General features: G+C 39.8%; 2 protein-coding genes and 1 pseudogene across 3 annotated transcripts; 2 read left to right on the forward strand and 1 right to left on the reverse strand.

Moving 5' to 3' along the window:
• Positions 1-25,728: 25,728 nt before the first annotated feature.
• Positions 25,729-29,158, forward strand: USP27X (ubiquitin specific peptidase 27 X-linked). The gene has a single exon (XM_019718725.3). It carries the CDS (start codon positions 26,957-26,959, stop codon positions 28,271-28,273), a length of 1,317 nt encoding a protein of 438 aa, XP_019574284.2. The 5' UTR covers positions 25,729-26,956; the 3' UTR covers positions 28,274-29,158.
• A 41,698-nt stretch (positions 29,159-70,856) lies between these two features.
• On the forward strand, positions 70,857-241,245 carry CLCN5 (Cl-/H+ antiporter 5). 2 transcript variants are annotated; one of them, XM_019718727.3, is made up of 15 exons: positions 70,857-71,123; positions 71,728-71,844; positions 73,253-73,410; positions 199,824-199,970; positions 214,738-214,889; positions 217,482-217,581; positions 220,638-220,825; positions 224,195-224,317; positions 225,219-225,425; positions 228,431-228,511; positions 228,734-229,276; positions 231,151-231,337; positions 232,303-232,701; positions 232,853-233,069; positions 234,287-241,245. In XM_019718727.3, the coding sequence occupies exons 3-15, from the start codon at positions 73,395-73,397 to the stop codon at positions 234,375-234,377; spliced, it is 2,451 nt and encodes an 816-aa protein (XP_019574286.1). In that variant the 5' UTR covers positions 70,857-71,123; positions 71,728-71,844; positions 73,253-73,394; the 3' UTR covers positions 234,378-241,245. The 2 variants fall into 2 exon arrangements, with proteins under 2 accessions (XP_019574286.1, XP_019574288.1); XM_019718729.3 differs by lacking the exons at positions 70,857-71,123; positions 71,728-71,844; positions 73,253-73,410; positions 199,824-199,970 and adding an exon at positions 212,407-212,593.
• A 25,370-nt stretch (positions 241,246-266,615) lies between these two features.
• Positions 266,616-270,236, reverse strand: LOC109438709 (small ribosomal subunit protein eS8 pseudogene; annotated as a pseudogene).
• Positions 270,237-281,614: the final 11,378 nt, after the last annotated feature.

Consider the following 281,614-nt stretch of genomic DNA (forward strand, 5'->3'; position numbering starts at 1 on the left):
TTTGGAGATCTAATGCACAGTATAGTGATTATAGATAAAGATACTGGATTATAAACACCAAACTTGCTAAGAGACTAGATTTTATTCCCACCACAAAAAAGCAATGATGATTATGTGATGTGATGGAAGTGTCAACTAACTCTACAATGGCAATCATATTGCAATATATAAACCTATCAAATCAACATGTACACCTTTAACTTACACAATGTTATATGTCAATTATATCTCAATTTAAAAACACAAACAAAAATAAAAAATAAAAATTAAAAGAAGTCACTCTCAAAATCCTGAAATACATGCAAATCTATAATTGTTAAAAAGCTTAGAAAATGCCACACAAGGTTTAAAAATTATTCAAATGTCCAAACGGAAAGCCTAGGAATGTTCACATCCTTAATTCTGATAGAACAAATATGGTATCAAAATAATATTAGCGCCTGATAAAAATTGTAGAAATGAAAAGCTTATTGAACATGAAAGCAAAATCCTTGAGACATTTTAAATAAATGTTTAAGATATTAACAAACTGAAAAAGTGGCTAGAACAGTAACCTAAAATAGTTTATAAATGAACACAGTCAATAGTTACAAAAGTATAAGCTGCTGTTGGGAGATACTTGTTTTCAGCCAATTTCGAAACTCAAGAAGTTTATGAAAACTTCAAAAAGCCGGACAGAATAAAATTACTCACCTGAAAATGGAATTGAAATAAAAACAAAAACATCAAAAGAACCGCAAAAAGGAAACAATTCCACAAAAACTTAAAACACATCTACTTGACTCATAAAAATCATTGAAAAGCGAACCCAAAGACATTCAAGTTGACTGGAAGATCCTGGTTGTTGATTAGAAACATTTCCTTTTAAGCCAATTTAAAGGTTGTAATTTTGCACAAATTGTACACTGCCACACCCTAAAATTTCTTCTTTCCCAAGTTCCCCTGTATCCTATTCAAACTAAGGCCCCTGCACAATTAGGCAGCTGCTGAGCAGGCCAGGGGGCATCCCTGTGGCATTTACAAATTGAAACAGATCGCACAAAGATTAGGACTCTCACTTCTGCCTTTCACACGTGCAACAACTTTGCCAAACCAAAAGTTTTAGGTCGGCTCTTCTCATCATCAAATAGACTTCGCCCACAGCAAGGACCGAGAAAGACCCCCAACAGTTCCCAAGCACAACTACTCCCCCGCCCCAGTAGCATTCTCTCTCCTTGAATGGAACCAGAAGCTTCTTCCAGGACTTGTGGCAGTGCCAGATCAAACTGATGTGATGGGAGGAAAACCCTACCTGCTTACCCTCCCAAATGGCTGCAGTTGTGTGACGATGGTCAACATTGACCTTTTTCCTGGCTACTGGAGGTGACTCAGAGATTCCTTTGTTTGTCCTGAATGTCTTCCACGTACAGGCCAAAAGCTGGAGTAATTGGGTGGGGTGTTGATGGGAAAAGGTGAGGTCCCTGGTCTGTTGGTTGGAGCAGGTAGAAGAGGACAAGTGCCTTATGTTGTGGGGAGCAGAAGTCAGGGCTCTTGTCTGGAATGGAGCTACATCCTGGTGAGGTGAAAGTTGTCTGGGGTGAGCTGCCTCATTTCAGAAGTGGCTGATATGTGGGTCCTGATGTAGGCAGGATCGTCCTCAAGATGTAAAGAACAGAGGTGAATGCATGGTCAGAGCTGGGCTGTCGGGGGCAAAGCTATTCACCCAGGTCTGGCTGGGGGCTATTCCCAGATACTGTATTTCATTAAATCTAAGATGCCATCGAATGTAAAATGTACCATTATTTTATGTATAACTACACTAAGTAAAAAAGCCTGCCAAAGAAGCCATGCCATAATGTTTTCTTTGCACTTACAATTTTTAATTTTCACTTAATTGAGAGTTATTTCAGTCTTATATAGACATAGTACTTTTCATATATCACTCTTATGAGTACATAAAAATATAAGCAATATAAGTTGCTTAAAGTATTTCTAAAATTTCTTCACATCTATAACTTGACTATTCTGAATCACTTCAGCTCTGAGTTGGAATTCATGTTTTTTCCACATGATATTATCCTCTATGCCATTAAGATTGTAGGTGATGCAGCATTTCTTAGAGGAGTGACTGACTACTGTCCAGGGTATTTTCTTCCAAGTTGCTTCCAAGCTACAAGTTTTGACATGTGCTTCCTTGGCTTCTGTAAAGCAATCCTGATGAAGTAGCCTCTTATCTCAATAACAAAACCTAACAGAGTTTCAGCTATTTGTAGTATCTTCCTTCCTTTGGGCTCAAAACACACTTGGCTATTGCTCTGCATAAAACATGTGGAATTGCAACAATTTCTCCATATTTCAGGTATCTATTGCCTCATAACAAACCATAGCTCCACAGATCACCATTTCCAGCCTGAGGCATGCCATTACTCTGTATGCCAATATGCTTCTGAGCATTGACCTTTGCTCCAAAGCTCTCTTTATAACTTTGGAAATAATTATAGACTCACAAGGACTTGCAAAAATAGTAGAGAGGTCCCACGTGCTCATCACCCAGCTTCTCCCAACGGGGACATCTTACATAACTTATAGTGCATGTCAAAGCCAGGAACTCGATTGGCAGAATACAATTTAACTAGACTACAGACCTTGACTCAGATTTTACCCATTTTCACATGCACTTGTTTATTTTGTATGTTTGTGGATCATTCAGTGACATTTTATCACATGTATATATTTGTATAACCAGCACCACGATCAAGATACAAAAGTGTTCTGTCACCACAAATATCTCCCTCATGCTACCCCTTTATAGTTACAGTTTTTATTGGGGCAACTGGCTTCAGCTTCCTCCTCAATTCTTGTTGTTCTTGTTTTCTCTGGTTGTAGATGCTAAACAGAACCTTGGTTGGCTGCCCATCTATTTTGCCTCCTAAGCATGCCACAGCGCCCTACACAGCAAGCCCCCTTGGTCCTCCTCTGACTGAAAGCATTGCCAATCATTACGGTGACTACAACCTCTTGGCTTCTGGCAGTAAATTGCTGCCACCTGGCCTCTGTTACTTAATGGCTCCATGATCCCTGTGGGCATTAATAAGCCCAACTCTGTGACCACCTCTCCTACCCTTAGCCCTAGCCAGCAGGTGAGAGCCACCATTGAATTTCTTAGTGATGCTGGTGCGCCTCTCACCAGTACACTCCTGATGGCTTTGGTGAATAATGAGTTTCCTTGGCCCCCATGGAACATAATCTAGTAGTATTTTTGACCTCACATGATACATCTATTCCAACATGTCCAATTCCTTCAGCTTCTTTATTCCTTCCTCTACCATCCTCGAGGCAATGCAGGCATTTCTACTTCACTCAGCATGAACCTATGCCTACTCCAGGCTTCTAAGAGCCATCCTAACAGTGAGTTTGCTCAATTCCTGGGGTGCTTGACAGGATGTTAAATCCACTTCCCGAGAAAGTATCCTCAGATTGGTAAATTCTTGCTTCTTCAATGTGATGTTCTAGCTGCCTTGAACAAGTACCTCAGAATCCAATCCCAGGGATAATCCCCTGGCCCATGGCACTAAGCGTTAGCTAATTCTTGTAGCTCCTTCAGTATGTAATTTATTTCCTTCCTTATCAGGCCCAGCATATCTCTAGTTTGGTTATGCTAGGATTTAACTGAGGTGATTAGCCTGGCAGCCAGGAAAGAAGATGAGGGCAGCTCTTGAAAGGGAAACCATTTGTTTTGTGGCGTGAAGCCTCACTGGCATCTTCCAGTATGAGAGAAGTGGTAGCTCTCACTAGGGAAGGGTGGGCTACCTCTGCAGATTCTGTGAGTCCAGGGGAATCTACAAAGCCAACATCTTAGGGGTATCCATCCAAATGTCGCCATTTTATTTTTCAGGTCCCAGGTCTTTCCAACCAGGGCTCTGACTTGAGCATGACAGACATGTCTGGGATGAGCGTTTAATCATCTTGAGGCTCTTACTATTCAATCCTGAGTCTGCTTTTCTGATGTGAAGAAAAAAAAGGGCATCTTTATAAGCTATATATCAACAAGATCCTCTGGCTCTTATTGTATTATAATTGTTTGTTAACAGCCTTCAATCTCATTATCCCTTAGTAGGGCATAAATACAAGTTAGTAACAACCACCCAACTTTTATGCCCTATCTTTCAAATGCCAGAATCATCATACCTGCAAGGGTATTCCCGTCTATTGGACATTTTCCCAGGTCACTAATGGTGAAATCTTCAGCATTTGGGTCACCACCTTGGAATATCAGATCCCATCTACAACTCAGGATGGCATCCTCTTTGCCCAACAGGTGGAGAGTTATACAGCTCCCAAACTCCATCTGATCATCTGCTTTCTTGGATCCCACGAACAGTCCAATTTATATCTATTCAAAACCTCCAAAAAGCAGATGCCAAGATAGGATTAGACGTGCAAGAAATTTATTGGGAGACATGCCTGTGGATTATAAACAGGAAGAAGCAGAAGTAGGCAAGGAGAGCCTTCAGATTACAATCCAGGTCTAACACCTGTGAAAGGAGAAGGGGAAGGGAGGAAGATTGGCTAAGAAGAGTCCTAGTCTGTAGCATAGTTCAAAGAAAGTTTGAGCCAGGGAGATGGGTTGGAGGAATCTTGTGTCCCACAGGATGGGTCAGCACTAGTACTTGCACCATGCTCAGTGGCTATTGGTAGCCCAGGGGAAACATGGTCTTGGCATAAACATGGCAGTGGACCAAGTCAGGTAGAAGCTGCAGCTATTAGCCAACTATGCTTCCTGCAGCAGGAGGTCTCAGTGGTACATTTTTATGGGCACTAGAGGTGCGATTCTAGGAGTAAGCCTTACATCTGTCTCTGTTTTTGACCCCCTGGGGAAAGGGTTGAGGACTTCTGCCCATGCCTTTTTTTTTTAATTTATTTTTAAAATTTATTGGGGTGACAATTTTTAGTAAAATTACACAGATTTCAGGTGTACAATTCTGTATTACATCATCTATAAATCCCATTGTGTGTTCACCACCCAGAGTCAGTTCTCCTTCCATCACCATATATTTGATCCCCCTTACCCTCATCTCCCACCCCCCACCCCCCTTACCCTCTGGTAACCACTAAACTATTGTCTGTGTCTATGAGTTTCTGTTTTAAGTGCAATGCATGGACACACCAGGGCTGATTGATCCTCTTACCCTACTTATATACACCCAGTGTGAGCCTGCACATTATCAAGAAAGGATCCCTCATCCTCCATCCCTCACTCAAGTTTTGGAACAGGAATGGAAACTGACAATGTGCCATGACCAATTCGCAATCAATTCTCAGGATTTCTCTTTGGCTGGAGTAGAGTCCTGGTCTGGACCTCAGACTCTATCATATAGCTGATTGATTTAAAATTTTAAACCCTAAACTAACTGTTGTAATTCTTTGCCAAACTGTGTTTCGCCTCTGACTCCTACTCTTGGACCCCCAATGTATTAAGACCTCCACACAAAATTGTCACTCAGCCTTAATATGTATGGTTTTTGCGTCCTCATACTTGTCAACCTAAAGGGAAGGGCTTTAGCCCAATTAGACCCTATGGCATTGCAGCCCTTAGACAGCTCAACCCTAGACTTGATTCATTCTCGCTACAATGTCTACAGGGTGTTAAATACATGTGACTTCCCATTCATATCTGTGAGGTTTGCTATTTTCCACATCATTTCTTAGTTGGAAGTACCCCCACCCTAGCCTTAGCAGCAAAATCTCTTATTTGGATGGTTTCCAGTGGTGGATCATCCTCCTTGATAGTTGGAATGGCCTCAATTCAACAAGAGTAGCTGTGAACTACCACTGAGAAGAGTCAACCTTGAGCAGTGCTTTGCAATATTTGCCTAAAGTTATGCCCCCAACTAGTGGTCTCCTGAAAAAATTCTTAGAGTGGCTGGTTTAGGACCATTGCGTGGAGCATTCTAGGCAAGTAGAAAACCAGTCCTCCTTTGCATTATTTACTTCTTTCCACCACCCAATGTGTGTGACAGCATCATGGTTTCAGGTATACTAAAATGTTTATTGTCTTAGATCCTGTTGCGGGTTTAATTCTGTCACCAAAAATATGTTGAAGGATTAATCCCCAGTATCTGTGAATGTGACCTTATTTGGAAATAAGATCTTTGCAGATGGAATCCAATTAAGATGAGGTCATTAGGGTGGGCTCTTAATCCAATATGACTGCTCTCCTTATAAGAGGAGAAGAGATGGAGACACATAGGGAAAAAGCTATGTGACAACAGAGGCAGAGATTGGAGTGATGTGTCTACAATCCCAGGAATTCCAAGGATTGCCGGCAACGCCAGAAGCTAAGAGAAAGGCATGGAACAGATTCTTCCCTAGGGCCCTCAGAGAGAGGGCATGGCACTGCTGACATCTTTTTTTTTTTTTTTTTAATTTTATTTTATTAAATTTATTGGGGTGACAATTGTTAGTAAAATTACATAGATTTCAGGTGTACAATTCTATATTACATCATCTATAAATCTTGATTTTAAACGTCTAGCCTTCAGAGCTAAGAGAGAATAAATCTCTGTTGTTTACAACCACCCAGTTTGTGGTACATTATTATGACAGTCCTAGGATGTTAATGCAGATCCCTATACTGACTTTGGTTAGTTATGGCAGGAGTTTCCAGAAATGTAAAAGGAAACTTGGGACCTCCCCATCAGAGAGGGGTGTGTGCAGTACTTTGCTGTTCCTGGCCCTCCTCCAAGTTGTATTTGCCAGGAACAAAAATGTAGAGAAGAGGACCCAGCTCCGGTCTCTGGTTCTGAAGTCTTAATAATTAAGAGTCTTGCTGCACACTTTGGCCAAGGCATTCAATGTTCCCAGTTCTTATTTCTCCACTCAGTTTTATATTTTGGGCTCCTAGAAATGAAAATAGTAATACTAACGGAAAATACTTAGAAGAGCTATTGCTTGTTCTGAGTGTTTTTTACATTTTTGAAGTCACCACTCACAACAATGCTAAAATGGAGTCATTGTTATTACTATAACCATGTTTACAGATGAAGAAATTTAAACACAGAGACGTTAAATAATATGCCAAAGTTCTCATAGTTAGGAACTGGCAGAGATAGGATTTGAACACTGGCAATAATAGCTCCAGAGTCTGTGCATTTAACGGTTATGCCAGACTGCCTTCTTCTCTAACAGGAGGAATAGTGGAAGTGGTGCCAAATACAGTTCACCAAATACTGGATATACCACTAGTCCAACAACCTACTGACTGTCAGAAATAAATAGCCTGACTTTATCACCAAGGTGTCTGCACATTCTCAAAATGGATTGCTCTTTGGGATGCTAAAAGGCCACAATTTCAGCCTCCTAGATCCAATGCCACATTCCAAGGTAGCTTATTTAGATCCCAGATCCCTGGTCTCCCAGTCCAGTTTTTCCTTTTGTAAAGGAGCCATCCTCAAAGTATTATTTGCTTTCTTCTACAGTTAGTATTTCTCTCCCAAGATTATTTACTTAGAGGATAATAATAAATAAGTTAGAGATAAATAGACATCAATTGATAGTGGTATAGCTAATTCCCACAGAGAAGCTGGAAGCTTCTCCAAGAATTTCTCTGCTCAGTTAAAGGCATAGCCTACTATAGTGCCTATGGACAAATCAAAACCTCCATAATACAGTTTAGTTGTTCCCCAAGTTCCATTTGATGTCCAAATCAGACAGGAATGTTTATGGATGTACATTGGCAATAGGTCTACTTTCAAGCCAACAATTTTTGGACTATTGTCCTCATTTCTTCTATGACATCAACAGCATTGGGGTATGTTTCTGCTGGAACTTTTGGTAATCATAGTCTTTATGCCAACTCGAGCTCAAGTGGAAATGTGTGACTCTTTTGATGGACTCTACCATCCAGCTGACTCCTCCATCAAAATTAGTTGTATTGTGGCAGCTGTTTCTTTCTACATACCATATTACAAAACTTGATGACTCTATTAGGTAAAAAAAAAAAAAAAAAAAAAAAGAATAAGGAGTAGAATAAGAAAAGAAGGCCTTCAGGTTTCTAAGACATGCCCACTTTAAGCCAATTTAATCTTGGGTGCTGCTTGTGGGATTTCAGGTACTTCTGCAAATTTTCTAATCCCATAAACATTGCCTACAGTCGAGGAATTTTTAATAAATTAGTTCTGTGCCCAGAATTCAGTGGAAAAGTCCATATATCTATTCCTTTCTGTATTCTGTCCAACAAGCCCATTATGGCCTTGGGAAGTAATTACGTGCTGGGAACCCACCACTCCTGTTTGCTTTTTTTAAAAAATTGAAGTTGATAGGGGTGACAATTGTTAGTGAAGTTACTACTCCGGTTTTCTTAGTTTGAAATTTGTGAAGGTAGAATGGTGAGATGTTTCTGAATATTTTTGGCTCAGAACCAAAACCACTTCTTCCATTTCTCCTTGGATGCAGAGTCCCATATGTAAAGTGAAGCACCAGGCAGGCAATAGTTATTGCTTATCTGTGTGCCTCAGTACATGCCCGTTCTCCCTAAAGAGTAGACACTGGTCGCTTCCTGGAGATGATAGGTGAGTTCATGTATGTATTTTTGGTTTGGAGTCCTGTCCTTGATCTGAATGAAACCAGGTCCAAACAGGAACCAACCATATCGCCCTATTTTCTCCAATGTAGCCTCTTTGGATAATCAGATTAAAAAGTTAAAGTCAGGTTTATTAAAATATAATTTACATACGGTAAGCTTCACCCTTTTTAGAAGTACAGTTACATGAGTTTTGATAAGTGTATACAATTGTGTAATCACCACCACAATCGAGATACAGAAAATTTCCATATCACAAAAAGTTCACTTGTGCCCCTTGGAGGTCAACCTCTCCACTTGCCCTCAGCTGCTGGCAAACACTAATATGTTTTCTGTCCCCTTAGTTTTGCATTTTCTAGCATATAAATAGAATTATACAGTATGTATCCTTCTGATGCTGGTTTCTTTTACTCAGCATAATGCATTTGAGATTCATCCATGTCATTGTGTGTATCAATAGTTCATTCCCTTTTATTGCTGACGATTATTATCCTTTTGTTGGACATGTCCTTTGGTATGGACATACCAAAGTCTGTTTACCCATTCACCCATCAAGGACATTGGGGTTGTTTCCAGTTTGGGGTTTCTACAAACGTTCACATATAGATTTTTGTGTGAACAGAAATGTTTATTTCTCTAGGGTAATACCTAGAAGTGGAATTGCAGGGTCATGTGGTAAATGTATATATGACTTTAAAAGAAACTTAATACCCTCTTACTCTTCTCCAGTCTCTGCCCATTTCTCTCTGAAAAGGTAAATGTTATTGGTTTGTAGCAGAGATTCACCATCCCCAAGCTTTTAGTTCACCATCAAAAGTTTGTTTTCTAGAAAGTAATCAGCGTCAACCATGTTATTTTGACTTTCTAGTTCTTTCGGTTATAATAATTGGAAAATCATATAATCTTTCCATATTTCACATTATTGGGGCCAGGTGCCGAATTTTAAAGTTGTTTTGTTGTTGTGTTTTGTTTTGTTTTGGGTTTTGTGTTGTTGTTTTTTTGAGTGTCTATTGCCATTCCTGTGACTGGGAAGCCCAGGGGTTCCATACTAATTGAATGGGATGGCTGTCCAGCATCTAGCCTTTGTAATGACCAGCAAAAAAACTTCATGATTTTCATGAGGTTGTCTCTCTCTCTCAATTCACTCCTCAAATACCTCATCACATCAAATTCACTCCTCAAATACCTCATTACCAATGCCTTCTAATGGACCCAATCCCTAAATACTCCCTGTATGTTCTCTGACCACCTTCTATATCTCTCCATATCTACTGTCTGAGCAAAGGCCCCTACAACTTCCTCTTGTCTCCACTGTTTGGTGGCCCCATACATTAGCTCACTTCCATCAGCTACTTGGTAAATTTTTCAGTTCTTAACATTATGTTTTCCCTGGCCTCGAAAACATTCTTGGACTCATTGGACTTCAAGATTTTCAACGATAGCTGCCCATCCCACTTCGGGGTGGGTGGATGGCAGAGCAGAGTAGGTTTTTTCGGGTTGCCCCAGGCTGTTCTGTCTCAGCTCCCTCCTGCAGGTTTATTGTCTGCCTTGCAAATCATCTTCCTTGTTTGAGTCATCTTGACAGCCTCATGTGCAGACTTGCCCTCCTAATGAAGCTCAACAGGCGGTGGGTGCACCATAATGACAGGGGTTTGTCCCTTGCCTTGGCACTCCTCAAATACCTCATCACTTTCAGACAGATTCTTTCCATTTACTTCTTAGGGCAGAGTCCCTAGTGAATCACTAAGACTATCTTTCCATCTTTTCACAATTTTCCATTTCTTAGAGCTCTTGCCCTTTGACCTTTAGAACTGAAACTGACTGGCCTGCCACTTTCATCTGTCCACAAAAAATAGGCCAGTACTGTACTACACTTTTTTTTCAGTTTGTTCCTGCTCCTTCTTTCCATCTCATGGAAAGGGAACACTCTGTCACAAATTCTGGTAATGTTATCCCCTTCTCTCTGTATTTAACCTTCCTGGATTCCTGCCACTCCACTAGGGATAACATTGTCTTTACCCAAGAGAATATAGTTCCAGAATCTTCTGCTCATCCCTCCTCAATCTTTCCTAATCTCATTCTTAAGTAAAGTGAGCTCGTCCTAGGAATAAATCTTCCTTACGAAACGCCATCCCAGTTGATCACTCCACTCTTAGTAAAACACTCTCTGAAATTCCCATGGGATGGTGGATTCCTTCCATGTCACATATCTTGGCAGCAGATTTATCTGGCATACTTAGGGCTCCCCAAACGTGTACTGACAATATGAAGATGTTAGATGTCTTTGCAATTCTGTGGGAGGTCTTCCCGATATGTCTGCTGACTCGAGGCTTGCCTAATTCTGATCCACTGACACTGTTGTTTCCACTCAAAAGTAATTATAATTTAAAAAAATTATAACTGAGGAAATGAAATTCTGATTTGTTTGTTTGTTTTTTAGATAAAAGTCACAGAAGCCTATATGATGGTAGAAAGTGAAGCACCTGAATCTTCTGCTGTTTTTAACCCAGATTGTGAGATCCAGGTTAAATACCTTGCGTGATCATCTACAGTGTAAGTACATAAAACCAGTTCCCTATTTCATCCCTCCCAGCACAATGGCTCATAGTGACCAAGGACATTGTCCAGTCAGGCTCATTGTCCCAGCAGGACAATACATGGTGACCAAGAAATAGCAGAGTGGCAGCCAGAATAGCAGACATGGGGGTTATTTTTAATTTATACAAATCACTTTTTGAGAATGAGGGAGCATGTTCATATGAAAATATCTAGTATTCACCAGCCATTGGTTAGGCTGGATTGGAGGCTATTTAACTCTGATTTAGTTGGGGGCCTGTGGTCTAGAGAAGAAAAGAAGAGAGCCACGTCACTCTGCTATGTTTCCTTATTGTGGAGACATGTCTAGTGAGAGCCCACAAGGTCCTGGGGACTCCGCCCACAGCTGTGGTCCTGGATGAAGTCCTGGACTTCCATTATTCCACCAGTGTTGCCCAGAGGAGCAGCAAAGGGCATTTTGTCACATAGACCCCTGTGAGGTCAGTTTTATTAGAGCCTCTAGAGACACTTGGGAACCTCTGCATCAAGGCACAAAAACCTGACATTTCTCGTTAAAAACAATATGATAGAAAATATTGCTGAGAATTCAATTTCCTCTTGTTTTTATTTGAAATTCCTTTCCCAAGAGATTGTTCTGTGTAAACTTCAACCAGTTTCTCCCAATACTTACATCTTGTGTAATATAAATAAGTATTGGAAAAATGTGTGTGCATAGTTCTATGTCATTTCATCTCATGCAGATTGGTGTAACTGCCACCACAATCAAGATACAGAACTATTCTATCTCTGTGAAGATCTTCCTGCTACCCCTTATAGTCATACTCATTCCCCTCCCACCCCCCGTCCCAATTCCCTGGTGATGACTAATCTGTTCTTCATCTCTTAATTTTGTAACTTGAAGAATGCTATGTTGGGGCGGCCAGATAACTTAGTTGGTTAGAGCACATACTCTTAACAACAAAGTTGCCGGTTCAATTCCTGTGTGGATGGTGGACTACACCCCCGGCAACTAGATTGAAAACGTTGACTGGACTTGGAGTGGAGCTGCGCCCTCCACAACTAGACTGCAGGACCACAACTTGACTTGGAGCTATGAGTCCTGGAAAAAACACACTGTTACCCAATAAAAATTAAAAAAAAAATAATGCTATGTAAATAGAATCATTCAGTTTGTGACCTTTTGAGATCGTTTTTTTTTTTTTTCACTCAGCATAATGCCCTTGAGATCCATTTAAATTATTGTGTGCATACTTTGTCCTGTTTATTGCTTAATAGTAGTCCATGGTATGGGTATACCACAATGTGTTTAACCATTCACCTATTAAACAACATTTTGGTTTTCAAATCTAGCTATTACAAATAAAGCTGCTAAGGACATTCAAATACACATTTTTGTGTAGACATACATTTTCATTTCTGTGGGCTAAATGCCTAGGAGTTCAATTACTGGGTCATGAGGTAGTTTAGTTGTTTAAGAAACTACTAAATTATTTTCTAGAGTGACTGTGCATTCCCACCAGCAATGTATGAGAGATCTAGTTTCTCTGAATCTTTGCCAGCATTGGTATTGTCACTATTTGTTAATTTATCTGTTCTGATAGGTGTGTGGTAATATCTCATTGTGGTCTTAATTTGCATTTCCCTAATGGCTAATGATATTGAACATCTTTTCATGTGCTTATTTGTCCTCTGTTTGTCCTCTTCAGTGAAATATCTCTTCAAGTATTTTGTCCATTTTCTAACTGGATTTGTTTTTTACTGTTGAGTTTTCAGACTTCTTTACATATTCTAGTTATGAGTCTCTTGTTAGATAGTGGTTTGCAAATTTTTCCCACAGTCTATAACTTATATTTTCATTTTCCTAAGAGTCTTATACAAAGTTTTTTATTTTGATGAAGTACAGTTTATCAACTTTTTATTTCATGTATCATGGTTTTGGTGTTACGTCTAAGAATTCTTTACCAAGCCCCTAGGGCCTGAAGATTTTCTCCTGTTATTTTTCTAAGAGCTTCATAGTTATAGTTTTACATTTAAATCTGTGGTTCATTTTGCATTAATTTTTGTATAAGATTTAAAGTCTAGGTCTAGGTAGAGGTTGTTTTTACTTTTTTTTTTGACTTATGAATATCCAATTGCTCCAACACCATTTGTTGAAAAGACTGTCCTTCCTTCATTGAATTGCTTTTGCACCTTTGTCAAAGATCAGTTGGCCAATCTTCTGTGGGTCTATTTCTGAGTTCTCAATATGTCTCTCTGCCAATACCACACTTTTTTTTTTTAAGAAAAAGAAGGATTTTATTAGGGAGGCCTAATTGGCAAATGCAATTCAACCAAGATATTACAAGAAATGATAATGACAAGTCAATTTTCTTCATGAATACTGATGCAAAAGTCCTAAGCAAAATAAGAGGATAACAAAACTATCAAATTTAATATATCATTATTCTGTAAGGTTGATAACAGGAACACAAGGTAGCTTTATATGACCAAATCAATCAGAAAAAAAAATTTCTACATAAGATTTCCTCTTCTGCTTTCCAGTAACGATTTCCTCATTTCCTTTTGAACTCTCACTAGCAGTATTCTCCATATACAGATTTCTGCCAGCAGTCTGTTCAAGGCAATTTAGCTCTTCTCTATCAAGCTCAGCAACATGCACCAGCCTCCACCCTATGTGTGATTCCAAAGCCATTTCTACACATTTTTTTATTACTATAGCTATACAGGAAAACTTAAAATTGAGCAGTGTGAGTCCTCCAACTTTTTCATCTACTTCAATATTGTTTTAGTTATTCTAGTTCCTTTGCCTTTTTATATAAGTTTTAGAATAATCTTGCCTACATCTGTAAAAAAATCTTTCTGGGATTTTCATAGGAATGGCATTAAAGCTGTATATAAATTTTGGGAAAATTGACATCTTTATATATTGAGTCTTCCAACCCATGAACACAGAATGTCTCTCCATATATTTAGATCTTTGATTTCTTTTTTCAGAACTTTGAAATTTTCAATATACATATCCTGTATGTGTTTTGTTAGATGTATGCCTCAAAATTTTGTTTTGGAGCAATTATAAATGGTATTGTGTTTTTAATTTTGGTTTCCATATTTTTGTTGATATATATATATATATATATATATATATATATATATATATATATATATATACATATGTATATATATATATGTATATGATTCACATTTTTGTATTGATCTTGTATCCTTCAAAATTGCTGAACTCATTTATTAGTTCTAGGGGCTTTTTTTTGTAGATTCCTTGGGATTTTCTATCTAGATAATCATGTCATCTGAAAATACACAGTTTTATCTATTTTTTCTGATTTCTATTCCTTTTATTTTTGTTTCTTGCTTTATTGCACTGGCTAGAACTTCCAGTATTATATTGAATAGCAGTGGTAAGAACAAACATCCTTGCCTTGGTCCCAATCTTGGGGGGAGGGACATTCAGTCTTTCACCATTAAATATGTTACCAATAGTTTTTTTGTTTTTTGTTTTTTTGTGTTCTTTACAAAGATGTTCTTTACAAAGTTTCCTCTGTATTTCTAATTTTGTGAGAATTTTTATTGTGAATGGGCTTTGAATTTTGTCAGATACTTTCCCCCAGGCTATTTTCTTTCTGTTGTTCACACTGGATAATTTCTATTATTTTATCTCCAATTTCACTTATTCTTTCCTCTGTCTCTTCCACTCTGATATTGAGCCCATCTATTTGTTTCTACACATTTTTCATTTGTTTCTATTATATAATCTCTACTGACACTGTGTTTGAGGGGGCTTGTTACTGCCCAGTAGAAATGAAAGTTCTGGGTCCCAACTTGCCCTTCTCCGACACCATCCTGGCAAGGGGTTTGACTCCTTACAGCTGCCCAGGGAGGATGTCTAAGTTCCCCACTGGGCGTTTGTTGGCATAGGTGGTGCTGCAGTTTTTTTTCCGTGGTGTTTAGTTAGAGTAGTTATTATCTGAAACTTTTCTGTCTTGCAAAGTTTCTCCTTTCCTAATCCTTTGCCTAAAGAGACCAAGGTTTGCTTGAGGCTTTTTTTTTTTCTTTTTGGCCTATGCCCATTGATGTTTTCAGGTTTTCAGCTTCTCTAGCACCTAGTCTAGGATATCTGAGGCAAAACAAACTCCAGGGACTTCACTGCTGTGTCATTACTTGCGTTCTAAGGTCTATAGCCAGTCTGCTTTCTTCTGTCTACTTTTCAGCGTCTTCTTATGTTTGTTTTATATACAATGTCCAGGTTTTGAAACTAGGCTTAGCTGGAGGAATAGGGAGAAGTAGAACTAGTACATCTTATTTTATTTTATTTATTGGGGTGACATTTGTTAGTAAAATTACATAGATTTCAGGTGTACAATTCTGTATTACATCATCTATAAATCCCATTGTGTGTTCACCACCCAGAGTCAGTTCTCCTTCCATCACCATATATTTGATCCCCCTTACCCTCACCTCCCACCCCCCACCCCCTTACCCTCTGGTAATACATCTTTTCACTTGCTTTGTTTTAAAATTTCATTTTATTATTTAAAAAATTTAAACATACATAAAAATAGAAAGGTTAGTAGAACGAATCCCCTTTACTCAGCTTCAACAATTTTCAACATTTTGCCAATCTTGTTTCATTTATTCTCCCTACTCCAAGGTTTGTTGGAGTCTTAACTCACATCCGAGACAGAATATGATCTCACTCAATGTGAGTGCGCATCTCCAACAGAAAAAAAGTGTTTTTCATAACCACAGTGCCATTATCACAATTTGCTGATTAACAATAATCCCTTAATGAAATTAAATACTAATTTATATTCAAATTTCCCTGATTGTTTCAAGAAGTGTTTTTAAAATTGATTTGTTAAAAATAGTATCCAAACCAAATGTAACACTGCATTTGGTTGTCAACTCTCTTTTAAAAATCTATACTTATATCAAAACATCATGCTGTACACCTTAAATATATACAATTTTTATTTGTCAATTATAGCTCAATAAAGCTAGAAAAAAATCTGTAAGTTTCCCATCTTCTTTTTTCTCATCTTTTTAAAAATTTTTTCTTTTCCTTGATATTTTCTGCCAAGATGTCTTTCTAGTAAACTTTGAGATCATTGTGGACCTCCTCATCCTTTTTTAAATGTCATTTATCATTGAAGAAAACAGATCACTTTTCTTATAAAATATTCCACATTCTGGATTTGGTTGAATGTTACTTTCTTAGTGGTGATATTGAACTTGCTCTTCTGTCCCCTATATTCACCATAAACTGAGAGTTAGAGCTATAGCTTGATTAGACTTAAGTTCAATTTTTATTTTTGGCACCAATATATCATAGGTGATGCTGTATGCTTCCTACTGCATCACATCAGGAGGCACATATGGAGCTGTCCTATTCTTAGTGATGCAAAACTTGATCAGTAGGTTCAGGTGGTGTCAACCTGATCCCTCCATTGTAAAGTTCCCCATCATCATTTTGCCTAATCTCTTTTTATCCATTCATGATCATTGCCCTAGATTAGTGATTCTCAACCAGAGATGACTTTGTTCCCTAGAGGACATATGACAATGTCTGAAGACATTTTTCATTTTCATGACTGTGGTAGTGGGGTGTGCTAATGGCATCTAGTGAGTAGGGGCCAGAGATGCTGCTAGAAATCCTACAATGCATAGGACAGCCCCCAAATAAAGAATTGTCTGGCCCCAAACGTCAATAGTGCTGGGGTTGAGTAAATACGGCCTAGATTTATTATTTCATTAGGGATTGTAAATGGTGATATACTAATCTACCATTCCTTCTGCATTTGCTCTCTGGAATTGTTGCATAAAAAAAGAATATCATAACTATTTGGTTACCCTAAAATATAGTTCCTATAGGAAAGGTGGGATAAGTTCTTGATTTTTTTCCTTTTATTTATTTTTGCAATACTAATTTGATGCTCTAGCATCACCCAGGGGTGACCAGCATTTTTTAATGTCATTATGAACTCATGTATTTTGTACATTTGATGCTTGGTTAATTGCTGATTTTTTGATGCTCTGATTGTCTCAATATAGACAATTATGGGAACTTCCCTTCATCTTGGATCCTGTGTTCTTTTGACATGATTACATTTGTCTTTGATATCCTTTGCTTTTTGGCAAAACAAGATGTCCCAGGCTCATTTTGTACATTTCCTGTTACAGACCTGTGATTTCTCCAAGGTAGATTGGCTCCTTTTGGCAGGAAATTATTTTAGAGACCACAGTATGGGCATTAGATATACTCATGGCTACTAGATTACCATTGCTGTTAGGTCTTTTCGGTGGACAAAGCTAGGACATACTTATATTTTAGAAAGAGAAAAATAAATAGATCATAAGTTCATAATGTTTCTGTAAATACTGTATTTCCCTAATTTTCTTACACAGAAGGTAGCATACTATATACAATGTTCTATACTTTGCTTTTTCCATTTAACAATATATCCCAGATATTAGTCTTAATCATAATATAGAAATCTATCTCATTCCATAGTATTTATTTTATTTTTAAAAATATTTTTTCCAGCTTTCCATTTTTTGGCTCCAGTATAATTTATTCAACAGGTCCCCTGGTGGTGGACATTTGTTGTTTTTTTCCCCAGTCTTTTGTTATTACACACAATGTTACAGTGAATGGCCTTGTGCATATGTCATTTTGTGCTTTTGCTGGTGTATCTTTGGGTTGGATTCCTAGAAGTGAGATTACTGAGTCAAATAGTGAACACACATGTGATTTTGCTAGAAATTGCTAAATTTCCCTCTGTTGAGGTTATGTAATTTTGTCTGTACTGTTTTTTGTGATTTTAAAAGGAATAAAATTTACTTGCAACTAGTAGTAAATAAGCCCTAGAGATCTAATGGACAGTATAGTGAATATAGAAAAAATATTGTGTTATAATCATCAAACTTATTAAGAGACTAGATTTTAATTATTTCAGCCACAAAAAGAAATGATAATTATGTGAAGTTCCAGTGGCTACAGTAGCAATCATATTACAACATGTATCAAATTAACATGTTGTACGCCTTAAACTTACACAATGTTATATGTTAAATAAATATTAATAAACATAAATAAGTAAAAATTAAAAAAAATAAATTAAAAAGGAGCAATATTTTGAAAAAATCAGAAGTGTGATTAGAAATTATAAGTACCAGTTTCAGTACAATATAACAACATGTACCCTACCCATCCTTCAGAATTGAAAGAGACACTTAGGACAAATGCAGATGTCAAATTCCACACTTTGATGAGTAAAACTGGAGAAAGTAAAACTTCACTGTGCCTCTAAGCTCAGTCCTGGGGCCATGCTATATTCCACAAGGCCAACCTCCAGCACTAGACACCAATTTGAGGATTCCGGGGTTTTCCTAAAAGACTGGGGTAAGATGGGTGGCTGGTCAGATGCTGTGGCAGCATGAGGGAAGCTGATCAGAACTCACGTTATAAAGCAAAAGTGTAAGTCAAACGGGGCAGCAGTATGAAGGGGTACAGTCAGGGGTGCTGAAGACGGAGGGAAGCTAAGAAACAGACTACGGGAGGCGAGTTTTGGTAAAAACTGGAGAAATGGCTGGTTAGGGTATGATGCAGTGTAACCCACATCTTTGCTGTCATCCCTCACGAGCATAACTTTACTCTCTCTGTGAGCCTTTCCTTTCTTTCAGCCAGAGAAACGCCCAGGCCATTGGAATCACAAGGGTGCCTTGACAGACTCCATTTTCCCTTCCACATCTCTAGGCCTGCTGCTTTCCTCTGTAGGGCTGGCATCTCCTGGAAGCCTGTTGTGGACCCCAGTAAGCCCAGTCCTTAGTTCCCTGGCTGCTGATATGCTGTGGGAGTGCAGGGCGCAAGGCCTTGTCGTGCTGCAGTGGTAAGCAGGGGCTGCTAGGCTGCCTATCTCGGTCATCATGAACAGGCCAGTAGGCTGGCTATTCCTGTGTTTACAGCAGTTTGGCGTGGTCCAAATAGGGTGGCACTTGACCAGTTTCCAGACCTAAGGTCCCTGGTGCTGAGTGAATTTGCCATTTGCCCGTTAGCCCAATGAAGACTCTCAGAGCACTAGTAGGATGTCAGGGGCCTAGGTAAAGTAGGTGTCAGACACCTCATTGTTGATAGTAGGTATATTCTGAATGGACACAGGTATAGAAGCAGAGAGTAAGCATAAGCAAATTTGAGGTACTTAATGTTTTTGTGCCTCAGTTTCCTCATTTGTATAGTGAGAATAATATCAGTACCTAACTTTTCAGGGTGTTATGAGGTTTAATAATGCAGTAAAGTACTTATAAAATATTGCCTGGCATATCATAAGCAATCAAGAAATGTTAGTTACTATTATTGCTATTAGGTTATAATTATTGTATGTAAATCATAAATCATATCATGTCACCCCCTTGCTAACTCCCCTAAGTGATCCCCATCAAAATTGGGATAATATTGAAATCTTATATAGTAGTCCCTGCCTGCATAGCTATCCGCAACCACATCTTGCACCACGCTCCTTCTTCTTGGTAACCAATTCAAGCTCTTCTGGCTTTATTTTCATTTTTTAAAACCATCAAGTTATTTTTTTTGTTGTTGCACTTGCTCTACTTTTGTATAATCAGAAAACAAACAAAAAACCCGACACTAACATCCAGGATCCATAAAGAAAAGTTTGCGAATCTTGATTACATAGTAAATGGAAATATATATCTATATCTATATATCTATATCTATCTACATATCTATCTATCATCTATCTATCTATCTATCTATCTATCTATCTATCTATCTATCTATCTATCTATATAAAGAGAGAGAGAGAGAGAGCCAAAAAATGTGTACACATTTTAAGAAAGGAAAACTGTATTAAAATTGTAATAATATATACTGATAACAAAAGATGAATACAAGTCACGTTTGACTTCTGCAATTACAAGAGGTGCTCAAAGTGGTTACCTTCAGCGTCCAGACACTTCTGATTACAGTGAACTACTGTTTAAGCAACGTTGACCAAAGTGTTCACTTGTATACACTTTTTTGGTACTCCCAGTATATTAGAATATAACAGACAAAGGGCTAATAGCTTAGTAGTTAAGAGTTCAAACTCTAGATTCTGACTGCTGGGTTTGAATCCCAGATCCATCATTTATTAACTGTGTGACCTTGGATATCTCTTGTTCCCTCTGTGCCTCGGTTTCCTCACCTGTAAAATGGGGATGATGATAGCACCTACTTCTATAAATTGTAGTGAAGATGAAACCTGTTTAATAAAGCAACTGTTGGCACACTTCAAGTACCATGTAAGTGTTACTTATTATTTTTAATAAGGAGCCAAAAGAAAAATAGGCAGAGAATATGAATAGGCAGTTCACAAAAAAAGAGCAATACAAAGTGGCCAGTAAACATATGAAAATATGATCGACTTCACTCAAAATGAAAAGCATGCATTTGTTTATTTCACAAATATTTAAATATGTATGAAGTGCCGAAGAGGCATTGGGAATAGAATAGTGAACATCTTAACGCTCATGGAATTTACATTATAGTAATTTTTATATGGGTGTGTGTTGTAACATTTAATATATCACATGGTGATAGTGTTTTGAAGAAAAATGAAAGAGGAATGGGATGTTATATAGAGGTCAAGGAAGGACTCTGAGATAAGGTGACATTTAAGCAGCAATCTGAAGAAGCGACAGAGACAGCCATGAAGATTTCTAGGGGAAGGGTTTTCCAAGCAGAGGTAACAATAAGGACATAGGCTTGGAAGCAGGAGCCAGCTTAGCTTATTCAAGGAAGAGCAGTAAATTTACTTTGAGGCAAGGCTGAGTTAATAAGAAGAGAGGTCTAAGAGACCAAGGCCAGATTCTGTAGGGCTTTAAAGACCAGGACAAGGACTTCAGACTTCACTAGAAGTGAAATAGAAAACCATCTGTCACTTAGGAATTGTATTCAGCTACACATAACCGGGATCCAGACAACAAAGGCTCAAATTGGATGATGTTTCGAGTGTTGTATTGATTCTAAGACACTATCAACTGTAAGGCACACCGTTGTTTATGTACCACCAAGAAAGAAAAAAAGGTTGCCAAATATAATCATTAAACTGTCATTCAAAGATTTCAGAGATGTTGAAACATGACAAGATGTCCCTCTTAGAATTGGTAAAATATGGCATTTTTTTCCTTATGTAAGAATAAGTCCAGAGGTAATCAGTTTTTTGGTTGTAAAATGGTTACTCAGCTATAGTCACTAAATCCTCATTTTGGGGAGGAAGAAGGAGAAACAGGAAGGGGGGGGGAATGCCTTTTATCCTTCCACATTAACTTGTAAAATTCTCCCTCCAAAAACTCACTGGAATTTTTATTGGCATTGCACTGGATATGTACGTCAACTTGGGGAGAACTGCCAAATGTCCAAGTGCTAAATTGTAGATCAATATGTATATTAGTCTCATTTCTAGTTCATAAATAGATGTAAAAAAACATGCTTGTATTTGCACAGAAAATTTCCCAAAGGATACATGAAAGACTGTTAACAAGTGGTTATTTGGGGGAATATAACTGAGTGTGATTGGCAGGGGAGAGAGGGTCTTTAACTTCATTTTATGCCCTCTTTACCTTTTTTAAAACCACAAATATTTTATATATTACTTTTATAATAATAAATATAAATCAGCAACCTTAAAAGTGGAGCGTGATTACCATGTGGGTACAGGAAGACTTTCCACAGGGTAAATAAAGTACTTAGGGCTTTAAGGGGATCAATTCTACAACCTCAAATTTCATATTTCCTAAAATTGATCTACCAGAGAACAAACTTGCAGTGGAGGAATAAAGCTTGTTCTCTTTTTTCCATGTCCCTTTTCATAACAGTCCTTTTTGCACTTTACAATAGAAAAGCCTATCTTTTACCTATCCTGATTCTTACCTGGGTGCACTGCCCTGTGGTGTAAAATCCTCAGGGCACCAGAGAGACAGTTCCAAACACTGCTTTCAATGATGAAGAAACAAATTGCTCTACCAAATGAATGGGGATCAAATGCTTTTGCAACTTAGATTGCTTCCAATAAAATTGAAGGAGAACCCAATGGAGCTGTCAGCTGATAAATCATGAAAAATAATTTTGAAGGTAAATCATTGTGTAATTAATTACTCCCCATATATCTCCAAAGGAATTCAAAGACTTGAGTGACATTTCAAACACCAAATGTTCATTCCCATTGACTTATTTATATAAACAAAAGTTTCTGTGTGCTAACGTTTAACCAAGCAAAAAATAGGAAGAGAATTGATGCTGAATCCTGTCTAATTCTAGCAATAGGCAATATGTATCCCTGGATACACCCACTAAGTTAAAAGAAGATCTATCTCTAATACATTTTTGTTCTTATTTTTAATAATTACCTTTCAATATTTGTAATATATTTACAACGTTTTACAAATCTAATGTTTCGATCCATTATATTCTAATACTAATTGACAATACACAAGCAAGAATAAATTTTTAAACAACATTTAGAGCTTTAGGATCACAGGAACATTTAAAAAGCATTTATTTTTTTTTAAATTAAAGTTTATTGGGGTGACAATTGTTAGTAAAGTTACATAGATTTCAGGTGTACAGTTTGGTATTACATCATCTATAAATCCCATTGTGTGTTCATCACCCAGAGTCAGTTCTCCTTCCATCAACATATATTTGATCCTCCTTACCTTCATCTCCCAACCCCCACCCCCCACCCCCTTACCCTCTGGTAACCACTAAACTATTGTCTGTGTCTATGAGTTTCTGTTTCTCATTTGTTTGTCTTGTTTTTTGTTGTTTTTGGTTTATATACCACATATCAGTGAAATCACATGGTTCTCTGTTTTTTTCTGTCTGACTTATTTCGCTTGCAATTATAATCTCAAGATCCATCCATGTTGTCACAAATGGTCCTATTTCATCTTTTCTTACCGCTGAATAGTATTCCATTGTGTATGTATACCACAACTTCTTTATCCATTCATCTATCGAAGGACATTTTGGTTATTTCCATGTCTTGGCCACCGTAAATAAAGCTGCAATGAACATTGGAGCACACGTGTCTTTATGTATAAATGTTAAAAAGCATTTAAATAGCAAAAAAAAATACATATTTTTGCTGCAGTGGAATAGGATAATCAATAAAATCATTTCACATGCAAAAATATATATTATTGGGATAAAATCCTGCTGGAACAAATAGAATTAAGAATTCAGGGAGAAAAGGGGAAATGTACAACTTGCAACTATCAAAGAAGAGCTCAGTTATAAACTTTTTAAACAAGAAAATGGTGGCACTCAAATCACTAAGGTATTTAGGTTTCAGTGGTTTCATATAGAATCGTGATGTAACTGTTTTGTTTGTGAACATTAATATTTGTTAGAAATCACATTATTTCCAGCTGACATTTTTGATGCAAAATTTTAGAAGTCCCAACGTGTATGACACAACGTTAAAAATATTTTTAGGAAGTTTTTTGATATAAGCCAACAATTGTATATAAACATATAGAATATTCAAGGGACTGTCATATACTCTTTTGCCACCTTGTGGTCAGAGGTGTATCCAAGCCCAGGCACTGTGACTGCAGTGAGGAGGGGTCTCTCCTTAGGTGGCCCCTCTGCTAGCCTACAGTCGGGTCTTTGTGAGGCAGAGGTGGTGACATTTGCCCAGGACTGAATCCAGACCCATACAAGTACTAAGCATGAAAAAGATTATGCTGACACCCCCTGCACGTGATGCAGAGCAAAAGCAACATGCAATCCAGAAAGGAATGTAAGGAAGCACAACAAAATTCTGACTTTTCCCATAAGAACTATTTTTTCTTTTTTAATGTCAAAATGTTTCTGATATTTTTTTCTTGATTCTCTTGTTTTTGGTGCTTCTTCTTTTTCTGGTGACCTACACACTTCCTTAGGCTGACTTTTGGGGAACCCAGCCCTGATTCTGGCCTTGGGCAAGTTTGTTTGGTTCAGGGCTGTGTCCACAGCTCCTAGTAAAACACCTGGCTCTGGGTTGGAGCTGACATTTGTTGAGGGAATGATGGCAGAGCCCCCAACTTCCAGAACATGCTAGACCTTTGGGCTTCTGCAGGAAGTTGATTGGTAAGGCAGTCAGGTTGCCATGGTGTCTTCAGGGGTAGACAGTCCCAGGTACACAGAGATCTAGGGCTCTTGGATGTCTGTTACTGTGTGGAGGTGGGATGAGAGTGCCTCCTGTCCTTCCACACCCACTCCATGACTTCCGTCATTTTTAGCAGCAGTAGCAGAAGCAGGATTCCTTCAGTGGGTGAACTACTTGCAGTTCCTCTGGTTGCAGACCACAAAGGACAGGATTTACTGGAAGGATGCTGGGGTGCTTCAAGGAATAGAAGCAAGAGTTGGCTTAGGGAGAGGAGGCACCAGGGCAGCTCTGGAGACCTCAGCTGTAGGGGAACCAGGCATCCTATCCTCCTTAAGGGCACCCCATTCCTGACAACCAACTCCTGCTAACTCCAGGAGGCCTAGGCACACCCCTGCCTGCAGAAAGGGGCCAAGTGGAGAGGTGATGTCCCATGCTAACCAAGGAGAACTGTGCTAGGGTATCATGAGACAGCACAGCCCCACAAGCTGGGCAGTGTGTACTGGGCCAAGGCCAGCCATCGCCAGGAATCAGGGACTGACCCTTCTAGAACACACCCTCCCTGATCTTCCAGCACGGGCTATTTACTTCTCTGAGCCCCATTCTGACACCTGCCCTGGGCTGCCCTCCCTGTAACCAGCACCTGTAGCCACTCCGACATCCCCCAGCGCGCCCAGGACCTGAGCTCAGTCTTCATGGGCCCACTGCCAGCAGCTCTCAGTGGAGGAGCTCCCCTAGGCCCTCAGACTCAGGCCCGCTCCCTCCCCTGCTCCCAGCTGCTAGGGCTTGAGGGTCTTGGGGTGGGGTCCTGCAGTTCAGGCCCCTCTCTCAGCCACAGGGGAGGTGCCAGCTGTAAGCATGACGTTGTTGTGCCTGGTCCTTCCTGCTGCCCAGTGTCTGCTGTGCCAGAAGGCCAGGAGCCAAACCCTCAACCCACCGGTGGCCTTGGGAGCCCGAGGAGGAGGCGAGGAGCTGGCACAGCCTCGGAGGAGCACTGATAAGATGCGCAAAGGGGCGTTCCTCTTCAGGCCCAGCGGCCTTGGGAGCCCTGCCCCTGGGAATCTGGGGTCTAAGCCTGCCCCAGAATGGAGTTGGAGCTTCATCCTTATCGGGCAGGGGGGCAGAACCTGGGGTGGGAGGGGAGCCTGGCAGGCTCAGCTGCAGAGATGATGGCCTATCACAGCTTCTGACTGCGCTCCTCAGGACCCGGCCTCTGAGAGGACATTTCACAGCTCCAAAGACCTTTCTGGATTTGGTTACTCCTGTGTCCCTGGCCCCGCAGTGCTGGGGTAAGCTGTCTGGACGGAGCGAAGGACGAGGGGAGGGGAGGAGACAACGAAGGGGGTCGGAGCAGCGATTGGAGCCGAGAACTGGAAGCGCCTTAAAGAGACTGCGCGGTCCCCGCCCCCCTTCCCGCCAGCCTCAATGAATTAGAGCTGTGTTTCCCAAACTTGCCTGATCATAAGAATCCTCTCGGGTCCTAGTTAAAGATACAGGTTCCGGAGCACCTCCGTTCGAGATCCTGCTTCAGTGGGTCTGCGGGTGGAACCGAGGAATCTGTAATTTTAACACGCTCCCACGTGATTCTCGGGAACAAGCAAGTTTGGGAAATATTGAATTAAAGGAAACGGGGCCTGGCTGCAGAAGCGGCCTCCGCTAGGGGGCTACGGCGGGAGGATTCCCGGGGGCGTCGCCTGCTTCCGCCGCCGCCTCCAGTGAAAGTCCCTCTTGGGTCCAGCTGCCACAGCCACCACGCTCCCTCAGGCCGGGCGGGGGACACCCCAGGTCTGCGTGGCCCCCGCGCCGCCACGCCCAGTGGCCTCCCGAGCCCAGTGAGCAGGGGGAGGAGCCGCCGCCAGTGGAGGCGGAGGAGGTAGAGGAGGCGGAGACGGCGGAGACCGCGGCGGAGAAGGCGGAGAGGAAGGTGGAGGCGGAGGCGAAGGTGGAGGGGAAGGTGGAGGCGGCGGGGAAGGTGGACGCCAGCGGGAAGGTGGAGGCGGCGGGGAAGGTGGACGCCACCGGGAAGGTGGAGCTGGCGGAGGGACCGGGCGGCCGGGTTGAGCTCAAGCTGGAGCCCGAACCCGAGCCGGTACGGGAGGCGGAGCAGGAGCCGAAGGGGGAGCCGAAGCAAGAGCTGGAGGATGAGAACCCAGCGCGGAGCGGCGGTGGCGGCGGCAGCAGCAACGAGGTTCCTCCCCCCACCCTTCCCTCCGACCCTCCGCAGCTCCCGGATCCCTCTCCGCGGCGCAGTCGTGCCCCCCGCCGCCGACCCCGGCCGCGGCCGCAGACCCGGTTCCGTACCCCGCCGCAGCCTAGGCCACGGCCCCCGCCCCGGCCCCGGCCCCGGCGCGGCCCTGGGGGCGGATGCCTGGATGTGGATTTCGCTGTGGGTCCACCAGGCTGTTCCCACGTGAACAGCTTTAAGGTGGGAGAGAACTGGAGGCAGGAACTGCGGGTGATCTACCAGTGCTTCGTGTGGTGTGGAACCCCAGAGACCAGGAAAAGCAAGGCAAAGTCGTGCATCTGCCATGTGTGCAGCACCCATCTGAACAGACTCCACTCTTGCCTTTCCTGTGTCTTCTTTGGCTGCTTCACGGAGAAACACATCCATGAGCACGCTGAGACGAAACAACACAACTTAGCTGTAGACCTTTACTATGGAGGTATATACTGCTTTATGTGTAAGGACTATGTATATGACAAAGACATTGAGCAAATTGCCAAAGAAGAGCAAGGAGAAGCTTTGAAATTACAAGCCTCCACCTCAACCGAGGTTTCTCACCAGCAGTGTTCAGTACCCCGCCTCGGTGAGAAATACCCAACCTGGGAGACAACCAAACCCGAGTTAGAACTGCTGGGACACAACCCAAGGAGAAGAAGAATCACTTCCAGTTTTACCATCGGTTTAAGAGGACTAATCAATCTTGGCAACACGTGCTTTATGAACTGCATCGTCCAGGCCCTGACCCACACTCCAATCCTGAGAGATTTTTTCCTCTCTGACAGGCACAGATGTGAAATGCCAAGTCCAGAGTTGTGTCTGGTCTGTGAGATGTCTTCACTTTTTCGGGAGTTGTATTCTGGAAACCCATCTCCTCATGTTCCCTATAAATTACTACACCTGGTATGGATACATGCACGTCATTTAGCAGGGTACAGGCAACAGGATGCCCACGAGTTCCTCATTGCAGCGTTAGATGTCCTGCACCGGCACTGCAAAGGTGATGATGCTGGGAAGGTGGCCAACAATCCCAACCACTGTAACTGCATCATAGACCAAATCTTTACAGGTGGCCTACAGTCCGATGTCACCTGTCAAGCCTGCCATGGCGTCTCCACCACCATAGACCCATGCTGGGACATCAGTTTGGACTTGCCTGGCTCTTGCACCTCCTTTTGGCCCATGAGTCCAGGGAGGGAGAGCAGTGTGAATGGGGAAAGCCACATACCAGGAACTACCACACTCACGGACTGCTTGCGAAGGTTTACAAGGCCAGAGCACCTAGGGAGCAGTGCCAAAATCAAATGTGGTAGTTGCCAAAGCTACCAGGAATCTACCAAACAGCTCACAATGAATAAATTACCTGTTGTTGCCTGTTTTCATTTCAAACGGTTTGAACACTCAGCCAAACAGAGGCGCAAGATCACTACATTCATATCCTTTCCTCTAGAGCTGGATATGACACCGTTTATGGCCTCTAGTAAAGAGAGCAGGATGAATGGACAATTGCAGCTGCCAACCAGTAGTGGAAACGACGAGAATAAGTATTCCTTGTTTGCTGTGGTTAATCACCAAGGAACTTTGGAGAGTGGCCACTACACCAGCTTCATCCGGCACCACAAGGACCAGTGGTTCAAGTGTGATGATGCTGTCATCACCAAGGCCAGTATTAAGGACGTTCTGGACAGTGAAGGGTATTTACTGTTCTATCACAAACAGGTCCTCGAACATGAGTCAGAAAAAGTGAAAGAAATGAATACACAAGCCTACTGAATTGACACACAGACCTACCTGTAATGGAAGATGACGACACCTATACCACAACTGGCATCGATATTTAAAGGACCTACTTGCATGGCCCATGGGCCTGACAGAGTAAGAACTGAACAGTACCCAGTGTCTAAAAGGTCCTGATTGGAAGAGAAATAGAAGGGTTGGGAGAAGAGGCTCTAGTCTAAGCAGTCAATTAAAGGAAAAATAAATGGCTGGAATGCTCTGTGAGAGGAAGGCAGGAGCAGGGAGGTCCTGACACTGGTACATAGCCTATATTCCTCCAAAAGATTGTGTGGGGAAGTATGGGGAGGGAGGGGGGTGGTGTGTGGGGGGGTGTGCCCTTGTAACCGTAAAACATCTTTCTCCATGGTTGTTTCAGCTTCAACTGACCAATCACATAACAGTTATATGTTTGGGGGGTAAAAAGAAAAGTTTATACAAATGTAGCCCATTACATATATGGGTATGAAAGCGGAAAAGTGGAGGAGGCAGGGATATCTCATTGACAAACACCTTTGCCAGTTTCTTTGTATTCGTGATTTTTTGTGCTATTAAATGCAGTATTAAAAAAATAAAAGCCCACATGGGCTAGTGAAAAAAGAAGAAATAAGGGGGCTTGTATAAGGGGAGCAAATGGCTCCAATAGCAGAGAAGACAAGAAATACTGTAAGATAAGCAACCAACACAGACAGGCCTCAGCTACGAGTATTGTGTGTGTGTTTAAAAAAAAAAAAGCTGTATGATATACTTGAGCAAATCAATGAACCTCTTTGCAAGTGTTTTCTCATCTGTACAATGCAGATAATCCCTACCTTAAAGGGTTATTGTTAAAGATTAAGTGATATAAAATGTGTCAAAGTATAAAGTAAAAGGCTTGGAACTTTGTAGGGGCTCAGTAAACATTTGTTGGGTCTGAAACTTCTTTGGACCAGGACAAGAATGTATCAGAGGTAAGGGTCAGTCCTACCTGAGACCCATGGACAGAACGGGCATACATCATGTCACATGCAGTCACACACACACACAACTCCGTCCCAAACACTGCCCACTTGGAGCCTCAAGGCAAAGGACTCCACCATTGTTCTTGTATAGAGAGCATCACAGCTGATGCCACACCCAGGATTGGGGAGAGAATCACAGTTGTCCCCAAAAGTCATTATTCTGCCCATTTGGAAGACTGTCATGTTGCTTTCATGACTCAGCACCCCAGTGATGGAACTGTTAGGGCCACTAAGCTGCCAAGCTTCTACATGAGGGTGTTTGGTGATCTTTGCCTTCCACAAGCATTATGGGTGTAGCTGTTATATTCACCTGCAGGCATAGATCAGTAGAAAGACTGTTTTCCAAAGCTCACTGGTCCGCCAGCCCAGAGATATTGATGGAGCGGCTTGTTGTCCTCTTCCCTGGTTCTCACAGAGGGCAGAGTGACTTGCAGAGAGCTAAGGCAAAACAGATGGGCTGCACCCAGGTTGAGGTAAGCACTGGTGGTTCCTTCTTTTCTTCTCAGCATCAGATACAAAAGTGCCATCAGACACAAAACTAGGAAATCCTGGGGCGGGGAATGGAATGTGTATCAGACCTATGGGGCTTGGATCCACTGGCTCTGGTAAAAGGCTGGGCTTCCTAAGTCTACTTCGTGGTCCACTCATTTAGAAATACACATTTATTTAAGTGGTTGTAGGTGCATCCCCAACTAGCTCATAGGCTTTTTTTTTCCTTTGGACGGGTTGTGTCTCCTCTTTTGTACCCTGGGCTGCATCCTCAACCCCTAGCACAGTTCCTGGCACATAGTAAGTAGCTATTCAAAACATTTACTGGGTGGATGAATGAACCAATACACCTTCGTTTCATAACCAAACTTTCACCAATACCCAGGGCCCATAATCCTCAGGAGAAAATGTAAAAAGTGCTATGTTTGAGATCTTGTAGGATAGGGGAGATCAAGAGATGAGTGGCCTCAGATGCCACTTGACAACTTCATGCCGGGTGTCTGACTACCTTTTGGGGTGTGTTTGGTAGCCCTGCCTGGGAAGACAGCCATGCCCTCCTTCCTCATCTTGGCCCCTTCCGTCAGGCATGTGCCACTAGATTCTGACTGCTTGCACAGAAATGGTCTTTTACATTTTAAAAACATTTTTATTTGGAAATGATTTTAAACTTACAGGAAAGTTGGAAAAATAAAAAAAAAGTGTAAAGAACACCTGTATCCCCTTTACCAGACTCACCTATTGCTAACAGTTTACCTCATTTGCTTTATAGTTTGTATGTATGCTCGCGATCTCTCTCTCATATTTGGACCATATGAGGGTAAATTATATCATAGCCCTTCTATAGTACTATAGTACTTCAGCGTGTATTTCCTAAGAATAGGCATATTCTCTGCATCACTGTATAGTTAACAACTTCAGTAAATTTAACACTGATACAATACTATTATTCAATCTGCAATTTGTACTCCAATTTTGTCCATTGAGACGATAATGTCCTTTATAGCATTTTCTCTGTCCATCACAGGATTTGGTATAGCGTGAGGTGTTGCTTTTAGTTGTCATGTCTCTTTAGCCTCCTTTAGTCTGGAACATTTCTACAACCTTTCTTTACCTTGTATAGCATTAGCATTTTTTAACAGAATGTTCCTCATTTTGGGTTTGTCTGATACAGAAACTGTCTTTTAAATACCCCACACTCAGGAATAGTTCTAAGAGATATGAAGGGCGCAAGACTGCTGAAGCTGACCTCCCCTCTCTACTGGTGGAAGGCACAGACCACCAGAGGGAGCAGCTGTGCCTGGCACTTCCTGATGGAAGCACGCACCTCCTCTGGAAAACACCATTGTCCCTCAGCAACAGGGGAGCCATTCAAGTCCAGCCCCATGCCCCTACCTGTCACCAACCCCCAAATTGATCCATGGCCTACTTTCAGGTCACATCACTGTGGGACAGAACAGGTATGTGTTATCTTGAGCTCAAATGGAGATTCAGTCATGTTTGAGCATGTCTGGCACATGGGTGGGCACCTCCATGGTTGGGGCCTTTAGGGGGATCAGGAGCTAACATCCTTGGTACCTTTATCAACATTCCGGAGGTGGGCACAGCAGCAGTGGGTTGGGGCAGGGGAGAGGTAAGTATTTCTTAAGGAGCTTTGTGAGCAGAGAACACAAAGATGGGGCCCAGAAATAGTAAGGGAGAACATGAGAGATGCCAAAAACAGATTGGTTTGTGATCTACTGGGGACATTCAGACACAATTGGGCTATTTTACACGAGGACTGGAATTCCTGTGTAAATTCCAGATGTGGGCAAGAGCTGGTGAAATTTAAGCTAATTCTTTAACTGAAACTCCATCTATTTCCCCAAGCTGGTAAGGGCGGGGAAACTCAGTTTACATGTTGGTCTATGATCTGGGCCCAGACAGGAACAGACAAAAGCTGGGTGCTCACAACTCAGTGCCTTATCTACCTATAGAGCTCAGAATGAGGGACTGAGCAATGGGGTATTTCCCTTTCACCTGTGACACTCGCTTCCTACAGTTTCTTGGCCTAACCAGGTTGAAAATCCAATACTACCACCTCCCATCTAAAACTTACCTCAGCCCACACTTCACGTAGGTAACTGCCTTACTTCTTCCCCATCCACAGGGAATCCTGATCAGGGATGCCATCAACCAAGAGGTCTTTTTCAGTCAAGAAACAGTGGCCCTCGTATGATTCATATTGTCATGATGCAGTAGACCTGGTGCCAGGAACCTGTGTTTACACCAAATGTATGTTCACAGCCAGAAGTGAAGGCCCAGGTTCTCTGAGAGTATGAAACCCAGCATCCACAGCAGTGTGTCACAATGCACTGACTGTCCCCTGCAGGTGACCCAATACTATTTTCAACTCTTGTATTGAAGTATATCAAATATACAGGAAATACACATGTCATAAGGGCACAACTTGATGAATTTCTAGAAAATAAACACACCTCTGTAAACAACATCCAGAGCAAGATGACTTACCCATAAGTGAGGACCCCCTCCTGCTTCCTTCCACTCAATAACCTCAAAGGGTAATTCCTATCCTGACTTCTTCCATTGTAGATTAGCATTACCTTTTTTATGCCTTCTATAAATAGAATTGTTCAGTATGTATACTTTTATGTCTAGCTTCTTTTGCTCAACATTATTTTATGAGCTTTAGATATGAAGTCTTTTTGTCAAGAAAAATTATGAGCAGCATCATTACTTCTGCCTAATAAATTAGAAGTAAGAAACTCTACTCTTCCCAGTGATTTCTGACATATTGAACCAACTCAAAAGGACCAAGGCCACTGCAAAGTTGGACCTCAAGAGTGTCTGTAATTTCACTCGGGTACAAGAAAATGGTGGATGTTTGTTTCTAACAAGCTTATAGACACAGACAAGAGTATGGTGGTTACCAGAGGGTAAGGTGGGTAGGAGGAGGATGAAGAAGGTAAAGGAGGTCAAATGTATGGAGACAAAAGGAGACTAGACTCTGGGTGGTGAGCACCAGTGCAATATACGGATGATGGATTATAGAATTGTACACCTGAAACTTATATAATGTTATTAATCAATGTCACCCCACTAAATGTAATTAAATTTTAAAAATCCACAAAATGAAAAAGCAAAACAAAACCTGGTGGATGGAAAAGAGCCTTCCAGATAAGCTTGGAATAACAAGTACCAAGAAAGTCAATCTTGGGCCCTGTTCTGTCCAATAATCTTGGATCCCAGCACTGTTCCATCACCTCCTCAATGGGACTCTATTCTAGTAAGTTCTCAAACTTTAACTTGTATCAGAGTCACCTGGAGGGCTTGCTAATGCACAGATTGCTGGGTCCTGCCCCCGAATTTCTGATTTCAGTAGATCTGGGGTGGGGGCTTGATAATTTGCATTTCTAACACATTCCCAGGTGATGTTCATGCTTCTGGTTCTGTGATCACACTTTGAGAACCACTGAGCTATTCAATTTGTTTTCACACCATGGTACTTGGAGCCCAAGGAGGCTGTGAAGATGCCCTGGGGAGCACCTTGGAGAGCACCTTGGAGAGCAAGGGGGAGGGTAAATTGGTGAAGATCAGGAACTCTCAGCCCCACTTCAACCAGAGCAAATCCTCTCTGTTTTATATGTCGGGGTTCCAAGTAATACTTGAAGACAGGGTTTTGCTACTAAAAATTTTAAAAGTTGAAAATCACTATGCTAAGGAATTTTAGAACCCCAGAGGAATGATAGATTTAAACTACATGGGGCATATCTGGAAAATAATCCAACATGCTACAGAGACCTGGCCTCATATGTGCCCTTAATCTAGATGATCCTGAGGGGAACTTAATTTCCTTGGAACTTAAAGAAGTGTGTACTTATGCGAATGGAAGTGATAAGGGAAAGTGCTTAATTATAAATAAGGTGCAATATTACATGTATAAAGTATGTTTTTTTTCTGACAGTACGGCACACTAAGATGACATGAATAAGTGCCTTCCCAACTACAAACACATATTTAGCTATAATAAAAATTTTAATATATAGCTGAGCTTTAAAACACAAAAAATAAAATCTCTGGAGAAACAAAAAGAAAAAATTAAAGCCAGTCTAATACTTGTAAGCATACCCTGCAAAACTCATTGCGCTATTGGTTCCAGATACCAGGCTCTAGGGACTAGGGCTTAGAGCTAGGAATCTAACGCTTAAGCAGGTACTGGCAACACAGCCTCAAGTCCAACAGAGGCAGAGAACCTGCAACTAAAATCTCTGGATAAAAGCCTGTAGTAGCTTCTCTGTCCATTAAAAGGGGTTTAGAAAGTAAGCAGTGAAAAGTCTTATGCTCGCTTTGGAGCCACCTGAAGAAATAAAAACCCCAGGCCCATATAATATGTGGATGTGGGGTCTAAATTTACCATACTGTGTTTTATGGGAGCCATATCTGAAAAAATTAAAACACAAATTGAACCATTTAAACCTCAGCAAAAGCAAATACATTTTTATAATCCAGGGCACATGGAACCAACAGAAAAAGAATTATCTGCTGAAGATGTGCTTAGAAACAAACAATAAAAATGTTGTACCCTGTTTCCCTGAAAATAAGACCTGGTCTTATTTTAATATAAGACCAGGTATAATATAATATAATATAATATAATATAATATAATATAATATAATATATAATATAATACTGGATCTTATATTAATTTTTGCTCCAAAAGACGCATTAGAGCTGATGGCTGGCTAGGTCTTATTTTTGGGGAAACACGGTGCTCGCAAAGAAATGACACACCATGCAGGACAGTCACCCGGTTGCCACAAGGAGGAGAATTAGTACTCCCAAGAAATACTAATGAGAAGAATTACTACTCTTTTTGTTTTGTTTTGTTAGTAAAATAAGGGCATTTTCAGAAAAACAAACCAAAGAAAGTTTAGCAATAATAGACTCACTAAAATAACTATTGTAAGATATACTTCAAGAACAAGGAAACTGAAATCAGAGAGCAGGGATGAATAGGAGGCAAGAAACAATGAACAAAAATTGGTAAACATGGGGAAATCTGAATAAGCATTAAGTACATCAAACATTAATAATATTGAATAATTTGGAGGTATAAAAACAAGCTGGTACTAAAAACAATGGAACACAAAAACATGTAAAACACAGTAGGAGACTATTAATATTTAAAGCATTCTAAGGCTCTTAAATTGTTTTGGAGGAGGGTAGTGATATTGACTGGATTTGGACCTTGTTAAGTCAAGTATGAATGTTTAAACATTTAAGAGTATGGACTTGTAGTTTCTGGCAATGGCAAGCTTGGTTATTTGATTCAACTTTCCTATTGAAGCGATGAAATATGCTGGATAAACTCTTTCAAAACCACTTTAAAAACATTGAAGAGCTGAGATGACAGGGAGACTTCAAGGCCAATTTTTGGATGAAAGTTGGTACCAGACAGGTAAGTAGAATATTGGTGCACCAAGGCCATTTTATTCTGAGGGCATTTGCCTACATTGACCACCTGAGCTTTGATTCAGTGACCACACAGGGCTAGAGGGAGAGAAGTTAAGGTTCAGGACCAACCCAAGGTAGGAGTTTAATAAGAGACCCTCCCCCACATTAAGCTGGAACCCTAAAATACTACATCAGCTGCGTAAGGGCCAACTAGAACAAAAGCTGTCCCCACTCTCAACAATCCCAGAAAACTGTACAGAGGCTGCCTTGGCACCAAACAGAACTCACTTTCTAAAAAGGAAGGGTAGAAAAGGGGGAGAGAAGGAGAGAGAGAGAGAGAGAGAGAGAGAGAAAACGAGGCCACACTCCAGTCCTCAAACAGATTTACACCTCTATCACCCCCATGGCCTGAATCAGCCAAGGAACTTCAAGTTATGAATTTGGTTTTAGGTGGCTCCCAGACAGGTAGTACTACATGGTGCTTGTTAAAAAAAAAAAAAAAAATAAATAAATATATATATATATATATATATATATATATATATATATATATACACACACACACACACACACACACACACACACACACACACACACACACAGAGCCTCTGGAGGAGAATCTATTCATTCCAGGCCTCAGGGAACCCCCACAAATAAATTTTCAAGGGCAGTGACCTGAAAGCAAACTAAAACAGGCACACAAGGAAACAAGGAAACTTGAGTTAGAAACAGCAGGGGTAAGAAACAAAGGAAACAGGCCCATAAAGATTTCAGAGAATAGATTACCAGACACATATTTTGAAACAACTATGTGTATCATGTTTAAAAAACAAATTGTTAATCTGAAAATATCCAAGGGAAGAAAAATCTAAAAGAAGTGACATAGCATATTGGGAAAAAATTTAAACAGAACATCTAGAAATGAAAATTACCAGCTCAACAAACGTATCTGGCAGAAATGTGGACATAAGAAAGTTAATGAACTAGAATATAGACCTGAAGACACGATCATTCTCTCAGTAAGGAGAAAGAAAAAAAAATACAGAAGAGAAAGAGAGACGAGGGCACAATGAGAAAATCTAGCACACATCTGACTATAGTGTCAGAGGAAAAGAATATGAATATTAATGGGACAGAGTCAATATCTCAAGAGAGAAAGGCTAAAAGATGTTCTAGATTTAATCACAGAAATCAATCCACACATTCAAGAAGCCCAACAAATCCTAAGTAGAATAAATAAAAAGAGATCTAACCCCAATACTGCAAAAAAACAAAGAGAAAGAGAAAATGAAGTCAGAGAAAGGTGACATATCATGTCATAGGAACAGCAACTAGACTGACAGCTGACTTGTCAACAATTACAAGATAGTGGAATGATATTCAATTTGCTGATTGTTACCTTAGTATTCTATACTCAGCAAAAATATTTTTTAAAGAATGAGAATGAAATAAAGACATTTCACACAAACATTGAGATAGTTCTTCACCAGCAGTTCCTCACTAATGGAAATTTAAGAGTGTATTGTACTGTAAGAATGCAAAGGATCTCAGGCAGAAGATTTGTGATGAATGAAAGAATGAAATTAAAGATGATGGTAAACATGTGGACAAATGTAAATAAATAAAATATAAAACAATAAAAATCAGTGCTAGTGGGATTTGAAAAGTAATCTAGACTTGAAATACCAGACAACAATAAGCGTGAGTTGGAAGAGCTAATGTAATTAAAGTGTTCTAAACTCTTGTATTATTTGAGAGGAAGGTAAAGGATTTCCCCCCCTTCTTCCACCTCCCGCCCCCACTCCGGTTCAAGCCTTTGTTTCTCAGTCTAGTTGTGTAGGACACAGCTCCCTGGCCCATGGCTCACCCCGGCTGAGGCAGTCCGTCAACGGTTGTCAGTCTGCCACTCACAGCAGCTCACAGCAGCTCATGGCAGCGCAGCTCCAAGGAGAGCTGCTGTTCACAATCTTAGCTGTAGAGTGCATAGCTCACTGGCCCATGTGGGAATCGAACCCGCGACCTTGGCATTAGGAGCACGTCACTCCAACCACCTGAGCCACTGGGCCGGACCCCAGGTAAAGGATTTTTTTTCACTTTAGACTTTTGTAAGGTAATTATGCGTGTCATTATTTCTTTAAAAAAAAAAATTATTTTAAAAATATAGTTAACATACAATATCATATTAGTTTCAGGTGTGCACCATAGTTATTCAACATTTATATACCTAAAGAAGTGATCACCATAAGTTCAGCAACCATCTGACACCGTACCATGCTATATTCTTGACTATATTTCCTATGCTGTACATTACATCCCCATGACTTACTTGTTTTATACCTGGAAAGTTGAACCTCTTATTCCCTTTACCTTTCCCATCCTTTTTTAATTTTTCAATTACACTTGACATTCAATATTATTTTATATTAATTTCAGATGTACAGCATCTGGTGAGATGTTTGTACAATTTAAGAAATGATCCCCCTGACTAGTCTAGTACCCACCTGGCATTATACATTGTCATTACCATATTATTGACTATATTCCCTGTGCTTTACTTTACATCCCCATGACTATTTTGTAACTACCAATTTGAACTTCTTAACCCTTCACCTTTTTCACCCTGCCCCCAAGCCATTCCCGTCTATCACCCCAACACATCAAGTACCCATCTGACACCATACATAGTTATTACAATGTTATTGACTATATTCCTTGTGCTATACAGTACATTCCCATAACTACTTTGTAACAACCAACTTTTCTTTCTTTCTTTCTTTCTTTCTTTCTTTCTTTCTTTCTTTCTTTCTTTCTTTCTTTCTTTCTTTCTTTCTTTCTTTCTTTCTTTTTCTTTTTTTTCATCTTAAGTCCCTCTAACATTTCTTGTTATACTGGTTTGGTGATGATGAACTTCTTTAGCTTTTTCTTGTCTGGGAAGCTCTTTATCTGTTCTTTGATTCTAAAGGACAGCTGTGCTGGATTGAGTAATCTTGGTTCTACGTCCTTGCTTTTCATCATGTTGAATATTTTGTGCCAATCCCTTTTGGCCTGCAAAGTTTCTGTTGAGAAATAAGCTAACAATTTTATGGGAGCTACGTTGTAAGTAATTAACTACCTTTCTCTTGCTGCTTTTAAGATCCTCACTTTGTCTTTAAACTTTGTTGTTTTAATTGTGATGTGTCTTGGTGTGGGCCTGTGTGGGTTCATCTTATTTGGGACTCTCTGCACTTCCTGGACTTGGATGTCAATTTCCTTCATCAGGTTAAGGAAGTTTTCAGTCATTGTTTCTTCAAATAATTTCTCAATCCCTTGCTCTCTCTCTTCTCCTTCTTCTCTTCTCCTTCTGTGATGTGAGTGTTGGTATGTTTGATGTTGTCCCAGAGGTCTCTTAAACTATCATCATTTTTTTTTGGGGGGGGAATTCTTTTTTCACTTTGCTGTTCCTATTGGGTGTTTTATGCTACCTTGTCCTCCAAATCACTGATTTGATCCTCTGCTTCATCTAGTCTGCTGGTGATTCCTTACAGTGCATTCTTCATTTCAGTTATTGTATTCTTCACTTCTGACTGGTTCTTTTTATGGTTTCTATGTCCTTTTTTATGCTTGCTATCTCTTTGTTGAAGTTCTCACTAAGATTCTTGAGCATCCTTACAACCATTGTTTTGAATTCTGTATCTGGGAGGTTGCTTGCCTCCATTTCATTTATTTTATGTTTTTGAAATTTTTATTTTTATTGGGGAATATTGGGGAACAAACAGTGTGTTTCTTCAGGGCCCATCAGCTCCAAGTCATTGTCTTCAATCTAGTTGTGGAGTGCACAGCTCAGCTCCAAGTCCAGTTGCCGTTTTCAATCTTTAGTTGCAGGGGGTGCAGCCCACTATCCCATGTGGGAATTGAACTGGAAACCTTGTTGTTGAGAACTCGCACTCTAACCAACTGAGCCATCCGGCCGCCCCTCTGGCAGCTCAGTGGCAGCTCTATTGTCTTCAATCTAGTTGTGGAGGGCGCAGCTCATTGGCCCATGTGGGAATCAAACCAGCAGCCCTGTTGTTCAGAGCTCGCGCTCTAACCAACTGAGCCATCCGGCCTCCGTCATTTAGTTCTTTTTCTAGAGTTTTCTCTTGTTTTTTCGTTTGGGATGTATCTCTTTGTTTCCTCAATTTGAATGCCTCTCTATTTGTATCTATGTATTAGGTAGATCTGCTATGTCTCCCAGTCTTGGCCGGGTGGCCTTATGTAGTAGGGGTCCTGTGGGGCCCAGTGGTACAGTCTCCCTGGTCACCTGCACCAGGTGCTCCAGGAGTATCCTTTGTGTGGGTTGTGTGTATCCTCCTGTTATAGTTCAGCTTTGGTTGCTATTGGCATGTCAGTGGGTGTAATTGACCCTCAAGCTGACTGGCTGTGGGGTTTGGCCATGTTCACCATGTATAGGCTGCTGTGCAGGGGCCTTACCCCACTGAATGGGATTTACCCCAGTGGGCTCTGGTGCCTGTTGAGGCTGCCCTTTGTGTGTGCCATTTGGGCTAATTGGGTGGTGCTCTGCTGTGATCTGAAGCCAATCTTCAAGTATGTTGGTTCTGGGGCCTCTTGCGAGGGGCTCCAGTGTAGGCCCCGGTCACCCATTGCCGGTGATTGGCCAGGGAATACCTGGTAAGAGCTCAAAGCGATCTGTATTTGTTCGATGCCTGTGCGAACCCTGGAGGTGCGTGGGAGAGGCCATGCTGCAAACCGAGGATGTCTGCTACCAGTACCGGGACTGGGGTAGCTCTGCAGAATGCCGGGACACCCTGAGGCCTGCTGCCACCTGCCAGCTCCCTTAAGGTTCAGCCACTGATAAAGCCTCCTGCAGTATGCAAGTTGGATAAGGTAGGGTCCTGGTGAGTCAGCAGGGTGGAGCAGTGGAGCTCACCAGGTCAATCAGATTCAGATTTGGCCTGTGGGGCCGGCTCAACACAGGAAAGATGGTGCCCACCTGCCGGCTTCACAGGAGGACTCAGAGGGAAAATGCCAGCTGTCCTCCCCACCTCGTCCCGAAGCCACAGAACTCAATCTGCCCACCCCATATGTCTCTGACAGCCACCCCCCCCCCCCGAGTTACTGTCCTTCTGCTGGAGCCCAAGGTGAGTGCCTGGGAGTGAGAGAGTCTGTGCACGGGCCCTTTAAGAAGACTCCTGAGTTTCTTGCTTCCTTTTGTCCCTCCTGGATGGTTGGAATCCCCACTGTTTTTCATAGCCAGATATTGTGGAGGCTCCTCTTTCCAGCATCAGTACTCTGGGATTGGGAGGCCAGTGTGGGACTGGGGTCCCTCACTCCTCTGGAGGAAACTCTGAGGCCAAGATATTCCTCCTGCTTCTTAACAGCCACACCAGAGATTTGAAGTTAGCCGGTTCCGCGTCTCCACCCCTCCTACCAGTCTTGGTGTGGCTTCTTCTTTATATCCTTAGTTATAAAAATCTTCTGTTCAGCCAGACTTCAGATGCTTCTCCAGGTACTTTCTTTCTTTCTTTCTTTTTTTTAAAGAGGGTGCACCTCACAGTGGCCCTTGGTGTTATTAGCACCATGCTCTAACCTACTGAGCTAACTGGCCATCCTCGATTGTTCTATAATTTAGTTGTAATTTTAATGTGTTCATGGATGGTAGCAGGCATAGTGTTTTCTCCACCATCTTGGATCTCTAAAGCATGTCTTAATAAACACCACAGCATTGGGTTTTTTCAGACCACGTTCCCTGATTACAGTACAAGTTGGAAATAAAAAGCAACAATAACAGCAAAAACTTTTTAAAAAAGTTCTTTGAAATGTTTAAAAACACTTTTACATAACTCTTGGGTTAAAGGAAAATCATAATGTAAATTAGAAAGTATTTAGAACTGAATGATAATATATGAGGTCGGACAATTAAGTTCGCGAACTCATCCTAGAAAAAGTGCTGCATACCTCATTGCTGAATAGCGTCACCTTTGAAGTACTCCCCTTTGGAAGCTATGAACTGACACCAGCACCTAGTCCATCCTTCAAAGCAGAGTTGGAACTCTTTCTCTGGAATGGCCATCAGAGCTGTCATTGTATTACCCTTGGTGTCCTGAATGTCATCAAAATATCTTCCTTTCAATATTTCCTTTATCTTTGGGTAAAGAAAGAAGTTATTGGGGGCCAGATCAGGTGAGTAGGGAGGGTATACAGCTATTCCAATACAGCTATTTGTTTACTGGCTAAAAACTCATTCACAGACTGTGCCGTGTGAACTGGTGCATTATTGTGATGCAAGAGCCATGAATTGTTGACGAAAAGTTCAGGTCATCTAACTTTTTCATGCAGGCTTTTCAGCACTTCCAAATAGAAAACTTGGTTAACTGTTTGTGCGGTTGGTACAAATTCATAATGAATAATCCCTCTGACATCAAAAAAGGTTAACAACATCATTGCAACATGTTCGCGAACTTAATTGTCAGACCTCTTAGATGTCAAAATTTGTGAGATACAACTAAAGCAGAATGTGAAGGGAACTATATGGACTTGAGTGATTTTTATTAGGAAAGAAGACTAAAATTTAATGATTTAAGCATCTAATTCAAGAAGTTAGAAAACTGACACCAATTAAACCTAATGAAAGCAGAAGAAAAGTCATAATCTATGTAAAATTATAAAATGATGAAAAAGAGAAAAAGAATGCAATAGAGAAGATCAATAAAACAAAACTTGCTTCTTTGAAAAGACAAATCTCTGGCAAGACTGAATAAGAAAACAAAAGAGGAGGCACAAGTGAATAACATTAAGAACGAACAAAGGGACAACACTACAGATACAATGAAGATTTAAAAATAATTTTAAAATACTACAGCTTTCTACTAATAGATATAAAATTGACATCATAATCCCCTAAAAAAATTTCAAACAGGATTAAACACCTACATGTGAAAAACAGAACTTAAAAACCTTCAGAAGAAGATAAAAAAGAATATTTTAACCTCAGGATTTTCTTTCTTTTTTAAATTTTTTTATTGGGGAATAGTGTGTCCCTCCAGGACCCATCAGCTCCACATGAAGTTGCTGCCCTCAATCCAGTTGTGGGGGGCGCAGTCCAGCCCCAACTCAAGTCGCTGTCTTCAGTCTAGCTGTGGAGGGCGCAGCTCACTGGCCCATGTGGGAATGGAACCGGTGACCCTGGTGCTATGAGCACCATGCTCCAACCATTGAGCAAACTGGCTGCCCACCAGCAGCTCAGCTCCAAGTTCAAGCCGATGCTTCTCACTGGCCCATGTGGGAATCCAACTAGTGACCTTGGTGTTATGAGCACTGCGCTCCAACCATTCAGCCAACCGGCCACCCAAGGATTTTCTTAAACAGAACATAAAAAGCAAAACAAACAAGTCCAGATATAACTTAAAGCCAAAAAGTCTCATTTGTTTTATATATTGAAATTCTCTCAATCCCTTGAAGAATTAAGTTTTAATTATTATTGCAAGAGAAAATTATGTTAATTTTATATAAGCTGTTAATTTTATGTCTAAAAGCAATTTCAAATAGGGACACAGGTTGACCTATAACACTAAAATTAGCTACACAGTTTTTTTTTTAAAGATTTTATTGGGGAAGGGGTACAGGACTTTATTGGGGAACAGTGTGTACTTCCAGGACTTTTTTCCAAGTCAAGTTGTTGTCCTTTCAGTCTTAGTTGTGGAGGGTGCAGCTCAGCTCCAGGTCCAGTTGCCGTTTTCTAGTTGTAGGGGGTGCAGCCCACCATCCCTTGTGGGAGTCGAACCGGCAACCTTGTGGTTGAGAGGATGCATTCCAACCAACTGAGCCATCCGGGAGCTCAGCTGCAGCTCAGCTCAAGGTGCCGTGTTCAATTTTAGTTGCAGGGGGCGCTGCCCACCATCCCTTGCAGGACTCGAGGAATTGAACTGGCAACCTTGTGATTGAGAGCCCACTGGCCCATGTGGGAATCGAACCGGCAGCCTTCGGAGTTAAGAGCATGGAGCTCTAACCGCCTGAGTCACTGGGCCGGCCCTTAGCTACACACAATTTTAAGAAAGGCATTATATGCTTTTTGAACTAATAGATGTGTGTATTATTTCACATAATAATCCAAGGCAGAGTGACAGATACTGAATTACATCATAATTGTATTCTTTGTTAGAGTTGTTTGCATATAGAGTGTTTGTAACATAAAATAAATTTAAAGCATTGTATTTAATTTTATTTGCTTAACTTCATTTAGATTATAAATCTTTCGAGAAAAAGCCTTATTTGAGAATTCTTCACATCTTGTGAAGATGAAGTAAAAAGCAAATGTCATCTTTTCCATGTCAAAATTTCATGTGGTGGAAAAACTCAAAAATCACACACGACAACATTCATTATAAATCTTCTTTAATTCAGACTTCACAAGGATTATAAAGAGTTGAAAGAAAAGAAGAGAGCTTCGGAGAAAAACGAGAAGCCCCCAAAACATCATATTCTTCCACTGATCTCAATTAAATGTGAGTACTTAGTACTGAAAATGTGCACTCTAGTGAGCACAGGAGGAGTCTAACTGCTGAAAGGGCTAGAAAATTCGTGTTATAATGTCACGCATTATAATGTCAAATTGTTAAAAGTTGGTTAATAAAATTGTAACTGTAAAAGCCCTTACTGATAAAATTTCAGAATTATTCTTGTATTCCATGAATTTATTCTATGATAATGATATTCAGCTTTGGCTTTGACTGAACATGGATGTCATTCATGTGCGTTCTGTGTAACTCCATTATCCAGAATATAGAAATCACTGTTATAAAACAATAAGAAGAATGCACAAGCCAATGGAAAAAATGAGCAATAGATATTAACAGGCAATTCACAGAAAAGGAAACCCAGATAAATGATAATCAATTTTACTAGCAATTAGGAGATGGAAATTAAATAATATTGAGACATCATTTTTCAAACTCATCAGATTGGAAAATTTTACAAGTCTGAAAATACCAAGTTGGCCTTGGCAAGGATGTTAGGGTAACTGGGATTTTCACATACTGCTGGTTGGAGTATATATTGGTACCACTTTAGAAAGCAGTTTGGAGTTTGGTGGTTGTTTTGTTCTCACAGGTTTTGAGAGGGATGTAGTACTAGCCAGCTACTGTGCTTCTAGATATAAACCCCAGAGAACTCTTGCACACATAGTATTGCTTTTTATAGTAAAATTTCCACCAGTGAGAGAAGGGATGAATAACTGTTGATATATTAATACAATTGAATGCTTAATAGAAATGAAAATAAATTAACTTGATCTACATGCAGCCACATGGGTAAACCCTACAAACATTGAGAAAAAAAACCCAAGTCTGGCAGTGATACATACAGTTTGATATTATTTATATAGATTGAAAATATATACCACATAGCATTAAGTACTGTTTTTAAGGGCACATATATATAGTGAAGGTATAGAAACATTGACAGGAAGACTACAGACTAATTTCAAAGTAGTGATTACTTAGGGGAGAGAGGGGAATGGATCTGAAAGGAGTACAAAGGGGGCTTCATCTGCATCTGTAACATTTTATTTATTTAAAAAGAAAATAATTTATGTAAACATGTCCAAATAACAAAATTCAGGGTACATGGGTATTTGTTATATTATTCTATGCACCTTTAAACATATTTAAAATATTTCATAATAAAAGTGTGATTTATTGTTCTAACTCACTATAAGCAATGCCAAAACACTGATAATAAACTGTGAAAAATAGTTACAGCTTATATCACACAGGGCTTATTTTTCTAAGATACAAAGAACTCCTACAAATCCATATGTAAAAGACCACAACAAAAGTATGGGCAAAGAATATTGATAGTTGACAGAAAAAGAAAATAAATGACTCTTACACATAAACAATTCTCAAGCTCAGTCATAAAAAGAGAAATGCAAATTAAGACTAAGTTGAGATGCTATATTTTATATATCAGATTGGCAAGGATAAAAAAAAGTCACCATAGGGGTGAGGTTGTGACAGACAGATATTGGTAGTAGCTATTAAACACATCCTCTGTGTAGAACAATTAGTCAATATTGGTTAAAATTACAAATGCATATACTTATACTAAGCAATTTTGTAGGAGTTTATCCTACAGATATACTTGCATACATGTAAAATGATGTGTAAGGTTATTCATTGCCAATATTAGAGACAACCTAACAGAGTACTGGTTAAACAAATTGTGGTATCTCTATACAATGGACTAAAATGCAGCTGTTAAAAAACAAACTCTTTATGTGGGATAATTTGCAAGATATATTAGTGGAAAAAAAGCAAAGTGCAGAACAGTAAGCATGAAATGCCACCATCGCGTGTGAATGTATTATCTATTCCAAAAATATGGGTTTAATTATGTAAGCTATATATGTGTAGCTAGTATTAATCTCCATCCACAAACTCATGTGAAATAAATATAAAACTTCATTTTCAATAATTCAACCTAATTTGTGTCCCCGAGCCCCTATGTCACCAGTAATAATATTTCAGACCTATACCCATCTACCACCAAGGCAGTGCCACAATCCTGATGTCTTAGATAGTGCCAGGATATTGAAGATTGGAAGCTAGTACTCAATCTGTACACACAGTTTGCTGCTGCGTAAATCTTGGGCCTTACAGCCCCATGAATTGTGTGGCTGGCTATCTGATGAATCCATGCCACGTTTGGGACATGACACTTTCATAATGCTGCATCATTTGCTAATATGCACCACACAGCAATATAGATAAAGTGTGATCATAGCTGATGGTTGATAGGTAGGTAGGAAGAGAGAGAGAGAGAGAGAGAGAGAGAGAGAGAGAGAGAGAGAGAGAGAGAGAGAGAGAGAGATCTACTATGTGCCAGGCACCCTACTGAACACTGCAGATGTAGCAGTGAACAAGCCAGATGAAAATCCCCGACTTCATGGAACCTATAATCTAGAGGAAGAAGAGAAGAAGCCTAATTCCAGAGCACTTTTACTATGAGGAGGCTGGAGTGGAGATTGAAGCCTGTCTTGCCAGTGGAGTCCACAACAGGATTTGGGAGTTCGTGGGAATGAGAAGTGGGACTGAAAACAGGAGAATGGATTCTCCATCTGTCTATGGAACAGCTGAGTCTGTCGCTCCCACCCCACCCCAAATACACATAAGCAACCCAACAAAAACTGGAAGGCTTTTATAAAGATATTGTGTCATAAAGGGCTTGTATCACGTGGATCTGATGAATCAGTGGCATGGGCAGGGACAGAGTGGGGAGGGCAATGGGAGCACTTCCTGGGGGAGGAGTATTTTATCACTGGTATTATTATTTAGAATTGCTGATGCTTGGTGATAATAAATAGCAGGCCAACTTTAACATCATTATTTTTAAATCACCTAAAGACAGACAATACACCGCTTTATTGCCTTGCCATCCAGTGCAGAAAGCTTCTCACCACTGTTGCCCGCAGTAGGGAATGACAAAGATAGAGGGAGATGTTCTCCTAGAACAAATAAATTAATATAATTTGAGACAGCATACTTGATACAGTAAACCTATGTCAAGGATATAAACTGCTTTACAGTATTTTTCAACAGGTCACTGGTAAGCAAAAAGGAATCAGTTCAAAACCTATGCATAGAAACCAGGGGGAAGTGAGGAAAAAGAGAAAGGAACATAAGTAAAAGGCAAATGAAAAGAATACACAATGAGAAAGTTTAGAAAAGAAACACTAGAAGCATTGTAGGTATCATGATGGCTCTTCAAAAAGAGCACAATCAAGAATTACAGTGTTGTTACAAGAAGCAGAGTACAGCATTAGGAATAGAAACAGTGGAAATGCAATGGCTGTGTGCGATGTCAGAGGGGTAGTAGAAGAGGAGAGGGGGGTTATCACTGTGTGAGGGACATAAATGATAAATGTCTAACTATTACATTGTTTTGTACACCTGAAACTAATAAAAAGAAGTATTACAGTATTGTACACCGGAAATTTATATAATGTTATTAGCCAATAAATTTAATTTAAAAACATACATACTTCAAATAAGAAAAGAAATGCAGGGTTCAAAGAAGATATTTAAGACAATGGGAGATTAAGAAGACCAGTTTATAAATCTCAAAACAAAATAGTAAAGAAAAATAAATTGCAAAGCCACATTAGAAACAAACAAACCCCAGAACTGAAAAAATACAAACATTGTGAAAAGGATCAAGGAAATCACACCAAACAAAACAGAAAAGATCAATGGCTCCATGACTATAGAAAGAACTGCAGCTGATAAGGTAGATGAAGCTGGTATGAAAAAATCCTTCCTCCCATTTCAGATACATAAATGCTGGATAAATGTAATAGAAACAAAACATATAGCCACATTTACAACCAAGAAAGGGAAATCCTTAAGCACCACAGACAAAGAGGGAAGGCAAAGTTAGATCAGTGACCATGGCTGAAGCTGAAAATGACCTAAGAGGGTATCAGATTTTGGCATACACTAGCAGCGATAATGAAAGAGAGGTCTGGGGATCCCTGAGATCTTCTTGGGGGTCCACAAAGTCAAACTAGTTTCACAATAATACTGAGATTTTATTTGAATTTATCACTCCCGTTTATCATTCTCTCTTCTATCAAGTATACAATGGGGTTTTCTCGAAGCTACATGACCTATGATATTGCACAGATTGATGCAGGAACAGATATGAGAATCTAGTTGTTTTCTATTAAGCCAGACATTAAAGAGATTTGCAAAAAATGGAAAACAATGAGATTACATTTTTGCATATTTTGGAGTATACATAGCACTATTTTAATTACAAGTATGTTATTTATTTAATGTGTTTTCAGTATTGTTATTTTAAATGAATTAACAAGTTAATATTTAAAATTTTATCACTTATAACTTCTAATATGGCAAATATTGATAGATATGTTACATAACAAAAGGTCTTTAGGATGTTCAACATTTTTAAATTTTATTTTAAAATTAACATATAGTAAATTGATGATGTTGGCATATAGATTGATGAATTTTAACATTTGTATAGGTTCATGTAACCATCACCACAACCAGAATAAAAAAGTTCTACTACCCCACAAACTCCCTTTTGCTATCCCTTTGTCATCCCTCCCCCACCCCCATCCCTAAGCCCTCACAACCACTGATCCATTCTCCATCACTATGGTTACATCTTTTTGAGAATGCCATAGAAATGGAATCATACAATGTATAACCTTTTGAGACTTGTTTCTTTCCTTCAGCACAATGCCTTTGAGATTCATTCAAGTTATTGAGTGAATCAATAGTTCACTCCTTTTTATTGCCAAGTAATACCACAGCTTGTTTATCCATTCACCTGCTGAAGAACATTTGGGTTATTTCCACTTTGGGGCTATTACAAATAATGCTACTATGAACATTCATATACAGGTTTTATGTGAACATTTCTGTAAGGTAAATACCCAGGAATGGAACTGCTGGATCATATGGTAAGTGTATGTTTAACTTTATAAGAAACTCCAAACTGCTTTTCAAAGTGGCCGTAACATTTTACATTCTGAAGAACAATGTAAAAGATCTCCATGTGCTCTGCATCCTTGATAGCAATTGGTTTTGTCAGTATTGTTTATTTCAGCCATTCTAATAGATGTGTAGTGGTATCTCATCATGGTTTTAATATGTATTTTCCTAATGGCTAATGATGTTGAAAATCTTTTCATGGGCTTATTTTCATTTACATATCCTCTTTGTTAATGTGACTATGCAAGTCTTTGGCCATTGTTACATGAAATTCTTATTTTCTTAACTGCTGTGTTGTGAGATTTCTTTATGTATGCTGGAAGCAAGTCCTTTGTCAGATGTGAGAATTGCAAATATTTTCTCCCAGTTGTTAGCTCCTATTATTCTCTTAAAAGTGTCTTTCATAGAGCAAAACATTTCCATGTTGATGAAGTCCAATTTGTCATTTATTTTTATGGATCATGTGAAAAAAACTTTTGACTTAACTCATGAAGTTATTTCTCCTGTGTTTTCAGTTAAAAGTTTCATAGTTTTATGTTTTACATTTAGATATATTTTTTATTTTGAGTTAATTTTTTGTAAAAGGTGTGAGATTAACGTTGAGGTTCTTTATTTATTTATTTTTTTGTACATGGAAGTCCAGTTGTTCCAATATTATTTGTTGAAAAGACTATCTTTTCTCCATTGAACTGCCTTTACACCTTGTCAAAAATTAACTGGTCATAGTGGTGTGGTTCTATTTCTGGACTTCTATTCTGCATTGATCTATGTGTATGTCCCTTCACCAATAAATACCACATTGTCTTGATTTCTGTAACTTCATAGTACGTCTTAAAATCAGGTATGATTACTTTTTTTTCTTTTCTTTACGATTTTATTGGGGAAGGGGAACAGGACTTTATTGGGGAACAGTGTGTACTTCCAGGACTTCTTTTTTCCAAGCCAAGTTGTTGTCCTTTCAATCTTAGTTGTGGAGAGTGCTGTTCATCTTCAAGTTGTTGTCCTTTCAATCTTAGTTGTGGAGGGTGCTGTTCATCTTCAAGTTGTTGTTCTTTCAGTCTTAGTTGTGGAGGGTGCAGCTCAGCTCCAGGTCTACTTGCCGTTGCTAGTTGCAGGGGCACAGCCCACCATCCCTTGAGGGAGTCGAACCGGCAACCTTGTGGTTGAGAGGACACACTCCAACCAACTGAGCCATCCGGGAGCTCAGCAGCAGCTCAGCTCAAGGTGCCGTGTTCAATCTTAGTTGCAGGGGGCGCTGCCCGCCATCCCTTGTGGGAGTCAAGGAATTGAACTGGCAACCTTGTGGTTGAGAGGATGCACTCCAACCAACCAAGCCATTCGGGAGGCAGCTCAGCTCAAGGTGCCGTGTTCAATCTTAGTTGCAGGGGGCACTGCCCACCATCCCTTGTGGGACTCGAGGAATTGAACTGGCAACCTTGTGGTTCAGAGCCCACTGGCCCAAGTGGGAATCGAACCGGCAGCCTTCGGAGTTAGGAGCACGGAGCTCTAACCACCTGAGCCACCGGGCCGGCCCCGGGTATTATTACTTTGACTTCATTGTTTTCAAAATTGTTTTAGCTATTCTCATTCCTTTGTCTTTTCATATCAATTTGGTATCAGCTTGTCAATATTGACAAAAATATTGCTTGGATTTTAATCGTAATTGCATTAATGTATAGATTAATTTCAGGATAACCGACATCTTTACTATGCTGAGTTTTCCTATCCATGAACATGATTTATCCTTTCATTTATTTAGGCCTTCACTGATTTCTTCCATTAGCATTTTGTAATTTTCAGTATATACTATCGGGTTTTGGAGTTCTGGAAGTCCATGCCAGGTCATACCTGAAGAAATAAAGTGGTAAACTTACTGATAATTCAGTGATACTATAAATCTGGTCTTCTTCCCCAATCCACTCTATTATTTTTAGAGTACTCAAATAGCTCTCCCATGCATTCTGTCCAGGTTTTATAGCTGTATATAGTGAGAGAGATAGTTTGGAGTTTATTTATCCCATCTTACCAGAACAAAACAATAATTTTTAAGTGTAAATGAGTTCTGAGATGAAAAAGTTTAAGAAGCTCTGCATTCTAGGGACTGGAGTTTTAATACTCTTACAGAGATGGAAGATGAGGCCATGAAGCAGGAACAGAGTTTCGTCCATTAAGCCTTGAGCCAGCCTTTCACACAAAGGGAAGTAGTCAAATTTCACTCACAGGGCAAGAAATATGGCAAGGAAGCTCACCAGTTGCCCAGGAAATAGGTAGAAAATGGTCACATTTAAAACAAAGGGCATGTAGTGAATGACTTCAAAATCATTCGGAAAATAGACAGGGTTGTTTTTTTAAGTGATAAATCCAAGAGATTCAGGAAAGGAGTGGGGGGGGGGGGTGAGGGGAGAAGAAATTACTGTTCAAAGAAAACACAGCGACTTTTTCTTCTGACCATGATGGAGTAAAAGGAATTGGGTTTACCTTCTTGCCTTTAACAACTAAAGAATGGATACATTATATAAAACAATGGTTTTCAGACATTGGACATCAGGCAGCAAAGGACACGGATTCTTGAGAGAAAGGAAACAAAGTGAGCCCTATGATTACCTCAGCGTACTGCCTGGAGAGTTTTCAGGTCACAACACAGGCAGTGGGTATCCAAATAGAACCTGGCGTCTCCTTGAGTTAAGAAGACAGAGCTGAAAATTCAAGGACAAGGTGATTAGATTCACAGAGCTGAGCAGTGTATGTGGATTCTCCTAGACTCTTCAGCCGAGTTCTGATTAGCATATGTATGTGAGGAAACTACCCAAGGCCAGGGAATAAATGATAAGAAACGAGAGTGGAGAACATGTTTTGGAGCTCAAACAGGGCTGGGAAGAGTTCATATTCCCAATATCCTGAGTGGAGAAATCTTGTAATACGCAGGGCTTTGGGTAGAATACTCAGAAGAGTAGTGCCTCAGTAGAGGACAATATTAGCCTTAAACTGATGCTCTGATCTGTTGGGGAAAAATTAAAGATAAAATTACCTGCCAATCCAGGAAATCCTCTCCATTAATGGAGAAAAGAAAGAAAACATTGAATAAGCATTAAACCGGACTCTGGTGCATTACAGGCAATCTTCTAATGAGACTGCAAAGAAAGAAAGAAAGAAAGAAAGAAATCCTATTGTTATGTATGTAATGTACCCATTACAAATATGTTCTTAAAATAAATAAGTTGTCCCTATGAAAGAGGACTTAAAAACACTGTTTACTATACAATATTTCATAGTTCATCCTAAGTTCAACTAGTAATTGGAGTAGACATCTGTTCCAGTTAATTGCTTTTATCTGAAGGAAAAATAAAACTTCTCATATCTCTCTGACAAGCAGGTGCTTACAGCTTAGAGCAAGGTACCTAAGCTAAGCTTCTAGGATGACAGAGAAATATAGGGGTGCTTTCTTCCTTGATGTTCACATTTCAATGAGATGGCTCCCAGTCCCTTAAGAAAAACATTTCTGGGTTATAAGTCTGGCAAGAGGCTTACTTGGTCTTTGAAAAGATTTACATACATACATACATACATACATACATACATACATACATACTAAAGGGACAGAGGAAATATTCACAAATACTAAATTTTTCAAGAAAATACTATAAGAAAAGGGAGGAAGAAAAGGTCTCTTTCCTTTTTAGCAACAGGGAAAGTTCAATTTTATTTTTATTTATCCTCTAGATTTTACCTTGCAAAGATTAAAAGTAAGCCTCAAAATAAACTCTTTCCAAATAATTTAACTGCATCACAGAATCAGCTAAAAATAGTGAAAAGAAATACAGAAAATTTAGTACCAAACAACACAAAATTCACAATGTTTGGCATGTAATAAAAAATTGCCAGGTATGCAAAGAAACAAGAAAATAGGACTCAAAATCACTATAATCAATAGTAACAGGCTCAGAAATAGAACAGATAATAGAGTTAGTAGACAAGGTCATTAAAACAACGTCTACAAATATAGCCCATATATGTAGAGGAAAGTATGAGTATGTTTAGGAGAGGGATGGAAGATATAAAGATTCACAATGAATTTGTAGAGATGAAAATATATGTCTGTGATATACTGGATAGGATTAAGAGCAGATTAGGCACTCCAATAAAAAAGATTAGTGAATTTAAGGACATAGCAATGAAAATTATTCAAAAACAAACACAGAGGAAAAGTCTGAAAATAAATGAATAGAACATTAGTGAGTTGTGGGACAATTGCAAGTAGCCTAATATATGTATGATTCCCAAGAGAGGACAGAGAAGAGGGCAAAGAAAAATTATTAGGAGACGTAATGGCCAAAATTTTCCCAAATATAATAAATCTATAAACTCACAAATCTAAAAAACTCAATGGATTCCAAGCACGAGAAACATAAAGAAAACTACAACAAGGCATGTCAAAATCAAATTGCTCAAAAGCAGTGAGAGAGAGAGAGAGAGAGAGAAAAAAAAAACCTACAAGGGACCACAAAAAAGACATATACAGAGGAATAAATGTAAAAATGATACATATTTTTATTAGAAACCATATAAGTCGGAAAACATTGAAGCAACACCTTTAAAGGACTGAAAGAAAAAACTGTCAACCTATAATTCTATACAAAGCAAAAGTATTTTCAAAAAGAAGAAAAAGTGAAGACTTTTGCAGACACACAGAAGCTGCAATAATTTATCACCAGCAGATCAGTACTACAAGAAATGCTAAGGGAAGTCTTCAGGCAGAAAAAAAATACCAGATGGAAACTTGGATCTACACAAAGAAATGAAGAGATTGAAAAAGGAAACTATGTGGGTGACTACCATTTCTTTCCTTATTTTAAAAATCTCTTTAATAGATAATTGATGGCTTAAAGCAAAAAGGATAACATTGTATTGTGAGGTTTATAACATTTGTAGAAACAAAATGTATGAAAACAATCACACAAAGGCAAGGAGAGGGAATATGGAAGGACACTGTTGTCAGGTTCTTATACTATACGTGAACTGTTCTAATATTACCTCAAGGTTGGTTGTGATAACTTAGAACTATATACTGTAAATCCTAAAACAATCACTAAAGTAATGCAACAAAAAGTTATATCTAATAAGCCAAAAAGGAGATAGCACGGAATCCAAAAAAAAAATAATACTCATTATTCAAAAAGAAGCCAATAAAAGAACAAAATGGGAATAAAGAACAGGTGAGATAAACAGAAAATACATAACAAGATGGCAGATTTAAATGAGACCACATCAATAATCATATTAAAGGTAAGTGGTCTAGCACCCCAATTAAAAGGCAGAGAGATGGATGAAAAGTTATGACCCAACTATATGCTACCTACAAGATGTCCATTTTAAATATAAAAACACAAATAGATTAAAAATAAAGAGATAGAATAAGATATTCCATGTTAATCAGAAGGAAGCTAGAATGGCTATATTAATATAGGAAAGAAACAGATTTCGGGGCAAAGAATATTACCAGAGATAGAGTGCCATTTCATAATGATAAAATGATCAACTCATAAAATAACCAAACATCAAAATGCATGAAGTAAAAACTGATAGATTTGCAAAGAGAAATAGACAAATTCACAAGTATGAGATTCCAACACCACTCTCAGTAATTGATAGAACAAGTAGAAAATCAATAAGGATGTAGGAGACTGAAACAAAACTATCAACCAACATGATCTAACTAATATTTATAGAAAACTTCATCTAAAACAGCAGAATATGCATTATTTTCAAGGATAAGGCAGAATATTTACCAAGACACCAAATTCTGAGCCCAAAAGCAAGTCTCAATAAATTTAGATGGATTCAAGTAATACAAAGTATGCTCTCTGACCACAAAGGAATTAAATTGCAAACCAATAACAAAGAGGTATTTTGAAAACCCAAAAATATTTGGAAGCTAATTAATGCATCTATAAGTAACCCATTGGTTGGTGAAGAGAAATCACAGGGGAATTAGAAAGCACGTTGAGCTGAATGAAAATGAAAATATGACTTATCAGAATATGAGGGCAACAACTAAAGCAGTGCTTAGAGGAAACCTTACAGTACTAAACACTTACAATAGAAAAGAACAAAGGTCTCAAATAAATGACCTGAGCTTCCATCTTAGGAAATAGAAAAAGAGAAGCAAATCAAATACATTAAACAGAAGAATAAAAATAATGAATATTAGAGTAGTAATCATTGTAATATAAAATTAAAAAATTTGATGAAACCAAAAGCAGGTTCTTTGAAAAAAATCAATATAATTAATAAATCTCTATTCAGACTGCATAGGAATAAAAAAGAAAAGATACAATTTACCGATATCAGGAATAAAACGGGGACATTATTACAGATCCTACACATATTAAAAGGATAGTGAGGGACTATTATGCCAATAAATCCAGCAACATGGACAAAATGAACAAATAATCTGAAAGACACAAACTACCGAAGCTCAATGTAGACTAAATAGATAATGTAAACAGACACAAAACTAATAAAGAAATGGAATTTTTATATATAAACCTTCCCATAAAGTAAACTCCTGGCATAAATGGTTTCACTGATAAATTCTACCAAGCATTTATAGAAAAGAATAACACAAATTGTATACAAATTCTGCCAGAATATAGGAGAACACTTTCTAACTAATGTTGTGTGGCCAGAATTACTCTGATACCCAAACAAGACAAATAAATTTTTAAAAAGTAAAAGAAGACTAGAGACCAATATCCCTCATGAACATAGATACAAAAATTCTTAACAAAATATTAGCAAATAAGAAAAATTTAGCAAATAATCTAGTATATCATGAGCAAGTAATTTATTCCAAGAATACAAGAAGGCTTTAGCATTTGAAAGCCAATCAATGTAATTTACAATATTAAAAGATGAAAACAAAACAAAACACCAAGCCATATGATCACTTCAGCAGATTCAGAAAAAGTATTTTACAAAATCCAACGTCGTTTCATGATAAAAAATTCTCAGCAAACTGGGAAAAGAGGGGAGCCTCCTCAATCTGTTAATGAACATTCACACACACACGCACACAAAAAAAACCTATATATAACATCATACTTATGGTGAAAGGTGGAATGCTTTGAGATCAAGATCAGGAACAAGGGAAAAATATCTGCTCTCCATTTATACTCATTATTCTACTGGAGGTCCTAGTCAGTACAATAAGGCAAAACAAAGAAATAAAAGTTATACAGAGTAGAGAGGAAGAGGTAAAACTCTATACTCAGATGACATGATAGTCTATGTAGAGAATGCACAAAAGAAGCTATGTAGAGAATGCACAAAAGAATTCACAAAAGAAGCTACTAGGATTAATAAATGAATTGAGCAATGTTGTAGGATAAAAGGTCAATATACAAAAATCAATTACATTTCTACATATACTAGCTGAAAGCTACTGGATGGAAACTGAACACTTAAAAAAAATCTACTATAAAATACTTAGAGATAAAAATCTAACAAATATGTGCAAAATCTGTGCATTCAATACTAGAAAACATTGCTAAAAGAAATTACAAAAGACCTAAATCAATCAAGAGGTATAGATATCATGATGATGGATATGAAGGTTCAGTAGTGTTAGGATGTCAGTTGTCTCCAAATTGATCTACAGTCAATTCATTTCCAATCAAAATCCTGTCAGAATTTTTTTAGAAACTTACAAGCAGATTCTAAAATTCACATGTTAAATCCAAGAACCTGGAATAGTCAAATACAATTTTTTTAAGGAATGTGCAATTGATTGACTCATTGATTGCAGGGTCAAATCCTATCTGTATTTAAATTTTTATATTTTTTTCAATATGGATTTTTATATTAATTTTCAGTTTTTAAAATACTGCATTAAACGACTGTTTTTGATTACTGATTTTTTGTGCCTGCATGAACTTTTTCCCTGTTTTATTGAGATATAATTGACATATAACATTGTGTACCTTTAAGATGTACAATGTGATGATTTGCTACACGCATTCAAATACAATTTTGAAAAGGGAGAATAAAGTTGGAATACTTACAATAACCGACTTCAAGACTTATTATAAAGGTACAGTAATCAAGACAGTGTGGTATTGGCATGAATATAGGTAAACAGATCAATGAAACAGAATAGAGTCCAAAAATAGGCCCACAGAATTGACGTTTGACAAAGATAAACAGGCAATTCATTAGAGAAAGGATAGTATTTTCAACAAATGGTGCTCAAATAATTAGATACCAATATGCAAAAACTGAATTTTGATGCATGTCTCTTTCCATTTATAAAAATTAACTTAAAATGGTCATAATACCTAAATAAAAAAAGTAAAGCTATAAAACTTCTGGAAGAAAACAGTAGAAAAATATGTATTTTTACCTTGAGTTGGGCACATCTTTCTCATATACATACATAACACCGAAAGCATGTTCCATAATAGAATAAATTTAGATCTGTTCTTAGAAAAATGCCATTAAGAGAATGAAAAGACAAACCTCAGATTGGTATAAATATTTGCAAATCCATACTTAACAAAGGACTTGTATCCAAAATATACAAAGAACTTTTGGGTGGCTGGATGACTCAATTGGTTAGAGCATGAGCTCTGAACAACAGGGTTGCCAATTTGATTCCCACATGGGCCAGTGAGCCGCACCCTCCACAACTAGATTGAAGACAATGAGCTGCCGCTGAGCTTCCGGAGAGGCAGCCGGATGGCTCAGTTGGTTAGAGCCCGAGCTCTCAACAACAAGGTTGTCGGTTCAATTCCCGCATGGGAAGGTGGGCTGAGTGCCCCTTGCAACTAAAGATTGAAAACAGCAACTGGACTTGGAGCTGAGCTGCGCCCTCCACAACTAGATTGAAGGATTCCAACTTGGAGTTGATGGGCCATGGAGAAGCATGCTGTTTCCCAATATTCCCCAATAAAAATTTAAAAAATAAAACAAACCAAAAAACATAAAGAACTTTCAAAAGCTGAATAGACCAGTAACCAGTAACCATTAAACAAGTCAAATTAGTAGTTTTAAAAAAAATCCTTTTGAAGCAAGTCATGAAACTAAAATGACTTTACCATCATTTTTTTTTAAAACCAACCTTCAAAAATTATGTAACCTTAACTTCCCTGGTGAATAGGAAAATTTAACTCATATTTTGAGGCTAGAATAATCTTGATGCCCAAATCTGACCAAGACACTGCATAAAATTTTTTTTATTGAAATTCACTGGGGTGACAATTGTCAACAAAACCACATAGGTTTCAAATGTACTTAATATCTCATCTATATATTGCATTGGGTGTTCTCCTCCCAGAGTTAGTTTTCCTTCCATCACCATGTTAGACCCCCTTTACCTTCTTCTACTATCCCGCCTCCCCCCTTATCCTCTGCTAGCCACTAAACTGTTGTCTGTATCTATGAATTTTTGTTTCTTTCTTTGTTTGTCTTGTTCCTTTGTTGCCTTCAGTTTTATATCCCATATATGAGTGAAGTTATATGGTTCTTAACTTTTTCTGTCTGACTTATTTCACTTAGCATAATAATCTCAAGATCCATCCATGTTGTTGCATAAATTTGTTTATAAGGCAATCTTGATTGTAAGTAAAAATGAAAACTCCTAGCTAAGATAAAGCAGATTTATTCCCTAATGTACACTTTTTAAAAATATGAATAAGTAGGGTTTATTCCATTATTTCAAGAGGGGTTTAATTAGAGAATCAGTTAATGTAATTCATCACATTAATAGATAAAAAGGAGAAAAACCATATGACCCTCTTAGTTGTAGAAAAGCAACTGATAAAATTAAACACCCACTCATAATTTTAAAACAAACAACAAAACATAACAGATACAGAGGTGAAAAAGATTATCTACCCAAAACCTATATCAAACCTAGTGCCATTATTATCTAACACTATATGGAGATTCTAACAAAGCATTGAGATAATAAAAATAGAACAGGAATAAAGATAGAAAAATAAGGTAAATATAATTCACAGATAATATGGCTGCCTATGTAAAAAAATATCTATGAGAATCTATAAAGGAACTATTAGAATAAAAGACTTCAACATGGTTGCTAGATACAAGAGTTTCATACAAATGTCAATAGAGTTCCTATATACTAGCAATTAGCAGTTAAAATGTAATTTTTAAAAAGTATCGCATTCACAATAGAAAAAAATTATAAGTTATCTATCTAGGAATAAATCTAAAACCAGTATTTTACATAAAATTATAACATATAAGATCCTATTTAAAATTTATTTCTATGTACTTAATTATTTATACTTCTGTCTCCATTCAATAAAAATTTTGAGTACCTACTATGTGCCAGACACTGTTGTTAGGGCCAGAGATGTAGTGATGATGAATGAGACAAAGTTCCAGCCTTCATGAAACTTACATTCTAGTGGGATGAAGTGATAATAAAACAAGTAAAATACATAGCCTTGTAAAAAGTGCTTGAAGAAAAATAAAGCAAGCTAAGGGAATGGATGACAAAGGAGATGGTATTTTAGAAGGAGTGGTAGAAGGGAAGGAGAAGACATATGAACAGAGACCCAAATGAAGTGGGGAGATTGCCAAGGGGATATCAAGTGGGGAATGGAGGTGTAGGGGAAAGAGAGCTTTCCAGACAGAGGGCAGCAAGTGCAAAGGCCCTGAGCTGGGAAAAGCATGGCAGGTCCAAAACAGCAACACCAAGTTAATGTGTCTAGAGGAAAGTTATGCAGGAAACAGATCATAGGGCCTTTTTTGTGAGCCATCACAAGGAGTATAGATTTTTTTGAGTAAGTTGGAGAAGCCATTGGGTTTTAAACACAGGAGTAGCACAATTTGACTTATGTTATAAAAGGGTCACTTGGACTTCTGTGTTGTGAATAGAATATAGGATGGCAAGGAGACTTGTTAGGAGAATATTACAATAATCCAGGTGAGAGATCATTGCATTTAGGAACAGAAGGGTAGTGGTGGAGAAGGTGAGAAGTGGTATAATTCTGTGTATATTTTGAAGAGAAAGTCAAAAGGATTTGCTAATAGATTGGGTGTGGGGTGTGAGAAAAAGAGACAAATCAAAGAGAACCGGGGATAGAATTTGGGTTAAAGTCATGGCCAAGGTATTTTGGCTTGAGTATCCTATCTTGTAGTAGTTATACCACAGGGTCTATAGACCCTCAGGTACTCCTCCAGTTTCTCAAAGATTTCAGCTTGTCTCACTGTCACTCTCTCCAATTATTCCTGTCTTAATTCTTTGTGATTTCAATATCTAAATACCTGATCCTCCCAACATCCTAGACTTGAAATCCTCTCTTCCAGTTATGCACTCCACCTAATTGCAGTCATTTGCCTCCATTTTGTCATTACCAATAATTCCTACCCCTTCCTATATCCCTGGAGCTGAACATGGCCAGAGAAAAACACAAAATGACACTCTCACTTTAAATTCAAGAATACGAATCTGAAGTGGACACTTAATGTTGCCAGGAAATAACATAGTATCCTAGTCCATTTAATCTCCCGGTTTCCTAGACAACTATTTCATACCTTCTCCTTTCCCATCAAGCCTCTAATACCTCCTCCGCACCCATCCTCACTCTCAGCTCATGACCTTGCTTCTGATTTCACTGAGAAAACAGAGGCAATCAGAAAACAAAGCCCATAAATTGCTACCACTGCATCTACTCACATACCTAAATCTATGTATATATTCTACCCTTTCTCCTGTGACTATGGACAAACTGCCCCTACTTTTAAGGCCAAGTCTCCCCCACACACACTTGTTTACTAGATCCCATACTCTCTGGCAACTCTCTCCTGTCTTGCTCCTTGACTATACATATATAATTCTTTTCCCCATCTACAGGTTCTTTCTTATCAGCTTCAGCTATGCTATTATTGTTCTCACTAAAAAATTAAAACATCTTCTTTTGCGCCACCTTTACTTGCTCATTACCCACCCCATTTCTTTGTTCCCCTTTACAGTAAAATTCCTCACTAGAATTGTCTATACTCAATGTCTATCTACAATTTCTCTTTTCCTATTCTTTTAAATAACTTTTCTTTATTTTGAAATAATTATAGATTTACAGGAAGTTGTAAAAATACTAGATAGGCCCTTTGTAAACTTGAATCAGCTCTCCCCCACCCATAGTTACATATTACAAACTATAGTAATCTAATCCAGGATATTGACATTGGTACAAAGTGTGTGAATAGTTCCATGCCATTTTATCACATGTGTAGATTCATGTAACCACCACTGCAACCACGATACTGAACTGTTCCATCACCACAAAGATCTCCCTGTTGCTACCCCTTTATAGTCACACCCACCCTCCTCCACCATTCCTAATCCCTGGCGACCACTCATCTGTTCTCCATCTCTATAATTTTCTCATTTTGAAAATATTAAGTAAATGAAATCCTGTAATATGTGACCTTTTGAGACTGCCTTTTTACACTCACCATAATGTCCTCGAGTTCCATTGAAGTTATTGCACGCATCAATTGTTTTATACAAAAAGGAGGTGGGAGACAGTGCACAGGGGCGGCGGCAGCATCCCTGGGGCTACAAGTGAGCCGGGACGCCATCGGTCTCCACCAGGTTGTCTGGGACTAGGTTGAGCTCAGTGCTGATCTTTTTGTCCAGCTCGCGGCGCTCCACGGTGCTGAGGTGAAGGCAGCCATTGAGCAGCCCCGGGACTACAGCCCACCCCGCGTCCACCCTACGTGCCGGATCCGCACGGGGGTAGGGAGGCTGGCGGCACAGTGATCGGCGCGTTCTACACCAGCAGCCACCACCGATGTCTTCTCCGCCTGGGTAGCAGGATCCCGGTGTCGCCGTCCAGTGTGAAGAACCACGTGATGTGCTTGCTCTCCCACACCACTAACTTTTTGCTGGGCCCCTAAGTGGACCCCACACGAGGTCCTCCAGAACGTGTTCACGTGGGTGCCCACGTGGAAGTCTGCCCAGCGCAGCAGACACATACCCCAGAAACTGTCCTTGGCTTCTGGCAGGGGCATATACACCATGAGGTTGCCGTCTCGGCCAGACACCCTGAAGCCCACCTGGGCATCTTCCACGGGGAGGTCCACGCTGTGTACCTCGAAGGGCTTGGTGTCCTGGGACCCGAGGCTCAGCATCTTGCTGTCCTCCTGGTAGCGTAGCAGGAAGATGCTTTTCATGACGTCAGCCAGGATAAGGTGCTTCACCCAGATCATCTGGTGGAAGTGCAGCTGGGTGTCAGTGAAGGGTGCCTCTCAGCTCGCTGGCCCTAGGCTCCACAGGAAGCCCTTCCAGCTGATGGCTGACACCAGGCAGCAGTTGCAGTGACACAGGGCGGTCATGGTCCCCTTCTGTTCCTTCTCATGTAAGACCTTGAACTTGTTCTTGGTCGTATGGTAAGTGTATGTGTAGTTTATTAAGAAACTGCTGAACTATTTACCAGAGTAGCTGTACCATTTTACTTTCCCACCGGAAATATGTGAAACGTCCAGTTTTTCCACATCCTTGCCAGCATTTAGTATTATCACGTTTTCTTAGTTTAGCAGTTCTAGTTGGTGTGTAGTGATATCGCATCATAGTCTTAATTTGCATTTGCCTAAAGGTGAGTGAGGTAGAGCATCTTTTTATGTGTTTATTGACCTTCTATGTATCATCTTTAGTGAAATGCTTCTTCATGTCTTTTGCTCATTTTCTAAATGGATTTTTTGTTTTCTTTTACTGTTCAATTTCTAGTGTTCTTTATATATTCTACTCTTAGCACTTGAAAAATGTTGTGCCACTTCCTTCTGGCCTCCGTGGTTCTGATGAGAAATACACCTTCGTTCAAATAGCTTTTTACCCTAAGTAAGGTGTAATTTCTCACTTGGTGCTTCCAAGATTTTTCTTTGAGTTTTTAAAAGTTTGATTACATTGTACTTTGGCATGGATTTCTTTGGTTGTATTTTGTTTGTGGTTTGCTCAGCTATTGAATCTGTAGGTTTATGTCTTTTCCCAAATTTTGGAAATTTGGGAAAAGTCATTGTACTTTTTCAGTTCTAAAATTTCCACTCAGTTCTTCTTTATATCATCTATTTTGCTGAGGCTTTCTATTTTTTCATTTATTTCAAACCTGTTCAGAATTGGTCTTTGAAACATTTTTATGGTGAATGCTTTAAAATCCTTGTAATATAATTCTAACATCTGTGTCACATAGGTCTTGGTGTCTGTTGATTCATTTTTCTTACTTAAGTTGAGATTGTTCTGTTTTTTGTTATGATAAGTGATTTTCACTTGTATCCTGGACATTTTGGATGCTATGCGATGAGACTCTGGATCTTATTTAAATCTCCTGTTTGGCTGATCTCCGTTGAGGCTATTTCAGGAAGGGGGCATCACCTTGCTACTACTAGTTGTAAGTAGAAGACCATGTTTTCTGCTTTGTTTTCCCTGTGAGGCAGGACAGGCACCTCATTAATATTGGGAGAGGGTGAAAATTCAGGTGCCCCACTAGGCTTCCACTGACACCACGCAAGCACTGTGTCACTCCTCAGGTTCTAAGGTCCCTACTCAGTTTTCCTTTTCATCTTTCAAAAATCTTCTTATATTTGTTTTATATATAATGTCCAGGGTCTTTACTTAGCAGGAGGAATAGGGGTACGTGCATTCATTCTGTCTGGTGAATGGGAAGTTCCTCCTCTTCCGTTTTCTACTAAACCCATTCTTATCAGGCATCCATCTTCCATGGCTCTACCAAACCTGAACTTGTCAAAGTCACCAGTGATTTCCACATTGCCAAATCCAATGCTGTCCTCAATTTACCTGACCCACCAGTAGCATTAAACTCAGTTGATCACTCCTTTCTTCTTAAAACACTTCCTTTACTTGTTTCCAGGACACCACACTGCTCTGGATTTTCTCCTATTGCATGGCTACTCTTTCTTAGTTTTCTTTTCGGTTCCTTCTCAGCTTCCTGATTTCTTATGGGAGCACTCCGGTAAGAAATCTCTTCTATCTCTACTTTCTCCCTTGGTCATCTCATCTGATCTCATGACTTTAAGCGCCATCTACTGTCAACCCTCAAAGTTATATCTTTAGTCTAAACCTCTCCCCTAAACTACAACTTGTACATCTAGCTGCCTATTTAATATCTCTACTTGGATCGCTAATGCGTATTTCAAGTTTTAAAATGTTAAAAATGGAATTTCTGATTTCTACCCTCCCAAACCCACTTATCCTTCATTATTTCCACCTGCTCAGTGCACAAACCTTGGGATCATTCTTGACTTCCCTCTTTCTCTAACACCTCATAGCCAATCCATCAGCAAATCCTGATAGTACTACCTTGAGAATAAATTCACAATCTGACCACTTCTGATCACCTTGGTCCAAGCTACCATTATCTCTTGTCTGGATTGCTGAAATAGCCTCCTGACTTGTGCTTCGCCCTCCTACGTAACAGACTAATTAGAGAAATCCTTTTAAGAGAAAAGTCAATCATACCACCCTTTTTCTGAAATCCTCCCATAGTTTCTAAGTCATGGCTCAAGCAAGAGCAAAAGTCAAAATCCTTACACGAGCCAACACATGATCCGGCTCACTGTGAGTTCTGTGACTGCACCACCAACTATTCTCTTCCTTGCTCACATCGTTTCCACCACACCAGCCTTCTCACTGCTTCCAGGCACACCAGGCATGCCCCATCTAAGAGCCTTCACACTTGATTTCCCACTGTGTGAAATACTCTTCTAGGTACCAGCATGGCCTACTTTCTCACTTCCTTCAAATTCTTTCTCCTGTCACCTTCTTAAATTTTGACTTCTCTCAAAGCTTTCTCTGATTACTCTATTTTAAGTTGTAACCCTCCAGATCTCTCTATATCCCTTTGCAGCTTATTTTTTCATAGTATTTACTCCCACATATACCATAAAATATTCTTATTTATCTTGCTCATTATCTGTCTTTACCATCCCCCCTCCAAAATAAAGTGTAAGCTTAGTGAGGGCATGGACTTTTGCCTTTTCGTTCACTGCTATATTTTCTGTACCTGGAACAGTGTATGATACATGGTAAGTACCCAGTGTATAAATAAATAAATCACCTAACTTATGCTGTAGTGTCCCAGTACTAATTGGTAGTGGCCATATCAACTTTCGTAGGCGTGGAGTCTTAAAGTTTTATTTTTAATTTGAATTATTTTTTAAACCTCTGTTACCTCTTAGAGTCAACTTATCTGTTCTTGTATCTTTTGTTAGATTCTGGAAGTTGCCAGGATAATGGACCAACAGTAACCAAAAATAGAATGTATTCTTGTCATAGTCTTATCTAGTTTAATAAATCACCATTCAGACACACAATGTGATATACAGATGGTGTATTACAGAATTGTACACCTGAAACCTATGTAACTTTACTAACAATTGTCACCCCAATGAACTTTAATTTAAAAAAATTACCATTCTGCATATTATAAAGGGTGTTTAAAATGACCTACAAAAATATATTTAAAATGTGATAATCAAGCCAGGGGAAATAAAGTAGGAAAAAAATAAAATGGAGCAAGAGGTGAGGTTGACACAAAATACAATCTGTAAAGTCCCGTTCACTTGCTAGGGGTGGACCGAACATTTGGCTCTGAGTTTTCTAGTAGCCAATGCAAAAAAAAAAAAAAAAAAAAAAGAAAGAAAAAAGAAAAAGAAAAAGAAAAAGACAAGAAGGGCGTGATTTACTGATTCCATCCTTCCACAGCAAAGTTCTCTTCCTAGAGACATGTTTTTTACTCCACCAATAGATGGCGCGCCTTCCACGTGATTACGTTACAGAGCAAGCCCTTCAATGCAGTCCTTAACTGAGCCTAATAATAACGATTATTTCTGAATTACGTGCCTGGCTATTTACATTCACCATTTAGTTCTTAGTGCAGCTTTGTGGAGAAGCTGTTATTATTCCCATTTTAGACACAAGGAGACAGGCTCAGTAGTAAAATCTCTTGCTTAAGCCTGAATTTCAAACTAGCTCTCTGATTCTCTATCACACCACATGGTCAACCTGCTGTCATTTGGAAAGCCGAAGATAGGTCTTCTTATTTCTAATTGGTGGAACTCTTGGGAAGTTCTCTTTGATCGGAGGGCTTTCTTAGTGTCGCTGCCACAAAATGCAATAGGATTCAGAGATTAATTTGGGCTCAGACACTAAGGAGCTTTCAGACCTGGCAAATCATTTAATCTGCATGCCTCAACTTCCTCTCCTGTCAAATGGGAATGATAAAATCTGCTTCACTTAATTCTGAAGGTGGTATGAGGATAAAAGGGGGAAAGAGATGTGAAAACACCTTACAAAGAAGCAAACACTGTAGGAATGATGTATTAAATTCAGCATTTATCAAATGCCTACCAAAAGCTAGGTACTGTGGTGGTGCTGTAAGGGAATACTACTCAAAATGTGGTCCATGGCTCAGTGCCAGTCCACAAACTGCTTATTATTGGTCCACAACAAGAAATTGACAGTAAATGTTTTGAAACCTTAACAACAATTTGATGGAGTAATCTTCTGTCTGGTAAATAAAATCAAAAGAATTGGGCTTATATTTTATATGTCTTTGTTTTGATTTCATTTTTCTAGTAATTCATTTTTACTGTACTTTATAAAAGTATTGGTACACGATGGATTTGGGAGGAAATGGTCCTTCCCCACAAATAGTTTGAAAAGCACTGCTGTGATGGATGTAAAGGAACCATAGGCCATGGACCGTGCCCTCAAGGAGCTCTCGGGCTAGGGGGTAAACAGGTATCACAGTGGTTTTGAGAAACCACTACCACTGTGCCATGTGCTTCAACCCCTTCATGAAACAGAAGGCCATACAGACTTGGATGGGCTTGCAGATTAGAGACTCGCAAATCCTCAAAACCATTCCCTGAACTAACGCTCATATTAGCCCCCTTAGAATACCAGCAGCACTAATCTAGATAGAATTGGACTTCTCTCAAATCTGATGTGGCATTTTTTAAAAATAAAATTTCTCATGAAAACCATCTGTCAAAAATTATGCTGGCCCCAATTAGAGAACTATAAAGACTGGGTTTTTGCATATCATAGACTTTCTAGTATATGCTCACAGGTTAATGGGGTCTTTCTTTAACTGGCACTAAGGCAGTGAGCTAACCAATTGGCTCTTTAAAACTATCCTTGACGTGGCATTCAAAATATTTTCCATATTACTTTTGAAGATATAAATTGAATAGGTAATACACTTCCATGTCACAAAATTGGGAAAGTACACAGCTCCACCTCTTTTTTTTTACATATTGTGTCATAGAGAATTTTACATATAAGTACATACAGAGCTTTGTCATTGGATAGATGTATGTTATTTATTTGATCAGTTCTCTATTGGTGGGCATCTGGTTGTTTTTCATTTTTTGTTATTACAAACAATGGTACAGTGAATAACCTTGTATACACAACTGGAGGAGAAGTTCCTAGAAATGGAATTTTGGGATCAAAGTCTCATGTGTTTGTAATTTTTATAGTTATTGCAAAATTTCCCTCACCTGACTAATTGCTCTCCTACCAGCAATTTATGAGAGGACTCTCTTTACCTTTGTCAACACAGTGGATTATCAATATTTTCATATTTTACTAATGGTATCTCACTGTAGTTTTCATTAGTATTTCTCCAGGTATGAGGTTAGCTACCATTATTGGCATAGAAGCCACTTATTCATTTTGATACTCAGGGTACAGGTACATGGCCATTACAAATGATCCTAGGTCACTATACTTTCAGAATTTCCTAACCTACTGTCTTGATAGATCTCTGAGCTAAAGAACTTTGTTCATTTCCTTTTATTCCACTCCATTTTTCTAGAACCATCCCAGGCATTTCTTTGGTATCCCAGACATTTTAGTTTAAAACTAGTATTCCTAGGGGCTAACACAGCATCTGGTACAATAGTTAGGGCTTAAACAAAATGTAGAACAAATCAATAAGAACAATACCAGAAGCATTGACTTACTACTTTACATGGCTATGTACCTATGTAACATAAATTACGTAAGTACTTACTTCAGTCTATATTTGCAATGACAATTTCAAAAATGAAGGATAAAACTGCTTTAGACATGACAGTTTAGATGCCACTGTGATCTATTGCTCTGAAGGTTTGTTTTTTTTTTTGCAAAATTAATCCTAAAGTGCTACCTTTCATTATACAGAGAAATTGATTGTTTTATTCTTTCTTTATAAGTAACTTTTAAGATGACGTTGTGTTTACTTTTTGCTTTGTAAGATCTGAAATGGCTTTTGACCGAAAGTCGATTGACCACCGTGGGGGTTGGGTGGGAACATTTTTTTCAGTTTTTCCAAGGAAGGGTGAGGAGAGCAGTGAACTCATTTAAGTTGATTTATCTACACTCTTTTGGCACACAGTTGTGGGACACCTGGCTAAGGTTCTCATAGGGAAGAGAACAGAGTTAACAGAATCTATAACTTTTGATTAAATTATTAACTTTGCCTCATTAGCACCACACTCTAACCACTTCACTTGGGAAGGTATTGTATAGGCATTTATTACTCAGCATATAAATAGTTCCAGCAAAACTTGGGAATCCAAAGCCTGAAGGAGACATCATCATCATCATCATCATCATCATCATCATCATCATCATCATCATCATCAATAGTAATACTAGCTAACATTTATTGAGCATTTAATCTAAAATCCCAACAGGAGCCTTCCAAGCTGTCAGCGGTCGGTGGCGACACCAAGTGGTATTCTGGGTGTACTGCAGCCCTCTCATACTGGCCATAAATCACTCCGGCCCAAGCTCTCCCAAATAACTACTGTATTCCAAGTGGAGCCAATATGCTCGCTCTGTAGAGGTAACTTCATGACAAATATGCTTCTACCCAGATTGCCATCCTTCAATCCGTCTTTTTCTTGTCTCAGAGAAAGAGACATCTTTCCCAAAGTTAGTTTGTATTTTGCATCTCATTTCTATCTCCCCACGTATTTTACTCCATTATTTAACCTTTCCTTGCCTCTTCAATTTCTGTTTCACCAGTGGATCTTCCTATTCAATCTACAGGTAAGCTCCGGTTTCTCCTATCCTGCAATGACAAAAACAAACAAACACCTCAGATTCACCTCCTTAAAAAAGAGTTCCAAAACAGGGAACTTGCTCAAAAGCCTTAATTCTTCTGCAATCAATTTTTCCCCACTTTTTTCAGTTATAGTTTAAATTACTTTCTGAATTAAGTACAAATCTTAGTTGAACATTCAGGATCCTTCAAAATTGCAGCATGATTTATCTTCTGGTTATAGCTCCCCTATACTTGCCTACCCTAAACTTCAACAATGCAGCACTGGTCATGGTGCTCATACGTGATTTGTTTTGCACAAGGTTTTACCTCCACTTATATTTGCCTTTATCAGAGGACTCACTCAGCATAACCTGATTTAATTCATTTTAATTTAATTTAATTTATTTAATTATAATTATTTCTAGTTACTTGTGGTATCTCCCACCCATCCATACACTATGAGAGCCTGAAGGCAGGGACTAAATGTTACCAGATGAAAAAGTAAAAATTAGCTTGGACTGAGAAAGCAAAAATCTGGCCATTCATCATGCTGGAACAACAGACACCTGATAAAGCTAGCTGTAAGTTTAACAGGGAACAATATTTCTCTCAAAGACATGTTGCAGCTGTAAAGTGATAACGACCCCCTTTATCTGAATGATCACCACTTTTTTTATTCACTAAGAAACTTTGTTCTCTATAATCAGAGACTATCAGAAACTTTCTGCTTAAAATCACAGTAGTGAGAATAAAACATCCCATGTTTGTCTGAAAAACATTAAGTTTCTTGGACACAGAGAAGCAGCCTCAATTTTCAATCCAGGTGCAGAGCTTCAGATAAGAGTATCGAGACAACATTCCACATCTATCTTTACTTTGTGGTTCCCAAGGAAACAGGGACTCTGGGTTCACTTCACAATTCAGACCTGATGTTGACCCCTTCACACAGCCCTGCTTTAAGCTTACCAAAACAATGCTTCGTTTAAAATTCACCTAAATTCCACTCTTTCCTATAATGACTCCTTTTCTTTGGTGAGATGTCCCACGACTTCTCTGGTGTGGGGTCTCCCTCATTGAAATGGGTTTAAAAGCCTGACTTTTCATATTACAGATTTGTCCTTGGTGGCCTTACACTGACTGGGCATTTTGTATCCCTGACCACTTAGCTTGTCCAAAGTGGGCATTCAAAATTGCTCACTACAGTAGACACTGAATTAGAGTAATGGGGTTCTAGTTAGATTACTTGGATTGATTATATGGATTCCAGTCTCAGTTCTACCAATAACTAATTATTAGCAGGGTCATCTTAAGTAAGTCAATGCATCCCATAGGCCTGTTTTCTCTTCTGTAAAATGAGGGGATGTTTCTTCCAATACCAAGGCAAGGACTTTGGCGTCAGGTAGACCCAGGTTGAAATTCCAGTTCTACCACTTACTAAGACCTGTGGTTTTTGCTTTTCTGAGCCTCCGTTTTAATTTTAATTATTAAAATGGATATAATACTGAAAACTGCCGTGTAGATTTTCCAGTGTTGCAATGAGGATCGAGTTGGCTGTTACAAGCATCACTACATTTGATCACTATTCTTACTGCTACTCTGTGAACTAGGACAAGTTAACCTTTCTGAGCTTTTTCCCCTTATGAATAAAAGTGGAGAAATAATAGTACGTACCCTAATGGGGTTATTGTGGAAATTAAATGAAATGAAAAAAGTAAAGGGCTTGGAACAGCATTTCGCATATAATTATGAGCTGAAAATACGTGACCTAATAATAATTGGTATTTGATTTTTACTACTAATTACTGTGGGCCAGGAACTCAGGGTGACAATTTCATTCTAAAGACAAAACCAAAAAAGTGTACCGCAGGTTCGAAACAGTAAAACATAATACAGTACTTTTTTCTTTCAAAAGCAATTGACACGCCCAGTACTGGCTTAGGACCCGCCCAAGCTTCATTAAATATGGCAGCTAGCAGGGCCGGCCTACTGCGACTGCGCACGCGGAAACCCCTCCCAGCGCTTCGTTCTCTCTTGCTATCAAGGCCCCGCCGCCTCCCCGGCTGGCTTTACCCGGTCTCCACTCGGCCGAGGTGCGGGGAGAGGGCCAGCAGGGGCGCGCACGCGCAGACGTCAGCTGTGCTCGGCCGATACTTGGCGAGGCGCCTGTCACATGAGCCGCGCGCCAGCTCCGCTCCCCCTCCTCCCCGCCAGGCTGTGAATGAAGCTCTGCCGGCTACGTGGGGCGCTAGCTCAACTTGGTGTTCTGGACGCCAGAGCCGACTGTGCGCTCGGCCCGCCGAGTGCGGGCTCCGCCGCTCCTGACCTCGGCGACAGGTAAAGACAGATGGGCTGTCCCTTCCCCAACAGGTCCTCCGCGGGCCGCTGCCCCCCGGCCCACCCCCGGAGTACCCCCTGGGCGCAGCGACACCGGGAAGCGCTCCCTCGCTGGCTCGGCCCCCCGCAGATGGGGGTTCCCCGTGCCTGGCCGCCTCCGCCTGGCACTCGAAGGAGTTAGACCGGCTAGTTCTAGCCAGTGCAGGGCGGCATCTTCTCGGGAGCCCAGCCCTAGTGTCCCAGCAAGGGTCCCTGCGCTGTCCCAGCGAAGTTTTCTCGCGGAGCGGCGCCAAGCCTGCCTCGCTTTTGAATGGGGGAGGTTAGCTGCAGTCGTCCCCTTTCCAGGACTGGGGCAGGGTGGCTTTGGCTGGTAAAACTCTGTCAAGGCCCCGTTCTTCTCCCTCCTGCTCTGGACTCACAGGTTGGTGTGGATCTTAGTAAAGTGGAGTCCATACTCTCCGAAGAGTAGTTGCTGAGTTTTCCTTTTCCCACTTAACGTGCGGGTGACCGGTTCTCTCCAGACTGTACGGGATTGCGCCTGAGTGCCTTCACCCCCAAGCGCTTTCCCTTCACACTGATGCGCGTTTACCTTTATACATTTCAGAGCAAATCAGTTTCCTGGACTGCCAAGTGAAGTTGTGCGTGTGCCCGTGTGATAACGTCAGTGTAAGCTACCTCAAATAAGCCAGGGAAATCCAGAAGTGTGGAGCATAAAAAACCTGTAAGAATCTGCTTTACATAAACTTCATGCATTTATTAGCAGTTACTCAGTTGGATTTCAGAGATGTTAGATTTCGCCTGATCCCACTAGGCGCAGATCAGTACTATTTAACTGCACGCAAAATAAGAGGAAGGGAAAAAAAGAAAGAAAGCAAACCCCCAAACACTGTCCCAGGTTCCAGATAAGTCATCGGAACGCTTTTTCCTGGTGAATCCATCCTGGGACTTTGTGAGTTCCTAGTTTTCTTGGACTTCGTGAACCTTTTCTTATCCAAAGCTTTGTCTTTTCTTTATTGGTGTTTTGGGGACTAGTGTACACATTTACACTTTTGTCTTTAAAAAAAATCATTAAAGAAGGCCAAAATGATGACTCTCAAGTTTGTATTAGTCTTCAGTACGTGCACGCTAGCACTTTCACTTCAGGGTGGTGTTACTTCTACAGAAGCTATGGAAATAGCAATCTACTTTGATGTACACCAGGTCAAAAAGGTGAGGACATTTTCTTAGAAAAAGCAGATTGGCTCATATGCTAATTAAGGAAGACCAATTTAGTAATTAGGAACTTGTTTAGATGGACAAAGGATTTAATATATTAAACCCCTGAAACAAAATAGTCAGACCTTTTATTTTTTTTTCTCCCATTCCTAGCGTCTGCCTTTTATATCCTTGCGAATAGCATTGTCCTAAGACCGATTTTGACATTTTTAAAATAGGAATGAGCTGAATTAATTTGGCTTCACTTAAATTAGTATTTTATTTTTACATTTTTATTTTTCTTTGGTTCTTCCCCCCCCCCAACCCCCGCTTATAAAAGCGATATATGCTCCCCATAGGACATGAGTGAAGTGTGGGAAAGTACAATGAAGCGGACAGGAAGAACCACGACACAGAGGGCATCACTCTTAACTTTTTATTATACTTCATGTCTTTTCTTTTCCTATATAAGATCTATTTTAAAACTTTAAATAGTCACAAAATTTGCTGTCCTTTCTACTATTTTTTAATGTGAAGTTCGGTGTTTGGAGGTTTAGGAAGGGCATTGGATATCATGCTGCTCTTCACTCCCCAAAACATGGAACATCAAGATAGGAAGGATGCTTAACGGTCATTGGTCATCTCATCCAACCACCCATCCTTTGAGATTCCCAAACCCATTTACTGAAGATCCAGTGATTCATGCACAATTGGACAGCAGCACTCAGTGGCAATATTAACTGACTCTAGATCTTCCCATTCTTTCTTCAGCGATCCCTTTCTGCTTAGGGGGAACTTGGCACTGCCTGTGTCTGTATATCTTTGAAAGAGAGGTTCAGGGAGGGACAGGACATAATTTTCAAGGATTTGAAATGTTGTGTGTGTGTGGTTGTTTTTGTCACTTAGGTGTTCATTTTTTCTGTTTATATTTTCAGGTTCGGGGCTTGAGTCTCTGGCAGAAAGTAAGACGACACAGTTTCTGTTCCATCTACATCACATTCAAGCCTCCCTACAAAACTGGGGGGCTCTGGGAAATTCTGAGCCTGTGACCCCAACGTGAAAGAGGGTAGGATCAACATGGCCATGTGGCAGGGTAAGAAATTAACACTCATTCCTCTAACTGTTTTTTCCTCCATCTCTATCCTCCATCCCTACCTACGCACCCACCCCCCACCACCATGGCAGGCAGCCAGCTGTTTCTTTAATTTAACCCTTTGTCTTCATAAGGACAAAGCATATTGGTTTAAACGAAGTCGCTGCTAGTTAGAAGTTCAAATTATTTTGAAGTGGAAGTAGGAGGGTGGTGGGGGAAGTAGCAGGAAAATGTAGAGCCAGAAGCATTTTCAAAGAACTCCCTTTGTTTGAATGTGTGCTTGTGGGGGTTATATGTGAGGAAACGGGGGACATTTTTTTCATATTTGTGTATTTCATTTGTTTCTGGTAAATTTCTATCATAAGGTTCTCAAATGTGGGGGAGAGATGTCAATACCTCACTGACTTCATCTTCCTAGTAAAGACTTTAAACCATACTTAATGTTACAATGTTTGTATTTGGTGATAGAAGGAAAATGCCTGTTTTAATATTACGAACTACTGGAAAGCAAAGCTCAATGATATCTTACCTGATGTCTTATATCTCTTGTGAACCTGCAAATTCCTACCATGCACAGTTATTTTTTTTTTGGGGGGGGTGGAGGGTTGAGGATTGGCCCTTTGGGAGAGTATCGGAATCTCCAGGGTTACGTGGGATTTTTATGTTTATCAAAAGGGAGTGTGGGTTTAAGAAATGATAGACAAATACTACCAAAATTCAGCTATGACCCACAAAAGGTTAAGGACGGGGTAGAATGAAGAGCTCAGATGTCTATAAATATTCAACAGGTAAGTTTGTTGGTGGTCTAATGTAGCTTTTAAAACTGTCTCCTGTTGGTTATGGCTTCAAGTATGTAGTCACACAAATATAACAACTATTTTTGATGTATGAGGATTGTCAAGTTAAAGATATTTGTTAAACTGGGATTCAGCCTGTATGCCCACTTTGACTCACACGATGGGTATTTATCAGGAGCAGTTTGAATATTCTTGTTTAAAGCCTGAGACATTTCTTCATTCAACAAACAGAATACAGAGATGAAAAAGACATGCAACTCTGGACGGTTCCTTGTCTTAAGGGAAAGACAGACAAATAAACAAATAATTGTGTCAGGTTGAATAAGTGTTAGAATAGGGAGAGGTGAAAAATGCGATGGAAGCCCAGAGGAAAGCATAATGAACCCTGAATTTTGAGCCAGTCTAAAAAAAATGAGTGGGAGTTTGCCAGATGGGCAAATGAGAGAATTGCATTCTGGGCAGACAGAGAAGTACTGTTTGGGAACTTCCAAGTTGCTCTGTCTGCTTCGTGGGGCACGACCTCAGATGAAGCAGGGAAGGTAATCAGAGGCCAGATAATAAAGAGCCTTGTATGTTCTAGGAAGGATTTTACACTTTATCCTGAAGACAAAGATTCTAAACAGGGAAGTCACATAATCAGATTTTGTTTTATAAAGATGACTTTGGCAGCATTGTTGAAGTGGGTTTGGAGCTGGAGAGAATGGAAGCAAGAGCCATTTGGGAAGTTTTGGGTATAGTGGTTTAGGGAAGAGATGGTGAAGGTCTGAACAGAATGGGATGAAGTCTAGAAATGTTCTGTGACTGGATGTGGGAGGAACCGAGCCTGGATTGACAGCCAGCTTGGGTGCTTGGGGCCAGTGGTGCCATTCACTGAGATAGGGAATATGGGAGGTGGAGAGAAGGGCATGGAGATGGTGGGAAGTTAGGGTACTGAGTTTGGTTTGGCCTGTCTTGTTTGAGACACTTGTGGGCTGTCAGGTCATTGTTTAAAAGCCAGTTCTGAAAGTATGGAACTGGAGTTTGTGCAGGTGGGGATCTAAAGTTTTGTTCCTAATGATGCATAAAGAGCTGGTGTGTTTTCTCTGTGTTTAATGAAAGTGTCATTAGTAGTTAATGCTTTATTTGTTTTATAATACAAACATTTTCATGGGTAACACTTCTTAATAAAAAGGTCATTATTTTCTTAATAAAACATTTTGCTATCTCAGGCCCCGAAATCTGATCTGCTTAAAATTACATTGTAGTAAAACCTAATTTTTCTGGCATTAGGAAAGAAGGGAGTACTCCACATGAATAACTGCAGCTCATTTCTGTTTTTGTGCAACCTCTGAAGTGACCAGCAGAGTACAGTGATAGTCTGGGTGGCAATGTAGTACAGTAGTTAAAAGCATGGGTCTGGGTTCAACACAGTTGGTTCCATCATTTGGTAGCTGTGAGACCTTGGGCAAGTCCCTTAACCTCCCGGTATCTCAGTTTTCTCCTTTGTAAAATGGGGATAATAATAGAATGTATGTTACCTGATTGTCGTGAAGATTGATTAAATTAATATATGCAAAGCACTTGGAACATAGTATGTGTGCCATTTTTATTAGTAGTAAGATGTTTAGAATATTGTGTATCATATGCATTCAGTAAAATTTAGCAATAGCTGTTGTTTCTACTATACTTCTTCTATTACTACTATTATTAATACTATTATTTTGTTGTAGCTTGAGGTGGGACTGGGACTGTGTTCTATGGAGGGAATTGCATGTTGCCCTTGGATGTCCTGCCCTATGGTAGTCTGTTTGGGACTTTAGGTAGAGGGTTAGAGCTGAAGAGAGCCTTAGAAAACAACCCTTAGAGGTTAAGTGACACTCCCATAGTCACACAGGTTGATAGTAGTGACAGGACTAAAACTCAGGTCTCCTGATTCCCTGTTCCAATTTTCTTTCCATGGGCTCATGGAAGAGGGTATGTGTGGGCCTTTCAGCTCAAGGAAGCTCCGAGTCAGTCTCTGGAGCTCGCTGAGGAACTCTAAGAACTGGAGGAAGCCAAGTCTCCTTAGTCTCTCAGGTCAATGCTGTTTAATTCCTCCATGGAGAATTGGCTCAAAACTCCCATACCTGTTAAACATGAACAACATTCTTATTTTGACTTCATTTGATGGAGCCCTCTAATCCATTTCCTGGCCACTTTAAACAGAGTGTACTGGGCATAATTTAATATTTTTGATAACTAAGGGTCATTATTAATAATACCAGTTTTATTAGTCTAATGGTCAAAACAATTTCGGATGGGATAAAGTTGGAGACTTGTGTTGTCAGGTGTTATTTATTCAGTTAACATGTATGAAGCACTAGTTGTGCACCAGGCACTATGCTGGGCCTTAGAGAGGTAATGGTCAGTAAAAACAGGTATGGTCTCTGCTCTCGTGGAGCTTACCAAATAAGATAAAGGTAGCATTTCAAGTTCATGAGTTTATTTAGTGCTTAACAAATGTACTGAATTAATTTGGAAAAATCACAGTAGTGTAAATTTAGAAGGATTAAAATGGTTTCTTAATAAAGAAGGGGGTGCATCAGAATTGCCTGCTCAGGTCTCATCCTTGCAAATTGTGATTCAGTCTTAAGACCTGAGCATTTAAAAAAGCTCTGTAAGAAATTCTGGTGTGTAATCCTGTTTGGGAACTGTTGTATTAAAGAATGAAAAGATTTTTGTTTTGTTTTTTAAAACAGAGAAATGGTAAAGGAACTCAAAAAATATAGGAGACTATCAAATCTTGGGGTAGGGAAGATATTTATATGCATAATATCTAAGGTAGAATAATGAAGAAAAATATAATCAACTATATGAAAATTTTAAATTTCTGCACAAAACCATAAATACAGTTAATGAGAAAACTAAAAACAATTGCAACAAGACTCATTATCCTTAATACATAAAGTCCTATAGAGCAGAAAGAAAAATACAAGTAGTTTACTGGAAAAATGGGCAAAGGATGGGAATAGGAAAATATATAAAAGAAGAAATTTAAATCACCAGTAAACATGAAAAAAAATTCTTAGTAGTAAATAAAGGGGAATTAAAATGGTATACCATTTTCTCCACTAAAATTTGCAAAGATTAAAAATGAATGACAAAGGAAAATCCAAGGCGGCAGAGTAGATAAACACTTGTGCCTGCGTCCTTTCATAAATACATTTAAATTACAACTAAATTACAGAACAGTCAACCTGAAGAACCATCTGAAGTCTAGCTGAACAGAAGTTTTATGACTAAGGATATAAAGAAGCCACATTGAGACTGAAAAGAAAAAAGAAAGAAATGACAAAACTCAGTGTTGGCAAGGACATTCGCACACACTTCTGATGGGAATATCAATTTGGCAATATTTATGAAAACCTTTTGACCCGACAATTCCCTTTCTTGGAATTTATCCTAAGGAAATAAATGTGCACAAAGGATGTGCACAAAGGTGTATCAATAAGGATATTGATCGCAACATTTTCTATAGTGGGAAAATTGATAGCACTTGGCATTATGATGCATTGATACCGTGGAACACTATAGTTACTAAAATGATGATGCAGAATTGTATTTAACATAGAAATGGGTTCATGATAGATGTTAAATGGTGGGGTGAGGGAAGCAGATCTCAGAGCAGCTCTTTTATCTCTATTGCTAAAATAGTTAAAAGTGTGGACTCTGGGCTTAGAGTTAGATTCAAATCCCACCTTTATCAGCTGCCCGATGTTGGGAAGTTACTTACTTCAGTGTTCCTCAACTTCTACATCAGTAAAAGAAGCACAAAATAGCAGCAAACATAATACTTCCCCATTTGTACACCCATGAGGATCCCCTGTGGGTCTCGTAAACCTTCCCAAGCCCAAGCCTCACCCAGCACGATGAAATCTGAATCTCTGGGGATGGGATGCAGCAGTCAGAAATTTGGAAGTCCCCTAGCTGACTACAATGTATAGACAAGTTTGGGAACTGCTGAGTGAACACATGGAGGTGGATGGGAGGATTAAATGAGAAAATCACAGTGCCTGACATGTGGTAAGTACTCAGTATATGGTAATTGTTATGAGTAACTTATTGTTTGTAGTACGATCCATTTCAACATATGTGCTTGTGTCCATGTATATGTAATATAAATTCCAAGGGGATATACACAAAAGTATTTTAAAAATTACAGTTAACTTTATTTTTGCTTATTTGTATCTTCCAATTTTTCTGTAAGTAGCATGGATTCCTTGTTAATTTAAAAAAGGATAGTTTCTGAAGGAAATACCAGATATATGTGCACAGCTTTATATACTAAGGTATTTAGTAGAGTGAAAGACTGAAGACACCGTTTACATAGTAGGGGAGTGTAAGTAAATTGTGGTAGGTCAACGGAGTAAAATATCTGCCCATTAAAAATCAAGAGTAATGCTGAGGAAAATTTTCAGGGTATAATGGAAAGTTATGGGATTATCCCATTTCTGGCTTTTTAATTTAAGTGTGGGTTTATGTGTATCTCTGCGTGTTTCATGTTATATGCACACCTATGAATATGGTGATCAATACAGAATAGAAGGAAATGAGCCAAAGTTGTTAAAGTGGCTACCTCTAGGTAGTAGGATGCATTTATTTTTCTTTTTTGCTGCTTTTATTTTCCAAATATTACACGGTGACTATGTATTACTTTTATAACCAGAAAACAAGTGATTTGAAAATGAGATATAAAATAACAGTGCCTCCTGCAAGGAGTGGATTGCGTGGACTTCTGGACAGCTGCTTCAGTCATTCTGTATCCCCTTTACCTCCAAACTGAAAAAAAGAAAAGAAAGAAACCAAGTCCCCGAGGGTTTGGTTAGAGCAGTTTTTTTGTTATTAATACTTGCTGAAGTACTCTTGTAATTTTTGGCCATCTCTCCTGTTGACTCCAAAAAGTTTTTTGGGAGTGAGAGTTGGGACAGGGAGATTGTACGAAAATGGGGAAATCACACTTAATTTAGTGTGGGAATTACACAATAAAGCGAGGTGACAAAATATGTCAGGGTAAGCATAAAAATAAAGCACAGAAAAATTGTAATAAAATAGATAGTTGAAATGGCAAACTGTTCTGTTGGCTTCAGATCCAGAGGAACCATGTTTCAACCTTGCAGTTGGTTTTTTGTTTGTTTGTTTGTTTGTTTGTTTGTTTAGCACATCACAGTGTATCTGTAAACACTGCTGATTGAGCTAACACATGCTAGGGGAGCATCACAGAGCAGTCAGTGAATTGATGACAGGCCTTCAATATGAAATCTGTATAGCTGTCTGGCTTGATAGGTGGACCACCATCACCTAGGAAAAGCCATCTGCTCCTGCCTGTTGACCAAAACGGTAGTGTCTGTGTGACTCTCAGAAGTCATGTTAGAGCAGGAGTAAAGAAACAGAGTCCCTCCTCCCCTTTTCCTTTTCCTCTGTGGCCCAGTGTCTCACCTACAGCAGGTACAGAAATGAGGTCTTTGTTTCTCTGCACTATTGCCCTTTTATAGCTCCTCAGTGGGGCAGACAGGTGGGGGATGGATTATGATGAGAAGCATTGAGTAGGGGGTAAACCAAAACAATCTTTCAGATAACTTTTCTCTCAGAGCCAGCTACTTCTTCCCAAGCATATGGTTGTGGAAGGAGTATGGGCCTTGGAATCTGATACACCTGGATCTGAATCCAGCTCTGCCAGTTGGTAGCCAAGTTACCTAAACTCCCAAAGTCTCAATTGTCTCAGCTGGGGTCAAGTGTAGTCTCTGGAGACAGACTCCTTGGGTTTGTAGCCTGGCTTGATCATTGCTAGCTGTGGGCAAGGTATTTCATCTCTTTTGTGCCTCACCCTCTTCATCTATAAAATGGAGTTAATAATGATAATACCTACTCATAGGATTATTGGGGGATAAAGTGAGTTAATATGCACATATACATCCTTGGAACACTGCCTGGCACTTGTTAAGCTCTCACAAATGTTGACTTTTACTATCATAATATGCAAAAGGATATGACACTATTTTACCTCCCACAGTTGTAGATGAGAATGAGAATCACCAAAATGCCTGGCCTGTCTTAGTTGCTCTGTATAATAACTGCAGCAGCAGCAGCAGAAAAAAAAAAAAAAAAAAAAAAAGATATGCTCTTAAAGGGATGTTTTTAAGCTGGAAAGGGCCTTTCGAGGTGATCTAGTGCAAATGTCTCATCTTGCAAAGGAGGAAACAGGCCCGGTGAAATTCCTCTGGGTCATACAGCTGTCAAACGATGCATAGAGCTAGGACTTGCCCCTGGGCTCCTGATAATCGATGCTGCCTGGCCCGCTCTCTGCCCATCTGTCTGCCTGTGTAGCCCTACTCGTTGCATTGCCTCACTTAGGCTTGGCTGTTTTACAGTTTTCGGCTAAATGTTAGTCTTTCCCTACTATGCTTTATTGCTACTTGGACAAGTTCAGGGTTTTTTGTTTGTTTGTTTGTTTTGTTTTGTTTTGTTTTGTTTTTACAAAGAATTGTCTTGTCATTGAGGCTTCCAGGGTGTGTTTTTTTTTCTTCCCATCACTCTGTTAGCATTTTTTGAAATAAACTATAGGTTCTTATGTTTTAACCAAAATTGTGATTCAGAGCTTCCTGTTTCTGTAAGGCAGTTCTGTGCGTGGTAGGACGGGGAAGAGGGTAGACTAGAAAGTTTCACTACAGGTGGCAACAGATGCCAGATTCTTCTTATTTTTCCTACCTTCTGTTAACACACAGGTATTTATAGACCTGTGGTCAGACCAAAGAAGCTGTTGAGGAGTTACTAGGATGAGGTAACCCCCTGAATAATGGCATATTTTGAAGTTTTTCAACCTAATACCATTCAGGCATTAGGTACCATTTTATTGTATTTATTGAAGATTTCTGCCCTGACTACTTACATGAAGAGCAACACAGAAATTGCAACGTAGAGCAGTTAGAAATAAATCCAGGACAGGGCCCATCTAGTGAAGATGAACTGGGTATCACCAGGTGTATGAAATACTCTGGGCACTCAATTTTTCTTGTCTTCTGGGCCCCACACAAAAAGATAAGCACAAGCCGCTATGGAAGGCAGGGTGGAGGTTCCTCAAAAAATTACGAACAGAATTACCATATGACCCAGCAATCCCTCTCCTGGGTATCTACCCAAAAAGTCTGAAAACATTTATACATAAAGACACGTGTGCTCCAATGTTCATTGCAGCTTTGTTTACGGTGGCCAAGACATGGAAACAACCAAAATGTCCTTCGATAGATGAATGGATAAAGAAGTTGTGGTATATATACACAATGGAATACTATTCGGTGGTAAGAAAAGATGATATAGGAACATTTTTGACAACATGGATGGATCTTGAGAGTATGATGCTGAGTGAAATGTCAGACAGAAAAAGCAGAGAACCATGTGATTTCACTGATAGGTGGTATATAAACCAAAAACAACAAAGGGACAAGGCAAACGAATGAGAAACAAAAACTCATAGACACAGACAATAGTTTAGTGGTTACCAGAGGGTAAAGGGGTTGGGGGTGGGAGATGAGGGTAAGGGGGATCAAATATATGGTGATAGAAGAAGAACTGACTCTGGGTGGTGAACACACAATGGGATTTATAGATGATGTAATACACAACTGTACACCTGAAATCTATGTAACTTCACTAACAATTGTCACCCCAATAAACTTTAATAAAAAAAAAGATAAGCACACTAAATTACATTGTTGACATCTTCTGGCCAAAAAAATGTTCAGAACTAGAGAAACCCTGGCCCCGTTCGTACTAAGTCTTCTTTCTGGTGTTTCCACTGCCCTCCCTTGGCCTGGCCTGACCTGTGGCCACTCGTGACGCAACACCGAATATTCTCAGGTTGAAATCATGATCTTGAGATTAGTGAGAGGCAGGTGGGCAGAGGAATTGCCACCATCCAAATTCCCAACTCTGCCAAGGCCTTCTTTCCCTTGGGTTCTACTGGTAATAAACAATAATACTAGATGCCTCTTCATCTTGCCGTCTCTACATTAAATAACCGTACCACCATCCACTCAGACATCAAAGCCGAAAGTCTGTGAGGCACCCCAGTCCTTGCTCTTCCCTACGTGCAGTCCACCCGTGGTGGCCTAGGTCATTTCAGTCGGTCGCATTCCTGGCAAATACCTACTTACCTTTCAGCCATCAGCTCAAGAGTTGCCTCTTCTCTGCGGTCTTTCCCAAAACCTTGCCCATCCTCTGGTAAAATTTGCCTTTCCCTTCTTTTTGTGTCTCCCCAATGTATTGTATACCCCTAGAAGGCATTGGATGTATTTGTTCAGTACTTCTGTTTTTGTGTCTGCTGTGTGCCAGGCACTGCATTGGGTAAGTGCTGGGGTTATAGCAGTGACCACAAAAACCATGATTCTTGCCCACCTAAGCCTTGCAGTCATGTGTGGGAGTTGGAATGCAAACAGATAAATACACAAATATTTCATTATGAAGTGTTGTGAGTGCTGCCCTGTTTCCCCCAAAATAAGACCTAGCCAGACAATCAGCTCTAATGTATCTTTTGGAGCAAAAATTAATATAAGATCCAGTCTTATATTACCATGTTTCCCGAAAATAAGACCTAGCTGGACAATCAGCTCTAATGTGTCTTTTGGAGCAAAAATTAATATAAGACCAGGTATAATATAATATAATATAATATAATATAATATAATATAATATAATATAAATAATAAAGACCGGGTCTTAATTTTTGCTCCAAAAGACGCATTAGAGCTGATGGTCCGGCTAGGTCTTATTTTTGGGGAAACATGGTATGAAGTAAAGTCCTATGAAAATGAATAATAAATGTGACATAATTTATTGGGCAGAAAGGTCTGGGAGGAAGTGACAAGTTCAGCTGAGACTGTAAAATGAGTAGGAGCTAATCCAGGCAAAGAGTTAGGGGGAGAGCATCTCAGGCATAGGAAATGAAGTGGAAATCCCTGAGGTGGAAAGAGTCTGGATTCTTCCCCAGCACGGTCCTGTGTAGCTGGGACATAGTGAATGAGGTATACAGGGGCACGGGATGAAATTGGAGTGGTGGGCAGGTCACTGAGTTTGTAGGCCATGTTACTAAGTATCCTAAGTACAATGTGAAGGCTTTGTGGATAGATTGGATAGGGCAGAGTGCCAATGAATGAGAGGGGAGTGTCTTTTTCGTCTTCACATACCACCTACCTAGCAGAGAGTACCTAGCACATCCTGTGTGCGAATTGGGTCTTCAATAAGTGATAATTGCCTTGCCTTCCTACCAGAATTGCCATGGGATCTAAGTGAAGTCAAGTATGCTAAGGTGCTTCGCAAAATATCAAATGTTAAACAAGTGTTATTTAGATGTGATTCACTAGATTCTCTGCAGTGATGCTTACAGATGTTCACTGTCACTGAAAAAAAGAAACTGGATTCTCTGTTTAACTAGCAAAATCTCTCAGTCAGATCATCCCATGCCATGAATATGCAGATGTATTGAGTTCTTACGTATTCAAAGTTGTCTCCATTGCCAGTGCCTTTATCTAATTACGACAGAGTGGAAACCACCTTACATTACACCATTATGTAGCACTCCTGGTTAGAGACCTTGAATTCACTCCACAAAATTTCCGAACCTAAGGAATTCCTTATTCAAGAGCTGGATTAATTCTGAGGAATAGCGCCCTCTGAATTTGCATTTGGATGGGGGCAAGGTGAAGCACAGCAGGGTGTGGCTGCCACCACCTGTGACACTTGGTTTTCTACACTGTGTTAGAAGATCTAACAAAATCCTCAGTGAGCTGCTATTTTTATGTTAAAATACCTAGTTCTCTATTTGAGCTGCAGGACTGTTAGGCGATTGATTTAAAAGCCTCTGTGAGGTGTTTGTGGGAGTATAAATTGTTAGAGCCCCTGTGGAGGGCAGCTTGGAAGTCCTTATCAAAATGTAAGCTGTGTATACCTTTTGTTCCAGTGACTCTAGTCTGAAAAGGAATTGTACTTGTTAAAGGATGTTAGTTGCTTTCGTTGTTGCCATTTTTTCACTATCGACAATGTTGATGTCCATTATGAGAGACTAGTTATATTCATAACGGTGTATACACACGATGAAATACTGTGCATTTCACTCAAAGGAGTGAGGTAGATCTATATACAATGACAGGGAATACTATCCACAATACATTTTAAGTGGGTAAAAAGGTGCAGAATGGTATTGTCTGATGCCATTTATATAAGAAAGAAGGGGGAGGTAGAGGATAGATAGATATGAGTTTGTATATAAGTATACTTATATATGTATAGACATTTTCTGGAATGATGCACAAGAAACAGTTATTATTACTTTGGAAATTAGGGGTGGCAGGGCTAAGGGTTCTTCATTGTCACTTGCTACCTTTCTATACTGCTTGACTTGTTTACAACAAGCTATAATGCCTTTAAATAATAGCATTTAAGTAAAACCCACACCCCACTTGATTCTTTTCTTGACACTATTATACTACGAAATAAAAGGTGTAATAGTGATTGAGGTGAGAGGTGAGGTCTGAAGTACAGGAGGCCGAGTCTGGGCAAATCAAGGACCTCTGAAATCTACCAGGGAATCATCATGGTGGCGGGGGTGGGGGGTGGGGGGGAGGGGCGGGGGAGGAGCTGTGGCTTTGTTAAAGCTTCATCCTGAGAAAGTGAGATAAAATTAGGTAAAAATCTTGTTTTTATTAGGTTTTGGGGGGTATGAAGCAATTTTAATTTTTTTATTAGTTTTGATCTGTGAATATTTTAATACCTAAGTAGCATAGCAGTTGTATTCTAGGCCACAGTTAATTATCTCCGTGTCTGGATAAATTGTTGTTCTTGCTTAACTTGTTTAAATATTGTAAGTGAATGGCAGGCTACAATTTCTTGAGCTTTTTGCTTAAGGACCTGAGGAGAACTGCAGGTATGATCTTATGGTTGAAGTCGAGAAGATATAAGTAGCCTGATATTTACATTAAAATGTTGTGATTAAATTTAATCCCAAAATGCTTCAAGATCATTTTAGCCCTCTTTCCCCTCTCTTCCCCCCAAAAGAAGGCTTTTGCCTGAGATACAAGAAGTAAAAGGAATGTCTAGCTAAATGTCCTGTTGATTTGGTTAATGAATAGTTCCTTCACTCAGTTGTGTGTGTTTAGAAACTAGAGTCACTAGCCTGTCTTAACTGACCCTGCTTCTCGAGTATTTGAAATTTTAGCCAGGAGATGGATGGTAGAAAACAATGGCTTAAGAAGCAAGCCAGATTTTACTCTTGGATATATAATTATATGCATAAGGCATGTAATTGGGCAGGTGGCAGAGACTAGCATGATGGGAACAATTGTGAGAAAGGAGAAAGGCTAAGTAATTTCAGGGTGTAGATTGGTATAGAAAGACTGGAATCATAGAGTGCAACCTTTGAGAGATTTTTCGGTTATGGCAATCAGAGCACAAGGAGCTACCTGGAATATGGTTTGAGGTTGAACCCAAACCTGGACCTAGAAGTTATGCTTAGAGAACCAGACAGGAGGATTCTCATCTTTGCTGGTGATCATAGAAGCTGTTAGAAATGGCTCCAGCTTGGCCTAGGTGTAAAGGAGGGAGGAACTGGGACAAGAAACCAGACATCCTAGAAAGACGGACAGAGAAGACCCAAGCCATGAGTGGGCTGGACTTTGTATCTACTGAGAGCCGGTACTTGGCTGCCTGTGTAGAGGATGTTACTGAGAGCTTCACTCCATAGTAAAGCATTCGGATTTGACTGAGGTCGAGGAAGGGAACAGATACTTGGATACTTAGTGTGTGCCTTTTCCCAAGTGCTTTACATGGATTCTGAGCTAGTACCTGATAGAGATATAATTAGGAATGGCAGAGTCTGGCTCTAGAACCTGTGCTCATAGTTATTCTGTGTTCGTAGGACCATCACTCCAAGAATCCCTCGTCCACCACCAGCCCAAAACAATCAGGGCGGAAGCCAGCTGAAAGAAGGAAGCTTTCTATTAGAGAACCCTTGTTGTGGTACCAATGAGCAAGTGAAATGATCTCAAGGGAGTAAGAAAGCGGAAGGCTTGAATAAACAGCTGATAAATGAAATACAATTCTGTGGCCAAAGTTCTGGATTCTTTCTATATTGAAGAACATAATTTAGTGAGTATCTTCTGTGTAGAAGACACTGCTAGGTGTCACATGTGGGACTAAGAGGAATCAGAAGCAGATACTGTCCTTCCAACAGCTAGTCTCTGAGGAAGTTAAAATATGTGCACAAACAACCATGACTCAAGCTAATGCTGGATACACATTAGAAGAGAGGTTTAGAATCCCCTAGGAGTCAGACCAAAGTGAGGTGGTGGCCGCTGAGGCAGACCACTCAGGTACTGTGTTTTCCCCAAAATAAGACCAGGTCCTATATTAATTTTTGCTCCAAATGACGCATTAGGGCTTATGTTCAGGGGATGTCATCCTGAAAAATCATGCTACGGCTTATTTTCCGGTTAGGTCTTATTGTGGGGGGAACATGGTAGACCACAAAGGTGAGGTGGTGGCCTCTCACGGAGCATGGTGTGAGGTTTTCTATAGTTGTTGATGTTGGAGATAGGATTTCAGGCAGCAAAGTACAGGGTCCATTTGGGGTAGTGAGAAAAGTATCATGCCAAGCCCGTAACATTTATTTGCATTGCCTCATTCAATCCTCATAATAACCCTCTATTGACCAAGTGACTTATTGTGAAAACCAGGGAACTTTTGAGAGTGAAGTGGTGTGCTAATCAGAGGGTACGCATAGACAGTGACTGACCCAGGAAAACCAGGACATATGAGGCAGGTGGTATTACCCTCATTACACAAATGAGAAAAATGAGGCTCTAAGTCACATAGCAAGGAAGTGGTAGAGCCAGGACTTAAATTCCGCTCTGGTTCCTTAGCTAAGAGATCCATACTTCATTCTGTAAGCGATGGGGGACAATTGAAGGGTTTTGAGCAGAGAACGTCATGGTTAGAGCTGTGTAAAACAGATGGGAAGGAGATACTGGAATTGGGGAGATTGCTGAGAGAGAGTCAGGTAGAACATTATGAGGGCCTGGATATAAGATGTTGACTTTGGGGATTTAAAGCAAGGCGTCAGCGTGAGAAACATCACAAAGGAAGAAATGACAAAACTTGACTATTGGTCAACTTCAGAGGGAGACAAAGAAGAAAGGATGACTCAGGATTTCAAGTTGTTGTTATTATTGGTTGTCAAATGATCTTTAATTGAAATATTTTCCTCTGTAGTTCTTAACTAGCTGGGCCTTCCCCCGCTGTTGATGACTGTTGATGTCATCTGTGATGTCTTGAGGGTGGCGGTCCTCAACATTGTGGCCCCCCAGACTGGGCTGGCCCCAAGATCTCTTTAATGGTTCTCTATTTGGAGAGTTTTGTAGCTAAAGATCGGTACCACATCTGTCTGCCAATGTTGACAGTCTTATCAAAAGTGGTACCTCCACTGTGCTTGATGTTTTTTCCTTCTTTCTGTCTCCTGGCGGTTCTTTGAGGGCTTTGGTGATCAGGGCAGGAGGCCCTACCTCAGTCTGGGCCTGTGTTCTGCATGGTCAGTTGCACTGTAATCCTCAGACCCTTCCAATCACTGGTTGCTTTGGCGTTGTCATCACCGACCTTTTTTGGAGACAGACCCAGGGGGCTGATTTTGGGGGCCTGGGCAGACGTGGCACTGACTTCCCCAGTGGTGCAACTCAGGTATACAACTTTGATCTCGTTGGGGTTGAACTTCGGCAGCATGGTGGACGCGGCTGGTGTGGGATGGACCTGAATTCGGGATGACTGAAGAAAGTTGAAGCTTGGCCTCCAAGCTGAAATCCCAAAGCTCAAATTATTTTAGTGAGAACATTGTTAACCAAAAGTAGCCATTGCAACCTAGAAAAGTAATGTGAGTTTTTATTAGCATTCTAGACTAAGAGAAATTCCGCTTCTCAGTGCAGTTGACTTACTGACTTGTAATCATGAACAAGTTATTTAACCCTCCTTTGCCCATATTTACTTAGCTGTAAAATGTAATATTATCTGTCACTAAACAGCCTCTGAAATAGCTCAGCTTGCCTGAATTTTTTTTTAAATTTTATTTTATTAAATTTATTGGGGTGACAATTTTTAGTAAAATTACATAGATTTCAGGTGTACAATTCTGTATTACATCATCTATAAATCCCATTGTGCGTTCATCACCCAGAGTCAGTTCTCCTTCCATCACCATATATTCGATCCCCCTTACCCTCATCTCCCACCCCCCACCCCCTTTAACCTCTGGCAACCACCAAACCATTGTCTGTGTCTATGAGTTTCTGTTTCTCATTTGTTTGTCTTGTTCTTTTGTTGCTTTTGGTTTATATACCACATCTATTCGGCGGTAAGAAAAGATGATATAGGAACATTTGTGACAACATGGATGGATCTTGAGAGTGTAATGCTGAGCGAAATAAGTCAGACAGAAAAAGCAGAGAGCCTGAATTTTTTTTTAACCTCCACATTTTCTAAATTTGAGTGCTTGTGCTCAGCAATGTGAAATTGAATCTCAGTGATGAAGACACTCACTTTTATGTGGTCAAAACAATAATCATAATATTGATAACGCTGCGTTGTCTCCCTTTTTTGAACTCCTGCTTCTGTTATCACCTTTAACTAATTGCCAGATTAATTCTAATGCCTGCTTTATAACATCTTTTCTATTGTTGTCTTAAACTGCTTTAAGTTCTTTATTATGGTTTAAATTTTTAATTATTTTTATTAGCTCCCTGGATAGAGTGGAAAATGTACTGCCTTAAATCGAGGTACCCAGGAAATACTGATTGATTTGATTTGACCAGTATAATGGCACAATAGGACTGCTTCTCCTTTTGCTTTGTACATTATACTTTACTAATACGGTCTCAAGTAGTAGTATTAGCTTTTTGGTAGCTACATCTTACTGTGAGGTCATAATGAGCCCAAGGCCTACTCTTTCTCCAAGTATGTCTCTATGTCTCTCTTTTTATCTTTTATTTTTATTTTTTTAGAGAAACCTTTCTGGTCTAGGTTTTACTTAAATCTTAATGTAGTTAAATTTTTATTTCTTGTTCATCTTGTTAGCATTATTATCATACCTATTTCATAAACAACTTTAAGTAATTAATAAAATATTGCTTGGTATATTAGTTTTCTATTGCAGCATAATAAATTACCACAAACATAGTGGCTCAAAACAGTACCCATTTATTATCTCACAGTTTCCATGGGACATGAGTCTGTCATAGCTTAGCTGGGTCATTTGCTGGGTCTCTCAGGCTGCAATCAAGCTGTTGACTGGGATCGCAATTTCATCTGGGGTTTGGGGTCTTCCAAGTATACATAGCTGTTGGCGGAATTTAGTTCATTGTGTTTGTAGGATTGAGTCCATCAGATCCTAGGGTCCACCTGTCATTCCCTCCCACAGGGCCCTGTCCATAGGTTCTTCACAGCGTAGTAACTTGCTTCTTCAAGGCCAGCAAGAGATAAAGTCTCTATGTCATGTGAGCAAAAAGGAATCCCATTTGTGTGTGGGAGAGAGAGAGAGAGAGAGAGAGAGAGAGAGAGAGAGAGAGAGAGAGAGAGAGAATATTAGCCTAACCATGGCAGCCACCTTTGCTGTATTCTGTTGGCTAGAAGCTAGTCACAGATCCCATCCATACTCAAGGCAAGGGGATTATATAAGGCCGTGAACACCAGGAGGTAGCATTATTGGGGATCAACTACAAGTGTCTGCCAACTTGGCATAGAGCTGAACGAGACTAACTGGAGACTTTGCTACTTACCATTAATCCATTAATGGACACTCATCGGGGAAGGCTATTCTGACAGCTGTGACTTTAACTTTACTGTCATGTAGCAAATGTTTTTCATCTTGCTTACAAAGCTGTAACGAGGGATGATGTTCAGTGATTTACCTAAAATCATTCATCATGTGGTACCTTTCACTGAGACAGAGAGCACTACACTAGGAGTAGAATTGTGGAGATGGAGATAGCAGTTTGGATGCTCGTAGATATCTAAGTAGAGATCCATCTCCCCAGGATCTGGGGCATAGGAGAGGGTTTGGGCTGGAATAGAGATTTGGGAATCTTCAGGTGGAGATGGTAAATAGAGCCTAGGGTATGTGTATAGTTTGAGAGAGGAAAGGTGCCACGGGTGGAGTTCTAGGGGAAACCCAGGTACTTTCTCTAAGTGATTCCCCTGACCTCCTAATCGAAAACCACAACGAAAAAGGAAACAAGTTATCCAGCTCCGGCGGAAAAGTCCTATTACTTTTTATTTGCTTCTGCCTTCAGTCCCGTCTCTTCTATTCCAGGTAGTACTTATCCGATTGCCCCACTTTTCTTCTGGTATCTTCCTTTCCACGGGATCCATTCACTTGACTCTCCATTAACATGTTGTAATCTCCCTTTGCTGTGCTGTCTAGCTACCAATCCCTATCTAGCCAGCCACTTAACCTTCTGGGCCTCAATTTTCTCAAAGGTTGAGAGGCATAATATAGGGAGAAGGTCATGACTTTTAAGAAGCCTCTTTCCAATCTAAATTCTGTTCTGCCATCTTATTTCTCTCCCCTTTTCCCTTCTTGGTTCTGTTGACAGTTCAGTTCCTTTTTGAAACTTCCTTCTCTTGGCCACAGAGTTGTTATACTCTCGTTGTTCTCTTTCTGCCCGCCTCTCCCACTGTTGCTGCTTCGCTTTTGCTTCCCTCTGCTCTCCTTAATTATCCATATTTGGGAGTGTTGAGTTCTTTGACTTTTCTCTCTTTATACACTGTCCCTCTGAGATTTCATCTTCTCTCCTGGCTTTACATGTCCTGGTTTTTAATTATAGAAATAACACGTGATGACATGTTCATCTTTAAAAATATAGACGCATCTTGAGTAAAAAGTGAAAGTGTCCCTTCAACCTCCTCCTTAAAGGTAACCACCATTGTCATATTGGTGTCCTGTCTTCCAGGTGTTGAGTTCCAAGCCCATAGATTCAGCTCTAAACTCTAGTTTTTCATCCATAACTGCAATCAGGATACCCTTACTCGAATGTTCCACTATCAGCATGTCAAATTCTCTAGCTGAATGACTTTGTGGGCATGTGGTTGATGTGATTATTTCTGTGGTTCTTTCTGTTCTGTGATTTGTTCATGTCTAATATGTATTTCTTTTTGTGTTCCCATAGCATTAAAGAGTAGATATTCCTGTATGTTTGTTTGGTCCTATTATTTTATGGCTGATACGCTCTTGTTAGTACTCCTTCCCAATTTGCTTAGATGCACAGACCCAAGGAAATAGAATATCCCTCGGTCAAAATTTTAGATGAAAAGGTGGATGACTGGATGTCATTGGGAAACAGAAATGTGAGCAGTTGGGTGAGTAAGAGGAAGCATGGGACTTGATGGAGGAGAATAAATATGGGTAGTATATTGGAAACTTTGATCAGTAAATTAAAGCCAAGGTGCTAACATTAAAGAAATATATAATGGGCTCTAAAACTTAAATATCTTAATCTAAAATATTAGCTACCGAAATCGCTATTTGTGTGAAAACATTGTTTGGACTCTGAAAAAGATATATGCATAAGCTCTGCAGTGTAATGGGTCATTTTACAAAAGTATTTTCTACTATATGAATATTTCCCCCCCTTTTTCTGCCCCCCACCTCCAGTTCAAGCCGTAGTTTCTCAGTCTAGTTGTGTAGGACACAGCTCCCTGGCCCATGCTGGTATTATGAGCCTTGCGCTCCCCCTGGCTGAGGCAGTCGGTCGCCAGTCGTCTGTTGGCCACTCACAGCAGCTCATGGCAGCTCTCGCCAGCTGTCAGCCGCTCTCGATGGCTGCCGGCCACTCACATTGGCCACTGGCTGCTTCTGGCAGCGCACAGTAGCCCACAGCAGCTCATAGCAGCCGGCGGCAGCACATACCGACCTCCGGCTGCTCACTGCAGCCCAGCTCCAGGGAGAGCTGTTGTTCACAATCTTAGCTGTAGAGGGTGCAGCTCACTGGCCCATGTGGGAATCAAACCGGCGACCTTGCCGTTAGGAGCACGGTGCTGCAACCACCTGAGCCACTGGGCCAGCCCATATATGGGTATTAATTGCAAATTAACTGTAAAGGTTATGCCTTTTGAGAACCCGGATTGCCAATGGAAATTGATCACTCCATGTTGTATTAATGAGGCTGTGTCATAAGCAGTGACACTAAAAAATTGCAGGTCTCTGTATGAGCTTAATTCCAAAGGAATTTAGGGTAGCTTTGGTTGAGAATCCATAGTTGTGGTTCTCAACTGGGGGCCATTTTTCTCATCTGGGGACATAGGGCAGTGCCCGAAGGACTTTTTGGTTGTCACAACTGTGGAGGGATATTACTGTCTTCCAGTGGGTAGAAATCATGGAAGCTGCTAAATATCCTATATTGCCCAGGCCAGCCCTCCACAACAAAGAATTATCTGACCCAAGACATCAGCTGTGCTGAAGCTGAGAGACCCTACTCCAGGAAATTTGGGGTTGGGGGGAGATCCATGGAGGTGTTCATTGATGCCCCTTTGTCTTTATGCTGATGTCCTGTAATTCTTAATCTTGGAAGATATGACGACTGTTTGGATTTCAGTGATAGCAGCATAAATATCAGATAGATGAACCGTGTATGCTTTTCTAGGTATTCTACTTACTTGGGAAATTAATTATTCTAATTATTAAAGGAAATTATCCCCAAACTTTGTCAATACTCATTTTTTTTCAAGGGGAACTTATTGCCAGAACACTTAAAGAGAGATACACAAGAATGCTAAGACCTGGTGTAATTTTATCTTGAGTTGTTGCTGTGGTATACTACATTTTAATTCTCAGTCCTAAAAACTGCAGGCTACCCACCTTATATTAAACTGAGATAGAGCTCAGAAGTTTAAGTGGGTTGTCCATAGGGTTTCCAGGCGGAAATTCCTGCCTGTTCTCAGGAATTTTTTTCGCTTTCCCATTCCCACATCCCGAGATATAAACTGTTTTCTGTTCTCCACGATGGATTGTTTCCACAAAGTGACGGCTGATACTACCAACCACCTGGGTTCAAGGAGCTGATTTTCCGACCAACTTTTCTCGGGATTCGGGAACAGAAAAATGAAAAAAATTCCTGAGAACGGGTGGGAATTCCTGCCTAGAAACTCTAGTTGCCCAAGGCCATGTAGTGATTTAATCATAGATCCTGGGCCACAAATCAGGTTTCTTGATTCCTAGGCCATTCATTGTTTCTTCAGTTTTGCCATTGCGTCTGTATCACTGCTTCTCTGCTTTGAGTCTTCTGAAATGCACAATCAAGTATGTCAAAGATTGGATGGTCTTAGGTGCTGGGCATTTTGCAAATTTATGCAAGAATATTCAATGTCACTTGTTATCTAAAAAAAGCAACAAAAATAACCAAAAATAATGCAGTTAAAATTAAGGAGTTATACCTTTTCACCTATTAACCATGGATGCAATATTACAGCAAATGGGGGACAGAGCCTAAAGAAAGTGTTAGGATGAAAGGACTGTTATATAACACAGCTGGATGGCATTTCTCTAAGCTACCATTTTGAAGAATGTTGCCTTTTGGACAAGCTCCCAAACTCCATTTGGCTAGCACTTTGGAATTTTAACTGGGTAAAAAATATGATTTTCCATTGCTCCCAGCTGCCCTGCACAGTTTAATAGACAACTATTTAAAAGAGAATAGAACCAGCATTGATTTTCTTTATGAACTTAGAAAATACACTTGGTTTTTTCTATGCTCAGTTTCTTCATATAGTAAATGGAGGATGATAATGATAAAGGCAGTTAGTATTTATAAAGCCCTTACAATTTTGCCAGATACTGTTCTAAGCCTTTTACATATATTGAACTTCAGTAAATCTCGGTAAGGTAAATACTATAATTCCCATTTTAAAATTGAGGAAACTGAGGCAATGAGAGGTTAAGTAACTAGCTTTCATAGTTAATAAGTAGTAGCGCCTGATATGAATTGGGACATGCTGTAAATGGAAAATATACACCAGATTTCAAAGAAGTAGTATGATAAAAAGAATATAAAGTATTTCAATAATTTTTAAAATATTTATTACATGTGATATTATTTTGGATATATTGGGTTAAATAAAATCTATTATTAAAATTAATTTCACCGTATTCCATTTACTTTTCTTAATATGGTTTGTAGTAAATTTTTTTTAGTTAAAGTTTATTGGGATGACAATGGTTACTAAAGTTACATAGGCTTCAAGTGTACAATTCTGTAACACATCATCTATAAATCCCATTGTGTGTTCACCACCCAGAGTCAGTTCTCCTTCCATCACCATATATTTGACCCCATTTACCCTCATCTACCACCCCCTCCCCCTTACCTAGAAAAGTTAAGGTTACATATGTGACTAGTATTTTTATATTTCTGTTAGATGGCCCTGTTCTAGAGAGGTTTATCAAGGCAGCTCCCGGGGGTGGGTGATTCTCACCCTATTATCGCATAGATGAGAGTAAAAGCTGAGGAAGGCAAAAACATTAAATTCATTGGGCTAACGCTTGCTGCTGTTGCCCGTAAGTCTCTAAGGTGGATATTATGTCTAACCTCTAATGCTTGCATTATTAAGGGGTGAGGAGGGAGGATGTTTTTAAACTTATGTAAGTTCTAAAGTTTCAGTCCTGTAGATATCTGTTGAATAACTGTGTAAGATACTGTGTTGAGTTGATAATGTAGCTCAGATAAAAATCAGTGACTTGGGCCTTGCCATCAAGGAGCTTATAATCTAGTAAAAGAACATGTACGTACACAGCTCTACATAAAATCATAAGTAATGAGTGGTAGAAACAAAGGGCTTAGAATCTTAAGAGCACAAGAGGTAATCTGCAGCTATGGTGAGGAGGAGGGAAGGGGGTGACATTTGAGCTGGTTGGAGCAAGATAGGATTTTAATAGAGGTCCTCTCTGTATGCAAAGGAACAGTCAGAAATAGGTGTCAGGTCACTGAGCTGGCATGGTTTTTTGCTCACCAAACGGAAGCTCTGTGTGGCACAAAACGGAGACAAGCCATTGAAATGGGGATTTTTTTTAGGACATGTTTGTGTTGCTATGCCTTCCTCGGCAGATCCCTTCCTCGCACATACATAGAAACCCACTCACCAAACAGACTACTTATATGAGTCTTTTGATTTCTATTCAGCTAGGCAGCAAGTGTTGCTTAAGCAGGTAACTCGGGCCTGTGCATATGTTTTGAGGCCCATATAGATAGACGGGCTGGGAGATAAATTGTTTTTAAATTGTAGTTACAGTGGGCCAACCTTGAAATTTAGATTTAACATGAATTTCTTCTTATAAATTGTTATCTAATCACTGAAGCAAATAATGGTAGCTCCCTCCATGGAGAGGAGTAAGTAAGGGACAGAAAGTGGCCACAAATGGTATTCTAACAGAAGCTTCTTTACCTTGAAATGAAGAAGTGGGAAAAAAATACTCCCTTCAGCCCCCAATACTACTGTGTTCTATTCTGTCCTTTCCTTCCATCTACTCATTGTTCATCAAATTGATTGGTTTGGTTTTGTGGAAGTCACTTGGCATTAAGAAAAAAAGACTGAAAAAAAATAAAGAATATTGATTTCAAGCTAAAATTCAGAAAGAAAAGAACTCTTTAGCCTTAAGTGGTGGGGACTCTTTATACTTGCAGAAACGTTGTCTTCTAGGTGGGATTTTTGTTGTTGTTGTTTGATTGTTTTATGCTAATAGTTTTGCCCCCATTAATGTAGAAGATGTTATGGTAACTCCTCCCTGCTCTCTGGAGGATACCATACAATTCATTGGTTTTTCCTTTCATAGAATCCTAAAATGTTAAAGCTACAAAGGGATACTCTTATAGAATGTTAGAGTAACTAAGTCTTTTAGAAATGATAATCCATCTTTTCTCTTTAAAAAGTAAAAATTAATATGTTCTTATTATAACCAGTATTTAAAAATTAGAAAATACAAATAAGGAACAAAGAACTTTCACATCCCAAAATTTTTTAAAAAGAATATTTTTAACATTTGCTGTATATAGCCTTCTAGATTTTGTGTGTGTGTGTGTGTGTGTGTGTGTGTGTGTGTGTGTGTGTAACTTTAACAATAAAATGTATTATAGCACTTTATAAACTGCCTTTTTTCATCTTTACATCATGGACATATTTCTATATTGTCAGCTCTTCATCTACAATAATGGTTTTGACTACTCCACTGAATGAATGTACCATGATTTATTTAAGCAGTCCCCTGTTGGGAGACATTGCAGTTGTTTCCAGTTGTTCTTCATCATTACCAGTGTTGCACTGAACATCCTCTTTATCACACCCTTAGCTGTTTCTTCGATAGAAATTATAAAAAGTAAAATTGGATAGATAGAAGGGTAAAGGTTGATGAGTTTACACTCTTGAACTATTGCCAGTCCTGTGTATTATCATTTGGAAAATATTTGTCAATTTGATAAGTCAAAAAGCTTTTCCTTCAATTACAAGTGAGGTTGAGTTTTCTTCATATGCTTATATTATTGGTAATTCCTTATTGGTAGTCACTTTTTAACTAATTTGAGTTACTTAATTATTAAGGATAGTAATTCTGTCATAATATTGCACAAATTTCTTTTCAGTTTTGATATTTGTTTTATATTTGATTTGCTTTTAATGTACACAAGTTTTCCATTTTTATATAGTCAAATGTACTAGCCTTTCTTTCGTGGTTTATACTTTACATGTGTCTCACCACAGAGCAGGGACTTGGAAGGGCCAAGGACATGTCCCCCCCGAACTCCTTCTACACCACACTCCAGGTACTTGGAAGCCAAGAATTCCCTGCTCAGTCTGCTTCCAGGGCTTGCAATGGCCTCTTCCCTGGGTCTGTCCTCCTAAGGGGGCGGAGTGTGCTATAGGTGTGAGCTCTGCTAGGTCCAAGAGGTGGTTGTTTGGTGGGAGAAAGAAATGTGGGTGGAGCTTTGATGTGTGAGTTGGGTAGTTCACATATATATGTCCAAGGTCCCTAGTCATGTAGTAAGGAATGGAGTCAGGGGAGGGGGGAGAAAGATGGGGGTGGGGTAGAAAGCTTGCATTTATATTCTTGTCTCTGGCCTTGCAAATGTCATGGATGGACCTGTTTCTCATAGTAATGTTTGATTTTAATTACATTTAAATCTTGAATCCATTTGGCATTTCCTTTGGGATGAGATATAAGGTCAAACACCAAATTTTCCCACCAAATGTCACCCCTCTGGTTTTATAGATGGGAAACTGAGCCTTAGGTTGTAATTTACACAGAGTCACTGGGCTGGCTAGTGGCAGAGTTGTCTCTTATGACTGACAGATTAGTGTTCATTCCCTTAGGCAGATAGACCTAGGCTTTACGCTGGGGTCCGGTGCTAACTGGCCTAGCTCATGTCATATAGGATAGGTCAATAGGTCTCTGATTAATTAAGTAAGAGAATCCTACCCATTTTCCACCCTTTCACCCCACCATTTTGCCCTGTCAACTGCATTTTCTAGGTTCTGCCCCTTGTGGTCAGTTCAGACCTTGTCCTCTTGCTGCAGGCTGCCTGTCACCTCTATTTATAAAGTAGTGAGAACTACAGCCCTTTGTCACAACCTCTGCTCCTTAAGCTCCAGCTAGAACCCAGAGGCTGGGAACACAAATATATGTAGAAACCCAACTAAGCGCTTTTATTTTACAGTGTTAGTGTGTTTTTTTCTTAAGGTTTTTGACGAGCTGTTCAGACCATCACCCCACCACCAACTCCCATGAGATTCCATAAGCACAGCCATTGTGGTAAAAGTCTGATACAATTTGGCTGCTTCTGAATACAGGTTGCTTATTGTGTTGACTTTGGTTTATTTTTCTCTAATTTATTTTTCAGAAATTCACCTATATTTGATTCACTATTTTATCTTTTGTCTCTACTTTTAATGAGGTACTACATACTCTAAAGGCAGTTCAACCTAGCAATTATTACACTGACTTTCAACATGGCAGGTTTCTTTCTCTTTTTTAATCTTTAATGAAGGTAAACCCTACTGTATTTCCCCAGAGGTAGAAATCTCAATTTGTGTGGTTCGAGCAGAAAAAAACTTGTTAATTAAAACTGTCAGAGTATAGTGAACTTTGTGATTTTAATGTACGTTGCATCAGATGATGAAGGTAGGGATTGGAATAGGAAGTCATTCACAGATACTTTTGTGATTCAGTTATGATGACACTAATCTTTTAAAAATTTAATTAAATTTTGTTGTTAGTTTCAGGTGTACAAAACAACATAGTGATTAGACACTTACATCCCTTACAAAGTGGTAAGTAACCCCACCAAGTCTACTACCCATCTGATATCCTACGTAGCTATTACAATACCACTGACTGTATTCCCTATGCTGTACTTTACATCCCGATGATGACACCAATCTTTTGTTCATCAAGTTGCAAATTTTGATGCAGTCAAAATTGATCTGAACGTGAAGAAAACTGTACCACTATCTCCATGGTCTGTCTTAGCTCTTTGGGTCTATGCTGTTGCCTTCACTCTCTAGTACTTTTTGTTTGTTTTGCTTTGTTTTATTTGTTTGTTTTCAAATTACGGGTGAGAACAGATAACAGCATAGCTTTTAGTTACTATGCACATTGCATTGTGCTTTTTCTCTTACTCATAAATCTAGGATAAGACTGAAATTGTAGAAATATGGTCAGAATACTCTGCAGAAAAGCAAAGGAGAGCAGGCATATAAGGAAATAACATATATACCCATTACAAGACTAAAAGTATATGTGTAAGGAAGATTTGGACAGCAGTGTCCCATACCTTCCTAGTAAACTATACATCTTTTAAATGTAACATTTTTTTTTAACTAAAGCCATACCACTTCCAGAAGGGCCCCACTTTGTGTGTCCAGTCCAAACTATCCCATCATTCAAGATTCCTAGAATCCTGTTATCTTACATTTGTTCTAGTCCAGCCTGTGTCTGACTCAGCCTGGAAGTCCCCTCACCCTGCAGTGACCTTAGTGGGTGATCATTCCAGTTCCTCCGCAAGTCGTGTTTCTGGAGTGGGGCTGCCTGAATCTGACAGTTGACTAGCTGTGGTTATAGCATTGGGCAGAGTATCTGACCCTTCTGTACATTAGTTCTCTCATCTGTGAAATGGGAATAATGATACCCTCCCACAGGACTGTTGTGATGTTAAAATCAGATAATAAATATACAGTACTTATTACATCTACTAGCACATTCTTGTTGCTCTTACCATTATTGGTATACCATTGTCATGATGATTGAAATGTTTGAAAATCCTTCTTTATTTTGGCTGAAATCTGTCTCTCTGTAATCTCTAACCATTGTGATGCACAGACAGAAAAAAAATCTAACCCTTTCCCTATTTGACAGCCTTTCACATATTGGGCAGGTAAGGACACAAGTATGAAAGCACATTGTAGATTTTAAAGTGCCATGCTACCTACAATGAAATATTTAACATTATCATTATATATCATTATAGTGTAGTCTACATTATAGTTATTATCTAACTTGTTCCTTCCACCTGCCACATCTTATCTTTTCCATGCTAAATATCCTGTGTTCCTTTTAGTGTTCTTCACATAACAAGATTTCTAGAATCTTAACCATCTTAGTTGCCTTATTTGGGATATACGAGTACTCTAGTTTATTCATGTCCCCTTTAAAACGTGGCCCCTAGGATTTGACTTGGTACTGTATATGCAGTCAGACACCAGTGCAGAGCACAGCTATAATACACTATTAACACAACCCTCCCTTTCAAATATATATACTTTGTTAATGAAGTGAAACATTGTGTCCATTTGATGGATTATTATCATTCTGTTTGCTGAAAGGCCTTTTCAGATGAGCTCTCATTAACCTTGCTAAATATTTTGAAAGTTATTTTTTCACCAGGTCTTTTTTTTTTTTACCCTCTTCTTTGTGCCAGGCACTGTGCTGTGTGTGGGGATACAATCATGGGTTCTACCTTTGTCTCTATTATATTACAGTCCCTAGTCCAGCTTGCTGATATTTTTGGATTTTAGTTCTATTGGAAAAAAGATTGGCTGTGTCTCTATGTTTTATGTCATTCATAAAGTTGATAAACATGTTTTCTCTGTCTTCTCTAACGTGTTGGGTTAAAAAAGGTATTTCAGTAGTGCCAAGTACAGAACCCTGAAATAAGCAACTAGATCTCCATTTGTGAGGTTGACATTGATCCATTAGTTAGTGTTCTTTAAAAAAAGCAAACCTTTTTATTTTGAAATAGTTACAGATTCAGAGAATGTTGCAAAGAAAGGTATAGAGAAGCCCCATGCCCCCTTTCTCTAGTGTCCCCCAAAGCTAACATTTTACATAACTACAAGTACAGTCCAATATCAAAATCAAGAAATTGACATTGGTACAATCCATAGAGTTTAATTCAGATTGTGTGTGTGTGTGTGTGTGTGTGTGTGTGTGTGTAGCTCTATGAAGTTTTATCACATGTGTAGCTTTGTGTAGCCATCACCACGATCAAGATACTTTACCATCGCTGTAAGACTCCCTTCTTCTACCCATTTATACCCACATCCCTTCCCCCTCCCTATACCTATCCCCTGGCAACTGTTCTCCATCTTTATAATTATGTTATTTCATCAATGTCACATAAATGGAATTGTGCAATATGTATCCTTTTAGATTGGCTTTTTCCCACTCAGTACAATTTTCTTGAGATTCATCCAAGTTGTTGCATTTATCAATACTTTGTTCTTTTATTGCTGAGTAGTAGTCCATTAGTTTTTTTTTTTTTTAATAGAGTTAGTCTATAAACCATAAATCAACCTACCTATATTACAGTGCAGGGCACATCTCACTGTCTCATGTGAATGTATTCTATAGAGAAAATATCTAACTACTTACTGAAACTCAAAGACACTTAGTGACATTACCTCAATCTACCAGTCTCGCTACCTCATCCTTGCTCATAACCATCAGTTTAATACTCCATTGTAGTCTGTTTTTCCATTAAGATCTGCAGTCTTGATTTCTGAACTGTTTCAGAAATGTCTGGCTTTTGAAAATTGGGCTGTTAGTTGTGAAACTACTGTCTTCCTTCATTTCTGTAGACAGCCTTGATTTTTCAGGAGATTACTAACAGTAGCTTCATCAGGAATGTGGGTTACCTCAATACCATGGGACATCCTTGATGTGGGTCCAGAGACCCAAATTCATTTTAAACCACTTGTCAGTCTCAGTATCTCAGCATCTGTTGGGCTCTGACAAACTATTATTCACATTTGTGCTACCGTTTCCAATTTGAAAATCATCCTTATCATTTAAAATGGAATAGAAATAGGAACTGAATCATTCCACTGCTGTTCTTATTTGCTCGTTTTCTCTGTCACCTGTTCACATATGTCTTCTACTGAGGATCGATGATCTTACCTTGAAAAACTGAGCTTGCTATACCTGCATTAGTTCTGGTAGCTTACGAGTGTACTTCTGGTGTGCCTACATAGTGTTCTTTAGTCTTGTCTCCTTTTCTCCTTCAAGATCATGTGGGATTGATGATATTATGAGAAGTTTTTCCCCCAAATCTTTTTGTTTTTATTCCTCTTAAACAGTAGTCTACTTAAGAGTCACTGTGGTCTCTTGTAGAAATTTTCATTCCTAATATATGGGGAATATCTTTGTACCTATCACTTTTTTTTTGGTCCTCGGTCATTACCCAGTAGTATTTAAGATAACATGACCATGTTTCCTAAAGTTTCTTTCACTTCTGCTTTTACCAATCAGTTCTTCTTTCTTGGTCAAACTTATACAGAATTGCAGTTCCTCTCACTGCTTCCTCCACATCCTAAAGGATGAAATTTCCCTCTTGTAAGTTTAGCACAGCCCTTTGATAGGCATATTGTTTTCTGGCTGACACTCCCTTCTCACATCTCCTGTGCCCTGCAGAACTCCTGTTCTTTGGTCAAGAAATGTCCATACATTCTTACCCATTTTTCTGGAACTTTGCCTTGATGACACTATTTTCTTTGTTCCCCTCTTAAATAGAAGCTGCTCATTCTCCCATAATCCCTCAATCTCAAAACTAGCTCCTGGTGCCAGGCTGTTGTTCAACAACTTTGCTTTCCATCAGGTTTCCATCAGGCAATACGCGTGCCATCAGGTCGTATATGGACTCTCTTCATTGGCATAGACCAATCTCTGGGTTATTGACTCCCATTCTTTGAGGCCTCTGGCACCGAGCTTAGTATTCTATGCTGTCCTAACTCTTGGCATCATCCTAGATCATGTCAGTGGCAACACTGATGCGTCGTCAAATGCTCTAGCACAACACTGCCTTGCCCTCCCACAATACGACCTCCATTTTTGCTCGGCTTCAGCAACTTCTTCATCTGGCCACACTTTGTGCCTTGTCACCAATTCAGCTTTTCGATGAATACGTCTAGCCTTCCATATCCTCTATTCCCTTATTCTCACAGGGACCTCATTGATACTCTTAGGCCGACTTGTTTCTTCCTGACTTCAATCCTGTCTTGCTTCTGTGGTCTTTCACAATCAACCATTTCACAGCCCCACTCAACCCTGGCAGCCATTTGATATTAATTCCCACCAGTATCCTCAATTCCCTCACGTCCCTCTTATTCCCCTGCACCTGCCCTGCCAATCCCCAAACCTAGATGGACTTGAGCATCTGCTTTCTTCTGTCCTGTTCCCAGGCTGCCGAGTAGTACTTGGGAAAATCATCTTACCATGCAGATTATACCCATGACCAGACTGTGATTTCTGACCACAGCTGGATCCTCAGCGGCTGCTCACTAATCCTTTTTGACACATTCTTGGTTGGTTCCTTTTCCAATTTCCCACAGGATCTGTTCCACTTTCTTAGCCTACCCCTCTGGTGCCCTAATTTAGCTCTCTCTATCTCCAACTCCTCTCAGCAGATAATCTAGTTACATACTTCCCTGAAAAGATAGAACCTATTGGTGATAAACTGTCTTTTCCTCAAAACATTTATTTCCATGGCTACTTTTATTTGTATTCTTTTTGCATCATTTTTTCCCAAGGCTAACCTGTCTTTCTTTGTAACTATTCCCAAATGCGTCATTTAAAATATTCTATTATATTAATGTCTCCCTTCTCTCTCTTGTATCTTTAGTATTTTTCTCACAGAGCTCTTTTTCTTTGGCCTGCAAACATATCCAAAAATCCCTCTTTCACCTACTTCTCCCAAATCTTCTTTTAATCCTGTCATCCCTGCCAACTAACGGGATATCTTTTTCCATCATTTTATCTGAAAATTTCTTGAAAGAGCCATCTATTTTTTCCTCATCTTTCAGTCTTTAATTCACGAACTCTGGCTTGGGAACCCTTCCCTCTACTAAAAACTGAACCTCTCATAGGTCAGCATTGACTTCAAAATTCAAATTGGGTGGATTGGATATCCTGAGGTACAGAAAACAGAGGAGGGAAGGTGTGTGTGTGTTTGTACGCACACACACAGGATTGCCCATGCCTGTGTAGAGTGGAAAAGAAGTATGAGGAAGTGGGTATGGAATTCAATACTAGGCCTGTTTTCTGTTCCAGGGAAGGTCAATGTGTGATCTAACAACAGCTTTCTCTTTGCTTTGATTCTCAACCAACCTGATACTCATCATGTTTCCACCATCTCGTTTGTTGAATTCCATGAGAAAACACTTTTTTACTACAAATTATGAGGATTATGTTAATGATAGTGGCCCCCTTTTGACTACTTACGTTGTGTCATACACTGTGATATATACATGCATTGTAATGTTTAATGTTCATAACAGCTTAGTGAAGTAAGTATTTTAATACCAATTTTATGGATGGGCCAATGAAGGTTCAGAGAAGGTGAGTGTCTTAACCAAGATCACATGACGAGAAGCAGCACAGGGAGCTGAACCCTGGTCGGCCTGGCTTCAAACCTCTCCTTGGCCACTACACTCTGCTGCTTTCTGTGATCTCTTGCCAGATGCCATCTCACTAGCTTTTGGTGATGATAACTGTGAGATCATATTTACTTTCTGGTGTTCCAAGTGTCCCAGTAACTTTGTCACAACTACGCTGTTAAGTCACTCTGTGGATTTCTTCAGCCAGCCCCAGGCGTGACTTCTAGCCGTTTTGTTCAGTTTTCTCCTGAATAGTGGTGGGTATCTCTTTTCCACTATGTTTTTTCTTTCTTTGTCACATTTTTGGTGATTTATTTTCCTTACCTTAACAATTTCCTTTAAGTCCATAGTCATCATGTTAATGAGTCTCCAGCAAAATCATTTTTTTTTTTTTGTTCTGTGTGAAATTTCCTCCTTCCCTTGCCAGAAGTGTAGCATTCTGAGATCTTAAGTGACCGTCCAGAAAACCACATCCTATTCTTTGACATAATCTCAGTAGCAAGACATTCATTTCCCGTATCTTTTCTTCCAGTGAAAAGTCATGACCTTCAACAGGAAGAAGAGGTGAAAAGCTTCCACATGCCCCTGAAATCTTCAGTTTTCTACCTAAGCTTTCAAAGTCAGTAGATGTAGTCTAGGTTCTTCTTGGTTGTATAACTTGTTCCTAGATGGAAACATTTGCAGGACTAAAAGTAATCTGGAAGATGCCTAGCATCCATGTCCATCTCATTGAGTCAAAAGTGTCCAGGACTGGAGAATGTACTGGAACAACAACAACAAAAGGCTGTTAACTTTGCAGGCTGTTCATTGGGCAGGGAGGACAGACACAGATAAAGACAACTGCAAAGTTAACAGGAAGCATTGCTTCTCCCAAAGTCATGCAGCAGCTGTAAAAAGCCATAAGGCACCCTCTTTGAGCGAATACTGCTTTCTTGTGAATGACCCCAGACCTACTCTGTTATTCCCATCTATTACTGGGGATTCCCAATTGCTGAGCTAACCTTGCCTCAGAACAGCATCCAACCCCTAGTTTATCCCCACCTCTCCTAATCCTGCCTCTGAATTACTAACCAATCCAGAATTGGCTCCCACTTTCCTTTGGCCCTCCAGTGAATCATTCAGCAGGAACCCACTTCCCTCCTTCTTCTTTTCGGGTAGCATTCCGTAGTTCCTCTGGAGTGCCCTCTGTTATGATGTGTGAATAAATCTGACTTTGTTGGGCTATAAGCTTGTCCTTGGTGGTCTCTAACTGATTAAGCTTTAAAAGTCATTCTCACCTTGAGCTTCTTCCCCCATTTTTTTAGGTCTATTTAAGTTCAAGCCTGCTCCAATTCCGTATTTCCTGCCTTGAGAATGAAGGTCCCCAACCCCTTCCTGGCTCATCTCAGGTATAGTGTTGCTATCAGATTGATATGGTGCCATCTTGGCCTGGAGTTAATAGCATGAGCTAAAAACCCAGTATTAGAATGATATTAGGGACTTGACATACCTGGGTCACGGTGGTAAAAGGGATGCTGAGTTAATGAGCAGTCACACAAGGAAGGAAGTGAGTGGTGAAAGATGTGAGGGACATTCACTGGTTTTAAAAATATTCTTAAGGAAGTGTTTGAGTTGGGGTGGGGTAGAGGAGTGAGAGGAAGTGATTCTGAGTAGAGCAGGATGACTTGTGTAAAAGGATGGAAGCCAAAATGAACAAGCCACATTGGAACAATAGCCCTTCCCTTGAGACTGGAGAAGCAAAGAACAAGAAAGTCTGCGTTTGTTTGTTGGTGTCTCTTCTCAGTGAAGTACATGGTTTGAGGGCTGGGGAGAGTCTGATTAGGATTTAAGAAGAGACTGTTGCAACAGGTGGCCACCATAGTACTTTAAAAGTAATTTAGAAAGGCAAAAGAATAGAAATGTCTAGAAGTACCCAGGACAGAATGGTAACCACTTGGCAGCTTCTCTTTTTTCATTAAATTTATTGGGGTGACCTTGCTTAGTCAAATTACATAGGTTTCAAGTGTACAATTCTGTAATACATCATCTATATATCACATTGTGTGTTCACGAACCAGAGTCAGTTCTCTTTCCATCATCATATATTTGACCCCCTTTACCCTCTTCTACCACCCCCCCTTACCCGCTGGTAACCACTAAACCGTTGTCTGTGTCTATGAGTTTTTGCTTGTTTTGAAGGCACTTGTTACCTGTGGAGAAGATGCTTTCAACTTCTGCTCTCCTGAACCACTCTAAACAAGGAGATAGCTCTTCCTGTTTGATTCTGGTCTTACATTAGGAAAAAGTGAATTTGATTTCCCTCGTCAGGACAAATATTACAAGCCACATCCATATTCTCCTCAGAAGAATTCTATGTTTGTCATAGTTGTTATGAAGACCTGTGCTGTTTCCCAGTGAGGCCATTTAGGATACAGTCCATGTGCTTCTGTTTGTGGACAATTAAATCTGTCTTTTGCCTTCTTATCACCAAAAAGTGCTAAGGAATGCCTACACTGCATCATTATTCTGGCTGAAACCAAAACCTTAATGCTGCTTCCTTTGCATAAACTGCACCTTCCTTATCTTGAGCAACTTCATTGAAGTTGATTAACTGGTTAGGTGGTAACTCTACCTCTTTCACGTCCTTTATTTCCTATTTGGATGTGATGCACGTTGCATTTTTAACTCTACAACATAATATTAAGTATAGTAAATTTGCTTTGGTTTGGAAGAATATTTGTTCATCAACCATTTATTGAGCACGAACTATGTTCCAGAAAATGTCAAACGATGTTTTGAATAATTGAGCTGTTTTTGTTGAATTAGAGCAGTAAACTACTCAACATGATATATTCTTTTGAAAGAGCTGTCACAAGAAGAGTAGGTGAGAGATTACTTCTTGAAAAGAAACTTCATTAATTCCATTCTATTGTATGCAAAGTCAGTGTATTTTAGCGAAAATTGTAGCCTGGAACAGACTTGCCAGTTACAGCTTTAATGAACAAGTAGCAATTTAGTGCCAGGCTTTGTTCTAAGCACCTTGAAATATTAAGTCATTAATACTCCCAACAACCCTATGAAGTAGATACTATTTTCACCCCCATTTTATAGGTGAAGGAACCGAGTCACATAGAGGTTTAGTAGCTTGCCCAAAGTTACAAGGCTATTAAGCCCTGATGTTGGGATTTGAGTACAGACAGTCTGTTTATAGTCTGTGCTATGTGTATTAACCTGCAAATTAACCTGTAAGGTTCCTTAAGTGGACTTATGCTCCCCCCTGAAATCCTGCATATGCTATTGATGTGTTTATCAAGCTTCTTTATTCCTGTATAAAGGTAGTTTTCTTCCCAACTCTAATCCAAATTATGACAGATTCTCACTTGTATTTATTTGTGAATTTTGTTATTTTTATTATTTTTTGCTGATTTGTTGTGCACTTACTATGTCCCAGGCACTTGTGTCCAAAGCTCATTCTTTCAGCCGTCACACCGTTCAGTTCCATAAGCTCTCTCTTCCATTGCTCCCTCAACAGCAGATTCATACAAACCCCACGTGGGATGACTTTATCCTGCCTCAGTCTATTAGTGACTGTCTACAAAGTTGAGAGAAAAAACCTTTCTTGAACTGTATTATTATGTACTGATAATCAATGCCTGAAAATTATGTCACATACCACAAAATATATATGCTCCCAGGGCACCCAGCAGCAGAACTGAAATAGATCCTTCACCAGTCATGCGTTGCTCATTTCACTTGGAAGGTGAACACACGGGGTCATGCTCCTCACCTTAACACCACACGCATCAGAGTCACAAACGGGCTGAGGGATCTGCCTGGGGTTAGTCTCAGCTTTATTGAGACACAATGACATGTAAGAAATAGCCCATATTTAAAGGATATAATAAGTTTTGAAATATGTATACACCTGTGAAACCATCACCATAATCAAGATAATGAAAATATCCATTACCTCCAAAAGTTTCTTCCCAGTACATTGTTAATTCCTCCCTTCTCAGCCATCTCCGTCTATTTGCTTTTTATCACTCTGTTAATTTGCATTTTGTAGTTTTGTTTTTAAATTAAATTTTATTGGGGTGACAATTGTTAGTAAAGTTACATAGGTTTCAGGTGTACAATTCTGTATTACATCATCTATAAATCCCATTGTGTGTTCACCACCCAGAGTCAGTTCTCCTCCCATCACCATATGTTTGATTCCCCTTACCCTCATCTCCCACCCCCCACCCCCTTACCCTCTGGTAATGCATTTCATAGTTTTATGTAAATGAATCCTACAGTATGTAGCCTCTCTTGTTTGGTTCCTTTCATTCAGCATACTTATTTTGAGATTCACCCATGTTGTGTGCAGAAGTAGTTCACTGGTTTGTATGATCTTACTATCTGCACACACCACAATTTATCTATCCATTCCCCTGCTGATGGGCATTGGAGTTGTTTTCTTTTTTCAGCTACTGTGAATCATGCTGCTATGAATGTTAGTGAGCAAATCTTTCTACGGACATACTTTCATTTCTCTTGGGTAAATAGCTAAGACAGGAATGACTGAATCATATAGTAGGTGTATGTTTAACTTTCTTAGAAACTGCCAACCTGTTATCCAGACTGGTTGCTGATGGGACTGTAAAATGGTGGAGTCAATGAGTTGCAGTTGCTCCACATCCTTGCCAGTACTTGATACAGTCAGTGTATTTAATTTTAGCCATTCTAGAAGGTGCATAGTGATATCTTGTAGCTTTAGTTTGTCTCGTACTTTTAACTTATTTGTGTCATTATCTTTAAAGTGAATTTTTATAGGCAGCGTACAGTACATATAGATTCTTGCTTTTTAAATGTAGTCTATAGATTTCTGCCTTTAATTGGTTTGTTTAGACTATTTACATTTTAAAACAGCTTTTTTATATACCATACATTCACCTATTTAAAGTATACAATTTAACAGTTTTTATTATATTCAGAGTTGTGCAACAATCATCACAATCTAGTTTTAGAATATTTTCATCACTCTGAAAGAAACCCTGTATCCATTAGCTATCAATCTCACTTCCCTCACCCCCACTCCAGCCCTAGGCCACCACTAATCTACTTCCTGGCTCTATAGATTTACCTATTCTGGAAATTTTCTTTAAATGAAATCATATAATATATGATCTTTTGTGACTGACTTACTCAGCATAATGTTTTCAAGGTTCATACATGTTGACGGTTCAGCATGTAACAGTACTTCATTCATTTTTTTGGCTGAATAATATTTCATTGTGTAGCTATGCACCATTTTGTTCATCAGTTGACGATGGTCTTGAGTTGCTTCCACTTTTTGGCTATTATGAATAATGCCACTATGAACACTCACATGTAAGTTTTTGGGTGGCTATATATTTTCATTTCTGTTGGCTATATAATGAGGAATGGAATTGCTGGGTCATACTGTAACTCTGTGTTTAATATTTTGAAAAACTGCCAAACCACTTTTTTTCCTAAAGCAGCTGCACCGTTTTACATTACCAGCAGCAATGTATGAGGGTTCCAATTTTTCACATTCTTGCCAACAGTTATTGTTGTTTGTCATGGGATGTCTTTCAATTTATTTAGGTCTTCTTTAATTACTTTTAAGAATGTTTTGGACTTTTCAGGGTACAAATTTTGTACTTCTTTTGTTAAATTTATTCCTAAGTATTTCATTATTTTTGATGATATAAATGCAAGCATTTTTTTTTCTTTTTTTATTTATTATTTTTTAAATTTATGGGGTGACAGTTGTTAGTAAAATTACATAGATTTCAGGTGTACAATTCTGTATTACATCATCTATAAATCCCATAGTGTGTTCATCACCCAGAGTCAGTTCTCCTTCCATCACCATATATTTGATCCCCCTTACCCTCATTTCCCACCCCCCACCCCCCTTACCCTCCGGTAACCACTAAACTATTGTCTGCGTCTATGAGTTTCTGTTTATCATTTGTTTGTCTTGTTCTTTTGTGTTTTTGGTTTATATACCACATATCAGTGAAATCATATGGTTTTCTGTCTTTTCTGTCTGACTTATTTCGCTCAGCATTACACACTCAAGATCCATCCATGTTGTCACAAATGTTGCTATATCATCTTTTCTTACCGCCAAATAGTATTCCATTGTGTATATATACCACAACTTCTTTATCCATTCATCTATCGAAGGACATTTTGGTTGTTTCCATGTCTTGGCCACCGTGAACAAAGCTGCAATGAACATTGGAGCACACGTGTCTTTATGTATAAATGTTTTCAGATATTTTGGGTAGATACCCAGGAGAGGGATTGCTGGGTCATATGGCAATTCTATTCGTAATTTTTTGAGGAACCTCCACACTGCCTTCCATAGCGTCTGCACCAGTCTGCATTCCCACCAACAGTGTATGAGGGTTCCTTTTTCTCCACAGCCTCTCCAACACTTGTTACTATTTGTCTTGTTGATGATAGCCATTCTGACTGGGGTGAGGTGATATCTCATTGTGGTTTTGATTTGCATTTCTCTGATGATTAGTGATGTTGAGCATTTTTTCATATGTCTATTTGCCATTTGTATGTCCTCTTTGGAGAAATGTCTCTTCAAGTCCTCTGCCCATTTTTCAATTGGGTTGTTGGTTTTTTTGTTGTTGAGTAGCATGAGTTCCTTGTATATTCTGGATACTAGCCCCTTATCGGAGGCACTATTTGCAAAAATCTTCTCCCATTCAGTTGGTGGTCTCTTTATTTTGTCGATGGTTTCTTTTGCTGTGCAGAAGCTTTTAAGTTTCATGTAGTCCCATTCGTTTATTTTAGCTTTTACTTCCATTGCCATTGGAGTCAAATTCATAAAATGCTCTTTGAACCCAAGGTCCATAAGTTTAGTACCTATGTTTTCTTCTATGCAGTTTATTGTGTCAGGTCTTATGCTTAAGTCTTTGATCCATTTTGAATTAACTTTGGTACATGGTGACAAATAGCAGTCCAGTTTCATTCTTTTGCACGTGGCTATCCAATTCTCCCAGCACCTTTATTGAAGAGGCTGTCTTTCCTCCATTGTATGTTTTTAGCTTCTTTGTCAAAAATTATCTGTCCATATTTATGTGGTTTTATTTCTGGGTTCTCAATTCTATTCCATTGGTCTATGTGTGTGTTTTTCTGTCAGTACCATGCTGTTTTGATTATTGTAGCCCTGTAGTACAAGCTAAAGTCAGGGAGTGTGATACCTCCATTATTGTTCTTTTTTCTTAAGATTGCTTTGGCTATTCTGGGTCTTTTGTGGTTCCAAACAAATCTGATGATTTTTTGTTCTATTTCTTTAAAAAGTGCCATTGGGATTTTGATGGGGATTGCATTAAATCTCTATATTGCTTTGGGTAATATGGCCATTTTAACTATGTTGATTCTTCCAATCCATGAGCACGGAATGTCAATACATTTCTTTATGTCTTCTTCAATTTCTTTCAAAAATGTCTTATAGTTTTCAGCATATAGGTCCTTCACATCCTTGGTTAAGTTTATTCCTAGGTATTTTATTCTTTTTGCTGAAATTGCAAAAGGAGTTGTTTTTTGTATATCTTTTTCTGAGATTTCATTGTTAGTATATAGGAATGCAATGGACTTTTGTACATTGATTTTGTAGCCAGCAACTTTCCTGTATTCATTGATTGTTTCTAATAGCTTTTTGGTGGAGTCTTTAGGGTTTTCTATATGTAGCATCATGTCATCTGCAAAGAGTGATAATTTAACTTTTTCATTCCCAATTTGGATGCCTTTTATTTCTTTATCTTGCCTGATTGCTCTGGCAAGGACTTCCAATACTATGTTGAAATCAGTGGTGATAGGGGACAGCCCTGTCGTGTTCCTGAACGTAGAACAAAGGACTTCAGTTTTTCACCGTTAATTATGAGATTAGCTGAGAGCTTGTCATATATGGCCTTTATTATGTTAAGGTATTTTCCTTCTATACCTATGTTATTAAGTGTTTTAATCATTAATGGATGTTGTATCTTGTCAAATACTTTTTCTGCATCAATTGATATAATCGTATGATTTTTGTCCTTTATTTTGTTTATGTGATGTATCACCTCGCTGTATTTGTGGATGTTGAACCATCCTTGTGCCCCAGGGATGAACCCGACTTGGTCGTGATGAATAATCTTTTTAATGCCTTGTTGTATTTGATTTGCTAGAATTTTATTTAGGATTTTTGCATCGGTATTCATCAGAGATATTGGTCTGTAGGTTGTTTTTTTTTTTTGTGTTGTGCTTACGGGGTTTTTGTATCAGGGTAATGTTGGCCTCATAAAATGAGTTAGGGAGTACTGCCTCTTCTTCAATTTTTTGGAAGAGTTTGAGCAGGCTTGGTATTAGATCCTCTTTGAAGGTTTGGTAGAATTCACTAGTGAAGCCATCTGGTCCCGAACTTTTGCTTTTGGGAAGGTTTTGGATGACTGATTCAATTTTGTTACTGGTGATCAGTCTGTTTAGATTTTCCAGTTCTTCATGGTTCAGCCTTGGAAGGCTATATGTTTCTAAGAACTTGTCCATTTCTTCTAGGTTGTTGAATTTGGTGGCATATAGTCCTTCATAGTATTCTTGGATGATCCTTTGTATTTCTGTGGTGTCTGTGATACGTCCCCTTTTTCATTTCTGATTTTGTTAATCAGTGTCTTCTCTCTTTTTATCTTAGTGAGTCTAGCCGAGGGTTTGTCAATTTTGTTAATCTTTTCAAAGAACCAGCTCTTTGTCACATTAATTTTTTCTATCGTCTTTTTGTTCTCTATTTCATTGAGTTCTGCTCTGATTTTTGTTATTTCCTTTCTTCTGCTGACCTTGGGTTTCATTTGTTCTTCTTTCTCTAGTTCTTTAAGGTGTAACATAAGGTTATTTATTTGGGATTTTGCTTGTTTCTTGAGATAGGCGTGTAATGATATAAATTTCCCTCTTAAAACTGCTTTCTCTGCATCCCAAATATTTTGGTAGGATGTATTTTCATTCTCATTTGTTTTATGTATCTTTTGATCTCTCCACTAATTTCTTCTTTGACCCGGTCATTCTTTAAATGTGTGTTGTTTAATCTCCATGTGTTTGTGTTTTTTCCTGCTTTCTTTTTGCAGTTGATATCCAATTTCAAATCCTTGTGATCAGAGAATATGCTTGGTATGATTTCAGTCTTCTTAAATTTGCTGAGTCTGATATTATGTCCCAATATATGGTCTATCCTTGAGAATGTTCCATGTACACTAGAAAAGAATGTGTAGTCTGATGTTTTAGGATGAAGTGCTCTATACATGTCAATTATGTCCATTTCATCTAATGTGTCATTTAGGGCAGCTATTTCATGATTTATTTTCTGTTTGGATGATCTATCCATAGCTGTCAATGATGTATTTAAGTCCCGTAGTATAATTGTGTTTTGGTCAATTTCTCCCTTTAGTTCTGTTAGTAGTTGCTTGGTATATTTTGGTGCTCCCTGATTGGGGGCATAAACATTGATGATTGTTATGTCTTCTTGTTGTATAGTCCCCTTTACCATTATGAAATATCCATCTTTGTCTCTTACTATCTTTTCCACCCTGAAGTCTGTTTCATCTGATATCATTATGGCTACACCTGATTTTCGCTGGGTACCGTTTGCTTGGACTGTCAATTGCCACCCTTTCACTTTGAGTCTATGCTTGTCCTTGTAGCTGAGATGTATCTCTTGGAGACAGCATATGGTTGGGTTTAGTTTTTGATCCAATCTGCTACTCTGTGCCTTTTTATTGGTGAGTTCAATCTGTTTACATTTAGGGTGATTATTGATATGTGAGGATTTCCTGTCATTCTATCTTTAGTTTTCTGGTAAGGCTGTGTCTCCATTGTTTCTTTGCCTTTTTGTTGTTGTCTATTATTTCTGTGTGGTGGTATTCTATGATGTTTCCCTCTGTTTCTTCTTTTATTACAGTATATATTTCAGTTCTGGATTTTTTTTGAGTGGTTACCCTTAAGTTTATGTAAAAGAAAGTTTGATGTTTAGAGTATTTAATTTTCTTCAGCACGCTTACTTTCTCCATTCCCATATTCCGGTTCAGGCCTTTACTCTACCCCTTTTTATGTTTTGGTTGCCACAAATTGTCCCTGTTGATGGTGGTCGAATAGCCTCCTTTAGTATTTCTTGTAGTGCAGGTCGTGTATTAGAAAATTCCCTCAGCTTCTGTGTGTCTGGAAAGGTCTTTATTCCTCCTTCATATCTAAAGGATATCTTTGCTGGATATATTATTCTTGGCTCATAATTTCTCACTTTCAATAGTTTGAATATTTGGTTCCATTCCCTCCTGGCTTGTAGAGTTTCTGCTGAAAAATTGGATGATAATCTAATGGGCTTTCCTTTGTAGGTTACCGTCTTCCTTTCCCTGGCTGCCTCGAGGATTCTTTCTTTTTCGTTGATTTTAGACAGCTTCAATACAATGTGCCTTGGAGGAGGCCTGTTGGGATTGAGGTAATTAGGTTTTCTATTTGCTTCTTGGATTCGAGGGTCCAGTTCTGTCCACAAGTTTGGGAAGTTCTCATTGACTATTTGTTTGAATATACTCTCTGTTCCCTTCTCTCTTTCTTCTCCTTCTGGTATGCCCATTATTCTTATATTGCTCTTTCTGATGGAGTCAGAAAGTTCTTGTAGAATTCTTTCATTTCTTTTAAGTCTCAAGTCTCTTTCTTCCTCCATCTGTGTAATTTCCAAGTTTCTATCTTCGATGTCACTGATTCTTTCCTCCATCTGGTCAACTCTACTATCTAAGCTGGTTATTTCATTCTTAATTTCTTCTATTGAGTTCTTAATCTCCAGAAATTTTATTTGGTTCTTTTTTAAAATTTCAATCTCTTTCGTAAAATGCTCACGTTGTTCTTTGATTGTGTTTCTCAGTTCATTAAACTGCCTTTCTGTGTTTTCTTACATCTCATTGAGTTTTTTCAGAACTGCAGTCTTGAATTCTCTGTCATTTAAGTTACATATTTCCATATCTATAAGTTCCTTTTCTGGAGACTTTTCACTTTCTTTCTGAGCTGTCTTGTTGCCTTGGTTATTCATGGCAATTACTGATTTAGTATTTCTCTTCCTAGACATCTACAGGAGTGGCTTTGCATCAGGTAGATAGGAAGAGGTCTTTCTTTTGTTTTCCAGTTCTTGTTGGTAGAATGTTTCATTTTCTCTCCGACTGCAGCCTTTGTTTCTCTCTCACACGGTAGTGCTATGTTTTCTCTGTACTATTCCAGCTTCTCACGCAATGCGGGGATTCCCTGGGAGATGGGCTTCTCCCCTGTTAATAGTTCACCTGAGTCACAGGGCGCAGTGTCTGTGTGGGTATACGGAGAGCTTTTTAAGTTCCAAAGCTCTTCTTGCACCAGATTCAGAGCCCATATGTTTCAGCAGTTCTGTTTTCTCCTTCTGGGATCCGCCCAGATAGGTGGGGCCAGGGGTGGGGTGAGTTGTGAAAGGTGGCCTAGAGCAATGGCAGCAACCACCACCACAGCCAGTCTTGCTTCCACAGCTCCCTCCCCTTTGCTGGAACTAGTTGGGCTGCGAATATGTGTCTGCGGTCCACAGTTCTCAGAACAGCAAATATTCTGTTCTTTTGATATGACACTGCCACTGTTTCGCTTGTAGCACCGGGCAGGTGGGGGTGGGGCAAGCCCTGGGAGTGTAGGGAGGGGGCGGCTAGTCTCAGTACCTATCCGTTCTCTGCTCGGCAGTGAGGGCTTAAACCACCGTTTTCAGCCTTCTTTCCTCAGTCTTTGCTCCAATGTCTCTGCCGTGAGCGTTGGGTTCAGCCGTGTTATATGCTGCCCCCTTGGCTCTGTGGGCCATAAGCGGAGCCCTAGCAGTCCGAGTTCTTCCCCCTCCCGCAGCTGCGGTAGTTCCGGGAAGCAGTGAGCTGGGAGCACTGAGCTAGGTCTGCGTCCTGTGCCCGCGCGGCTCCGTCTCCGCACTTCTCTCTTTCCTCCTCCCCTGCTCGCGCGTTTCCCCCACCTTTAGGTGAATTCAGTAGTGGGCCATTCTTCTTGCCTGTCTGTTGTGCAGGGAGTCCTTTGCAACTGTTTTCTTAAGTTTATTTCAGATTGTTGATTTCTAGTGTATAAAAGTGTATACTGACCTTGTGTCCTGCAGTCTTGCTGTGTTCGTTTATTAGTTCCAATAGTTTTTTTTTTTTTTAGTGAATTCCTTAGGATTTTCTGTATACACGATCATGTCATCTGTATTTACAGATAGTTTTACTTCTTATTTTCCAATTTGGATGCCTTTTATTTCTTTCTCCAGGCTAATCGCCCTGTCTAGGACTGCCAGTACTGTATTGAATGGAAAGTGTGAGATTGCACATTTCATCTTTTTCCTGATTTTAGGGGGAAAGCATTCAGCGTTTCACTATTAGTTAGGATGTTAGCTCTAAATACCAGCTGTAGTTGGTCTTTAATCAGGTTGAGGGAGTTCTCTTCTATTCTTAGTTTATTGATTATTTTCTGAAGAAAGGGTTTTGCAGCCTCTGCCCTAGGAGTGGGCTGGGGGAAGGGTGATCAGGGCCTGGTATTCTTGTCCTGCTGCACCTGGAGTAGAGTTTCTACCCTACAAGTGGGAGCTGGGCGACGGAATGGAAACTTGGTCTTCTTGGCTGTGTCTGATTGGAATACAACTTCTGCAACACGGGGTAGGGGACGAGAAATGCCAGCAACCGGCCCCTCCTGGGGTGAAACTGTAGGTCCAGACTGGGGGCTGGGAGGGGGAAGAGCCCCTATCCTCTTGGCTATTCAGGGTAGAACCTCTGTAACACAACTAGGGGCAGGGTGGTAAGGAAGCAGGTCATACCTCAAATGCCATCCACTCTCACTGTTCTTGCTGAGATTTAATAGGTTTTCTTCCCCTTTATGTTTCACCATTTGCTACATGCCCTTAGGACAATTTCCAGAGACTTTAAATGATTGCTTTTAAAAACAATTTTTACCAGTTAAATTGTTGGTTTGCTAAGGAGAGAATGGGCCAAGCTCCTTACTCTGTCATTCTATAAGTCCCAATCAGTGATTAGAACTTATAATTTAAAAACATTATTTGAACATAATTTCAAACTTACAGAAAATTTACAAGAAAAAACCATAATACAAAAACACCCTTACACCCTTTACCCAGATTCACCTACTGTTAACATTTTACTCCATTTCCATGTTCTGGTATATGTATGCATATTTTCTGAGCCACGTCTGGGTAGAGTATGTACATCATGGCCCTTTACCTCAAATCATTGAGTATTTCTTGGAAATCGAGTTATTCTCTTACATAACCATAGTATAGTTATCAATTTCAGTAAACTTAATATTATTTATCTTATCTACCAGATAAATTATAATTCTCTATTTTTATCACATGCTTTCTCTGTTTTTGTATGTGTCGTATATTGTACATAATATTAATACAGTGGTACATACATGGGAGCACATGCTCAAATGTTTTTCTGGTGATTGACATGTGCAATAAAAAGATTTGTGAAGTAACCAATCCAGACTTTGATCGAGGCTTTCACTATATCGGCTCAGCTGCTTCTACCACTACCTTGTGAAGTAGGCAAGATATATTTTCCCCATCCATGCCAAATACAAAGAAATACGGAGGAATTCACTGAAGATAGGGAGCTTAGCAAATGTTAGACCTGGGCCTTAACCCCAGCATTTCCGACCCCAGAGTCTGTACTCTTTCTACACCAAGTGACCTTGCTGAATAAGCTTTCAGCTATTTACATGTGACTTTTCTACTCTATGAATTTTAAAGCAATTTAAGATCAGAGGATTCTAAAACCTGTGCCAGATGCTTCCACCATATAGATTTGAAGACATTGTGGCTCGTTGAGGTTAAGTAGCTGTTATTTCCTAAACCCTCCCTTCAACAAAGTAGGACAAAGGAAACCTTACTGCCATTTCCCTTCCTCCTCTCAAAAGGATGCCCTCCCCCACATCCTCAAAAATGTTTGACTTGATTGTGTAACAACATTTATATGGCCCTTTACTGATTACAAAGCATGTAAATACATTCTTTCCTTTTCAAACCATAGGGACCCTGTGAAAGTAGGGCCCCAGGGTGATGCATGTGTACCTTCAAGTCTGCAAAGTACTGCTCTGGGGCACTGACCCTTCGGCTTCTACTTATACCTGGTTCTCATTGTCTCCTTACCAACCCTCTGGCAATGCGCGTGAATTCTTGTCACGGCCAGTGCCAGAGACTTTCTCTATAGCCAGACAATTTCTCTTTCATCGAAGGTGGCAGTCTTAAGAGTGGGATATACAAGATGATCTACTAGGATTAGACATTTTTAAAGATGATGTATTATACAATTGCACACTTGAAACCTATGTAATTTTATTAACCGATATCAATAAATTTAACAAAATTAAAAAAGAAAATATAAACAATTGCAACTCACCATAAAGCAAAACAAAACACCCACGTCTTCTATTATAACAAACACATTAATAGCAAACGCCCATTCACGCTGTAACCATCCACACGCACAGTCTCTTTGAAGGAAGCTGAAAACCTTTGCCAATCTTCCATGGATAGCATAAAGATTCACAAAATCTTGGAACCACAGTCTCAGTACCAAAGACTTGAAATGTTACAGTCACTATACATAGAATTAAAAATATGCCTTAAAATAAAAATGTCTTTAAAAAAAGATTTTTTTGCTGTTTCCTCTAGCTGTTCTTTCTATTCTCTGTATCTCCATTTCCTTTTTAACAGTTTTATTATGATTCACATACCATCAACTCACCCATTTAAAGTGTACGAATCAATGGTCTTCAGTATATTCACACTAATTTCAGAACATTTGTGTCCTACCAGAAAGAAACTACCTGCTCATTAGTAGTCACCCTCCAGTCCCAGGAAAACACCAATCTACTTTCTGTCTCCATAGATTGCCTACTGTAGACATCTTACGTAAATGGAATTGTATATGTTGTCTATTGTGTCTGGCCTCTCATTCAGCATGTTTTCAAGGTTCATCCAGGCCGTTGCATGTAACAGTACTTCATTCCTTTTTATTGCCTAATAATATTTCACTGTATGGATAGACCACATTTTGTTTATCCATTCACCAGTTTATGGATATTAGGGTTGTTTCCACTTGTTTGCTATTATGAATAATGCTATTGTGAACATTTGTGTACAAGTTTTTTGGTGGACATAGGCTTTCATTTCTTTTGGCTGTTACTGTCTTCGTTGATTAGCGTAAATATTATGTGTTAGATTTTGAAAGAAGAAAAACAATAGAAAAGTAAACGTGACTGTTTCAGGGAGTTAAGTTTTATTTCTTCTTTGACTTTCCATGTACACTGTCTTATTGTGTTGGCCTTCCGATTTAGCTCTTTACTTGTCCTCCTGCCTGCTTTTTACTTCTTCCAGGGATGCCGTGAGAGGAAAGGAAACATTATTGAGTAACACTGAAGTGCTAAGTACTTCACATTTAACTTCACAGCAACCTTATATAAGGTTGGTGCTGTTAAACCCATTTAAAGATGAGAAATCTAAAGCTGAGACTTGAATTGCTCAAAATCACCTTGCAATTAGGCAGAAGTGAGATGAGCCCACGTCTTTTTGAGTCCAATGCTCTTTCCGTGGACTGTCTCTCAGATGAAGTATTTGAAGTTCAGAGGACAGATCTTGTTTCTCACTGGAGACACCGTGATGGATACATGGAGTGAGAAAAAAGGGGAGGTGAAAGATGATGCCAAGATTTTGGTGAGACTACATGAATGGGGGTATGTGGGAGATGGAGGGGATGGCAGGTGAATTCAGGAGTAGAACCTGGTTTGTGGAAGGAAGGTGTTGTTCAGTGTGCAGTTGGGGCATATGGAATTTGAGGGCATCATTCATTCAACTGATATTTGAGTGGCTTGCTTGCACTAGGCACAGTGCAGGCTGCTGGAGATACACTGAGTGAGGTCACCATGGTTCCCTGCCCTAAGGGAGCTTGTGGGCTTAGTCAAGAAGACAGAAAAAATTATAATCAAGTATAATGGGTGTCAGAAGAGAGGAGAAAGATTTAATTCATGTGTCTGGAGAAAGTGATTCTATAAGGCTCTGAAGTTAGACAGAAGCTCAAAATGGCTATAGCTTAAGGTACAAATGGGGGAAGGACATAGAATTACCAGAGATGGATGTTGGAGATGAAAATCTTGAAGAGTCGATAATATTGTTTCCCTCCACTTACACCCTTCCCATAAAGGAAAAAAGGTGATTGCCTGCTACGTGGAACAACTGGTAGTAGTTCCCTGACTCTTGTGCTTTGTTGCCCCCGTGCCTTTGAATATGCCGTGTCCTCCTGCATCTGGAGTTCTCCCCCATCCCTTTTGTCCAGCCAGCTCCTGCTCATCTTTATCATCATCTTTCAGAAAGCCTGCTGTGACATCCCGGTTCCATGTCCCCACAGTTTCCTCATCATACTGATCACACTGTTTCTTCGGTTAATTGTAAGTGCCCTAAGGGCAGGGACATGTTCGTCAACCTGAGTAAGCCCCCAGAGTGCCTGACACTGAGTTGAATGGATACACGGATGAATTCAACAAAAATGACCACATCTTGAGGGAAATCTGCATCTTATGAACAAAAGGAGGAGGCTTCATCACTTCATGGAAAAGGAGCTCGCTTGTCAGTCTAACTCTAGTTCTTAACCCGGGGTAATTTTGCTTCCATTCCTCCCCAAACACTTGACAATGTCTGGAGACATTTGTAGTTGTTATAGTTGGCAGCAGGGGGTGGGGGCAGGTGGCTCCTGGCATTTAGTAGAGATCAAGGATGCTGCTAAACATCCTACTATGCACGAGACAGCCCCCCACAACAAAGTTATCCAGCCAAAACGTCAGTAGCACTGAGGTTGAGAAATCCTGGTCTGATCTAGTTCAGCTCCTTTTTCACCTAAAGCCGTGGTTCTCAATGTGTGCCCCCCACTAGTGGCAGCATCACCTGGGAACTGTTAGAAAAGCCAAATCTAAGGTCCCACCCCAAAGCCACTGAAGGAGAAACTCAGGGGATAGGGCCCAGCACTGCTTGAGCAAGGCCTCCAGGGTATTCTGACACAGGCTGAAGTTTGAAAACCACTCCTAAAGTCAAAAAGCTGGTTGGTAACGGAGCCAGCACCAGAACCCAAAGAGAAGCCAGAGAGGGTGTGGTCAAGGAATAATGTCAGAACAGTCCACAGGGAGTGATGGTTTCCAGAATTCAAGTGGTCATTGGCGTCAAATATTCTTGAAGAGTTGCTAAATGTGAGAACAGTCAAAAGGAGGCAAGACTGCTGCTAATAGTTAAGACTCTTAAAATGGAATGAGGTGAGTGTAATGTTAACAAGGGAAAGATTTGAGTAGGAGGGACATGAAAGCTTTTAGTTTTCAGTCATCTACACAAAATAACTGCTTTTAAAAATCTATACTGAATGTTAGGCTCATGGGAATAACTTGCCAGTACTCTCATCTCGCTAACACAGCAGCTCTTGTTCTTTTCGTGTTGTCTTCCTTTGAAGGAAGAACAGGCTTTGTCTATGTACATAACTATTTTTACAGTGGAGTGTTCTGCTGTCACAATAAATAAAAAGGCATTTTCAAAGGTTATGCCAGAGCAGTAGGCAGCATTTTGCTATGGCAGCAAAGCTAAACGTGATCCCATTGGCAGTGTGTTCTGCTTGGGGTCAGGGTGGGTTGGTGGAATTTGAAATCCTAGGAAAAGCAGGCAGGTGCACTTAGACTAATTTTGGTTCTCTGGGAAGAAAACAGTAAATAAAAAACAACTTCAGGACAGAAATTGTTCTTAAGCCTCATTAAGGAAGCCGATGATATTGATAAGACAATGTGAGAGAAAAGGACTCTGGGAAAAGCTGACGCTTTAAATAGTAGACACTCAGAGCCACCTGTGAATCTCCTATGTTTTATTTGGATTGTTATTTGGACGGGACAGTTTTCTCAAGAAGCTTTCTATTGACTGGGGGTGGAGGGAGAAAAGGATTTTAGAGCATTGTCTATTTTGGGGGAGGGAGAGTTAAAATAGGTGCTGGGGTTAGAGATTTGTTTCCCTAACAAATTGAGTATGTTAGGGAAATGCTTCCTAAGGGAAATGCTCCCTAACATTGAATAAAACATATTTTTTTAAAAAGCAGTTATTTTGCATAGAAGACCTTTTTTCCTCTTAAAAACAATCTTCATGAATATATGTGTATTAGGCACAGTGCAATGTATTCTTAAGCACACTTTACCAGTCAGGGAAATTAATGATAGTATCCCCAGTTTATAGATGAGGAAATTGAGGCTCAAAAAAGTGAAATGACATGGCCAGAATCAGACAGCAAATAAGGATCAGGGCTAGAATTCTAAAGCCTGGTATGTTTTTCTGCAAGTCTACTGTAATTTCCGTAGTAACTTAGTTGCTATAGTGATCAGTTTCCTAGAGGTATCTGAGATGCCTTTATACCTCTTTTTATTCAACTAAAGTCAGTACCCAAGGTTGTAAAAGGACCATAAGGCAACTTTTCAAAGTTTGTGTCCAGACTCCTCCCAAAGAGGATCTATGGAGGGAGACTAAAACAAAAACAAACAAAAACACCTCCCCCATTTCCTCCTAGCGCCTCTCATTTTCCCGTAGCCAGGCTACACAAAGGCTGGTTTTAGTGTGTGGAGCAGGTGGTGGGCAGGGCCTGGGCAGCCGTCCCCAAGCTGATTCAGCTGTGATGGTGACAGCTGCTCTTCTCCAGTTGCCTGTAACTGGCTGATCTCAATCACCTGGAGAAGGGACAGTGTGCCAAAGGGCCTTTTGTGGCCATGGGCAACTGGTGTCAAGCTTTCTGGGTTCAAATTTTATCTCTGTTGCACACCAATGGTGTGATCTTGGTAAGCTGATCCTTTAAATTTCCCAGGAGACAGAATAAAGCGCTGGTTAAGTGTAGGCACTTAGAACATTTTTTTTCATGTGTCTGTTAGCCATTTTGATGTCCTTTTGGGAAAATGCCCATTTTTAAATTGGATTTTTTTGTTGACTGAGCTCTTTATATATTTTGCATATTAACTCTTTTATCTGATATATGGTTTGCAAAAATGTTCTCCCATTCTGGAGGTTGTGTCTTCATTTTGTTAATTGTTTCTTTTGCTCTGCAGGAGCTTTTGTTTGATGTAGTCCCATTTGTTGAGTTTTACTTTTGTTGTTTGTGCTTTTGGCGTAATATTAAAAAATTCATTGCCAGGACCAATATTGATGAGCATCTTCCCTACTTTTTATTCTAGGAGTTTTGTGGTATCAGGTCTTATGTTTAAGTCTTTGATCTATTTTGAATTAATTTTCGTGAGTGGTATGCGATAGAGGTCCAATTTCATCGTTTTGCATGGGTTTCCTCAGTTTTTTCAGCACCATTTGTTGAAAAGACTATCCTTTTACCCACTGGGTGTTCTTGGCTCCCTTGCTCAACATCACTAATCATCAGGGAAATGCAAATCCAAGCCACAGTGAGATAGCACCTCACACTTGTTAGAATGGCTGTTATCAAGAAGACAAGAGACAATGAGTGCAGGTGAGGATGTGGAAAAAGGGAATCCTTATACAGTAAGTCCTCACTCAATGTCATTAATAGGTTCTATGACTTTAGGTGGAAGGACCTATAATGAAACTAATTTTACAACAGGCTAATTGATATAAACAAGAGATAAGTTCCTATGGCATCTCATCAACATTATAATGAAATGACGTTGAACAAACAGCGTTATTCCAGGCCCTGGAATATGCTGTATATTGTTGGTGGGAATGTAAATTGGTCCACCACTATTGAAAACAATATGGAGGCTCCTTTAAAAATTCAAAATAGCTGTATATGATCTACATATTCCACTTCTAGGTATATACCCAAAGGAAATGAAAATAGAATTTTGATGAGATATATGTACTCTTATGTATATTGCAGCATTATTCACGGTAGCCAACATATGGAAACAGCCCAAAAGCCCAAAAGTGGATGAATGGATTAAAAATGTGGTACCTCAGGGGCTGGCCTGGTGGCTCAGGCGGTTGGAGCTCCATGCTCCTAATTCTAAAGGCTGCCAGTTTGATTCCCACGTGGTCTAGTGTGCTCTCAACCACAGGGTTGCCAGTTCGATTCCTCGACTCCTGCAAGGGATGGTGGGCTGCACCCCCTGCAACTAGCAATGGCAACTGGACCTGGAGCTGAGCTGCTCCCTCCACAACTAAGATTGAGAGGACAAAAACTTGACTTGGAAAAAGTCCTGGAAGTACACATTGTTCCCCAGTAAAGTCCTGTTCCCTTTCCCCAATAAAATCTTTTTAAAAAATGTGGTACATACACACAATGGAGTGTTATTCAGCTATGAGAAAGGAGGATATCCTTCCATTTGCAACAACATGGATGGACCTTGAGCATATTATGCTAAGTGAAATAAGTCAGACAGAGAAAGACAAATACTATATGATATCACTTCTTTGTGGAATCGAAAAAAGTTAAACCAGTGAAAAACAGAGTAAAGTGGTGGTTTAAAGTGGTTGTGGGGGATGGGTAAGAGTGATAGTGTTTAAGGGTACAAACTTTTCACAAGCAGTAAATAAGCCATAGAGTTCTAATGCACAACATAATGAATATAGATAGGGTTCCCAGGCGGGAATTCCCGCCCGTTCTCAGGAATTTTTTTCGCTTTTCCATTCCCAAATCCCGAGAAAAGTTTTTGATCAGGAAATCAGGAAAATCAGCTCCTTGAACCCAGTAATACCCGCGGTGGGAAATAAACGTACTACTCACAATGTATCTCTTAGACATTTTTCCTATTTATTGCTAGGGTTTCTGGGCAGGAATTCCCGCCCGTTCTCTGGCATATTTTTTTTTTTCACTTTTCCGTTCCCAAATCCCGAGAAAAGTTGGTCAGGAAATTGGGAAAATTGGCTCCTTGAACCCAGGTGGTTGGTAGTATCGGCCATCATTTTGTGGAAATGATTCATCGTGGAGAACAGAAAACAGTTTATATCTCGGGATTTGGGAACAGGAAAGCGGAAAAAAGTCCTGAGAACGGACGGGAATTCCCGCGTGGAAACCCTAAATATAGACAATAATATTGTACTATAATTATGTACTGTGATAAATACCACTACATCAGCAATCATATTACAACATACTGATGTATCAAAGTAACATTCTTTACACCGTAAACTTACACAATGTTACATGTCAGATTTATTCAATAAAAAAAGTGTTGGGACTTTGAGATCTGAGGAAGTGGGTTTAAGGTCCAGCTCTACCACTTTTACTAACTGTACACCAAGGATGAAATTCATGGGCATGTGACCTGTGCAGTCCCGCAGGGCTGGGTACTCTGAAGAGCCTTGTGCTTGGTTTAATTCTCTGCTGGCTCCATCTTGAAATTCTTAATAATTTTTTTTAGTTTTCAATTACACTTGACATTCAATATTATTATATTAGTTTCAGTTGTGCAGTGTAGCGGTTAGACATTTATATAATTTATGCAGTGATCCCCCATTAGTCTAGTACCCACCTGGCACTATACATAGTTATTACAATATTATTGACAATATTCCCTATGCTGTACTTTACATCCTTGTGACAATTTTGTAACTACCAGTTTTTATTTCTTAATCCCTTCCCCCTTTTTACCCAGTCTCCCCAACCCTCTTCCTATCTGGCAACCATCAGTTTGTTCTCTGGATCTATGAGTGTGTTTCTGTTTTGCTTTTTCATTTATTTTGCTCTTTAGATTCCACATATAAGTGAGAGCCCTCTAAGTTCATTCATGTTGTTGCATATGGTAAGATTTAATTTTTTATGGCTGATTAATATTCTATTGTATATATTTACACCCTCTTCTTCATCCTGTCATCTATTGATGGGCACTTCAGTTGTTTCCATATCTTGGCTATTGTAAATAGCGCTGCCATGAACGTAGGGGTGCATTATCTTTTCGAATTAGTGTTTTGGATTCCTTCGGATAAATACCCAGAAGTGGAATTGCTGGGTCATAAGGTAGTTCTGTTTTTAACATTTTTGTTTTTGAGGAACCCCCAAACTGTTTTCCATAGTGAATGTACCAATTTGTAATCCCACTAACAGTGGACGAGGGTTCCCTTTTTTTCCTCATTCTTGCCAACACTTGTTCTTTGATTTATTGATGATGGCCATTCTGAGTGGTGTGAGGTGGTATCTCGTAGAGGTTTTTATTTGCTTTCTCTGATTATTAGTGATGTTGAGCATCTTTTCATATGTCTATTGGCCATCTGTAGGTTCTCTTTGGAGAAATGTCCTTTCATGTCCTCTGCCCAATTTTTAATTGGATCGTTTGGTTTTTTGGTGTTGAGTTATGTAAGTTCTTCATAGATTTTGGATATTAACCCCTTATCAGGTGTATCACTGGCTAATATCTTCTCCCATTTAGTAGGTTGTCTTTTTGTTTTGGTGATGTTTTCCTTTGCTGTGCAAAACCTTTTTAGTTTGATGTCCCATTTGTTTATTTTTTATTTTGTTTCCTTTGCCTGCGGAGATATATCAGTAAAAATATCTCTAAGAGCAATATCAAAGAATTTATTGCCTATGATTTCTTCTAGGAGTTTTGTGGTTTGGGGTCTTACATTTAAGTCTTTAATCTATTTTGTGTTTATTCTTGTATATGGAGTAAGAAGGTGGTCCAATTTCTTTTTTCTGTTTTTTTTTTTTTTTTTCATATATCTTTCCAGTTTTCCCAACACCATTTATTGAATAGACTGTCTTTATCCCACTGTATATTTTTGCCTCCATTGTCATAGATTAACTGACCATATAGGCCTAGGTTTATTTCTGGGCTCTCTATTCTGTTCCATTGATCTATGTGTCTGGTTTTATGCCAGTACCATGCTGTTTTGATTACTATAACCTTGTAGTATAGTTTGATATCAGGTAGCATGGTACCTCCAACTTTGTTCTTTCTCAAGCTTGCTGTGGCTATTTGGGGTCTTTTGTGGTTCTATATAAATTTTAGAATTATTTGTTATAGTTCTGTGAAAAATATCATTAGTGTTTTGATAGGGATTACATTGAATGTATAGATTGCTTTGGGAAATATGGACATTTTAACAATGTTAATTCTTCCTATCCATGAGCACATTGTATGCTTCCATTTATTTGTATTTTCTTACATTTCTTTCTTCATTGTCTTTGAAATTCTTGATGTTTTTTGAACAAGGGGCTCTGCATTTGCATTTTGCAGTGGTTCTCACAAATTACATAGCTTTTCCTGTGTTACCTTTGGGAAATTATTTAACTACTGAGTCAGTTTCCCCAACTGTTAAGTGAGTCTATACGGAGGACATACATAAAGCACTTACTTGTAGGCACAGAGTATGTGCCCAGTCAGTGTTAGCCATCCATAACAGGACACTGGGCTTCAGTTTCTCCATCTGTAAAATAAACTGCTAGGTTAGCAGCTAAAATTTCCTCACTATGTCTATAACTTTCCCTAACCAATAGGAAAGCACTTTGGAAAATATAAGGGCTGCTATTTAAACATGAGGGTTCATTTTTTTTCTTTATGGTCCAGTTTTTGTTTTTTTTTAACATGTCCATGTTAATTTTCTCTGCTTGTAGCCTCAACCTGAAAACCTTGAAATTTTCAATCTCCCTTGAAAATTCTTACATAATGATTTTAACTCCTATTTAATTTATTTTAAATCTGCCCTTTTCAGTTGTAAGATGAATAAGGTCTGAGGATCTTATGTATAACATGGTGAATACAATTGATAGCACTGTGTTGTATAATTGAAATTTGCTAAGACAGTAGAACTGATATGTTCTTACCAAAAAAAAAAAAAAAAAAGATAAATATATGAGGTGATGGATGTGTTAACTAGATGGGGCAGGGATCCTTTTACAATGTATACTTATATCAAATCAGCACCATGTACACTTTATATATCTTACAGTTATATTTGTTAATTTTACTTCAATAAAGCTAAAAAATAAATGTGCTCTTTATTTAATGAATATAATATGTTAAGTGGGTAGATTTGGCCTGTAGACTCTCCCCAAGGGGTAGACGTTTTTTCAACCAACGTGGAAGATAAAGGTAGGAGTAAAGCGTCTTTGGGGGCGGGTTACTGGAGAGGACAGCAAGATCAAAGAAATGTTTGTGGTTCTGTTTTAAATGGGAGGAGTGGACCACATGCGTCACTGGAGATATAGGGATCTGGTGGAGACAGGACTGGCCCCCACAAAGTTGAGGAAGAAGATAATCGAAACACAGAATAGGGACCGACTTTGGAGAGGGTGAGGGGAACTTCGTCCTCTGAAACAAGCAAAAATAGGTTGAAGATGGTATGATATTTTTCTTTATTGTATACTGAGATACCTTAAAAGAAAAGAGGGCAATATCTTCCCTACTAAGTATCCTCCCTACTAAGTACCAACTATTTGTAAAACTCTGTAATCTTTTTGTGTCCTTGTCATTTTTACCAAAATGAACAGATGTTGGGTGATATTTTATTAAAATCTTGCCTGCAGCCCACCGCAGGCCACACATTTATCATTTTTCATTTTTGATGGCTAGATTTTAGTCCTTCATTAATATATCAGAGTTTATTTAACCATTGATTAATTTAAAAACATTTGGGGAGCAGATTGTTCATTTGAAAGAATGAACTGATGCAGTTTCACATATTGCTCCTTTCTGTGTAGTACAGGGAAATTCTGAAGCTTTTTACCTGCCTTGAATTATTTCCATTCATTCTTCAGACTCAATAAAATCTAATTCATTTTCAGCCACTCATACCTATCTACTTGTTTGGCAATGTCTTCATGAACTTAAAAAATTTCCTTCAGTATTAGGTAAACTTTCAGGTGGTTAAAAACAAATTACCTTCTCTGCCTGCTTTACCTCTTTAGCTATGCTTTCTCCACTTAAATTTTTCCTATAATTCTTCTATATTGAAGCAACTTTACTTTTATAAATACGATTTAGCCACATTAAAGGTCTAGTACTGTCTAATGTATTTAGAATTAAAGATATAAATATTCCTAGGATTATTAAAATGCTGAATTAATTGTATGTCTATATATGTCTCAGTTTTGTATTACAGTTAAAATAACATTTATATTGACTTTTATTGAGATATAATTGACATATAACATCGTGTAAGTTTAAGGTGTACAACGTGTTGATCTGATACATTTGTATATTGCGATATGATTACCACTGTAGCCACTAACACCTCTTATCACAAAATAACGTTTAAAATCTAATGCCACTTTAAAAAATACCAATGCAAAATGCAGCCCGTCCTTCAACCCTGTTGAAAGCTTTTTTTTTTCTTTATAGTATAGGCTTTAATGAAACAAAATAATTAAAATAGCCAACAATGCTTTTTTAAAAAAAAGTATGTTTTAGAGGTGGACGGGTGGCTCAGTTGGTTAGAGTGTGAGCTCTGGGCAATGGGGCTGCCGGTTTGATTCCCACATGGGCCAGCGAGCTGCACCCTCCACAACTAGAATGAAATCAATGAGCTGCCGCTCAGCTCCTGGGTAGCGAGATGGCTGAGTTGGTTGGAGCAGGGGCTCTCAACTGTAAGGTTGTTGGTTGGACTCCTCCACTCCCGCAAGGGATGGTGGGCTGCGCCCCCTGCAACTAACAATGGCAACTGGACCTGGAGCTGAGCTGTGCCCTCCACAACTAAGACTGAAGGACAACAACTTGACTTGGAAAAGTCCTGGAAGTACACACTGTTCCCCAATAAAGTCCTGTTCCTCTTCCCCAGTAAAATCTTAAAAAAAAAAAAAAAAAAAAAAAAAAAAAAAGAAAGAAAAGAAACAGTACATTTTAAATGTAAAATCACCAGAAAGTACTGGGAGTGCCAAAAAATGTATACATATGACTTGTATTTATCTTTTGTAATTGGTATATATTGAGTATCACCATCTTAAATACAGTTTTTTCCTTTCTTAAAATGTGTATACATTTTTTTGGCACCCTCTGTATATAAAAGCTTTTTTTTAAATTTATTGGGGTGACAATTATTAGTGAAATTACATAGATTTCAGGTGTACAATTCTGTATTACATCATCTATAAATCCCATTGTGTGTTCATCACCCAGAGTCAGTTCTCCTTCCATCACCATATATTCGATCCCCCTTACCCTCATCTTCCACCCCTCACCCCCCTTACCCTCTGGTAACCACTAAACTATTGTCTGTGTCTATGAGTTTTTGTTTCTCATTTGTTTGTCTTGTTCTTTTGTTGTTTTTGGTTTATATACCACATATCAGTGAAATCATATGGTTCTCTGCTTTTTCTGTCTGACTTATTTCGCTCAGCATCATACTCTCAAGATCCATCCATGTTGTCACAAATGTTCCTATATCATCTTTTCTTACCACCGAATAGTATTCCATTGTGTATATATACCACAAATTCTTTATCCATTCATCTATCGAAGGACATTTTGGTTGTTTCCATGTCTTGGCCACCGTAAACAAAGCTGCAGTGAACATTGGATCACAAGTGTCTTTGTGTGTAAATGTTTTCAGATATTTTGGGTAGATACCCAGGAGAGGGATTGCTGGGTCATATGGCAATTCTATTCGTAATTTTTTGAGGAACCTCCACACTGCCTTCCATAACGGCTGCACCAGTCTGCATTCCCACCAACGGTGTATGAGGGTTCCTTTTTCTCCACAGCCTCTCCAACATTTGTTACTATTTGTCTTGTTGATGATAGCCATTCTGACTGGGGTGAGGTGATATCTCATTGTGGTTTTGATTTGCATTTCTCTGATGATTAGTGATGTTGAGCATTTTTTCATATGTCTATTTGCCATTTGTGTGTCCTCTTTGGAGAAATGTCTCTTCAGGTCCTCTGCCCACTTTTCAATTGGGTTGTTTGTTTTTTTGGTGTTGAGTTTCATGAGTTCCTTATATATTCTGGATATTAGCCCCTTATCGGAGGCACTATTTGCAAAAATCTTCTCCCATTCAGTTGGTGGCCTCTTTATTTTGTCGATGGTTTCTTTTGCTGTGCAGAAGCTTTTAAGTTTCATATATTCCCATTCATTTATTTTAGCTTTTATTTCCATTGCCTTTGGAGTCAAATTCATAAAATGCTCCTTGAACCCAAGGTCCATAAGTTTAGTACCTATGTTTTCTTCTATGCAGTTTATTGTGTCAGGTCTTATGCTTAAGTCTTTGATCCATTTTGAATTAATTTTGGTACATGGTGACAAATAGCAGTCCAGTTTCATTCTTTTGCACGTGGTTATCCAATTCTCCCAGCACCATTTATTGAAGAGGCTGTCTTTCCTCCATTTTATGTTTTTAGCTCTTTGTCAAAAATTATCTGTCCATATTTATGTGGTTTTATTTCAGGGTTCTCAATTCTATTCCATTGGTCTATGTGTCTGTTTTTCTGCCAGTACCATGCTGGTTTGATTATTGTAGCCCTGCAGTACAAGCAAAAGTCAGGGAGTGTGACACCTCCATTATTGTTCTTTTTCTTAAGATTGTTTTGGCTATCTAGGGTCTTTGGTCGTTCCAAACAAACCTGATGATTTTTTCTTCTATTTCTTTAAAAAATGCCATTGGGATTTTGATGGGGATTGCATTAAACCTCTATATTGCTTTGGGTAATATGGCCATTTTAACTATGTTGATTCTTCCAATCCATGAGCACGGAATGTCTTTCCATTTCTTTGTGTCTTCTTCAATTTCTTTCAAAAATGTCTTATAGTTTTCAGCATATAGGTCTTTCACATCCTTGGTTAAGTTTATTCCTAGGTATTTTATTCTTTTTGCTGCAATTGCAAAAGGAATTGTTTTTTGTATTGCTTTTTCTGAGATTTCATTGGTAGTATATAGGAATGCAATGGACTTCTGTACGTTGATTTTGTAGCCGGCAACTTTACTGTATTCGTTGATTGTTTCTAATAGCTTTTTGGTGGAGTCTTTAGGGTTTTCTATATATAGCATCATGTCATCTGCAAAGAGTGATAATTTAACTTCTTCATTCCCAATTTGGATGCCTTTTATTTCTTTATCTTGCCTGATTGCTCTGGCAAGGACTTCCAACACTATGTTGAAAAGCAGAGGTGACAGGGGACAGCCCTGTCGTGTTCCTGAACGCAAAGCAAAGGACTTCAGTTTTTCACCATTAATTATGAGATTAGCTGAGGGCTTGTCATATATGGCCTTTATTATGTTAAGGTATTTTCCTTCTATACCTATTTTGTTAAGTGTTTTAATTATAAATGGATGTTGTATCTTGTCAAATGCCTTTTCTGCATCAATTGATATAATCATATGATTTTTGTCCTTTGTTTTGTTTATGTGATGTATGACATTGATGGATTCGCAGATGTTGAACCATCCTTGTGCCCGGGGATGAACCCCACTTGGTCGTGATGAATACTCTTAATGCATTGTTGTATTCGATTTGCTAGAATTTTATTTAGGATTTTTGCATCGGTATTCATCAGAGATATTGGTCTGTAGTTTTCTTTTTTTGTGCTGTCCTTACCAGGTTTTGGTATCAGGGTAATGTTGGCCTCAAAAAATTAGTTAGGGAGTACTGTCTCTTCTTCAATTTTTTGGAAGAGTTTGAGCAGGCTTGGTATTAGATCCTCTTTGAAGGTTTGGTAGAATTCACTAGTGAAGCCATCTGGTCCTGGACTTTTGCTTTTGGGAAGGTTTTGGATGACTGATTCAATTTCATTACTGGTGATCGGTCTGTTTAGACTTTCCAGTTCTTCGTGGTTCAGCCTTGGAAGGCTATATGTTTCTAAGAACATGTCCATTTCTTCTAGGTTATTGAATTTGGTGGCATATAGTCCTTCATAGTATTCTTGGATGATCCTTTGTATTTCTGTGGTGTCTGTGATAACTTCCCCTTTTACGTTTCTGATTTTGTTAATCAGTGTCTTCTCTCTTTTTATCTTAGTAAGTCTAGCCAAGGGTTTGTCAATTTTGTTAATCTTTTCAAAGAACCAGCTCTTTGTCACATTAATTTTTTCTATTGTCTTTTTGTTCTCTGTTTCATTTAGTTCTGCTCTGATTTTTATTATTTCCTTTCTTCTGCTGAGCTTTGGTTTCACTTGTTCTTCTTTTCCTAGTTCTTTAAGGTGTAACAGGAGGTTATTTATTTGGGATTTTTCTTGTTTCTTGAGATAGGCCTGTAATGATATAAATTTCCCTCTTAAAACTGCTTTCGCTGCATCCCAAAAGTTTTGGTAGGATGTATTTTCATTCTCAGTTGTTTCTATGTATCTTTTGATCTCTCCACTAATTTCTTCTTTGACCCGGTCATTCTTTAAATGTGTGTTGTTTAATCTCCATGTGTTTGTGTTTTTTCCTGCTTTCTTTTTGCAGTTGATATCCAATTTCAGAGCCTTGTGATCAGAGAATGTGCTTCATATGATTTCAATTTTCTTAAATTTGCTGAGTCTGATTTTATGTCCCAATATATGGTCTATCCTTGAGAATGTTCCATGTACACTAGAAAAGAATGTATAGTCTGATGTTTTAGGATGAAGTGCTCTATACATGTCAATTATGTCCATTTCATCTAATGTGTCATTTAGGGCTGCTATTTCGTTATTTATTTTCTGTTTGGATGATCTGTCCATAGCTGTCAATGATGTATTTAAGTCCCCTAGTATAATTGTGTTTTGGTCAATTTCTCCCTTTTGTTCTGTTAGTAGTTGCTTGGTATATTTTGGTGCTCCCTGACTGGGGGCATAAATATTGATGACTGTTATGTCTTCCTGTTGTATAGTCTACTTTACCATATGAAATGTCCATCTTTGTCTCTTGTTATTTTTTTCACCCTGAAGTCTGTTTCATCTGATGGTTTATGGCTACACCTGATTTTCTCTGGGTACCGTTTGCTTGGAGTGTCAATTTCCCTTGTTTCACTTTGAGTCTATGCTTGTCCTTGTAGCTGAGATGTGTCTCTTGGAGACAGCATATGGTTGGGTTTAGTTTTTGATCCAATCTGCTACTCTGTGCCTTTTTATTGGTGAGTTCAATCTGTTTACATTTAGGATGATTATTGATATGTGAGGATTTCCTGTCATTCTATCTTTAGTTTTCTGGTAAGGCTGTGTCTCCATTGTTTCTTGCCTTTTTGTTGTTGTCTATTATTTCTGTGTGGTGGTATTCTTTGATATTTCCCTCTGTTTCTTCTTTTATTACACTATATATTTCAGTTCTGGATTTTTTTTTGAGTGGTTACCCTTAAGATTATGTAAAAGAAAGTTTGATATTTAGAGGATTCCATTTTTCAGCACGCTTACTTTCTCCATTCCCATATTCGGGTTCAAGCCATTACTCTCCCTCTTTTTATGTTTTGGTTTCCACAAATTGTCCCTGTTGATGATGGTCGAATAGCCTCCTTTAGTATTTCTTGTAGTACAGGTCGTGTATTAGAAAATTCCCTCAGCTTCTGTATGTCTGGAAAGGTCTTTGTTCCTCCTTCATATCTAAAGGATATCTTTGCTGGATATATTATTCTTGGCTCATAATTTCTCTCTTTCAATAGTTTGAATATTTGGTTCCACTCTGTCCTGGCTTGTAGAGTTTCTGCTGAAAAATCTGATGATAATCTTATGGACTTTCCTTTGTAGGTTACCGTCTTCTTTTCCCTGGCTGCCTTGAGGACTCTTTCTTTGTCATTGATTTTAGACAGCTTCAATACAATGTGCCTTCGAGAAGGCCTGTTGGGATTGCGGTAACTAGGTGTTCTATTTGCTTCTTGGATATGAGGAACCCGTTTTGTCCACAAGTTTGGGAAGTTCTCATCGACGGTTTGTTTGAATGTATTCTCTGTTCTCTTCTGTTTCTTCTCCTTCTGGTATGCCCATTATTCTTATATTGCTCTTTCTGACGGAGTCAGAAAGTTCTTTCATTTATTTTAAGTCTCAAGTCTCTTTCTTCTTCCATCTGTGTAATTTCCAGGTTTCTATCTTCGATGTCACTGATTCTTTCCTCCATCTGGTCAACTCTACTACTTAAGCTGGTTATTTCATTTTTAATTTCTTCTGTTGAGTTCTTAATCTCCAGAAATTCTATTTGGTTCTTCTTTAAAATTTCAATCTCTTTAGTAAAATGCTCATATTGTTCTTTGATTGTGTTTCTGAGTTCATTAAATTGCCTTTCTGTGTTTTCTTGCATCTTGTTGAGTTGTTTCAGAACTGCAATCTTGAATTCTGTGTCATTTAAGTCACATATTTCTGTATCTTTAAGTGCCTTTTCTGGGGACTTTTCACTACTTTCTGAGCTGTCCTGTTGCCTTGGTTATTCATGGCAATTACTGATTTATTATTTCTCTTCCTAGATATCTACAGGAGTGGCTTCTGCAACAGGTTTATAGGAAGAGGTCTTTCTTTTGTTTTCCAGTACTTGTTGGTAGAATGTTTTATTTTCTCTCCGACTGCAACCTTTTTTTTCCTCTCTCACATGGTAGTGCTATGGTTTCTCTGCACTCTTCCAGCTTCTCACGCAGTGGGGGGATTCCCTGGGAAACGGGCTTCTCTTCTGTTAATAGTTCGTCTAGGTCACAGGGCGCAGTGTCCATGTGGGTATGCAGAGAGCTTTTGAAGTTCCAAAGCTCTTCCAGCTCCAGATTCAGAGCCTGTATGTTTCAGCAGTTCTGTTTACTCCTGCAGGGATCCGCCCAGATAGGTGGGGCCAGGGGCGGGGTGAGTTGAGAGAGGTGGCCCAGAGCAATGGCGGGGACCACCACCACAGCCGGTCCTGCTTCCCCAGCTCCCTCCCCTTTGCCGGAACTAGTTGGGCTGCGAATCTGTGTCTGCGGTCCACAGTTCCCAGAACAGCAAATTTTCTATTGTTTTGATCTGACACTGCTACTGTTCCGTTTCTAGCACCGGGGAGGTGGGGGCGGGGCGAGCTCTGTGAGGGGAGGGAGGGGGCGGCTAGTCTCAGTGCCTAAGGCTTCCATTCTCTGCTTGGCAGTGAGGGCTTAAACCACCGTTTTCAGCCTTCTTCCCTCAGTCTTTTCTCCGAGGTCTCTGCCGTGAGCGTTGGGTTCAGCCGTGTTATATGCTGCCCCCTCAGCCCTGTGGGCCATAAACGGAGCCCTAGCAGTCCGAGTTCTTCCCTCTCCTGCAACTGCGGTAGTTCTGGGAAGCAGCGAGCTCGGCGCACTGAGCTAGGTCTGCGTCCTGTGCCCGCGCGGCTCCGTCTCTGTACTTCTCCCTTCCCTCCTCTCCCGCTGGCGCGATTGCCTCATCTTTAGGTGAATTCGGTAGTGGACCTCTTCATCTTGCTTCTCTGCTCTGCAGGGAGTCCTTTGTGGAGTTATTGTTGTTCAATTAGTCGTAAATTGCAGGGGAGCTTTACAGAGGCTCACATCACGCCGCCGTTTTGATTGAGATGTCATTAAAACTTTTTATCGATAAATAAACTTGTGATTTGAAACATTTTCAATCAAATGTCCAAAAGCAGTTTCACTTAATGGCAGAAATAAAATGGAGAAGTATTTATGAAAGATTTCCAAACAAATCGATTTAGATATAAATGACTAAAAATATATCTGAAAATTTTCAAAATCTGAAACTGAAATACTGAAAACATGCACTAAAAGTTACAAAATTGTCCTGGTCATACATGGAAGTGGCCAGTATGTAAAATGCGAATGACTGAAAACATGGATTTTTTTCTCCTATTTGTTGCTTTGACTAATTCACTTATAGGTAATAGAGTACCATAGCCTTAAAAACTGGTATTGTTTGTCTGGAGAATGAAATGTTGAGTTTTATTAGGACATCAATGGGTGCTTTAATTTATGATGAGGCTGAACATTTTTCAGTGTTCCTTCCTTGTCGGTATAATATGTTGATATCTTTTTGCCACTTACTTAGAGGAAAGTAGTATTAACTATCAGGTTGTATCAGATCTTTATTATTTTCTATATTAAGTTATTTTTCCATGAAAATTGTGCCTGCTTTTATCTGTATTGTTTTCTTTTTAAACTTTGTAATTTTTTAATCTGCTAAAAGCTTTATTTTCATTTAGTCACATTCATCACTCATGGATGATAATTTCTTCTTTTGCTTTGGTATTAATGAAATTCTGTCACGCACTGAGTATAAATGCACCATTCCATTTTCTTATAATTTTTCATAATTAGAAAATAGTTTGAATCCTTGACTCATCTGGAATGAATTTTAATCGTTTTCCCAAAAGCATTTATTGAAAGTTCCTTTCCCCAATGAGCCGTTATTTCTCACACTGTAATCCAAAGGCTGTGTGAATTCTTTTTCCACTATCGATTCTCTCGCATAGTTGAAGCTGTTTGAATCCTATTCTAATTTAGGATTTCATGGTTAATGCATTCCTCTGTCTTTGAGCCTTATACATGTCTTTCTCTACTTTTTAATGTAGAAACTCAACCCTTATACGATGCCCTAACCAAAAAATAATGATAAAACAAACAAAAAGCCCTGCATCTTGAAATTACATTGAAAAATACCATGGGTATTTTAGTCATTTTTCCACACTTCAGCCTTAGTGTCTCAGTCCTTGCAGATTTTTATTCAATTTACTATTTTTTTAAAATGACGTTTTTAAGCACAAAAGTCGTCTTTCAAGATTTAGGATGCAAATCCAAATATTACTAAATTAATTTCTTTCTATTACTAGCAGCCAGAGAACAGCAGCTGTTGGATTTTTGAGAAAATAGCAAAAGAACCCTAAGAAGAATGTATCTGGGCTACGGTTAATTGTGTTCAAGCTAAAGACAAGGCTGAAGCCAATATAATAAACCTTTTCCAGATTAAATTCACCAAACTCTCAGTGACATCATTAAGGAAATTAGTTCAAGTCCTTGTATCCAGTGTTCTTTGCCTCTGAATGTTTCGTGATGCTTCTAACTGGAGCCAGTGAGTCACACATGTGAGGGAGCCTGGAGGAATTATACTGGCCTTGGTGGCAGTTCCTCTCTTCCCGTGCTCTGCCATTATCACCAAGAGTAATTTCTTCTTGTTTTTGGCCTCCTAATTTTGAGCTGTTTTTCAGAGTGGCAACAGAGACCAAACATTGTTTTAAATGCAGGTGACATTTAGGAACGAAATAAATTGAAAGTTTTAAGAATAAACGTTTTAAAATCCCTTTGAATGTTTTGTATGGCTGGGGGTAACCTAAATGTAGAGAAGCCCCTTGCCCTCTGTGGTAAACTTATGTCTACTTTCAGGATTTCTTTTTGTATTCCATCAAATAACATCATATAAAACAGGATGGGGAATTAATTTTTTTCTCTAGCAAGGGCCACTGACCCACTGAAAGAATTCAATTAAGGGTCATAAGTTTAAAGAAATCTTTTAACAAGTAAAGAAATATAACATGTTCCATTCATCTGGTTTTAAAATTAGGAAAAGGGAACATAAAACCCCCTATTCTATAAATGCAGCAAGTAATTTACAAGAAGTACTTGGGTTTTATGTTATTGGCAGTTAAAAGAGAAACAGAGGAGAAGGAAAAAGGGGTATTCTGAGTTACATATACATAAAGGCTGGTCCCCTCTAAAAAGCATAGGAATAGAAGCAGCCAGATGCCAAACTTTGCTATTGAAAGCATTATAGAAGTTGCGGTGCAAGTTTCTATGCATGTGTGGAAAACTATTCCACAGATACAGAATACCAACTATTTATATTATTGTTCAGCTCTCACAAATTCTTGCCTCTGTTTCTGTTTGTGTGTGTAGAGAAAGAATATTTTCACATTGCTTTTATCATTGGTTTTACAGTTTTTGTTTTTGTTGTTGATGGACTTTTTTTTAGCTAACATTATTTTGTATATTCATTTCCATGTACCAGGTAGCATGATACAAACATTTATTTTAATAGCTAAATTAAATAATATCACCTAAGTTCCTTGAGATCAAAGACTGCCTGTTTTGTTTGTGTGCATATCGCTCAAAATGAACAATCAGTGAATGAGAGGGAATAAATGCTGTGTCAGACTTGGTTTAATCATATTTCTGGGATTAAAAAAAATTATGAATACAGCTGTGACAAACATCTTTTGTACAAAGCACCCTTTTTCTATGTGAGAGGAGAGGTCTAATTCTGGGGGGACCTGTTCCTGACCTTAGAGTACTGAATCAGACAGTTGGTTTATGTGGTCATATAGTCAACAGTGTCTTGAGTGTCTTCATTATCCCAATAGCCCTGCAGTTGTTTAGCTTTATTTTTACTAACTCAGTGGGTGAATGTAGTACTAAATAATCATTTACTTGTGGTTCATTTGGTTCATTCCATTTATATAAACCATCTGTCTTTAGCGTCTTATTCTAAGGAACTTGGGCATTACCTTTATATTTAGGTGACAAGCTTTTTGTACATTGTATTGTCACATTACCGAGGTAAAATTGACAGGGTTTGCTAACTATCCAGGTTGAAATGAAGGCCTAAATGTTTCTGCACTGTTAAGCTGTGGTCTTGGCCATACTTAGTCCCCATAATATATATGTGCCTAGTTAGTAATTCTCAGGTTAATTTTTGGGTGGTTGTTGCTGTGGTAAAATGGATTTCTGTCTAGTTGTATTTGGTAAGTGCTTATTATTAGAGTGGGAAGGCAATAAATGTTTGAGATTTTATCATAATTTGCCCTTTGTTGAACTCTTTATTTTTAATTTTGTTTCTTGACTATCTTGGTCTTTTAGGTTATACAATTATGTAGTGTGCGAATTGTGCTGTTTTAATTTATCTCCTTATATTATTCATTTTTCATATTTGATTACAATGGTCAAATTTTCTAATATGGTTAATTAAGAATGGTTATTAGATATCTTGTGTGGTTTTCTTCTTTTTTTAGACGAATACCTCTAATGTGTCTCCTTTAAGAATAGTGTTAACTCCTTTCTGACATAATCATATTTATTGAAATCTATGTAACGTTACTAACAATTGTCACCCCAATAAACTTTAAAAAAAATACAAGGAGAAATTAACAAAGGAAGACAATATGATTTATGTGTATTATGTAAGTAAATAAATATGACATATGGAGAATTCCAATAAAAAAAAGAAAATCCTTTTACTTTTAATATCAGAAATGAATGTTGAATTTTCTATTTTTTTACCTTATTGACTCACTTAATTTTATTTTTACTATTTTTCTTGTGAATCATTGGTATCATTTAAAATCAGTCTTGTAACCTCAGGCTAAAACCAACTAACTATTGAAGAACAATTCTTTTAAAGTACTAGTATAGGGTTTGCTAAAATTTCATTTAGCATTTTGCATTTGTGTCCACAAATAAGACAAATCTATAATTTTCCTTTTGAGATTTTAGCCATAAGTCAGGTTTAGTAATCAAGCTAGCATTCCCCTCATGAAAATGAATTTGCTAGAATACTTTTAGGAACCATTTGTGTAATGGGATTATTATTTATTTAATATTTAAACACTTAAGTGCCATTTTTATTTCTTTTGTCATTTGTTGATAATATTGCTTATTTCTTTGGGCTATTTAGATTCTTTATTTCACTTTGGGTACTTGGGCTTTTTCTTTTCAAGAAAGTTATTCCTTTCATTTTTTAAAATGCATATTTTCATATGGAGCTACCTAAAACTACATCACTTTTTCATTAACTGTATATCTTTCCAGTCAATAATTTGTGTGCTTTTCTTTTGTTTAATTGAACTAGCAGTTTATCAATTTTTTCCCTTTTTCTGCCACCCCCCCCCCCTTCTGGTTTTCTCAGCCTAGTTGTGTAGGACACAGCTCCCTGGCCCATGCTGGTATAATGTGCCTTGCACTCCCCTGGTCAGATGACTACTCACGATGGTGCTCTGGCAGTACACAGTAGCCCACGGCCTCCCAGCTCCAGGGAGAGCTGTTGTTCACAATCTTAGCTGTAGAGGGTGCAGCTCACTGGCCCATGTGGGAATCGAACCGGTGTCCTCAGTGTTAGGAGCACAGTGCTCCAACCACCGGAGCCACCTGGGCCGGCCCAGTTTATCAATTTTATTAGTTGTTTTTAAACTGCCCCTTTCTTAAGGTAAGCATGTAGAGCTATGGATATACTATTTAGATTCACTATTTTAAATAGTTGCTTACTTTTTTGATTCAGATGTCATTTCAGAGAGATGTATTTTTACAACTTCCATGTAGTTTGATTGTGTTCTTATATCCCATTTCTTATCTTACTGCCTTGTGCTGTGTGAAATTCTTGCCATTTCATATTTATTGAGAAGGTCTTTGTGTTTCAGTATATGATAAATTATTGTGAAAAAACTTTTTCCCAAAATTTTCCACTTGAAAAATTATGATAAACCTGATGATTATATTGTATTGACTGTTTTGTTTCGGTATACTGAATTCTTTCATTGTTTTTATTTCTAATTTAATTCCTCATATTCAAATAATGGAATAATCGCCAACTGGGATTGCATTTTCTTTTATTTACTGAATATTTAAAATTTTATTATCTGGTATTTTGTGTATCATTTTACAATGTCTTTGTTTTTTGGGGTTTAAAGTTTGCTTTTATTTTTCCAGATTCTGTGACTAATGTCTTGCCTTTTAATTTGCATAAGTGAACCTAAAAGGAGTGGCCATTTTTAACATGTATTTTTATAACAAGTTAGGGTCAGATTTTATTTATTCCAGTCTATAACTATCTTATTGTATTTCATGCATAAAATTTAGCATTATAATTACAGTATCCTTATCGGAGGGGAATATCTTCCAAGACCCTCAGTAGATGCCTGAAACTGAGGATAGTACTAAACCATATACCAGGGGTGTCAAAAAAATGTATACACATTGACTTGTATTCGTCTTTTGTTATCGGTACATATTGAGTATTACAATTTTAATATAGTTTTTTCCTTTCTTAAAATGTGTGTACATTTTTTTTGGCACCCTCTGTATATATACTATGTTTTTTCCTATACACACATACCTATGATCAAGTTTAATTTATAAATTAGGGACAGTAAGATATTAACAATAACTACTAATAAAATAGAACAATTATAATATACTATAATAAATGTTATGTGAATATGGCATTATTTGATTAAACGCAAACACTGTGATACCATCACTGATAATTGAAAAGACTACTAAGTGACTAAGGGGCAGGTAGCCTATACAGTGTGGATTCACTCAACAAGGGGATGATTTATGTCCTGGGTGGGATGGACTGGGATGGCTTAAGATTTCATCAGGCTACTCAGAATGGTGTGCAATTTAAAACTTATGGATTGTTTATTTCTGGAATTTTCCATTTAATATTTTCAGACTGTGGTTGACCGCAGGTAATGGAAACCTTGGAAAGTGAAACTGCAGATAAGGGGGGGGCAACTATTGTATCTTATATTTTGCTCTTAACCATGAACTTTCTTTTCTTTTTAAATCATACTATAGTAGATTTGATGAATGGCTTAATAATGTGAAAATGTAGCCTTAATTCCTTAATTTTGCTTCACTATTGCTTCAATTTCTTATTGCTGTGTCCAGTGATTCTTTTATTTCTAATAATCTAATGGTTATTTGCCATATCTAGTCTTTCTTACGTACTTGTTAAGCCATCCATCGTATTCTGTTTGTGTTTTATGCTATCTTAATTGCTGATATTTTCACCCTATCCTTGTGCCTTTATTTACTTTCAGTATTATAAAACTTTTTAATTGGACCTGGTTTGCTTTTTTAAAAATCATAGTAATTGAGTCCTATCTTGATTACGCTTTATTAATAATACTTGTTATTCTTTGAGATTTAAAAAAAGTTGATGTGTTTAATTTCAAAGGAGCTTTTTTGCCATCTGCCTACATGTTTGGTTTCTTAGACAGCTTTAGTTAGTCATTTTCTCTATTATTAACAATTAACCTTATGGAATTTATTTTCCAGAACATGAAAGTAAATTGCTTTTCCCTTAGTCAAATGTATATAAGAATTTGTTTAAATTTTAAAAATCCTTTGGGTCTTTTAATCTGTATATTAGCAGATGTGATATTTAGCTCATTCATATGTGGTAAATCTTTAAGGATAATTAAGAGTTTCCCTTTGCATTTGTAGTTTAATTTTCCGTCCTTTCTCATTTTTAATTCAGAAAAAGAAGTCAGTTTTGGAGAAAATACTTAAAAATCTACCTTCCTGTCTACACTAGCAGATCTAGTAAAATGTCTTATAGTTTAGCAAAATGCACAAGTTTTTTCCTAAAAGCAGAGTGTCTGTATTTTGTCTTCCAGCTTGCTTTCTCTGTAATCTAACATTTAAAATTAAAATTATGTAAATAAATATATATATATATATATATATATATATATATATATATATATATATTCAATCAACTCTGTCTATGAATGGACAGTTTGTAGCTAAGTGTACATCCCACCTGCTTTCCTCCTGCTACCTATCTGATTATCTGATATTTTGGAAAATGCTTTCCCCCCCGTTAGGAATAAAAATGAAAAGTACAGCTGGGAGCATAAATGGACTTTTAAATATGAAATGAATTTTAAATTATCTGCTCTTTTTAAATGAAATGACCCCTGCCACACTTCCTACCTCATTCAAATTCATCTGAAACATTTCATTTTTGGTTAGCATAATCAAAACTTAACAATGATACAGTATAAAAAATAATTATATATTTTTTCCAAAACAATCCACATGAATCCTTTTTTTCCCTCTTTCTAGTAACCTACCTCATTTAGTTATTTTAAAAAATACTGATTTTAAAATATTGTGCTTAGGCAAGGTAGCACTTCCTGCACAAAACATAATGATTACCTTGAGGTTCATAAACATTCTGAGAGGGGGAGAAATGTTTTCTGGTCATTTCTAAAATGATAGGGTAAATAAAAAGTTTAATAAGTTTCTTTACTGCAGGACTTCCCCTAGTTTTTCACATGTTTGTGTATTTCCCAAACTTTTTTTTTTTTTTTTTGACCATAGGACAATCCTACTTTTAAAAAAATTAGGAACACAGTAACATCTCATAGAACCAGTGTTCCATAATTCACAGTTTAGAAAATACTGGTCTAAGGAGTATATATTTGTACTCATTCAGAAGAGGCTACTGGACTTGATAATCTTCAAAAAATAAGTATATAATAAGGAACAATGCAAGGCACATTCAGGAACAGTTCACATGGGTATAGTAGAGGCCAAAAGCTTGAGTGCTGATGAAAGAACCAGCTTATATTGCCAACTCATTCTTGAAATGATATATTCTCATCCTCACAGGTGCTCCCCACTCGACCCCATGTCTCTAATGTATTTCATTGGCAAAAGTCCATTGACATTGCCTGTTTATTGAACTTTCTAGAAGTGTGATATCTTAGGAGACTGCAGCCCCATAATCCTTCCTTATCTTCTAAACCTGTCCAAGGTTGTTGGTAGTATACTCTATCCTTAGGTGCTTTATCTTCTATAGCCTCTTGTGAAGGGTAAACAATGTATTTCTTATACAAGATAGATGGTAGCTTATCTGGTAAGACCTTCTCCCAACCAGATTCTGGGAGCAATTTGTCTGTATATCCTTTTGGAAAATTACTAACAATAATATGCTTACATAAAAGCAGTCTATTAAATAATTCTTATTAAATTCATGAGAATCACCCCCTGACAGGTACAAATATGGCAAGGGTGAAAAAATATCACTGCCCTTCACATAAGATACCCTTGGAAGTACTTAATGTGCTATAAACTGAATGTTAACAGACCAGTGGCATTATAATTGTAAACTTTATATGAGGACACTTTCAAGGCATAATAAAACATTCTGCCTGGAATTCCCTAAGCAGAGGGCATCTTAATTAGACTCTTTTAAATCTCAGGTAACATTTTGTTGCCTGTGCCCATAAGAAGGAGGCAAAGGGAAACATTGCTACTTAGACCTTTACAAGAAAGGCCTCTCCCCCACAGTGTCCTCTGCAGGTGGCCATTTTAACATACACTAACTCCAGTGCAGAGAAATCAAGATAGAAACTATGTACTGATGGGCATTTCGGTTGTTTCCATGTCTTGGCTATTGTGTATAGTGCTGCAATAAACATAGGGGTGCATAAATTTTTTCGAATTAGAGTTTTGGATTTGTCTGGATAGATACTCAACCGAAATGCCCATTGGTAGATGACTGGATTAAGAAACTGTGGTACATTTATACAATGGAGTATTACGCAGCCATAAAGAAGAAATAAATCTTACCATTTGGAACAATATGGAAGGACCTAGAGAACATTATGTTAAGTGAAATAAATCAGACAGAGAAAGACAAATACCATATGATCTCACTTATATGTGGAATCTAAAGAAAAGAATACATGAATTAATTAATCAGAAGCAGTCTCAGAGACATAGAGGAAAAACTGAGGGTTGCTTGATGGGAGGGGGGACAAAGGGGAAGGTGAGGGGATTAGAAAGCCCAGTCGGTAACCACAAGATTGCCACGGGGATACGAAAGTCAATTTGGGGAATGTAATCAATAATGTCGTAAAGATTTTGTAGGGTATCCGATGGACACTTGTCTCATTAGGGAGACCACCTCAGGGAAGATGTAGATGCCTGATCACTGCACTGTACACCTGAAGCTGAAGCTGAGCAATAATGAATGTCAACTATAATTATATATATATATATATATATTTACAAGAAGCAGAGTACAACGTTAGGAATACAGGCGGTGGAAATGTAATGGCTGTGTGAAATGTCAGAGGGGTAGTGGATGTGGGGAGGGGGGTTATCACTGTGTGAGGGATATAAATGATAAATGTCTAACTATTACATTGTTTTGTACACCTGAAACTAATAAAAAGTGTTAAAAATAAATAAATAAATAAATTTTTTAAAAAGAAAACACTGGAAAAAATTGAAAATTAAAAAAAAAAAAAAAGGTCCACGGCTGTCGCTATAAATAAACGTATGTCAATGACTTAGCTCCCATGTGAAAAAAAAAAGAAAGAAATTATGTAGGTTAGTTTATAGATTATACAGATTTGATGAGGTCCAGATATATAGTCTTGGTGTTTAAAGTGTTACTTTCCTAGACATTTCTTGCTTCCCATATTTATATCCCTGGCCCCACTTCACCCCCCAGAAAAACCCCTCCATCATCCAAGTAATTCAGTGTTTTGGGTTCCCCACATTCCTTGCTAGCCTGTCTTGTCATCCTTGGTCAAGGCTTAGCTTTCTTTTCTTTTCTTTTTTAGTTTTTCCTTTTAGAGAAGCAAGGTCCCTTTGTGGCTGGCCTCTAGCAAGAAATCGTAGAGTTCTTTGTCCTCTTTCACCACCAGATAGCCAGTGTCTCTAAACTTTGCCCCTAGTTCTATAATGCTACTGTCCACACCTCAGGCTAGGGGGGATTCAAATTCAGCCTCCTCACCGGATTTCCAAATTACTCTAATCCCTGTATTTCCCAAGAGATCTGTCTCCTTTCCAATGAAACCCAACCAACTGCTGTCAGGCTCTGCCCTATAAAATAACTGCTTTCTTCATGTCACTTTCTTATTCATGAACCTAGGACCACTTTCCAATGCTTATTGTCTCCACGGTAAATTCCTCCATGTGCTTGGGTTTCAAGGCCTTTGTTATCTTGTCTCACCTCATTTACCCATCCTTGACTCCCCCACCTCTCCTGCACACCTCAGCCCTTGACTCAGACAGATTATCACTCTCCTTGACTGGTGCTTCTCAAAAGAGCTGTGCTGAGAGACCCCGTTATTTGTATTTGTATTTTCTTCTAACTTCTAACCCATCATGGATTGATACTTTTGTATAATACAATAAAGATCATTAGGCAAATGAAATTATAAACCCGCATAAAATATAAGCTTCATATTTATTATTAGATTCACGAGACATAAAACTACTCTGTCAAACTGCTATAAAAGTTTCTAAATGCTCATTAATTTCTGGACTTGTCTTGGTGAACACTGGTAATAACAAGTTGGGGACCGGCACTAAGCCTTGAACCACACTTGGAGTAGTACTACTCTGCCTCCTGCTGATCTCACTGTCTGCCTGTCCTTTGCTTAGACCTACCTGCCCTAGCTGGGAATGCCTTATCTCTGTCTCAGCAACCTGACCTGCTCATGCTAGAAGGCCCAGATGGTGTGCCCCCTCCCACCCCACCCCTGTAGCTATACTAAGCTGTACTGAATATACCCCTTCCTTGAACTGCTGCAGTTAATACCGCACTGCTTAGCCCCTGATTTTATTAGCACTGTATTTTATTTTATCTATAATAGACCCATCTCTATTAGTATGGCCCACCTCCTGCCTTCCCAAGTAACCTGAAATCCTAGAGTATAACATGTGTCTTCCAAAAAAAAAATATTTTGGCACTTAGCCATATAAGTCTCTCAGTACGTATTGGTTAAATGAATAAATGAATGTTCTATCCAAATAAAAATAAATAACATTTTTATCCTGGCACCAAATTTGTCTTGCACAATACATAGTAGGTACTTGATTAAGCCATGTATTTTTAACGTATATTAAATTGATTATAGTCTGGGCACATGCAGAGTACTCACAATATTGCCCTGTTCCATAACCTTTTGGCCACTGTATGTGGTTGTAACTATGGCACAGGTTTTGGTTGGGTGTCTTGCCTCTCATTGGCATTTTCTGCTGATTCAGACCAGTTGTTCCTGGCCCTGAAATTATGATTCCATGGAGTGTTACATGTTAAGAATGTTGTGAAACTTCAAAAATTGATCCTATTTACCCAATTTTATTAATTTCTGTTACACATACACACACCATGCTATGCTTTGTTCCTTTAGAGGTTAGAGGAAACTTTAAACTGAGGTAGTTTTACAGTTGCCCCAAATTTGGAAATTGCCAAATTAGCCTATTTCCGGTTAAGTGGCTCAGTCTGCACACCCCTTAATCAATGAATAATTTCTCCCTTATGCGTTTAGGTGCAAGGTTGGTTCTTATCGTCCATGCAGCAGTACTTACGTTTCCATCTCAAACAGTGAGTGTACTCCAAACGACCGGAACGCTATGCCATTTAAGTATTTCTGCAGCAAGGTATTTAATGACGCTAGTAGTTTAGTCAAAGGATGCTGGGTAGTTTTTTAACTTTTCTATTAAAATATAACATACGTACAAAATAGCATGCAAATCCAAAGTTGCAGCTCAGTGATTTATCACAAAGTGAACATGCCTCCATAACCAGGGGTGGTGAGAATTTGGGAACTTCCTTTCTTTCACAATCCCAATGATGGTTTCTTAAACATATGGCACTATGGAGTGTACATTATGAAGTGTAAATTGTAATCCGTGTGCAGAGGTGCTGCTCAGTTGAATGAATTAAGCCTTTGACTTGTCTCATTGTCCTGGGAGCATTGACGCCAGCTGTCTGGTAGCACAAATTCTGACAACTGCCCAAATCTATAGGGTCTTTCAGTTCATTTTTTTTTTAAAAAAAAAAAGGTTTCCAGGTGTTTTAAATTATATTTAGTTGTCGTTAGTGGCAAATTTATGAGCTGGCTGGCTACATCTTCTCAACTTGTGCCACAGAATCTGCAAAAGGGTCTTGGGGTCGGTCTCCCCTTCCCCGCTATTTTTTCTCTTTTTTTTTTTTGGCTTCTAAAATTTCAGCTTGGAAAAATTACAAAAGGGTACCCATATTCCCATTTTCTCACTCCTACTATTTTCTTTGGGCTTTCAAAGGATGAATTCTGACAGTGTTTCATGCATCCTACCTTAGGAACAGACACAACCCTCATGAAGTACATGTGCTAGGAAACCTGCCTGTTTTCTTCTTCAAGGTCCTATGTGGTTTGTAGGGCTGGCATTTTAATCAGTACCCACATTAACATACCCAGTGACTATCCAGGTGCATCACTGGCAGAATCTCTAAGACCTCTGTTTAGGAATAAAAAAGCACAAAGAGAAGAAATACTTAAATGTTGTGGTCTGTGTCAAAGAGAAAAATGGCCACAGTGCTAAAATCGATGGCAACAGAACTAGCACTTTGCTAGGACAATGTGCTGAGTTCTGCACATTGTTTTCTTCATTTTCCCCCTAGTGGTAATTTCTTAACTCAATGATATATTAACCTTGTGGCAAGCCAGCAACTCTTTTAGATTGTTTTTAATGCAAGTTATTTGCTTTTCCTTGTGATTAGTTAAGGGATGTATTGAAATTATAAAGGTTTACATATATGCGGACCTATAATTTTTCCTTGGTTTCTAATGTAGTTAATTAAGGCCCACAAAAACCTCAATGTTGCAGTTACTCTTAGGCAGAGTACAATAGGGTGTGAGACTTGGTGTGCTGTTGATGCCTTGAGCTAACTAGGAAGGGCTTGTTACTTGGTGGCTGCTGGGTGATGGGATAAGCAATACAATAGCTTGAACAGATTTAAGTATCCAGCAAAACAAGTTAGGAAGTGAGATCCCCTCCCCACCCCCTTGAACTTCTGGCATCAGAAAAAGATGTGCTGGGCCCCAGTGGATTTGGGTCTCTTCCTCCGTTGGCTTGAGCCCTAGATTCTAGGCATTTAAGGTTTCCTCTCCACACCCACCTTCTCCACCACCAGGGTCAGCCTCAGAGCAGCATTTCCCCAGGGACCTGAAGAGGAAATGTTTCCGGTTGTCCTTGCTTTTTAATTTAAGGCCTTTGTTTAACCTGGTTGCTGGGGGGAAAAAAAACAGTTTTTCACATTTAAGGGAGGTATCTAGCTGGATTTTGTGCTCCTTTGTTACTAAAGTTCTAAAATTGCAGACTTGTAGTATCATATGATGTGTGTTTTTCATGTGTTAAATTCCAAAAGGGGCAGAGAGGAGTCAGGAGGGGGCCCAGAATGTCCTGAATCTCATGGGCTCTTCTCGGTTGAATATGTGATCATGGAGGAGAGAAAAAAAGAGCAGAGTTTTCGAATCATATAGTTCCAACATTAATCATTGTATGATCAAAAAGCATTTATTGAATACCCATTATGCGACTAGCACTGTGAAAGAGGATACAAGAGATAAATGTCCTAAACCCAGTTTCTCTTATACTTATTATTCAAGAAATAATGAAGGGGGTGGGGAATGAGAGTATAATTACAAAGTGAGTAGCATTGTCCAACCAGAGTTTAGGAAAAGCAGAGTATCACGAAAGAAATGAGACTGAGCTGGGCCTTTAAGACAGTGAACATTTGGACACGTAGAAAGGGAGGGGGACAATCCAATCTGGCTCAGTAACACAAATATGGTTAGGGGTGGGTGGATAGCTGACCATGAAGAAATTGGCTTGATGGGCAAGAGGACTGTGGAGAGTCTGGGAAGCAGGGTGGGGGAGTCTGACATTTGAGTGTCGCCAACAGTAGGGACCTGTCTTAGAGAAGAAGAACAGATAATGAAAGGTGTAAAGCAGCCGGGTCCAGACTCCAATAGGAAAGGTGGGGATAAAAAGTAAAGGAACAAATCTAAAACACTGCAAACCAGAAGTTTGGACTTGGTAACAGATTAAATACATATAGGAGGGAGCAAAAGATAATTAACATTCTAAATCGGTAAGCTCAAAATAGCAATAGTAATTGCAGATAATTTTGGGGGAAGGAAATTTACTTTGGGGGAAGGACATTTACTTTGGGGAAAGGCAATGAATTTCGCTTTAGGTATGTTTTTTAGGTGTCAACCTTTTTATTTTGTGATAAATGGTTTGAAATATCCTGTGACTTGAATTGAAACCAGGAATAGATACTTTGAATTTATTTGAGAACGATGTCTTCTGAAATCCATAATAGAATTCAGAGAGAGATGATTAGAAAGCCGAAGATATATTTTTACCAGTGGGGGGCGGGGGGCACACACACAGTAGGAACCTTGAAAAAGGAAGAGGTAGCAGCAAAGACTGAAAAGAAGGAAAGATTGGAGAAGGTAGTAAGAGAACCAGACTACTATACAGTATACTATAATATAAACTAAGACAAGGGCATTTCAAGAATTAGGGAGTCACCTTATGTGAGATGCTACAAGAAGAAACTGAGAAGAGTAGGAAGTTTTAAAAACTTCCCGTTAGCTGTGTTAGGTCCTAGTGTATGGTAAGCCCCTTTGACCATGTAAAGTTAGAATCTCACTATAACACAACCTATACTAGTGCAGCAATTGATACACCCTTATTCAGTGTTGTGCTCCATTCTAAGAGGGTAGATATTCCTAGAAGAATCTTACCCTTGACTCCATTCTGCTGCATAAACCCTAGGGACAGCATAAGACAAGGTTTATGCATTTTTCTCTTCAAATATACAAGTATACAATAGGTCACAAAAGTTAAACACGATTGGGTGAACTCTTCCACAGTTTCAGCAGACTTTTTTTCTCCCCCAAACAAATGTTTATTTATATTACCGTGCGTATGAAGCAGCTAAGATGCAGAGGTGTCAGCCACTTGGCTTTAAGACTCAGATCAGGCCAGTGAAAGGGTTGGAACTAGAATCCAGTTTCCCAGATTGTTTAATTTGTTTCTTCTTCTCTAGCCAATTGAGAGAATAAAGATTCATCTCCAACTCAATATAGCTGGCCTCTTGGCCCTAAATTCAGATGAAGACTTATTTATAAGAGTATATTTTAGATTTACAGATTGAGGTGTAGGCATTATTTGTCATGCTAGTAGTCAGCACGTCTTGGGAGGGTGGTTAGGTGGAACAGTGACTGAAGGATGGAGTGTATGTCCCAAAACCTGACACACCCAGAAATCTTCCTGGATTTGTAAATCATTTTATCTATAGCTTCTTGCACAATAATGGCAAAGGGGAAATAATTTGAATAGCTGCTGATAAGACATTTTTGGAGCCTCCAAATGGCAATACTTCAAACAGAATGGGAGCAGCTGTACTCAGGGTAAAAGCAAACAGATTTATTTCACAGATAGTTAAGGAGTCTCTACACTGTATATGAGGCCTCCAAGCAATGTCAAAGTCAGTTTCTTCCCTTAGGGGGAGATAAGGCACAAGGCAAATAACTCCAATACAAGGCAGGATGTGTGTAAGTGCTATGTGAGCCACTCAGAGGAGAGACATTCTTAGAGCGCAAAGGCTTGACAGCTCTCAAGAAAAGCACAAAGGAAGAGATCATGAATCTATTCATTCTGCCAGTCCTCCAAGTTGTAAGACGTAATAAGTTTATGTACCAAATGAATGGTGTAACTGTGTCTATTTTTAGAGGAGACTGGAGCTCATGAGTAAAGTCCTTCCAAGTTGTCGTTTTTTGTTTAAATTTCCCTTGAGCAATAAAATAAAATCCACTCCACTGCCAGTTTTATCATGTGTTGTATCTTGGTTTTAGAGCTACAGGGGTTGGGAAATGAGGGGGAAAACTAGTGTTTCATGTTGGGAACACCAGCACAGGATAGGTAGCTTTCCTAGAATTAAGGGTAGCAAAAGCATATTCAATGCCTTGGTGTCTGTGCGGCAAACAGCATTCTGTTGTTTAGAGCTTTGCAATACGTGACCATTTCAGCAAAGGATGCTAAGATTACAAATACCTAGTTCTTAGCCCAAGACATTTTCTGTGTGTTAATACCGGAATCCTAGGCATTTTCTGATGTAACCCCGCCCTGGCTTACTCATCCAAGTTCTACAGAGTGCTTAAAATATCCCTCACGCTCATCTCATTTATATTGGCTCAGCTACCACCTCATTCAAGCCTTATTCCCAACACTCACAAGATTCATCTAACGAAACACCACATAGAATGAGTTGCCAATTCCTGCTCTTGAAATCCACCGAATCCCTCCTCAGCCCCTCCCACTGTCACTTCCTTTCTCACCTCTACTCAGCTCAGCGCAGGCCTTCCTGAATTCTCTCATCTGTTGCTTGTGAAAGCTGAGCTTTTACACTGATCTCCCTAGGGCCAATCCATATTTCCACTTGTTGCTAGACTAAACTTCCTGAAGAAGCATTTTGTTCTCCTACTTACAAACTTTGGTAACTGCCCAGGGCGGGCAGCTGTGTTTCACAGGAATCCCAGTCATTTTCATACTGTCTTTACAATCTTCGTGTCCATCTGGACTTGCTGTCTTCCTTTAAATCAGCTCATTTTAAAAATTAAACATCTATTCTAGTTTCATCTCAAGCAGTACACTTCGGACAAACATGAGTTGGAGTTAGTTTTACTTTATTCCTCTTCAGCCTTCAGTAGTCACGTTGATTAAGAGAAACACCGTCAGTGAGCCACCTAAAATTCCCTCTCCAGAATGGCAGCTCACCACACAGATGGTCTAACTCATTTTTATTCTTGCAGCATTTAAGGACCACAGCATAGCTTTGACCTTATTCACCCCTTCTTCCTGACAGAACTCTTCACTCCAGGCAGACTGGTTTATTTGTGGCCTCTTAGCTTAGCACCTTTACCATTCTCCTCCCTACCTTCTGGAATACCCTCCTCCACCTCCTTTTTCTCTCCACATGTCAACGTCTTTCCCATCCTCTTTGGTCACTCTTCATTCCAATTCATCAGGTCTGCAGCAATGTCTCTCCTCTCCAAATTCCTGCATTTTGCATCTACTGCCTTGTATCAGTAGTTCAGCATTTCGTTTTATCTGGCTTAATTCTGTTATCATGGCATCATAAAGTCTCAGAGTTGGGATGGAGCTTAGAGAACTTTTCATAGAACTCTTACTTGGTGTAGACACTTCAAGCTCCTTGAGGACAGCAGTCATATTATACATATCAAACCCCAAATGTACATCTCCTTTTTAGGGTCTTCTTGACTCTGGCTGCTATTAAATAGCCCGTTCATTATCTCATGATGTTTTAGGAGCTCCTTATCTAGCTTATTCTGATCATCACCAGTGCTTCCACCAGCGGTATGAAAGTCACAACTTTATTATGTTACCTCCCACGCGTCGTGTCCCTGTCGTGCAATCTATACCCTTCACACCTTATGTTGGTACCTCCTCGCTTACCTCTGAACACGTACATACAGCCATCTCAGTCTCCAATCCATTTTCTACCTTCTCCTTTACTTCAAAATTATACTAATGGACATTGTTATTGAAGATTCCATTTCTGTGTCTGTCTCCTTAGCTCTCTCTTTCTTTCCCCTTAGCCCCAGGTTTTGAGCACAGGGCAAAGTCTGGGACTAACCACACTACAGCAGTTTCTTTCTGGCTCCAGACAAGGGAGAAGGTAAATAGTTGGGGTCACAGGCACTCATGGGGCCCTTTGAGTGACATTTCCCTACAGAGGCTCATTTTACTGCTACTGGTACCAACAGTGATGGTCGACATTTCGTTACGCTTATGGTGCACCAGATGCTGAGCTAGGCGCTTGTCATGTTGTCCAGTTTAACAACCCCACGGCAACCCTAAGAATGAGGTTATAGTCCCCACTGTATAGATGAGGAAATGCAGGCATAGGGCAATGAGACACAACAATTAATGGCAGAACCAGGAATCCCAAAACTGCCATACTACTGTGTTTCCCCGAAAATAAGATGTAGCTGGACAATCAGCTCTAGTGCATTTTTTGGAGCAAAAATTAATATAAGACCCGGTCTTATTTTACTATAATATAAGACCGGGTATAGTATAATAAAATAATATAATATAATATAATATAATATAATATAATATAATATAATATAATATAATATAATATATAATATAATACTGGGTCTTATATTAATTTTTGCTCCAAAAGACGCATTAGAGCTGATGGTCAGGCTAGATCTTATTTTCGGGGAAACACGGTATGCAAACAACACAATGCTGGAGGTGTGGGGGAGCACGATCCCCATCACCCCGTTGCATATTCATGTTCATACACACACAGGAATATATGCTTACAGTGTCTAGTCGTTGAACCCTTCTCACTTATTCTCCCATGACCCCATCTGCTCCTGCCAATGCGGGGCCATCCATATATACCTGCAGATACCTTGCTACTGAGTGAACCTTCTCATGAGCACCCACACAGAAAAGGTGTAGATAAACAAGCCTCCTCACCTTAGACCTACAAGCACACTCCCTTTCTGACCTGCTTGCTACCTCACAGGCCTTATGCCTTAATTACATATCAGAGTATCAGTGAATTTTCTCAGGTCCCTCTCCTACACCAAAGGTTTTGTATTTCTGTGGTGTCTGTTGTCACTGCTTCTCTTTCATTGCTGATTTTATTTATTTGGGTCCTCTCTCTTTTCCTGATGAGTCTGGTTGAAGGTTTGTCAATTTTGTTTATCTTTTCAAAAAAACAGTTCTTGATTTCATTGATATTTTGTATTGTTTTTAAGCTTCTATTTCATTATTTCTGTTCTGATCTTTATTATTTCCTTCCTTGTACTCACTTTGGGCTTTGTTTGCTGTTCTTTTTCCAGTTATCTTAGGTGTAAAGTTAGACTGTTTATTTGAGATTTTTCCTGTTTCTTGAGGTAGTCCTACATTGCTATGAATTTCTCTCTTAGGACTGCTTTTGCCATGTCACTTAGATTTTGGGTCATTGTGTTTTCATTTTCATTTGTTTCAAGGTATCTTTTGATTTCTTCCTTGATCTCGTTGTTAACCCATTCATTGTTTAGTAGCATGTTATTTAGCCTCCATATATTTGTGTGTTTTTCAGTTTTTTTCTTATAATTGATTTCTAGTTTCATACCATTATGGTCAGAGAAGATGCTTGATATAATTTCAATCTTCTTAAACTTATTAACACTTGTTTTGTGTCCTAACATGTGGTCTATCTGGGAAAATGTTCCATGTGCACTTGAAAAGAATATATATCATGCTGCTTTGGGGTGAAATGCTCTAAAAATATCAATTAAATCCATCTGGTCAAGTGTGTCATTGAAGGCCACTGTTTCCTTGTTGATTTTCTTTCTGAAAGATCTGTCCATTGGTGTCAGTGGAGTGTGAAAATCCCCTACTATGATTGTGTTTCTGTGGATCTCTGTCTTTATGTCAATCAATATCTGTTTTATATATTTAGGTGCTCCAATGTTGGGTGCATAGATATTTACTAGGGTTTTGTCCTCTTGTTGGATTGATCCCTTTATCATTATAAAATGTTCTTCTTTGTCTCTTATTATAGTCTTTGCTTTAAAGTCCATTTTGTCCAATATAAGAATTGTTACCCCAACTTTTTTCTCATTTCCATTTGTGTGAAGTATCTGTGTCCATCCCTTTACTTTCAGTCTGTGTATGTCTTTCAATCTGAGGTGGGTCTCTTGTGCACAGCATATGCATGGGTCTTGTTTCCTTATCCATTCAGCTACCCTATGTCTTTTGATTGGAACATTTAATCCATTTACATTTAAAGCGATTATTGATAGATATATAGTTATTGCCATTTTATTATACATACTATTGATCTTCTTCTGTTTGTTTGTTTTTGTCCTTCTTGTTCATAAAAAAATCCTTTTAACATTTCAATTTCTTGTAATACTGTCTTGGTGGTAATGAATTCCTTAAGCTTTTTCTTGTCTGGGAAGCTCTTTATGTCTCCTTCAATTTTAAATGATAGCCTTCCTGGGTAGAGTAGTCTTGGTTGTAGGCCCTGCTTTTTCATCACTTTGAATATCTCCTGCCAGTCCCTTCTGGCCTACAAAGTTTCTGTTGAGAAATCAGCTGATACTCTTATGGGAACTCCCTTGTAAGTAACTAGTTGTTTTTCTCTTGCTGCTTTTAAGATTCTCCCTTTGTCTTTAGCCTTTTCCATTTTAATTATAATGTGTCTTGGTTGTGTGCCTGTTTGGGTTTATCTTGTTTGGGACTCACTGTACTTCCTGGGCTTGTACGTTTATTTCCTTTGCCAGGTTAGGGATATTTTCACTCTTTGTTTCTTCAAATAGTTTCTCAATCCCTTGCTCCCTCTCTTCTCCTTCTGGTACTCCTATGATGTGAATGTTATGCTTGATGTTGTTCCAAAGATCCCTTAAACTATCTTCTTTTTTTAAAAAATTCTTTTTGTTGTTCTGATTGGGTGTTTTCTGCCACATTGTCTTCTAAATCGGTGATTTGATCTTGTGCTTCATCTAAACTGCTGTTGATTCCTTTTAGTGTATTCTTCATTTCAGTTATTGTATTGTTTATTTCTCGCTGGTTTGCTTTTTATGGTTTCTATGTCCTTCTTTATGTTTACTATCTCTTTGTTGAAGTTCTCACTAAGTTCCTTAAGCTATCTTAAACCAGTGTTTTAAACTCTGTGTCTGGTAGGTTGGTTACCTCCATTTTACTTAATTCTTTTTCTAGAGATTTCTCTTGTTGTTTTATTTGGGACATGTTTCTTCCTTCCTCATTCTGGCTACCTCTCTATGTTTGCTTCTATGTATTAGGTAAATCTTCTGTGTCTTTCATTCTTTGCCGGGTGGCCTTATTGCAGTTTGTGCCCTGTATGGTCCAGTGGTGCAGTCTTCCTGATTACCTGAGCCAGGTATTCTAGGAGTGTCCGTTGTGTGTGTTCTCCTGTTGTAGTTCAGCCTTGATTGCTTTTGGTACTAAAGTAGGTGGGATTGACTCCCAGGCTGATTGGCTGTGAGGATTGGCTGCACCCACAGTGTATGAACTGTTGTGTTGGGGCTGACCCCTCAGAGGAGGCTTCACCCCTATGGACTCTTGTGCCTGTTGAGACCATCCTTTGGGTGTGCCACCTGTGGGGCTAACTGGGTAGTGCTCTGGTGTGGTCTGAAGCTGGCCTTTTGGTGTGTTGTTTCTGGTGTCTCTTGGGAGGGGCTCCCATGCAGGTCAATTTCAGTCTTGCCTGTGACTGGTCCGGAGCTACCTGGTAGGAGTTACAAAGCTATATGTGGTTGGTTGCTACCTGTGCTGGACTGTAGGCATGTGGGGGTGGCCTCACAGTGAACCAAGGCTGGCTGCCACCAGTGTTGGGCCTGGGGTAGCTTAGCAAAAGGCCCAGAGTCCCCCTAGGCCTTTTGCCACCTGCCGGCTGCCTGTAAGGGTGAGCCATTGAAAGAGTCCTTGGGATGGCCGGTTAACTCAGCTGGTTAGAGCATGGTGCTAGTGGCACCAAGGTTGCCGGTTCTATCCCCGCATGGGCCACTGTGAGCTGTGCCCTCCTTGAAAAAGAAAGAAAGAAAGAAAGAAAGAAAGAAAGAAAGAAAGAAAGAAAGAGTCTCCTTAGGTGCACAGGCCAGGCTGGTTGCCCTGGCGTTGAGAGTGCCTCTGCTGACGCAGCACTAGCTGGGCAGGGTTCCAGGGAGTCAGAGGGTGTGGGCTGTGGTTTTTACAAAGTTAATGCAGATTCAGTTCTTGTACCAGTTCCTGGCCCGTGACCATTTTGCAAAATGCCCTGAGAACACTGCAGACAGCCAAAGCTTGCTTCAGGCCCACAGATTCCCCAAGAGCCGCTCAAGAGAGACTACAGTACAAATTGTGGCTGACCGCCCACCACCAAATATTCCCCAGGCTGCAGTGCACTGTCCACTGCTATAAAACACTTTTGTAGCTTGTGGGGTGGGCTGGCTGCCCAGGAGCTGAGATTGTCCCTGGTGATGCAGCACTAGCTGTGTGAGGCAGGGACCCAGGGCGTCACCAAGGTGGTGTGCACTCATGAATTTTACCAGACCAATGCAGTCTCAGATTTGGCCCTTTGGGGGAGGGTTCAACATAGAAAAGATGGTGCCGTCCTGTAGGCTACATGTGAGGCAGGCTTCACCGTGGCAGCTGTGTCCTCCAGCACTTGCCATGAAGCCACACAGCTCAGTCTTTCCCTGCATGTCTCTAGTGCCTCTTGAGTTGCCACCCCTCCGCTGGAGACCAAGTGACTGTTTGCAAGCGAGTGACTCTGTGTGCTGGACCTTTAGAGGCCTACTCCCCTGTCAGGGAGGACGTCTGGATTTCCAGCCGCCTTCTCACCAGGACAGAAGGACAGAATCCGCGCTGATTTTCAATGAGATGTTGTGGGGACTCCTTCTTCCGGCACAGGACCCCTGGGCTGGGGAACCTGGTATGGGGCTGGGACCCCTCCCTCTTCAGGGGGGACCTCCGCCACTGAGGTGTTCCTCCCAGTGTTCAGTCACTACCTGTGTGTTTGAGATCAGCCCATTTCGCATCTCTGCACCTCCTACCAGTCACGATGTGGCCTCCTCTTTATACCCTTAGTTATAGGGGTTCTGTTCAGCTAGTCTTCAGGTGATTCTTGAGGTTGATTGTTGTATAATTTAGTTGTAATTTTGGTGTGATCCTGGGAGGCAGCAGGCATAGTAGCATCTACCCAATCCGCTGTCTTGGACCTTCTCCCCATCCTTCTGTCTTTAATCTCACCTCAGCTCCAGCTCACAGTCATCACGACATCCCAGACAGATGGCCAATGGGAACAGAGCTGGAGGAGAGGGAGGCCATGATGACAGGTCCAGCTGGAGCCACTCTCTGGCCTCTCTCTCTTATCTTGCACTCCTTTTTCATGTGCACACATGTGTGTTATGTGTGTTAGAGAGACACCTGATCTGTTCATTTCATCCAGCAATGCAGGTCTGCAAGCCTTTGAGAACTGGCCCCTCCCATTCCAAGCATTGATTAAACTAAAGTGCAATTAACCTTTGTTATTACAACCTCCCAGTACACACATTGGTTGTGCTACAGTGTCACCTTCCTCATTACTGCTTTCTCTGTGCACCCACACAAGCATTTATGACAGGAGTTTCAGCCTTATTATACATTGTTGATCTTTCTTCTGTTTCCACTCTCCGTCTCCCATACATGTGTGCCCAGGATTGCCAGAGAGTAAGTCCTTATCACCTCTGGTTCTCATACACGCATACCTTGGGGTGGCTACACATGCCTTGCGGGGGTGGTTAGGCCCACTGTCTTGGCAATCAGATTACCTGTGATGGAATCCTGGTGCTATCCCTTACTAGCTCTCTGATCTTGGAAAAGCAACTTTTGCACTTTGTGTCTCAATGTCCACAATACATATAATTTTAAAATTAAACTAAAAATTTAAAAAGAACTATCTCCTTCACTGACCCCCAAAAGCTCCTCTAGTTTCTGCCCATTTGTATATTCCACTCCTTGAAGGAGTTAACTCTCTCCATTTATGATTCTCCCATTCTCTCTTGAACACCCTCCAGTTAAGGCTTTAATCTTTACCTCAGCACTAAAATCACCCTTTTCAAGGTCCCCAATGCCCTTCACATCACTCAATTCATTGAGCAGTTTCATCATCTGACTTGACAGATCCACACACAGTTGCTTATTCCCTCTGTCTTGGGACTCTACCTGGTTTCTGGGACTCCACACTTGCTCAGTTGTTATCTTACTTCACCAGCTTCTTTTTCTCACTGTCTTTTGATGGCTCCTCCTCTTCTTCCTGAATTTTAAACATTAGACAGATAGAGGGCTTAATCTTTGGATGACTTCTTTCTACTTCTCAGTAATCCTCAAATGTTCTCATCTTATCTTGTGGCTCTAAATACCATCCTCTGTGGATGACTTCCGTATTTCCAGATTGGACCTCTCTCCTGAATTCTAGATGCATGTGTCCAACTATGTACTCAACATCTGCCCTTGGATGTCTAATAAGTGCCTCAAATTTGAACACAAACAAAACCAAAGTCCTGATTTTCCTCTCGCCTCCCTCAGTTTTCTCCAACTCAGTAGATGGCATTCCCCAATCGCTCAGGCCAGAGATGTGTAGGGTTTTAATACACTGAAGTCTTTGCATTCATCCTTGACAGTTATTTTTTCCCCCACAATCTAAATCCAAACGATTATCAAATCTTGTTGGCTCTACTTTCAAAATACATGCCTGTTCTGACTGTGTTTCACATAGCCACTCTTCACCTCTTCCTTTACTTTCACCCTAATCCAGCTCTTCCATGGACTGACAGGGGAATGGGCCTTCTGCTTACACACCTCTCTCTCTCTCTCTCTCTCTCTCTCTCTCTCTCTCTCTCTCTCTCTCTCTCTCATTATTATTTTTTATTTTTTGTCTGGCTCTGTATATTTCTCTCTTCCCTTTTTCACACTCTGCTTTTCTCTCACCCCTTCCCCACACTTGCCTTGAGCAAAAGGGTGGCTTATTTTAGCTCCTCCCCTGCCTTTCAGTCACCACCACACAAAGTGCATGAACACAGGCTTGCAAGAAAATGAGTCAGCTTATTGCCCCAGGCTCTGGCCTTGCTTGTCTACCTGCCCACCTGTGGCCTACACAATCCACATTATTTCTTTATCTTGCTTGGGGTATGTGCACACACATACATGCACAGGTATGCACAGAATCACATATACACATGTGCATTCAGGAGAATGAACTGTCTTACTTCCTTTGTTCATATCTTTTGCATGGTAGATGGTGAGCTTTCTGAAACCACTGCTAATAAGCATGGAGCCTTAGCTTACCTTGCTCTCGTGAACATTCTCACACATGCGAGTGAATAAGGCTTTTTTTCTACAGTACGTTCCCCCTTATTCTTGGGGGATACGTTCCAAGACCCCCTGTGGATTCCTGCAACCGTGCATAGTACTGAAACCTAATGGACGTCTTTAACTCTTCCCGAAATGAGGCAGCAGCTTCTTCATCAGCAGATGCAGCCTCTCTAGTAATTTTATAGTTTTCAGTTCAAACCTATTCCTGAATCTGTGTGACCATCCCTTACTTGGAGTAAATGGCTTGGTGTCACTCATTTCAGGGGACCCCCTGCTGAAGTCCTCATATAGGCTTAATGCTTTGTGGTGCGACACATTGTTGTCAGTCAGAACATGTTTTCTGTCATGTCTTCCACCCACAAATTGAATGCCTTTTCCATCTTAACTAAGCACTTATCACACACTGTGGCTGTAACTTTTGCGGTTTGAGGTGTGACAGCAAAAGTAGCATGAATTTATTTTTCTTTGTTCACGATTTCATGGATAAAAGATTTGTTCTTACCATAGACCATAGCAACTTCAGCATACAATTTTCTTCTCTCCTTATTAAATCAAGAACTTTCACCTTTTCACTTAAAAGAAGCACTTTACAGCTTCTCTTTGGCACATTGGAATTGGCAGCATCACTGCTCTTACGCTTTAGGGACGTTATTAAGTAAACTAAGGGAGGCTGGAACACAAGCACTGTGATACCACGACAAGCAATAACAGGCAGGTAGCATAGCGCACACAGCATAGATACACTGGGCAAAGGGATGGTTCACATATGGGCCAGGTTGGAGTGGGATGGCAAGAGATTTTATCAAGGTACTCAGAACTGCATGCAAGTTAAAACTTATGAATTGTTTATTTCTGGAATTTTCCATTAATATTTTCAGACTGCGTAACTGAAACTTTGAAAGTGAAACCGTGGATAAGGGGGAACTACGGTATTCTCTATCTCACATCCATCGCCTGCAGAAAGCTATACTTTTTGAATTCCCCTCCTATGATTTGCCACAAAAGTGAACTTTCTTAGCAAGTTGATCACCTTGTCTCTCCCTCTGACTCTCTCGTGCTCTGTTTTCCCACACTGGGAGCCAATCGTTTTTCATGCCTTTTGTAGGGTTGTAGACTTTAACACTCACTGCAAGCAGCGCTTGTACCTACCATGAGCAGGTGTGCAGGAGATACATCTCCCTGTTACATCTAGTATACACTTGGAGCCCAGAGCCTCTCCACCTCCTCTCACACCCACACCTTCCCTCCGTACAGCACAAGGGGGCGTGAGGTGCTCTCATGTGCCTTGCATGGTGTAGTATTCGTCCTCCCCCCACCCCCTCTCTCACTGGTCAGAAGATTGAGCCTTCTTTGTTGGGTCCTCTCTCTAAACATCAGCATGTAAGATTCTGAGCTTTGTTATCGTGTGTCCTCTATGCAGAGCCTGATGTAAAATAGTGATAGTAATGATTATCTTGTTGGTATTTTATGAGGATTTAATGAGCTAACATATGAAAAGTACTTAGAACAGTGCCCTGTAAATAGTAAACACCACAATGGTGCTTGGAATAAAAATAAAGAAAAAGAAAGCAAGAAAATGGAAACAAATAGGTAGTAGATAGTGAACATTCCTGAAGGTAACATACATGACCGAACATGAAGACATACCTCGTCATTACAGTATGTCTGGGACAGCCACATACATACCTGTGCAAGATACCTGGGGAACACATACACGCTCACTCACAGGCACACAGTGTACAGGAGAGCAAACCTCCTGACTTGCTTTCTCTCTTACATGCCTTGAGTGTAGGACCGTTGGCATCTTAATTACCCTCCCACACCCAAGGCTTGCAGGAGGGTGAGCCTTCTCCTTCGTCTCCAGTGCCCAGGCATGAGCACAAACACACACACGCAAGACAATTTCGGTCTTGATGTAGCCCCTTCCTCATATGTACTCCCTCATGTATCCTGTGTGTGGGACATATACACACACCACTGCTAACAAACCCCACTCTGGACGACTGTCCCACTCCGTGTATGCCCCTCCTAACTAGCCCGCCAGCGCTCCTCCCTTGACTGGCTCCCTTACTGCCTGGGCAGCCCCCAGGCTGATGCACCTTGCTTTTTACACCATTCCACATGTTGTGCCAAGAGAGTGAGCCTTTCCCTGCTCCCTCTCTCACATCCCTTGCATGGTGGAGGGTGCGCTTGCTGAAAACCCCTCCCACATGCAGGGTTTGCAGGATGGTGAGCCTCAGCTTTCCTTGCTCTCTTGCGCATGCATGCATACATGGGCACTCACCTTCACAAAAAGACGGACACACACAGGTGGTGGGAAGGGGAACAACCTGCTGCCCTGTGCCCTTTCTCTCACCTCAGGCTTACCTAGGACTTTCAGGAGAGGGAATGTTCTCTTACCTTTCTCTTGTACAAATTACAGGTCCTCACACTTACTGACAAGGACGACCTAGAAGGAGGGTGAGCCTGTTCCTTCCTTGCCAGCACCTAGGGGGAAGGAGAGAGAGCCTTCTCAGCATTCCCATACGTGGGTTGTGATAGAAAGGGAGCCTTTTAGCTAATGCTCACAAACCCAATGTGTGAGGGAAATTAAGGAGTATCTGCTCCTTAACACATAGGGAAGTGTGCATGTGCACACATGCCCCCCCACCACACCCACGTGCACACATCGTACAGGAAGTTGGATTCCCTCACTATCTCATGCCGTCCCAAATGCATACTTATTTGCATTAAAGGGTACATGAAGGTCTGTCTTCTTAGACATTCATGTAGACATGAGTCAGAGTATGAGCTTTCTCTGTTCTCTTCCCAGACCTAGGATTTACAGCTGATTCATTGAGCCATTCATTTTTTCAACAAATATTTCAACACATCTACTATGTGTCGGGCTCTCTCCTACTCACCCGGGATACATCAATGAAAAAAGACAAGAACCCCTGCCCTAGTGGGGGGAGACAGGCAGTGGACAGAGTGAGTAGGTAAGATACATAATGTGTCAATTGGTGATAAGTGCGCTGGGGAATCAGAAAGCAGGAAAGGGGGTAAGGAGTGCGTGGGCCAGGGGCAGTGGAGATAATGGTGGAGAAGTTTCAGGATCAAATAAGGCAATCAGGAAAGGGCTACTGGGTTCTAGGAACAACAAAGAGACCATTGTGGCAGGAGCGGGAGGGTGGGAAGTAGCAAGATATGGAGGAAAGGGAAAGCTGAGGGTTAGTGTCTATCTCTAAATGGTGAGAACTCTTGTTTTCAAACAAAATCATAACCATGATACCGCTATCACACTTAATAATTAACAATTTCTTAATATCATCAAATATCCGTGATTCAAATTTCTAGTTGTCTCAAAATTATCATAAACTAGGATTCACGTTGAGCCCATACGTTGCATTTGGTTGGTAGGTATCTGTAGTCTCTGAATTACAACTTCCATCTATATTTTTTTATCTGCTTATAATTTAATTGTTGGAAGAAAGTAGACCATTTGTCCTGCAGTTTCCCCTAGCCGGGATTTTTCTGATTACATTCTTGTGGTGTAGTTTACATGTTCCCTTTTCTTGTTTGTATTTCCTGTAAATTGATAGTTGTATCCAGGAGCCTGATCAGATTCAGGCTTAACTTTGGGGAAGGGGAGAGAAGAGCTTCCATCATCAAGAGGAACATAATGACTGATTGTCTCTCTTTCTGTGACGTTAGTTGCTATTGATGCTAAATTCCTAAAGCCATTATTTCATTAGGTTTGCAAAATGATGATATTTTAATTCAATTATTCTCTCTTCGTTTAAAAGCTGGAATACTTCTATAAAGAAAAATTTTCCCTTATCTACTGTTTGATTACCCAATGGTACATTTTTTATAGGAAAGGTGAGATCAATTCTTGATTCTTGTTATTCAGTACTCAAAATAGTGAGTTGGGTCACTAGCTTACTCCAAAGAGGATTATTTTTAAAAATTATTATAAGCTCATGGATTTAAATATATTTGAGCTTTCAATCCATTGCAGTTCTTATCCTCAGTGAAGCTCAAATGTCCCACCTTTACTCAGGGGGAGCTTCTTCAAAGTGGCTCCCGAGTTCTTCTGTCATTGCCCCAGTAGTGATTCAGTAGCTTCTCTGCTTTCTGGATTGAGATAATGTTCCAGGCTCATCTCAGGTATCTCCTTCCCCAGACCTGGAATCTACCATGTCTTCAATAATGAGCCTTGGTTCCTTTGATTGGATGTAGTATTTAGAGACCACATTCCTGGCACTGAAGGTGCTCCTTGCCTCTGGATTGTTTTTCAGGCTTCTTCAATGAGCAGAACAAAAGGAATGTTTTGTTGTTGTTGCTTTGTCTTGTTTCTAAATAAAACATATTATGAGTTTATTCTTACACTTCCAATTCAAAATTAGGATTACAGGGGTTTTACATGCCTTTTTTCAAAAATCGCATTCTAACTGTTGTGTTGTAAGAGGGAGCAAGTGAAGAAACAAGTAGACCAATTAGGAAGCCACTGAAATAATTCAGGTGAGAGATGGATGGAGACACGCTGGTCGTGGTGAAAACTGGTCAGATATAGATATATTTTAAAGTTATGAGATATGAGAGAAAGAGGGGTCAGAGGTTGAACCGTCTCTTTCCTCTTTTTATGTATGGGTTGGGCACCTGTTCCAACACTGGGTGTGTGGGTGTCGGGGCCTTCTGCTCTGTCCCCCCTCTCTAATCTTAGTACCGAGATGCAGGTGCTATCCCAGTGCAATGCACTGCAGCCAGGATTTCACAGAAGGCGAATATCTACTGCACGGAGAAGAACAGAGCGTCTGTCTGTCTCCGCTCCTCATTCATTTCGCAGATCTTTTTGAACAACTCTTGGATTTGGGAATCCAATAGTAAAGAAAGCATCAAGGGCCTTGGGCTGACTGTCTCGTGAGCCTGTACTGGAGAATAAGATTCCTCACTGCCATTAAGCCTGCTTTCATGTATTCAAGGGGATGCAGAAAGTGAGTTTTTCTGTTGTTCCTCCCATGCCACCTTTGGGAGCCCTCTTATTTACTCTTTCTCTCTAATCCTTGGTACTTTCTACATGCAGTGCACCTGGGCAAGGATTCCGAGTGGGCTGAGTCGTATCTGCAGGTGGAAGCACAGAGCACCTGTACATCACCTCCCTCTCCCTCCAGCCTGCCGTTATTTATAGACTTCCTATGTTGTGCCACAGTCTGCTGGCTGTAGGCAGCCAGCAGTGAATAGGACAGGCATAGCCCGAGTATCCTGGAGAGTGAGCACACGCAGGAAGGTGACCCTCATTTATCCCCGCTGTGCAGGTGTGTACTCATGCTGAGGACGCTGGCGAGTGAGGTTACTGTTTAGTTCCCACCTGCCCAACACCCTGTCCCATCCCCCAGGACAGACAGGCATAACTAAGGGTGTGGACCTACATGCCGTCCCCCTGATGAGGGCAGGAGGGATGGAGCCTTCCTGCCCTGAACCCATTCTCTTATACCTCCCAGGAAGAGCAGTGAGCTCAGTGTTTTTCCCTGAGAAATTGTTGAATGAAGGTCCACTCGCTTATGAGTGCTGTCTCTCATGTTCACAGATAAACAGATACCCAGACATGCACATACACATGAGCAAGGTAGACAGGAGGATGAGCATGCGTGGGAGGCCCACACGTGGCTAAGTGTGCAGCATATACAGGCAGGTGAGTGTTCAGAGACAGGAGACTCTGGAGCCTTTGGTTCCTCCTCACAGGGGCAAATGTCCCCATTGTCATTCACTCATTTGTCCTATCTAGCTAGCTAGCTATCATCTTTCACACACACACACACACACACACACAGAGTATTCACTTTCTGACTCATTGCCCTCCCCTGTCTCCGGGTACTCCCTGATACACACAAGCATGTGAAACATTCAGGAGAGTGAGCCATCTCACCTGCTGCTTCTCACATCCCTTGCCCAGGGGAAGGTAAGCTTTCTCAAACTCCCTCCAACATGCAGGGTTTGCAGGAGAGCAAGCCTCGGCTACCCCATTCTCTCCTATGAGTGCCACATGCTCCCCGCCCCACACAAGAACTCCTACACAAATGCATCGCCAGTCCAAAGGCACAGGCTGTCTGACTCCACTGATATTGTAATTGAATTCTTGCCAATTAAACAGTGAGCTCTCCAAACCCTGTTCCCATATGGTGCGCGCTCTCGCTCTCTCTGGTTGTTGCTGGTCTTGCCTTCAGTTTGCACAAAATGCAACATTTGCGAAGTGCAATGAGGCTCAATAAGATGAAGTATGCTGATCGTGATAGCTGTGTGCCAGGGCTGTGCTCCACGCTATGTGTATTTGTCATCCTGTTTCACTTTCTTGGCGCTATTAAAAGGTAGGTTTTATTGTCCCCATTTGTCGGAAGTGAAACCTGACCTTGGGAAAATCAGGTTGATTCTCTAAGCAAATTTGGGGTAGCGCTTGGATTTGAACTGAGGTTTGATGATACCAGAGTCCATAGTTTTTCTACCACAGCAGTACCGTCACCTGAGAACCTGTTAGAAATGCAAATTTTTTGGCCCTAACCCTGGTCTATGTGATCAGAAACCCATGTAGTCTGTGTGTTACCAAGCTCTCCAGGTGATTCTGTGCATGTTGAAGTTTGCGAGCCACTGCACCCAGCTATAGTGCCTTCTGGTCACATATTCACGCAAAGGATTTAGGGGATAATGAGCCTTGGTGATATCTCATATTCGTTCTCTCTCTTCCTCTCACTCACACTCCTCTCTCCTCCCAGTCTCTGTCCTTGTAGATTTATACCTTTTTGTCATCGTTTTGTTGTTATCCAAGAGAAGACAAAATAGGAGTTCAACTAGCATTCCTTAATGTGAAGCTGAAGAACCTTCTCTGTACTAATGCAGTGTCACAAGTAAACACCTCTGTGAAGAAGAGTGAGCCCTCTTATTAAACCCACGAGGAACCTTCTGTCCTGCTCCCCCTCTCTAATCCTTGCTACCTGGGTGAGAGTGCTGTCGGAATGCAATGCACCTGGGCAAGGATTCCGAGAGTGAGGGCTTCATCTTCATTTAGGACAGAGTACCTTTCCATCCTCTTTCCATCTGTTAATACCACAGACACTTATGGACCGCTTCTTTTATACATGATACTAAATTGGGCAATGAGCATACACATACAGTAATACATAAAACATGCCTGGTCCCTGCCCTCATGTTGCTTCCAGTCGAGGGGCAAGAATGGAATTCCTCATCAGCCATTATACCTACATGCCCCGAGCATGGGTGGGCCACAGAGTGGACTTCTCTTTGCCACTGTCACCCACAAGTACAGAAAAGCATGAATCTTTGATCTCACATAGGACTATGCAGGAGAGAACATTCTCTGCCTCTGAATAGTCACTCATAAATGACACTGTATATACATGAGAGCAAGACTCTTTGTCATAGCTACACACACACACACACACACACACACACACACACACACGGAAGGCAGGTGCCTGAGCCTTCTTGTCTGCTCCCCCTCTCGAATCCTTGGAACCTAGGTGTGAGTGCTGATTCAGTGCAACACACCTATTCAAGGATTCAAAGAGGCTGAGCCTTGTCTGCACGTAGAAGGCCTGGGTACCTGTACATCACCTCTTCTACCTTCCCACCTTCTCTCAAATAGTTGAGCTTGCTAGGAGGTGCCAGCCCCTGCCCTGGGTGCTACAGATACAAGGGTGAATTAAGATAGACAGGAACCCTGGGCCAGAGTCCGCATCCCTGGGTCCTCTAGAGGACACCTGTGGGAGAATGGACTTCATTCCCCATGGACAAGCTTATCCCTATGTCAGGGCATTAACTTTCTCTTTATTCCTGCTTACTGTGTGTCAGATACTGTAATGGGGAAGCATACATTGGGTGACAAGACTGACACAACCAGTTGTTGCCCTCAAAGAGCTTATAGCTTAGCAGAGGGACGGAAGGGAATAAAGTATCCCTTTCACTACACTGTCCTCCAACAAATGTATGCACATGTGTGCCTGCATACAGAGATTGTTCCAGCCTTCTTGTTATCCCCCACACAGCCACCACCACATGCAGACTCGCACACATGGTTTGAAAAAGATGTTGCTTGCAGTACATATTCAGAGACTCTATCTGAGAGGGAATGGCCGTGTGATCTCACTCATGGGGATGAATCCATATGCACACCTTGCGGAAATTTATCAACTTCATTTAATGCATATAGTGATGCTTTGTGGGAATGGAACCTGGAGAGTAAAATAGGCACACACGTACAGGGTGCAGGTACCCGAGCTTTCTGCTCTGCTCCCCCCTCTCATCCTTTGTCCCCGGGTGAGAGTGCTTTCTGAATGCAACATACTGGGGCAAGGATTGCGGAGGGTGAGCCTCCTCTGAGTGGAGAATGGCAGGCTCTGTACATCACCTCTCAGCCGCCTGCTGCATGCCTGCCTGCCCTCTGTCCCTCAGTCGTTCTTTCCTTCCACAAATCATATTCATTGGGCACTGGACACAGAAGAGTAGACAAGACTGATGTGGCTCCTGCCCTCCTGGCTCTGACAGTCCAGGGAGAAGAATGGACTTGGTCATCACCCACCACCCCTGCATGTACTGAGGGAGAGTCGGCCCCATGGGGGACTTCTTACATACCCCCCAACTTATACACAAGTATGACACTTCTCATTCCTGCTGTCACACTGATACATGTAGGAGAACCTCTTGAATTCAGTTTTCCATGGGTGCCCTGGGCAAGGACAGTGAGCTTTCTCATGAAACACACACGCAGGGGTTGCGGGTGTCAGAATTTTCTGCTCGGGCTCCCCCTCTCTAATCCTTGCTACCTGGTGAGAGTGCTTTCTGAATGCAGTGCACTTGGGCAAGGATTCTGACAGGGGCAGTGGCGTCTTCAAAGAGGACACAGCACCTCTGTGTCCTCCTCCCCTCCTTTCTACGGCTACCTGTTGAGCAGCTACCCCCTTTCAGGTGCTGTGCTGGGCAGTTGGCCCACAGAAGGATGAACCACGTCTGGTCCCTCCTTGCAGATTGCAGAACGGACTCCTCATTAATTATCCCTGCATGTCCTGAGGGTCCCTAGACACAGCCCCCCCATCCTAGTCTCACACAGATGCATGTAGGAGAATCTTCTAAACCTCAGTACGATCCCACATACCCAGAACTGCGCTGTGTGCAGAAGGCGCTGATTGGGTCACACGCACGGACATGATGCAGGGTGCGGCCCTGCCCGTGCATCACTCCCCTCTGCTCGGGGCAGGTGCCAGTGCTGTCGTGCATCACTGCCCCTGCTCACGGACCCCAAGGGAAGGAGCCTTGTCTACATTTAGAAGGACAGGACTCCTTGTGCAGCAACTCTCCCTCCCCTTTCCCCCTCCTCCCACAGATGTTTGAGTGTCAACTAGCTGCCAGGTACTGTCAGTCACAGAGGACGTAGCAAGGATCAAAACGGGCATGCTTGCTGCACGTACATTCCGGTGGGAGACTAACCAACACACTATGACATGGACGCTGTGGACTAACATGTTCAGAATGTAGATCCTTATGTTCCCTGCTGCCTGCCCTGCAAACACAAATATGTGCAGGTGTCACTACAGTGAGACTTCTCACCACCCCAGCGCCCAGACACACCCAGCGACAGAGACTTGCAGGCACGGCCACTCCGGCATGCAGACCAGTGAGCTTCCCTAAGCCTCCCAGCCACAGGGACTAAAGGAGGGAGGCCTTCTTACCGCCCTTCTCCTTGTGTCGCTGTGTGCGAGACAGATCCTTTTCTTTACCTTTCTGTACAATCACACGTGAATACACACACATGCACATGCACACACACCCCACTCAGGTACAGAAACGCAAAAGCTGTGTTCCGCATACTTGGAGCTGCATTCACAGTGTGCAGAGGATACTGAGTGTTACTAGCAGCGTCCTCTCACCAATGTCCACTGTGCAGGGCCGTGAGCGTTTACGTGCTCCTTCCACAGCCAGAGCTTGAGTGAAAGAGGCCCTTACTTCTTGCTTATCTCACACATACATATGCAGAAAGGACACTTCACCTTTGTATAATCATAGGCAAATGGCCTGTGAGCAGGAGAGTGATGTTTCTTGTACGCACACACGATCTGAAGATGCTTGAGCCTTCTATTCAGATCCCAGTGTCTCATTCTTGGTACTTGGGTACAAATGCTGGCCAAGTCCATTGCCCTGGTACAAAAATTCAAAGAGAGAGAATCTCATCCATGTTTAGAAGAGCAGAGAGTCTTTACATCACCCTTCCCATTCTTTCATTTCTTTAATATCCGTGTAGGGTGGTAGTTCTCAAAGTGGGATCACCACACTGGCAGCATCGGTATCACCTGGGAGCCTGTCACCCGTGCAAATTCTTTGGCCCCACCCCTGACCTACTAAAGCATGAACCACAGCGGTCTGTGTTTTAACAAGCCTTCCCACCAATTCTGCCATTTACTCAAGTTTGACAATCACTGATTTCATGTAAGTGCTGGGGACACAGCGACAAGCAAGTCAGGTGAGGGCTCAGTCCCCAAGAGACTTAGCCTACAGAGAGTGTAAGGGAATGAGCGTCCCCATTTGTCATGCACATTCCCACGACTGTGTCCCTGCAAGCTGTGGCACGGAGTACATCTGCTCATTACTCTCCCTGCCTCCTCCAGAACCACACACTTGGCCAGCATAGGAACTTAAGCGAGCTCACAACCAAGACCATCAGGGAAGAGCCTTATCGTTACTTTGCAGGGCAAGCAGCCCACACGCTACACACACATGCACGCGCACAGTGTGCGGAAGAACGACCTGCTCCTTCTCCCATACCCATTGCATATCGGAGCTGTGAATTCTCAAAGCACCTCCTGTGTGCATGGATTACAGGAGGGCGAGCCTTGTCATCAGGAACCTGCTGCCGAACAATTCCATCAGCACTGATTTACTGAGCACTTTTTATGTGCCATGCGCTGTGCTGGGAGTGTGCCTGCTGAAGAAGAGACAACAGCTCTCGTTACAGGACTTCCTGTCTCGTGGACGTGTGTGGTGGATGAACTTTCCCAGGCCTAGAAAACAGGCACGCAGGGGGGTGCCAGCAATCGCAGCTACTCCTTCTCCTGTGCATACTCACATTCCCCTGGGCGTTCACACACACGTGTGTGCACACACACACAAATCTGGACACATTTCTGCACAAAACTGAAAGGAAGGAGAGAAGCTTTGTTATTATTTACCCTTGTCTGCAGAAGTGTGAATTTCCTTGTTGCGCACACACATTCAGATGCGCGTATGGTGTGCAGGTGCCGGGACCGTGATGTTCGCTCCTTGTCCCCTGTAGTTTCACCCAAGGCTTGAGTGTTGGCTTATCAATGTCGTGGTCTTGGGCAAGAGTACAAGATCGTGAACCTGGTTTGTGTGTGGGACAGAACCTGTACAGCACTGCCCTTACTGTACCTTGCTTGTTCTTTTAGTCATTTATTTGTGTGTGCATTTCTTTTTTGATTCACCATCCATTTAATAAATTTACTGAGTTCCTGCGGTTTGGGTTTGCCACCATGAAGTAGCCATAGGGACGCCAGCCTTACTGTCTAGTGGGCCCCTGGAGAGTCGACTTCCTCATGACAATGCCTGTAGCTACGAGGGCTCAGAGTGCAGGAATCCAGTTTCTCCTTTCCCCTCATACAGACGTGCATGTGGTGTGCACGTCCTGAGCCTTCTGCCCTGCCCCCCTTCTCTGATCCTTGCTGTCTGGGTGCTAGTGCTGTCTCAATGCAATGCACCTGGGCAAGGATTCATAGAGGGTGGGCTCAGCTACACCAAGAAGGACAGAGCTTATACATCACCCCTCCCTCCCTACCCCCCTCTCCTTCCTGCCCTTTCCCCACCCTCTCTCTTCCTTCTCAGTAAGAGTTTTTGAGTGCCTGGTGAGAAGGCTTAGGGATTTGGGGCTCTCGGTCTGGTGGCTTTGTCTGTGTTCTAGAACAAATGTCCTTATCAAATAATGCCGGTGTGCCCAGGTGTTCAGAGTGCTGGAGACTGAGCTTTTTCTTTATTCCCCTCCTGCCTCCCACACACGGTGGTGGGCAGAGACCAGAGCTTTCCCATCCACTCCCTCCCTGACTTCTTTCAAGCCAGATTGTGAGTGCTGTCTCCCTTATTGTCTTCAGTCAGGGCTTCAAAGAGAGGGGTCCTTGCCTATGTATGGCGGGACTGAGTGCTGTTCCATGTACCTTCTTGCCTGTCTGAATTTGTATGGACTTTCTGCAGTGTGTCACACACTGTGTTAAGTGTTAAGGATACAGTAATAAACAAGACACTCAGAATCACTGGCTGTGCCCTCTGGTGGGCACCTTTAGGAGAAAGAACTTCCGGCAGATACACAGTGCACATGGGCCAAAGAGTGAGCCTTGCTCTTCCCCCATCTACTGAGGGCACCGTCATCCTTTACCCTCTGAGGACAGAGACATGCGCACCTTGCTGGAGAAGCTTCCCGCCTACGGGACGTGTAGGACTTTGAGCTTATACACTGCCCATCTCTCCCAGGACCTGCAAGCAGGACTGTGAGATTCCTTAAGATGCCCACCACAGACTCTTCTGGACTTGGAGAGGGGGTGAAGAGCAGGGGCCCTTCTGATTGCTGCTGTTATATGCACAGCACAGTGTGGCAATGAGAACAGCCTATGTCTTTCTGTTACCATACTGTATTTCCATCTCTCTGTGTCTCTGTCTGTCTCACCTTGGCTGTGCATGTGCCCCATGTTCAGATTGACTCCCTCTGTGCCGTCCTTGGTGCTGGGCCCAAGTGCTCTCTCAGTGCTGTGCTCTAGTACAAGGGCTTTCAGAGGGGGGGCCCCAGCTAATGTGGACAAGTGAGCATGCCCTGGCATCACCCTTCTCTCCCATTCATTTATTTATTTCCTTGATAAATATTTGAGTGGCTTCTGGGTATTGGCGATGTGGTGGCCTTGCTGTCTAGTGGGTTTGTGTAAGAATAAAGATCTTTATTATCGTGCCCACAGGTTTCACTGTGTGAGTAAATGAACCTCTCATTTTTTCCCCTCCATGCCCAGAAAGGTGCATCCCTTCTTTTTAGCAGACCCCTGGAAGCATACAGAAGAGTCAATGTCTTCATTACCTGTTATGCACACATGTAGTGTGTCGGGACGGGCCTCGTCACTGCAGGCCGCTGGAGGAGCTGGCACATGGCTATGCACACGCACTTCCAGTCCTCGGGCCTTCTGATTGGCTCCCTCTCATAGCCATTGCACGTGTGTGCCATGCTTTCTGAATCCACTATCTATATGCCTGGGCCTAAGGGCAGTGTGCATGGTGATCATATAGGACTGTTCTTCTTTACGTCACTTCCCTCAGGCTTGGTCATTCTTTCAGCAGTTATTTAGGGGTCATTTACTATGTACCAGCCGCTACGCTGGTTGCTAGAAATACTGCAGTGCAAAATAGACAGATAGACAGCATTGGGTGTTTGGCCTTGTGGGCACATACAAGAGTTTCTTAGAAACTCTTAATATGCTCCCCACCCACTTTTTAACCCACATTTGGGTATAAAGAGAGGCCGAAGGGTATTGTCCCAGAGTTCAGAGTTGCATATCAATAGCATGTTTTTGTTTCCTGGAAATGAGGGGACAGTCCTGTGAGTTAAACTATCTAGGATAAATCATTAAGAGAAAGGGGGAGGGGTTGGAGAATTCAGATTGAGTCTAGCATTTTAGCCTGTTCTGACTATGGCCTTAGCAGTCTTCTCCACTATACTCTCCATTTCAGGTAGGCTGATCTAGTCATTCCTACCTTTCTTAGTGCCTTTGCCCATTGCCCATTACAGATCAGCATAACAGTACAGTACTACAAATGGTGAGGGGGGGGAGAGAGGGAGAGAGAGAGAGAGAGAGAGAGAGAGAGAGAGAGAGAGAGAGAGAGAGGAAGAAGGAGGAGGAGGAGGAGGAGGAGGAGGAGGAGAAGAAGAAGAGGAAGGGGAAGGGGAGGGGGAAGGGGAAAGGGGAAGGAAGGGAGGGGAGGGGAGGGAAAGGCAGGGAAGAGAAGCAAAGGAAAGGAAGAGACAAACACTACATTTCAATCTTCTTTCTCAAGTTCTTAAACAGGACTTACAATTCTGACTCTTCGTCCTTCTGTCCCAGCTCCTCCCAGTACACTCTGCAGAAGAGACTTGGGTTGTGTAACATGTGCTCCTTCACTTGTGTATAACCTAAAACCCCATTTTGGTTACTGGTTGCTTTTCCCCCCTCAGACTTTACATCTCTTTTGATGCACAGGGCCAGCAGAATCAGCAGTCCTCACCTCAGATCTAGAGAAGCAGAAAGTTGTGTGGGGGAAGCAGTCTGTGTTTTAAGAAGCCCTCCAGGGGATTCTGATGCACCTTGAACTTTGATAACCACTGGTTTAATTGACTGTAATAGAGATTTCTGATTTACACAGGATGATTTTTGAGTCAAAATGTCCTTATGTATATACTGCTATTTTAGTCTATGATTTTTTTTAACTTAATAGACTTTTTTTCAGTTTTAGGTTTAGAGAAAACTTACACAAAAAATACAGACTTACCATGTATTCCCATACCTGTTTCCACTATTTTAACATCTCATAGTTAGTGTCGTAAACTTGTCACTATTGATGGGCCAATAGATTATTAACTAAAATCTGCAGTTTATATTAGAGTTCCCTCTTGGTGATGTACATTCTGTGGGTTTGGAAAAATGTATAATGACATGTATCCATTATAATATCATACAGAGTGGTTTCACTGTTCTAAAAATCCTCTGTGCTCTGCCTATTCATCCCTCCCTCCTTCTAAACCCCTCACAAACACTGATCTTTTTACTATCTACATAGGTTTATGTTTTCCAAAATATCATATGGTTGGAATCATGCAGAATTTCTTTTACTTTATGTAAGACTCCTCCGTATATTTTTGTGGCTCAATATCTCATTTATTTTTATCACTGAATAATATTCCATTGTTTAGATATACTAGTTTGTCTATCCATTCACCTACTGAGGAATATCTTGGTTTCTTCCAACTTTTGGCAATTATGAGTAAAGCTGCTGAAAGCATCTGTGTGCAGGTTTTTGTGTGGACATAAATTTTCAAATCATTTGGGTAAATACCAAGGAGTGCAATTGCTGGATTGTGTAGTAAAAGAGTATGTTTAGTTTTGTAAGAAACCGCTGAACTGTCTCCCAAAGTGTCTGTACTATTTTATATTCCCACCAGCAATGAGACTTCAGTTGCTCCACAACCTCGTCAGCATCTGATGCCAGTGTTTTGGATTTTAGCCATTCTAATAGGCATGTAGTGGTATCTCATTGTGGTTTTAACTTGCAATTATCTAATTACACATGATATTGAACATCTTTTCACATGCTTATTTGCCATCTGTATATCTTCTTTGTTTAGTTTCAGATCTTTGGACCCTTTTTTAAATTGGGTATTTTTTCTTGTTGAATTTTAAGAATTCTTTTTATATTTTGTATATTTGTCCCTGATCAGGTATGTCTTTTGCAAATATTTTCTCCCAATATGTGACTTGTCTTTTAATTCTATTATCAGTAGCTTTTGCAGAGCAGAAGTTTTCAATTTTAATGAAGTCCTATGTATCAAGTCTTTCTTTCATAGATCGTACTTTTGATGTTGTATCTAAAAACTCATCACCAAACCTAAGATTTTCTCCTGTGTTATCTTCTAGGAGTTTTATAGTTTTGCATTTTACATTTAGGTCTATGATTCATTTTTAGTTATATTTTGTGAAAGTTGAAGATCTGTATCTAAATTTTTTTTCTTTGCATGTAGATTCCAGTTGTTCTGGGACCATCTATTGAAAAGACTGTCCTTTCTCCATTGAACTGCCTTTGCTCATTTGTCAAAGATCAGTGGACTGTATTTGTGTGGGCTTATTTCTAGGCTCTCTCTTCTGTTCCATTGATCAATTTGTCTATTCTTTCATCAATACCACACTATCTTAATTATTGTAGCTTTATATTAACTCTTGAAGTTGGATAATGTTAATGCTTCAACTTTGTTCTACTTCAGTGTTGTGTTGGTTACTCTGGGTCATTTACATTGATAAGCATCAATATAAACTTTAGAATCAGATTGTTGATATCCACAAAATAACTTGTTGGGATTTTGATTGGGATTGCATTGAATCTATAGATAAAGTTGGGAAAACCTGACATCTTGACAATATTGAGTCTTCCTATCCGGGTGCATAGACTATGTCTTCATTTATTTAGATCTTTGATTTCTTTCATCACAGTTTTGTAGTTTTCCTCATATCGATCTTGAACACAGTTTGTTAGATTTATACCTAATTATTTCATTTTTGGTGCTAAAATGTCAACGGAATTGTGTTTTATTTTTTATTTTATTTTTATTTATTTTTTAACATTTTTAAAAATTAGTTTCCGGTGTAGAAAACAATGTAATAATTAGACATTTATCATTTATATCCCTCACACAGTGATAGTCCCCCTCCCCCCATCCACTATCCCTCTGACATCACACACAGCCATTACATTTCCACTGTCTCTATTCCTAATGCTGTACTCCGCTTCTTGTAAGTATATATATACAAATATATACATATACATACATACATACATACATACACATACACATACACATACACATACACATACACATACACATACACATATATATATATATATATATATATATATATATATATATATATATATATATATATAGACTTGTAGTTGACATTCATTATTGTTCAGCTTCAGCTTCAGGTGTACAGCGCAGTGATCAGGCATCTACATCATCCCTGAGGTGGTCTCCCTAGGAGACAAGTGTCCATCGGATACCCTACAAAATCTTTACAACATTATTGATTACATCCCCCAAATTGACTTTCGTATCCCCGTGGTCATCTTGTGGTTACTGACTGTGCTTTCTAATCCCCTCACCTTTCCCTTTATCTCCCACCCCCCATCTCGCAACCCTCACAGAGAAAGACAAATACCATATGATCTCACTTATATGTGGAATCTAAAGAAAAGAATAAATGAATGAACTAATCAGAAACAGTCTCAAGGGCATTGTGTTTTAAATTTCAAAGTCCAATTGTTCATTGCTGATGTATAAGAAAAGATACTTTTGTATATTAACCTTGTATTCTGCAACCTTGCTATAGTCACTTATTAGTTTCAGGAGGTTTTCGGTTGATTCTTTGGGATTTTTCTATATAGACAATCATGTCATCAAACACAGTTTGAACAAACACAGTTTTATTTCTTACTTCCTGATCTGTAAACCTTTTCTTTCCTTTTCTTTTTGCATTAATTGGGACTTTCAGTAAGAGGCTGAATAGGAGTGGTGAGTGCAGACACCTTTGCCTTGCTCCTGATCTTAGCAGGAAGGCATATAGTTTCTCACCATTAAGTATGAGGTGAGAAGGTCTTTTGTAGATGTTCTTTATCAAATTAAGGAAGTTACCCTTCATTCCTAGTTTGCTGAGAAATGTTTTGTATCATGAATGGATGCTGGATTTTGTAAAATGTTGTTTTGTTTGTTTGTTTTTATTTTTATTGATTGATATGCCCATAAGGTTTTTCTTCTTTAGTCTGTTGATGTGATACATTACATTAATAGATTTTTTAAAAGTTCGATCCGCCTTGCGTGCCTGAAATAAATCACAGTTGGTCATGATATATAATTGTTTTTATACATTGTTGAATTTGTTCTGCTAATATTGTGTTGAGGATTTTTGCAGCTATGTTTATGAGAGATACTGGTCTATAGTTTTCCTTTCTTGTAATGGCTTTATCTTGTTTTGGTATTAAGATAATTCTAGCATCATAGAATGAGTTAGGAAGTATTGTCTCTGCTTCTATTTTTTTAAAAGAGATTATAGAAAATTGATATAATTTCTTCTTTAAATATTTGGTAGACTTCACCAGTGATCCCATCTAAATCTGGTGCTTTCTGTTTTGGAAGGTTATTAATTACTGATTCAATTTTCTTTAATAAATATAGACATATTCACTGATCTGTTTCTCTTTGTATGGGTTTTCATAGATTATATCTTTCAAGGAACTAGTCTACTTCATCTAGGTTATCAAATTTATGACCATAGAATTGCTAATAATATTCCTTTATTATCTTTGTAATGTTCATGTGATGAACGGTGATGATCCTTGTTTCAGTTTTGATATTAGTAATTTGTATCTTCTCTCTTTTTCTTAATTAACCTGACCAGAGGTTTGTTAATTTTATTGATCTTTTCAAAGAACCAACTTTTTAAAATTGATTTCCTGTCTTCAATTTCATTGATTTCTACTCTAATTTTTATTATTTGTTTTCTTCTCTTTACTTTTGGTTTAATTTGCTCTTCTTTTTCTAGTTTCCTAAGGTGGAAGTGCAGGTGATTGATTTTAGATCTTTCTTCTTTTCTAAGATATACATTCAATGCTACAAGTTTCCTTCTAAGCACTAGTTTTGCTGTACTCCACAAATTTTGATCAGTTATTTTTTTCATTTTCATTTAGTTCAAAATGTTTTTTTAATTTATCTTGCAACTTCTTCTTTGACCCATGTGTTATTTAGAAGTGTGTTGTTTAATCTTAAAGTATTTTGGGTTTTTCCAGCTATCTTTCTGTTATTGGTTTCTAGTTTAATTCCATTATTATCTGAGAGTAGACTTTGTATGATTACTGTTTTTTTAAATTTGTTATTGTGTACTTCATGGCCCAGAGTGTCATCTATCTTAGTGAATATTCCATGTGAGCTCGAGAAGACTGTATTCTGATGCTGTTGTTAGATGAAGTATTTTACAGATGTAGAATTAGATCCAGTTGATTGATGATTCTGTTTAGTTCAACTGTATCTTTACCGATTTTCAGCTGCTGGATCTGTCCACTTCCAGTGGAGGGGTGTTGAAGTCTCCAACTATAGCAGTGGGTTCATCTATTTCTCCTTGCCATTCCATCAGGTTTTGCTTCATGTAATTTTACACTCTATCGTTAGGCACATATGCATTAAGGATTGTTATGATTTCTTAGAGAATTAACCCTTTATCATTATGTAGTACCCCTCTTCATCACTGATAATTTTCCTTGCTCTGAAGTCCGCTTTATCTGAAATTAATATAGCGACTTTAGCTTCCTTTTGATTAGTGGCAACATGTTATATCTTAATCCATCTCTTTCCTTTTAATCTGTGTCTTTATATTTAATGTAGGTTTCCTTCAGAAAACATAGCTGGATACTGTATTTTTACCTGCTCTGGTAGTCTCTGTCTATTAACTGGTACATTTAGACCATTGATGTTTTTTTTTTTTTTTTTTTTTTTTTTTTTTTTTTAATTTCTTTTTTTTTTTTTTTTTTTTTTTTTTTTTTTTTTTTTTTTATTAAATTTATTGAGGTGACAGTTGTTAGTAAAATTACATAGATTTCAGGTGTACAATTCTGTATTACATCATCTATAAATCCCGTTGTGTGTTCATCACCCAGAGTCAGTTCTCCTTCCATCACCATATATTCGATCCCCCTTACCCACATCTCCCACCCCCCACCCCCCACCCCCCACCCCCCTTACCCTCTGGCAACCACCAAACCATTGTCTGTGTCTATGAGTTTCTGTTTCTCATTTGTTTGTCTTGTTCTTTTGTTGTTTTGGTTTATATACCACATATCAGTGAAATCACATGGTTCTCTGCTTTTTCTGTCTGACTTATTTCGCTCAGCATTACACTCTCAAGATCCATCCATGTTGTCACAAATGTTCCTATATCATCTTTTCTTACTGCCGAATAGTATTCCATTGTGTATATATACCACAACTTCTTCATCCATTCATCTATCGAAGGACATTTTGGTTGTTTCCATGTCTTGGCCACTGTAAACAAAGCTGCAATGAACATTGGAGCACACGTGTCTTTATCTCTAAATGTTTTCAGATTTTTTGGGTAGATACCCAGGAGAGGGATTGCTGGGTCATATGGCAATTCTATTCGTAATTTTTTGAGGAACCTCCACACCGCCTTCCATAACGGCTGCACCAGTCTGCATTCCCACCAACAGTGTATGAGGGTTCCTTTTTCTCCACAGCCTCTCCAACATTTGTTACTATTTGTCTTGTTGATGATGGCCATTCTGACTGGGGTGAGGTGATATCTCATTGTGGTTTTGATTTGCATTTCTCTGATGATTAGTGATGTTGAGCATTTTTTCATATGTCTATTTGCCATTTGTATGTCCTCTTTGGAGAAAGGTCTCTTCAAGTCCTCTGCCCATTTTTCAATTGGGTTGTTTGTTTTTTTGTTGTTCAGTTGCATGAGTTCCTTGTATATTCTGGATACTAGCCCCTTATCGGAGGCACTGTTTGCAAAAATCTTCTCCCATTCAGTTGGTGGCCTCTTTATTTTGTCAATGGTTTCTTTTGCTGTGCAGAAGCTTTTAAGTTTCATATAGTCCCATTTGTTTATTTTAGCTTTTACTTCCATTGCCTTTGGAGTCAAATTCATAAAATGCTCTTTGAACCCAAGGTCCATAAGTTTAGTACCTATGTTTTCTTCTATGCAGTTTATTGTGTCAGGTCTTATGCTTAAGTCTTTGATCCATTTTGAATTAATTTTGGTACATGGTGACAAATAGCAGTCCAGTTTCATTCTTTTGCACGTGGCTATCCAATTCTCCCAGCTCCATTTATTGAAGAGGCTGTCTTTGCTCCATTGTATGTTTTTAGCTTCTTTGTCAAAAATTATCTGTCCATATTTATGTGGTTTTATTTCTGGGTTCTCAATTCTATTCCATTGGTCTATATGTCTGTTTTTCTGCCAATACCATGCTGTTTTGATTATTGTGGCCCTGTAGTACAGGCCAAAGTCAGGAAGTGTGATACCTCCATTATAGTTCTTTTTTCTTAAGATTGCTTTGGCTATTCGGGGTCTTTTGTGGTTCCAAACAAATCTGATGATTTTTTGTTCTATTTCTTTAAAATATGCCATTGGGATTTTGATGGGGATTGCATTGAATCTGTATATTGCTTTGGGTAATATGGCCATTTTAACTATGTTGATTCTTCCAATCCATGAGCACGGAATGTCTTTCCATTTCTTTGTGTCTTCTTCAATTTCTTTCAGAAAAGTCTTATAGTTTTCAGCATATAGGTCTTTCACATCCTTGGTTAAGTTTATTCCTAGGTATTTTATTCTTTTTGATGCAATTGTAAAAGGAATTGTTTTTTGTATTTCTTTTTCTGAGATTTCATTGTTGGTATATAGGAAGGCAATGGACTTTTGTGCGTTGATTTTGTAGCCAGCAACTTTACTGTATTCGTTGATTGTTTCTAATAGCTTTTTGGTGGAGTCTTTAGGGTTTTCTATATATAGCATCATGTCATCTGCAAAGAGTGATAATTTAACTTCTTCATTCCCAATTTGGATGCCTTTGATTTCTTTCTCTTGCCTGATTGCTCTGGCAAGGACTTCCAACACGATGTTGAAAAGCAGAGGTGATAGGGGACATCCCTGTCGTGTTCCTGAACGTAGAGCAAAGGGCTTCAGTCTTTCTCCATTAATTATGAGATTAGCAGAGGGCTTGTCATATATGGCTTTTATTATGTTAAGGTATCTTCCTTCTATACCTATTTTATTAAGTGTTTTAATCATAAATGGATGTTGTATCTTGTCAAATGCTTTTTCTGCATCAATTGATATAATCATATGATTTTTGTCCTTTATTTTGTTTATATGATGTATCACATTGATGGATTTGCGTATGTTGAACCATCCTTGTGCCCCGGGGATGAACCCCACTTGGTCGTGATGAATAATCTTTTTAATGCATTGTTGTATTCGATTTGCTAGAATTTTATTTAGGATTTTTGCATCGGTATTCATCAGAGATATTGGTCTGTAGTTTTCTTTTTTTGTGCTGTCTTTACCAGGTTTTGGTATCAGGGTAATGTTGGCCTCATAAAATGTGTTGGGGAGTACTGTTTCTTCTTCAATTTTTTGGAAGAGTTTGTGCAGAATTGGTATTAGATCCTCTTTGAAGGTTTGGTAGAATTCACTAGTGAAGCCATCTGGTCCCGGACTTTTGCTTTTGGGAAGGTTTTGGATGACTGATTCAATTTCGTTACTGGTGATCGGTCTGTTTAGATTTTCCAGTTCTTCATGGTTCAGCCTTGGAAGGCTATATGTTTCTAAGAACTTATCCATTTCTTCTAGGTTGTTGAATTTGGTGGCATATAGTCCTTCATAGTATTCTTGGATGATCCTTTGTATTTCTGTGGTGTCCGTGATAACTTCCCCTTTTACGTTTCTGATTTTGTTAATCAGTGTCTTCTCTCTTTTTATCTTAGTAAGTCTAGCCAAGGGTTTGTCAATTTTGTTAATCTTCTCAAAGAACCAGCTCTTTGTCACATTAATTTTTTCTATTGTCTTTCTGTTCTCTATTTCATTTATTTCTGCTCTAATTTTTGTTATTTCCTTTCTTCTGCTGACCTTGGGTTTTACCTGTTCTTCTTTTTCTAGTTCTTTAAGGTGTAACATGAGGTTATTTATTTGGGAATTTTCCTGTTTCTTGAGATAGGCCTGTAATGAGATAAATTTCCCCCTTAAAACTGCTTTCGCTGCATCCCAAAAATTTTGGTAGGATGTATTTTCATTGTCATTTGTTTCTATGTATCTTTTGATCTCTCCTCTAATTTCTTCTTTGACCCAGTCCTTCTTTAAAAGTATGTTGTTTAGTCTCCATGTATTTGTGTTTTTTCCCGCTTTCTTTTTACAGTTGATATCCAATTTCAAAGCCTTGTGATCAGAGAATATGCATGGTATGATTTCAATCTTTTTAAATTTGTTGAGACTGATTTTATGTCCCAATATATGGTCTATCCTTGAGAATGTTCCATGTACACTAGAAAAGAATGTGTAGTCTGATGTTTTAGGATGAAGTGCTCTATAAATGTCAATTATGTCCATTTCATCTAATGTGTCATTTAGGGCTACTATGTCGTTATTTATTTTCTGTTTGGATGATCTATCCATAGCTGTCAATGATGTATTTAAGTCCCCTAGTATAATTGTGTTTTGGTCAATTTCTCCCTTTAGTTCTGTTAGTAGTTGCTTGGTGTATTTCGGTGCTCCCTGACTGGGGGCATAAATATTGATGACTGTTATGTCTTCTTGTTTTACAGTCCCCTTCACCATTATGAAATGTCCATCTTTGTCTCTTGTTATCTTTTTCACCTTGAAGTCTGTTTCATCTGATATCATTATGGCTACACCTGATTTTCTCTGGGCACCATTTGCTTGGAGTGTCAATTTCCACCCTTTCACTTTGAGTCTATGCTTGTCCTTGTAGCTGAGATGTGTCTCTTGGAGACAGCATATGGTTGGGTTTAGTTTTTTGATCCAATCTGCTACTCTGTGCCTTTTTATTGGTGAGTTCAGTCCATTTACATTTAGGGTGATTATTGATATGTGAGAATTTCCTGTCATTCTATCTTTAGTTTTCTGGTAAGGCTGTGTCTCCATTGTTTCTTTGCCTTTTTGTTGTTGTCTATTATTTCTGTGTGGTGGTATTCTATGATGTTTCCCTCTGTTTCTTCTTTTATTTCAGTATATATTTCAGTTCTGGATTTTTTTTGAGTGGTTACCCTTAAGTTTATGTAAAAGTAAGTTTGATATTTAGAGTATTCCATTTTCTTCAGCACGCTTACTTTCTCCATTCCCATATTCCGGTTCAGGCCTTTATTCTCCCCCTTTTTGAGTTTTGGTTGCCACAAATTGTCCCTGTTGATGGTGGTCGAATAGCCTCCTTTAGTATTTCTTGTAGTGCAGGTCGTGTATTAGAAAATTCCCTCAGCTTCTGTATGTCTGGAAAGGTCTTTATTCCTCCTTCATATCTAAAGGATATCTTTGCTGGATATATTATTCTTGGCTCATGATTTCTCTCTTTCAATAGTTTGAATATTTGGTTCCACTCCCTCCTGGCTTGTAGAGTTTCTGCTGAAAAATCTGATGATAATCTAATGGGCTTTCCTTTGTAAGTTACCGTCTTCTTTTCCCTGGCTGCCTTGAGGATTCTTTCTTTGTCGTTGATTTTAGACAGCTTCAGTACAATGTGCCTTGGAGAAGGCCTGTTGGGATTGAGGTAACTAGGTGTTCTATTTGCTTCTTGGATTCGAGGGTCCAGTTCTGTCCACAAATTTGGGAAGTTCTCATCGACGATTTGTTTGAATATATTCTCTGTTCCCTTCTCTCTTTCTTCTCCTTCTGGTATGCCCATTATTCTTATATTGCTCTTTCTGATGGAGTCAGAAAGTTCTTGTAGAGTTCTTTCATTTCTTTTAAGTCTCAAGTCTCTTTCTTCTTCTATCTGTGTCATTTCCAGGTTTCTATCTTCGATGTCACTGATTCTTTCCTCCATCTGGTCAACTCTACTACCTAAGCTGGTTATTTCATTCTTAATTTCTTCTATTGAGTTCTTAATCTCCAGAAATTCTATTTGGTTCTTTTTTAAAATTTCAATCTCTTTCGTAAAATGCTCATACTGTTCTTTAATTGAGTTTCTGAGTTCATTTAACTGCCTATCTGTGTTTTCTTGTATCTCGTTGAGTTTTTTCAGAACTGCAGCCTTGAATTCTCTGTCATTTAAGTCACATATTTCTGTATATTTAAGTGCCTTTTCTGGAGATTTTTCACTTTCTTTCTGAGCTATCTTGTTGCCTTGGTTACTCATGGCGAGTACTGGTTTACTATTTCTCTTCCTAGACATCTACAGGAGTGACTTCTGCAACAAGTTGATAGGAAGAGGTCTTTCTTTTGTTCAGCAGTTCTGTTTACTCCTGCAGGGAACCGCCCAGATAGGTGGGGCCAGGGGCGGGGTGAGCTGTGAGAGGTGGCCCAGAGCAATGGCAGCGACCACCACCACAGCCTGTCCTGCTTCTACAGCTCTCTTCCCTTTGCCGGAACTAGTTGGGCTGTGGATTTGTGTTTGTGGGCCACAGTTCTCAAATATAGCAAATTTTCTGTTGTTTTGATCTGACACTGCTACTGTTTCGCTTCTAGCACCGGGCAGGTGGGGGCGGGGCGAGCTCTGAGAGGGGAGGGAGGGGGCGGCTAGTCTCAGTGCCTAAGGCTCCGTTCTCTGCTCGGCAGTGCGGGCTTAAACTACCGTTTTCAGCCTTTTTCCCTCAGTCTTTTCTCCGAGGTCTCTGCCGTGAGCGTTGGGTTCAGCCGTGTTATATGCTGTCCCCTCAGCCCTGTGGAGCCCTGGCGGAGCCCTAGCAGTCCGATCTCCCGCAGCTGCGGTAGTTCCGGGAAGCAGCGAGCTCGGCGCACTGAGCTGGGTCTGAGTCCTGCGCCCGCGGAGCTGCGTCTCCGCCCGCTTCTCACTTTCCTCCTCCCCCCGCTCGCGCGCGCGAATCTCCCACCTGTAGGTGATTTCAGTCGGTAGTGGGCCTCTTCGTCTTGCCTGTCTGCTGTGCAGGGAGTCCTTTGTGGAGTTTTTGTTGTTCGATTCTTTGTAACTTCCAGGGGAGCTTTACAGAGGCTCACCTCACTCCGCCATTTTTCCGGAACCTTAGACCATTGATGTTTAAAGTGATTACTGATGTGATTGAGTCCATATTGTCTGCCATATTTGTTACTGTTTCCTACTTGTTGTTCTTGTTGTTGTTTTCTTATTTTTTGCCGTCCAGTCTTTTTCTACCTTTTCTGGTTTCAGTTGAGCATTTTGTATGATTCCATTTTTCTCCTCTCTTAGCATGTCACTCACACTTTCTTTTTCAATTTTTTTTTTCAGTGGTTGCCTTGTGTTTGCAATATACATTTACAACTAATTCAAGTCTGTTTTCAAATAACACAATACTATTTCATGGATAATGCCAGTACTGTGTAACAGAGTATTCCCATTCTGCCATTATTATTTTGAACAAACTATTATCTGTTGGATAAATTAAGAATAAGAAAAATAACTAAATGTTAACCAGATTTGTTGTGATTATTTCATCATATATACAAATATCAAATCATTAAATTGTATATCTGAAACTAATACTGCAATGTTATATACCTCAATGTCAATTATACCTCAATTTAAAAAAAGGCAGGTGAGGAAAAAAAGAATAAGAAAATAAAATATTTTATCTTCATTTATTCCTTCTCTAGCACTCTTCCTTTCTTTGTGTAGGTCTGAGTTTGTGACCTGTATAATTTTTCTTCTTTCAGAAGAATTTCTTTTAACATTTCCTTCAAGGCAGGTATACTGCTGACAAATTCCCTTAATTTTTGTTTTTCTGAGAAAAATCTTTATTTCTCATTCAGTTTTGAGGGATTATTTCTCTAGACTGAGAATTCTTCATTGGTGGTTCTTTTCAATCCTTTATTTCATTATTCTCTCTTCTTGATTGAATGTTTTCTGAAAAGAAGTCTGATGTAATTCTTATGCTTGCTCTTCCATAGATAAGGCATTTTTTTCCTCTGGCTACTTTCAAGATTTTTTCTTTATCTTTCATTTTTTGAAGTTTGGATATGATATGCCTAGTTGTAGATTTTAAAATATGTATCCTCCTTAGTGTTCTCTGAGCTTTCTGGACTTGTAGTTTGGTATGTATCATTAATTTTAGGGCATTCTCAAGACTACATTGCTTTAAATGTAGTCATGTGGACATTTCAGTCAATGACAAACTGCATATATGACGGTGATCCCATAAGATTATAATGGAGCTGGATTTCCTTTAAGAAACAGAGACTATGTGGTTCAGGAGGAATTTTTTTTTCTCTGCTAGGAGCAATATCTGTATGGCTTGTTAATAGATTCCCTCTCACTCACAAGACCTCAATTTTGAGTATGTAGATTATATCCCAACAGTCAGCCACTGACCTGTTTCATTACAGAGGTGTCTGTTATATTCAGAGGTGCTACAGCCCTCCGAGATCTAGCCTGATGCTCTTCATAATACGTTGCTCTAAATTCTTTGTTGATGACCTAAGAGGCTGTACAAGTACAGAGGTCCACAGGAACTATTTTAACAAGTATTACGTGGCACTGCCATTTTCAGAAAAGCTTTCTGTGGTAGTGTTGAGCCAGTCTGTCCCTGTACTTTGGAAATATTTTCAGGTTGTAATGATGTAAAATATAGATAAGTTTTATTTCTTTTATCAGTTCAATGCCAGAGAGAGCCCTTTGTGCCAGATAGGGTCAATGGAACCGACATCAAATTTCCAAAGTCAAAATATTGAGTCCTCAGTTCTACACCCTCTCCATATTAAACACCTTCTTTTTTTTAAAATGTATACCACAGTTTCTTAATCCGATCATTGCTCCAACCTGCAATAGTCAAAACCACATTACCATGGTAATCCCCTATGTGCCTTTATCTCTCCATCTTGATTCCTCCTGATCCTCAGGCTACCTTCCACTCCCTCCCGACAGTCACTATTATGGTGAGCTATGCCTTTCCCAGCCAGTTTCTCCTCCATATTTCTAATCAATCCAGCCCACATTCCTATTCATGGAACAGCATTGACAGCTTTGATGTTCTATTTCTGACCCTGTACGAAGGAAGTAGGGGGAGGGCTTGTGGGACGGTGATTATAAAGTCTGCAGGAGTGTACAGTCATGTCCTAGCCTTCACACTCACTCACTGCTCACTCACTGACTCACCCAGAGCAACTTCCAGTTCTGCAAGTTCCATTCAGGGTAAGTGCCCTATACAGGTCTACCATTTTTACCTCTTGTACCATATTTTTACTGTACCTTTTCATATTTAGATATGTTTTGATACACAAATGCTTACCATTGTGTTACAATTGCCTACAGTATTCAGTACAGAAACGTGCTGCACAGGTTTGTAAATAGGCTCTACCATACAGCCTAGGTGTGTAGTAGGCTCTACCATCTAGGTTTGTGTAAGTGCCCTCTATCATGTTCGCAGAATGATGAAATCGCCTAACAGTGCATTAAATGACGCATGATTGTATTTTTCTATTCCTTTTTTCTCCTGGTATTCCCATTATACATTTGTTACATTTTTTTGTAATTGTCCCACAGTTCTTGATATTCATTATTTTATTCTCTTTGCATTTCAGTTTGGGAAATTTCTACTGACATTTTTAAAAAGATGACTAAAATATAGCTAACATAAAAATTAATACTAAATAAATGCAATGAACACAGCAAAACTAACAATAAAATATAGCTAACATACAATATTATATTAGTTTCAGATGTGCACCATAGTTATTCAACCTATTGACATTTCTTCAAGCTTGCTAATTCTTTTCCTCTGCTGTATCCAGTCTATTGATGAGCCATCAAAGACATTCGTATTTCTTTTGCAGATCTCTTACATTTCATTTTGATTTTTCCTTTTTCTTTTTTTTTTTCACTTTCTTCCGCCTCCCCGCCCCCACTCGGGTTCAAGCTGTTGTTTCTCAGTCTAGTTGTGTAGGACACAGCTCCCTGGCCCATGCTGGTATTATGAGCCTTGTGCTCCCAACCCCTTCTCTCCCCCAGGCTGAGGCAGTCAGTAGCCAGTCGTCTGTCGGCCACTCACAGCAGCTCATGGCAGCAGCTCACAGCAGCTCACGGCAGCAGCTCACAGCAGATCATGCTGGCTGATGGCTGCTCAAGCTGGCTGCCTGTCACTCACGCTGGCTGCCTGTCACTCATGGCGGCACACAGTAGCCCATGGCAGTACACAGCAGCCTGCGGCAGCTCACACCAACCTCAGGCTGCTCACCGCAGCTCAGCTCCAGGGAGAGCCATTGTTCACAATCTTAGCTGTAGAGGGCGCACCTCACTGGCCCGTGTGGGAATCAAACCGGCAACCTCGCCGTTAGGAGCATGGTGCTCCAACCACCTAAGCCACCGGGCCAGCCCTTGTTTTTTTTCTTAGAGTTTCTATATCCCTGCTTACATTACCCATCTGTTCTTTCTGTTGGCCATCTTTTCCATTAGGGCCCTTAGCATATTAATCATAATTGTTTTAAACTGCTAGTGTGCTAATGCCAACATTTCTTCCATATGTGACTCTGGTTCTGATGCTTGCTCTGTCTCTGTGTGCTGTGTTTTTTTGTTTTTCCTTTTAATATACCTTGTACATTTTTTTTTTTGAAGCTGGACATGACATATTGATAAAAAAAAAGTAACTGAGGTAAATAGTCCTTTAATGTGAGGTTTTATGTTTAACTGGATAGGGGTTAGGATGTGTTTACCATTTGCTCTAGCTATGTGTCAGAGGCTAAAATTTCTTCTGGTGTCTTTTTTTGTTTGTTTCTTGTGTCTAGTGTCTTTTTTTGTTTGTTTCTCCTGTGTATTTGGTTCCCCTAGAGATGACTTCTTAAATAAGCTTTAAGACCTACAGTTCTTGTAGTTGTATTCCCTTGTTGTTATTCAGGAGCACTGTCGATGTGGTAATAAGGTGTAGGGGGAGGGGAGGTGTTCTATATTTCTATGCTTAGGTTTGAGTCTTTTAGTGAGCCTGTACCCCTTGGTTGTGAACTTCAGAAGTGCTTCTCAGTTTTGTTTTGTTTCCCCTCATGTGAAACAGGAAGATTAGAGGGCGCTAGAATTGAGATTTTTGTTGTTTATTGTTTTTATCCCTACATTGGTTAGACTTTGTTAAAATAGTTTCTTTTGAGGGCGGGCCTTAAGATGAACAGAAAGCTCTGGTTCTTTTCTCTGCCCCCTGCTGGAAGCACAAGGGTATTTTTCTCAGGTCTTCCCTGGGAGAACTAGTAGGGTTACTCAAAATTTGCAGAAGTGTAGGGTCCCCATAAGACTGGGCCCCGTCTAGTTCTTAACTGTGAAACTTACCCACACTGAACCTCCAGCTATTCTTCAATTATAATTTAAGTTCTCCTACCCTGGTACTGGTTCCCATGGAGGTTTCTGCTTGTATGAACTGTGATTCTCTTTATCAGCCTGTCTGTCTCCCCAGTTTGGCGGGCAGCAGTTTGCCCTGTGACCTCAGTTCTCTGATGGATATAAGACGAGTTGGGGATTTTCAGTTTGTTCAGCTTTCTTCTCATTGTGAGGATGATAGTGATGACTTCCAAGGTCCTTACATGCTTGCCCAGGAACCGGAAGTCCTCCTTTGATTTTTTACTTGAATATTTGTATCCACGTTTTCTATTACCTTTATCAGTGATGACACAGGTATGTTCTCTTTCTGTTCCTTTGTCTTCATTTTGTTGCATACATTCCTTAATGCAAAGAATTATTTATTTTAGTACATATGAATTAATCATTTTATATCTTTCCATAGTCAGAAAACATTTTGTCTGTTCTCCACATCTTGGATAAATATACTATTTTGTTTTCTTTTTAAAACCAACTTTAAAAAACCCCATCTGGGATTTATTGTCATATGGTATATATTGTAATCCTATATTGTTTTCCATTTTGATATCTAGCAGTCCCTCAACTGTTTACTAGAAAGTGATTTTTCTTTATATTTGTGTCACTTCTCATTTAGCAACTATTAAGTTCTTATAATAGTTTTTATCTATTGCTAGAATCTCTATTCTTAATTCCCATAAGGTTTTGATGATTGTTTCTTTGTAGAATATTAAAATCTGACAGAATAAGTTTGCCATATTTACATGTAAGAAGATAATACGAGTACACTAGTATCCTTGCCTACTTATTCTTCCAGATGAATTTCACTATGGATATTAATATAATTCAAATTAGGATGTTTCATTATTATTATATTCAGACTTTGTATCCAAGAGCATGATAAATCTTTGTCGACTAATGTCTTCCTTTTTTTTCCTCCTTTTTGGCTTTTATAAATTTTAGAGTAATATTGCATTTTGAGTTAATGCCTCTATCATAAATATTGTATTTTCTACTTCTATGGTAGTACCTAGAAATGTTTTTTATATAGATATTTACCTTATGATTTCTGAATTCATGTATTATCTTTATTTATTTTTGGTTAATATTCTTAAAGTTGTATAGATATGTATTCATGCAATTCAAACATCAGAATATCATATTTCTTCCTTTTCTATATACAGTAAGCCTTCAATTAACGTTATTGGTAGGTTCTACAACTTCAAGCAAAACAAGATATAACAAAACCAACTTTACCACAGGCTAATTGATGTAAATAAGGGTTAAGTTCCTACAGCAGTTCATCAACGTTATAACAATATGACGTTGAACGAAATGATGTTATTCAAGGACCTATAGTACGTTCTTTACTTTTTTCCTGTTAAAGTTGTTTGGTACTTTGTTAAATGTAATTGGCAGTAAGAGGCATCATTTCCTTCCTGAATTAAAAAGAATGATGTTTTCCTTCTTGGTTTTAATTTAAATATTCTATATCATGTCAAGAAAGAAATCCTCTGTCTGGAATATTTTTTTAAATTCAGAATAAATGTAAGTTTTAAAAATCCATTCTTGACATCTGTTGAGATAATTATGGCTTTCCTTTCAAAATTTTATCTGTCAACCTGATAAATCATTTTGATAGTTTCCCTTGTGATACCAGTCTTACGTTCTTGAAGTAAACCCTATTTATTTATATCAGGCAAATCTTTCAATGTGATGTTATCTTCAGTTTGTTAAAATTTGTTTAGGAGTTTTAATCGTATATTTCAAAGTGAAAGTAATCTATAAATTTTGAGTCTTGTTTTTGTCAGGCCTGACTGACCCTTGTCTTTGAACCGCATGGCACTTCTGTAGCTTCTTGGTGTTGCCCACGTATAGCTTCTCCATTCTGTGTTTTTCCTCTACTTCCACAACTCTCAAAGAGTGGACTGGGGAATTCCTGAGACCCTTTTAAGGGGGTCTGCAAGATCGAAACTATTTTCATATTAATATGAATAATATTATACAGAATGTCATGTGCAGGTCAACAGATTTTTTTGTGGAGCGAAAATAAGAAATCGAAAAGTTTATTGCCTCTTTGTGCTTGTTAGCACTGGAATATGTGATATACTTTATATTTTCATTTGAAGGGTCATGTGTATTAGCCCACCCATTGGTTTATACATTTGTTTTTGCCAAATGGGCTAGTTGAGATGGAAGTATTAATTTATTTGAACCAACACATGTCACTGTCACTAGTAAAACAAGATGCTAGTATGCTGTACCACAAACTATTAATAGCATCATCCCACCCCCAACCTGGCTCTTTCGGTCCACCTGTTGGAAATACGCACTCCTCCTCCATCCCAAATTATCTGCATTGAAACTGGAAGTAGCAAACTGTCTTCCTAGCTCTTTCCTCCTTTCTCTCCTACAGCCCACTGCTGCCACACTTACCTCTTACAATTATATTTTTATCACGTTGCTCCTCAAACACCACAGTGACCCCATTGGCTTCCCAAGTCCATCATGATCAATCTTCATCCATTTTGCTCAAAGATACTTACCCTGTCCTCTAGTCAAGCACAAATGCCAGACTCATTCTCACCTCATGCCTTTGGTCACTTTTTTTCCTGGGCCTAGGATATGCTCTGTCCTCCATGAAGCCTTCTCTGGCTTACAATCTCCCCTCCATTTCCTGAATGCCAGTTACACTTTTATTCTAAAAGTTGAATACTTAGCTGTTGTGTAATTGCATTGTGTGAAAGTTTTCACCCCAACTAGATCCTAAATTTCTCGAGAGTAGTGACAGGTAACAAATGCTTTTTGTATCCCCAATTCCCTGCCCTCACAGTGCAAGGCATAGATTTATTGAGTGTCAGCCATATAAATATGTTGATTGGCTGTTAACCCTTCCCCTCGAACTGTAATCCTCCTCAGTAAGCATTTATTGAACATGTACTCTGGGACACTAGAGTTGCTGGGACAACAGAAATAAAAAGGACGTGGTGTATGTAGTCACAAGATTCCGTGGAAGAGATTGTGCAGTCAACATAGATGTCTGAACAAAGAGGGTGTTAAGGGAAAAGCCTCTTTGACCTGGCCCTAGATGGATTGAATGGGATTTCACCAGGCTGAAAAGAGGATGGGGGGCTGGGCGGGATTCCAGACAGAGTACCTGGCCTGAGCAAAGGCATGGAGGCATAAAATTACATGGACTATGTGGAGTATAACAAATTTGTGGCATTATTTTTTTGTTATTAATTTGTTCCTGGCCTACCCTAAATTCTAACTGATCTCAGGCTTGTGACCATCTAGAGGTTTGATTTATTCCAGATGTGCCATTCTCTGGACCAGCATGTCATGGTGAAGCCCCAAAGTATTATGGAAAGAGCATTAGGCTTAGAGTTCAACTAGACACGGGTTCAAACCTCAGCTTTAAAGAACTTTAAATTATTCTCATTTTTCTGCTGCTTTAATTTTTTTTTCTTGAACTTCTTTATATCTGCAAAATAAAACCAAAGACTACCAGAATGGATTATCCATGGACAAATACCACTTGGAGTTTTATTGATTGTATTTATTTCCTTTGTTGAACTCCCATTTATAGAATCTGTTTTGCTTGATTTACTTGCTTCTTCTAATTTTCTTTTGTTGACTCTTTATTTCTATGTACTTATTAAGGAAGCACTTTATAACCCAAACAGTGAACCAGATAGCGGCTCCAGGAAATGTTTGGAATGAGGCAGCTCAATTTAGCTGAGTAGTTCTGTGTCAGTGGGTTACAGGAAGGAGTTTGTAAGGTCCCTGTGGGAAAACTGGTACATTTTCCAGCTTCCCCTTTGTTGAATCTTCATCTTGTACCGTTATTATTTTGTTTTAATGAATTCCCAGAACAATAGTTACACCCATCTGAAAATATGACTATAGAACATATCCCAAAGCCAAACATAAATTATTTTTGGACTCCCTGTACATTTTCTTCCTATGATTTGTGTGGCTCATGTAGACTTGCTGGAACTGTGTACTTTAAATCATTTCCTGAATGAAACATGTAAATAGTGGAGAGAAAGGGAAAGGATTCTGCTTCATTTTGCAAATCGTCTTGCTTTCTTTCAGTGCTTAGTCACTCTATGGAATTCATGGGCATTTAATAAATTTAAACAAAAAGAAAACCTCTTGAGTTTTACTAGCCTGTTAGCCTCAGTTCTTCTCATCAGCTAAAATGGTGCTTATTTTCAGCTAAGATTTCTAGAAACCTGGAATACTTACTCTTGACATTAAGTGCTTTTTGTAGGTTCATTGAATGTAGTAAATCCCAGAGTGAGACAAATATTAACTGCAAATATTTACTCTGATGCCACCTACATTTTAAAAGGAAAGTTGATGTGGAGGGTGAGGGTAGGGAACAGGCCTTTTTAGATTTTATTATTGTGTTTATGTTATTTCCGCTTTTATTTTTTTTCATTTCCATCCTGTTGAGTTTGAGGTAGCAACCGAAGTATCAAATGGAGTTCTTGGGAATTTGGGACTGGAGCTTGAGGTAGAGTTGAGAGCTAGAGATAGTAGGTTTCCTTGAAGGATACAATTAATACAGTAGTCCCCCTTTTATCGGTGGTTTCATTTTCCGTGTTTCAGTTCCCCACGGTCAACTGTGGTTCAGAAATTTTTTTTTTTTTTTTTTTTTTTAAAGGGAACAGGACTTTATTGGGGGAACAATGGTCAAATTGTTGTCCTTTCAATCTTAGTTGTGGGGGTTCTGTTCAGCTTCAAGTTGTTGTTCTTTCAGTCTTAGTTGTGGAGGGCGCAGCTCAGCTCCAGGTCCAGTTGCCGTTGCTAGTTGCAGGGGGCACAGCCCACCATCCCTTGCGGGAGTCGAACCGGCAACCTTGTGGTTGAGAGGACAGGCTCCAACCAACTGAGCCATCTGGGAGCTCAGCGGCAGCTCAGCTCAAGGTGCCGTGTTCAATTTTAGTTGCAGGGGGCGCTGCCCACCATCCCTTGCGGGAGTCGAGGAATTGAACTGGCAACCTTGTGGTTGAGAGCCCGCGCTCCAACCAACAACTGAGCCCTCCGGGAGGCAGCTCAGCTCAAGGTGCCGTGTTCAATCTTAGTTGCAGGGGGCAGAGCCCACCATCCCTTGTGGGACTCAAGGAGTTGAACTGGCAACCTTGTGGTTGAGAGCCCACTGGCCCATGTGGGAATCGAACCGGCAACCTTTGGAATTAGGAGCACGGAGCTCTAACCGCCTGAGCCACCGGGCCGGCCCCGGTTCAGAAATTTTAAATGGAAAATTCCAGAAATAAACAGTTCATGTTTTAAATTGCATACCATTCTGAGTAACATGATGAACTCTCATACCATCCTGCTCTGTCCCACCCTAGATGTGAAGTATCCCTTTGTCCAGAGTATCCACGTTGTGTACACAACCTACCTGTTAGTCACTTAGCAACCCTCTCAGTTACCAGATCATTATCAGAGAGAGAGAGAGAGACCACATTCACATAAGTTTTATTATAGGATATTGTTATAGTTACTCTATTTTATTAATTATTGTTAATTTCTTACTGTGACTCATTTATAAATTGAACATATTATTATACGTATGTATGTACTGGAAAAAATAGTATATGTAGGGTTCAGTACTGTCTGTGGTTTCAGGAATCCACTGGGGGTCTTGGAATATATTCCCCATGCATTAGAGGGGGGCTTTTGTAAATCAGAGTAAGGCGGGGGAAGGAGCTGTTTTCTCAGATCCAGAGCAAAGTAGAGAGGCTTTTTATTTTCCTTAAAGAGCAAAAGACACATCTTCCTGGATGACAGGAGGGAAGACAGATTCAGGAGTTCCTGTGTTGTTGTAGTAGGGAAAAACTGCTAACTATCCTGTGGTAGGTCATGTTTCCTAGGAATGGCAGCTGAGACAGGGAATTTGTGTAAGTGCATTGTTTCAGGAGTGCTTGGAGAAGGGGAGTGAAGGAAGCAGGATAGAGCAGGGTGAGGAATTCTGCGAGGATGAAGGGTTGGGGAGCTGTGAATGAGCTTGGCTAAGACCACGAAGCATGGATTGGATTCTTAGTATCCTAGGACTCATTTGATCCACATAGCAGGGTTAGAGTTTTTGTAGCTGAGGACATGGTTTTTGTTTTGTTTTTTTCGATTTAAGTTTATTGGGGTGACAATTGTTAGTCAAGTTACATAAGTTTCAGGTGTACAGTTGTGTATTACATCATCTATAAATCCCATTGTGTGTTCACCACCCAGAGTCAGTTCTCCTTCCATCACCATATATTTGATCCCCCTTACCCTCATCTCCCACCCCCCGCCCCACTTACTCTCTGGTAAACACTAAACTATGGACATGGTTTTATGATCGGTAATTTGGTACATTTACTCATATTAGTACCTTTGGGTAAATGATGCTACCTTCCCTATGTTGCTACCTTACCTGACCCTGTGTCACCATGTCAGCATGGTAATGTTCCTGGGGGACCTATTATTCACATCTGTACAGAGTTCAAGCTATTTGTGCATATTAAAGGAAGGATATTGGGAATGAATTTCTTTTATTTATTATATATTCATCCTTATCTGTAAGTGAATGGCAGGTTTCCCTTGGAGTATCTGTTCTCTTGGTTTCAACCATCATCTTGATGGTGATAGCTCCCAAATCTTTGTCTCCCAATCTTCATCTCATCTGGCCTACCCATCATCACTTTTGTATCTGTCCCGCTATCCCACAATGATTTGTATATGACAGGTGGTTCATAAATGCCGCTCACACTTCAGTCAGGCTGGTTTCTTTATTACAAGTGAGGTATTGTGAAATTGAACAACTGATTTGGAGCTTAATGTTTTTTGACACTAACAGGGCAATTGACTTAGCCTGTCTGTGCTTCAGTTTCCTCATCTGCACTAGGAGTGATAATGTCATAGCATAGGAATGTTGGAAAAATGAAGTGAAAGAGTTCACACAGGCCAGTGCCTGAAGATTGATAAGTACCTGGTAAATGTTGTTCTTTGTCCTTTATGTTCAGTGTTTAAAACATTTAATTTATCTGCTATAGTTCCAATTTTTCAGGCCTATTGCTTAATTTAACCTATTTGGTTTTTACCACATTCATCACACATAATTCTGATAACCTAGGGTAAAAAGTTTCTTGAAAGAGTTGGAATACCTTAGAAGGAATATTGCCTAATGCAATAGAACTTTGCTGACTATGATTCTTGATCAAGATTTTATTTAAAAAATTGGGGGAGAAGGGTAGATAAGTTAAGGTTGCCTATAATGCTGTTTTTAAAAAATCAATATACTAAGATTTTTTGAGTAAAATTTACATCAGAAGATTCACACTTGGAATGTAAAAAATGTTTCATCATTAACATTAAATTCTTAAGCAGAGAACAACAGTATGCCTCTTTCTCCCAGTATTTCTGTGCATCTACTGTGTTTCCCCGAAAATAAGACCTAGCCAGACCATCAGTTCTAATGCGTCTTTTGGAGCAAAAATTAATATAAGACTCGGTCTTATTTTACTATAAGACCGGGTCTTATATAATATAATATAATATAATATAATATAATATAATATAATATAATATAATATATAATATAATACAATAATACTGGGTATAATATAACATAATATAATACTAGGTATAATATAATACCGTGTCTTATATTTATTTTTGCTCCAAAAGATGCATTAGAGCTGATGGTCTGGCTAGGTCTTATTTTTTGGGGAAACATGGTATATTGTGTTAGGAACTCTGGGAGGCTCAGAGGCATAAGATAATGCTTCCGAATTCATAAATGGCTAGTGCATTCTCAATAATGATGTGTACTTTTTATTTCAATTGCTTACTTGTGAACTACTGTGAGTTTTTTGTATTCATGTCCTCATTTGGTTTGTTTGTTTGCGTGGTTCTCAAAAAACTGCTGTCAACTACGTGTTAAGGGTAGAGGTACATTACATCTGGAGGGTAACTGAATATACTAAGTATCTTGCATGTCTATATTGTCAAAGTAAGAATATGAAGTGAGACATAAGAATAAATGGTAACCTAAAAGGTGAAAACTACCCAAGTATCCATCAACTGATGGATGAGTAAACAAATAGCCATAATATGGCGTATTGTTCAGTCCTAGAAAGGAATGTAGTACTGGGACGTACTATAACATGGCAAGTTATGAGATGTGGAAGAAGCCAGACACAAAAGACCACATGTTATATGATTACATTTGTATGACATGTCCAGAACTGGCCAATCATAGAGACTGAATGAGAACAGAGGCTATAAGGGGCTGGGGGTAGGTGGGGGACGATGGGGAATTATATTTATTGGGTACAGAGTTTCTGTTTGGGATTATGAAAATTTTCTGGAAATGGATAGTGATGATGATTGCACAGCATTGTAAATGTACTTAAGGCTGCTGAATTGTCTGGTTTAAAATAAGTCAAATGGTAAATTTTGTTATATGTATTTACTTCAATTTAAAAAACAATACGTGGTAAGGGGCTTGCAGGTCATTGTAATAAGCCTCCTGTTTTTCTTTCTGTACAGGAGCCATGGATAACAGAGGCTTTCAGCAGGGGAGTTTCAATAGCTTTCAGACCAGCTCCAGTGATGAAGACCTGATGGACATACCGGGGACAGCTATGGATTTCTCCATGAGAGATGATGTTCCTCCCTTAGATGGAGAAATAGAAGGTATCATTACTGCTGAGGACAATTTATCTTTTAAAAATTATTTTTAATGTACATATAGTAAAATTCATTTATTTTCTGGTACACGGTCCTGAGTTTTAACGCATGCGTAGATTCTTGTATCCACCACCACCGACAGGATACAGAACAGTTGAACAACCCAAAGAATCTCCTCTTGCTATCCCTTTGCAGTCAGACCTCCCTACCCCCAACCCCTGGTAACCACTCATCTGTTCTCTGTCCCTGTAGTTTTTCCTTTTTGAGAATGTGATATAAAAATGGAGTCACATCATATGTTACCTTTTGAGACTGTCTCCATTTACTCAGCTTAATGCCTTGGAGATTCATCCAAGTTGTTCATTCCTTTTTGTTGCTGAGTAGTATACCATGTTTCCCCGAAAATAAGACCGGCTCTTATATTAAGGTTTGCTCCAAAAGACGCGTTAGGGCTTACGTTCAGGGGATGTATGTCATCCTGGAAAATTATGTTAGGGCTTATTTTCCGGTTAGGTCTTATTTTGGGGGAAACACGGTACTATGAAGTGGGGACACTGCGATGTGTGGTAAATGTATGCTGAACTTTGTAAGAAACTGCTAAACCGTTTTCCAGAGTGACTGTACCATTTTGCACTTGAACTAGCTATGCATGATTGTTCCACATCCTCGACAGCTCTTGGTATGTTCCATAATTTTTATTTTAGCTATTCTAATAGGTATGTGGTGTTATCTCTTCATGGTTTTAATTTAATTTCCACATGACTTATGATGTTGACCATCATTTTATGTGCTTATTTGCCAACCTTATATCCTCTTTGATGAAGGATCTGTTCAAATCCTTTCTTCTTTTTATAATTGGGTTTTTGTTTTTAGTATCTGGAATACGTTTATAAAGTAAGAATTCCCTTCATCTATTATTTGGCTATCCTGTAATGTCATTCTGCATACAATTTCACAGTATAGCTAGCTGTACCATAGTTTATTTAACCAAGTTTCTATTGGTGTACATTATAGTTGTCTCCAATCTTTTGCTATTACAAATAGTGCTGCAATGAACAATCGTGCGTGTGTGTGTGTGTGTGTGTGTGTGTGTTTGTACTCACAGGTATCTTTTAAGTATATGAAAGCATTTCTATATCATGAGTGTATAAAACTGTTTATTTCCACACAGCCTTGCTGGTGCTAAATCTTATCATTCTTTTTCCATCTTTACAATATTATAGGTAAAATAAATAACTAAATGCATTCCCGTTATTTTAAACTTTACTTTTTAAAATTAATTAATGAGGTTGAGCTTATTTTCATGTTTACTAACCATTTAAATTTCTTTTTCTGGAAGTTTCCTGTTCATATGATATTATTACCCTTTTGTCTAATGTAGGTTAAATACATTTTTTTCCATTTCTGGTTTTCCTTTGTTAACTTATTTAATCTACAAATACTTAAAAATTTTATATAGCTAGGTATATCACCCTTTTCTTTTGTGAATTCCAAGTTTCTTATTGTAATTAGAAAGGACTGCATCACTTTAAGATTAAATTTGGGTAATTACTTAAAATTACTGTCTGGTTCTTTAACTGCCTGGGATTACCATTCTCAGAGTAAAGTCAGAGGACCAGAAACTACTGTCAGAATTCATTATTTAGCAAATTTGTTTTAAGGACATATGACATTGCAGATACTTTGCTAAATAGACACATAGGGACTTATGATAGCACCTGCCCCATAGAGTCATGTTCAGGATTAAATGGCATAATAACACATAAAGTGCTTATAACTGTACCTGGCATCAAGTTAATGCTCAATAAATGTTAGCTATTATTTTGTTTTTGTTATAACCCTATAAGTGCTATAGCTCTTATAAGAACTTAGCAGAAGACTCATTGTGTGTGTGTGTGTGTGTGCGCGCGCGCGTGTGTGCGTGCGTGTGTCTGTCTGTCTGTCTGTGGAGGAATGGAAAAGATTTCATGTTTTTGAGAAGGGCCTTGAAAGATTAGTTATTTGGTAGGAAGAAGAGCATTCCAGGCGAAAAGCAAGCTTTTACAGAGACATCAACAGGCATAATATACAGAGATATAAAAAAGGCAGAATGTAAGCCCAAATAAGTAAATTGGGGCCTTGAATGTCATGCTGAGAAGTTTGGATTAATTTTATTGTCATTGTAAAGACAAACTCCTTCACCCATTCATTCAACAAAATATTTTTGGGCACCTGTATGAAAATTTTTGAGGCTCTGTTGTATGCATGAGGATACACTGTGATGAAATAAGACCCAAGATGATCTGGAATTTAGATCTAGTTGGGTAAATGAGTAAACAGACAGATTACCTAGTTAATTACCCATTGTGATAAGTATTAGGATGGAAATAAACAGAATGACAATTGAAGATAACTGGGGAATAGCACTGATTAGAAAGGTCAGGGAAGGCCTCTCTGAGGAGGTGACCAACTTGGGATGAACAGATTAGTATGAAAACCGCAGGTTCAAAAGGATAATAAGAAATTTCCCTAGTAAAGGTATCTCAGGAAAGCAACAGTAGAAGAGAGCCCCTGAATTTAAAGTTCATAAAAGAAAGGTACTCACAGTTTGTTATGTAGTGATTTTTCATACTCGCCTATTTCTGTAAAAGGGACACGTGTTTGTACATCACTTCCACTTACCGTGTAGGTATAACCATAGTGAGTCAGTTATAACAATCACAAACTCTAGTGCAGTGGTCAGTTAGGACTTAAACTGGCTACGTCTCCCTAAGCCTTCTGGCTAAACCAGAGTGGTTTAGCTTAGTTATCATCATTGCTTCTGATAGAAAGTGATTTCATATAGCATTCGGGTCACCAAAGTACTTTTTGTGTGTTCACGTTGCTCTTAGTAGGTGACTGGGACAAGTGAGTATCTGTTGTTCCCTTTTTTATTTAATTTTTAATTTTTTTATTAGTTTCAGGTATACACAGTAACATAATAGTTAGACATTTACACCCCTCACAAAGTGATAACCCCCTCCCCCAAGCTACTACCCCTCTGACATCGTATATAACTGGTACTATACCACTGACTGTCTTCCTTATTCTATACTCCACCTCCCGTGACTACATATAGTTGACATACAGTGTTATTCTACTTCAGCTTCAGGTGTACAGCGCGTTGGTTGTGCATCTATACCGTCTATGACGTCACCCCCCTGATAAGTCCTTTGCCCATCTGGCACCTTACATGATTTTTACAGCATTGTTGATTATATTCCTCACAGTGTATTTCATATCCCTGTGACTATATTGTGACTACTAATTTGCACTTTCTAATCTCTTCACCTTCTCCCCCATCCCTTCCCCACTCCCATCTAGCAACCAACAGGTTTTTTTTTTCTATATCTCTTGAGTCTGTTTCTGTTTTGTTTGTTCATTTATTCTGTGTTGTTCCCTTTTAATGGACTAGAAAACTGAGACAGACAAGATTTTGGCATTGCCTGTGACTAGGATGTGTTGTTACATGAGAAGTCCTACACCACTTTTCACTAGCCTACAAGAATGACCACTTACGGTTTACAAGTTCTGACCATAAAATAATGAGGCTACTTTCCATGAACCACACATGAAAATCAGTTCAGTCACTATACTCTGTAGTGATGTAATTTTCTTGCTTTGCTTTTTAATTGTTCTTACTTTATTTAACGTTTTCACATGGGATTTCCTAATAAAAACAACAACAAAAAAGCTCATAAAGTCCTTGATATTTGGTGGTGAAACTGTGCGTAAAGTATTACATTTTGTACCAGGCACAATAGCACGTACTAAAAAGATTAGTTAAAATGAGCTTGAAAGGCAGTAGAAGTGGTTCTTGTTTTCCAGATGGCTAGAGGGATTCATTTATGAGGAATGAATAAATAAATTATTCATGGCATGGTTAAATGCATCTGAGGTAGTGTTATAGCAGTCTGTAAATTAGAGGAAACATAAGCATGGAGATCTGAAAGAAGGGGAGAGGGAAGAAAATAGAAAAAGGGTTTGAGTAACAAGAAAAAAATCAGAGCTGTTCTCATAGTTCATCTGTTCTCACTTGCCTGCCTCTGCCGCCTAGACCTCATGGTCAACAATTCATTCATTCATTCATTCATTCAATATTTATGGAGCACCCAGATGTCAACCCAGTTGTTTCAGTAATGCTCTCCGAGTCCCTTCTTCTCACCTCCTTGTCTTTCTACCTAGCGTACCTTGCTGCTACTCTAATTGTTGAACGAGGAGACATTCCTGGCAGAGAGCAACAGAGGTAAAGGCACAGCAGTGAGGCAAAGTCCTTTCAATTCAAGAGACACAGAGTCTTCAGGTCAGAGGTCTTAGACTCCTGGGATGGGGATGGTGGCAGTTGGAGCTGGGGAGAGGTGAGCAAGGGATAGGGTGGGAGATATACTCAGAAATCTAGGTGGGGTCTGGATTGTGTATGCTTTTGGACTTTATCTTGTAAGCAAGGTGTCATTAAATGATTTAAAAACAGAGGAATGATATGATCAAATTTGTGTTTTATAGAATTTATGACACTGTGGAGGACGGATTCAGGGGAAAAGTAGGTTGGACACTGGAAGACCAGTTAAACCATTATTTTTAAAAAATCTAGGCAAAAGATCAAAGGCCTGAATTAAGACAATAGGAATGGAGAGAAGAAGGACTAAGTTCTAGAGACATTTCAGAGGGGGGATTAATAGGACCAATTAGATAGGAGGAATAAACTAGAAGAGAATCATGGGTGACTTCAAAGCCCAGGCAGGGTATGAGAGCAGTCCGTGGCCTCCTGGCATGTGACAACGTGCCCGGACCACCCCTGTGAGCCTCAACATAACCTCCCAGTGTCCCAGGGAAGGGAAAACAGTTCTTTAAAATGGTAAACATGGTGGTGCATGAAATCCACCAAAGTAAGTTGGGAAACAGATCATTTTATAATCATCTGATTCAATCTCAGTGTCTGTCGGGCCTGTGTCTTGTGGCTGTGGCCTCATAAGTTTTAGTCCAGTGGTCCAGCTCTTTGTTCTGCCTGCCCCCACTCCTGTCACTGACCTCAGCTTTTTCAACCCATTTCCTGGAAAAACAGGATCCTGTTGCCTATGCCCCTCTCCCCACTTAGATGGGATAAGAAGGCTGGGAAGGGAGGGGGCTAGAGAGGGAGGAATGTCCTTCCCCCAACTTGGATAAGGCTCAGCCAAAGAATTTTCCCCTGGAGCGTAGGCCTTTTATAGAGAGCTCTGGGATATTTCAGTGATTACTCTTTACCTCCCCTCCTCAGAGCCAGGAGGGGATCTTTATGGAATCTTTACTGAGAACTTGCTGGAGTACCTGGAGGAAGAACCCACAAACATATAGGCCACAGGAGTTTCTCACTCCCACGCAAGTCCACACCTAGCCTTCAGCAATTCATCAAAGTTGCCATTTCAGTGTCCCTATGAGATTATGGTTCCAGCATTTTCTACTCTAGGTAAGCAGATCTCAGCTGTGTCTCTTTGGATAAGCCTGTTTCTTCAGATTTGGGGGTTGCTGTTTCCCCTGCAACCTTGACTCTCTGGTGGACCCAAGAAAAGTCACTGATTTTTCAGTTTGTCCAGTTTGTTCAGTTTGTTGTAAGGATGGGAGTGACAACTTCTAAGCTCTTTACTTGCCAGAGCTGAATCTGGAAGCTCTCCATTTATTTTTCACTTAGGGAAACGACTTTGGCCCCTTCTTGGAAGGAAATCTCAATCTCTCTCTCTCTCTCTCTCTCTCTCTCTCTCTCTCTCTCTCTCTCTCTCTCTCTCTCTCTCTCTCTCTCTCGTTTCAGGAGTGTGTGCTCTGAGTCTTACTTTTCTAAGGATTGGTAGTGTCATTTTATGATCTTGCCAGAGAATGTTCTCAGATAACTGTGCAATTGAAATACCATTTGGAATTCCTCAAAGCTAAGATCTTCTCAAAAGTTGTTTAGCACATTGTAAGGGTGACCAAAAAAAAAAAAAATCATTGCTAAAATGATATAGTACAAGAGTTGGAAGGGACCTTAAAAATCATATATGCTAATAACCCCCTCATTTTATAGATGGGAAACCTGAAACCCAGATTAAGGCAATTGTCCAAGGTGACACAACTAGTGAGTTGTTGAACTAGGGTTCAAATTTGTATCTTCTCACTGCTGGACAATAGATCTGATCATAAAGACTTTCTTTGTATCAACTTTCATTGAAAAATTTAGTAAGCCATCTTCCTCTTGGTGCTTTCCTCCTGGTGTTCTCCAGAAGCTATCACCTACTTTGTTTCTAAGTACCCCAATGGTCTGCCTCTCAGAATGGAAGTGTGCCCTTTGCAGTGTCCCATTTCTACTCTTCTAGCTGTGTTATCGTTATTTTTTCTTTTTAGAACCACTTATATAACACATAAATACACCTCACTATTAAAGATTCAAACACTACACATGTATATAAAATGTGAACCCCCCCTATTTCCCACTCCAGAGATAACCCCTAAAAATAATTCAATATGACCGTTTCAATTCTTTTTCTATCCAGTTAACACACAGACTTTATTTGAAAAATTCTACTTATTGTTTTGTGACTTGCTTCTTTTATTTAATATGTTTGGGGGATTTTTCTATTTAAGTACATATCAGTCTGCTTCTTTCCTTGCATTATTCCCCCATCACTGGACTCTCATTGTTTCCAGGTTTTTGCTGCTACTAACATTGTTGCAATGAATAACATTGATGTGCACAGGTACAAGTGTTTCTTTAACAGCAATTCCTGGATTTTACATAAGTGTTTTTTTAACTCATTTTTTTTGTCCATGACATCACACTATTCCCATAAATCCAAGAACAATTTCCTAATTTCCTAATTGGTAATTTCTCTCTTGAAGTTTCCCCTCCTCCCCCTACCTTCCCCCCCCCCCCCGCAAAAGAATAATGAATGACTAATCTGTTGTCCCCCCATTTTTTTTTAAATTTTTTTTTTTGCTTTCAGAGATTGATACAGAGAAACCAATGCAGACTTAGTACAGAAGAAATGGAGAATTGCTGCTTCTAAAACCATAATTACAAGTTATTATACAGGAGCATGCTAGCCAAAGGGTTTCCCAACACTGTAGAATGTTATGTACATTTTAAGGCAGTGTCTCCCTACCCACTACATTCCCCAGTCCTTTGTTTACTCCCATAAATGTGTAAATTTGAGAAGGAAGGAATGAGCAAGAAATGGAACAAAGGCCTATTTTTCTTCATATGGACAACCCGTTCAGCAACTTTGTCAAATCTAGTCCCTTTACTTCCAGTTCTGCATTGATTTTCATGGTATTCTAGTCCAGTGGGAGCCTGCAGATACCAAGGCATAATTCTCGTGCAATTTTTCCTAACTATGGTAATTCTGGCAATTTAACACCCTGGCTCCAGTGGTAATGGAAGTGTGTTGGGTTAGGAACTTCCACATTAGAGCAGATACTGGGAGTAGGAGACGTAACAGGTACACCCGAGCAAATGTCTGCAACCCAGTGGGGATAGAGCTGTACCCAATGGGAAACAAGGAGTCAGAAGGTGGTGTTAGACTCTAGATTTATGCTTGTTTCTTAAGCCTTTCCCCTGTCCCTTTCTGCCATTCCCCATCTTCCTGTATTCTTCGCATAACACAAAGTTCATCTCAGTAACATATATCGGAGATTTGGTTGCAGTTTCTGCAGTTCTGTTACCCACATCTCTCATCATCCTTTTTGTTGTCTAGCTCTCAGCAGAGTTGGGATAGAGAATTTCCTCTTTGTTGTCCTTCCTTCCTCTTGGACAACTTCAAGTTTTAACCTGCTGTGAACAGGAATGACAGTAAGTCATATTCCCTACATGAAATGGCTACTTGGGTGACACTCAACACCACAGGCACTGACCAATCAGCTTGGATGTCAAACATAGGGCTGGGCTATGTCCTGGAACCTCCTGGTGTTCCAGCAGCTGTATCATGGGAACTTTTAGGACCCATCTAGGGGACAGTTGGAAGGGAGGAGGGTCCTCGGGAAAGAATAGTTATTTATCTACAGCAATGGAGGTATTTCAGTATTTAAGAACCAGTATGGCTGTACAAATGTGTGCCTATGGAATAGCTGCCCTGGATAAGTGTCCCAGGGGCCAAACTAAGATAGTGTATTAAAGCATAACTTGGTCCCCTGATATTATCCAGGACTCAAATGGGAGGACTACTTCACCATTTGCTTTTCAACCACTGGGTTTGGGTAAGTGGGAAAGCAAAATAGAAGCAAAATGGAGGCACACATTGATAGATGGAAAGGTCCTAAAAATGTTGACTAATTATTGGGTCTTGAACTGTTATGTATTCTCAGATATTAGAAGTGAATGGAATGTGAACGGGTTCATGACTTATGGGGAGATCTAGAATGGATGAACCATTCAAGAAGGGAAGGGGGTGCAGGTATGGAAGTGAGAAATGGCCTACAATAGGCTCTTAATCCTTGCATACTTGCTGTAGAATGAAGGTGAAATTTAAATGACTCCAGGATGAATATCTGCTGATGTGTGCTAGGTAGAGTGTTGAATTTTTTGTGTGGATGTGGTTCCTGCCCTGCAAAAATATAATATATCCCTGTAAAAACTGAAACACATTTTAAAAAATGGGACTATTTTCAAGTCCTGTGATACATACCAATGCCCCTGCCCCATTTCTTTGAGTGCTTTTTTCTTCCTTTAGGCTGCTGCCAATAAGTGCGCCCTCACAGAGCTATGATATTACTAAAGCAGTGATTCAAGGTTGGTGCACAGTGCCCAAGGTTTCTTTCTATCCTCTTTCCCCCTGTATTTTTGTTAGTGTTTAACTAGTTCATTTAATCAGTTACTGCTCAGCCCCCTAGGTAAATTTCTAATGGCATATTGGTTAGGGATTGAAATAAACATCATTCTCAAGTAGCAATTTCTTTTCTTGTATTTTAAGGGATTTTCTAGTTCTAAGCATCATGTGATTTTTAGAAAAAAAATCAGAAAGTGGTTTCCATAAAGGGAAATGAGCTAAATGCATTCATTTATATGCCTCCTCATTGAAGCAGTGTGTTTCTAAAGACCCATTGTTAAGTTTTTAGACCTAAGAGTAGCCTACTAGGAAAACTGTTTCAATATTGACTTTTTTTTTCTGACTAGTTTTCTGTATCCCCCTGCCCCACACTCAAGTAATGCAAATTAGCCTTTTAGGGGCTTTTCTTCTGTCAAGCAGAGAACTAATTGTACTTTAACTTGAATAATTTTGCTGTTAGAGCATTAAATCATTTTATATATATCTTGGGGCATACTATGCCTTCAAAGTTTGAGTTAATTTTTACTTTTTTTTTTTTTTTATGTATAGAGAAAAAAATCTAGATTTACCTAAGTACCAAAATTTGACATTTAGGGTTGCTTATTTTTACCTTTCTTGGCAGAGTATTTATACCAGAAAATTAACTCTTAATACACAGTTTTTAAAAAAATCCGTTTGCGTTTTGTTACTTTCTTTGTACCTCAGTAGTTGGTCCCCAATGGATAGGTAATCTCTGCTACCATTCTTGACAACTAAGTCTTACAAATTTACTTTCTTTCTACTAAGTAAGAAAATGCTGAGAAGAGAAACCAATTGGATATAGAGTATGACCCACAGCTTAAGCTATTTATCATCAAGCCAGATATTATAGATACCTCCATGCAAGAGTGCAGACAGTTTAATCCCTCTCGCTGGTAAAACCTAAAATAGTAATATCATTGTCCTCATCAATATTATTATGCATTAAAATACTTTATTTTTCCTATTCTAAAATTATAATGAATATTTTAACATTCCTGGTCCACACTTGTGCCAAATGCGCATTAAGTGGTTTTTGTATGCTGGAAGTTTGTATGCTGAAAGGGTAGGAGCCACTCACATTTTAGAAATAAGAAAATTATCTGATCAGGTCTGTGTTCCAGAAAGGTAACTCTGCTTGACCCCAGTAACTAGATTACTGTGTTTCTATCATAGGATGCATTAAAAATTGATAAGCATTTCTTTGTCTTATTTTCACAGCAATATCAATTGACATACACCTGGCAGTCTGTATAATGAACATATACTAGAGATTACAAATGTGGCAGAGAAGGGAATGGGGGGGATAGAAAAGAGTAAAAGAAATATAACGTGTCAAACTTTGAGTACCAGTGTGTCATTTCTTAATCCGAATTGTATTTAAATCCCATTTTAGTATGAGTACTGCATCATAGCTACCAGCCCTCTACTTTTCAAAGGAAGTGGATTTACATGGAACAAATGTCCTTCCCCTAGAAACAGTGATGTAATTTGAAAAGCACATACACTTTCATCAGAAGTTATTAAGATGATATTAGGTATGCAAGCTAGTCACTGTATGTTGAAGGACTATACATTTTTTTCAGGTACCGAAACAAACAAACAAAAGCCATCTTGAAGTGTAAAATAATTTAATTTAATAAGTCTTGTTAAATAATGTAAGTGAACTCTGTAGTGGTGTTCAGATACTACAAATATTTAATAAAGAATGACTTTGAAGGAGGATTATGAGGTTAGGCATGTCATCTCTTTAAGTAAGATATATATACATACACACACACTTTTCTAAAAGTGTAAATGTATAAGACAATCACACTTGGGCCACAAATAGCTTTTTCTTTTTTTAAGTTTTGTAGTTCATTGCCACAATATTTTAACTCTTCTCAGTAATGCTAGATCCGTTTATCAAGAAACTGAGATGTGATAATGATGGACTGGACTGAAAGCAGGCAGGATTCCTGGAGTTCCTCACATTTCATAAAGTTTTGTTGTAGTAATATTTCAGGATGCACTGGGTGTTAAAAATTGATGAGAGTACCCCAACATTTCAAAGATCTCCATTTAGGACAGATTTTTTTGGAGCACACTGACGGGATTAATGTTTGACAGTGGCTGTCATGTGGATTCACTTAGGAAGTTGGGAGATGGCAGTTTGATTCTTCTTTACTGGACTGGCCTTATTGCCAATTAATTAAGACCTGCTTAAAAATAGCCTTTGGAATAAGGCCAGGGAAAGGAAAGCCTTTAAAACAATGCAAATGTAGTAGTGAATTTATTTCCACAGCTGAAATAACCGCTTTTACCTGGTTTGGATTAACAGGATCAGATTTGATGTTGTTTTCTGGCTAGAGCACTAATAGTAAGAAACAACTCATTTTCTCCACTGTATTCTGGGTTTTCAAAGTTACTAGGTGCTTTTAAAGAACTGACCTTGTATAGTCAGTTCATGTGCAGTTCAGTTTTTTATATTTTTCTCTCATTGTGATGTTTACATAGAAAGACCTAAGCCACTTGTGTACAGTTTAAGGAATAATTATAATGTCAGCACTCAGGTAACCAGTGCTCGGACCAAGAAAAATTAGCAGCATTCCAGAAGCCCCACCCTCACCGTGTGCTTCATCCAGATGATGACCCCCTCTCTTCCTCTGGGTAGCCACTGTCTTTACTTTTGTCATTTTCGTACTTCTCTTTTTAATGTAGTCACTTACATTTGTATCTTATACAAAACCTATAATTTAGGTTTGCCTGGTTTTGAGCTTATATGAATAGAATCATGCTATGTGTGCTATTGTGTCTGGGGTCTTTCACTCGGTGTAATGTCTGTAAGATTTTATCCTTGTTATTGCTATCCAGTGCATTTTTAAGAAAGTTTTTTCTTTTTTCTTTTAAATTAAATGTACTGGGCTGACATTGGTTAGTAAAATTATATAGGTTTCAAGTATACATTTCTAGAATACATCACCATATATTTGATCCCCTTTTCCCTCTTCTGTATTTACCTGTTTCCCTTTTTTACTTAGGATCCCTGTAACTCTAAATTCTTTTCAGAGATTTCTACTTTTCCTTCTTGGATTTTCTGTTAAATGAGGTCTGAAGACTAAAACTTGTGTGGACCCCAGTTTTCTTTAAAAACAATTTTTGCATTGCAGTAACATTGGTTTATAACATTATATAAGTTTCAAATATACAATGTTATAATTTTATACCTGTATATCCTATTGTGTGCTCACCTCCAAATGACTAGTTTGCATCTGTCACCATACATTTGACCCCCTTTACCCATTTCTCCCTCTCCCCTCACCCACCTTCACCTCTGGTAACCACCAATCTGTTCTCTGTATCTCTGAATTTGTTTTTGTTTTGTTCATTTGTTTCTTTTGTTCTATTTTATATTCCACATATGTGTGATGGCATATGATTTTTGTCCTTCCTTGAGGGTATTACACTAAGTGAAATAAGTCAGATGGAAACGGACCCCCATTTTCTGAACTGCCCCGACTGCCACCAGTTTGATGGCATTTGTTGAGATGAGACTACATCTTTAAGGCTTCTGTGCTCCATTAAAAATCTTCCTTTCTCCAAGGCTGGTCCAAGGGTCTGGTCATGTGATTCCAACAGTGACATCACACTCTGACCGCTGGGGAGCACTGGTGGTTCTTTAGGTGGCGTTTGTTCCTGTGAAAGGCAGAGAACGCAGCAAGTGCCCTTCTAAAGCAGTTCATACCGGGGCTCCTTCTCTCAAAGCTCCTCAACCTAAATGACCAAATGTGGGCTGCCAAGGTTATTTCTTCCTTGAGGCAGAAAAAAAGAAAGCTGTGATTGAAGGTAAGCAGACTTGAGCCTGGCCAGGGACTGAAGCGTGACCCCAGGGAGAAGGGAATCTGGAGAATCGCAAGCAGTCTGTTGTCGGATTCTAATCACTGCCTGCTCTTTTAGAGCTAGCTGCCTGGCAATTTGCGTTTATAACAGGAGCTTTTCTCCACAGAAGGATGATGCCGTGCTCGTGTTACCTAGTGATGTAAGAGGATTCTTTCTTTTCTGTTAGGAAGCCGTTGCAGATCTTCATTTTGTCTTAATATCCTTCCAGCTGGAGGGCTTCACTTGATACATAGTGTAACATTAGGTAGCTATTGGATGCTTTTAAAAATCAGTTTCACAAAATCCTGTTTAAATTTCTTCTGAAAGAAGCACTCTTAAACCAGAGCAAATTCCAGTGAAGTATTAACCTGCTCTGAAAAGTAAATTTTGGATTGTTTGGTGCCCTGTGTTCATGTCAGCATCTGTCTTGAGAATTGAAACTGCTTGGTTCTTTCTCCCCCCTCCTCACATACTTTATTCTCTTTCTGCCCTCATTTCCTAGCTGGCTGTTTCCCTCCAAGCTCTCAAACAGCACACCTACACTGATCTTTATCAGTATGTCACTAACATGATAGGAAATGCGGGTCTGGTGATTCAGCAGCCAACCATTTTACAGTCAGGTAGGCTGGAAGATAGGGAAAGGACTTTGGTTAGAGGTTTTAAGATTAACTTGTTCACCTCCTCCACTCCAGCCCCGCCCCCAGCCTCACCCTCAATGTGGTTTGGATTCTGCAGAGCATTGTCTTTCAAATGTATGTGTTGCTCAGGAAGCGTATGCTGAATGAGCTATTTGGAAGGCTGACATTTGTAAACCAGGTACATCTTGCGTGTTAATTCAAACTGACCCTATGAGAGTGCTAAAGTTGTGTGTTAGAAGTTTAGAGTGAAGATGGGGATGCAGATGGGGGCTGTGGGGGTTGGCTCAGGCCCACTTTGGCCTTCTCTGCAGAGGGATTCATCATCAGACAGTCTGGATAAAGCTTTGTCCCTGCCAAGGTTGATGCTGCAAATGTGAGCTCTGGCTATTGGAGTTCATTGATGTCATTACTCTGCATTTTTCCTCAGCGTGCATTTACACCAATACCTGAATACTGTTTACACTTGGTGTTTAATAGCAAAATATTGTTTCACCCGAGGATTGGGGAAATATTTTGAACAAGTTTGTTCCACAATACTAAGTAACCTTGTATGAATACAACTTCTGAGTTTGAATACTTCTCTCTTGTCACCACTGTTCATCGAACAAACTTTGCTTCAGCTGATATTTATTGAGTCTTGGACAGGTGCTAGCCGCTGGAGAAGGCAATGAGGAATCATATCCAGGGCTGCCCTCAAAGAGCTTCTAGTCTAGAAAGGAAGGTAAAGCATTTGCATAAGGAATTGAAATTAAAGTGCTAAAGGCGAAGAAGATAAAGGATAGTTGTGATAGTTGGATGAATGGATATGTTTCTTCCACTTGAAGAATCAAGGAGAGACATCATCATGCAGCCAGCCCTGCAGTGTTCTTTAAATCTCTACTCGTAAATGTTAGACTGTACTCAGTAAAAGTTTCTACAAGCCCATTACATCAGGGATCAAAGTCTTCTACCTATCAAGGGGAGGTGTGTACATTCCAGGCAGCTTAACTCTCGAAGAGGCCTGCATGCTCCCTTTGGAATCCCCACTCAGGCAAAAACCACCTCCTAGGGTTGAATTACTGCCTCATAAATATAAAATGCTTTCTGTTGTGATATGTCTGCAAAGGCCTTTGACCCTTTTGTCTCCCTTCTATAACAGAAACTGAAATACCTAAGCTGCTCCAAGGTCCTGCCTTTTGCTTTGTAAATCCTTTCCCACGGCACTTCAACTCCTGTCAGTTCTCCCTTTGCACTGTCACTCGCATCTGTCCCCTTCCATTCACACTGCCTTAGGACACTCATCATTTTGTGCCTAGACCACAGAAACCCTGAATGTGATGGATGTTCTCACCAGGTGATTGATTTTATTGCTTTGTCAGCACATCCTGACTGTAGTCATCTGACAGTTGGAGGGCTCACCTTTGGTGTGCAGAAAGGAGGTATTAAAAATGCCCAGTGTCTAAAGTACTGATGTCTGTTTCCTGTTCAATACAGAGGACAAGTCATACAATGGTGGAGGACTAGGTTCTTCAAATAGGATGATGGACTTCTTGGAGGAGCCAATCCCTGGTGTGGGGACCTATGATGATTTCAATACAATTGACTGGGTGAGAGAGAAGTCTCGGGACCGGGATAGGCACCGAGAGGTAAGACAAAAGACAGTGCAAGAGTAAGTGTTAAGAAATACCAGGGGAAGAAGTGGAAGATTTATATATATTCTTTCCTTCAGACCTGGATATCGCTGACTGTGGTTTCCATTGGCAATGTAGAGTTTTGTTTTTTAATTTATTTTTATTTTTAAGGCATCTTGTATATGATTTTGAAAAGAAGTTACGTTTAATAATGATTTATCTTCTTACAGTAAGAGGTTACGAAGGATCCTTGCAGCCCTGAAATGAGTATAAATGCCTATGCAGACAGGTGAAAACAAACTTGGTGGAAGGGACCAAAATAAATTTCGAAGATCCTCCCTCGCCATTTTATCTCCTTTTATGGTTTTCTCTTGAAGTAGGATTTTTAGAACTGAGAAAAGTAAATGGGCTTCTTTTAAAGGAATAAAAGAAAAGAATGTCAGAGCCCTAGTATTTACTGAAGTATACAGGATAAACTTTTTGTGATTATAGCTCTTGTACAATAAAACCAAAGTAAATTTGTGCATTTGACTCAAACAAGACCGATTAAATTCAAATTAAGGACATTGATTTAATATGATAGGTGACAGATGATACTTATGGCTATGGCACAGTTTCTTTTGAATATGACAAGAGAATTTCCCCCACTTTTCTCTTTTCAAAGTACCATGAAAACTTCTCAGAGCAGTCCACCAAGCTCATTTGCCTTGAACTTGTTGCTGTGTGTCATTTAATTGAGGGAATCATAATTTCTAGTTTGTGTTAGGAGCACATGGAGAGCTTATTTAAAAGGTAGGGCCCCTGCCCCAATGACCCTGATTCAGTAGACGATCCTCTGGGAGACATTTCTTCAACTAGCAGTAGGTATTATTATTATTTTTTTTTCTTTCTTACTATTTCCGCTTTGACTCCACATTTAAAAATTTGATTTTTTAAGCTGACCCCATTCTCTCCTGAGTTCACGATGTCTTCCTCTCAGAGCCAAGTGAATCTCCTGAGCAGATCACTTTCCGCTCTTAAGCCTTTCCCAGCTCTTGACTGGTTTTGTCATGACCACCTGAACCCAGGAGTCAGGTTGTCCCAGGTCCAGGTTTTGAGAAATTCATTTGCAATCCCTGCATTTGTGATCATCCCACTGAGTTTTCTTATCCTAAGTAAAAAACGGATTTCTGTAAAACATTCTGTTTTTCATAAGGTTTCCGATATTTTGGAACACATACGTATTCTAGCTAGCCTATCAATCCAACAAGCAGGCTTGAAAATTTGGAATTGTATGGCTGTAGAATTTCTGCTCTCTGTAATTCAGAGTTCAGTTTGTCATTAGTTGCATATTCAATGTTATTCACATGGTGAAAGTCACCTGTGATAGGACAGGGGTATATTTCCCATTATATTAAAATGGTTGCACCTGGGACATATTATGCCAATGAATAGTAATGCAAAATCAATTAAAATGGGTTAATCAAATATTCAAAGGGGGACGTTTTTAGCATTAACTGTTCATCATAAGAATGGCAACATTATATGGTGATAGAAAGAGAATAGACTCTGGGTTGTGAACACACACCAGAACATAGATGATGTATTACAGAATTATACACCTGAAATCTATGTAATTTTACTAATAATTATCACCCCAATAAACTTTAATTCAAAAAAAAAGAATGGCAACATTGTCACTGGGAAAAATGTCACCTCATCTACTTTCAGCACTGAACTAGAAACCTGGAGTTATAGGTCAAAATGAAGTTTTTTTGTAAGAGTTTGTTTGAGCCACACCGACGGCATATGCTGGGGAGCAAGATCTCAAATGCTCCTCAAAGTGAAGTTTTTAACTGTTTTAAAATTTTTATAATACTGTAGTATAATTATTTGTGATGTTGCTGTAGATGAAGATGGGGTAGCTAAGTCACAGTTTCAAAAATAAGATACAGAGGTAGAGAAAAGGGGGAAGTACCAATGGCAAAGCTGTCAGAATGCTTGGTTTTGAAATGTGAGCACTAAAGGGTTAAATTGACATGGCCTGGACCTAAAAGGTAAAACTTTCGGCACCTCTTGATGGCCTTGGATAGTCCCAGCAGGTTTTTGAAAATAAAGAGATGCATCCCTGATATCATTTAGTATCTATGATCAATGTACAGTTATGGGTTTGTGGGATTAAATCTTAAAATTTACCTGACCTAAAGCCCAGCTCTGGATAGTAAACCTCAAATTGTACTTTCACCACTCAAATAAGCTTATGTTTGTTTATTCTTCAAAATCAATCAAACTATTTGCTGTTAGTCAAGAGACCACCCTTGGAATATGTGATGTCCAGGGCAGGAAGAGATTGATGCTATAAGAAATTACCACCTGAATGGGGAAGGCCTGAGTAAGATACTTGTAGGCATTGGAGACGAAGGTGGGGTTTAGTAGTCAAGGGTCAATAAACCTCAAAGTTCTTGGTGACATTGGTTCAGCCAAAGATTATTTGAGAAGTAACTCCAAATTGATCTGTATTCCCAATGAGTAGATTTGTCTTTGTGTTTCTTTACGCTATGGCACATTTTGAGGTGAAAAAGCAAGAGTGTGTGTAGAGTGTACCAATATTTTCTCATTTCTCCTTAGATTACCAATAAAAGCAAAGAGTCAACATGGGCCTTAATTCACAGTGTGAGTGATGCTTTTTCTGGCTGGTTGTTGATGCTACTTATTGGGCTTTTATCAGGTATGTTAACTCTTGTCAGTTTCCTAAACCAATCTCCTAAAAATTGTGATACGCTCCTCCCGTAAGTCATGACTTGAGTTGAGTGCTGTGTTTTACGATTTTCCTACACGAAATGAATTGCTGGTGGGCCTTTGGAAGCTCGATGTCCCCATCTGTAAAGAGATACTAATACCTGCATCTCCTTCCTTAAATAAATGAGGTTAAGTGAGGAAATGCATTTAATTAATTGCATTTGTATGCTATAAAATGATGTATCCATTATAAGGTGCTGTTAGCACTGCCTTTGGTGCTTGTCTTGAGGAAGAGCCCTTCTGTTGGAGACAGTCAGCTTTTTAAAAACACATACTGCATGGTGTTTAGGAGCAGACTTCCTGAGAGATTTTTGTAGCTATTTCTTAACTATCTGCTCTCTCATTTGTAAAGAAAAGCATGTAAGATATGGCTCATACCCTCAAGGAGCTTACCATCTCACTCTTTCATGATGGCTGAGAAGTGGGATGGTACCACCTTTCCTATCATCTCTGTCAACCTCCCAAGTCACTCCAAATAGCATACAATCTAACTAGGAATAGTACACTTGCTATGCAAATACAGCTTTAAAGCAAGTCCCCAAGAAGACTTCCTCTCCTGTGGAGGAAGCAGAAAGCCAAGAATACCTGGCAGAGATGCTAAGGGTTGTATCCTTATGGCATCAAAAGATGGGTCTAGGAAGATCTGGAATATTGAGATAAAATAGGAGTTAGGTGGGAAACCTGGAGGTGGATGGGAGGAAATGGCAATTAACATCACAGGTTCTGGTTTGCGGCTGCCTGGATTTGAATCCCACCCCTACCACTTGCTAGTTTTGTAACTTTGGGCAAGTTTCTGAAACCTTGGCAATCTTAGTTTACTGGTCTGTAAAATGGGGATAATGAGAACCTATATTACACATTTATTGTGAGGATTAAATGTGATATATCACACATGGCACTCAGTGCCCAGTTGTGAACGGTGCTGCTGCTGCTGCTGCTACTGCTGCTGCTACCTAGAGATAATTCATGAGCCATGGGAGTATAAGATGATAACTAGCTTTTCAAAGATCGTCTAGGACAGGGGTCAGAGAACTTTTCAGGTAAAGGGCCAGATAGTAAATGTTTTAGGATTTGTGGGGCCACGTGGTCTCTGTAGCATGAAAGCAGCCATGGATGATAGAAAAGCAAATGAGCAGGGCTGTGACCAAGAATAACATTATTTACAAACATAGAGGCAGATTTGACCCTCAGGCCGTAGTTTGCCAACCTGTGGTCTAAGGTGTTAATGTTGCCCCTTCTGGCTTGCACAGGAGAGAGAACATGGTCTGATCAGTTTAGAGCTGGCTTATAATAGACTAGATGGTTGGTGGTCCCAAGTATTGCAAAGATGCTGAAGAGAAGGAAGAGAGTTAAGTAAATGCCGAGGTTAGCAGTTAGGAGGATACTGATGACCTTGAAAAGCCACCCCAGGTAGAGCTATTAAGGGCCAGAGTTCAAGGGAAGGCAAGAAGTGTGGAAGTTTTGGAGATATTGCGTGGTCTTTAGAAATAGAGAAGAGACAGAAGCTTGAAATGGTAACAAGGACGAGGGAATACATTTTATCCGTAAGGGTAGAGGAAACCTGATAAAATTTGTAACCAGGGAAGAAGGAGCCAAGTGGGGACAAAAAGGAAGCGAAGTAGATGAGAAGGTAGGGTTGAGGGTACCTGTGTTAGGCAGGGTAAGACATGCATATGTGACGCAACTCGAGAACAAGCCAAACTCTATAAAATCGTGTTAATTTTCTGAATCCAGGCAATAAGAGTTAGAAGGAAGAAAAGGTGGGGGCTGGAGTGGCCAAGAGTAGGTGTCAATCAGTGTGTTAGATTTGACTGGGTTATTCAAGTATGTAAATAACCTGTGTTAACACTTCAAGCACCTACCAAAACATACACATGACATGGCCTCCAGCCTGTTGGAATGTAAGCGTAATAGCCTCAACTTTTTAATGTATTTCTTGTCACTAGGTGGTCAGTGAATATTTTTCTTTCCCTCATACACACAGGGTATTTTGTTTTTAAGCATTGGAGAGCAACAATAGAAGCAGTGTGTCTGAATGCAGGAACAGTCTGGGAATTCAGGGGCTGTGAATTTTATGATGTCTTTCCTATTTCCCTAAAGTGCTATTCTAGACCATTTAATTTCTTTATGCCAGAATTTCTTCATCTGAAATGATGACAAGGCCAGAATTGAAAGTACGGGAACTATCTTAACCCTATCAGTCTATTAGCCATAGTGCCAAAGTCCCCATTCACTATTCATTTTCTCATAATTTTCTTTGATGAATGTTATATATGTATATATAAAACACTGTTTGCTTCTTCTCACTAAGAAAATTCAGAATGTTCATGTCCTAGGCTCAGGAAGTCTACAGTTTCATACAGCTTTCCCCGTGCATCACAATATATGCTTTTATAAATTCAGTTCCTTTAGCCTAGAATGCCTTCCTGTCATTGCTCAAATTCCCTTGTCCATGGAATGAAATCGTTAGCGAGACTGAGTTCTTCTCGTAGCCTTCATCAACTCGCCTCCCCAAGCCATCTCAAATAAAATGTCATAATATTCTGCAATACGGGCAATGCTAATTTCCTCAATCTTATACATATTGTATATAATGAGAATAAAATAATCTTTAATAAGCTTGACTGTCTTTATGGATCAGTGTTCATCCACTCTAAGTCAAAGCAGAGTCTTTGCCATGTAAATCAGCTGCAAGTCAAATCCATTCTCCCCTTGCTCCCATCCAACCACTTTGCTCTCCCTTAAGTTTCCCCTGTATAGAAATTCCACAGACACAGAGTTTAATGCAGACAATGTTTTATTTTTCCCTCTTGAACGGGCATTTAATAATAGGTGAAATCGATTAGAGATAGTAGGTGAAAATCAAGCAGACAATCAGAAAGAGGTTGCAGACGGAACAGAAAAGTAGATGCTTGTCCATTATTTTGATTCTTTGTCCCTTGTTTCCTGACAACTTTGGCCTTTCCTTCCCTCCGCTCCAATCAGGTTCTCTAGCTGGCTTGATAGACATCTCTGCTCATTGGATGACAGACTTAAAAGAAGGTATATGCACAGAAGGATTGTGGTTTAACCATGAACACTGTTGCTGGAACTCCACGCATGTCACCTTTGAAAATAAAGACAAATGCCCAGAGTGGAATAGCTGGTCCCAGCTTCTCATCAGCACAGATGAGGTAACATGTAGTGAGCGTTTCGGAATCACTGACTTCTATTCCAACATTTACTTCATTTCTTATACTGTACTCATGGCAAATATGGAATCTCCCCCCTGTTTTCCTTTTCATGAAAAGGGGAACCAATGCCAGCTGCCTTTTTCTGTGGTTTAAGTGCAACCCTATTTCCATCTCTTCTGGCATGTGGAGTCTTTTTTTTTTTTTTTGGAGTCTTTTGATGCTTACACAATGACTTAACATTTTTGCTTGTTTTAAATAAGCCTGCTGTTTCTTCTTACTTGTTAGTACACAGTGTGACTGAATCTATATTTCTCTAATAATTTCAATAGAAACGTTAGAGCCATCCAATAGGTAAGCTATAATTTCTAACAAAGGATGGACTGGGTGGGTTAAAATATGTTTATTGTATAGATTCCAAATGTAATTTTCCCTGAGCATTACATTAGAACATTAAAAAATTATGGTACATTCCATAATCAAAACAACAGAAACTCAGGAATGAAATTGTCCCAGTCCCTTTGAGATTAAATCAGTATTTTCATTTGTCCTTGTCTTCTAGCTTATGTTTTTCGATGCAGAAGTGACTTTGTTTTTCAGTTCCTTACCTTTCTATTACCACTTGGTTGTAAGTTAGAGCTTTCCTACTAAAACGAAAGCACAAAACAAAACAACTCTCAAATCCCAATTGCACTCCACTGACTTCCACCAACTAAAACTACCATCTCAGCTTACTACCCATCCACTCTGTCGGTGAAGTGAAGGGGGCAAGACGAGGATATATATGTTTGTACTTTTAAATTTTATTTTTACACCTGCTTGGTCCACAAACAATAAGAAATGGCAGAGAGAGAGAGAGAGACAGAGAGAGAGAGAGAATGAATCAGTTAAGGGAAAAGTAGGATAGGAAAATAATAAAGTCAGAAATAAAAGTGTTTATGTACATATATGACTATGCATATTTTGGTTTGCGGCAAGAGTTCAATAACGGGTAAATATACATTATATGTGTGAAAGGGTTTAAGTCTATGCTCCTCAAACTGGGATAAGGTCAGCATGCCAAAGGGTAGGTGAAACCACAGGGTAAGCAATATTTGCCTTCCCAGAATATCAGTTTTTCGTGATTTTTTGGAAGAGTAGTTTTTTCAAAAATTAAATGTAAACAGTCATTAAAAAGGAATGCAGAATTTCCATGTTTGTTAAGATAAAACGTAATCTCTATTTCAGCTCTGTTCCTGGGTACCCCACCACCTCCCCTGATGTCTCTATTTACTCTCCTAGATTAGGAGTACTTGGTTAGAAAAATTTGAGAACCCCTGGAACTTAGGGTGAATCTGTGTGTGTGTGTGTGTGAGAGAGAGAGAGAGAGAGAGAGAGAGAGAGAGAGAGATTCCCTTACTTTTTTTTACTCTTATTTTTGAAGTAATTATAGATTCACAGGAAGTTACAAAACAGTGTATAGGGAAGTCCCCCCTACCCTTTACCCAGCCTCCACCAATGGTAACATGTTAGTACAGTAGCAAAACAAGGAAATTGACATTGGTACAATCCATAGACCTTTTCACCTGTTTTACAGGCATAGGGGTGTGTGTGTGTGTGTGTTTCGCTGCAGTTTTATAACATATATAGATATGGGTAACTACCACCACAATCAAGATATAGAACTATTGTTGTTTCACTACAAGGTTCCCCCATGCTACCCCTTTATAGCTTGTTTGTGTGTGTGTGTGTGTGTGTGTGTGTGTGTGTGTGTGTGTGTATTTAAGCGTTCCAACCCTAACTTTCAAACTGGAGCTTGAGATTTGCTTAAGTGACAAATTCCTCTGGCTCTTCTTTTCATGAATGAAATCCTTGCCTGGGGAAAGTCTTCTGGGTTTTTAAAAGTTTTCCTGCCAAGAACTTGGCCTCCTGGTCTCTGCCTCTAGCCAGTTTCAGCTACCTTCCCTTTCCCTCCCTTTCCCTCTTTGTTTCCTACCTCTGGAGTATTCTCCTTCCCTAGCTACATTCCAAAAGCAAAGGGAGAGCAATTATCTGTTCCTCTGCGGGAGTAAGATAATGGAAAACCTGTGTCAAAATTATAACTCAGAAGAAACCTGAGCGTTTTGGTTCTCCTTGTTTAGGTCAACAAATTATTGTAATAGTATGTTATGTTTTAAAAAGTTAAAAGTTCATTGTGTTTCATGTAATTTGAGTGAGTTTCAACTTCTAATATTTCTATCAGCCAGCATAATCTCCTAATATTCAAAATAGCTTTTTTGTAAGACAACTATTTGCAAGCCCTTTAATGTTGGTGAATCTTTATTCGTGGTTAAAATTAGATTTCTTTTCTAGCAGACTTCGTTATCATAGGGGGAGTAGTCTCAAAAGTATGTTCTCTCCATTTTAGAAACAGCTATTGCCATTTTATTCTTTGGGATATCTGGCATTTCACTGGTTTTGTTTTATGATCAGAGCCCGAAACTTTCTACTGCGTAAACCTGTTGCTGAATCTGTGGTAGCAAAATTCTCTCAAAGGTGTGGTTGTTCTCTGCAGAACATAATTGTGTATTTTACGAAAAACAGCCAGGAGTTTTAGACACTATAACCTCCTATGAGAATTTGACACCAAGTTGGGTAGCCAAAGGTGAATTTAATGGACCTTTAGGACCAATCACTTCAAATATATAGACAAGGTTCAGCCATTCCAGTAAAAGGGCCAGTAAGATTCTTGATAAAATTGACATAGTATCTATCAAATATAGTTGACCCTTGAACAACACAGGTTTGAACTATGCAGGTCCACCTACACAATAGGTCCTTTGTATCTGTCTCTGCAGATTCAGCCATCTGCAGATTCAACCAACTGTAGATCGAAAAATGGTATTTTTGCATTGCCATCCACGGTTTCCCAACTGCAGGTCAAAAATACTGTTTTTGACCTGCAGTTGGTTGAATCCACGGATGCGAAGGGCTGACTGTAGTTAAGTTTTGGGGGACTCAAAAGTTATATGAGGATTTTCAACTGCCTTAGGCCTAACTCCCACGTTGTTCAAGGGTCAACTGTATATTTGACTACAAAACCTATCAAAGCCCTCATACAGAAAGTGAATTTGCTTCAGAGTGTTTTGTTTTGCTCTTGTTCTTGCCCATCCCTAGGAGTCATTCTCAGTTTCCTTTGGGTGTAGCAAAGCCTCTCATTTTCAGTAGCAAGTGGGCTGACAGTGTTTCAGTAGTTGCTTTGCTGACAATTGTGGAAGGAACATCGGGAGTGATTTCATATTGGTCTTTTTCTTTCTGATCTCATCTCCTGAAAACCCATTACTCAGAAGAGCTGCATGCCTCATTGAGGCTGTCTGAACTAAAATACGCTTCTTTCTCTTTCCCCTGTTCCAGGGAGCCTTTGCCTACATAGTCAATTATTTCATGTACGTCCTCTGGGCTCTCCTATTTGCCTTCCTTGCCGTATCTCTTGTCAAAGTGTTCGCGCCTTATGCTTGTGGCTCCGGAATCCCTGAGGTGAGTCTCTAAAATGGCTTATCAATGTTAACGATAATGAATCCTGTTTGATTAAAACCTTTCATATGTATTCCAGCACATAGCACATTATGAATATTAAACAGGATCAGATCCTGAGGTAATCTAGGGCCTCTCTAGGTCTTCCCTACATCTCCTCCCAGCCTGGGCCACCTGGACATTAAAAGGGGTTGATTCCTAGTCTCCTATGAGTTCATGGTGAGCCTTGCCCCACTCCCTACGAAGAAGCTCACATGGTAGATCTCAAGATCAACTTTTTAGAGCAGAAGAAATGAAACTATTTTGCTGTATTTCCTACAACCCGATTTGGGCTAGAAAAAAAAAAGTGGTTTAAATTCCTGTTTCTAACTATTTTGGGTGTAGCTTGCTTGACAGTGACTGAAACCACTGAGATTGACCCTCTCTGTTTCCTGACCAAGTCGTAGTTACAAATATTTCTGGCAGAATCAAGACCATACTAGTCTCTAAGAAAAATACCCTCCCTTTCCACCTCTCCTCCATATACACACTTTCATACTTAAAATACTGCCTTGCCTAGCTATCCACATGGCAAAAGAAAGAAAGTAAGTAAGAAAGAAACAGAATTCAGAGAGAGAGGGAGAGAGAGAGAGAGAGAGAGAGAGAGAGAGAGAGAGAGAGAGAGAGAGAGAGGGAGAGAGAGAGAAAGGGAAAGAAAAGAGAAAGAAGAAACAGGAAAACTTAAAGAATAGTTCTCACTTTCTTGGACTCCTTGGCTCCCTCTCAAACTGGGATCACTGTAGGTCAAGCATTTATATGTCACTTGTTCAAAAGTTATAGTTTCTATAATGAGGTCCAGATTATTGCTTCTTAGCCTGGTGTACTTGCTTAGTCTATATTCAATCTCTCTGTGTTTGACCTACAGATAAAAACTATCTTGAGTGGTTTCATTATTAGGGGCTATTTGGGGAAGTGGACCCTGATTATCAAAACCATCACATTGGTGCTGGCAGTGTCATCTGGCCTGAGCCTGGGCAAAGAGGGCCCCCTAGTGCACGTGGCTTGCTGCTGTGGGAACATTCTGTGCCACTGCTTCAACAAATACAGGAAGAACGAAGCCAAGCGCAGAGAGGTAATAACAAATGACCTTAATAGTCTCTCCAATTTTTTTTTTGTAAGGGCATAAATGGTACAGTCTTAGCAATGTGAATTTGGGGAGTCTACCAATATTAATGCAAATATCCTTTGACCCAGAAGTTCCACTTCTAGGAATTTATCCTACAGGCATCCTAGCACGTGTGTGTGCCCAAAGGTGTATGGGGATATGTGTAGTCAGTACAGCATTTGTCAACATAGTGAAAAACTGAAACACTCACAATGTGCATCAACAGGGAACTGATTGAATAGACAACATTCTGTCCATTACTGTAGAATAGTATACAACTGTTAAAAAGACCGAGATAGCCCTTTGTATACTGACATGGAAAGATGACTAGAAAACACAATTAGGTTTTAAAAAAACAATTTCAGAATAATGTGTATAGTATAATTCAATTAATGTTTTTTAAAGGTGTGTATATGTGTACCTAGAAAGAAACTGTCTGGAAAGTGCTTTTATCCCAAACTGTTAAAAACATCTACATCTGGTGAATGGGAAAATGAGGTGGTAGTGAAAGAGAAGGAAACACTTAAACTTTTTATTATATATAAGTCTATACAAGTGTGTGCTGTTTCTATTACAAAATAAGTTACAAAAACAATAGTTTTTTTTTAAAGAAGTTGTTTATTCCTGTGAAACAGTATACATTCAGCATGTGTTTCAGATGCCAGCTTTTTCATGTTTTATTTCTACCTGACACCACACAGAATTCATTTCTCTCTGTATTAGCTCTCCCTCTGCCTTTTCCCTTAACCCCGCTGAATTAGTCCCACCGCAGCATGTCTGTAGTGGTTCTCATGTTTATGTGGTTGTTAATGTATATCATTTTGAGGAGAAAGAACATTTTTTAAAAAAATGTTCCAAGTCATTGGCTACTTTTGTCCTGCTATAATTAAAGATTTAAGAAAATAATGGTTCTTGCTCTGTATTCCTTTAGTTACAAAGAAATCACATACGGAATGGGTCAAGACCAAGGTCATTTCATTAGAAAGAGTTTTCACAAAATTGGAACCTAATGATTTATTTTGAAAACAAAACAAAACAAAAAAAGTAAATAAAAAAACATAAGACCCAGAAGGAAACTCAAAAATGTTGAAATTTCAAATATGGAATAATACATTTTGATAGTTCAGGTGGGAAAGTTCCTGGCAGGAGAGGAAGAAAGGCGAGAGATAGAGGGAGGGAGGGAGGGAGGGAGGGAGGGAGGGAGGGAGGGAGGGAGGGAGGGAGGGAGGGAGGGAGGGAGGAGAGAGAGAGAGATATCTGAGTAGATTGTTGAGTTACCTGTCAAATGGTGGAGGGACATAAAGGCAGTATTAAATTGGTGAGGTTGTTGTGTGGGAATAATGTACACCAGAAGCTAAAGAGTTGGAAAAAAAAAACATTTTGGGGCAGCCGGTTAGGTCAGAGCGTGATGCTTATAACACCAGGGTTGCCGGTTCGATCCCCACATGGGCCACTGTGAGTTGCGCCCTCCACGACTAGATTGAAACAACTAGTTGACTTGGAGCAGATGGTTCCTGGAAAAACACACTTAAAATAAATAAAAGTTTAAAAAAACACATTTTAACTGGCAAGAGTGAAGTGTTGGTTTTTGCTGGTTTTGCATGGGTACAGGTGGCTTTGAAACTAGATTGCTGGTTACTTTCATTCCATAAATTGGTGTTTTTGTTCAAATAATTTCTCATAAAATGAGAGAGGAGTTTGATTTGGCTGTTTCTCTGTACAGATTTCATATATTTCTCTAACTAGACTCATGAATACTTGAATCTTCAGTTTACTTCTCATTGCTTATTTAAACTTTTTAGTTATTAATATTTTTTCCTGTTGATCAGCGGCAACGCTTTTGTGTCTCAGGGCGTTGTCAAAGTGGAAAGATGATTGAGAGTAAAATAGGGATTTGATAAGAAAGGGCATAGAGAGACTCCACTCTACAACATAAAATTAAAGCAAACTAGCCACCTCGATTCTTTCTTCTCCTGCCTAATTCATCCTAAACAGAGTCACGGAGATCCCCTTTCTCAAGTTCCGGTGTTGACTGCCCTCATCCTTCTCAGATGAAAGCCATTATAGCCATAAATTTCTAAGTCCTCCCCAGCTAGCACCAGAGAGCTCACTCTTTCCTCCCCTTCTTTTTCCTGGGCCATCCTGCACTCCCAGAGAAACCTGCCTACGCATTTTGCGAAGAGCCATTTTATACTTCAAAAATTCCTAATTTTGTTCAATTTTTCTTTGAAATCCTTCCTTACCCCAAATCATATATCACTCCACAGCAACCAGAATCCAATGAAAGGATTTTATCCTTCTATTAATTCTGGTTTCTCATGTTCCACCCCTGCCTCCTCCCGCTTTAATTTGCCACACCCAAACGTACTTAGATCTTCTCTCCCCTTAAAAATCTATCCCCAGTCTTGCTCGTAGTTGCCTCCCTAATTCATTCCACAGGTCACTAGGCATGGAGTACGATGCACAGTGCAAGAAACCCAAAATACTTAATGTACGAATATTTGCAGCTCCTGAATACAGTGAGCCAGTTGTGTCTTCAGTTTTGTATCATTAGAGCCTTCTTAAAAATCTCATTTAAAAAGCATTCCTTTACAAAGAAAGTGCTATGCAAACACATCACTGTAAGTACTTCATTTAGGTGGTGGATAGGTCTACAAAGTCAAGTTCAGTTACTGAATTGGGAGTATGAATTGGTTGGGGGCATGATTTGGAATAAAGCACATACCTAAATTAATTACAAAGGAAAGCCCCTCTACCTGTTCAGGCATGTGAACCATGTGTTCAAACTCCAGCGTATGATGTTTGCTCTCAAAGGAAATATAAACTGAACTTCATTTTTGATAAACTGGATGTGGAACATGTGAAGTTTTTTTAAAAAAAATATTTTAGTAACCACTAACATTCCTTTTAAAATTGATTGAACGTAGGAAAGTGGCATTATTCTGTCACTAATTTTGAATTTTGGATTGTAGGTCTTGTCGGCTGCAGCAGCAGCTGGTGTATCTGTCGCCTTTGGGGCACCTATTGGAGGAGTGTTATTCAGCCTAGAAGAGGTAACTGCTTTTAACTGTCTGTAGCCAATACGCATGGAATCGGGGCCAGTATCTGTGTATGTGGCAGTCCCAAAGTGCTCTGTGCAATTCAGTGCTTTACTGTGTGACCAGAGATCTCTGGGCAGTTTTCATCCTCAGCTCTTAGCTCCTACAGCATCAACTTTTCACTTGAAACAGTTCTGCATATTGACTAAGTTTGCTTTCTTGCCTTCTCTCTTACAGGTCAGCTACTATTTTCCCCTCAAAACTTTGTGGCGTTCGTTCTTTGCTGCCTTGGTGGCAGCATTTACTCTACGTTCCATCAATCCATTTGGGAACAGCCGCCTGGTTCTATTTTACGTGGAGTTTCACACCCCATGGCATCTCTTTGAGCTTGTGCCATTCATTCTACTGGGTATTTTTGGTGGTCTGTGGGGAGCTTTGTTTATCCGCACAAACATTGCCTGGTGCCGGAAGCGTAAGACCACCCAATTGGGCAAGTATCCTGTCGTAGAGGTACTCGTCGTGACAGCCATCACTGCCATCCTGGCTTTCCCCAATGAATACACCCGAATGAGCACAAGTGAGCTCATTTCTGAGCTGTTTAATGACTGTGGCCTTCTGGACTCCTCCAAGCTCTGTGATTATGAGAACCGTTTCAACACAAGCAGGGGGGATGAACTGCCTGACAGACCGGCTGGTGTGGGAGTCTACAATGCCATGTGGCAGCTGGCCTTGACACTCATAATGAAAATTGTTATTACTATATTCACCTTTGGTATGAAGGTGAGGAGATTCTTTTGGTACTTGGTGGATGTATGTGTGACTGTGGGTTTGGAGGGCAAAGCCAAGATATCGTGCAATCCTCATAGCTCATGTGGCACTTCCAACTTTACCCAATATTATATTCCTCAACCCCCAAAGCCTTTGTACCCCCACATGCCCTTGTAACTTTTTAGACAATCGTACCTGTATCTAAAATTGTCCAAGCCTAGTTGTAGGCCAAATGCAAATGTCAGTGCTGAGATTTTCAGTAGAAATGTTGTCTTCTTTTCTGTGGAAAATATATTTTTCCCCTCAAAAAGGATGGTGAGGTATTTGTTCCAGTGCATTGTGTATTAAAACACTATCTGGCCAACATAGTGTTGGTCCTTATAAGATGGCTTTAGAGTTTACCCCTAAAGCAAAAAAAAAAAAAAAAGTACATTGAACCAAATGAAGTTGCTGATATTCAACCATTTTGACCACTAAAATGGCAATTTGATATGGTTTAGCTCAATATATAGCTAAATGTATGTTTTTACAGTTGGTATCAATGTCCCATTATCAAGAACTTCACAGGTGATCCTAAATTAATATTTAAACAGTCAAAAGCAGACATCAGGCCAGCACATTTTACTTTCAGTACCCATTATCATTTCAATGCTTCAGAAGAAACCAGAAAAGACATTTTGTTAAGGTATTTTCCTCCTCCTTCCTAGATTTCTATTTATTTGTGTCTTTTCTTTAGCTACCTACTACCAAGTTATTTCCCTATATTCTCTGGGGAAATGGAGATTCAAACCAGGGAATTAGAGACAGCAACTCATTTTAGGCAATACTGTAATCTCTATCTCCCTCAGCACCCTGGAAAGTTTTGCAGTACTTATTAAGTTTCACCTGTGGCTTCATTCTTTTATTCGAAATGAATTTTCAGACCATCAGACCCACTCAGATTCAAATGTATTCCAAAAATAAAAAACAGGCTATTTAAAATGGGTCTCTACAGACAAGATTTCAGGAGGAAGGTGCTATTATTCCCAAAGCACAGAAAGCACAGAGAACCTAAGGTTCAGAGAGGTTAAATAACTCACCCAAGGCCACAATTTAATCCCTTGTTTTGATTATCCTTGTCATCATTTCCCTCTCTTAGCTCAGAAAACAGAGTTCACTCTAGTGTCCTAGGAGTAAAAAAAAGAGTGGGGAGACAGATGAGAGTTCCTTTTCTGTATCGTGGTGCAACCATAGTCACTACTTCATTTAAAAAAGTAATTGTTTAATCTTTCTTTATATCATTATGAAATAAACTGAAACCATATCTGTGGGGGCAGTGGGTTGAGATTCAACACATAAGAGTGGTTATGAGCATTACTTTTAAACCCCAGCACCAGTATTTACTACATTTTGGCCTTGGGTGAGTTACTTAACCTCTCTGAACCTTAGGTTCTTTGTGATTTGGGAATAATAGCACCTTCCTCCTGAAATCTTTTCTGTAGAGCATCCAGCACAGAACATGGTAGTCAATACGGGATAATTACTGTTGATAAGAATTCAAAATTGCGGAAAATGTCTGAGTATATGAGAAACTCCATCTGTTTTCCTTTTTCTTTGGGAAAGGCTTAATTTCTGCCTCCAGTTCTGTGTTGGTCTGGAGAGTTCAGGTTCTAGCCTGATGGACCCCGAATAAGGGTAAGCTTCTTTGCAGTCATACTTGCCTGCACGTCCCAGAGAACCTCTAGTCGCTGTAGTGTTACACAAATCTTTACAGCCACCTGCTAGCATAGTGCATAGTTACGTTGTCATTGGCCTGTTTGCTTCGCAGAGGGTCGACCCTCTAGGCCTTACACATGCCAGGCACTCACAGCATTTCTCACTAACCACCTATTGCTTTCTCTTTGCAGGTCCCTTCTGGCCTGTTTATCCCTAGCATGGCTGTCGGTGCTATAGCAGGTCGACTTTTAGGCGTAGGAATGGAACAACTGGCTTATTATCACCATGACTGGGCCATCTTCAATAGCTGGTGTAGCCAAGGAGCTGATTGTATCACCCCTGGCCTTTATGCGATGGTTGGGGCTGCAGCCTGCTTAGGTGAGTAGTGTTTGCACTGATTTCACAGAAGTTGCTACCCAGGTGACATAATAAAAAAGAGGAATATTAAACACAATTGATTGCAGATTTTTTTTAAGTGACCATTTCCTGTTGGGTTTGCCATTTTTCAAGTGCTATAAGAAAGCGTTCTTTACCATATATCTACATTCCTCCCCTTTGAGAATAATTCCATCATACTGAGGAAATAATCAGTAATTTAGACAAAGCTATCTGTACAAGAATGTTCATCACGGTATTATTTATAATAGCAAGAAGTCAGTATCAGCTAAATGTGCACAGTAAGGGATCAGTTAAATAAATTATGGTACATCCATATAATGTTATACTATGCAGCCATTGAATGTGATGTTGATATTTAACATATGTAAATATAATATTAAATAAATTTGTAATAATATACAAAACATGAAGTGTGGGGGGGAGCATTGGGGAATTTAACATATAATATGAGCTGACCTATGTAAAAACCATATGTTTTTGCATAATAAACAACTTGGAAAAGTCTTCAAAATTTTTACTCTGCTTTTTTCTAGATAGTGAGCTTATAGATAATGACTATCTTTTATAGACTTTTTTTCTCTGAATTTTCCACAAGGGGTCTACACATCCCAGAGAACCTCTAGTTTCTGTAGTGTTACACAAATTATGGATATCTTCTGTAATTACTGTTATAATTGGGGGAGAGTAACAGGCAAATAAAACAAAAAAGAAGAATCAAGAAAGCATCTTGTATTTTGTAGATGTGATTTTGAGACATCTCATTTGTGTCCATTGTAAACTTCCTTTAATGCATTGCTGGGGTCTGCGCAGTTATAGGTGAGACCTCCTTTTAGCAATGTTTCTGGTAAGTAAGCTTTTCCTGAATGGGGCCTGTAACAGACTGATCATTGTAATGGATCCTGTACTTTTCCTGCCTTCAGTAGCCTGTGTCTGTTTCTTTGCAGGTGGGGTGACTCGGATGACTGTTTCTCTTGTTGTCATAATGTTTGAACTAACTGGTGGCTTGGAATACATTGTGCCTCTGATGGCTGCAGCAATGACAAGCAAGTGGGTGGCAGATGCTCTTGGGAGGGAAGGCATCTATGATGCCCACATCCGTCTCAATGGATACCCCTTTCTTGAAGCCAAAGAAGAGTTTGCTCATAAGACCCTGGCAATGGATGTGATGAAACCCCGGAGAAATGATCCGTCGTTGACTGTCCTTACTCAGGACAGTATGACCGTGGAAGACGTAGAGACCATAATCACTGAAACCACTTACAGTGGCTTCCCAGTAGTGGTGTCCCGAGAGTCCCAAAGACTTGTGGGTTTTGTCCTCCGAAGAGATCTCATTATTTCAGTTGGTAAGGATTTCAGAAAGGGGATAATGGAATCCACTATGGAAATTAATAAATATTCATGAAATGGAGGAAGATGGAGGGAAGAGGGGACTGGTTAGGGGCCAGAAGGATAGAAATAGCATTCCCAACTTGTTTTTCCCTACTTTTCCAATAGAAAATGCTCGAAAGAAACAAGATGGAGTTGTGAGCACGTCCATAATTTATTTCACTGAGCATTCTCCTCCGATGCCACCATACACTCCACCCACCCTGAAGCTTCGGAACATCCTGGATCTCAGCCCCTTCACTGTGACTGACCTTACCCCCATGGAGATCGTCGTGGATATCTTCCGCAAGCTGGGACTGCGGCAGTGCCTGGTTACGCACAATGGGTGAGAGTTCTTTTGTGAGGGCGAATTGGATTGTGGGAGAAAGACTGTAGAGACATAAAGAAGAACCTAATTCACAGGAGCATTCATAGCATTTCTAGGCCTTTTGAAGCTCTGAGATGAAGATGGATGTGTCTCTTTTATTGTCATTAATAGAAAATGAGTTTGGGGAAGAAGGTGGGTTTGAGAGATGTGAACTGCTGGTTGCACGTTATAAATAACTCAGTTCCTCTTCCACAAATGAAATGGCTGTTTTCTTATAAACAGGTAGCACTAAAATTATAACGGTATTAAGTGGTATATGTATAGTATTTGGTCCTTACAATACCTTTGTTATTATTATTTGAGGATGAGAAAATGCAGTTTCAGTGAGGTTTAAAGAACCCTTTATGCCAGAGGTCCCGGTTAATATATAGTAGATGTAGGCTTTAAACACAAGTCTGACGCCCAGGCCAAGGCTCTTTCTTTCTGGGATGTTTCTTATCCAGTAAAGGAAGCCATGCTATTTTCTTTTTATTGGAAAAGAAAGGAAGTTGAGGAGAAGGGTAGATTTTTTTCTGAACATGGTATGTTAATCCAGCAATTACATGAGAATTTCAGCCTGTAAAATTTCTAAATGTTGTAACAGATGTCTTGCAGGATTTAAATAAGGATGGGGACTTTCCCTAACTGATACATTCAGCATTCACTGAATCCCTACTTCATGAAAGAAGGTATTCCACCAGACTCCAAGGAGACAGGAAAATGAATAAAACCCTTCTCTGCCCCCAAGGAAGATGCAGTGCTACGGGGAAGCTAAGAACACACAAATGTATATAGCACAACAGCAGACAAGACAAGTGCAGGAAACGGGGTTGCTGGGTGGAAGGCACAGTTATTGCTGGCTTGTAGGATCAGGGAAGGTGTTCTGGAAGAGCAATATTTGAACTGGGTTGCAAAAGGTGAGTAAGATCCGTGTTTGTAGCGAAGAATATTTAAACCAGAGGAGACTGCAGGATCTGAGACCTAGAAACACGAAACGCTTGCAGCATGTTGAGGGACCCATGCATTGTCCCATTGGCCTGCTGCACATATCCTTGTCCTGTTATCTCATCATCTGTAAATACAGATTGCAGTCAAAGACAAAGTTGAAAAGGGCTGAGGAGGAAAAGTGTCACCTTTGAGAATGTTATTTTAACTGTAGATTCATTTTTGTTTTGTCCTCTTGTTTTGTCTTCTAGGCGATTGCTTGGAATCATTACCAAGAAGGATGTGTTAAAACATATAGCACAGATGGCAAACCAAGATCCGGATTCCATTCTCTTCAACTAGAATCACAGGGTTGTGCTAGATACTGAACAGGAAGGACATTGCAGACTATGGATGCATTTTATTAACTGGGTACCCAAAACACATTTCCCATATTGGATGGTGAAGTTATATTAGTGTTTTGTCTCTTTCCTAGAAGTTAACCAGTTGCACTACATAATAATCTCTGGAAATTAATCTTCTGTTTAGGAGAAAATGCAGTTAGGCTTCTGTGGTATTGCATTAGGAAGATTTCATGAAAGAGTAAACAAGATTGCTATGGTTTAATTCTTTTTCTTTTTTTGAAGATTTTTTTTTAAAATTTAAAACGTAATTGTTAGCCAATATGCAATCACTGAAAACTATGCAAGAAAAATTCCAACGGTCCTGACTGATAGCCTGCAGGAAACTCATGAAAAGGTCACTTTTTTGGACTCTAACTGTCATTGGTGGAAGATGAAGTGTAAAATAAGGGGCTTTGCTTTTCCAACCACAGAAAACAAAGCCAGAAGGAAAATAGTAACGGTATTTTCCAGACTGTGAAAATTCAGTTCAAATGTTATCTTGTTGCTGTTACAATATTTAGCATTATTAGTTTTTTTTGTGTGTGTATATGTTAATTTTAATACCTGATTATAAGACAATGCTGCTTTGGTTAATCTCCTCTAGATGAATTTAGAGAGGTTGATTTTATAGCTTGCTTGTTCCTGGTACTCTTTTGAAGTGCACAAAGATAAGTTCCTGATCTTTCTCCTTGTCTGCAAGAAGGGTAACTTTCCAGATAGCATTTGTTAGCTAGTAGACAAGGACTTTGCCATGAATTTGTTAGTAGCAAGGAAAGATTTCTCTAGCTTCCTTGAAATGAATGATTAGTGAAGTGCTAAGCAAAGTCAATGACTAGGAATTTCACATTTTGTGAGGTCCCAACTAATCCTCTTACCCAGATGCCACCTCCATGAGTGATGGTGCTTTAGGCTTCTGGAATATGTAACAATAGTAAAGGGAACCAAGTTCAACTACATACCAGGGAAGATTCTGAGCTATAGCTGCATTTTCATGCATTCCTTTGTAAAGACCACCAGGACTAAAATAACTGGACACTCACGCCTCCTCCCAGTGTGAAGTACATAGAACAGGCCAGTGTTGTCCCCGTGAACTTGATTTTAGGCTCGGTGTACTTTCAGTAATATTCAAGGCATTGGAACAGGGTAGGCAGCTGTGACTCCCTGGAGGCTCCTTAGAATTCTCGATAAAATGCAGAACCATCCTAAGACCCAGGGGTGTGGACAAGGCCTGGTGACATCAAAGGTGCTTGTATCCAGTTGAAAAGGTGCCTGTCTCAATTTCCTACCACCTTAACTGCAGTAGAAAACATCACAGCCTAAGGACACCTGGTGGAATTACAGAGCCACCACCGTCGTTCCGACCACTGTTTCATTTTCTACAGTTTTACCACCATGCAGTTGTTCCCCCTCCATTTTTTGCCCCTTCCCCCTCCTCAGCCCTGAGTCCTCTGTTTGGAATCGAGTACTCTGCCTGGTTAATCATTCCTATTACAAAAAATAACTCCCAGGGGTAGTTAAGTTGTAAACCAAGCCTCAGTGATCTTATGGCACGTGGACCAGAGGTAACGCATAGCTATTTGCTTTGCCCTGTAGCCCAGTCACTGCTGCCATGCCTCAATTTCCACACGGATGCCCACAGCAGTGAGACTTAACTGCCAGGGGTGAGAGTTCAGCCTTTCCCATTTTACAAGTCTGTTCCCAGCACTTCCCTCCATCCTTTTGGCCTAGAATCAGCAGTCACTCAGCATATCCTCCCCAGCCTCCCACCCCCTGTCCCCAGACACCTCAGTATACCTCATTTAAAAGCTACTGTTCCTGGGTTCTAGGATTTTTTACCCCTAGTTCTTTCCAAAATCTGAAATTCTTTTATTGCCCAGAACTGGGTAGCCAAGGCTTATTTTGATTTTTATATTTAAAATATCAAGGCAGTCACCAGAGTTTCTCCTTTTAAGTATATCACTCTAGCATTTTAATGAAAGAGAAAAAAACTCTAGGTTAATTATATGCTAGTCATGATTCAGTAAACTTTACATCTTTTGTCCCTTCCATGCCACTGATTTCCTCATGTGAGATGTGGCGACTTTATCTGACCACCCGTGTATTCTGTGTAGAAATCAAAGTTCTCATCTGTATATTTCTGGTTCACTACCTATCTTTTCATATTAGCCATCCAGCTAAAGTTTTCGAAACAGGAAATGTTTGTATTTCTGGTATTCAACAACAGTGAAAGATTTGGTTGCATTTCGTAGTGCAGCAGCGATATGGAGGGTGTCTAAGTTTGCCTTTGTATTTCTTCTAGGCTCTGTTTTTGATTTTAGACAGATGAGCCAGTGTTAAGGTGCTACTTCAGAGAATAAATTCAAGAAATCAGATAACACTGTGCCAAGGTATACTTTCTAGATGCTAAGCACCGATTGGCCCTCCAGAGAATAATATCCCTTTGATACCTCACTCCTGATAAATCTCATTCATTAACCTCAGCTTCTCAGGAATCCTTGTAACTCATATGCTGAAAGTAGCTATAGTGTATGGTATCCATTATATGTCTAATCCTATGGTTTGGCTCAAAGGTTGGCTAATTGTGGCTAGAGCTCCCTGCTAGACTGCTGGCTCAGCACCTTTACACTCAGAGTTTCTTGTTTTGAGGCAAAGGAAAATATTCTTCCTGACATTGCCAATTCAGCAGTTGGACATACTTAATCAACAAACAAAGCCCATGTAGGGAGGTCTGTCAGTAGCCTCAAATGGCCACATACCTCAATGGCAAAAGACTAGATAATCTGTGATTTAAAAATGAATATGAGTTGACACTGGTCTATTTTGGTATTAAGAAAAGAAAATTGCCTGACACAAAGGAAGGATTTACAAAAGAATGCCAGTAAGTGCTTCAAGAGAGTTAGGATTTTCCAAGGAAAAATATCTGGTAGACATCTAGCCATGAAAGGAGTGAGAATCTATAGATTTGTAAAAATCTGCTATATTTTGTATCTTCAATGTAAAGAATTAAAGAAGCTGAAGCAGTTAATGGATAATTAGTTATACCATTGGAAGGAAGAAGCAAGGGACTGGAAATGTAAACTAAAGGCCACTTTCAAGATCATTTGTATTTAAATGTTCAGATGCTCTCCTCCTTTCTGGCTCTGGTGGCCTGGCTCAGCCCAGCTGTGGAGCAGAGGTGTATAGTCCACAGAACAGATACCCTCTGGTGGATAATCTGACATTTGTGATACTTTGGATTTGCCAGCTGGCAGAGCAAACAATTAATTGTTTTGGCATCAGAGGCTGAATCTGAACCCTTTACAGGAAGAGCAGAGCACAATATCAATTTCTCTAGCCCTCCTTCAGTTGTGTTTCAACATGTGAATGATAAAGTAATGGAGACTTAGTGTGGTCTAAGGCTGCAAGGTAATTCTCACTCATGTTATGAACCTGTTCAGGTGCAGGGAGAGCAAGTATGTTTTAAAAATTGAGCATGCAATAGAGTCCATCATAGAATATAATCGTTGCTGTATGTTTTAAATATTTAAATCACCTGTTCTGATTGGATCTTAATCTTGGTTTGTTTTGATAAGCAGTGAGAGGGGAGGTGTACTTGTTACCCTGCGGTATCTTTTCTTTTTTTTAATTTATTTTTTTATTTTTTTATTATTTTTATTTTATTGGAGAATATTGGGGAACAGTGTGTTTCTCCAGGGCCCATCAGCTCCAAGTCATTGTCCTTCAATCTATTTGTGGAGGGCTCAGCTCACTGGCCCATGTGGGAATCGAACCGGCAACCCTGTTGTTAAGAGCTCACGCTCTAACCAACTGAGCCATCTGGCTGCCCCCCCCCCTTTTTTTTTGATAAATTGCAAGGAGTTTTTGAAGTTTTTGCAATTTTTTGCAATTTTTGAAGTTGAGTTTTTAATAATGGTAGTGAAGACAGTATTGAGAATTTGAAACAGCCAGTGTGTTTTATATTGCCAAAGTACTTACTGATGACTGACCACATTATATTGTGAAGAATCAGTTTACCCACGCTGGAGCAGAGCCAAATACCAGCCATCCATCAGTTCAGAGAAAGCAGGAGAGCATCTTTCATAGTGGTGCATAGAGTATTGAGCTCTTAAAAACCCTGAGAAAAAAAATCAGGACTTTAGAAAACAAATGGGAGGTAGAATAGTGAGTCCTTTCAAAAAAAATAGATGCCTGTATAGGTGCTCTAAACTTAAGTATCCCAAAACCTTGATTTTTTTTTTAACCATCTTTGGGATTGCCTGGATTCCCTTGGGAAGGGGAATGGAGAGTTGTGGCAGTAGGAAAGCCTTAGTAAGACAATATATGAGTTCTTATAAGATGGTGGAATAAAGGCCAGCCATACATCCTGGCATTTATAAACTAGTTGATCATATGACTTAACGGAAGAGTCAAATACTCTCCTAAAGACCAGGCTTTCCAAGCAAGAGCATTTGGCTGGAGTAAGTCTACTTTTATGGAGAGGGCTGATCCAAGACAAGACATCTGCTTACTGCCTAAATGATAAGCTTTAGGTAGATTGTCTTGAATTTTGATAGCAAAATATTTTTAAATCTATATTTTTAGCCTCCCCAGTGTGTACTTATTGTATATTAGAAAGAAAAAAGTGAGGGTTTCTCAAATCAGAGCTCTGGGAACTGTATAAATTTGAAGTGAAATCGTTGTAGTGGACCTGTGGTGACCGCTCAACTTTGCTCTGCCTCAATTTTGGTTGTTTGCTCCAAGGAGAGAAGTTCTTGGAATAGTAGGTGTTAGCAACTTCAAGTTATTCCACAAATGTTTGCTGGCCACAGTCTCATTTCTGAACATCTGGATCTGGGCAAAGTTTTGAAGTGATATAGGGAACAAGATTGGTTTTTCCACTGGATAGTCTGATTTTGCCAAATCACCCAAGAAAGAAAGTATATGATGTGCAGAGTTTGCATTTCTTGGAGGGGACCTATCGAGTCGCCCAGCCCAATCCTGCAGTCATAAATTCCTACCTCTAAGTTCCTGCCAAAGGGTCTTCAGCCTCTGTGTGCACACTCATTGAATGAATGCCTTGCCTAAAGAAAGGCATGTGATGGTGTAAAAATATGAGGGTTTAAAAAAATGATCTCTGTCTCTCTTTCTCTGTATCCCACCCTCCCTCTCCTCTCCTCAACTCTCCTCTCGTCTCTTCTCTTCTCCTCTTCTCTCCTCTCCCTCCCCCACTCTCCCATGCCCTAAATTCAAAACTTTCTCAATTGTTACAAACATGTTGTCTTTTCAATATGGACCTTGGGGAAGGGAGAAGATCATTCTGAAAATACAGAATGGAAGATAAGGCTGAGTCGATGGGGCCAACAGGGCTTTGCTTCACTGTAGGGATGAGAGCCAGTGGTATTTGTCAGGGGCTTTAGCATCTCAAGGCAGTATTCACTGAAGTATTCATTGCTAAACCTTTTTATTATGTATTAGTCCAAATCTATTGAAAGTCAGAGGCAGTTGAGGATTTGGTGAGTGAAATTTCATCTAGCAAAATGGGAATGAGGGAATTGCCTGAGATGGTTTTATCAGGGCAGGAATCTTCAGCCTCATTATCGTATTGAGTGTACTTCAAAATATATGGTCACTCAAGAATGTTTCTTTTCCTTTGTCTGTTTTACTTTATCCCTTCTTCTCCCTCCTTTCTCTCCCATTGTCCTGCCATTTTAGTACTAAGCTTTTCAATAAGTATTTACTGTTTTTATTATATATTTGGTCCTTTGGGACTATATAATGATTAATAATTAATTTCATTCTAGATGAAAAATGATATATTTAATATTCTGTTCTTTTAAACTGTCTTTTAAAGCTATGCTGCTAGCCAGGTACAAGCCAGAAAGGAGCTGGGCCTGACAGACAGCATGCTGGTCATGTACGTGAAGGATGACGTTGATGTCATGATGGTGACTCTTCTCTATTTGACCAAGGCCAGCATCCTGCTCTTACCTCTATCCATTCATTTCTGGCTGTGGGAAAACTACCACCCTTTGGGTGAGCCAGTGAGGCCAGGGGGATCAGAGGGTTCTAGCCCATGTGCCACTATATGAATATCTCTGTAATAAGCTCATTTATAGGGGTGGCTCCAACTGTGGTAGCCAAAGAAAACCTGTCTGACTCAACGTTTTAGTTCCTGAGAGTGGTAAAAGTTCAGCTGAAGCTAACATATAGACATCAACTGGGCATCCATAAACTAGCGTCAACCAAAGCTAACATAGCCTGAGTTTCCACGGGAAGCTTGGTGCTGAGCTGTTCAGAGCAATTATTTATCTTGAGTGTTGCCAACCCTTTAGTCACACTGTTGTAGCTTTATTCTAACATTTAGAGATCTTGGTCCTCATTCATAGGCACAGCCCGTACCAAAGCTGTGGATCACTGCTCACTTCATTCTGCTCCTTGGTCATGCATAGCAACAGTCTAAAAAGGAAGACGTGGGCTGGGGAGTTAGGAGACCTGGTTTCTATTCCTTATGCTTCTACTAACTAGCCTCGAGATCTTAACCGCTCTGTGCCTCAGTGTTCCCATCTGCAAAATGGGGATAGTGTTAATTGCCCTACCTACCTCACAGGGTTGTTGTGAGGATAAATCAACACAATGAATGGGAAGTACTCTGACAAGTAAGTGCTATGCAAATTGTAAGAAATGAAAACAATCACGTTAAAGGCAATGGAATGGACATTGGCAGAAGGGTTAATGGGATTGTCCAGCCCTTTCTCTGTGTGGCTTAAACCCAGGTCGCCATTGCTTTATACATTTTCACTTAGCACATATTTGTAATTATGCATGTAATAAAGCACAGCCTTATCCAACCTGGAGTCTGGTGTGTTTTTGAAGATCCTCAATTTTGTAGCCATTGATTTCTGATCATAAAACCAGGGGTGCAGGGTATGGGGGTTGGATGAGGGTAGTGTAAAAGGCAACTGCAAACTCCTCTAGCAAGCTCAATTCTTAAAAGGTTTTATTACTTGATTCAGTAGTACTTTTTACCACAAGGAGGCAAATGAGGAACAGCTTGCATTTTCTGAGAGATTCCAGATACCTCATTCATTATGATTACTTAAAGGTTCCTGTGTCACACATTGGTGATACTTTCCTGATGGCATGAGAATCAACTGGGAGCTGTCATTTTTCTCTCTTGAGCTCTTAATGGTGTAATATTATGGGCTCCAATGGGGCTCTTGCCTACAGTCACTGCTTACAAGGAGTAGGATGAGTGACTGAAATGTTCCTCCATTGAACAGTAGGGTTCGTATTACCCTCTTTATGGTGTGTTGGCATTCAGATGTCTTCTGTGAGAAATCCTCTGAAGTGACTGAGGAGGAGGGCTTTTCTGGGAGGTGGCTAAATATACAAACATTTCCTTTTCACACCTGTAGAACATGGAGGAAAGCTATACAGCAGGTCCTTGAATAACTTTGTTTTGTTCAACGTCATTTGGTTATAACTGATGAGATGCCATAGGAGATTAACTCTTGTTTATGTCAACTATTGTGTGGTAAAATTGGTTTTGTTATATGTCATTTCACTTCAAGTCTTAACCTATCAGCAATGTAAAGTGAGGACTTACTGTACTTTGAAGTATGCCTTTGCTATTATTTTTCCTTCATCTGATTCTTCCTCTCCTCTCCCTCGTTCTGTCAGCCAGACCACGAGTAAGGTATAACAGTTTGCTGTGCATGCAGGTTTTCATTTAAGAATTTTTCCAGTTGACATTTGATCACATTTGCACTGGTGTTGACTTGATATCTTGTTGCTACCAAGAGCTTTAATGCCTTTGGCCTACTTGGTATCCTTTCAGGAGGGACACCTCTATGTAAAAGTAACTCCTTCATAGGCCTGAAATTCCACAAAGAAATTTCAGTTTTTGATGTTATTTAGCATTTTACTGGCCCCCTTCCACACTATCACCATCGTACCTTCTAATCTAAATAGCTTTTGAGAAAAAAAAACAACATATCTAGCTGTTACCAGCTATCAACAACTTGCTATAAATTAGAGTGTCCTGTCTAGTTGCTGTAGGGCTCAGCCGAAAGTGGCTTTGATTGAGTATGAGGTACTGATCTATCTAGCCATCATCCAGTACAGGAGCTACCCGGAGGAAAACCTGGAAATGACCACCAGATGTCAGTGCAATCATTGAAATACTAAATGTAGTTAAGGGTCAGAAGAGAACTGAGGGTAGGCAGGGCAAGAAGCATGAATTCATACATACAGCTAGATGCTGGGAATACAAAATTCCGTCACAAGGTGTTTCTTAGTTTATCAGACATTCTATTTTTCATGTATACAATAAAATATGTGCTTTTCTTCTTATTAAAAAAGAACCACTTGGCAGTCCCTGCTTTTAACGAGCTTATGGTCCTAGTATCTAAACATTGTAGTTTATTTTCCAAAGCAGTGTCCCAGATAAAGACAATGAGGAAAAAAGGACTCCAGTTCCTCCCTGACTAGGTTGGCCATACAATTTATTGTATGATTAGGACCCTTTTGACAGTGGGATGGTGATGTTAATGATTACCCAGGGACAACAGGCCAAACTGAGACTATTCCAGGTGTCTTAGTAAATGCAGGCTGCTATAACATGACCGCAGGCTGTGGTTGAGGAGGTCCCATGCTTGTACACTGTCCACTGCTAGTGTCTCTAAATAGACATTTTAGGATCTTGATTCAAGAGGCTGCAGATAGAACAGAAGACAGAATAGAGAAAGTATAGGATTTGGAGCCAGAGGACCAGGACTCGAGGCTTACTGCAAAGGAATTGCTACCTTTCTTGATCCAACAAAACTCAGGATCTCTGATATTGGCCTTGGAGGATTGAGTCTCCTCTTGAAAAAGGACTTCTGGACCTCACTGTATGGCTTTGTGTTCCACAAGATTCTCTGTACCCGTTGTAATTTTTGTAGTTACCTCACTGGCCTTGGGGTGTAGTGGAAATCACACCTTGTTCAATATTCTGGCCTAAGTGCTTCTATCATGCAGCTAGAGTGAAAGTAGAACTTTTAACCTAAAAGCTCGAGGAAAATAAAAGGGAGTCAAAGGGATGTGCAGCGAGCTCCTCTGGCTGACCCTGAGTGTGCATCAGAATAATCTGAAATGGGTATTAAAATATTGACTCCTGGAGGTTTGGTGCCGTATCCTGGACCAGTATTTGGAAAACCACACAGGGGTATTACAGGCTCACCTGCCCTGAAGCCTCAGCCTCCTCTGTGGCGGGTTCCATTTGAGCACCACCGAGAACTCATTGCTCCACTGGTTCACTCTTGTATCCCAAGTACCAGATGCAGTGCACAGCACTGAGCAGGACCTGCAAAAATACAGTGCTGGTAGAATGGCGGGCTGTGTAAAGCTTGCTCCTGTTTCCCGCCTGAAGATGTGTCTGTTGCCTAGATGTACACCACCTTCCAGGGACACCACAGCCCATTCTTCTATTTTACAAGTCACAACCCGATAATCACATCTCAGACAACTCTGGGTAGATGATGGAGGGCATGTTTATTTCAGCCTCTGCTACTTACTTGCCACCTAATTTTAGGCACATGATTTGACCTCTCTGAACCTCAGTAACCTCATCTGTAAAGTAGGAAAACCGATGAAACCTGCCTCGTTGGACTGTTGAGATGAATTGGAACTGGATACGAAAGCTGGGCTTTACAAGTTGGCTATACAAACATCATTGTTATTCAACTGGTCCTGAGGAATAAAGTAGATAATGGTGAAAAGAGTCAATTCACTCAATATTTATTGAACACCACTAGGCAGTGAGAGTTCAATGAAAGGAAAACAAACCTATTCCTTAGATGACAATCCCAAACACAGTCAATTCAGAATGGCATAAACCAGCAGCATATTCTAGTGACATAATTTATTTTTCCAAGACCAATATCTATGGGCTTGGCGGCCTCTCCTGAATATTAGAAGTATCTTGGCACCTCTTCTCCCACAAAAATGTTTCCTGATTATTTCTGCCTCCGAGACTGAAATATGCCACTAAATCAGGGCATCCCAGGTACACTCAAACCAATCTGTCACCTATGGTTTTCAAGAGGGATGCACCCACTTTGTTCCCTCCAGTTCCAACTCCAACTCCAACTCCCACCTGGCCACATCTGAAGTCTGCAAAGCCACTCAGCGAACCCTTCCTTACCCAGATATCACCCAGCCTGACAAAGCCAATCATACCCCTTCCCTTCTTGCATGTCCTCCAGCACAAATCCTCTTTCTAGTTCCAATTACTAAACCAAAACTTCCTTGTATATGGATGAATACCAACAGATACGGCTGCGTGTACGAGGTCTGACAATTAAGTTTGCGAACTTGTTGCAACAATGTTGCTAATTTTTTTTTATATCAGAGGGATTATTCATTATGAATCTGTACCAACTGGACAAACAGTTAACCATGTTTACTATTTGGAAGTCCTGAAAAGTCTGCATGAAAAAGTTAAATGGCCTGAACTTTTCACCAACAATTCATGGCTCTTGCATCACGACAATGCACCAGCTCACACAGCACTGTCTGTGAGGGAGTTTTTAGCCAGTAAACAAATAACTGTATTGGAACACCCTCCCTACTCACCTGACCTGGCCCCCAGTGACTTCTTTCTTTAGCCAAAGATAAAGGAAATATTGAAAGGAAGACATTTTGATGACATTCAGGACATGAAGGGTAATATGATGACAGCTCTGATGGCCATTCCAGAAAAAGAGTTCCTAAACTGCTTTGAAGGGTGGACTAGGCACTGGCATCGGTGCACAGCTTCCCAAGGGGAGTACTTCGAAGGTGACTTAGTGATATTCAGCAACGAGGTATGCAGCACTTTTTCTAGAGTGAGTTCGCGAACCTAATTATCAGATCTTCGTATGTGGGGAGTGGAGAGGAGGATTATCTACACTAGCAGCGATATGCTAGAAATGCTTTATTACACAAATACCCTTCAATTTCATAATAACTGTGAGATATGCAAAATACGAGGAAACTAAGGCTAGAGCTTGGTTGTGATTTGTTCACTATGTCAGAGGCTGGGAGTGTTTTAACAGAAACTGGACCTCAATGTTTTTGACCCCAAGTCCAGTGACCTTTCTCCTATTAACCTTGGGACTAAGTGCTCCTGTTCATCCTAAGCACTTCCGGGCCAGTTTATGGGAAGAGGGTAATAGGAGCCTGCCTATTGGACAGTTGGCCTGGTGTGAAAAATTTACTGTTAGTACAAATCTGTGTAGAGATGTGTAGAGATGATCAGAAACAATTCTAGAAAGGGGATCTCCAAAGAGGTTTCTTTTAAAATGTGGATGTGTAGAAACGTGAGAAGTGGGAATGGATGGGGGTGGGAGAGCACTGTTTGGGGTCCTGTATTACTAATTTACTTCCCTTGGTATTATTTGAGGTTTTTACCAGCAGTTTGTATCAATCAGTTTTAAAATTGTTTCAGAGTAAACGTCTAGGAAAAAAAAAACAGTATTTTTATATGTGGTTATAAGGATGTGTTCATCTCAACAACTAGAAGCTAATTTTATTTTTTTTTTCCTGCAAACTAATGATAATGAAAACTAAAGGCTCAGGTCCAGTTAGTGGTTTTTATGATGAGAATTCCCATCCATTGCAAGGGAGCTTTATGACTCATGCAGGCACAGGGGCTGTTTTCTCTCATAATCTAACACAGCAGCCAGAATAATCGTTTTAGAACATAAATCAAATCATGTCACTTGCTTGATTTGAAACCCTTTGATGACTTCCTATTACATTCAGAGAAAATGCAAACCTCTTATCCTGGCCTCTGAGGCCTTCCATGATCTTCATCTGAACTATCTCGCTAACCTCATGTTATGCGTTGAATTGTGTCCCCCTGAAATTCATGTTAAAGTCCTAACCCCCAATACCTCAGAATGTGACCTTATTTGGTAATAAAATCATTGCGGATGTGATTAGTTAAATTAGGATGAGGTCATACTGGAGTAGGGTGAGCCCTAATCCAATGTGACTGTTGTCCTTACAAGATGGACAAATTTGGAAACAAGCACATGCACAGGGAGAACGCCATGTGAAGATGAAGGTGGAGATCACGGTGATGCTTCTACAAGCCAAGGAACGCCAGAGACTGCCAGCAAACTATGAGAAACTAGGAGAGAGGCATGAACAGATTCTCCCTCACAGCCCTGGAAGGAGCCAACCCTGCGGTCACGTTGATCTAGGACTTCTGGCTGAGATAATAAATTTCTGGTGTTTAAGCCACCGTGTTTGTGATACTTTGTTATGGCAGCCCTCGCAACCTCATACACCTCTTCTCTTAGCACTCGCCCCCTTCTCTCTTATCCCAGCACACTATTTTCTTTTCCTTTTTTTTTTCCAGTTCCTCACACACCCAGTTTATTCCTGCCTCGGGATCTTTGCACTAGCTGTTTCATTTTTCTCAAATGTACTTCCCTCAGACTTTCACATGACTCAGTCCTTCTTGTTATTCAGTTTAAATGTCCTCTCTTACAGAGGGCGTCCCTGACTTCCCTGTCATTCTTAATTGCTTCATACTCTTTTTTACTTCTGAGTAGTCCTTATTATCTGATGTTTTCTTGTTTATTCGTTTACAGGATATTTACCCCAGTTATACTGTATATTTCATAGGGATTTTGTTCACCATTGTATCCCCTGCTTCTATCTAGACATACCTGGCACACTATAGGCACTCAATAAATATTTGTTGAATGAATGAATGGGCAGAGTTCTTCACTGATATATTTGTTCATGGAGCATTTATTGAATCTCTACTACTTAACAGCCACTGAGATAGCACTCAAGGCACAAAGGCAAATAAGATAGGGCCCCTTCCCTTTGACTTTCTAAAAGTCTGGCTCCTGCTGGGACCCAGATACTGGTATAGCAATAAGAGCATGAGCTTTGAAGTCTGACAGGTCTAAGTTCATAAATTAGCTGCCACTTACAAGCTGTGTAATACTGGACAAGGCACCCAACGTCTCTGTACCTCAGTAATCTCTTCTGCCAAAGAGAATAAATATTAATACCTAACCCAGAGAGTTGTGGTAAGAAATAAATGACACAGATACTGTGTGTAAAAAGCTTAGAAGTGCTTGGTACCCAATAGGTGGTAAACAAAAAAGGCATACTATTTTTTAAAACATTTTTATTAGCTTCTGGTGTACACCATAGTTATTCAACATTTATATACCTAAAGAAGTGACCACCGTGATAAGTCCAGCAACTACCTAACACCGTACCACGCTATCACAATATTATTGGCTATATTCCCTGTGCTGTACATTACATCCCCATGACTTATTTGTTTTATACCTGGAAATTTGGACCTCTTATTCCCCTTCACCTTCCCCCTTTTTTTAATTTTTAATTACAGTTGACATTCAGTATTATTCTATATTAGTTTCAGGTGTATAGCATAGTGGTTAGACATTTATATAATTTAAGAAGTGATCCCCCTGACTAGTCTAGTACCCACCTGGCCCTATACATAGTTATTACCATATTATCGACTGTATTCCCTATGCTTGAATTTACATCCCCATGGTTATTTTTTTTATTTGTTATTAGTTTCAGGTGCACAAGACAAAGTAATACTTAGACGTTTATCATTTATATCCCTCACACTGTGTGAGCCCCCTCCCCCATCCACTATCCCTCTGACATCGCACAGAGCCATTACATTTCCACTGTCTCTATTCCTAATGCTGTACTCTGCTTCTTGTAAGTGTATACATACATATATATATATATATATATATATATATATATATATATATATATATATATATAAAATTATAGTTGACATTCATTATTGTTCAGCTTCAGCTTCAGGTGTACAGTGCAGAGATCAGACATCTACATCATCCCTGAGGTAGTCTCCCTAATGAGACAAGTGTCCATCGGATACCCTACAAAATCTTTACAACATTATTGATTACATTCATTAATGGAGGGGTCTTCTCTCTCCCAGCCCAGCCATGTCGCACTCCTCCCGCAGGCCAGAAAAGGTGGTGATTGAGGGTGGAGGAGTCTCTTCTCTCCTAGCCCAGCAAAAACCACACTCTTCCCAGCCTCTTCCCTGGGTCAGAGCTGCACACCAGTCTTCTCAGAGCCTGAGCACTAAGGCTCCTCTGTAATCTGAAACTACTCCTCAGTTCAGGGGCCAGTTTAAATCTCTGGAAGGGCAGGGGTAGGATTGGAAGAGCGGGGAGAGGGGCCCAGGTATGGAGTTTATGTCCTTTGTCCGGCTTAGGGCCCAACTGGAGGTGTCAGCTGAGGTTATTGCCTCAAATGCTGGATATGCTGCCCCCTAGGCGGGTGACATCAACTGTGGGACGCAGGGAAAGAGCCCACCTCTTAGCTTTTGTGTTCTCTGTTCCGTCCTGGGATCCCCTGTAGCTGCGGATGCCGGCCGCGGTTCCACCACCACAGGTGCGGGCCGCGTCTCCACTCCGCTCCCTTCCCTCTTCCCCTGCTTGCCCAATTTGCCCACCTTCAAGTAATCCTTGCACGAGTCTCTTAGCTGTTCTGCGTGATGAGCAGAGAGTCCTTTGATGGATTATAGATGTCCCGTTTGTGATAAGATCTAGAAGAGAACTCAAAAAGTGCGCCCCGCTGCTGCCATTCCTATGATGTTCTCCATGGTTATTTTTTAACCACCAATTTGTACTTCTTAATCCCTCCACATTTTATACCCGCCCCCGCAACCCCTGCATATCTATCACCCCAATAAATCTAGTCCCCACCTGACACCATATATTACAATATTATTGACTACATTCCTTATGCTATATCCTACATCCCCATGACTACTGTGTAACAACCAATTTGTACTTAATCCCTTCCCCTTTTTCATCAACCCCCCCCAACCCCCCTCTCATCTGGCAACCATCAAAATGTTCTCTTTATCTATGAGTTTGTTTCATTTGTTTATTTTGTTCTTTGGATTCTACATATAAGCAAAATCACATTGCATTTGTCTTCCTCTGTCTCACTCAGCACAATATCTTCCAGGTCCATCCATGCCACCACAGATGGCAAGAACCCATTTCTTTCCCTGGCCAAGCAATATTCCATTGTATTACCACATATTCTTTATCCGTTCATCCATCAGAAGACACCCAGGCTGCCTCCACATCTTGGCCATTGTAAACAACGCTGCAGTGAACATATGGATGCACATGTCCCTTTGAAGTAGTGTTTTGGGGTTTCTTTGGATAAATACCCAGAAGTGGGATGACTGGGTCCTTCTTTGTCTCTTGTTATAGCCTTTGATTTAAAGTCTATTTTGTCCGGTATAAGTATTGCTACCCCAGCTATTTTTGTTTTTGTTTCCATTTTCATGAAATAATATTTTTCCCATCCCTTTACTTTCAGTTTGGGTGTGTCTTTCGATCTGAGATGAGTCTCTTTTAGGCAGCATATGTAACGGTCTTGTTTTCTTATCCATTCAGCCACCCTATCTTTTGATTGGGGCATTTAATCCATTTATATTTAAAGTAATTTTTGATAGATATGTAGTTATTTCTATTTTATTATTCATATTTTTTATCTTTTTTTTCTACCTTTTTTTAAAGAAGACCCTCTAACATTACAAGTAATACTGGTTCAGTGATGATGAACTCCTTTAGCTTTTTCTTGTCTGGGAAACTCTTTATCTCCTTTGATTCTAAACGATAGCTTTTCCGGGTAATTTTGGTTGTGGGGCCTTGCTTTTCATCACTTTCAATATTTTGTGCCAATCCCTTCTAGACTACAAAGTTTCTGTTGAGAAATCAGCTGACAGTCTTATGGGAGATCCCTTGTAGGCAACTAACTGCTTTTAAGGTTCTCTCTTTGTCTTTAACCTTTGGCAATTTAATTAGGATGTGCCTTGGTGCTGGCCTCTTTGGGTTCATCTTGTTTGGGACTCACTGCGCTTTCTAGGCTTGTATGTCTAGTTCCTTCACTGTGTTAGGGGAGTTTTCTGTCATTATTTCTTCAAATAAGTTTCCAATTCCTTGCTCTCACTCTTCTCCTTCTGGTACCCCAATGATGCAAATGTTGTTACACTTGATGTTGCCCCAGAGGGCCCTTAAACTATCCTCATTTTTTTTGGATTCTTTTTACTTTTTGCTGTTCTGTTTGGATGTTTTCTACCTTATCTTCCAAATTGCTGATTTGATCCTCTGCTTCATCTAATCTACTGTTGATTCCCTGTAATGTATTCTTCAATTCAGTTATTGTATTCTTTATTTCTGACTGGTTCTTTTTTATGTTTACTAGCTCCAGTTTTATGTTTCCTATCTCTCTGTTGAAGTTCTCCCTGAGATGACTGAGAATCCTTATAACCAGTAGTTTGAGCTCTGCATCTGGTAGATTGCTTGTCTCCATTTTGTTTTCTTTTTCTGGAACTTTGTTCTGTTCTTTTATTTGTGACATGTTTCTTTGCCTCTCCATTTTGGCTGCTTCCCTGTGTTTGTTTCTATGTATTAGGTAGGGCTGCCGTGTCTCCCAGTCTTAGTAGACTGATCTTATGTAATAGGTGTCCTGTGGGGCCTAGTGGCTCAGTCTCCCTGGTCGCTGGAGCTGAGTGTTCTAGGTGTGTCCCTTGTGTGAGTTTTGTGTGCCCTCCTATTGCAGTTGAGCCTTGGTTGCTGTTTGCATGTGAGTGGGAGGGATTGATCCTCAGGCTGACTGGTTGTGAGGACTGGCAATGACTACAGTGGAGGAGCTGTTGTGTAGGGGCTGACCCTACATAGCAGGATTCACTTTAACAGGAATGTGGTACCTACCCAGTCTGCCCTTTGGGTGTGTCATCCTTAGAGGTGGCTGGGTGATGCTCCAGCTGGGTCCAAAGTTGGTCACTGGGTGTGTCAGCCCTGCGCCTCCTGGGAAGGGCCCCACCATAGGTCAAGTTCAGGCACAGCCTGTGCCCTGTCTGGTGCCACCTGGTATGAGCCACAAAGCAATCTGCAGATGGCTGCCACCTGCAATGGGCTTGGAGGTGCTTGGGAGAGGCCAACCCATGAACCAAGGCCATCTATTGTTAGTGCAGAGCTTAGGGCTGCTCAGCCAGAGATACAGGATATGATGAAGTCAGTGCTGCTTTTTGGGTTTTATGAACCTTTGAGAGATTTTAGGAAAGTCCACACTATGAGCCAAGGTAGGCCATTTATGTGGATTGGCTTGGGTGGGCCTGAAATTTGGTTGGGGCAAGGTCTCAGAGAATAAAGGCAAATGAATAGTGTTAGCTAGGTTGATGGAGACTCAGATGTGGTGGCTGCCTGCGTCTGCACACCAGGAGGGGGTAGAGGTCAACAAAGAAACAATGGCTTCTGCCAGCTCCTCCATCTGCGAGAAAACTGCCCCTCCAGCACTTGCTCTGAAGCCAGAAACTCCTTTCCTCCCCGTATGTCCCTGGTGCCTTTTGAACTGCTGCCCCAGCGCTGGAGCTCAGAGTGAGTGAGTACGTCAGCAAGTAAGTCCGTGCGTGGGCCCTTTAAGAGGAGTGCCTATGAGTGCAGCTGTACTCAGTCTCACTCAGCCACAATCTCTGCTGGTTTTCACAACCAGAAGTTATGGGGACTTCTCACCCTGGCACTGAAACCCTGGGCTGGGAGGAGCTGGGACCCCTCTCTCCTCAGGGGGCGACCTACACAGCTGAAATATCCCTCCTGATTTTTAACAGTCACACATGTGGGTGGGACCAGCTCGTCCTGTGTCTCTGCCCCTCCTCCCAGTCTCGAGGTGGCTTCTTCTCTATGTCCTTAATTGTAGGACTTCTGTTCAGCTAGACTTCAGGAGGTTCTCAGTGATGGTTGTTTTGTAGTTTAATGGTAATTTTGATATGTTTCTGAGAAGACGTAAGCACAGCGTTTACCTACTCCACCATCTTGACTGGATTCATACTATTTCCATTTCATTCTAATTAAATAACCATGTTCCTTCTGCTCACAGCTATTTGCCTCTCTTTGGGGGAAATCAGCTGTTACCCAGGACAGCAGTAGAAATAATTCAGCCCAAAGGAAGCCCCTGGACAGTCCCAGTGCTTTTATCAGGGATCTCTAAGGAGCCATTCACGTGGAGGAGTCATATCTTGGAAATAATCACCCAACCTACTTCCATTCATGCCCCATATATGAGGTAGTAATTCATTCATTTATTCAGCAACTATTTATTAAACATCTATTCTGTCCCAGACACTCTGCTGAGTGTTGAGGACACAGCAGTGAACAACACAGATATGGTCCTGTCTTCACAGAGCTTACAGTCTAGGAGATGTTTTTTGGTTTTGTTTTCCATGTACTCTTTCAGCAAATATTTATTGGGACTGGCAGTTCCAGACTTTATCTAGAGTGAATGGTGACCATGGTCACCAGTCATTGTGCCACTACCAGCTGTCACCCCATGTGACCAAGTGGCCCTGGATCTGCGGTAGGTATAGGCAATGGTGTTTGTCCTTGGTGTTTTGCAGGCTTAAGAACCCTCTGCAAATTATCATTTTTAAAAAAGTCCACATATTGAGTGCTTGCTCTGTTTCAAGTACTAGACTCCTTCACATCTATTATTTTATTTAATCCCCACAACAACCTTGAGAAACAGATACTGCTATTAAACCCTTTTATTCATATGACAAAAGGGAAGGTCATGCTGGTGGGAAGGTGAAGTGACTTGCCCCAGGTTACACAGATAGGAAGTGGTGGAGATAGAATTCAAATCCAGGTCTCTATGACTTCTGAGCCTCTTTGTACAATACCACAATACTTCAGTATTTCCATAGGATATTTCTGCTAAGGAAACATTATATAGGATTGACTTGCTGGAAGCTAGGGGAGCCCTTGAAAGAAAAAAATATGGTCAACTATGTAGTCAGGAATCCCCAAGTTTCCATATCTTCTTGTATTATTTATCTATTGCTCTGTAACACTATTACCACAAACTTAGCAGCTTAAAACAACACACATTTATTATCTCACAGTTTCTGTGGGTAAAGAGTCTTGGCACAGCTTAGCTGGTTTGTCTGTAAGGCTGCAATCAAGGTACTGCCTACAGCTGGTCTCTCATCTGAGGCTCAAATGGGGAAGTTTTCACATCCAAGCTCACATGGTTGTTGGTAACATTTAATTCCTTGTGGGCTGCCAGACTTAAGGTCTCACTTCCTAGTTTGCTGTGAGCCAGAAACCATGCTTGTTTCCTTGCTGTATTAGTTAGGGTTCTCCAGAGAAACAGAAGAGAGATAGAGAGAGAGAGACAGAGAGAGAGAGAGACAGAGAGAGAGAGAGAGAGACAGAGAGAGAGAGAGAGACAGAGAGACAGAGAGACAGAGAGACAGAGAGAGACAGAGAGAGAGACAGAGAGAGAGAAAGAGAGAGAAAGAGAGAGAGAGATTGAGATTCTGAGCCAGTTCTAGTTTGTTTCAGGCCCTGGCTCCAAGACCAAAGGAGTTTTGTCCCTGTGGCCTCAGGCCATGTAACTGCTCAATAACTATGTTTTTACCTGCAACATTGCTGGGGAAGATGCTAAGAAATGAGTCCCTGGGGAACAGGTATAAGGAGTAAACCAGAATCTGTAACTCCCTTAAGACACAGTTTCAAGTCCTTCTTTACTAAAGCACAGCAATAGAACAAAAGCCAGCACTTAGAATTTGTGTCCAGGGAGTGAGGGAATGCAAATGGGCACTGGGCCGATGAGAAAAGCCAAAGGTTAATAATGATCCAATGATAAATGCCAAAAGTGAGGCACCAAATTATTCCCTAGCTGTGATTTCAACTTCAGCAAAACGTGCATGTGTTACACAAAAGTGGGACTGCAGTTCTCCAAGCTTCTTGAGGAAAGGTTTCATTAACATTCCACTATGTTTTCCATTTCATTCAATATTCTTTGAAAGAATGACATTTTAAAAGAATGACTTTTTAAAAGCAGTTTGCTTTTCACATTAAGAATGACAGAAAATATAGGAAATAAAATAGAACATTTAAAGCAACTAATGAGATTGAAGCCTCAAGTGATGGAGATATATTTTGAACCCAAGATACCTGGAGGGAACTGAGTGTGGGTGAAGTTCAGAACATGAATGGCAGGGGAGTGGTGGGTGAGCAAAAAGTATTTACAAGCAATTCATAGAAACAATACAAATGACCAATAAACACAAAAAATGCCATTCAATCTCACACATAATCAAAGAGATATAAATTAAAATTAATGTCTAGGGTTGGAAAGAGTACAGGGAACAGGACAACTCAGATACCCTAGGTTGACATGTAAATTGATACGACCTTCATAGAAGCCTGTTGGGCATGATCTTCCCAAATTGTAAGTGCATATACCCTTTGTACCAGGTATTCTTCTTGTGGGGACAGAGCCCCAGAGAGTAGTTTACAGGCTCTCGGCCTCACGTGGAAAGGTGCTGGCTCGGCTGTGGCTGATTGGCTGTGGGCTGTGGCTGGTTAGCCGATTGGCCGCTGGTATAACTGCTGCGGCTACGGAGGAGAGCCGAGGATTGCCAAAGAGCCGAGGAGCCGAGCAGAGCCGAGGAGAGCGGAAGAGGAGAGCCGAGGAGAGCGGAAGAGAGGAGAGGAATAGAGTCGAGAGAGTGGAGCAGAGTCGTCGGTCGGTCGGTTGGCGGAAAGGCGGACGGCAGGTCGCGTGTCCGGTGAACCCAGCCTCCGGTGAGACCTTGGTGGTATGGCTCCCCTACCTATGGCTCCGTGGGTGTTCCTTTTTGGCCTCACCATATCCTGCGTTCTTGTGTGGGGAGCGGGAGCAGAGACCCCGCAGGCCGCCCCGCCTGAAAAATGGTGCGGCGAGCAGGCCTCTGCGCAAGACAAGTGGCGCAGCGAGCAGGGTCTCCCGCACAACACTTCTGAGAAACATTTCTATAGAAATAATCAAACAATTGTGCAAAGCTTTATGTAAAAGGCTATTTATTTCAGCATTATCTGCACCATAGAAAAATAGATATAACCTAAATATCCATCAATCTAGGCGTGATTAATGAATTATGGTATAGCTATACAATGGCTGTATATCGTAAAATGAATAAGGTAGATTGGTACAGGCTGGTATGGAAGGATAGTCATAAATGCAACTGAGCAAAAGAAGAAATTTGTAGTACAATATAAGTCTACTTTTTGGAAAACAAAACAAAATGGAAAAAAAAAACACCCGTTTCTCTATGTAGTGTGGTGAACATTTTTATTTTAATACCTGGGACTAGAGTTCACCTTAGGAAGAGTCGTGCATTTTTTTAAGGAAAATATCTTGATAAGCTTCTTGTGATGTGGAAATTGAAGTCCTGGGGAGTTGGGCAAGACAGTAGTAAGACAGTGAAATTTTTCTGTTAGGAAAGTGGACAAAGGACTTTAAGGTCAAGGGTATCAAATATTCAGTTAAGTTTTTTTGTATTGCTATGGTATCAATTCCCCTCCATTGCTCCAAGCTTTCAGTAAAGTCTACACAAAAATGTCTTTTGTTGAGTGCTTTTGGTGGAAATTAAGGAAAAGAGACTGAGTCTCATGTAAGGGTTCCTTCAGAGAAAAGAGAAAAGATCAGCCATAGAAGGTAAGATGTAAGTGGGATACAAAGTAGTTCAGCAACGGTGAGTTCTTCAAGCCCAAAGTGACCAAGTGACAGTGAATATAGACATCTTGAAGACAACATTGAACTTCATAGATCTGGGACAGGGAAAATTTGTCAATTGACATATGGAATTTAAGCCTGTGGTCTCTGGAGTCAGACATACTGTATTGAAAATTTGGTTCCAATACTTACTAGCTGTGCGAACTTGAGCAAGTCAATTAAACACCTCATGCCTCAGTTTCCTCATCTGTTAAATGGGGATGGTAATAGTACCTGTCTCATAGGTTTGTTGTGAGGCTTAAGATTATTTTGAAGGTTAAATGAGATCCTATCTGGAAAGCACTTAGAATAGTACCTGAAACAAAGTAAGTGCTCAATGAAAGTTAACGTTAGTCATTATCATCATAAATCTACGTGGGTTACAGAAGTAATAGATATGTTTATTAAATATAAAACTACCATGTTTCCTCAATTCTATGATTTGTTAGTTTTTCAAATTTCTGAAATTAGAACTCATCATACCTTTAGTTTGCATTTACATTTAAAGTCATTTTTCTCACTCCCTCCAAATAATCCAAAAACTGTCTGACTCCCCAAAACCATGCTCTAGGTCAGTGTTCTCAGACTTTAACATAGGGACCTCATTAAAATGCAGATCAGATTCTGATTCAGTGGGTCTGGGGTGGAGCCTGAAATTCTGCAGTTCTAATGAGTTCCCAGATAATACCAATGCTGCTCGTCCTTGGCCCACACTCTGAGTAGCAAGGGTCTAGATATCTGAACTATAACCAGTCTGAGGCCAGAGAAGCCATGAGTTGGAATGGAAGCCATTTGGAATCAGGCCTCTAAAGCAGCCTTCTTGATACTGTAGCAAACTCCTGGTCCAGTAGGCATGAGACTGAGGTTTTGGCACGGTGCTGGAATCTGTAAGTGAAAAACAGTGTCTGAGGAGGATAGTGAGTGTTCCTAAATTCAATAGTTGTGTCAGCTGTTCTGAATTACAACTGTTTAGATGCCAGAAATTCCAGAAAAGAGACCCAAAGACATTGGCCTTGTTGGTTTTACCTCTAGTCAAACCTCAGTAATTAGTCTTCTGTAGTCACCTCACACATACTCAGGGAGCAGACTTCTGGTCTCATATCCCCACCTAAAGTAAAACAAGCCCCCCTGCCACACTCAACTAAGTATCCATTCAACAAACAAGTATAGTTTATTCTTCTCTATTCTTTCCCTGTACCTTAAATACTCAGACGTCAAGTTATGGGAAATCTTTATTTTTAATCTTCATGCTTATTCTTTTAGTTTATTGTGGTAAGAACATTTAATATATCTACCCTCCTGACACCTTTTTAAGCACACAGTACATTATTGTTGACTATAAGTACAATGTTTTTCAGCAGATCTCTAGAGCTTATTCATCTTACTTAACTGAAACTTTATGCCTAACTGGTTAGTAACTCTCCATTTATCTCTCCCCCAGCCTCTGGCAACCGCCATTTTGCTCTTTGATTCTATGAATTTGACTATTTTAGAGACCTCGTGTAAGTGGAATTATGCTATATTTGTCTTTCTGTGACTGGCTTATTTCATTTAGTATAATGTCCTCAAGGTTCATCTATGCTGTTGCATATTGCAGAATTTCCTTCTTTTATTAAGGCTAAATAGTATTCTGTTGTACGTATATACCATATTTTCTTTGTCTATTCATTTTAATGCATGATGTTTTTGCCATATGGTTCCTCCTGTGTTAGTATATTCCTTACATCTCTCCTGTGCTCCACGGCCTCCTACTATATCCCCTCCACCCATTTCGCCATCCCGAACTGTTCTGCCCACTTTTCACACTGATTTTTTCCTAAATTGCCTCCATTTTCCTCACTGCTTTAATATCTTCCCTCAATCATTCCTTTCCCATCTACCACGCAAATATTCCACGTCTAGTTAGGTCTCATCATTGTTCTTCCCAAGCACATCCTCCCCATTCCAGAATCCAAGCTTTGATTCGTTCTGTGCTTCCCATGCACAGTACTTTCCCTCTCCCAAGGAAAGGTTTTAGGAATAGCTAAGAGTAGCTATCATTTATTGAGTACTTACTCTATGCCTAACTCTGTGCTAAGCACTTAGCATAGATTATTATTTATTACAACAACCATATGAGCTAGATATTTTATAATTACCCCTATTTGATGTGAAGAAACTAAAGGTCAAACAATTTATCCCAGTCTGTCTCTAGACACATAGATTCTGCCTTTGTCTTTTCTTATGGATTCTCTCTCTCTCTCTCTCTCTCTCTCTCTCTCTCTCTCTCTCTCTCTCTCTTTAAATACCATCTCAATGCTTTCAAAGCACATAGGAAATTAATTAACTAGGCTTTGGTTTTTCAAAGTGCTTCTGGATTTGGATTTAATAAATATAGTATTTATTGTTTGCATGTTTGTTGCAGGGAAAAGGTGACTCTGAAGCTTTTGAAGGACTTTTAAGCCATTTTGTTCACATAAATTTAGTCATTTTCCCCACATACATTGTTTAGCCATTTTCTCTGCAGTCTTTATTACTGTTGATGTGCTCAGCAACCCCCTTTTTCCTGGATATTGTAAAGCTGAACCTCAGCTATGCCCTGTCACAAGCATTCCAATCCCAAATGAGAGGAATCAGAAAAACTGCCTGATGCAGTTGCATTTAGCAGAGTGAAACCCCTGGGCACACATCAGTGTCTCTGCAGCTCTAAGGAAGGAATTGGGACTCAATAGGGTTTGGGAGGAGAAGAGGTACTTTCCCTTTTATACTCACCATACTTCTATATGGTTTCATGTTTCTTTTTACAGTGAATGTTATTTATTACTTGTGTAAGATAAAGCAATACAATTGTTTATTTAAAAATAAATGACAACAGACAAAAGGGAAAGTTTAGAGACACTGCAAAAGAATCATAATCATCCAAAACTAGTTGTCTCCAGCAATAAACAAGTGATGCCATATGTTACCTATTAGAATGGCTAAAAATTTTTCAAGTCTGACAATGCTCATGGTTGGCAAGCCTAAGGAGAAAGAGGTGCCATCCTCCACTGTTGGAGGAAGGTTGGTACAGGTTCATCTATTAATAGTAAAAGCATTAAGCATCTATTTAAAATCAAGAGGTGGAGTTGTAGTGCCAATGTGCAATGATCTCATGATGTACTGTTAAGTGTAAAAAGCAAGAAAATGTATATATAGTCTGCTACCATTTGTTTCTTTTTTTTTCCTGGAAGAATACACAAAAACTGTCAAAAGTAAAATTATATTTGGATAGAAGTACTTGAGTTCTGGAACTGGTAAGCTTTTTCTTTTTATTTATTTTTTTTAATTGGGGAAGGGGAACAGGACTTTATTGGGGAACAGTGAGTCAGTCTTAGTTGTGGAGGGCACAGCTCAGTTCCAGGTCCAGTTGCCATTGTTAGTTGCAGGGGGCACAGCCCACCATCCCTTGCGGGGCTTGAGGAGTTGAACCGGCAACCTTGTGGATGAAAGCCCACTGGCCCATGTGGGAATCGAACCGGCAACCTTTCGATTTAGGAGCATGGAGTTCTAACCGCCTGAGCCATGGAACCAGTAAGCTTTTAATTCTAAGTTTAATTGTAAGTACTTGACAGATATTTTGTCATTTGTGAGTATAGTTTCTAAATAAACACGAAAACACCATTCTAAAGTATCAGAGGGCGTTGACAGACTTGAGAAACTTGGTCATGGACTCCAAGTTAAAAAACTTTGTTTTAGGGGAAAGAATCTGCTCAAACATTCAGTGTTCCATTTCTTCAGTTTAGTTGCTCCTCAAGATCAAGGGCTCTGTAGGGATCCTGGTGGCAAGGTTTATATCCAGGAAAGTCACCCGTAAGCAAACAGTCTTTAGCAAACAAGGACAATGTGAGTGTTAGAACATTAAGGGGTAGCTTTACCTAGCCAACTCTTGGTGTCTTTCCTCCTTATTTATTTATTTATTTGTTTGTTTATTTATTTATTTAATTTCATAGAACACAAAACACCTTTACTTCTTTTTAATTTCTTTTTTTAAATTTATTGGGGTGACAATTGTTAGTAAAGTTACATAGATTTCAGGTGTACAATTCTGTATTACATCATCTATAAATCCCATGGTGTGTTCACCACCCACAGTCAGTTCTCCTTCCATCACCATATATTTGATCCCCCTTACCCTCATCTCGCACCCCCCACCCCACCCTTAGTCTCTGGTAACCACTAAACTATTGTCTGTGTCTATGGGTTTGTGTTTCTCATTTGTTTGTCTTGTTCTTTTGTTGTTTTTGGTTTAGATACCACATATCAGTGAAATCATATGGTTCTATGCTTTTTCTGTCAGACTTACTTCGCTTAACATTATAATCTCAAGATCCATCCATGTTGCCACAAATGTTCCTATATCATCTTTTCTTACTGTCAAATAGTATTCCATTGTGTATATATACCACAACTTCTTTATCCATTCATCTATCGAAGGACATGTAGGTTGTTTCCATGTCTTGGCCACCGTAAACAAAGCTGCAATGAACATTGGAGCACACGTGTCTTTATGTATAAATGTTTTCAGATTTTTTGGGTAGATACCCAGGATAGGGATTGCTGGGTCATATGGTAATTCTATTTGTAATTTTTTGAGGAAAAATTACACTGCCTTCGATAGCGGCTGCACCAGTTTGCATTCCCACCAACAATGTATGAGGGTTCCTTTTTTTCCACAGCCTCTCCAACACTTGTTACTATTTGTCTTGATGATGATAGCCATTCTGACTGGGGTGAGGTGATATCTCATTGTGGTTTTTATTTGCATTTCTCTGATGATTAGTGATGTTGAGCATTTTTTCATGTCTATTTGCCATTTGTATGTCCTCTTTGGAGAAATCTCTCTTCAGATCCTCTGCCCATTTTTCAATTGCTTTGTTTGTTTGTTTTATGTTGTTGAGTTGCATGAGTTCCCTGTATATTTTGGATAGTACCCCTTATCGGAGGCACTGTTCGCAAAAATCTTCTCCCATTCAGGTGGTTGCCTCTTTATTTTGTCGATGGTTTCTTTTGCTGTGGAAAAGCTTTTAAGTTTCATATAGTTCCATTTGTTTATTTTAGCGTTTAATTCCATTGCCTTTGGAGTCAAATTCATAAAATGCTCTTTGAACCCAAGGTCCATAAGTTTAGTACCTATGTTTTCTTATATGCAGTTTATTGTGTCAGGTCTTATGCTTAAGTCTTTGATCCATTTTGAATTAATTTTGGTACATGGTGACAGATAGCAGTCCAGTTTCATTCTTTTGCACGTGGCTATCCAATTCTCCCAGCACCATTTATTGAAGAGGCTGTCTTTCCTCCTTTTCTCCATTGTATGTTTTTAGCTTCTTTGTCAAAAATTATCTGTCCATATTTATGTGGTTTTATTTCTGGGTTCTCAATTCTATTCCATTGGTCTATGTGTCTGTTTTTCTGCCAATACCATGCTGGTTTGATTATTGTAGCCCTGTAGTACAAGCTAAAGTCAGGGCGTGTGATACCTCCAGTATTGTTCTTTTTTCTTAAGATTGCTTTGGCTATTCGGGGTCTTTTGTGGTTCCAAACAAATCTGATGATTTTTTTGTTCTATTTCTTTAAAAAATGCTATTAGGATTTTGATGGGGATTGCATTAAATCTGTATATTGCTTTGGGTAATATGGCCATTTTAACTATGTTGATTCTTCCAATCCATGAGCATGGAATGTCTTTCCATTTCTTTGTGTCTTCTTCAATTTCTTTTAAAAATGTCTTATACTTTTCAGCATATAGATCTTTCACATCCTTGGTTAAGTTTATTCCTAGGTATTTTATTCCTTTTGGTGCAATTGCAAAAGGAATTTTTTTTAATTTCTTTTTCTGAGATTTCGTTGTTAGTATATAGGAAAGCAATGGACTTTTGTACGTTGATTTTGTAGTCAGCAACTTTACTGTATTCGTTGATTCTTTCTAATAGCTTTTTGGTGGAGTCTTTAGGGTTTTCTATATATAGCATCATGTCATCTGCAAAGAGTGACAATTTAACTTCTTCCTTTCCAATTTGGATGCCTTTAATTTCTTTCTCTTGCCTGATTGCTCTGGCGAGCATCTCCAACACTATGTTGAAAAGCAGAGGTGATAGGGGACAGCCATGTCGTGTTCCTGAACGTAGAGCAAAGGGCTTCAGTTTTTCACCATTAATTAAGAGATTAGCTGAGGGTTTGTCATATATGGTCTTTATTATGTTAAGGTATTTTCCTTCTATACCTATTTTTTAAGTGTTTTAATCATAAATGGATGTTGCATCTTGTCAAATGCTTTTTCTGCAATAATTGATATAATCATATGATTTTTGTCCTTTGTTTTGTTTTTGTGATATATCACATTGATGGATTTGTGGATGTTGAACCATTCTTGTGCCCTGGAGATGAACTCCACTTGGTTGTGATGAATAATCTTTTTAGTGCATTGTTGTATTCGATTTTCTAGAATTTTGTTTAAGATTTTTGCATCTGTATTCATCAGAAATATTGGTCTGTAGTTTTCTTTTTTTGTGTTGTCCTTACCAGGTTTTGGTATCAGGGTAACGTTGGCCTCATAAAATGAGTTAGGGAGTACTGTCTCTTCTTCAATTTTTTGGAAGAGTTTGAGCAGGATTGGTATTAGATCCTCTTTGAAGGTTTGGTAGAATTTACAAGTGAGGCCATCTGGTCCCCAACTTTTGCTTTTGTGAAGGTTTTGGATGACTGATTCAATTCCGTTACTGGTGATTGGACTATTTAGTTTTTCCAGTTCTTCATGGTTCAGCCTAGGAAGGCTATATGTTTCTAAGAACTTGTCCATTTCTTCTAGGTTATTGAATTTGGTGGCATATATTCCTTCATAGTATTCTTGGATGATCCTTTGTATTTCTGTGGTGTCCGTGATAACTTCCCCGTTTTTATTTCTGATTTTGTTAATCAGTGTCTTCTCTCTTTTTATCTTAGTGAGTCTAGCCAAGGGTTTGTCAATTTTATTAATCTTTTCAAAGAACCAGATCTTTGTCACATTAATTTTTTCTATTGCCTTTTTGTTCTCTATTTCATTTAGTTCTGCTCTAATTTTTGTTATTTTCTTTCTTCTGCTGACCTTGGGTTTCACTTGTTCTTTTTCTAGTTCTTTAAGGTGTAACATGTGGTTATTTATTTGGGCTTTTCCTTGTTTCTTGAGATAGGCCTGTAATGATATAAATTTCCCTCTTAAAACTGCTTTCTCTGCATCCCAAAAGTTTTGGTAGGATGTAATTTCATTCTCATTTCTTTCTATGTATCTTTTGATCTCTCCTCTAATTTCTTCTTTGACCCGGGCATTCTTTAAAAGTATATTGTTTAATCTCCATGTATTTGTGTTTTTTCCTGCTTTCTTTTTGCAGTTGATATCCAATTTCAAAGCCTTGTGATCAGAAAATATGCTTGGTATGATTTCAATCTTCTTACATTTGCTGAGGTTAGTTTTATGTCCCAATATATGGCCTATCCTTGAGAATGTTCCATGTACACTAGAAAAAAATGTGTAGTCTGATGTTTTAGGCTGAAGTGCTCTATAAATGTCAATTAGGTCCATTTCATCTAATGTGTCATTTAGGGCTGCTTTTGTATTACTTGTTTTTTATTTTGATGATCTATCCATAGCTGTCAATGAAGTATTTAGGTCCCCTAGTATAACTGTGTTTTGGTCAATTTCTCCCTTTAGTTATTCTGTTAGTAGTTGCTAGGTACATTTCGGTGCTCTGTGATCGGGGGCATAAATATTGATGACTGTCACGACTTCTTGTTATATAGTTCCCTTTACCACTATGAAATGTCCATCTTTGTCTCTTGTTACCTTTGTCATCCTGAAGTCTGTTTCATCTGATATCAGTATAGCTACACCTGATTTTCTCTGGGTACCATTTGCTTGGAGTCTCAATTTCCATCCTTTCACTTTGAGTCTATACTTGTCCTTGTAGCTGAGATATGTCTCTTCGAGACAGCATATGGCTGGGTTTAGTTTTTTGATGCAATCTGCTACTCTGTGCATTTTTATTGGTGAGTCCAGTCCATTTACATTTAGGGTGATTATTGATATGTGAGGATTTACTATCATTCTGTCTTCAGGTTTCTGGTAAGACTGTGTCTCCATTGTTTCTTTGCCTTTTTGTTGTTGTCTATTATTTCTGTGTGGTGGTATTCTATGATGTTTCCCTCTGTTTCGTCTTTTATTACAGTATATATTTCAGTTCTGGATTTTTTTTTGAGTGGTTACCCTTAAGTTTATGTAAAAGAAAGTTTGATATTTAGAGTATTCCATTTTCTTTAGGTTGCCTACTTTCTCCATTCCCATATTCCGGTTCAGGCCTTTACTCTCCCCCGTTTTATGTTTTAGTTGCCACAAATTGTCCCTGTTGATGGTGGTCGAATAGCCTCCTTTAGTGTTTCTTGTAGTGCTGGTCGTGTATTAGAAAATTCCCTCAGCTTTTGTATGTCTGGAAAGATCTTTATTCCTCCTTCATATCTAAAGGATATCTTTGCTGGGTATGTTATTCTTGGCTCATAATTTCTCTCTTTCAATAGTTTGAATATTTGGTTCCATTCCCTCCTGGCTTGTAGAGTTTCTGCTGAGAAATCTGATGATAATTTAATGGGCTTTCCTTTGTAGGTTACCATCGTCTTTTCCCTGGCTCCCTTCAGCATTCTTTCTTTGTCGTTGGTTTTTTACAGCTTCAATACACTGTGACTTGGAGAAGGCCTGTTGGGGTTGAGGTAATTAGGTGTTCTATTTGCTTCTTGGATTCGAGGATCCAGTTCTTTCTACATGTTTGGGAAGTTCTCATCGACAATTTGTTTGAATATATCCTCTGTTCCCTTCTCTCTTTCTTCTCCTTCTGGTATGCCCATTATTCTTATATTGCTCTCTCTGATGGAATCAGAAAGTTCTTGTAGAGTTCTTTCATTTTTTTGAAGTCTCAAGTTTCTTTCTTCTTCCATCCGTGTCATTTCCAGGTTTCTGTCTTCGATGTCACTGCTTGTTTCCTCCATCTGGTCACCTCTACTACCTAAGCTGGTTATTTCATTCTTAATTTCTTCTATTGCATTCTTAATCTCCAGAAATTCTATTTGGTTCTTTTTTAAAATTTCCATCTCTTTCGTGAAATGCTCATGTTGTTCTTTGATTGTGTTTCTGAGTTCATTAAACTGTCTTTCTGTGTTTTCTCGCATCTCGTTGAGTTTTTTCAGAACTGCAATCTTGAATTCTCTGTCATTTAAGTCACATATTTCCATATCTTTAAGTTCATTTTCTGGAGACTTTTCCCTTTCTTTCTGAGCTGTCTTGTTGCCTTGGTTCTTCATGGCAATTAATGATTTATTATTTCTTGTCCTAGACATCTACAGGAGTGGGTTCTGCAACAGGTTGAAAGGAAGAGGTCTTTCTTTTGTTTTCCAGTACGTGTTTGTAGAATGTTCTATTTTCTGTCCGACTGCAGCCTTTTTTTCTCTCTAACACTGCAGTGTTATGTTTTCTCTGCACTCTGTGAGCTTCTCACACAATGGGGGGATTCCCTGTAATGTGGGCTTCTCCTCTGTTAATAGTTCGCCTGGGTCATAGGACACCACGTCCCGGTGGGCATGCGGAGAGCTTTTGAAGTTCCAAAGTTCCTCCTGCACCAGATTCAGAGCCTGTGTGTTTCAGCAGTTCTGTTTACTCCTGCAGGGATCCGCCCAGATAGGTGGGGCCAGGGGTGGGTTGAGTTGTGAGAGGTGGCCCAGAGCAATGGTGGCGACCACCACCACAGTCGGTCCTGCTTCCACAGCTCCGTCCCCTTTGCTGGAACTAGTTGGGCTGTGAATCTGTGTCTGTGGACCACAGTTCTCAGAACTGCAAATATTCTGTTGTTTTCCTCTGACACTGCTACTGTTCCACTTCTGGCACCAGGCAGTTGGGGGCGGGGCGAGCTCTGGTAGGGTAGGGAGGGGGCGGCTATTCTCAGTGCCTAAGGCTTCCGTTTTCTGTGGCAGTGAGGGCTTAAACTACGGTTTTCAGCCTTCTTCCCTCCGTCTTTTCTCTGAGGTCTCTGCCATGAGTGTTGGGTTAAGCCGTGTTATATGCTGTCCCCTCAGCCCTGTGGGCCATAAACGGAATCCTAGCAGTCTGAGTTCTTCCCTCTCCTGCAGCTGGGGCAGTTCCGGGATGCAGCGAGCTCGGAGCACTGAGCTAGGTCTGCGTCCTGCACCCACGTGGCTCCGTCTCCGCACTTCTCCCTTCTCTCCTCCCCTGCTCGCACAATTTGCCCACCTTTAGGTTAATTCAGTAGTGAGACTCTTCGTCTTGCCTGTCTGCTGTGCAGGGAGTCCTTTGTGGAGTTACAGTTTTTCAGTTTGTTGTAAATTCCAGGAGAGATTTCCAGAGGCTCACCTCACACCGCCATTTTGATGACCCATCTATTTTTTTTAATTAAAGTTTATTGGGGTGACAGTTGTTAGTAAAGTTACTTAGGTTTCAAGTGTACAATTTTGTAATACATCATCTATATATCATGTTGTGACAAAACACCTTTATTACATGAAATAAGGTAGAAGGGAGAAGGATTTATGTGCCTTTCCGTGCCTAGATTTTCCTGAGATAGACCTCCAGCTCCTTGCCCTCTAGCACATAGCCATCTGCTCCATCCCGTTGACCTGGTCTTGAAGCGATGCACGCAGGAAACGTGGCCTGCTAGAACTGTTCCTCTAGAAGACCACTGATTTTAGCATTCCTTTTCCTTTCATCATATTTCTTCTGAATATTCTTTGATCGTTTTTTGTTTAAAATCTCTTTCTCCTCAGGAGTCAGCTTGGCGCCTTCTTGCGGCCCAGGGGCAGTGCACAGTGGGACTCTGTACCACTATGGGTAGGGTGTGCTGTCAATGAGCACCACGCAGTTCTTTACTAGGGTGCTGGTACAGACCAGCTTGTTGTTGGGTGCGTTGTAGACCACATCAATAATCCCTGTTTTGTGCGTACAACACTTGGAGCCTTGGGAGAAGTTCCCCACACCTAGCCTCAATGCAGGTACTTCTTGTTGCCTCCCTGCACATGGACTGTGTGTATGCTGCGGGGACCAATCTTAGTGTTGGCAGCAGTGCGTGCCAGCACATATTTTCACTTATTGTGATAGGACTTTCTCTGGTCCCCAGTTTTGTGGCACTTGTGCCAATTGTCCTGAGATGCCCGTGGCTCAGCTCCAGTTGGAAAGAGCGGTTTCTTTCTTTTTAAAAACTTTTAATTTCTTAATTATTATGGATTCACAAGAAGTTGTAAAATTAGCATGGTGAAGTCTTGCGTCCCCTTACCCAGTTTCCCCTAATGGTGACAGCTTACATAATTAAAGCGCATATCAAAAGTAGGAAATGAATTGGCTCATTATTTTACCAGTTTTTGTATTACTCGTTTTTTTACTATGACTTTGTGTTTAATTCTATTACATTTTATCACATGTGTAGCTGGATATAACCCTCTCCACGATTAAGAGACAGAAGTGGTCTGTCACACAAAGAAACTCTCTATGGTGCCATTTTATAATTACAAACTCCCTTTCTTTATTATCATTTTGTCATTTTGAGAATGTTATATGAATGGAATCACAGAGTATGTAACCTTTTGAGATTAGCTTTCTTTCACTCGGCTTAAGTCCCTGGGGATCCATTCTTCTTGTTTCCCGCACCAGTAATTTGTTTCTCTTTATTGCTGATTAGTAATTCATTGTATGGATGTATTACAATTTGTTTAATCATTTCACCCATTGAAGGATGTTGAATTGTTTCTGGTTTTTGGCTGTGACACATAAAGCTCTTATGAATATTCATATGCAGGGTTCATTTGTGTGTGTGAACATAAGCTTACATTTCTCTAGGATAAATACCCTGGAGTGCAATTGCTAGGTCCCAAGGTAAGAAATGTCAGACTGCTTTCCAGAGTACCAGTTTTCATTCCCACCAGAAATGTGTGAGAATTCTAACTGCATCATATCCTGGTCAGCACTTAGTATTGCCAGTATATTTCATGTTAGTCATTCTAATAGATGTGTAATGATATTTCATTATGATTTTAACTTGCACTTCACTAATGGCTAGCGATGTTCACTATCCATGTGTTTTATAGATCCATATCATCTTCTTTGGGATCCATATTATCTTCTTTGGTCAAGAGTCTGTTAAGTCTTTTGCCAGTTTTCAATTCAGATTAATTTTCCCCCCTTTCTTCCACTTCCCTCCCACACTCCTGTTCAAGCCATTGTTTCTTAGTCCAGTTGTATAGGACACAGCTCCGTGGCCCACGCTGGTATTATGAGCCTTGTGCTCCCTCCCCTTCCCCCGCTGAGGCAGTCAGTTGCCAGCTGACAGCAGCTCAGGACAGCTCTCACCAGCTGCTGGCCACTCACGCTGGCCACTGGTCATTCATGGAGAAACACAGCAGCCCACAGCAGCCCAGGCAGCCCACTGCAGCTCATGCCAACCTCCGGCAGCTGACAGCAGTCCAGTTCCAGGGAGAGCTGTTGTTCACAATCTTAGCTGTAGAGGGCGCAGCTCACTGACCCATGTGAAAATCAAATCGGCTACCTCGGAATTAGGAGCACAGCGCTCCAACCACCCGAGCCACCACCGGGCCGGCCCTAATTATTTTCTTAATGTTGAATTTAGAGCATTCTTTGTATATTCTGTATTTGAGTCCTTTGTTGGATCTGGGATTTGCAAATATTTTCTCATGGCTTGTCTTGTCATCCTCTTAACAAGGTTTTTCCACGGAGCAAAAGTTTTTAATTTAAAGAAGTTCAATTTATCTATTTTTTAATGGATTAACTTTTGATGTCATATTTAAGAACTCTTCCTCTAACCCAAGGTCACAACGATTTTCTCCTGTGTTCTCTGCAAAAGGTTTTATACTTTTACATTATATATTTAAATCTATGGTCCATTTTGATTTTATCTTTGTTTAAAGTGTGAGGAAGGCTTCTTATAGGATATAGGGAGTTTCATGGAACACAAGGTCAGTAAGTATGGCCATGTTTCAGAAGAGACTAAAGCCATAAACTGGAAAGTCATCAGAAATCAAGATAGTTCTCTGTTTCCTTTAATCTCCCTCTCAGTCCATGTGGTCTTCTGTCTTTCCATATCCACTTCAGTCTTCACTTTGCAATCCTGAATTATCTGTTTTTCCATAACTTGACTATATAGAGCTCCCCCACAGCTACTAGGTTTACAAGACCTAAGTTTAAGTGACCAGCAGTGACTGATTAGCATCTCTGAATTCCAATCCACTATTCCCAGGATGGAATCTGGTCATCCCAGCTTGGACCAGGGATCCTGTATGGTTCAATCAATTTGGCTGCCAGGATCCTACCCTTATGAGTGGAAGGGATTCAGTTGTCAGAGAAAGGGGATTGTGGGTTTGTAAGACTCCTCAAAGCAGATCAAGTATGAGAAAGCGTTGAAATACTATAAATAGTGGAGGATCCCAATAACGGCCATCCATTGTTCTGTCTGTCCACTACCTCTTCTATCTTTTTTCTGGGAATTGGTTCCATTCTTTGGGCCATAAGAATGATGAGCACATGATACAAGCTGGATTTATCATAGTATCTCATCCCCTGGCCAAGCTCACTATGCTCAGTCCTGCCATTTAGCATCTTTCTGTGACCCCCTTCCCCATCTGCCCATTCAACCTCTCCCATCCTTTTAGGCTTTACCTTGGGCTTTAGTGGTATTTATATTCTGTCCTGCACATTTGCAAGGATTTCATGTTCTATGCTGACTTTAAGTCTCATGTCACTAATGCTATCCACAGGGAAGTGTTCTGGGAGTCATCTGAGTCACCAGAAGGGGATGTAAACCTGTCCCAGAAGTCCTCCAGCTGACCTCCCTTTATCCTTCACTGGCCAGAACTGGAGCCAATCACTGGTGAAGGGGAACAGCGTTGCTGTAATTGTCATAAACTAATCATGGCTCATCTCCTAGTAGTGCTGGCCCACCTTCCTTGAGATCAAGAGATCTCTGTTGGACACTTGATCAATGTTGGGGTTCTGTCAGCAAAAAGATAGGAGAATGTCTGCCCAAAGTGTCTGCCACAGCCTGTGAGCTCACAGAGGATAGGCTTCTTGTGGTTTACTTTGTCTGGTCCTGGCTTCCTTCACCTTGCAGGCCATCTCATCCAGTCCTTCATTTTCTTTCCCTCTGTTCTCCTGCTGTTGCATGGCATTGGGCCAATTTGTGGTTTCTAGCCCATTTCCCAGCAGGGGAACAGTTCTGGTGAAAGGGCAAGAATGTGTCAAAGAAGGATAAGTGATTAGTTTCAAGTCACTTTTTGTATGATCTGCCTTCCTTCTTTCAGGCAGCACTAGGTTGGAAATATCTAACATATGAGGCTACGTAGAATAGTGGTAGGATCTAGGCTCCAGAGGCAGATTTCCTGTATTCAAACTCCAGTGTCAATGGTAAATACTTGTGGTAACTTAGGACAAGTAATTTAAACATTCTGTGCCTCAGTCTATCAGTTTTAATAAGGATAATAATAATATGCATGTACCTCATACGGTTGTTGTGAATATTGAAAAGTCTCAGTTTTCAGTGATAGGTGCAGAAGATTGGGGGAAAACTACAAAATCCATATGGTAGCTTCCAAACTGGGCTGAAAACATATTTTTTAGTGTGAAATGGATATGTTGCAGATTGTCTGCTTTCTGTAGTTGTGGCTTTTTCTCCCCTGACTGCTGACGTGGACAACCATGATGTTCAGTTCACAATAATGGATCATTTGTTGTCGTGTCACTCCAAATGATGCCATTTCAGTGTGCAACTTAAGTGCATTGTAATTGTGAGCATGAACAGTCTTTGAGTTTGCCTGTGCATCAACTGTTGTAATTTATATTGAAATAGTGCTAGTTTAACCTTTAACATTGTGAATATTGTCATCATGTGTCTTAATCAGCTAGGGCTGCTACAACAAAATAGCACAGACTGGTGGCTTAAACAACAGAAATTTATTTTCCCACAGTTCTGGAGGCTGGGACGTGAGATCAAGGTGTGGGTAGGTTTGGTTTCTTCTGAGGCCTCTCTCCTTGGTTTGTAGATGCCACCTTCTCACTGTGTCCTCACATGGTTTTTCCTCTCTGTGTGTGTGTGCTCCTGGTGTCTCCCTGTGTGTCTAAATATCCTCTTATACGGATGCAGATTGGATCAGGGCTCACCCTAACACCTTCATTTTAACTTAATCACCTCTTTAATGTCCCTACCTCCAAATAGTCATATTCTGGGGTACTGGGGTTAGGGCTTCAACATACGAATTTTAGAGGGATACAATTCAGCCCGTAGTACCATGTTTTGTGAGAATACAATAATGAAAATGAGAACCATTACAATACTGATGCCAGAATCACTGAAAAAGAAGGCTAAACTACTGTGTTACTTTAACGACAGTTGAAGACCACATACAACTGGATTAGGGAGGTAAACAACCCAAACTACTATACAATATAGAGAAAATAATTTGGGATTAGGTATGGTGGAGAAGGACATGTGAAAGTACATATGGGACTGAATCTCAAAGTCCAGGATGAGACCAGCAAGTACTTCTAAATCAATCAAAAGTCTCCCCCACAGATGCCAATACTCTGCTGAAAATAAACGGCCACTGAATTATCTTGGGCATACCACACAAATGAACATGCATTATTGTGTTATTCCCTTGATTATGCTGTGAAACTAAGTACATTTCCTGATTCAGAGGTTGCAATTCAAATGTCCTGTGGGTGAACAAAAGGGGGCAACTTTGATAACAGATACATTGGTCTCTCACAGCATAGATCTTACCAATGATTTGCTTTCTACAGCGTACCAAGTAAGGTGTCTGATCACAGCAAGAAAAACAATGTCCCCCTAGCTATTAGATACTTAGATTTATAAAAAAAAATTGGACTTTCATATTGTCTTCTTGATTTCTATGAAGATATTAATGAAATCACAGAAAACATGAGACAATACAAACTAGATTTTGGTCATCTATCTGAATATTCAGCAGACAGTACAAATGTAAATTCTGAAAATTCATCCAGGCTATAAGCTTCTTACTAAAGAAAATGAAAGGGTCTTAGCTGTTAAATGTCCTGTACACCGTGGACACAACACTGCTTAAAGGGAGTGCATTTTGTTTACCTGTGAAATTAAAGTTTTCATAATGAAAGTTTTGGGTCATTTTCAATATCTTCACAACAGGCAGAAGCTCATAATGAGATTTTTTTTTGCTTTATAGAAATGAAAGGAGATTGCCTCCTGAGACATGTGCCTGCAAGATGCCTATCATGTTGTTGGCCATAGAAAAAATGTGAAAATGTCAGCCTGTAGGAAAAGAAGGAAATCCTTTTCTAATTTGGAAATACACTGAGAATATGAATGGAGAAAAGCATTATAGTAAAAAAGAAGTTTATCTGCTGTTTCTCCATTCTTTGAAGAGGTCTATGAAGCCTAAGAAAAGATTAATTGACTGAATCTGAGCTGTTTGTTGTTATGTGTACATTGCAACAAAAATTCATATGGCAAAAAATAACTTATTTTTTTGAAAGAAGACTGCTTCAGAACTTCAAAAAATGTTGCCAGGAAAAGGCAGCCACATTAAACAGACTTTCTCAATTTCTTTAATAAAACTGTAAATTATTTAGAATCCAAGTTCAATTTCGTAAGTTCAAATCACCTCGTGCTTTGAACCATTTTTTTTTTCCTGAGAGAGATTTAACTTAAAACATGTAATTTGCTTCAGAGTATTTAAAAATGATAGGCATGTGATCTAACTACATGACCTAACACGGACAGTCTGTATATGAATTTAAAGATGCAGAACACGTTGTTAACGAATAGCTGGCTTACCAAATTAAATGTCCTTATGCTCCAGAAGTCTTTTTTTTTTTTTTTTTAAAGATTTTATTGGGGAAGGGGAACAGGACTTTATTGGGGAACAGTGTGCACTTCCAGGACTTTTCTCCAAGTTAAGTTGTTGTCCTTTCAGGATTAGTCGTGGAGGGCGCAGCTCAGCTCCAGGTTCAGTTGCCGTTGCTAGTTCCAGGGGGCACAGCCCACCATCCCTTGCGGGAGTCGAACCGGCAACCTTGTGGTTGAGAGGACGCGCTCCAACCAACTGAGCCATCCGGGAGCTCAGCGGCAGCTCAGCTCAAGGTGCCGTGTTCAATTTTAGTTGCAGGGGGAGCTGCCCACCATTCCTTGCGGGAGTCGAGGAATTGAACTGGCAACCTTGTGGTTGAGAGCCCGCGCTCCAACCAACAACTGAGCCATCCAGGAGGCAGCTCAGCTCAAGGTGTCGTGTTCAATCTTAGTTGCAGGGGGCAGAGCCCACCATCCCTTGCGGGACGTGAGGGATTGAACTATTGAACTGGCAACCTTGTGGTTGAGAGCCCACTGGCCCATGTGGGAATTGAACCGGCAGCCTTCGGAGTTAGGAGCACGGAGCTCTAACCTCCTGAGCCACCGGGCCAGCCCTCCAGAAGTCTTAATTCACTTTGATCTAGGGTGTGAGGGTGGAGGGTGAAGTGTACATTGAAATGTGGCTGGCTGGTAATCTCAGGAGGCAAGTTTATACCTCTGTGTAGGGAGAATCCTAGTTGTGAGGGGGAAATCACGAGCTGGGAGTCAATACTTATAGCCTTGGTTTCTGCTACTCTCCATATGAACTAATCTCTGAACTTTTGGTGACTCCATTCTTCTATTAGTCAAAGGCAGATCCCTATGGGGCTAGGGTGACAAGGTCACTACTCTCCATTGCTCTTGATTTCTTCCTTCTAAATATTATTTCTTCTGCTTTGGGATCAGTAGATATTTATTCAAGTTTGGAGTGGGGTGAGAGTTTCTTCACTCCTTAGAAATCAAAGTTCTCATTGTACAAGTGATATCGGTGATGGTGGATCTGCAGGCAGTTTCTGAGTGTGGTCCGGGATCATGTCTTGTGAAGCCAAAGAATGGAAACACGGACCAGGGAGAGGCAAAAAGTTTTAAAAACAGGATAGTTTATTAGAGGCAGGAGAAGAGGTTGCAGCTCCTGAGCAAGCGGGAGGGGGTCCCGAATGGGGGTGCCCCGTGACTGAGGCAAAAGCTCTTACTTTTATACCTTCCCTTGCCTGCTTGGGGAAGGGGAGCTGTTTGGAGAAGGGAACTGGCGCCTTCTAATGAAATTCGTCTGCCATGTTTGTTCTGCTTGCCCATCCTAAAGGAATTAGCAAAGTAACCCACTCTTTATCTATCAGATCTGCTCCATTTGTCAGGCCAAAAGGAATTTTATGATTAACCTCCAGGCCTTGTTACATTATGTCCTGGAGCAAAGGAGTGATTTCAAAACCTGAAGTTTTAGGATATGGCTGTCTTTTTTTTTATTCCACCAGGGACCTCTCTGTCTACCTAGGGACATGCTAACTCTCCTGTATCACAAGGGGCCAAATGTTTGTGTTTGTCTGTAATGGGTGGGAGGGGTTGAGGTGGCTGGAGTTTGTGATGAATGAGGACCTAGTTTCTTTTTTTCTGAGTACTCAGGCTAGCTAACAGGAGAATAAGTTAGTTTCCTGGGTTCTGCCTACAGGAGGGAAATAAATTCCAGCTTTAGAGGAAACGCACAACCCATGGCTCTGGGTCCAAGCAGGAAGTCATTCCCGGCTGACAGTTCTTCCCTCCAGGCTGTTGTACTTTGATTCCATAAAAGGGGGCAAATAGAATACCTTTGATATCCTGCAGCCCAGGAATTGTCTTTCCTCAGCTCTGTGTTGCAGACTGAAGTGGAGAGGGCACTGGCAGGGAAGTCAGGAGACTGAGCTTTTCACACAGTCTGCACGTATCCCCTCTCTACCTTTTTCTCTGCCTTGCTAAGAGATATATCTGCAAAATGGGGCTAATACATATTTCACTGGGTTTTCAAGAGGATTAATTTTTAGTGTAAGTGAGGTACCCACCCACCAGTTGCTCAATGCCTGTTGATTCAATGAGAATCAACAGAACCTGGACCAGGCCCTTGAAAACCAAGATGCTTGCCTTCCTTTCTGTCCACAATGAAAATAACAGTAAGCACTTATCACTATCATCCTGAAAAATTGAAATAGCCAGTTGTTTACCAGCAAAATGAATTAATTTGGGGATAGCAGAGAATTGCAACTTGGGACAAGCAAGCTATGCCAAAGAGGAGGAGGATTCTCCTATAGAGAAAACGGGGGAGTTGGAAGGGGCTGTTCTAAACAAAATGTCCATTGGAAGAAAGTGGGTGTTCCCAGTGTGGCTTCCCATTGGCTGAGTCATGGTGGCTCCTCATTGGCTGGGTCTGTTGCTAGGCAAGTTTCTTCCAATTGAAGTGCGTGAATACCAAAGAATGGTAGTGCACAGGGCTCTTTCTCCGGGGATCCCAGCTCCCCTCACCTGAAAAATGGTCATTGCATAACAGACAGAGTTGGTGGCAGAGACAACCAGCAGTGCCAAAATGGCTTTGGTCGCTGTGGTGAACCGTAAGGAGTTGCACAACTTTGCACCCCCTCCCCCCAACCTCAGAGTTACCTCTTCCTGACCCTTGGCAGTGTCCAGCCTGCAGGCAGATGAGTCTGCTCTGGGACCCATAATACTGCTGGCAGCCAGCCAGAGGCCATTAGGGGGAAGCAGGGGAACCCTGGCCAGGAGGAGGGTTGGGGGGAGGATAAAGATTGACAGGGGCCCCAGGGTTGCCTAGCAACCCTTAGACCTAACAGCCCTGAGAAGTGTTTGTTATCTGCTTTGCCCTATTACTCACAGAGAAGTAGATAGGGAAAATATAGGTGGATGGAGGTACAGGACTGGTGACAAAGAGTCTCTCCTTGACTAATCTTTAGTCAGGCTCTTCTTAACTATCTTCTCAACTAGGCCCTGACTTTTGAGCTTCTGCATTTCTCTCAGCATTGTCCAATTTTAGCAAGAGTTCTGCTAAGTCCTTCTAGCCAGAATCCCCCACCCTCAGTATCTGATAACTCATGATATCCCCCACCCCCAGGGGATGTCTGATCACCCTGGCCTGCCTTCAGGAAGAAACCTGTTAAGTCAGTTTAGCCAGAATCCCCCTTTACCCCTGGTATTTTCTCTTAGTAATTTCCCATCCATCAACAGCCTAATTCTGTTTCTTGGCTACAAATTCCCAATTTTCCTTGTATTTCAAGTTGAGCCCGATCTCTCTCCCCTGCTATAAAACTCTACTGTAGTAGTCCACCTGAATAAAGTCTGCCTTACTGACTTTAACAAGTGTCATGAATAATTTTTTTATTTAAAACTGGCATGATTATTCCAAGATAGGGAGCTGAAATTACCAAGCACAGAATGAGGCTTTCCTCAGAAAAAGCACCATTTAATACAGTTTGTATATGGTCAAATGATTTTTAACAACTATTTACAGTAGCATTGCTAACCAGCCAGCTAAATATAGCCAGAGCTCCTTGGCTTGAGAAGCCCTCCATGGGCTGTCAGACTTCTTAAAAGTCCAGAAGCCAGGCTGGGTCTTTTCTCCACATGTCTAGTTGTTTCTGCTTGAGGCTCTTTCCTGCCTTATTACACCATCATATTGACTGCAAGGTCTGCCTTGTGCACTTTCCTACCAGACATGGTTCTCAGCCAAGTTATGGGAAAAAGAATAAGGGACTTGTGTCTAGAATATACATAGAACTCTAACAACTTGATGATAAAAAGATAAATAACCCACTTGAAATATGGGCAAAGAATTTGAATATAAATCTCTAAATGAGATATACAAATGGCCAAAAATCAAATGAAAACATGCTCGGACATTATTAATCATCAAGGAAATGCTGTAAATCAAAATCACAATGAGCTACTGCTTCACATCTACTAGAATGGCTAGAACCCTGGATGACTGCAGTCCCACTAGTAGTAGAGGAGATCCTACATCAAAAGAGCTGCCTTGTGAGTTAACAAGCTTCATACCACAAGGGGTGCTTAAGGAGAGCATGGAGATCTACTATTGGGATTCTGTAGACACCATTCCTGTCTAAGATTCCATCGCATACTGTATAAGCATGGTCAACCCACTTACCATCACTAAATTTCAATTTATTCATCTGTAAAATGGGTGTATGCATGCACAACACACCGCTCAAATTTTCTACCAGAGCTTAATTCAGAGAGTCCCTACTTTAAACAAACCTACAATAAGGAATTCTGGATTTTCAAGCCAATAACCTTTAAAAGGTTTAGGAAGAATATGGATTTTAATAAGGAATAGTCTATAATAAATAACATAGTATTAGATTATAACCCAAAGTATAAAATACATGAGTCCATACTGATATAAATAAATGATTGAACAAATACACAAATAAATAGGGGAGAAGGAAAAAAATCTACCTTACGTAATGATTCCAAATAATGTATGTAGATATTCCTTTACTCCAGGAAGTAGAGCTTAATCCCCTCCCCCTCAAATGTGGGATGGACTTAATAACTTACTTCTAAGCAATATGTGTATATACTAGAAATGTGTATAAAAATGGAAACACGGTAACTTTACGATGGAGAAACCTGGCAGACACTACCTTAGGCAGGTGATGAAGATTAACATCAACAGTGATATTGTGTACCCCTGTTACCGTGTGATGAGAAGGGGACTTCACCTGTGTGGTATTCTTTCCCCAAACCTATAAATCCTAGTCTAGTTATGAGAAAAACACCAGACAAACCCAAATTGAGGGACATTCTACAAAATATCTGGCCAGTCCTCTTAAAAACTGTCAAAGTCATGAGAACCTAGAAAAGACAGACAACTACAGAGCAGAGGAGACTAAGGAGACTCAATGACTAAATGCAATGTGGTATCCTGGAACTGAAAAAGAACATTAGTGGAAAAACTCGTGTAATACTAATAAAGTCTGTATTTGAGCTTACACCAGTGTACCAACGTTGATTTCTTAATTTTGACAAAAGGACCATGGTTATACAACACATTAACATAAGGGGAAACTACGGATACAGTAAAGTTGCCAGCTATAAAATCAACGTACAAAAGTCCATTGCATTCCTATATACTAACAATGAAATCTCAGAAAAAGAAATAAAGAAAACTATTCCTTTTGCAATTGCAGCAAAAAGAATAAAATACCCAGGAATAAAATTAACCAAGGATGTGAAGGACCTATATGCTGAAAACTACAAGTCATTTTTAAAAGAAATTGAAGAAGACACAAAGAAATGGAAAGACATTCCGTGCTCATGGATTGGAAGAATCAACATAGTTAAAATGGCCATATTACCCAAAGCAATATACAGATTTAATGCAATCCCCATCAAAATCCCAATGGCAATTTTTAAAGAAATAGAACAAAAAATCATCAGATTTGTTTGGAACCACAAAAAACCCTGGATAGCCAAAGCAATCGTAAGAAAAAAGAACAATAATGGGGGTATCACACTTCCTGACTTTGGCTTGTACTACAGGGCAACAACAATCAAAACAGCATGGTATTGGCAGAAAAACAGACACATAGACCAATGGAATAGAATTGAGAACCCAGAAATAAAACCACATAAATATGGACAGATAATTTTTGACAAAGAAGCAAAAAACATACAATGGAGAAAAGACAGCCTCTTCAATAAACGGTGCTGGGAGAATTGGAAAGCCACATACAAAAGAATGAAACCGGACTGCTATCTGTCACCACGTACCAAAATTAATTCAAAGTGAATCAAAGACTTAAGCATAAGACCTGAAACAATAAACTGCATATAAGAAAACATAGGTACTAAACTTATGGACCTTGGGTTCAAAGAGCATTTTATGAATTTGACTCCAAAGGCAAGGGAAGTAAACGCTAAAATAAATGAATGGGACTATATGAAACTTAAAAGCTTCTGCACAGCAAAAGAAACCATCGACAAAATAAAGAGGCAACCAACTGAATGGGAGAAGATTTTTGCAAACAGTGCCTCCGATAAGGGGTTAATATCCAAAATATACAAGGAATTCCTGCAACTCAACAATAGAAAAACAAACAACCCAACTGAAAAATGGGCAGAGGACCTGAAGAGACATTTCTCCAAAGAGGACATACAAATGGCAAATAGACATATGAAAAAATGCTCAACATCACTAATCATCAGAGAAATGCAAATAAAATCCACAATGAGATATCACCTCACCCCAGTCAGAATGGCTGTCATCAACAAGACAAATAGTAACCAGTGTTGGAGAGGCTGTGGAGAAAAAGGAACCCTCATACGCTGTTGGTGGGAATGCAGACTGGTGCAGCCACTATGGAAGGCAGTGTGGAGGTTCCTCAAAAACATTATGAATAGAATTACCATATGACCCAGCAATCCCTCTCCTGGGTATCTACCCCAAAAAATCTGAAAGCATTTATCTATAAAGACACGTGTGCTCCATTGTTCATTGTAGCTTTATTTACGGTGGCCAAGACATGGAAACAACCAAAATGTCCTTCGATAGATGAATGGATAAAGAAGTTGTATATATACACAATGGAATACTATTCGGTGGTCGGTGGTAAGAAAAGATGAAATAGGACCATTTGAGACAACAGGGATGGATCTTGAGATTACAATGCTAAGCGAAATAAGTCAGACAGAAAAAGCAGAGAACCATATGATTTCACTGATATGTGGTATATAAACCAAAAACAATAAAAGAACAAGACAAACAAATGAGAAACAGAAACTCATAGACACAGACAATAGTTTAGTGGTTGCCAGAGGGTAAGGGGGGTGGGGGGTGGGAGATGAGGGTAAAGGGGATCAAATGTATGGTGATGGAAAGAGAACTGACTTTGGGTGGTGAACACACAATGGGATTTATAGATGATGTAATACAGAATTGTATACCTGAAATCTTTACTAACAATTGTCACCCCAATACACTTTAATTTTAAAAAAAAGAACAACAACAACAACAACAAAAAAACGTAAGGGGAAACTGAGTGCATGAATTCTTGGTACTACATTTGGAACTTCTTTGTAAATCTAAAATGATTCCAAAACAGTTTATCAAAACGAACAGAAGAAACATTCTCAAGATTTCTTTAACAGGATTTAAAGGGCCTTAATTCAACTATCCATCCAGGATTTTTGTAGAGAGAGATATTAGAGCATAAGGGTTAACAGTTGGTTGAGTTCCAGTTCTGCTGCTAATAGCTGTATGACCATAAGTGACTTAATCCCTCTGCGCTTCACTTTACTCTTCTCTAAAGTTAGGATAATAATACCACCTACCTGGTAAGTCACTTGTTAATGAGGTGGTATCTGTGAATGAACAAGCCATGGAGATGTAGCACAGGGAATAGAGTCAATAATATTCTAATGACATGGTATGGTGGCATATTGTAACCACTTAGTGTTGGTTTCACATCACAAAGTACATAAATGTGAATCACTATGTTGTACACCTGAAACTAATATACTATTGTATGCCAACTATATTTTAATTTAAAAACTCTTTGAAAATATTTTGAAGTACTTAGTAGAATGGTAGCATTGGTAAATGCTATGTAAATGTCTGTAAAATGAAATACAAAGTAATACTGCTACAGAAACTTTTGGATAGGTCCTACCTATGCAGCAGCTCGTCATATACCTAAGTAAACATCCATTGGATTTATACAACATACCCAAAATACAATTTAGGGCTATTTGCGATTCTAGCAATTTGTGAGGTAGCCTTCACAATCCCAAGAAAAGGTGATCAGAAAATAACAGGTTGCCTTGGGGAGCCCAGATGTACACTGGTGGCTAATTGTAGATAATAGCACTTCAGAGAGAAAACTAGTAGACACTGGTGTGCCCAGGAAAGAACTGATGTTCCTTCCTTCACAGATTCGCTTGGGTTGTTTCTTCTTCCAAAGCTCTCCCCTCTTATTCTCTGATTAATAAAGATCTTCCTTTTCTTGACTACCCAACTTAAATCCTACCTCAGCTACCGTGTTTCCCCGAAAACAAGAGCGGGTCTTATATTAATTTTTGCTCCAAAAGACGCATCAGGGCTTATGTTCAGGGGCTGTCATCCTGAAAAATCATGCTAGGGCTTATTTTCCTGTCAGGTTTTATTTTCCGGAAAACACGGTATGAGACCTCCTGGGCCTGCAGCAGTCTTTCTTCTGAACTCCAGCAGTGCTAGTTGGTTCCTTCGTTTGGCTCCGAGAACATGCTGTCTTATGTACTTCTTTCTCTCCTCAATCAGATCAGAAGTACCTCAAGGGCAAGCACTGCCCTTGTAGCCCTCACAGGACAGCCTCCCTCTCTGCGGGAGGTGAATCAATTATTAGAGCTCAAGACAAAACAGGAAGTCCACTCCTCCCATCATTCATCAAATACTTACTGAGCCCTGTGCCTGCCTTGCGGGGAGGGGGAGATCTGGAAGATGAGAGTGGCGTCATTATCCCCAGGAAGATCACAATCTTGGATCAAAACTTTACACACCAAATTCGTAATACCATTCGCTGGCCTCTGGGGGGCAGGGTATGAACAATAGGACAGGGGGGAAGCAACAAAGGAGGCTTTGTTTGACCTCAGTAATGTCCTTTTATACATAATTTAATTATCTGGAGAA

Source organism: Rhinolophus sinicus, chromosome 18 (genome assembly GCF_057876585.1).
Source record: "Rhinolophus sinicus isolate RSI-liver-muscle chromosome 18, RSI-T2T, whole genome shotgun sequence".
NCBI classification, from domain to species: Eukaryota; Metazoa; Chordata; class Mammalia; order Chiroptera; family Rhinolophidae; genus Rhinolophus; species Rhinolophus sinicus.

Excerpts from the sequence above, each read along its gene's own strand:
- CLCN5 (XM_019718727.3), top strand. Across the intron at positions 231,338-232,302 it reads TGGGGCTGCAGCCTGCTTAG|GTGGGGTGACTCGGATGACT; the intron begins GTGAGTAGTGTT and ends GTTTCTTTGCAG. Across the intron at positions 232,702-232,852 it reads AGATCTCATTATTTCAGTTG|AAAATGCTCGAAAGAAACAA; the intron begins GTAAGGATTTCA and ends CTTTTCCAATAG.
- USP27X (XM_019718725.3), top strand. The coding sequence starts at position 26,957 with ATGTGTAAGGACTATGTATATGACAAAGACATTGAGCAAATTGCCAAA.